At 38.5% G+C, this 288,358-nt stretch overlaps 2 protein-coding genes and 2 long non-coding RNA genes across 22 annotated transcripts; 1 reads left to right on the top strand and 3 right to left on the bottom strand.

The window, feature by feature from the left end:
• Positions 1 to 4,659: 4,659 nt before the first annotated feature.
• On the bottom strand, positions 4,660 to 14,240 carry LOC147157087 (uncharacterized). Its single transcript, XR_015091872.1, has 3 exons — positions 13,839 to 14,240; positions 5,245 to 5,290; positions 4,660 to 4,894 (listed from the first exon to the last, which is right to left on the bottom strand). It is a non-coding gene; the product is annotated as an uncharacterized LOC147157087 (long non-coding RNA).
• Positions 14,241 to 22,040: 7,800 nt separating this feature from the next.
• Positions 22,041 to 48,856, bottom strand: uts2r1 (urotensin 2 receptor 1). Its single transcript, XM_086064458.1, has 4 exons — positions 48,404 to 48,856; positions 45,804 to 46,528; positions 43,552 to 43,930; positions 22,041 to 24,560 (listed from the first exon to the last, which is right to left on the bottom strand). Exons 2-3 carry the CDS (start codon positions 46,515 to 46,517, stop codon positions 43,553 to 43,555), a joined length of 1,092 nt encoding a protein of 363 aa, XP_085920584.1. The 5' UTR covers positions 46,518 to 46,528; positions 48,404 to 48,856; the 3' UTR covers positions 22,041 to 24,560; position 43,552.
• Positions 48,857 to 79,278: 30,422 nt separating this feature from the next.
• Positions 79,279 to 284,389, bottom strand: cacna1g (calcium channel, voltage-dependent, T type, alpha 1G subunit). 19 transcript variants are annotated; one of them, XM_086063923.1, is made up of 41 exons: positions 283,737 to 284,389; positions 283,067 to 283,368; positions 206,372 to 206,484; positions 197,014 to 197,147; positions 183,574 to 183,671; positions 171,806 to 171,965; positions 170,434 to 170,728; positions 168,842 to 168,934; positions 167,887 to 168,751; positions 165,875 to 166,272; positions 151,459 to 151,610; positions 150,420 to 150,605; positions 149,640 to 149,754; positions 147,934 to 148,089; positions 146,015 to 146,080; positions 139,923 to 140,016; positions 138,663 to 138,844; positions 137,102 to 137,434; positions 136,691 to 136,870; positions 135,664 to 135,764; positions 132,134 to 132,257; positions 127,692 to 127,760; positions 125,191 to 125,375; positions 118,423 to 118,549; positions 116,251 to 116,376; positions 116,038 to 116,127; positions 115,767 to 115,959; positions 114,212 to 114,262; positions 104,398 to 104,549; positions 103,579 to 103,688; positions 101,263 to 101,396; positions 96,807 to 96,877; positions 96,095 to 96,173; positions 94,428 to 94,549; positions 93,288 to 93,704; positions 90,606 to 90,749; positions 88,144 to 88,266; positions 85,911 to 86,112; positions 84,704 to 84,873; positions 83,443 to 83,512; positions 80,751 to 80,884 (listed from the first exon to the last, which is right to left on the bottom strand). In XM_086063923.1, the coding sequence occupies exons 2-40, from the start codon at positions 283,359 to 283,361 to the stop codon at positions 83,447 to 83,449; spliced, it is 6,771 nt and encodes a 2,256-aa protein (XP_085920049.1). In that variant the 5' UTR covers positions 283,362 to 283,368; positions 283,737 to 284,389; the 3' UTR covers positions 80,751 to 80,884; positions 83,443 to 83,446. The 19 variants fall into 19 exon arrangements, with proteins under 19 accessions (XP_085920033.1, XP_085920036.1, XP_085920039.1 ...); XM_086063924.1 differs by having other exon boundaries at positions 84,728 to 84,873; XM_086063907.1 differs by lacking the exon at positions 83,443 to 83,512 and having other exon boundaries at positions 79,279 to 80,884.
• LOC147157085 (uncharacterized) lies at positions 92,498 to 95,873 on the top strand. Its single transcript, XR_015091582.1, has 3 exons — positions 92,498 to 92,576; positions 93,338 to 93,450; positions 93,570 to 95,873. It is a non-coding gene; the product is annotated as an uncharacterized LOC147157085 (long non-coding RNA).
• Positions 284,390 to 288,358: the final 3,969 nt, after the last annotated feature.

The following is a 288,358-nucleotide window of genomic DNA, read 5'->3' as shown; positions in this document are numbered from 1 at the left end:
TGAGATGTGGCAGTTACAGCAATTGTTGGGTACCTTCCCAATAATGAAATATTAACATCTACACCTGCAGAAAAATAATAAAAGGCATTTGCTTTCACCTGGATCAAGCTAAATGTAAAGTAAGACATTTTCTGTGCTACTTGCACTATAGAAAAATCCTAGATTTGTTATTTAAAATGTAAATTTCATGCACATTTTACATAATCGTTTTTATTCATGTAAATTTGTTGTTCATAAATGATTCTTCATACACAAATATCAAAACGTTTTTATGGTGATTGGCATTGCAGACAAACAACAGTTTCATTATGTGTGATTTATTGTTTAGCCATTATTTCAATTACAATTTTTACAATGGATACCCCCACACACACATATCTACATAGACACCCTCTAACAATTTCAATTAATCCCGATACGAATCTATAAATTGATTATTGTTATTTTTTTCTTTTACTCAAATTTAGAAAATACTAATCAGTAAACTTGTACTTTTACAATGTAAGATTTGTATGAAAATGTATTTATCTGAAACTTCATTCTATTTAACAAACAGGTTGCAGTCTGTTTCATGTTTGAACAGCACTGAAATAAAATATTAAGGCTTAATGTTCCATTAATATAACATTCTTCCATGCTTAATGTGTTAACCCTAACCCAAAGTAAGACATTTTGTTGAATAATGTTTAAAAATCGATTCGGCCGCATATTGAATCGATTCGAGAATTGTGCACTGTAATATCGCTATATATTGCCAAATCGATGTTTTTTTTAACACCCCTAGTGGATAGTGCAGGCACCTTATCATGTGCCCCTTTTTTGTTTCTTTGAGCACCTGCCCCTCTAAAGGTCACTGCACGCCCCTGGATTTTAAATAGGAGACCATGCTCATGAAAATTTAACACTTCTACATTACTATTGAGTATGTGCCCCAGCTCAGCAACATTTTTATCTATCCATGTATCATTGTTAATCAATTCCTGCCAGCCATAAATAATGATTTTTTCCCCATATAGGACAGGGGTGCATAAACCATTTATTTCAAATTGTTAATGTATTGCTTTAGCTGTTTTAAACAAGAATACGATGAGCGTTTATATATACACGGTTTCATAAAATTTGATATCATTTTAGATTGTAAATATGAAATAAACCATATGGTCAAAGTTAATGAAACTAAACAGGCTTAAGTTTGAACAATATAAGAATTATCCCTCCAAATTTGAATACAAAAATTCAAAGATATGTACAAGAGGACAAGCGAACGCGCAAACAATTTTGGGTTGGAAAAACTTGAAGAAGACATGATGAAGGAACTTCTTCTTTGAGCATGATTCTCAAAAAAAAAAAAAAGTAAACATCTGGGATCCCTAATCCACCTTTCTTCCTTGGGACAGACATTCTTTTTAGACTAATTTTATTTTTTGTCTTAAGATCTTTAATCCATTTGTGAGGGATTTCTAATGGGATAGCAGGGGGAAAAAAGCTCATCTTGGGAGTAAGCTCATTTTAAGCACCTCTGCCCTCCCCTACAGGGATAATGGTAAAGTTGACGTTCTATTCAAATCGTTTTTTGCACAGTCTTTAATAATGTGGTGCTATTCAAGTGTCTGTACAATAGGAATAGAGCTCAAATCACCAGGACGTGTATAACTATTTAATCTACAGCTTGTCCAAAATCTAATTTAGATATCTGACACTGAATAAAGTCAAATCATAACAAGCAAACACATCTACAATTCTAAACATTTTTAAACATCAAAACTTTTAAGTGAGTGTGCTTCTGAACTCAAAAATTGATGACATTGATATTAGGAAAGGCTGACTCACACAGATATGTCCACTGGTCTTATTTTTATGGTCTTGGAATAATGATTGCGCCACAGCGGTCATAGCTCTTTAATGATCCTGCCATCCGTGAAGGGTATGTTGTGCTTTTTCCTGAGGAAGTTCTGAGAGCTTGCTATAGATTTTGTTGAAGTAGCGTTCCAAGTAGAATCAGCAAATGGACTCATGCCACAGAACGGACCCACATTTGTCGCTCACGTTTGTGAAATATAAAAAGACTCTGGACTCTATTTTCAAGCCCAGCGCACGTCTGGCGCAAAGCGTGGCCTAACTGTACGCCGTTGTGGGAGTGAACACTTCCCGGCCAATGTATTTTTGATCCAGTGGTGAGGCAGGCGAGCTCCTTCTCCGGTATTTGTTCCTTTGTGATGATGATGATGTTGTCAGTTGCTATTGTTGTGGAAATTTCAGTAGTTAGGCAAGATGAATAAAACAGTCTGTAAAACAATTTGTCTTTTGGGTTTCTGTATATCGGAAGCTTTAGTTTTACAGAGCAATCTACAAGAAGAAATTATCTGTGAGAGAGTGCGCAGTAAGATTCATGGGAAGATTCTTTATGCAGTCTGATTAGGGTTTTTGGGAGGAGAAAGGGAGGTCAGCTAGACAGGAAAGTAAGCAGTCTGTTCCGAGCAGGGTTATCAGTCAAGGTCACTTTGGTATTGCTTCATGTACAAGAATTGAAAAAAGAAACATTGTTAAAGAAAATACAGGTGTCCACAATACAGTAGGAACTTATGTTAATACTGTATGTGCTGAATAATTATTTTCCATAACATTATGCAGTTGCTATGGACCTGTAATTGCCACTCTTATGTCACGTATTTAAGTTGTGTATTTGTGACTCTAAGCTTTTTTTCTTCTGTCAAATAGAACTGTGCAGTTAGTGCGGATCATTGTACCCCTTGCCCTATTAATTCATGGGTTGATTGACACGATGTCATGACATTTCAAGATTGAGTCGTTCACTGCCATTGACGGCTATAGACGTCACAAATCCATTTGAACTGGGCTGGCAGTGAATGAGATCATTTCACCTGTTGTTAGGTGGGCACCACTGACTGGCCTTTTCAGTAGTTCCAGATAATGGTTTTGTGGCTCGGATTACCAAGTGCCTGAGAATCCTTGCCTGTGACTGTCTGACAAAACCTCTTCAACCAACTTCAACTGGGAGAACTGACTCATTTAGGCATTTCATTTCAAGTTTATTATAAGCGATGGCAATTCATATAGTGCAAACAGTCAGATGAGCTTTATAGTCCTCCCTTGGGGAAATTACTTTGAAAGTGTTTTTGTATTTTAAGACTTGTGTCGCCTTTCACTCTGCGAAAGAGATTTGTCGAGTAATACATTTGAACAATCGAGATAATTAGTTTTTTTCCCTTTGTAATTACATAAAACATCTCTTGGTACTACTGCCTTTAACATTTTCCCTTGCTTTGTGAATTATAATGAGTTTCAAGATCACAATCAGTCTGCAGTTCATATATGCACATATGAATATATTGAATGGGGGGTTGTTGTTTTTTAATACAGGGTGACCACTTTTTTGCCTGTAAATGAATTTTTGCTTTGTTTAGTGAAATAGCTTTTACAAATAACTATACTGTAGATTAACTATGGTCATTAGACCATGAATTGTATTTCTTTTTTTAGGGCATTGATAGGAAGGAGCACATTTTTTATCATTATTTTAATGGTATAGCGCTGGTAGAAAAGCCTGTAAGAAAGGAATTCACTTTAATATTACATCTCAAATCTCCTTTTGATACTTTAATTTCACACACCGACCTCCTCAACCCCCCCCCCCCCCCCCCTCGCAGCTTCAGCTTATCAGACACCAACTTTTAGGGTAATAGAGAGTTCGCCATCACCCTGTGGAACTCGCTCACGAAAACCCTACAAGACTCTGACTGTTGATTCCAGATTGTCATTAATTAAAGTACCCGGTAAAAGAAGTAATTTAATTTAAGAAACTTGCACAGCTTGGTGTTCTCAAACAGGGAGCTGAATCCAAAAATTCACAGCAGGTGACTGATTCTGTCATGCCTCTGTGATCTGGTGGTTGTCAAACTTGTCACATCTGTCTCACAGTTTTGAGCTTTGGGTTTGAATCTTGGCTTGTGTGTAGCTTGCATGTACTTCCCATGCCAACCCAGATAATTCAAAATCCTTGTACATTCTGAAAGAATGCACTTGAGGTTAAATTTAAACTCGAAATTTCTCATGTGTGTGAATGGCTGTATGTACCCTGCGATTGCGCCTGGCAACCAGTCCAAGCTGTAAAAGACAGCAAATGGTATACAAAATTGATGTTTTTTTGCACGACAGCTGTAGGTGAAGCTACTGTAGGAGAGGGCTGCTATAGGCAAGGAAATAAAAATGTTAAAACGTTATCCAATGGGAGAGAGACATAGGGGTTACTGATTGTGCTGTACATCATTTTCTATTGCTTTTATTAACGTTAAAAAAAATATACTTATTGTCACTATAATAATCATGATTATTTTGGTCAAAATTTTTAATCAGAATTTGGGAAAACATCTGTATTTTTATTGCACTACTTTTCAACAAACACCGTCCGTGTAAGCAGTTAGTATAAAAAGAAATAAAAAAAAGAATGAAAACTAAGTAATAAAACAAATAAAAATATACTGAAAAATTTAAAATATACTTAAGGCTAAACTGAATAAATATGCGATTACAGGGTGCAACCATAAAGTCCAAACAATGGATAATGAGCAGCTCAACCGATCAGAGCCGCGGGCAAAAATAAACAAACTAAAAAATAAAGAAAACATTGCGAGCATGACATTGACGTAGTGAAAACTTTTATTTTAATAAATGTATGATGCACTGAACACAACAAAATGCTACGAAAGGGAGAACAACAAATGTTTGTTCAGAGCTGATCCAAAGCATATCCATAATCCATGATCCATGTGAGCTTCCACACTTCACATGCCCTCTGATTGGCTGGTGGCTATTCCAGAGTGTACCCTTCCGCTTGCCCAAAGTCAGCTGTGATTGGCTCCAGGTTATCCTTGACCTTAATGAGGACAAGTGAAGTAGAAAATGGATGAATACAGGTAACCCAAATTCCCAACAGCGGCCCCAATGCAATCACCTAATTAATTACCGTGCCAAATAGAGGCATGCAGCATGGATGTCACAGCAACAAGCTCAATCAAAAAGTTGTGTATCATATGGAAGGGAGGCAAAAAATACTTTTGACGAATGACAGCAACCAGTTATGGAAATATAATTAGCCGTCGTTGGTTAGAGGGCACAACTGACCTTTTTAGTATTGGCCTTATCATATTTCTTGTTAGAGACGTTTTTTCGCCCCTGGGGTTAACAATTACAAAAATTGGTTGAGACGTTAAAAAATGGGTGTACCTCTTTCCCATAGTCAGCTGGGATAGGCTCCTGCTCACAATCGACCCTATGAGGACAAGCAACACAAAAAATGGATGGATGGATAAAATGTTTAGGTCTCAGTTGTGCAGTTTAAATATTCTCGAGTGTCAGTTGAAAGCAGGAGGCGATTCCTTTTGACACAAATAATATAAATGTTATTGCCAAAGTAACTCGAGAGGTTATTACCTCTGAGGACTATGGGAATACATGGATCAATAGAGCAATAACTCTTTGTCAGCCTGCTTACAATGCTGAAAAGAAGCACACATTTTATTCGTTTTCTCGTTTACAGAAAATAAATAGTTTGTGTTGGTGTGCTATTTCAGTTTCTGTTATTTTAGTAAGGGACTAGAGACCAAGGCTTTCTTGCAGCAGTCTTGTTAATGCTCCAACATCAACAGTTGGAAAAAAGATAGGAGACATTTCTTGTGCTGAAACGGTAAGGAATGATGAATGAGTGTTGTTTTTACCGACATATCACAATGAAAATATGAACAAATAGGTTGAGTCATATGACTCATCCAAGTTATATTATGAATGATAGTAGTATTAATAACGATAGAAATATTCAACTGTGTGGTGTGATTAAGCTTAAACGACCTTTACCTGCTTTACCTGTCTTATAGCATGTGGTGTAATCAAAATGATCAGCATAGCACACTACTCACAAATTCTGCGCATGAATCGGCGGCAAAGTTTAGCCGGTTAGCAATCAGTCAATAAAGCCGATCTAGGCAGTGAATCCACACCTTTGCTTTGTCATTGCTTTGCTGTTTGCCTTTTATGACGTCGTAGCACGAAGAGAGGTTGCAAATTTGGACGCCGGACCGGAGAGACACTCACAAGGGTTAGCTTAGCGCTAGCTAGCTACTACCACAGATTCGTCATTTTAAAGCGAAAAAGCATCTACGGTGAGAGATCCTGGAGGTAATAGTAAAGTCAGTCATTTTAAACTGAAAATTAAAACGTTTCCGTTGATTGACGTGACTGTGTTAGCGTGTCCGCTATATACTGTCTTAGTACACTGTCTCCGATATGTTAAAAAAAAAGTAAATATAAGGCTTGATAAAGTGTTTTGAACAACATATGGTGTAGATAAAGCGCTATATAAAGGACACTCCATTTACCATTATGATTTAATTGGATTTTTCATTTTTTGGACTATGACATGTTTAATGGCAAAACTACAATTAGCAACCCATTTGAATGGATTTGGGTTTCGGTTGTTAAATGGCAAACAAATATTGTACAGTATGCGAACGTGCATTTGGAGTCCGATTTCAGGCACTACTGCACACGACGATATCATTAACGACAATGGTGGATTTCCTACACTAAACCAAATGTCTGTTGTAGAACTTGTAGTACCACGAGAATACAGAGAAGAAGAAAGAGTAGCAGGAAGGTGACATAGAAGAAGTTAGGCTACATGCTCAAATTTGTCTATATGGCATGTGTGTACCTTGCTTAAAGACATTTTACTATATATACATGATTGTGTGGTTAGTTAAACATGAATAGAAAAGCATGGAAATAGTAGCAGTCATGTAAGCTAAATCACTGAATAAATTTAACATATAGCTACAAAAATAGTATTGATGAGAAAAAAACATTCTTAGTTTGACTCATCCTTGTTGATCCCTAAAGCATGTTTGCAAGGAAATGTCTTTCTTTTCCTTCGCATTCACTTGGAAGCTGTTACCTGCACAGTTTGAAAACTCCCATCGAAAAATATTTTTTTTTTGTAATCTGAATCCAGGCTTGCACTGCTATCTCAAGTCTGTCGCACATACATATACACACGCACTTACGCACAAACCCTATCAAATTGAACTGAAATAAAGCGCTACCGGCTGAAGTTGTTTTCCCCGACACACACAATCCCACCACAAACAGGTGTTATTTACGAGACTGTTTGGATTTGTCTTTGCATTTAATGTTCAACTTAATCTGTACATCTTAAAATTAATATATTTGCCTATCACAACCTCTAAATGTTTCCTCTAAATGAGATTAGTACAAATAATCAAACATTATCTTTAATTTAAAAGATATGAATCTAAGAATCAATCAGATACATGGTGTTATGGACTCTGTAATTTGTGAATGTACTTCACATGACTTCCGGTGGACATAATTTTTTAACACTTTAGACAGCCTTGAAAAGATAGCTTGATATAATTGCATTTTTGTTGCGTCTGCTTTTTGGTGGTGCTGAAGAATTTTAGGGGGCTTTTGATATGCTGTGACAGGATAGAATATTGATCACGCTGGTGGGAGTCTGACAATGAAACAGGTTGAGAACTGAAAAAGCGAGACATTGAACTGACCCTGACACAAACTATGGAGTCAGGTTCTTTCATACTACTCTTGGCTACTAGAGACCATGACAATATAAAATATTGATCAGCATAGCTTTAAGAACCCCCCCACAGCATATAAATCTTATAAAAGTTGTATGCTTTGGGATTTAACTTTAAGTTGTTGCTTTTTATATGTGGTGTACATCAGAACTGTGCATACTGATGGCATTTTCTGCTTGATAATCTGAGGAATCGCTCGAGAGTTATGCCCTGGTTGATCCAAGGACACTTAGTTGAGCTTTCTCCCAAGTAAAACATTATATGGATTCTATGAGGAATATATTTTAAAGATTGTGAATTACTCTTATACACACACACACACACAAAATAAATTGTTTCTTAGAAACTGCATTTGAGAGAAATATCGATCTGGGTTTAAGACATACAATGGTAATGAGACAGCCCCTTTAAAGATTTTAAAGGGAAAGTCAACCTTAAACATTTTTTGAAAATAATATGGTATATGTGACCTCACTAGTCTAAACATGTCATTCTGATTAATATTACATTTGTGGAATATGAGTTATGTGGCAAAATCTAGCCATTTTTATCCATGGCAAGGGATGGCGATTTTGCTAATTGCTGTCAACTAAAGATAGATCACAGTTGCTCAGGGCTCATGCTGCATTCAAGGAAAGTGAGAAGTCGGACTTCTCCAATTTCAAACCAAGAAGTGTGTACGGGAACGCCCCATGAACTCGGAAATCCCACTTGCGAAGTTGGAAAAAAAAGTTAAAAATTAAGCATATAATTCATACACGTATTTAAGGCAAGTTGTAAAATGTCTGAAGTTCTCTTGTTTATGTTTAGCAAATTGAAAACATTATAGATCATGCTGTTTCTACTAAGTACTGTCTCAAATGTTCTCCAATTTCGATACTGTAAATGTACGGGATAGTATGCCGAGAAACATTTTTTGGGAGGAGCAATATGGCGGCCTCGCCGCTTCAAAAGTCCTGGCCTATCAGCTATCCAGTCATATAATCAGATCAGTGGGTAGACTGCACTTAATGCTAGACTTGTGAGAATATGGCGTCACCTCTTGGCGGAGATTGCTCCCACAGGTTGTTTACTGTACCTGGATTTTTTTTTTATCAGTGCCTTGCCACGTCTCTACAGTGTTACTAAATATGCAATGTGTGTATTTGAGCACATGTGGGTGTGTTCACATGGGTGTGTATATGTTGAAGTGGGGATGGGAAGAGTGGGCAAGCCACACCCACTTTCTTGAAGAAGAAAGTGAGTCTGGACAGGCGTCCATAGAGAGCGATTCAGCACTGGCCAAAAACAGGCCGGCCAATCAAATGTGTCTATTTGTGTGACGTCGTCTTCGCTAACGCTGTACGAATATCAAAACAGAGTGACTCATGACACCACGAATCTCCAAGTTTTTCCCGCAACAATGACATAAGTCATTCACTACTGCTTCTCTTCAGCTCGTAGCTATGTTGGATTATTACTCTGTCTCCGCAAACAACAACAAAAAAGACTTCAACGAGTTGCTTTTCTGACATCACGTCCGGTCTATGCTCATTGGTTCATTCCACTGTCTGTTAGCTCAGGTTTGCCCCGTCTCAGAAATGCGACCGATAGGGCCCATTGACCAGACTCACTCTCCGTCTCTGTCTAAATTTCCAGGCTAGGGTTTTTGTGTATTTGTTTATTATTATTATTATTTCCATTGATTGTTTTATTTCTTTATAGCACTTAGTTTTGCATTATTAATGTATTTAAGATGCTATTAATGAATGAATTTTATATAAATACAATTTGATTTGGTTTGATTACAAAAACGTTGAGCAATGACGTTTTGAACACCTCCACATCGAGTGTTTTATTTAATTTAGCACTTCATCAAGAATGTATAAGGTGGCTACTTACACTACAATCATTGCATTTTTTATTCATTCAACTATATGCATGGCGTCCATCCATTAGTCATATAGCACTTATTCCTTTCAGGGTTGAGGAGTTCGAGTCTATTCCCAGCTGACTTCTGAGTGTGAAAGGCACCCTCCACTGGTTGCCAGACAATCAAGACAATAATTTTTTTTTGCCCACCAAATGCACTGCAGAATTATGATTGAATGACATGTAGATTGAAAATTGAAATGAGCTGAAAATGCCGGAAAGAGCGGGATATGATTTTTAATTAATTTTTTAAAAATAGGACTGGGTGTGTTTTTGGACGCATCGTTATGTTTGGGGGGCCTAACAACAGTTCTACTTTAAATGTATGAAATAAACATGCATTAATATTGTTAAATAATATACTAATATAATATTGTAACAGGTGTTTCCTGTCATGGTTCACTATATGATAATCATCATAACACATGTTGTTACTGCAACAATAGGAGTTAATTTGCAGTGATGAGGTGTGGACAGAGAGACAAACAATGTGAATCCAATCTACCCACCTGGGAGCTCTTTAAGAGGAAGGAAGGACACATCCGTCTTTGTGTGTGTATTTGTGAACAGACTCAAATGTTTTTAAACCTATCAGAACTCAGGTGCAGCCCCACAAAGTCAAAGTGTAAAACCAATGACCAGGACAGTATGCTAGCAGCGAGCGCTAGCAGCTCTGCTTACCTTTTGGTTTGAAAAATAATCAAGGCAATTTTTCGCTTGAGAGGTGGACTGAGTAACTGAATATGAGACATAATTCTCAAAATAAAAAGAATGACTCGCTCACAGACATACTCGGTGGTTTAATTCCACACTTGAATGGGTCGGCACTCCAGGGACCCAACTGTGTGTATACAGTAATAAAACAAAAGGTAAACTTCACCCAGGACTGGTCGCCAATCAATGACAGATGCCATTCACATGGTCATTGAACCCTGAATCTTTACGGTGTTATTGCTATTTCTTCGAGGCTATTTGATGTGGGTGACAAATAGTACACTGTTAGAAACACTTCCCTGTGTATGTATGTTTTTACCTTCTGGCAAATGCTGTTGTGCAAGAGGGTGCCATCTGGCACTGGAGCAAGTAAACAAAACAGTGAGAAGTTGGACCTTAAAGAAAAAAATATATATATACAGTATAACATACATTTTGCATTTTGTATTCTATGGATAGTAGAAAACGGAGAACTGCTTGGTGTGTTTTCTCCTTAAGGCAAAATTGTCAGCATGCCAAAGAAAGCGGTCCAAATGCAGAGGAGGTTTAGAAGGTGATTATATGGTACACGTCAAGTGTAACTAAAGTGATTTCTTTCCAGTGTAAATCTTACAGACACAAAGAGCTGAACTAAACCTTGCTCATCCGTCTTGATTTGTGCAAAGGAATGCCAAACAGGGCTATCAAACTAAATAATAATAGCCTTTAAACCACTAAGCCTGCTTATCAATAATTTATGCTGTATATAATGGTGGAGATTAAAAAAACAACAACCTTGCAGTTGAGCTACTTTGCATTTGCGCCTAGATGAAATAATCCATAAAGAACAGTATATGCATTGAACTCATCACATGGAGTTATTCGGTCAACAAAATGTTTGAAGTCAAGAAAGAGAAGGTTTTGGGCTTTACAGTTCTGTGCCGCTGATACTTTTACGGCTCCCATTCATATTTCGTCTTCAGTTAATTTCATTCGAAACTTGTTTTCCTCTACAGTTTTATCCCCTTTTTATCGGCTCGCTGCAGGCAAAATATTGATTGCCTGAAAGGCATTTCCCAAAAGTTGAGACTGCCTTCAAGCTGCTGTTGATTAGGCCCTGGTACCAACTATGCTTCATTATTCTCAGAGGCCAAGCTGAGAATAAAAAATGACAGGTATTTCAGTATTGGTTCACGTGTGGATAAAATTGTTTGTATCCCTTTGTTAATGATAGAAAACCCACAACAATTACTAAAATATTGTAAAAAAGTGTGGAACTGCCAAAGTGGAGTAAACATTTTTTGACTGGCAAATACATTTGAACGTATTTGAAAATACATTTAATTTGTTGGCACTATGAGAAAAAATGCCAAACAGTAATCATGCACTGCAGAAATAATAATAAAGCACAACATTTATAAATAAATATTTCTTACTTAATTTTCCAGCATATTGGTATAGTCCAAATGCTAAAAAATAGCATTTTTGTTTTTACTTGTACATGCAGGTTTTTAGCATTTAGCCTACAAGCACGTTCAAACGTACTTGCAAATATTTGTGAACATATTTGCAAGTACATTTAATCATACAGTATTTGCAAGTTGGAACATATTGCAATACATGCAGTCTCAAAATTAGCGTGTTAATAGTGCTTAACTTAAAAGTTCCTTTATTGGGAGCATTGATACTACGTTGTGCGAAGGAATCACTATAACACAATTTAGCAGTAAACGATATGATGATAATAATGGATATATGTATGGGGACTGGAGTGAAGTTATAATTTACAATATAAAAACTTACACAGGTCCACAAGTTGCTTATGTTCAAAATCATCGAGCTCCTAATATGAAAATAAAAATGCACTATTTCTGTCACCAATGTCCAACATAGAATGCCAATGCCATTTAGTGGCAAAAATGACCTCAACACAAATCAATGTTTCATACTCCTTCTTACAGTACAGTACATCTTTTTAACTTCAAATAACTTTGTACTTTGTATGACTATAAAATTATTGGGTCAATAAACTAAAAGATACAACCATATTTGTATTAGGTTAGCATATTTTTCACTTTTATGTTAATTAACAAGAGTATGGAAAGAGTATGCTAAAAATGTTTACTCCACATTGGTAGTTCCACACTTCCATAATACCTAAATAAAATGAAATGAAAATTAACCAATGAAAACCTGGCATTGTTTTATTTTTGCAAATACTGCAGTCCAACAGAAACAAACAAACAAATGAAAATGGCCTGGACAAAAAAAATATTTGTACTCATAACCTTTATAGCATATATTTTAGCATAATAGCATGCTACCATATGTTTTGAGCTAGCGTATGTTTAACCGTGCCTGCGCCCAATAGTGCGGTGCGCCTTATGGTCGTGACAATACGGTAATTCAAAGGTGTACATCAGTTACATGTAATTAAAACGCGTTAAACTCATCGTTGCATCATTTGTCTATTTTATTAACACATTTTAATCATATGCAACTGATATTTCGTTAATTTTTGTTTTTGTTTTTTAAACCTATCTACAGATGTCAATTAGTATTTGTATCGGAACTCTGCTTAATATTCCAACGTTTTGTTCTAAGCCATGCATAGCTATAACATTACCACACTTACACAAGCGATACAGTGTTCTTTGTACGTACAACTTGTAAAGCGCATTGCTTATCACTGAAATAAAAAACCTTGAAACTGTTAAGACTGGAATTAGTTTGTCACTACCAACCTGCAGTTCATTCACATTACACCTACAGACAATTTAGTCTTCTTGAAACCTAATGTGTGTTTTTGGAATGTGGCAGGATTCAAAACTGGAGTACCGGCAGAAAATCCATGCAAACATGAGATTAACCTGCAAACTTTACTCGCCGAAGGGACTGCACTGAGACTCGAACCCAGAACCTCTGGACTGTGAGGAGACCTGAGAGGACCTGACAACGTGCTTACAGGGTTGCCATAAGAAATCCCAAATGTATTCTTATTTAATTATTTTTACAATTTACTTTGTATTACACAAGAGACTGAACTCTCATAACTTCTCATCATTGGCCCACTGTTGAGCATCGAACAACGGTGCATTGTATTGACTTTGTTGCCTCTGAGGCTTTGTAATCCTCCTTGATTGCAGATTAGTCCTCTTCTAACAATATGCCAACAATCATTTTGTGAAGCCCAAATCAGGCTTCAACCAATTATTTACCCAATCCCATTACCCTCACTCAACCAATAATAACAATTAAGATGTAACGGGGGGAGGGCGACTTGAGTAAATTAACCTGTCAGACTTAAAATTGCTAAACAGCTTTAGTGGAGGGATATTTACACAAGGGGACACTAAACAAAGGCCCTGTCATAAATTTGAGCAAATTTACATTTAGCTATAAAGGGCCTTTGCAACCCTCGCCACATTGCACGTTGGGGTACAGTTAAAAGGACAGTCAGTGGTCCCTAGCGCCATCTAGTGGTGAACAAATAATGAATTTATGTCAATGGTAAGATTTTTTTTTTATATCGCAAAGTATATTATTTTTATGTATATAATCATAGGTCTAGTAATCACTAATTATATTACATGGCTGTAGTCTCACCTTACTAGAGCTGCCATGTTTCGCCGCTATCTTCCTGCTACAAATGCCCAAAGGATAACTTTGCAAATGTAGTCAGCCTGGCTGGTGCTTGCATCAAGTGCTGCACCCAACTGGTCGACCGCCGCTTACCCGCCACAGCTGGGGTCTGCAGGTGGTCGTCACTGTCGCTTGTCACCTTCTGCTTTGGCCTTGCAAGCTTTTACTAGCTTTTTTTTTTTTTACTAGCTCCTCCTGCTAGCCGCTCTTGTTAGCCACTCCAGCCTATGGCACCAACTAACTCCAACTAGCCACTCTTGTTAGCCGCTCTGGCTAATTCTGGATCGCTGGGTCTTTCGCCATCGCTCGCCGAGATGCTCGTTTGTTGGTTAGCTTGCAAAATGTGGTCTTTCTGAGCCACTGTAGTGTGCCTGCTCCAGCGTGCTTCTAATGCTATTCTTTGACCACTAGATGGTGCTAAGGACTACACACTGGGGCTTTAAAACATAAATGAGCTGCCAGGCCTTATGTGTGTGCAAAGTTTCATAAGTTTTCGTCTAAGTTAAGACCCTCAGAAACAGCAACCTTTTTTCTTTGCCAACAGCATGTGACAAAATAAAAAACTTTCAATAGCTTTTAAACATCTTGAGATGAAACACCCAAAGTGTGAAGGCGATCGGATACATTTCCTAGATTTGTTAAATTATGACTTTAAAAAGCCAAAAACGGCAACAAATTCAAAATGTAATTCTAAATGGCCGTCTTCCTCTTAGATTTAGAATGTGGCTCCAATTTTTTTTTGCATGTCTTGGGTTGTTACATATGCCTCACGATTTTTGTAGATATAGGCGCAACGTACAACCGAGAATGCGTTGTTACAAAAGTATTTTAAAAAGCAAAATTTGATGCCCCATTCCCGCCATATAGTTTGAAGTCAATCGAATGAAATCCATAGTACATAAGCACAAAAGTGTGACCCTAGTAAATGTGGGGAAAAAAGGGGCCAAAATTGTAAATTTATATACTCATAGCTCACTTCCTATACATTTTACGGTATGGCAAGACTTTTTTTTTGTACGTCTTGTACGTTTTGTGCCTTCCAATTTTCGTTGCTCAAGGTCCAAACTACTGGGAGGGGTTGATTTGTCTGGCTGAAGAGCTCAGCCAGTGTCCATAACAAACACAGCATGGCGAAATATTCACATCTTCCATCCATCCATCCATATTCTTAACCGCTTGTCCTCACAAGGGTCGCGGGGGGTGCTGGAGCCTATCCCAGCTGGCTTCGGGCAGTAAGTGGGGTACACCCTGAACTGGTTGCCAGCCAATTGAATAACCATCACACTCACAATCACACCTCAGGACAATTTAGAGTGTTCAATTAACCTGCCATGCATGTCTTTGGAATGTGGGAGGAAACCGGAGTACCCGGAGAAAACCCACACAAGCACGGGGAGAACATGCAAACTCCACCCAGGAAGGCCGAAGCCCGGACTTGATCTCACTTCCTCTGCACTGGGAGGCGGACATGCTTACCAGTCATCCACTGTGCCGCCCTATTCACATCTTCAATCTAGCAATGATCAAAGTCAATTTTCTTTGCTAATGAGGAATGTTGTTATCCCGCAGGACCATCATTTTCACTTCTTGCCTATGTATGTTAAGTAGGTATGTGTTCATTTACATTTCATTGATTCAGTCAGTCTAAGTAAATGTCATTATTGTGATCAATGGCTAGAAGGTGCCAATAAGGACAATTAAGGTGAGAGATCAATCTTCTCTCCTGAAGCAAAATGAACTTGTCAAATTTAAAGCTGTTCAAGGGTTGTGGTATATATTTGGTGAGGCAATGGCTGTTTGGCTTGATAGATCTTTTTGAAAATGTGCAAGTGTTCATTTTTTTGTGTGCACGGATCAGAACACTAATTACAGCGAGTACATTGAGCCACTCTGGATTTGAGTCTTGTGATCCGTGACCATGGCTGTCATGAGGAAAATGTATGTCTCTGCGCGGGGATCATATTGGAGAGATGCGCTAACAATGTTTGAGCTCAGCAATTCCCCGGTCACCCTGATCAAAAGCAACGACCATGTGAGCTCTGGTGCCCTGCACCATTTAATTTTAATGACTTTCACAGTTATACCGCCATCAATACCACCGGTCTGTTTCGTAAACAGCATGTCGTTTGGTGTAATAAGTACTTCAAAGGAGTGACTCATGGAGAAAATTAAAGGCCTTTTAGATATAAAAGAGGCCAATTGGTTCCACCTGTTCTTTTTATTCACTGGAGTCTACTTCAGGACAAAACAAAACACAGTAACAAACCCAATCTTCTCCATTACAGCCATAAATGCAGCTGATGTGAACTTTATAGAGCAGGGACACTCATTCCTGGAATATTTCTTCAAAGTCCAGCATGGTATAATTTAGTTTCCAATACAGTATGTTGAAACAATGTCAACGCCACTTGTACTCAGGTGCGACTTGTATATGTTAAAATTAGAGTAGAGCTTCGACTGACACCCAAAATCACCGTTCCCTAATCGTGTTGACGGCAGCGAACAAGTTCCTATTGGATCCAAACCTTCCGCTTCTAACTATGGAAATATTTTTCTTTTTACACTCTAAAAACAGTTGGACCCCAATTATGGATAAAAAATGGACCGAAGCACTTTATGGGTCAATTTGACCCAACTTTCTGGGTTGTTTTATACAAAATGAGCCACTTTTTTTTTATCTAAAAAAATGATCTTACCAATATTTGTGAGTTGTTTTACACTAAAAGACCCATTTCTTGACTCAAATGTAAATTTCCCAAAGGGATCAATAAAGTCAAGTCTAAGACTAAGTCTAAGTCAAAGTTGGGTCAAATATACCCAAGTAGAGGATTGGTCCATTTTTGACCCATAATTTTTTTTTTTGGACCCATATTTATTTATTTTTTGACCCGACTGTTTTTAGAGTGTAGTTTAAAAAGACTTACCTTAGCTAGAGTCCCATGTCACATTGTGGCCTCTCAGGTAGAAATCTAATCATTTTATTGTTTTTGTTGATTAGGGGCAGATATTTACTTATTTCTGTCCCCTTTCAAAGAATGAAAAAATAAGCAAATACATGAAATGTAATGATGTCACAAATTGACTGATTAATAACAAAAAGTATGAGTTATCGTATTTTTCGAACTATAAGCCACAATTTGTTCATAGTTTTGCCTGGTCCTGCGACATATACTCAGGTGCAACTTGTATATGTTAAAATTAGAGTCGAGCTTTGCCTGAAAAAAAAAAAAATCCCCATGGGATTCAAACCTTCCGCTTCTAACTATGGAAACATTTTTCTTTTTAGTTTTAAATAGCTTACCTTAACTAGAATTTCATATCACATTGTGGCCAAAAATAGAATCCTGGTTGCGCTTTTTGGTGCTAGGAATAGTAAATCCTTGTTCTGGCAAATTCTGCGTGCTAAAATAGCGTTATGTCACACATTAATTGGCATCACTAGTTCTACTTTCTTTTAGCGGTTGGCAATTAATTTTGATGCATGGTTTCCAGCTTCTTTAGTATATGGCATCCAAACGGAACTCAATTGCTCCCGACAACGCGATTAGGGAACGGGGATTTCCGCTGCCAATCCAAGGTCTTTTGTTCTCCGAAAATCTCCCCAAAAAGGCAACATAAATGTTTTATTTTTAAATAATAATAGTAGCTACTATATGAGCATATAATAAATAATAATATAATGATTTATACTCTGAAATATACTGTAATTCTATAAGATTCCAACAAGAATATGCTTTTAAAATTTCAACAGCTATAACATCTTTTGAGTTTATGTGTGTTTAAATTTTAAATGAAATTGACCAAAGGAGACGTGAACTCCGATCGTCTGGCTGTGCACAAACACGCTAACCTCTTTCCCGCCAGGTCTGAATCATATATCTTCCATGTAATTGGTCTGTTGAGTCTCGACTGAGCAACAAAATACAACTTGCCACTCAGTAATCCCTTAATCTGTTGTTCTTTCCGACTTGTTCTTCTCACTTATCTTACCAGCATCACACTGATCAATAGCAAGCTGTAGAAAATTGGCAGGATCAAGCAGCAACGGCAGTAAGATGTTAGAGGTTTTACGGGTCTTCTGTGTTAAAGTCAATTGACCGTTGCCCATCACTTTGTAGCCAGAGACACTTCACCAGTTTATGTTCTGTGCAATAATTTTACGACTTCAAATCTAATTATTGGTCTACTCTACCAATACTGTAATCGTAAGCGCATCAACAACGACAGTGAAATGGTCTGAAAATAGCATCATGTAAATAAAAAAATAACATTCAGTCAGAATTGGGCACCTGTAAATCCATCTTATTTAGATCTACAAAGGATTTTCTATATTTTAATATCTTAAAGGTTACAGTATTGACCTTTTTGTGTCCCAGAGACTCAGCCAGCGACCAGCTTTTGAATCAGCCCCGGTCTAAGGAGAAGAGACTACATAATGATACAGGTCGTGCGCTGTGAATTCCGGCAAAGTCTGCGATTTGATTAACTTGGTAAAAACAGCAGGCAACAGATGGTAAGGGGCTGTTTTCAAGCTAGCGATCTCCAACTCAAGTAGATATCGCGCTCTATGAGTCCTGACTAAATGTGCAACTTTGTCTGACAGACGAACTTCGGTTGAAGTAGTAGATTCCATGGCTCTATGGGAAATAATCACTTTTAATTTGTAAAATAACAGTCGCCAAGTCACTAAGTCGCTCTGGGTCACGTCCACTTCCATTCAACAATCATTTCCTTCCGCCGTCCATCATAGGGCAGTCACGTGACGTCGGTGCAAATGGTCAATACAGAGTTGCTCAACAACCTACATTACATTGACCCAAGCTAGCAATAGCATTAGCTACATGTTATGTTATGAACTGATCTTATACAGCACTTTCCACACCACTCAGTCTTGCTCTCCCTCACGCACGCACGCACGCACGCACGCACGCACGCACGCACGCACGCACGCACGCACGCACGCACACTCTTTATTTTAAGACATGATATTGGTACCTACCTACCAATTTAAGGCCCTCCTCGTCTCCGGTACGCGAGGCATGTAGGAAGCGAGTAGACCACTCCTGTGGTAATTTTCCATATTCAAATTGAGGAGAACAGCAATCCAATCAGAGTGAAGTTTATTTGCATATCAAATATTAAGAGAAATCTGCTTGTCTCATCTCCCAGGCCAACTAAAATAGCTTGGAAAAGGGCATTCTGGACATCTATATTTTTAATTAAAAAAATATACCTATATGGTTGTGGCATCGGAACCTTTAAAAAGTGCAATACATTTCAGAATGAGAATCATCTTTATTGGCCAAGTATGTGAGAAAACGAAAACAAAAAACAAGGAATTCTCCAGTAGTTTGTGCCACACGATGTCAACCGCCTTTCAGCAAGCTTTCAAGCATTTATGACAGCTATTGTGTACTTAAGTACATATTGAAATGGGCAGTATGATAATGAATCATAATGGTTTAATAATAACTAATAATACATTTACAAAGATAAGGCTCAGTTTTGTTTTTTACTGTCAGATAGTTATTAGCATATTTTTACATCAAACAATCCAGTGTTGTGGTAAATTCCATGAACTAATGATGCTGTTGAGTGTCAGAGGCGATAAATGTAATTATTTAAAAATAATAATTTAGTGTAATTGTTTTTGATGTGCCTATGGATGTCTATGGTTGTGATAAAGTCCCCATTTAAACAGCACTGTAGTACAAATCTGTTAATCTACATATTTTCACCCTTTTAAAATAATTACCTAAGTCTTTTTTTTGCAATTTTTAAAATATTTTTTTTGTCTAAATTCTCTCCTCATGACGCAAATGGTTCAATGTATTGTGTTTCCTGAAAAACCTGAAAAAATGACTTGGGCGATTATTTTAAGAAGGAATCGTTATGACATTTCCTTCAAGACTTTACGAACAGTTGTAATATCAAGCATTACGTTGCTCAACCCTCTACTCATTAGCAACAACATAAACTGAACTGGCTAGTTTCTTCCTGGCCTCCTTCTCTTTTGTCCTTGAAAATACAATTCCACCTTTTTGATGTTGAAATGGCCTTAAAATTAAGTTAAATGATTATTATAATGTAACATATTTCCATTTGTACTCTGATGGATTAATCAAAGCGGCTGGAAAAAAAACATGGTTTGATCAATGTGGATATTATAGTTGTGTGTACAGTTTGTCCAATAGATTTGATGAATGGTCGCAGCATTTTCTTCATAAATGTCTGATCAAACTATAATGTAAACGTAGAGGTCTTAGTTTGTCACATAGAGGGCATGTGGTAAATGGGCTGTATTTATATAACATATTCTTCCTTCGGTATTCAAAGCACTTGGCACACAATTCACACAACAGAGGACTTGAATATACAGTAAATGCTTCACAGGCTCATACATCATTCTGACTGTCTGCATTGATTGCAATTTTTCATAGTCCTGCCTCAGCTAGTAGCGTCTGCACGAGAGATTTGTTTTCAGTGACATGGCATGAATAGCCACACCGTTCAGAATTAGTCTTCATTCAAAAGGTGTCTTATGTTACCTACATAGCAGAGTTAACACATGTAATGGATAAAAAATATCAAACTCTTTTGGTACAATATCTTGAAGGGATTAAACATACAGTGATGCAGTATTACTTCAGTATTGTAAAAAATAGGCATATAATGATGAAATCTTACCTTTGACACAATCGCGATGTTTTAATTTTTTTTTTTTAATGAAATATTTGTTATTTTGCTGGCTACTTTTCCAATGCATGTAAAACCTCGCCTCTTCTCGTGTAGTTGCCGCGCCCCTCTGCTGCCAAGGAGCGCTGCTAGACCGGCCAGCCGTTGTCGTACAACCGTGTCTTCTTCACATGTGGAAATTGGATGGATGTTCAATTCTTCAATAAACATTTGAAACAAAACGCTCCTTGCCGCAAGAAATCGTAGTGGAGGAGGGGAGAAGAGGGGGAAAAAATACTGTGAGTGGGTCTCGAACTCGAGCCTGCTACTCATAAGGCGAGCATGCTAACTAGGGGTGTGCCAAAAATAGATCGATTGATTGACATTCCACACACATTATCAACACATGCTTTACTTGCACCATAATTATGACTGGGCCTGGCATTTACAGGAGGAGTTGTAAGGATGCAGACATGAGCCTAGAGTTTATGGCTATAATTAAATTGACCATATTTATAATGTCATGCTTGTTAGCAAGTTAGATAATTGCCTCACACATGCTGGGGATCATTGATCTGACATTTTTTGTTTTTATTTGTATTTTATTTATTATTATTTTTTTTTTTCTGGAGAGCTCAGTTCATTCGGTAATTTTACAGATTTGACATGTCATCATCATTGCTCTCTTTTTTTTTCTTTTTTCTTTGTATTTTTTTATTTCTTTTTTTATACATTTTTACTGATCTGACATTTTGAGGTCATACAGGGAAGCCAACCTGCATATTACTACATGAGGCTTTCTTCACAGGCCTGGACTTGTCCGTCATGACTTTCATGTGACCAGAGATAAATAATAAGACTTTTTGGTAATGTCACTATTTTTCTTTTTGTGCAAATACAAACGAGGGAAGACTTGTAATATTATGATAATAATAATGTACGAAAACAAAAAAAGTCTCGTTTAGGGCCGCCCGGCCCTACCTGTTTCCAACTATGTGTTACTTCACTCGGTGAGATCAATGTCACGTTTTTTTTTTCTTCTGTATTTGTCTACAAATCCTTCCAAATCCAAGTACAAGATTTCTCCTGAGGAAACAACCGTTAATTATGCATCACCATGGCAGTGTTTTCAGCTTGTCTTGTGTCGCTCAGTGAGTAAATCAATACACGTAACAGCTTGATGCACACCTGGAATCGTGCCTGTAGGATTTGCTCTCCTTTTGGTATGACACAAAGAAGTCATAGTGATTAAGATGACACCAACAGACTGAAAGAAAATACTCAGTAAAAGCTCTAGTGGCTACGATATCTTTGATAAATAACCTAAAACATTCCGTTTTGAATGTTGATTGTTATTGAAAAGGCATCCACGAATAAACACAGAACATATGCAGATTCAACACGATTTTATTTAACACATTCTGACATTGCTTATTTTTGTATTTTACCACCAAAATACAATTGCATGAAAATGAATGACTGGATGTAATTTCATGTACTAGTTTTCAGGCCATTTTATTTTATTTTATTTTAGCTACACTAACAATACAATGCTTCATATTTAACAAAAACATTAGTGGAATCTCTTGACATAGAAAATATTACTATGTTTATTTCATAGTAATATACAATGAAAACTTGTGCTGGTTGTGTTTTGGGTAGTATGCACCTTTCTGTCTTTGGTACAGAGGGCAAAACCCAAAAAGAAAAAAACAATACTCATACAATATTATATTACAAATACTATTGTTGTAATATTACAAGAAAACAATTATTTTGTGTAATGGTATTGAAAGAAAAGTCTCAATATTTTACAATAACTATACTTTTTTTCTTGAAAATACAACTTCTTTCTCACGATACTGTAAAGTGTTATTTCTCATTTATTCTTGTAATTTTATGACATGTAACTCATCATTTTTTTCCCTTGTGTCCAAATCTTTTTTCCCCCAATGCAAAATGAATGAACCATCAAAGCCACCGATGCTGTATAACATATACAGTCCCATATAAAATTGTAGGATATGACGGCCATTGTTATTTTTAGCAGCTTTAACATCAGCAGGGCTAAACTCAACAAAAGACATAATTTTGTTGAAATTAAGTATATACAATACCCAGCAGCATTAGGCATGCAGTGTAAAATTGTTATATTTTTAAATGAGGCATACTATGGAAAATTGACTTATTAATTTGCATTAAAAATACTTAAATCTTTAGTTTCTGAACATCTCTGTGAGTGAGGTGTTTTGTGCTTGGGCCTTACTGTTACAAGTTTACGACACAGAGGGGCTAATTAATAATAACAAATAACAAACACCCAACCTCTCAGAGTTTTTCAGATCAGCAAGGCTGGTGAGAGTTCCAGGGTTAATACTGTATATCTCTTTGACTTGGTCGCTAAAGCACGGAAGTAAGCAGAGCTGTTACAACAAGCTAGCATTAGCCAAAAGAGATATTACTTTGCTAATAATGTTCAGAGAAGTTGCCGATATGGACGTGGAGATTATTTGTGTTTGGTGATGTCACTCACGCCACTACACTAATTGGCAAGTGTTAAGCCCTTTTCACACTGCATTTAGCAGTGCTCAGCATGCTGTCAACAAATCGATTCATTGTGTATGTGCTGATGGGCGGGGACCACGGAATGGAGCGTTGCTGGGTGGCATTGAGTGGCGCGGAGTTGTGACATCAGTCAAGTGCCTCCATTTGAAGGAGAACTGACGGAGTTGTCGGAGTGATTTTGTTATTTTTGGCTAACTTCTTTGCAAGTAACAGTATAAGCTATCTAATTTCCCGCCGAGCCATTAGTTTTTCTCTGCTGCTTGTGCCCTCCTCCTTCTTAAAATGAACGATATATCTTGTCGAGATGCAGTTTAAACAGTGTCAAAATCTCAATTTTTTACTTCCTGGTAGGCTGCTATGTCAGCACTTCCAAATATGGGCATGCTGGAAACCGGTAATTTCCTATTGCAGAGTGACACCGTCACACTGAGCAAGTGCAGTGTGAAAAGGGCATAAGGGGAGATGGCAGGGACACGGTGGTGAGATCAAGAAGTCATGTCGGTGTGAGTGAAAACATTTTTTAATGTTGAACTGTGTTAACAAAGAAATACTAGGGCCACAATGAAAAGAATATGGTTAGAATTTTACAAGAAAAATTATGTTTTATTATGAAAACCAAAACACAAAATTAATAACACAATAATATAGTATGCTCCCAAAAAAATGGACATCATTTCATAATCTAACCACATTAGCCAATCAAATGATCTCAAATGTAAATGAGAGGTGTAAAAGTGAACTTTTTCGTTTCAGTGAGAAGCTTGACATACACTAGCACAACACATTCATTCTCTTAAAACCTTTTGTGTAACGTTTTCTTGGGATTTGTATTATGTACTTATCAGAGTATGTCTTTTCAACACTGCTGGCGGACCTGGCAAGCATGCAATCCTATTACTCACTAAAAACTTGGCATACACATTTTAATCTCCAGATTTGTCTCCAACAAAGATGAATAAAGACAAATGAAATGTGGTTGGGATACTTCATTATGCATGACTGTATGTATGCATGATGTTTAGGTGGTACAGCACTTATCTAATAATCGTCCATTTTAGCCAGAAGAATCCACTCATAGCATGGCCTCTTTTGTTCCTAAACACAGCACTGAATTTGCCTCAATAATCTAATCACAATGTTGACACATACTCATGCAGACATATTGCATAACGAGGAGCACAGATGGTTTACTTCTTTAGCATAAAGGTCATTCCTATGTTCATTCGTGGAGAAAATGAGCACAACTATGAATGTGAATTGTTTGTTTAGCACACAGGTTCGAAAAGCTTAATCTCACAGCATCTACGATAACATCTGTTGGTGTGCACACACATTTGTCATGTTTCCTCTTGTTCTGTCGATTTGGTAGAGACGACCAGTTCATTTGAATGCCATTTCCATGCGGGTCTTTGGTCCTTTTCTTCATTCAGCACAACTTGGGGAGATCTGTCAAGGACAGAGAATACATTATAGTATATTCATGTAGCATTAGTACAACATTTGAAGACTGTGTTGTCATTGGGGGGAAAAAAGTATGTTGTATTAGGAGCACAACAATACTACTATGAGAAGTGCATGAAATATGTTGAGACTCTTGAAATAATTCTACACATCATAAATGTCACAATTTCATGACAATACAATTCTATTTTTAGGAGAATATAGTCACAATAGTATGATTATAAACATACGGTATAGTTATGTTGAGGATCTTCTAGTTGTAGCAGATACAGAATAATAGGAGTCATTTTTGTATATTTGGCATTATTTTTTTTTTCTCCCAACATGACGTGATTTTTTTTCTTGTAATATTACTACACTCAAAAAGGGATCGACCCAACTTTTTGGTTCATTTATTTAACTTCTTGGGTTATTTATTTAACCCCAACATTTGGGTTGATCCCTTTTTGACTCCAAATAACCCCCCCAAAAATTGGGCCAATCCCTTTTTGACTCTCTTTAGATTATTTCTATAACAACTTTTTGGGTTATGTATTAAACCCCAAATAAAATCAATCAAAAAAGTTGAATAAATCACCAAAACAACCCTTTAAAAAAAATTTGGGGGCAAAACAACCTTTTTTTTTGCTAGGTTTTGGCACGAAAAGTTGTGTATGTCCCTTTCCCCCCCAAGTTTGGGTTATTTTTTACACAAATGTGTCTAGAGTATATGTATGCATCTATCTAAATTCAATTGGGTAAAAAATAACCCTATTCGGGTCATTTTGACTCAACTTTTTGGAGTATTTTTTATTATTTTATTTTTATACAAACTGACCCAACATTAGACAGTTAGATCAAATTGACCTTATTATTGGTCAGGTTAAATTTTGACCTCGTTTTAATAGGTAGGTAGGTCGGTAGGTATGTAAATTAGGTAATAACTTAAACTTTGACTGCCATGGACCACAGGCAGGAGCAAGTAATAATTTAAGTGATCGCTTCCTCCAGACTCACCATATCTCAATGTGGAACATGATACTCTAAATACAATTTGCACATTAACATCTACAAGGAGTCCTTTAGGCTAAACAGAGAGGGAGCTAATAGTGCACAAGCATTGATTTTTGTCACAACTCATCAACCACGATGTATCTATGTGTTTTTGTGGTCTGAATGAAAATCATTACCTGAAGACATGCATATAAATCAGCATTATACCAAAGTGCTGGGTATGTGTAGATAAATCTGGGGAGCAACTACCATGTGATTTTGTATATTTAGATAGCAATGCTGGCTATGTCGCTAACTGCAGCGGTTACTATAAAATATTGGTGATTAGAGCAGTGCTATTCAGAGCTGTGTACAATATATTGTGGCACTCAAGTAATTAATTTGAAATGAAGTGTTAGTTCTTAGGATGTTTACTGTTTTGTCACTATAGAGAGTGATGATCATAGATGCAGCTGAAAAATATCCCTGGTTATACTTGTGAAGTTTTTTTCCAGGCTGTACCTCACATCTTAACTAAATATAGATGGAAAAGTCTCTAGTTAGGGAAAATGAATGGATGAATTTTCAAACAATGTTTTCTACCAATTAAAAGATAGTGAAAAAGATGCTCCACGCTTCATAAAAAAAAAAAGTAATGTAACAAAATATCTGCAACATATTTCTTTATTAAGGACTGTTGACAATGTACTGTATGCATGACATTCTGATTCCATTTCAGATCCTAGACTCACTCCTTGACAATATAGGTTGTAATTTTGGTGGGGAAAAATATGATCCTGTAAGCACTAAAAATAGAATATACTAAAGCTGGACCAGAATGATGAAGTACAGCAGGGATCATTAAGGCCCATTAAGGCGTGCATTAATATAATCCCAAAAATAGTTGTCCTGTGTGTCGGTATTCTTTGGTAGAACCTGACACGTGTCCCTGTACAGTGTACATTGTTTAGTTTGTGTCATATCATCAAAATCCAAAACATGCACACACGAGTGCCAGTTGTAGGTTTTTATTGCTGCAAGATATATTTAAACTCGTGATCTAAAATTGTTAGAGGACATTCTTATTTTAGTCCAATAGATTTTTCATCTCCATGGTAACCAAACAAGCTGTGCATAACTTTAACCATAAACAAAACCATGTACCATTACAGCCATACATTTTGAAGTTGTTTGGTCATAGTGCAGGAAGAAGACGACACTTGAAAGTGCGTCGGGTGATTGCTGTCTTGTGATTTGGGCCAGTTTTTCCATTAAACTTTTGTAACTCTAATGGTAGTATGCTTAACATGAGTGTTAGTCTGTATTCATGCGTGTTTATCCTCCTCTCCTTTCCAAAACAGTTAAGCAGCATGTGAAGGTTGGGGGGGGGCTTCGGTTAGTGGTTGTCCTCCTTGTCCCCTGTTGAGCCAGGCTTAAATAGCAGAGAGCAGAAAATAGAAAGCCCAGCGACTGGCAGCCACTGGCCGTCAGTGTTCTTGTTCATTGGACACCTGTTAACTTGAGATTGCAGTGCATTTTGGTTGACCGCGTGCCCTTTCCACTGATGTCTCTCCTTCATTACCACACGACCACTCCCACTTCTCATTCGCGCCACTGTCGTGTCTCAACAGTGGCAGTCAAATGTCCCAGTTATCGCCCACATGGCAGCATCAGTCAATGAGGTGCATATTTTCCCCTATGTGCAAAGGCCTCGTAATCAAGGAGTCACGAGAGGGTCGGAGCAGTTCTCAGTGTGCCGACAAAGGGAGGGTTCAATTACTGAAGGTTGTTTATCACACCATGATGAACAGTTGAGGTCACAGACTCTCACTAAAGACATCAATGTCATGCAAACATAACATTTGGAACTAGGTACTGTATTTGGGTGAACTAAAATTGCACATACAGGGTCATCAATGCAATAGATATATTTATATATCTATATTCAAGTCTGAATATGGGTCTTCCAACCCCTTACAGACTGCGCTACCACTGCTCCAGTATGTTCCATTTGTGCCGATTTCTAACAATACTGACATTGTGAGGCACTAACCATGCGCTAAAAAAACAACAGAGATCAGAAGAAGCTCTCCATATGCGCTAGCTAGAATGTGGCTTAGGCTTTGTTCAGAAAGAGAACAAAAGAAAGTAAAATGACATGTGCGTCACAGGGAATAGTTGTGTGACCCCGAGGACGTCATCGTACACAAATTGTCCTTGATGCAACAAGGGATTGCATTTCTTATCACTTCAGTTCATCCATAGTTAATGTGAAGGTACTGTATGTGCTTATATATTGTATGAAGTCATCATTGTTTGACTCTGGCTTTTCTGGTCTTCTATCCAGTTTTTTTCTGCCGCGATTTTTATTAAAAAAAAAAAAAGATAGCCTTCACTTAGAAGTTAATATTGTTCTGTGACCATGCCTGTAACACAAAACGCTTATATACTTACTAACACCTTCATACTACCTTTGGCGAGCAAAAAACAAGAATCGTTGGACGAATATGTGCAATATGAATTCACATGTATAACGGAACTAATGGTGCTCCACAAGGTTCAATTCTGGGGCCTCTGCTGTTTTCCTTGTATCTGCTGCCTTTGGGTTCCATCTTAAAGTGGAATTCAACGTTAAACATTTCTTGACAATAATAAGTTAAATATATGTGACCTCACTAGTATAAACATGACTTTCTGATTGATATTACATTTGTGGAATAAGTTATGAAGTGAGTTATGAAGCAAAATCCAGCCATTTTTATTCATCTTGCTGTCGACTGAAGGGCTCAGGCAACGATCAATCATAGCTCACTTTCTTTCTGAAGCTGAGCTCTGAATGGCTCACCTGTTTTTTAAAAGTTGAGCTGTGATTGGTTGTTAACTGAGACCTGGGCAACTTTGAAGTAATCTTCAGTCGACAGCAAGTGGCAAAATGGCCGCCCGTGAGATGGATGAAAACGGCCGGATTTTGCTGCTTAACTCATATTCCACTAACACAATATTAACCAGAATACCATATTTAGAGCAGTGGGGCTGCATAGAACATGCAGTAAAAAAAAAAAATTGGGGGTTGACTTTCCCTTTAAGAAAACAGTGGTAAAAAATAAAATAAAGAAAAAATAAAATAAAATAAAAAAAATAAAACAGTGGTTGTTGTTTACCCACGTGGCTACCCTCCCTGTTTATTTTGTTCATCAGTACCTCCAAAAAGCTAAACTCATTTGCTTCCAAAAAAAATACATCGTATTTTAAATATTACCATGCTCCCAAAGACATATTTATATGTTTTTTTATTATTATTTTTTAATACGAGAGCACATAGAAGGCTTTGATGCAATCTCTGAACTGAAGACAACGGTTGAAGCAATGGTAGTTATTACAAAAACAGCCAGCAGGTGGCAGCAGAGTGTAAGAGATCAACCAGGGCCAAGTTCCAAAAAGTTATTTCCCCACTGTTTTAAACAGATTTGTGAATAGTGATGAAACTTAGCTATATTCTAATGCTAATTGATACAAAACGAAAACAGATAAAAATAAACGTTTTTTTCCTGATGAAAGAAGAGACTCTAATCTTGTTTTTATAGCAATAGAACAGAATATTCTGTGGGCCTTGCAAAATTAGTCAAAATCCAGTAAAACTGCCAGGAGCGAAGGGGGTTGCTTCAGTGAAAATGGCTGGGAGTGAATGAGTTAAGGTTTAAAAGGGAGATTATCCCATCACATGTCTGACATATAATATCCAACAGCAGCCCTTGACCTTTTAACAACCTTGTTTGAACATGCTAAAGAGATTGCTGTCTTACAACCTGCGCGTGCATAAATCTGTCTCAGTCGCTGTCCAGCCCACCATGTCATAGGTGACCTTGATAACAAACAACATGAAATGCACATTTTCTGTAAACGAATGCTTATATTTTTGTCTAAAGCTTAGCGTGTTACTTGCCTGCTGCACTCCTTAATTTAACATTTGCATCTACTCTTTCTGTCTTTTAACTTATACACTTTTTAGTCCTCTGCAACTGTGCTTGCATGATTGCTTTCCCCTTGGCTATTTGTGTCAAGGTGGAGGCCGACGGTGCTGGCATGTTTATGCCCACATGTCAAATTTCACTTGACTAAAAGCAATCACGAGTGGACGAGATTTGCGAGATCGCTACGATTACTTCAGAGACGTATTGATCTCGAACAAAAGAGTCCTAATTTCCAGGATTAAGAGACTAAAATCAGACTCAAATGCAGCGCTGCCCCATTCATGCTTTGTAACGCGTATTGATCCTCTGCAGCTGAAGGTTAGTGGTTTTCCTGCACTATTTTCACACTCAATAAAGTACACAAAAGCCATATGATCTTGGGAAAAATAAGCAGCATTAGGGACAGAAATCAGAGACGTCAGCTGCAGGAGATAAGCGGCACAAGGAAATCATTTATTTAGTTTCTTTAAACACTGATCTGGTAACTTTTATCAACCGTGGTTGTCTTGTAAGATAACGTTTCCAATTTGATTACATTTCTTATAATCTGATTAAATTCCTCATTTGTCATTCTGTTCTGTTGTAGCAATTTCAGTTTCTGGTTGTGATATGACTCTAGCTGAATCTGTGAAACGATTACACAGAAATAGACTCAGCTTTTTTCCCCCATATTGTAAGCCTTATATATGTATTTACTTTTTCGGGTGTGTATCTCTCCAAGAAAAGACTCAATTCATGGGGTGAGATACAATTCAAGGATGGTTCATTTGAAAGTGGAACTAATTGATTCGGTTCAATTCAGTGCATGGATTTCTGATTCGCTACGGCTCAGTTCAAGAGGGTAAGATGCAATGAGTTTCTCATTGTCATATTACACTATGAATGAAGTTGTCAGTATTGTGGATGTGGCATTTCCCTGTAGTATTTAAAGAGTGTGCATTTTTCAAATGAATGACGATTCCATACGTTTAAATTTGATGCTCCTCCTAATATATATATATTAGGAGGAGCATCAAAAAAAAAACCAGATATATATATATATATATATATATATATATATATATATATATATATATATTTATTTATGAAGGGAACTTCACTGTAATCTAACTTTTACTTAAGTAGAGACTTACATTGTAAATTGTGATTAGATATGCTACATTAAAAATGTAGAATGTGAACCATGCAGACTTTAATGGCCAGAGAGGCTCTATGAAAGGCCAAAATATTATATCAAAAATTATACTATTAAAATAACTTAAGAGCGAGAGTACTTTTTGAAGCGTATCAGCAAATGTATCAGCAAACTTGGTGTAATTAACTGAAATGTCAATTTGTGACAATTATTGGCACATTCAAACAACATTCAAGTCTGCCATTATTGATTTTTTCCTTTACATTCAGCCGGATGCTGAGACACACCAGTTAGATGAACTGGAATCTAAATGATACGGTCTGAGAGTAAGACTAGCCTTGCACAGGATACAGTGCTGGCAGGTATTGAAAGATATGTGCAGGCAATCTATCCCGCTGCAATGGGAACCCACTCAGCCATGCCAACTTTGGATTCTGATTCATAGTGATCCAGAGCAATCTTAAATTTCTTGGCTGCCTCCTCCTCGGTTTCTGAATCAGAAGTTGCAAGGAACATTGCCTGTTGTTTCAGTTCACTGATCCTGGGTCATTCTTTCCTGCTTCACCGGTTAATTGAGTCGACTTCTCACGTCAGTGTTTCAAATTTGGGCAGCCTTCTATTTTGCGGGATCCTTCTGATCTTTTTTCTTGTTTGGTCTTCACTAAGTGAGTCTTATTTTTGTTTATGTGCAGTTTGCTGGCATTTCAACTCGTTTCGAAGTTCTTCTGGTGCTCCATAGATTCACTTATTTTCAAAGTAAACAACTTCAAACTCCACTTGTTATTGATAAAGTGAATATATGTCATCGTAACAGAAGACAAGATATACAATGTTGACAATTCACCGAAATCTGCATCATTATTACATCCATCCTTTTTCTACGGCTGTTCAGGGTCACAGATGAGACGAACATATCCCAGTCGATTTAAATTAAAAATGTCCAATTAAAGACCCGGTTCTTGATGTTATGTAAGCTGTTATTGACTTTGTAACGTTACTTGATGAAGTTTGAAAGTAGCCCAAGGTTGATTTTTCTTCTTCTTCTCTGCCTGTTCTGTTAAATAACATTATTAATGTCATCATCTTGAAAACAGAAGCAACCAACCGAGCAATAACTTGTGAATATGAACTGTGGCAATTTTCTTAAAGTCGACCATTAGCATTATTATGAATGTTATTAGTGCTATGAATCATTTAGGGTTTCTTACACATTTAATCCCCAAGGTTTATCCTAAAATAATAAAATATGATGGCTAGATGAACGACAGCTGCATCATTAATGTTTACTGTATTATCCAAATGACCTAAATGTGGATGCGTTAGCTTGATTCCTCATAGAGCAAGGAAAATGAGAAAGACATGCAATCTACTCAAAATAACAATAACCATGTTGTGTGTCCACTATCAGCTCGAGCCAAAAATGATTACAATTACACTTCAAGCCGCAAGCCACACATCTCATTACATCAGCTGCTATACCACATCATCAGTCGAGGATGTGGTCAAAGTTACATGATCTTTCACGTGGACCCACACACTGACACAAAACCAAATAAGGAGCCGACGTATTGGATGACCCTGCTGCCGCTTTGAAGCGCGCAACAGCCTGAGAGCCAGACCGCGAGCCAAAATGTGAGCTAGCCTGCTAGCTAGCTAGTTGGCTCGCGGTGCAGTGGTTGAGCAGTCCAATTTGCCACTGCCTCATCCGGACGTCAACACACAGACATTTTGTGGCTAACTGCCATGCTTGGGAAATAAATAATTTGCCTACTTTTTATCTTTAGTTCTGAAAATCATAAACTCAGCATCTGTCAACTGTTAACATCCATCGCTTCTCTCCCTCAAACATCTGCCAGTTGTTTTGATCCACCCTTTGCACATGTCCCATCTTGCCTTGCGTCTTCTAACTTGATTCCAATGACTAATTCATTTATCTGGGCTAAAATGAAGATTGGCAAGATGTTTATGAAATGTCATAAAACTTGGCAAACACATTAGCATATAGCTGTGATTGCTGGAGGTATTAATGGATTTATCTAGCAATACAGTCTAGGTGTTGATATCTTCATTTACAATAATCTACATCATCGGCGAGTTAATTCCGTAATCTGACGATGTAACTTGATTTCCGAGGATATTGACAATGGAAGGCCATGCAGCCTCAGCAGGTAGAGATTCACGCTGCGCTTTCAATTACGGATTAAGGGCGTTTATTGTTGATGGTCCTGCAGTTTATTTGGCAGATAATTACATAAACAGAGCAAATTATAATTTGGTCGTTTCAAATTGCAGCTCTTTAATTACTTACCTGAAATGCAATTTAGGAGTGGTCGGAAAAAGTAAACAACTTTGTAATATATGATACAGACATTATAGATGAGACCCAAAAATGAGAACATTTTGGCATGTCAAACAAAAACCTTTAATGACATCCATCACTTTATATAACACTTATCCTGTTTAGAGAGTAGACTCTGGACTAGTCATCAGCATTTGTGATACTTATCTTCAAAACTGGACTACTTTGTTTTCTGATATATATTTTTTCATAATCTGTGCCAGAAACAACAATCTACAATTTGCTCCGTTGGCCATGAATTTGATTTATATTAGGTTTCACATTAAATAGAATATTAATTACCCATTGGTGTGATTTCAGTTCATTATGTAAAAAAAAAATGAAAAAACGTTAAAAAAAAAAAGTAAGTAAAGTAGTTTCTGATGGGGAAGCAGTGAGTTTTTAAATTAGCCTTAATGCATTTGGGATTTCTGATTCGCATAAGGGGGGAGAGTTGGAATATATACAAGTGAATAACTAGTCCCGTGAGTATTTTCTATTTGTATTATTTGACTGAGCACACTAATTAATAATGTGGCCAGAGTGGTCACAAAATACAAATAATCTGTGAGAACCATATTAAAGAAACATTTATTTAAAGGATGCCAAATTGCTTGCTTTTCTTTATTCATCCTTGTTGTTACAGTCCTTGCCACTTCAAGGCCAAATGTTGTCTTCGGTTTCAGTCTCCATGCCTTAAGGCTTAAGTGTTTTATGAGGTTAAAAGTTCTATTCTTGGTGCCGTCTTCGAGATGGGCTCGGGCTCTATTGATCACCGCTGCCTTTTGAAATCGCTTGTCAAAAGTGGAAAAGAGAGAGTGGCACAAACTTTCCAAATCCATCCAATGTCAGAAATATCCTGAGGGTGATTTCACTTCCACTAGTAAGAAATAAAAAAGTCACGCTGCATTTTTTTTTTACTTGAAAAAAGTAATATATTTGACCTTATTTTTTCAACATTACCATAATGGCTGTGATCATGACTGCCAGCCTCCTCTGCTTGATGCATCTTAGCAGATTTAAAGTCACGTTTAGAGTGGTTTTAAAGCCACAATAATAACAGTATAGCTTTAATGTATATTTTAATGTTCCACTACAAGGGCTGTATCTGCTATTGTGATTGCAGTGGTGTTGAATAACACGTCATCATATCATCGTATCATACACTATACAGAATGCAACACTATTCTGTTCCTAATTTTTATGAACCTATAATTTGTGGTGTTTTTCTTTTCTTTTTTTCTTAAAATCGTATTTTACCTTTAATCCAGTTAATATGTTTTCTTATTTTGAATAAGCAAAAAAAATAAAAAATCTATCTTTATCAATATCTGCTGATAGAAATAGGGTACTTAAATTGTGATAAATTTTTCAGCTGCATCGCCCACCCTATTTTCCAGCTTCACGGTGTTGTGATTAATAGATAACAGTTAAACCTGTATTCTTTTGCACTTCCATTTACTTTGGACAAAGACTCAGGTTCAGCTAGGATAGGCTTGTACGACCCTGATGAGGACAAGCGCTAAAGAAAACGGATTGATGGAAATTGTGGTTGCGAGAAAATATTGCAAGCGTATGAGCGAGCTCTTTTGTGAGAGAAGCTTGTTATTGATGGTGCAGCTGCTAGAAGACTTTGATTTATTGGTCCAGATTAGACCAGAGAGTGAGCATCTTTCAGTAAACACAATGTGAAGGCCTTGTGATTTACAGTGATGGATGACACTCATGTTCCATGATAACAAGGGCAACAATTCCCCTTAGGATATGACACAATCTTGACTTCTTGTGAAGGAACCGCACATAGTCAGTTAGAAACAAATAAACATAACACATGTATCATCCTCATTTACATCCATTCGAGTCTTCAATATACAATCAAACGTGTTTCTGTGGCTGGAAATGTCACGAATAAGGTCTCGATCTTGTCCACTATTGGTCAGCAAAACCCTCATGTTATCCCAGCAATCCAATACCTTAAAGACAAACTCCCCAGTCTCCATTCTTCCAGTCACAACCCGCCCAAGCAATATGAAAACAACAATGACTAACCTTTCAGTGCCCCTTTTCAGCTGTTTAAAGGGACGGTCAATGATCCCTAACGCTATCTAGTGGTGAATTAATAATTCATTCATTTTAAAAATCGACTGTTTATGTCAATAGCATGCAAATAAATTATGTTTCGCATAAATGTTTTTTTTTTTTTGTATAATCGTAGTTCTCGTAATCAATAATTATAATTATAATTGCATCAAGTGTCGGACCCAATGGGTCGACCGCTTCTTACCTTCCACAGGCTGGGGCCAGCAGGTGGTCATCGCTGACTCGTAGCTTTTTTTCTTCGCTGCCAAGTTGATGCTCATTTTCTCTTGAATTGGTGGAATGTGGTCTCTCTGAGCCACCGTAGTGTGCGTGCTCCTGTGTGCTTCTAAATGCTATTCTTTGACCACTAGATGGCGCAAATGACTACACACTGGGGCTTTAATGTCCATGTCCTGTTTATTTTTTGGGTTACACACCCAGGGGATCACTGAAGGAGTATTTGGGAATGGGAAAATGCCTGCGGCTCAGACCACAAAAAAATATAACTAGTTGGTCAGGTTGTCGCTGCCACAAATTCGCCCAAAATGGTTAAAATAACCTACGATCTACAAAATTCCTTCAACAATGGTTCACTTGACAATGTAAAGATGAATCATGCCAATCCATAGTGTATGTCATTAGAATTTTCAAAAAAATAAATAAATAAAGTCCACACTGTAGAAGACAACGCAATCCTTTCTGGGCACTTAAAGTATTAAAGTGATGACACCCTGATCCATTCTGTCCATGCTTTTTGGCAGCACCTACCACCGACGAGTGCTAATGGACATGAAAAAAAAAGATTCTTCTCAATGGCTCCCACCCTTACCTCATCTCAACAGAAAAAGCATCTACAATTCTACATCAAAGTTTAGTTCCAAAGTGGATATAAACATTTTTCTTGATTCTCAGCGCAACCCCATTTCCATGATGGCCACGCCCATGAAAACATGCTTCACCTTGCAGAAAATGAGATTCAGAGATTGATAGAAGGCTCAGAAACTACTTAAGCAGTTCTTTAGCTTGGTTTCCAGTGCATGTTAGCAAACGTGGATGTCATACTGCATATTTCATGAACTATTGATATTGCAATTTCAAAAGAAAAAAGAAATATCTGTTGAGCCAAGAGTACGGGAAGCACGAGGATGTAAAAAGCTGCTGTCACGGGGAAAATGTTTCTTAAGCGATATTCTTCATTTTTAAAGGTCAGCATCCATCCCTGGTTACCTCAATGTGAAAAATGATACCTATGCAGTTGCATAACATCAATCAGGATGAGCGACAGCACTGCATCGACAATCTTCACGGCTCATCTCGCATGTTCTGCAAGCAGGTGATGACTTGTGATGGAGGAGACCAGAAATTCAGTTTAAGGGTCCTTCACACCTTAACAGTCTTAAACAACTTCAACTGATGTTTGTCATCCTCCACACACCATTTCCATTATGAGGCAACGATAGTGTGGGATAGAAATTTCATATATTCAGGTTGTTTTATAATGCACAAGGCTAATGCTATTGTGTTTGTCAAAGAACTTAGTTGAGCTGGATATAAACACAATGTACAGACCAGAAAGCTAGTTTGTTTATCACTGCATTGGAGTGGCAACTGTGTTGGTCTACCATTCACAGGACTATTGTCTTTTTATTATTATTATTATTATTTTTTTAGAAAATTGACATTTTCTAAAAACACGTCACTATTTTTGTTTTAATCTAGGCTAAGACGAAGGAAAAATAACAGATGCGATACCACCGTTTTTGCAATCCCCATTCTTTTTACATCATTCTTTTTTTCCCACCATTTATACAACAGAAGTCACTCTTACTTTCCAAAGTTTCCAAATCTGTCAAAAGCACCCAGGAACACCAGCTTCTTTGCTGTAAGCCATTTAGGTATTAGGCGATGGGAGAAAAGTTCTGAAGAGATTCTCGCCATGTTTTCTCTTCTCGGAAAGTCAGTGGATACACTTTGATTTACGGTGATGATGTAATATACTAATTTCATGCTGTTATACTCTGCAGCATTAGTCGTGAAGTACAATATATAGATTTGGGTTACCTGTAATGACCAATGGGTTGAAAATCTTTAGAAACTTTGCATGGGAAATTTTGTTTTATGGGAAAAAGTGCAGATGTACCTGTCAATGTGAGCTTAATATTATCGAAATACATACTGTGCTGATTTATGCACATGTCTGCCCAAACAACATAATAAAAACATAGGAAAGTATAGAAATTAGACATACTAAATACTAGTACTCAATATTTAACATTATATTTTTTATTTCTGCATTATCTGGTCTGGTGTTGTCTCCACATATTTATATGCGATTTGTGTCGGTTGTTTCATGTGTTATGTGAATTTAAATACAGCCATATCCATTATGTGTAATCTGAAATAGGGTTATTCTATGCCAAATCTCCCAGCGTGTTTAACCAAGCAGATTTAGATTTGATGAAACGTGGTGTACGTACTTGTTGGTAGTGATGGCACAACGCTAAATCTCAAATTTTAGGTTGTACCAGGGTGCTGGAGCTCCGGCCCGCTGAATTTAGACATTTTTTGGCAAAAATCCTTATATCTCAGGACAAATTGAAATTTGAATATTCATGAAACATTCATCAAATGTCTGTGCCTGAAGGGCATGGATGCTTTGACTCCCTATTCCTGCACACGCACACACACAAAAAGAATCTCTGAAACATTTAGACGTGAAAGATTACAATTCATGAAAAATGTTAAGGTCACGTAATCCACAAGGTCAATTTCAAGGTCAACTAAAACAAAAGGTCAAAAGGTTACTAAAATATGCATCAATCTTCTAAATAAATGCAGATTTGGAATCCTTGTTGGAATAAATTTTCGCAAATACCTGTTTTCTGAAGATTTGACCCAGTAGTTCGTGAGATTCAAGGATTGAAAGGATGGAGGCCATGCCCGTTTTCTCAAAAAATGTCCAAAATTCATCAGGCCGTAGCTCTCAAACCCGTTTATGATTTAGTGTTGTGCCATCACTATCAACAAGTTCACCAAGTTTAATTAAAATCAATATCTCATTGGTTAAGATGTTCACATTTTTGGGGGGTGATTTGGCATGAAACGACCAACAATTTGGGCTAGTTTTAAATAATCAAAGCGGTTTTAAGAATGTATATGTAAGCACGAAATCTGCAGAAGAACCAAAGTCTAACAAATTAAATTGGGCACTTTTTGAGAGACTAAATGCTCTTTACATTTACAGGAATAAGCTTCTTATCACTTTGACAAGAGAACTTCAATTACCATTTCTAGCTCCCAAAATGGGTCAAGTCAATGTAATCATCTCGGAAGATCAATAAGCCTTTCACAATCATGAAAAGGGTTATTCCATGCATGTCCAGATGACCTTTACAGGGATGACCTCTAATTTAGTCTGTCAGACCTCTAATTCAGACTGTCCCGCTACGATTACGTTTGTCAGTCAAAACTGCAACAAGAAGATGACAACCAATTAAAGTTCATCGTCTGTTCTTTAACATGCTCGTCACAGATGGGGATTGCTTGAAGGTATAGCGCTGACGTTAGCAGCTCTGGTCATGCGATTAATGCAGTTTTAGCTCGACTAAAGGAATGCCTTTCTTGTATGAATTTCCATTCCTTACATTGTTCATTCCCTTCCCTTATCTGACGTGAAATCCGAAACATGCTAGATACTGCGCAACCCCATGTATGAAGAACTTGAAAAGTGGAGCAATTAATCACTGTTATGCAACATGTTTTCATGTCTAATTGCTCGCTTTGTGAAGTTTTTTCTCCCTAGACACCGCCCCTTATTAAATATGTATGGCGTTGCTATTGTTGCTGAGACAGCATTTAAATAGTGCCCTAAACCTACATCTTCATCGATTATAATAGTTCCGTTCATATTAACATGGCCATTTAATGATAATCTTAGTCACTTGAGAGGGACTTCTCATCCTTTGTACGCACACACAGCATGCATGGGATAATTGAACTAGCGCAAAAGGGGATTACAATTTAGCTGCAGGGAATATTAAACACAACTATAAAGTATGCTGCTGCAAATGCTGTACAGTATTCCTGCCATTTCCTGTGTCCGCTGGCCATTTCCTGCCTTTTGTTACTCTGATCAAGATACTATCAAGCGTCATTATGAGTTAGAGGCACTTTGAAATTGGAAGCCAGGGATCTGTCACTTTGTGGATTCATGTATTTAACCTGTACTATTTTATTAGCACCTTTATGGTCCACTTGAGATTTCAGTGGTAAAACTGCTGCACTCTTGATACTCACAATAAAATCATCAAAGGAAAACGCACAGAGTAACAAAACAGCGAGTTCCTAATCATTTTCAAAAAGGGAAGCCGACTGTTCACAAATGACTGACTCTCTAAATGTATTTTTCTAAGGCTGCCAGTGTTACCCGAGAGACCATTTATTTTTGTTGATAAGAAAATGAATAATAAATAAAATGTCAGTGCAAAACTCTGCTTTTATGCTATATGGTTTGTGAGTCAGTTATGGATTTTTAATACAGTGATGACAATATTTTCATTGGAAGTTTGGAAGGTTCACACAAAGAAATCTATATACCGGTAGTCCATCTTTGATACATTTTCCCTTCAACCATCATTTGACAATGGACACATTTCCACCATCAGAACATCTCCAATTGACAATTCTGAAAACAGTCTAAACACTGTATTCTGATTTGAATCCTTATCAGAGGGTTGCCATATTGACCATTACCGCCAACTACTGACTGAAATTGACATCACAACTAAACTGCCTTCGGGCTCGCATTGCAAACATCACATCGCCAAACCTAGGTGAGCCACGACGAATGGGCTTAACTGTGTGTTGCCCACTATTCAACATGTTTCAAATTTGCGTCCCTGATCGTATTTCAGATTGGGAAATCAAAGTTGATCTTCAAATTTAGCTCAGCTATCAGTATGTGTATACCCTGTGTTACTTTCTCTACAATGAGTTGCATTCAGGGTTCTGTGGTCATCACCACGTTTCATGAAACACGAGTGCCTAATGATTGCAAAGCTAATACAAAAAATCCCAGTGTAAATACCCACATCAATTCACCCTTGACTTTGCCACTGAGCTGGTGAACTGAACAATTGACTCTGATCCTATCACAATGCTTCTCTGCTGAGAGTTGTTTTCAATTTGGAGAGCTATGAGGGGTGTGATTGCACGAGAACAAATACAAGTAGCTATTCCCTGTTCCTGTGGATTAAGGTAGGTATCAGTACATGCTATTCCAAGGTACAGAGTACAGCAATAACTGTCGCTGTACAACCATTTGTACTGATAGTATAGACATAGACACATTGCATGAAACAGGGTGAATCCCAACCAATGGCACTTCATAGTAATTTCAATATGACAGTATTACAACCAAATGGTTTTATGTAGCAAGCCGATTTCAAATCTCAGCTCTCGCGCATTGTCTAAGTCATCCATAGGTGTGAATGTTGTTTGTTTGTGAGACCATTTGGCTGGCGCCCAGTCCAGGATGTTCCCACCAGTGGCTCAAAGTGAGCTGGGATAGGCTCCAGCTCAGCCGTGACGCTAACGAGGACAATCGCGATAGGAAATGGATGTCTATGTGTGTGCACATTCCACTACGCCGCACTACAATACATTTTTTACGTTTCCTCTGAAGGGAAACATTTGCAATGGACATCTAAAATTAGTATGAGAGTGTAGCGTGTGTGAGAGCCAATCCTGAATTATGTCCCTGACGGCCTCTCATAAAATACCCACATTGACACATGCATCAATTCAGGCAAATGTACTTGCTTACTTATACCCTTGCATTGAAAAAGGAAAAACAAAATGCCTGTGTTCTGTCTTTGAATAAATGGAGACACTTAGATTCACTTTATATGCGTACCATAAAAATGGCTTTTAGTCTCACAGTCTCATACATTAGAATTATAGTGATTGTTGCAATTTAGAACCTAGTGACATTTAAGTTTAAACCCCAATACTTGAAGGCCAAACAATCTGTTTCAAGACACCTTATTTATTTAATTTTTAACTTTCCAATCAATTTTCCAAATTGGAAACACAGTAACGGGGTCAATTGCCATCATAAATCATTACCCAGATAACAAAATGTGGTTAAATCAATGTTAAAACATAGTTCAGCTTAAGTATTGAATATACGTTGAGATATAAAGTTTAAATCATACAGAAAGCGCAAGGTTGATAAAATGTTGAGTCAACGTTTGCTTTTCAACCATAAAACACACAATATCAATGTTGGTTCAACCACCATCTAAATCCGAATCTACATGCATATTTTGGTGGATTTTATATTGAATTCTAAAGTTCAAATTATATAGAAAGCACAAGTTGATAAAATATTGAGTCAACGTTCAACCATAAATCACACAATATCAATGTCGATTTAACCATCATCTAAATTAGAATCTACATCCATCCATCCATCCATCCATTTTCTTAACCGCTTGTCCTCACAAGGGTCGCGGGGGGCACTGGAGCCTATCTCAGTTGGCTTGGGGCAGTGGGTGGGGTACACCCTGAACTGGTTGCCAGCCAATCACAGGGCACACAGAGACGAACAACCATCCACACTCACAATCACACCTATGGACAATTTGGAGTGTACAATTAACCTGCCACACATGTCTTTGGAAATGTGGGAGGAAACTGGAGTACCCGGAGAAAACCCACGCAAGCACGGGGAGAACATGCAAACTCCACCCAGGAAGGCCGAAGCTTGGACCTGGGAGGCGGACGTGCTGACCAGCCAGTCACCATGGCGCCCTAGAATCTACATGCATAATAATAATATTTGTGTAATATTTCAGTCACTTCCTTCACTTTATTAGTGAGCAAATACTTATTTGGAATAGACCAGACAAAAGCTAATTTATGCTTAACGTTGAATACGGATATAGTTACATACTTTATATGAGCCTTTCAAATGACAATGTGAAAGTGGAGGACTTTGCCGAGGAGTGTCGCATAGAGATGATGCATATATTCACGTGTTCGTCAAGCTGTATAACATTCTAAAAGATGTGTCCTTAACTCCCCACAGGTTTTGAGTTATTAGGCTTTGAAGTATGAATTAGGGTTAGTCTAAAGAGTGAGAACTTTGCTTAGGAGTGTCACACAGAAATGATACAAATATCCACTTTTGTCTTGGCGAGCTTAACAACATACTAAAGGACGGTGTTTTAGGTGGATAATGGCCAAGAAGTTAAGTTTCATGCAACAGGATGAACACCAGCATGTTCAGGGCAAAACAAATTGTTCAGAAAAAGTGTCTTAAAAAAAATCTATACAAATATAAAAAACATTATATATATATATATATATATATATATATATATATATATATATATACAGACAGAGAGAGACAGACAGACAGCGATTGAAAATTATGTCTCTTTTTCGGAAAGATCACAACTTAGAAGTGTCGTAGAGAATGGGTTTAATGTTTAAGTTGAAGTTTAATGGATTCAGTGTCCTTCAAACATACAGAAATATTCTTGGTCGAAAGAAAATATTTTAAAGAAAAGAGTTATTTTATAGATTTTTAAGGACTCTCAAGTTCATTGGATTCAGCGTCCCTCAAATGGCAAGAAATTGTCCTGCTTGAAACAAAAGGAATTGCAATCATGTAAAATTGCAATTATGCTATATTTATAGCAGGCCTGTCCAAAGAACCCCCCGCCCCCCCATCCTTTTCTCAGCTGAAGAAGAAAAAGGAGAAAGGCAAATATAGATTCAACGTTAATTAAACATTGAATTCAACCAAAATACAATGTAGATGCAATGTCATCTTTTAAACACAAACTTCAATGTTGACATAATGTTGTTGAATCAATGTAGATTGACCAATCAATCTTCAACCGTAACCAAAAATCAACCTTCTTAACCCCAATTCAATGTTGATTTAACATCTTTTGCTATCTGGGTAATAACTCGACATTTTTAACAGGTAAAAAAGCTTCACTAGCTCTGTGCTACTAACGCAGAAGCAGCTAGCTAGCAACAGCTTCAACTGGCTACTAGCGCACCCAAATATGCTGTGGAGTTGCTCCTAAGAATCATCGCCTGCGTGATGGCGAATAAGCTACATTTCTGTCAAGTATCACACTCACGAAGGCATGACAAGAGCAGATAGAGAAGCCATGCTAAATGCTAAGCTAACCTAAGATTGACACGGCTAGTGGGTTTAACATCACAATTACACACTTGGGTGATTGACCGTGTTAAAGCAGAGAACATCCAACTTTGAACAGCAAAACAGCAGGATAATTAATTAATTGGATTCTGGAGAGAGAATCATACACGCTAAAGACTGGAGGACTGGAACCAGAATTAACTTTTGTAGTGGTGGTAGGTTAGAAAGTTTCTCCTCAAATGAAGTCACTGATTTGCAAAACTGCTCCGCAAAGGAAAAATATATACACACGTGCCTACCTCACAAGCTGCTGTTGTGGGCACGCAAGGAGGCCGTGTGCGTGAGCATGAAACTCTCCGTACACTGCTGACTGCTAGCCGATGGCGACCTGCGTGGCGAGCGTTGTAAACGGTTCCTCCTGTCAAAAAAACTTCCAGCTGACCAGGACCGGTTGTGCTTCCTCAAGTACTCCTTGTAGTTCTTGGTGAGCAGTGTGTATAGGAATGGGTTGATGCAGCTGTTGGAGTACGTCAGACACGTCGTCAGGTAATTGATGTTGCGCTTGGCTGTGGAGGACAGGGGCAGTGACGGATGGTACTGACCCAGGAGTTGCCATATCCAAAAAGGCAAGAAACATGCCCAAAAGAGGAGCACGATGGTGAAAATCAGGTAGAGAACCTTTGGAGAAAGGAGAAACTGTTTAAGATAAATATATCACTGACAGCTTTGCTTACATAAAAGCATAATTAATTATTTTTACATAACATAACACACACAGATATTATACGCCTGTTCCCCAGAATCACCCTTCAAAAGCCTTTTCCCCCCTCTGTACTTGTGTAATATACATTCCCCCGATTTGTTGGTATGCTGATTTGGGATGGTCTTATATAAATTAGGTCTGATGTTTAATTTCATACTTGATGGGTGGGCAAGCACTCCAGACGAGTCCAAAGCCAAATATACAGTAAGCAATTAAAAACTCAAATTTTCCAAATGATTTGAAATCTGTTAAGATCGCAATATGAGTGTCAGCATTCACATGTCACACTCCACTTATCCTCTAAATATTGTCAAAAAACCCAAACAAACAGTTTGTGGTGTGCTATGAAATGCTGCTGTAAAACTTGAAATTGTGACATTTTTTATCTGACACTAATGATGTAGAATATATCATTTCTAGTGTGATTTTCTTTTTATAGTTGCAGTATCTTGGAATGTATTTGTTTTTATAGGACATAGTGGCAATGGGTGTGACATCAAATTTTTATAGCGTGGAGGTTTTCAGCTTCTCTGCAATTTGTCCTTTGTGCTTTTCCTAATTCTGGATTGTGATTGTGAAGCTGATGGTCTCATCAAGGCCACTCAGATGGCTTCCTGCTACGTGCCGCATGTGCTCTTTTGTGTGCTCTTATCATGTGTGTGCTCGATACGAGTCCATTGAAAGTGACGTCTGTTGCCAATGTGTTTGTGAGAAAGGGCAAGGCAGATCAATTCATATTCAATCATAGTCATGTGATGAAGAGGGAAACTGGAAAAGAGGTTGTGCTGTTCCTGTGTGAATGAAGCACTGTTCAGGTAGTAGATGAAACGAGTTTGGACATGTTTGACCCTAGCAAGTGTTTAAAAGTATAGCACAATATGAAAGGGGCCTTTGCATCATTGTGGGAGTGAACACTGTCGACTCCTCTCCTTCTCTTTCAAGTCACCGTGCTAGAGGCGCACAATCTTTAATATTGTGGAAGCAGAAATAACCTCGCTGGAATCCATGCAGAAGGTCAAACATGCAAAGTACATGTACGTATGAGGAACTGCAAATGTATTTCGACAAATATACACACATATCAGCGAAGTGCACAATCTGCTTGTCAGCACCTCAATCAAATTCCCCAAAATTGCGTTAGGCCTCTTGTGCCACAAGTTCTAGTCTACTTTCAGTCACCAAATTGTCAGGTACGTCGTGGATGGGTAAAAGAAAACGCCTTTGGTCTTCCGTCTGCTAATTTGCCAAACACAGTAAACTAGACTTGCACTGGTACGCAAATCAAGTCTTCGAGTGCACGTGCGGTGTTTACGAAGATAACGCCTTAGTGTTCCAGTAACACTCCATTACATATAAGTCGTGCTTCCAAAGTAGCAGCCGTAGCTAACGTCTGCTTGTTTACATTGCATGTTCCGTACATTAGTGAGCTGTATGGATATGGTCAGAAATTCATTGGCGGGAGGGACACATTCAAACAAGGTCACCATGGCCTACATCAGGGGTAGGGAACCCTGGTCTTGGAGTACCGCTGTCTTGCCTGTTTTTGTTGTTTCCCTCCTAAAACACAGATGATTCAATGATCAGAATCATTATCAGGCTTCTACAGAGCTTGCTGATGAGCTGTTCATTTGAATCAGCTACGTTGGAGGAGGGAGACATTAAAAACAGGCAGGACAGTGGTTCACCAGGACCGGAGTTCCCTACCCCTGGCCTAAATGCTAATTCCTACAACAAAACCTAGAGTGTAAGACTTAGAAATAATAATAAATAAGATAGACATCCACTGACCTTCAGATTGGGAAGCTTATTGGTTGTTTTGAAGGTCACTGTCTGTGAAACCCAGTAAGTCCGAGCAAGCTGGATGTAGAGGTAACCAATGATCAGTCCCGGGGCAACAATGCTCGTGCAAAAAAGGAAGGTGATGTAAATCTTATAGGACAGGGATGACAAGGTGGAAAGACACATAGCCTTGTTGCCCACCTTCATTAGCTGAATGCTCACGATCATCGGTAATGTGAGGATAAGCGAAGCCCCCCAAACTAACAGAGCGATGGCTTTTCGATACTTTTTAGACCGTTTCACCGTATCCAATGGTTTGAGCACCGCAAAGTAGCGCTCAGTGCTCATGATGGTCAGAGTGAAGATACTGGCATGCATAGTCAGAAAGTCCATGCTAATAAGGATCCGGCAGCCAATGTCTCCAAAGTACCAGCGCTTTAGGAAGTGTGTGCACACCACAAACGGGATGGTGAGCAGATACAACAGATCTGCCAAAGCTAGGTTGATGATGTAAATGTACATTGAGGCTGCGTTCCGCATGGAATGGCACATCACCACAAGGGTGTAGATGTTTCCCAAGACTCCCACAAGAAACATCATGGAAAGGATGGTGCCGATGGTGAAGGTGGCAGCTGGGTCCTCATGAGAGCTCTGAGGGGGTTCGGTGGCATTGGTGCTCCTTTCCACCAGCACTCCTACAGGCTCCATGGACACAGTGGTCATCTCTGTAGATACTACAAGAGAAATACAAGGAGTTAATTAAAACATTCAAGGTCCTCTCATTACTGTTAATAAATCCTTTAATTTCTAATACTATTTATCTTTATGGGGGTCATAGCAGCGCCTACGCCAGCTAATCTAGGGCGAATGACGGACTATTGACCATTTGCACCGACGTCACATGACCACGTGACTGCCCTATGATGGACGGCGGAAGGAAATTATTGTTGAATGGAAGTGGACGTGACCCGGAGCGACATTTGATCTACTCCTTTGTCTGTCTGTACAACCGACCGCACAGCAATATATGACCATTTTATAAGATAATCGATTAGATAAAGGACTTTACGCTGTACGAGATCCAATGGCTACAATACAGTCAAGTGGCTCTTTTGCCGTCAGGCGTTCCGTAGGGTGCGTTCCCATGAGGGCTGTGGCGTTACGTGCAAAAGGTCAATACCCCCAAACTAATGCCCAGCCAATCACATGGCGTCACTGTTACCGGAACCCCAACTCCACGAAATGGAGAGGGAATCAATCCCGTAAAACTGCAGGAAATTCAGCTACATTTGGACTGTTATGATTAGACAACCACCCGGTAGCTCTTTCCCCAAGTGGAGGAGTTCAAGTATCTTGGGGTCTTGTTTACGCGTGAGGGAATAACGCGAGATTGACAGGCGGATCGGTGCAGCATGTGCAGTAATGCGGGATTTGTATCGCTCCGTTGTCGTGTCAATCTACGTTCCTACCCTCACCTATGGTTACAAGCTTTGAGTCATGACCGAAAGAACAAAATCCTGGATCCAAGCGGCCAAAATAAATTTCCTTGGAAGGGTGTTGGGCCCTCCATTAAAGATAGGGAAAAGAGCTTGTTCATTTGGGAGAGGCTCAGAATCGAGCTGATGCTCCTCCGCATTGAGAGGAGTCAGATATGGTGGCTCAGACATGTGATTAGGATGCCTTCGGGTCACCTCCCTAGAGAGATTTTCTAGGCATGTTCCACTGGGAGGTGGCCCCATGGAAGACCCAGGACATGCTGCAGAGACGGCATCTCCCAGCTGGCCTTGGAACGCTTTGGCATCATTCCGGAAGAGCTTGATGAAGTGGCTGGGGAGGTAAGTTTGGGCTTCTCTGAACCCGCGTTCTGAGCCCGGATAAGCAGTAGTAAATGGATGAATGCATTTCTGTAATTTTGCTGAAAGTTTTGATGAAAATCAGTGTCTGGATCATTGACATGATCAAATTTGAGTTTTTTTCTGCCAAATATTTTGTGAAACTGCTTGAGTTACTTATTGTTTGTTGCCTTTCTTTGTCTCCAGTAAGTGAGAAGCATCCTTGATTGGGTTGAAATCAGACCATTGAATATTATGACATTGAAAAATGTTCAAAATAATTTGAAGTACGTTATACAGCTTGGATATATGTGAGGAGACTAACCTTGGACAACGGCCATTATGAGGAAAGCATACACTCTTGAGACTTCTAAACCACCTCTGAAAATAGCTTAGGGCTTGAGTTCCAGGTGTGCTTAAAAATGAAATTAAAACACCAGGAGTTATTTGATTCTAGTGTTGTTTTTTTATTTAGCTTTTGTGTTTTAATTGATTTACATCACAGGAAAAATGACATGATGTTAATCCTGATTAAAGTGACCACCCCAGATAATGGGTAATATCCTGACAGTGATTAATCTTAGAGTTCTAGATGGTAATATGAACATTAATCGTTATTACGACAGACAGTGCTAAGTGAACTGCCAAATATATTTTACTCAGTCTTTGCTAATTGCTCCAAAGTCTTCAAAATCACTTTGAATGGCTGGTGGACCAATTTTCAGCCACCCTGTGTTCCCTTTGCAATTGTAATGAAATGGTAATGCAAGTTAGTACCTGAGTTGTCTTGTTTGAAAGAAGCTTTCAGCACGTTGCAGCACTTCCATCTGCCATGCTTTTGTTGGACTTTTTCCTTCCAAAATTGGCACGTATGTCCAACATTTCACACTCCATAAAAGTAGCGACTACCAGGTGTCCATGAGGTGAAACAAAAGATTCATTTAAAAAAAAAACTATTTATCCACTTGTCTGGAGGAGCACAAAACAAACAACAAATGATCCGCTGTGACCAAAAATCCAATATCTCTCAATGGTTGTAAGTAAAAGGTGTTGATTTAGATCAGTCTTAAGTTCTCTTCCATTGCATTTATCCAGCTTGGCAGCAAAGTTGTGACGTGAAAGGAGCAAGGGAAAACATCCAAGATGTAGAAAAAATTAAAGAGACTTTCAATGAATTGAAGGTGACTGAGAAATGGCGAACGCATTCACGCTTCCACCCATCTCGGAGTATTCCCCCTATGCGAGTGCGTGTGAGTGAGTGAGTGTTAGGGAGAGAGGCAGTGAGGGAGGGGAGAGGAGGGGATAGCAAGTCAGGCTCTCTTACTATAAAAATGGGAGGGAGAAAACAGAGATGATGTGGCAATGGTGAGGTATGCAGAAAATGCGCTCTCTCACATACTGATGTATAGCATTGTGACACTGGCACAAATATACAAAAAAGTAATGTAACCAGGATGAATTGTTCTCTTCAAAGACAGTAGACCCTCAACATTAATATCCAGTAACACTTTCTGAACGGAGAGTATTGGGGTGGCTTGTTACCTAGCACTGCGTCTATGCTCACTTCTGCATTGTCTCTGCTCCATGGAGGTGACCCAAGCTTTGTCATGTCAACGGAACAATTTATTCACAAGGTTGTACTGTATAATCAACTATTACTATGTGGAAATATTTTTAATGGATTAGGAATGGCACTTTTATTAGTTTGTCATGTACTTTGTTTGGACATTTATTTATTTATTTATTATTAATTTAAAATGGAACCATCAACAGTACTGTAACTACTCGCTTCGCTTCTTTTTTAATGTTTTTACGACAATCATTCTAACATAATAATTAAGTAAAAAGAACAGACAGATGTCACATGACCAATTATAGAAAAAAAAGCATACATTGATTAATTAAGTTATAATTTTATGGGAATAAAGGAGTAATATTTAAAGTTTTTTTTATATCTCATAAGAGAAGAGAAAGTAATTAATTATCAGCACTTTTCATTCTTCAGGATCCATCCATCCATCCATTTACCCTGTTCGGGTTGCGGTGGCAGCAGCTTTAGGAGGGAAGCCCAGACTTCCCTCTCCCCAGCCACTTCGACCAGCTCCCCTGACGGGATCCCAAGGTGTTCCAGGCCAGCCAGGAGACAAAGCCTATCCAGCGTGTCCTGGGTCGTCCCTGGAGCCATCCGCCGGTGGGACATGTCCAGAACACCCCTCCAGGGAGGCATCCGCACCAGATGCCCGAGCCACCTCAACTGGCTACACGCGGAGTAGTATCAGCGGAGTAGTATCAGCTTGACCCTGAGTCCCTCCCGGATGGGAGAGCCCGGACACCCTGCGAAGGAAACTCATTTCGGCCGCTTCCCGGCCAGATAGCTGATGTCCCAAGAACTAGCTTCTGTACCCGGGGATCGGACCGCCAAGGTCCTCGCCCTTGGCTGCGGCCAGCCCACTATGCACCCGACCCCTTTGGCCCCTCTCACCGATGGTGAGCCCATGGGAAGGGGGACCCACGTTTCCTCTTTGGGCTGTTCATGGCCGGGCCCCATGGGTGCAGGCCCGGCCACCAGTCGCTCGCCATCGAGCCCCACCTCCAAGCCTGGCTCCAGAGGGGGGTCCCGGTGACCCGCGTCCGGGCAAGAGAAACATCTGTCCATTTATTGCACTCATCATAAGGGATCAATGAGCCGTGCTTTGTCTGGCCCCTCACTTAGGACCCGTTTGCCATGGGTGACCCTGCCAGGGGCATAGAACCCCAGATAACAGAGCTCCTAAGATCATTTGGACACACAAACTCCTCTACCATGGTAAGGTGCCGGATCACAGAGGAGGATTCTTCAGAATTCAAAATAAAATATTTATTTATGCCTCTAAAATCATAGAGTATGCGTATTTTAGTCTATTTGTATTATTTAACTGATAAACTAAAGACAGATCCTGCTATTGTAAAAAATGTGAGTCTTGCCACGTTGTATTTTTCTGATTACTAATAGTCTGAACTAGTCTTGATTCACTCCTAATACAAATACTTTTTAGTTTCACTCTTGTGAAGGCAACAAATCTAATTTGTTTGGGAATATTTGTAGCCACTTTTTTTTTCAAGTTCATAATGAGTTCAAATGAGTGAGTTTTGGTTTTCTTATTCAGAAATGTGTGAGGAGCAAAGTATTAGAATTTAATACTGTAACATTTTGCACCACTCTAAACTGTTATTTAATTTAAAACCAATGCTAAATCAATACTTCTCAGGCATCTTTGATTGTGCAGATGTATTTAATGTTGGTACAATGTCTGCGTTTCATTCAGTGTGGTCAGTGTTACACGCGCCAAATGAGGTCATAGTCTGGGAAATTTCAGTCTGTGCGTCTGAATGTGTTCTTAGTTTGTGTCTTTGCTTTATTTGGTAATCCGCCTCTAAAATCTGGATAACCACAAATTACCTAGATGATTAGTTAGACTAATGGGCTTTAGTGGTAATGGAACTCTTTGTCTAACACGCAAGCCTCCTGCTGCATTTTCCTCCAAAAATAAAAATGGATCAAATAAATTAGCCAAGTATCTTCCCATTCTTCCTGTTGAGGACTTCGAAGACACATAATCGGAATTCTGCTATTAAGTAGCAAGAAGTTTCCTGACTCATCGCAAATCCAGTTTTTCTTCATTTCTCTTAGACTGGTTGTAACTGTTTGAGTGGCCGCAGCAATTGTAAAGCTAGAAACCAATAAAGTTCACTTGCCTGCTGACAGAGTTGCAATCAAATGAAGTTGGCAATTACAATCCAGGGCAGGTTCTCTCTGTCAATCCTCCCTGTCACAGATCCACACACAATTATACAATATCTCAATAAACATTTTCAAAGCATAATTAGTCAGTGTAACTGCTGTTTGGGAAATGCTTTGCAACTGTCTAAAGCTGAAGTAGTCATTCTGCATTCCATCACTGACAGTGTAATAGTTCACTCATCTGACGTCTACTGTGCCCTGTTGTTGATTATCTGGGGTTGTTGTCCACATTTCGCCCGATACCAGCCCCTTTGGCCCCAAGTCAACTGTGACAGGCTCTAGCTCCCCGTGTCATTGAACAGGATAAGAGCAATAGAAAATGGATGGGTGGGCAGTTCTGCATGTCCCCATTACTAGTTGAAATATGAGAGACATAACCTTGCTTAGCACATCGTAGCACACCCCTTAAAAAAGACTTGACTTACTTGACTGTGCAATGTTTCAGGCCACCTCTAGCTTTGTTTTTTTATTTTCCTTTTTCAAAGCAGTTAATCTGAGTTACTGTAAATTACCGAGTGGAGTTTAATCTGTACAAATGATTTATAGCAGTGGCACGAGGTTACAAAAGTATACAATTTATTTAGTGGTTAATACACCATGTTAAAGGTAATTGGTCAGAAGCAAGTTTGTAACTTAAAGTTACACTCTTTACTTAGTATGACAATTTTGAAGTAGTTGCATTTGAAGCTATATTACATTATGCAATTTAAGAATTAATTGTAATAGCTAGTTTTAATATAATAACAGCATATGGTGGATGGTTTAACAGATTGTGCGCCCGACTTGAATGCGGCAGAGCCTTTTGTGTTTGTGTAATGAGCGAGCTAGCTGTGTGGATACAAAATGTCATTTTCCACATATCACAGAGCCATCCTCCAGGACAGTATAGATTGATCTTTTGTAGAGATTGAAAATCATAAAAACCTTGGATCTTCTTTTGTCAATGATTATTATTATTTTTTACCCTAAGGTGATAATTCACAATCATAACAACAAAGGCTCTTTGAAGCAAATCACTATCACCATCAGGACCGATTAAATGTAGTCTAAAAGTGTGGTCAACTGTCTGTCTGTCTGTCTATCTATCTATCTATCTATCTATCTATCTATCTATCTATCTATCTATCTATCTATCTATCTATCTATCTATCTATCTATCTATCTATCTATCTATCTATCTATCTATCTATCTATCTATCTATCTATCTATCTATCTATCTATCTATCTATCTATCTATCTATCTATCTATCTATCTATCTATCTATCTATCTATCTATCTATCTATCTATCTATCTATCTATCTATCTATCTATCTATCTATCTATCTATCTATCTATCTATCTATCTATCTATCTATCGTAGCTAGCTAGGTAGTTACTGTAGCTATCTATGTAGCTAGTGTTGGAAAACGATCCTTTAGTTTTCCGCGTGTTCCCTTTGTTCCAGGTAATGAGAATGTTGATTTCTGAATACAGACTGGAGATCGGTGAACAGGTCCTTCGAAGGATTTATTTTACAGAAATTTCTGGACACAGACAAGTTTACAGACAAAACGCTGGAGTTCCTCTTGCCAGTGTGTCGTTTCCTCACAATTGCAGTCGTCTTATACTTTCAGAATAGCGGTCCCCACAAACCCCTCCCCTCTCCCCTTTCTCACCAGCCCTGCCCTTAAGCCCCACCCCTGCCCCCTCTCCCAAGACAGACAGCACTCAATACACATTGACAGATGGCCGATTGATGTGGAAATATAGTAGGTCTCAGAAAAAATGGCACCTTTGCAGCAAATAAAACTTACAACGGAATCCTTTTTAACATATTTGCTTCCCCATCCAAATGGCAAATTAAGTGTGATTCACTCACCAAGCTTTACTGAGAAAACTAAAGCAGTTATAACTAAATCTAAACAGTTATAACTAAATCTGGGCAAAAGACTGTCAACACTAGCTAGCTAGTAACATATTCTTACGATGCTTTTGCAACTTTGAAATAGCCGATGCCATTGTGATCTCCTGTACATACAACATAAAGTACATCAAAAACGCTGCCTGAGCTGAGAATGATGCTGTGTGGTTGCTTGTCACATCTTATTAGTAGGAAAACACATCCAGGCTGGAAAAAGATGAAAAGGAAGGAGAAAGAGCAGAGATGATTATTTCCTAAATTGAAGGTTGGCCATAACAGAATGTTGGTCCATCTCATTTACTAAATTCTAACTGTAGTGTAATCAAGTCACATTCTATAATAAAAATGCTTACAAAGTGTAAGCATCTGAACAAGCTTTGATCCTGTATTGTTGAACTCCTTCGTTTCCTTGGAGACAAAATTGTGTCTTTTGGAAGAGCTTTTCTTCGGGAAGGAAGCAACTCGTTTCATCAGTTTGTGTTTGTGTAGATGTTTTCAAAGTGTCGTACAATAAACTGGGGCATAACACACTCATACAAACAAACTCTAATGTTTGTGAGTGTGTATACACGTTATCAAAAGGTTTAATGAATTATTTGCATTTTGAGGGAAGGAACGATTTGTATTTTATTTTTATTTTTATAAAGGTGACTTAAACATAAAACTGGCTTTTTAATTGGTTGTTACAAATAGTTGGGTCTCTGTGAAATTCAATGACCAAGTAAATCTTTTATCTTCCTGTTCTCTTGGTGATTAATGGTCACAAGTGAATGATAAAATTGTGCTGTATTTTTTTTTATCATTGTGTTTTGACTGAATAATGTGAATGCGATTCCAATTTGTCATTATGTTCCAGTACATCGAATGATTGTTATATTTTTTAAGATAGGCAAACAAGGACATTTTGGCAAATGTCTACCAATTTTTACTAAAATATAGGGTGCTGCTAATCTTACTAAATTATGTAGGCTACTCTACATTTTGCTACCCGTAAAAACCCACTGCTAGGAATAAAAAAAACACATTATTATTATTATTAATAATAAATATCAATATTTGTTCAATATCTTTTATCAGCCCTCAATAATAAACTGATTTTTTCACTAGTGCGAAATTGCACCTTTAATCCATTGGGAAAATACAATTTGTTAAAGCGCTAGAAAGTGCATTAAAGAGCGTTTGGCATGTTCGCCAAGGTCTGAGCGGCATGTGCTTCAGTCGTAAAGAGCGTGCAACATGCATTATGCATCCCCGCTTCAAAGCGGGGAACGTTGGCAAGGCACAATAGTTGTCTGCTATTTCATTTGTTCTACTGGAGAGGGGATTAAGTTTGTCATCTCAGTAGAGGAGAGGGACTGTTTTGACTCAGTTTTATTGTTAAAAATGAATGTGCATCAAATATAATTTGAAACACAGCAGGGAGAGTAGTTGAGGCAACAGATCAAAGATAAAAAGCTTAGAAGACTACAAAAGTGTGAATAATCACTCAAATTGTTCAATTGTGCCCACCAGCCAGTGATAGAGATGTATTTCATCATGTATTCATTCATTAAAAAAAGTTATCTTCGAGTTCAAACACTGCAGTAGTGTTGGCAAGGTTGAAGGGAGCCAGTCAGGCTGCAATAATTAGTTTGTGGCATCTGTCCAGTGGAGTAAATACACAATGCAAATGTCATCCAGGAAAGAGTCAGCAGTTCACTTTGCACATTCTGAGAGGAGTATAAATTATTTGTTTTTTGCTTGTTTGTTTGTTTTTTAAATTAAAAAACAAACTAACAAATATCAAGGTTACCCAAAACTGAAAAACTAGATTGCCCAATCATTTATTTTGGTGTTTTACATCTAAATGTCTTTCATTGTAGCTTAGCAATTAGCATGGCTCCTCCATCTTTCTCCCCGTCTACATTTTGTGATCGTGATTACTAGTTAGGAGTGTAGCTTATTAACTGCCACAGAGGTGATGATTAGAGACTTGTGCTGTGTTGACACTGGACGCAATGAACTTGCGGCTCCACATTGTGTTTGGCCATGTTAGCTAGCTAGCTGTAACCCCCCCCCTAACAGTTTAGCATTAATGTTAATTTTATCGCTTTCATTTATGACAGTGTATGGTTTGAATGCTTGATTTTTTGTTATGGTTGTTTAAAGGGGAAGTTAACCATAAACATGTCTTGACAATAATATGTTATATGTGACCCAACTAGTCTAAACATGACATTCTGATTATTACATTTGTGGAATATGAGTTATGAAGCAAAATCCAGATTTTATTCATCTCAGGGGACGGCCATTTTGCCACTTGCTACTGGAGATGACATCAGAGCTGCTCTAGGCTCAGGCAACCACCAATCACAGCTCACCTGTTTTCTGAAGCTGAGCTGCGATTGGTTGTTACCTGACACATGAGCACTGATGTCATCTTCAGTCAACAGCAAGTGGCAAAATGGCCGCCCCCTGAAATGGATATAGGCTGGATTTTGCTTCATAACTCATAGAACATATTGTCAAAAAAAAAGGGTTGACTTCCTCTTTAATGAGGTATGAAAATGTTCTTTTACATCCGCTCGTGTATAGCAACATGTGACCAAATCACCTCTCTTTTTTTTTGCGATAAAAACTACATGACACCTAAAGAATCCAAGGAGTAGCAACAATTGAACCAAAGTTGTCAACAGTGGAGCTGCTGTGCAAAAGGGAAGATGCGGATATTACTCGTGACAGATTTCCAGCCAAGGAAAGAAAAAACAAAAATACGATTCGAGACTGATGTAGGAGGCCTGCATTGAGACCAGACCGAAACACATGTACTGTACAGTATGTTTATGGATCAGTGAGTCCAGCCAAAGCACAGCAGGCAATGAACACTTGGCCGATTTTTCATGGAAAAAAATGAGGTGCCGTCTGGGAACACGGTGTCCCCTGGTACTTTTGTGGTTTTAATGGAGTATGTCCTGCAGGAGCCTGACCACATGTGCAGTGAATAGGAGTCTGCAAGTACATTTGGCTGCTAAAGACAAACATCACTGTGACAATCGCACACTAAATCATCCTTATGAGCGAGGCGCTACGGTTTCAACCTGGCATGCATATCACAAGTAGACAGACAGACTTAATAATAATCATTTTGTATACTGTAGTTTGACTTTACTTATGCTGTAAACTTTGCGATAGGATCAAATCTTGTGATAGATTCAAACAAAATATGGAAAAAAGGAGAATCATTTTGACAACGTGTGTGTGCATGAGTGTGTTTTGGAGATTTTCTAATATCTCTGCAGTACAGCCTTGCATTTGCTTGATCGGTCAAAAAAAAAAGAAAGTTTTATTGGACTTTAGTTTTATGTCGAAATATTCCACCCAAAAGGATAAATTATGAACAGTTTGAATATAAAAAAATGAACAAATATACAGCATGTCTAGCCTGCGGTGTGCTTAAGTTTTCCTGCCTGCCCGCCAAAGTGGCACATCATATAACTTTTTCTGATCTTTGTCCTAAATCTGTTATACAAATCAGCAACCCTCAGCCAGTTATAAAAAAAATAAAATTGAGCTAGGTAGAATTGTCAAAAAGTGTACTCAACTAAGAGTACTGTTGGTTTAGAATCAGAATGAGAATGGGAAGCCTGGTGGTTCGCTACTTAGCGCCCCAAGTTTCTTAGATGATAAAAAGGAAACATGCAAGAAGAATAGAATAATATTAGTCCAGTAAAAGTAAGAAGTAGCCCTCCAAATATTTACCTGGGTAAGAATAAGTCGAAAGTCAAGGAAAAATTACGTACTCTAGAATAGTGGTTCTCAACCTGGGTTTGTGATGTCTTTATTATTGCAATGCCTTCATATTAGGGATAATATTGGGCATTTTGATAAATACCGGTATCAGATTTTTTTCAAAATTTGAAGGCTGACAAAAGGTAAAGCTAAAACAATTTTAATCTCAGGGAACTATTTATTTAAATTTTCAGTTAACTTTATAAGAGATGTTGCTGACCCTGAGAACCTTCTGAACCTTTAGTTTTTGTTCAACATTAAAACAAAAATATATGTGTTTCCAGTTTCCATTTAACTTTTTAAGACATTCTGATAACCTTGAGAGCTCCCTGAACATTTATCTATAGTCTAAAAAAAACCTTCTATATTTTGAAAAGTCTGAAAATGTGTTTAATATGCATTAGTGCTTTAAGACATTACAACAAAATCAAGATTGGCATTTGTGTTTAAAAAATTTTTTACGCCAATATCATCCCCCCCCCCCTTTTTTTTTTTTTACTAATGTAGCGATTTTTTGGGTTGCCGTACTGGCGAACGAGTAATTTGGACGGTACCGAGGGGAGTTGTAATTTCCTCAGCAACCTCTGGGGGCACCACGTTGACTTTGCTTGTTTTAGAAGCAAAATAAACAATGAAAATCCTACACAGTTACAGCCTAACCTATTAATGAAATGGAATTAAAATGCGAATAAAAGATGAAAAGAAAACATGCAACCTAATGAACTAGGATAAAAAGGTCATGTAAAAGATGGATGGGGGGAAAAAAATGGAAGCGTTTTGACCTGTCAATTCTTTGATATTTGAGTCAAAGCGTTGCGCCAGTGGGATGGTCAGATTGCAATGAAGTCACACTTACGCACTGGTTCAGGTGCACTTTTAATAATCAATTGAAATAGTCAGAAGTTCTATTTAGTGAATTGGTAAAAAATAGTGATGGACAAATGAAGCTTCATGAAGCACTTTTATATTTAAACCAAGAGCACCATCTAGAAAGTAAAAATAAAAATAAAAATCACAAGTGCTTCATGAAGATTCATTGTTTTCCTCAACACTAGTACACATATTTCTGCCAGGACTCTTCAGTTAATAAAAGCTGATAAAATGACAAATGAAAAGCACTTTCCAAAAACCTTCTAAACTGAATCATGGGCTATGTGACAACTAAGTAGACGTTGCTTGTGGGGCATTATTATTAGCACCTAAGTCTATAACGCATTTCCTAAAATAGATGACATATTCTGCTGGCCTTTTTGACCTTGATTCGCCAGTACGGTGATCTATGGTCACTGACTTGATGACTTTTTTGAGCTGAGAGCGCACAAGCACACTACAAACTCTTATCTTAGTAATCATAACGCAAGTCTCCATTGACCGCGTTAACTACAAGGCTCTCACAGGATGTTCAGCTTCTGAAGAGTGATTCTATGGCGGCAAAGTCAAGCTGCTCAAGGTGTGAGGTGCTGTAAGATGATATATATGCGAGGCATGAAAATGAATGGAATGAATCAAAGAGGCTGTTTCGACAGGCAATTTCATACACATTAATAATGAGGATACTTGAAGTCCTCAGCCAAGTATTTCAATCTTCAGTCTATAACTGCCTTCCTCTTCAGAATGTGCAGCAAGTTAATAGAATGTAAGATTACGATGCAGATGGTTTTGTGACACCGTTTCAGTCAGGGTTTAAATTCACGACATGAGTGGGGATGGAAATAATATATAGTCCGACACTTCTCAATCTTATTCTCACATTTCAAAGGACAACAAATCTCTTCCAGGGATCAAACGTTTGCCATTGTATGACTTTGAAACCATGAAATGGCAGAATAATCATGTGAATTTAAAGCAAATACTCAGAAGCTACTTTTCATGCGAAGATTCCTTTTTCTGTAATTTAGTATTGATAGCAGTTCAATTTACAGATTACAATAATCCTGCTTTCAACAGATGTTATGTAAATGTAGTTGTTTCAGCACCATTATGGCTGCCAGCAGAGTTTTATTATTATAAATTTGTATAATTGATTGTTCACAGGAAATACAGTCGAGGAACATCGAGTTGAATGCTTTTTGCCAGGAAGATTCATGCAGAAAATGTAATAGGACACAAACAGGGCAAGTATATAATCATTTGTAATTTGTTCAGCATTTTATACACTTGTCTAAGAGGAGACATTTGTGTTCATATATGGTATTGCAGAGTGCAGTCTTTTCAGGAGATGTTTAATTTTGGTGGAACACCAAACATGACATTATGACATTCTTTCAATTTGTTTTCACATGTTGGCCAAATTCAACGTACTAGTTTGAAGTTGAGTTAATGTGTGTTCCCTCGCCCGAGTCCCATGCAGGATTCACTTACCTCTTATAGAGTATCTCACAAAAGTGAGTACAACCCTCAACCCACATTTCTGCAATATTTACCTACAATGAAAAAAAACCACAATGAAAATTAGGCAAAGTACATCTTATATTACAGTGTAAAATCATTCCATCCATCCATCAGTCCATAATCCTCACGATTGTTGTTGTTTTATCAAATTGTTAAAATCGTTTTTGACATCTATAGACGTCATTGGCACTGAATGAGATAATAGCTGAACCCCTAGCAACAAAAGTGAGTTCACCCCAAAGTGAAAATGCCCAAAGTGTCAATATTTTGTGTGGCCACTAGTATTTTCCAGCAGGTCTGGAGACATGCTTGGGCAGTCCGTCACCTTTATCATCAGCCTCTTTAACAAGTCAGTGGTCATCTTGGAGGTGTTTTGGGGGTCATTATCATGTTTCACTGAACCAAATAAGTTTATCTTGGTCTCATCAGACCGCAGGTCAAGGTTCCAGTAATCTGATATTAATGGCTGTATTTTGAGTTATTTAGAGGGAACAATACATTTACACAGTTATTACTGATGTGCAAATTAACTTCTTTTTTTTACTCCTCTAAATGGCATTCTTGGTTTAAAGATGCAGTGGAAATGTAATTAATTTCTATTGCACTAGCCTTTCTATTTAAACCAATAGCTCCATCTAGAGTAGTGATAACAAATATTGCAAGTGCTTCATGAAGCTTCATGAAGCGTCATTTTCCCATCACTACTGTTATATAATCTGTACACTGGCTACTTTTCATTGTGTCCAAGTATCATTTCTTCAGTGTTATCCCATGAATATATATATATATAAAACTGTCATTAGGTAAGATTTGAAGGTACAGTTGGTAAACTGTCTTCATCCATCCATTATCTATCGCTTATCTGGGGTCGGGTCACGGGGGCAGCAGCTTTAGCAGGGAAGCCCAGACTTCCCTCTCCCCAGCCAATTCAGCCAGCTCCTCCGACGGGATCCCAAGGCGTTCCCAGGCCAGCCGAGATACATAGTCTCTCAAGCGTGTCCTGGGTCATTGCCGGGGCCTCCCGCCGGTGAGACATGCCCGGAACACCTCTCCAGGGAGGCGTCCAGGAGGCATCCGAACCAGATGCTACCTCAACTGCTTCCTCTCAACGCGGAGGAGTAGCGGCTCAATACAGAGTCCCTCCCGGATAACCGAGCTTCTCTCCCTATCTCTTAGGAAGAGCCCGGATACTCTGCGGCGGAAACACATTTCGGCCGCTTGTATGCGGGATCTTTTTCTTTCGTTCACGACCAACAGCTCGTGACCATAGGTGAGGGTAGGAACGTAGATCGACCGGTAAATCGAGAGCTTTGCCTTTCGGCTCAGCTCCTTCTTCACCACTACAGACCGATACAGAGTCTGCATCACTGCAGACGTTGCACCATCGCCACCCTTTTGCGACTGAGGACAATGGTCTCGGGTTTGGAGGTGCTGATTTTTATCCCAACCGCTCCACACTCGGCCGCGAACCGCTCCAGTGAGAGTTGGAGATCACGGCTTGAAGAAGCCAACAGCACCGCATCATCTGCAAAAAGCAGAGATGCAATGTTGAGGTTACCAAACCAGACCCCCTCAATGCCTCGGCTGCGCCTAGAAATTCGCCTAGAAATTCTGTCCAAAGCTCTGAACAGAATCGGTGATAAAGGGCAACCTTGGCGGAGTCCAACCCTCACTGGAAACAAATTTGACTTGCAATGCGGACCAAACTCTGACATCGGTCGTACAGGGACCAAACAGCTCGTATCAGGAGGTTCGGTACCCCGTACTCCCGAAGCACCCCCCACAGGACTCCCCGAGGGACACGGTCAAGCGCCTTCTCCAAGTCCACAAACCCATGTGGACTGGTTGGGCAAACTCCCATTCATCCTCGAGGACCCTGCTGAGGGTGTAGAGCTGGTCCACTGTTCCACGGCTGGGACGAAAACCACACTGCTCCTCCTGAATCCGAGATTCGACTTCCCGACGGACCCTTCTCTCCAGCACCCCTGAATAGACCTTACCAGGGAGGCTGAGGAGTGTGATCCCTTTATAGTTGGAACACACTCTCCTGTCCCCCTTCTTAAAAAGGGGGACCACCACCCCGGTCTGCCAATCCAGAGGCATAATCCCCGATGTCCACGCGATGTTGTAAAGGTGTGTCAACCACGAAAGCCCCACAACATCCAGAGCCCTTAGGAACTCCGGGTGGATCTCATCCAACCTCGGGGCCCTGCCAACGAGGAGCTTTCCAACCACCTCAGTGACTTCGACCCCAGAGATAGGGGAGCCCACCTCAGAGTCCCCAGACCCTGCTTCCTCAAAGGAAGACGTGGCGGTGAAATTGAGGAGGTCTTCGAAGTTTTCTCCCCACCGAATCACGACTGCCCGAATCGAGGTTATTGTTAATGGCGCTGTGAATGAAACTTTTTCAAATGTTATAAAATGTCAAATTTTGTTTCATATTTTCATGTTGGCAGATTTTGTATATGGTGTGGTTTTAGATTTAAACCCTTCATTATTTATCGGAAAAACAGCAACAGTAAGTTATTTCAAAGTAGGAAGGCAACGGCAGCGAATTTAGAAATTCTAAATCATTAGAGAGAAATAAAAATAGAGAGCTTGTTACTTGGGCTGTTGAATTGTAAGGTATGCCCTACAGTATAAATTTACTATTCAGTCTAACAGCTGAGAAGCTCCTTGACAAGTCAGTGCCACGAGAGATTATAATTAGTTGGATGTCAAGTGTCGCAGCATTTAAAATGCAATGTGAAGTTTTGAATGTAAGTTTACTTCGAAAGGGGGAATGCTTTATAGAACTAAATAAAAAAGTCATGCATAGCTAGATATAATAATGAGTTGAGGCATACTGGCAGAACACTTCATTTAGCAATTAACTCATACATGAGCAAGGAGAAACAAATGTCCCTAGTTTCAATACTGTAATGATCATTTCGAGAGCAAACTTTGAGAGCTTCATCATCTGGCTAATAGCAACTTATGTTATCTTACAAGAGAAGATGACATAAAAGCCCATAATGATGAAGATGGTAGTGAGTGAAACAACGCAATCAAATAAATCATGGTGTGATAAAGTCTTACTTACTTACTTTGTTTCCACTTTTCAGCAAATGTTAATCCTATTTTTTGTTTATTCTTAACCTGCTTGTGTGCGAAGGCGTGGACGGGTTCAACCTGATGCAATGAATTTCAAATAGGTAGTCTGTGGCAACACGGCAGTAAGATGGCGGAATTATCCAGAAGGCAGGTGCCTCCGCTCTCTCCTTTTTTTTATCATCATGAAGACATGATTCACTGAAGCGCAATATGAGGAGATTGCTGATAATGCTGGAAAATGATTTTCTGCAGCACATATACACTCGCTAGCAACAACATTAAGGATGTCTGCACAATTCAATGAGATCTAATACAACAGCTGTTTTTTTTTTTTTTTTACACAGATGATTGCTAATAGTGTAGTTCTACCAAAGGAAGGAGATATGTTTTTTTTCCAATATAAAACAGTTCCCAGTTGATGAATGGATGGATGGATGGAAAACAGATTTAGCCCCGTTCCCTCACCACCGACAACGTCACTGAAAAATTAAGTATGTGCCCATTATCAGAAGCAAACACTGTTGGTCATTGCTCGTCAGTCCATTCAGCGAGAATGAGTGCTGCCACTGACCTTTTTGGCTTTGATACAGTTCATTTCAGGGGTGATGAAATTCAACGAGGGGGTAGTCATTAATTATAATAATGCCACTGTTACATAAGAAAAATACAAGTGATTTACGTTGTTTTACACTGGATGGGTGATTTCTGGTCAGGTGTTCCAGAGACCAAACTATACTGGTATTTGTATACAAGAGCTTAAAAGTCCTCTGCAATGTTGAATCCTTCACCCTTAAAAATGCTGGGTGAAAAATTGGGCCAGCCAACTAAATTGCCTCCATTTGACCCTACTTTGGGTTAAGTAACATTGGGTTAAAGAGGAGAGGAGGGCGGCACGGTGGCTGACTGGTTAGCACGACCGCCTCCCAGTGCAAAGCTTGTGAGATCAAGTCCAGGCTTCGGCCTTCCTGGGTGGAGTTTGCATGTTCTCCCCGTGCTTGCGTGGGTTTTCTCCGGGTACTCCGGTTTCCTCCCACATTCCAAAAACATGCATGGCAGGTTAATTGGACACTCCAAATTGTCCATAGGTGTGATTGTGAGTATGGTTGTTCGTCTCTGTGTGCCCTGCGATTGGCTGGCAACCAGTTCAGGGTGTACCCCGCCTACTGGCCGAAGCCAGCTGGAATAGGCTCCAGCAACCCCCGCGACCCTTGTGAGGACAAGCGGTACAGAAAATGGATGGATGGATGGAGGGTTAAAGAGGAAATCAACCTGCCCAAAAATTCTTGACAATAATATTCCTTATGCAGCCCCACTAGTCTAGATATGGTATTCTGGTTAATATCTGGTTAAAATCCAGCGTTTTTTATCAATATCACAAGGCGGCCATTTTGCCACTTGCTGTCAAGTGATAATGACATCACAGTTGCTCAGGGCTCAGGTCACAACCAATCACATTCCAGCTTCAGAAAACAGGAGAGCTGTGATTGTGAGTCCTGAGCAACTGTTTTGTCATCTTCAGTCGACAGCAAGTGACAAAATGGCCGCCCCCGAGATGGATAAAAATGGCTGGACTTAGTTGCATAACTAATATTCCACAAATGTAATGTTGATCAGAATATCCTGTTTAGACTAGTGAGGTCACATATAGCATATCACTGTCAAGAAATGTTTAAGGTTGATTCCCCCTTTAAGAAAGTTGGGTCAACTTTGGATCATATTTACGCGGTTCGGTCCAAATATTGACTCACATTGGGTAGTTTTTGACCTAGCAATTTTAAGAGTGTAATAAGGGTTCAAGTGATGTCGGAAGGAGCCACGGCTAGTGCTGGGAAAATGAAGCTTCATGAAACACTTGCAATAATTTTTTTTTTTACTCCTCTAGATGGTGCTCTTGGTTTAAATATAAAGGCTAGTGCAGTGGAAAGTGATTACATTTACACTGCATCTTTAAACCAAAAGTGCCATCTAGAGGAGGAAAAAATATTGCGAGTGCTAACATGAACCTTCATTTGTCCATCACTACCAATGGGACCCAAAATTACCCCCCCCCCTTTTTTTTTTTTAAATAAATAAATAAAATAACAGAATGCAACAGGCTTTTACATTCATACCCTCACCTCTGAAATGCTGGATTACTGAATATGAGCCTCACAACAACCTCAACATTTATTGCCAGTTTCCTTGTGTGCTCTATAGAGAGTAGAGACAATCTTCACAATCTATCTGATCTACATAACATGGACCACTGGCCTTTGTCACACACACAAGTAATTGTGGTGGAAAATGGGCCTTGAAAGAAATCACCAAAGTGATGGTTTCCGTGCACACATTGCTGGAATGCAGTCTACTTTCTCATACTTATAATTTCTTACTAAACTCTCATGGAATCATGCTGCAGAAACCCTCAACATGTTTTCTTTTGTCCCTTATGGAATAAATCAGACCGGGATCCTAATCATTTTTCTTGACAGTTCCCACCATGAGTTGCATTTTCGACTTAACCAGAATGATCCTCAGGAGCGCAACAGAACATCATTCTCCAGAAAATTACTTTATTTTTTTGGTTTGCAAAAGGGCAGCGCTGCAGCAGCAGGAGTTCCGCAATTAGTGTGGGAAACTGCAGTCTAAACAGCAGGGAGACAACGATCGACATAAATGGCAGCGATTTTCCTCTTTTATGAACTATGGCTGATTTTTATTTGCTTTAGTTTTATGTACTTTTCAATTGTTGTGTCCCTGCTGTAGCGTTTACTTGCTTTAAAATGTTTGAAAGACGTGATTGTGAGTGTGGATGGTTGTTCGTCTCTGTGTGCCCTGCGATTGGCTGGCAACCAGTTCAGGGTGTACCCCGCCTACTGCCCGAAGACAGCTGGGATAGGCTCCAGCACCCCCGCAACCCTTGTGTGGACAAGCGGTTAAGAAAATGGATGGGTTTTTAGGTAAAAGTTTAGCATTGTTGGCTGTCTTACGATTACGTAATAAAACCCGTAAATGGTTAGGCCTTCCGAGGCGTTTGCGGATCCACTGTTGATTTCCAATTGTGAGTGTGGGTTGGCAATTTTAAATAGCTGCTGGCAGTTGGACTGAAGGATTAGGGATAAAAGTGATGAGTGAAATGAGATCATGGCAACTGTTTGCCAAAGACAGCAGACCACTTCGACAGCACAAATTGCTCATTTGGTTCCTACTTAATTTCCTCCATTTGAAGGGAGACAACATGCCTGATGTGCGCTGAAATAAGTTGCAGTTCACTTTGAGAAGGAACAGCCTATTATGTTGGCGGCACGGCGGGCTCACGCTACATGCGGCGTGTTAATTAGCCGATAAATGCTGCGCAAAACAAAGCTCGACTGTGCAAAGTGCATTCAATGTCTTGCTTGTCTGTTGACGCTGATGTTTCAAATCAAGCGTCGTCAGCTTCTCCTTCGTCCGTCACAGCTGTGGTTCCATCTGCAGTTAGTTGCCGCGCAGCTGGAGACCCCAAAACAACCGGCGACAAATTCAATGTTTTTGTGGTTGTTTGATGTCTGTGGGAGTAGTAAAGCATCAAAACAAAGAGACTTTTAAAACTTCTTTCTCTCTCACACCGTGACAGGTAAGTGAGCAGCTCAGCATCGGCAGTGAACATTTATTTACTTCTTTTTCAAAATTCCAGATCAAGGCTGCTTTGTAATTCACTCTCCATGTTTAAAGAAAGGGAATGTGCCTTAAATTGCGCTTTGAGGTCTTTTTCTTTATAAAAAAAAAAGATAAATACAACTTTATCTTCATTTTTGTTTTATAAAACACTTTTACCCATTCAATAAATGAACAAATAAATATATAAATAAATAAATAAATAAACCATTCAACTCAAAATGTCAAATATAGCCGTTTAGATTTCCAGAACACAACTTTAAGCTGTTGTATGGACCATGCATAAAATAAGAATGTGTCTGCCTCAAATTGCACTTAAAGTGGAAGTCAACCTTAACTCATTCACTGCCATTGACGGCTATAGACATCAAAAATTAATTTGAACTATTTCTATTACTTTAACTTTTTTTTCTCCACATTTGTTAACAAGCAAGCGTATGAAAACCTAGGAAAAAAATATTGTACATTTAGAACAGATATAAAATTTGTGATTAATCGTGTGTAAACTATTGAAGTCATGCAATTAATTACAATAAAAAAATGTAATCGTCTGATGCGATTTAAAAAAGAAAAAAAAAGATTATTAAAAATTAGGGGCGTCAGGCGATTAATTTTTTTTATCGTAATTAATTGCATGACTTCACTAATTAACTCACAATTAATCGCAAATTTGATATATGTTCTAAATGTGCAATAAAACATTTGTGGTTTTCATACTCCTGTTAACAAAAGTGGTGGAAAAAAAGCTAAACTAATAGAAATAGTTCAAATGAATTTTTGACATTTATAGCTGTCAATGGCAGTGAATGAGTTAAACATTTCTTGACAATAATATGTCGTATGTGACCTCACTAGTCTAAGCATGACATTCTGATTAATATTACATTTGTGGAATGTGAGTTATGAAGCAAAATCCAGCCGTTCCATCTCAGGGGGCGGCCATCTTGCCACTTGCTGTCGACTGAAGATGACATCAATGTTGCTCAGGTCTCAGGTAACAACCAATCTCAGCTCAGCTTCAGAAAACAGGTGAGCTGTGATTGGTCGTTGCCTGAGCCCTAAGCATCTGTGATGTCATCTTCAGTCGACAGTAAGTGAAAATGGCTGCCCCTCTGAGATGGATTAAAAAAACGGCTGGATTTTGCTGCTTAATTCCGCAAATGTAATATTAATCAGACTGTCATGTTTTGACATATTACAACATATTATTGTCAATAATTTGGGGGGTTGACTTCCCCTTTAAAGTTATGTTCCTAAATCCTAAACCGCCATATTAAACATTTCGAGTTGATTTTTATATTATTTAATGAGCTAAGAGCATTTTTCTTTTTTTTTGCTGATCCAAAAAAACGATTGAACTGTGACTCAAATCTGTGATCCGAACCGTGACTTTTGTGATCTGTTGCACCACTATTAGAGCCTAACCCATCTTACTTTAACCAGTCAATTGTAGAGCACATAAAGACCAACATCCATTCACACTCAAAAGGGAAAGGCAAAAACAACAACAACAAAACGGGATAAGGATTATACATTATTATTATTATTGTTGTTTAGAAAGTATTCGAGAGACATTCAATAGACTGAATTAAAGTTATTTGGCCTAACAGCATAATTTGAATGAGGTTTTAGCAAATCACTCAATGGCTGAAAGTAACACGTTCGAAAAAAACCCCATTATATTTTCAGTGGCTATTAAAATAAATAGGTTTGAGTGAGCGCAAATCGAAGGAAAGCAGATTCATATTAATTGTAATCTGTTGTTTTGACGACTTGCTAAAGGCTAGCAATTTGAATTCACTAAATCTCCCCCCGTCCCTTCTACCTTAAAGGTTTAGCACCACGAGTTTATGCAGCTTCGAGGGTCGGACAGGGTTTTAATCAATCCACATCAACCACCTTCCTTTGAGAGGAAATTGGATTGACATTCAAAGCAGAATAAGTCACAAGCTGGACTTTTCATTTTAAAACGAACGTGTGTCGAATCAAAGAGTGCAGTTGCCAGGCTGCGACGTGTGGATCCTGTGAAGTGCCCCAAAGGTCAGCTCGGTGGTTTAAGCATCGGTGGGAGCTCCCTCTAGGAATTGTAACGTTCCATTCCGCTCCCATGGGTGTTTTGCCTTTTTGATTTGCCTTCTTAGAACCCTGAGTCACTTCCCTCAGGCCACCCTGCAGCTTTCCAATGTTGAATTACAACTGAGTTGAAGGATCTCGGGCTATGGCATGAAAAGTCCAATGAAGAAGTGAAGAAATGGTATCTCATTTAACAAAACATTACAGTGGCAACTGCTTCCCTGCCTCAAGCCTCATCCAAATCAATCTTTGTCTGCACACATGGTCAAAAAAATTATTGATTTTCCGGTAAATTCTGTAGGGTAAATTTTACTCTAAATAGAGTCTATGATTCATAACAGAGTCGGATTTATTTGAATTTTTCATTAAAGTGTATTACAAAAGCATTTCCCACCTGATTACTGTTTATTAACCAGTGATTGGTGTTTATGTTTGTAAAGGGATAAAAAAAGAACAACGAATTGATGTTGTACTATGTTACTGATTCTTATTTTGTGAAGGACTACAGAAATCGATAAACAGTTATTGTTGATATGCTGAAATCAGAGGATTTGGACAAACATTTTTTTTAATCAAAAATTGGCTCCACACGATTACTTGATTACTAAAATAGTTGTCGATTAATTTGATAATTGATTACTTGTCAATTAATCGATTAATTTTGACAGTTTTTTTTTTTAATAAATAAACAAATTTAGCCAAAATCTCTCCTTGTAAAATTTACTTAGAATTTCTGGGTGACAACTCTTTATTAGTCCCCCCCCCCCCATAGGTTAGGCAAACTTGTACATTAAAAATACTTTGAGTAAAATGTACTTAATATTTTACTCTCTTCCAAGTGTACATTTGACTCTGTTTAGAGTGCTACCAAATAGACTCTGTTGAGAGTCCAATTTACTGCCCTTGCCCTCATTACGATTGCAATGGAGATGGGAGCATTTCACTGCTGACGTAGGATAATATTTGGTATAATGTACCGCCTGAACTGCTCACTAGCCAATAGCAGAGCCTTTTCTTTATTTATAGGTAGTGTGACTCTCGTTTTAGGTTTTAGAATGCACAGTAAGCAACATGTGTGACAGGGGTTGAAAGGGAAGATCAGACACATGTATGGACTTTCTAAGTGACCCGTAAAAGAGAAATAGAGGGAAACTATTATGATAAGCCAGTAAAAAAAGTTAATGGCAACATGGATGAGCTCAGTTGATCCGTCATAATCCTCCTTGTGTTCAATGGAAGAAAAAATCCTCCGCACAGCGACAAGGCTATTTCTATGGTCCAATCCCGCATATAGATTACTAACTGCGTGTGCATAAAAGCGTTCGTCATTTTGATCGCTTGTCCTCAACGTGACCTTGTAAACTATAGGAGGACCCTAAATCTTGGTTCAAAGCGTACCTATAACACATCACAAAAATCAGAAGTGTCTTCAGATTTATTGATAAGAAAGTCCTCTATCTTCAAAGAGAACTATTTAAGAGACTGGCAGTTGATCTCAGGTCCCTCACAAACTTTCAAACCTCAAAGTATTTAGTTTTTGAAAGTGGTGATGAGAAACGTGGAGCTGCCAACTGATGACGATCACGTCATACGTGTTGGCTCCAGTAGAGATTCCCCAATGTTCTGGATTTTATGGGGTCACGAACGGTTTAGAGTTGAGCTGTTCCTTGGAATCAAAAGGAGCCTGGTGAAGACCCAAGACACGTTGTGTCACTTGGCTGGCCTGGGAATGCGTCAGGATTCCGCGGAAGAACAGGCTGAGTGTCAGGGGAGAAGGAGGTTTGGCCCTGTGTGCTTGGTGAGATAAGTGAAAGACGGATGAAGCATTTTGGTGCTGGGGATTTTTGTGCAAAAACATTGAAAAGCTGATCAGACAACGCTATCCACGAGTGGTCCTTGATTAAAACCACTCGAGAACTCATTAGTTACGATGCGATGCTGCTACTCATCAGTCACGCTCAGCCAAAGGAGAATCTTTTCTTTTTGTTGTGAGGCAACAGCAGGCAAATCTTTTTTTAAATTCTCAAATATTTCATACCCTCGCTAGAGGCATTTCTGCTTGTGTTGCTTCATTCATTTATTCATTGTTCCCCATAACCACGCATTTTTTGGCATGTCCAGGGCATTATAGAACAAAGACAGTGTAGTTCCTGTGAAATTATTGATGATGAGATGACATTTGGTTGACAGTTCAGAACTGTGACAACCCCCCCCCCCCCAATCTAAATCCAGAGATGTTGCAGATCAATGATGATTTTAAAAAGAGCTTGAATGTTGAAAATCAATTGCTTCTGAGGGTCATGCAATTTGGTAAAGGTGGAAGTAAGTCATATATATGCAAATCACAAGCAAGTCTCAAGCAAGTTTCTGTGAGAGAAAAAAATCAAGCAAGTTAAGTCGAGTCACCACCAAATTTCAAGCAAGTCGAATTTCAAGTCATACAAACTTGCTCGGTCACAACAAATATTGGAGTGATAATAAATTGTTTGCCTGCAAAAGAAAAGCCATTGATTTTGAGCTTTACTTAGTAACTCCATTCATCTTTTTATTTTATTTTTTAGAACCAAACTATGCATGCATCAGCGGCCCGCGGCATATATTAAAAATGACATTTTCACAGCCCGCAAGGCAATTTCAAAGATACAAATGAAGTATTTACGGCTAAAAATAATTTCTGCTCTGTGTCAACATGATGATATCGCACTAATGATCCTCAAGAAACTGTTTTAAAAATGGTTGATCCACCTAAAGAAAAACACTGGATTAATGAACTTCTGTCATACTTTACACCAGAATTTTTTTTATGTTCAATTCAAGGAAAACTAGTAGACTAGTATCGACTTGGACTCCTATTTTGATATGATTTTAGATGATTGATTTTTGTGTTTTGTTATTATTTATCATTTTACTTTTATAACTCCTTTGATGATCATCTTACTAGAGTTTGCTGTTGGGCTTCGGCTGCTGTTCAGGACAGTACTGTCGAGTAATTTATTTATTGTAATCGCTTAATTCTAACTTTCGGGCAAAAAAAAAAAAAGTGGTCGGACGAATATGTGCAATATGACTTCACATGTAGGCCTATAACGGAACCTATGGCGTTCCACAGGGTTCAATCCCGGGGCCTCTGCTGTTTTCAAAACTGCATGATTTGCAATGCCAAGTTGAGCAATTCTAGTACAGCACAGCCAGCTATCAAGCAAAGCTGAAGAAACGCTCCCTTAAGCTACATGGAGATGGGGATTAGAACATGCACCAAACACTCCACATTGAAGGGAAGATACAAGCAGATAGGCGCAGTTGCAGTTAAACATTGTTATAATTCAAGTAGTGAGCGTCACCTTGCACCTTTTGTGGAGTGTGTTCTCATTCTCATCTCTCGAACTGCATGGCCTCTGACCCCATTCTTAATTGTTTCATGGCAATACGGCTTCTCTTGTACTCTGTGGGTGGACACTTATTTAGAGAGTGCAGTAGACCAATAATGGTGCTATTTTTGTTTGTTTTCAGAAGGATTTGTGTCCGTTTTTAGTGAGATGCTTTAATAGATTCTACCTGTTAAAGTAAAAAGAACGATGGAGGCTGTTGAGAAAGATGCGAATGCCTCGAGGAAAGAAAAAACAAATGTAACACCAGTATCAGCTCACGCTGATACTGATTCACTAATTCACCAGTGCTCGTCATATGAAAATTATTTTAAGACATCATTTCTATCCACTCTGTCTCATCTTTTTGTTACATTTGTTAAGAACTACTTCAAAAAGAGTGGCCTCACTTGAAGGAGTTGCTTAGAAAGGGAACATTTGTTTTACAGAGCTCGCATTGAAGTATGTTGCGCCTTGAGATCATAAACAGATTGGATGTGAGCATTTTGGCACACCATTCCACGAGGCTTTCAAGAAAGCTCCTGCAACATTTATTGAGTCATGAATACAAATGAACATAGGCACATAGTAGACATGATAATTAGTCTTAGTCGGAAGTGTCACTTCGAAGGGAGCAAGAAAACGGTGGCAGGAGTTTGTATTAAATAAATTAAATACGGATTTTGTGTTTGGCGATGAATGCACCTCACTTGAATTTTAAGTTTCATCACGTTGATGCTTCAAATGTGCCTCAAACACATCAGATGTAATCGGAGTCACTTTCAACACTTCTTAGGTTGCATTTCAACTCGAACTTGAACTGAAGACTTACATGTCCACAGAAATTACACATCAACCTGCTCCCACACTTCAACCGGTGCCGTTGCTCATGTTAATCTTTAACTCATTCACTGCCATTGACGGCTATCAACGTCAAATATTCATTTAAATATTTCTATTAGTTTAACTCCCCCCCCCCACACTTTTGTTAATAAGAGTACAAAAACCTAGAAAAAAACTTATTGTACATTTAGAGAGAGATAAGAGACAGATATAAAATGTGTGATTAATCCTGAGTTAACTATTGAAGTCCTGCGATTAATTACAATTAAAAATTGTTATCGCCTGACGCCTCTAATTTTTAATAATCTTTTCTTAAGAAAAAAAAAAGATTATTTAAAAGAATGTCTATGTTTTCATACTCTTGTTAACAAAAGTGGAATTTTTTTTTTAACTAATAGAAATAGTTCAAATGAATTTTTGACGTTTATAGGCGTTAATGCTTTCTCTGCGACTCCAAAATGACACCCCATAGGTCATTCCCCTCACAATTTCATTTGTGAGCGTTTAACACCGCTTGGACTAATCATGAACCACCATTTGTTCTCATTGCAATCGCAGGTGAGCTGGAGGCGATCCCAGCTGGCTTTGAGGGAGAATTGGCAGAATTTTACTAGCAGCAGTGATCTAGTAGAGTACCACACTACTTTAACATTTGCAGTACAATACTGTAAATTTAAATCTAGTAAATTATTGTATTTTTGATTACTGATTACAGTATTTTACTGGATCACTGTTGCCAGTAAAATAAAAATTTTATTCAGAATTTCAAAACAAAAGGATCCATTGCTGATTGGACTGCTTTTAAAGCACAAAGAAACAAATGCTCCTCACTTATTAAAAAGGCGAAATCTGAGTATTATTTATCAGTTACTACAAAAACTTTAAACGACCCAAAGAGGTTTTGGAGAGCTATAAAATCCCTGCTCTTATTCTGAATGCTTCTGTTCCATTTCATGATAAAAAGCAGGTAATCAATTGTTTTAACAAGCACTTTGCTTCTTCTGGAACCTTGTTTGGTCCAGGTTACTCTACACCTACAAAAAGTACTACTCAAGCTAATATATTATTGTTGACTAGACAATCTTTTGTGCCTTTTTCTGTGCAAGATGTTTGTAAGGCTTCAAAAACCTGGATCCTAAATACCCCACAGGTCCTGATTTGTTGGATCCTTACTTCTTAAAGCTGGCTGCTGGTTTTATAGCAGAGCCAATTGCATATTTTTTTAACCTTACAGTAGTCACTAAGGCAATTACCAAAATGTGTATCCTTTGATTCTTGTATTTTAAACAATTATCGACCTATATCAAATTTAGCAGCACTGGCTAAAATTCTTGAAACTCTTGTGAGTGATCAGCTAAAGGAATTTTTATACACAAATTATATTTTATCACCTTGTCAATCAGGTTTTAGAAAAGGGCACAGCACTGTCACAGCTGCGTTAAAAATGGTTAATGACCTCTCTGTAGCACTTGAAAGGAAACAGCATTGTGCTGCTCTTTTTATTTGTCCAAAGCTTTTGATATCGTCGACCATGCTATTTTAAAACACAGACTTTTGAGCTCTGGGCTCTCAAAAAATCTGTTTCTTGTTTTTTTTTTAATTATCTTAGCAGTCAGGACGCAGTGCATTCGATGTGATGATCTGACATTATATCTGTTCTTAAAGGTGTACCACAGGGTTCTTTGCTGGGTCCGCTTTTATTTTTTTTTTACCATTTATGTGAACAATCTAGGTCAACACGTAGCTAATGCACAACTTCAACTTTATGCGGATGACACCATTGTGTACTGCTGTGCTGCTTCTCTTGCACAAGCGGTTAAAGATTTGCACAAAAAAAATCGTGGTCATTAAAAATACACTGCATGAGCTGAAACGCCGATAATACCAAACTTGTGCTTTTTTCTAGATCTCGAACCCGACTATATGTTCCAGTTTTTTCAACTCTTGATTGAAAGGAGATTGAGGTTGTACATTGTTACAAATACCAGGGCATATTAATTGATGAATCCCTTAACTTTAAATCGCATGTACTGTGCCTTGTAAAAAAAAAAACTAAAGCTAAAACTGGGTTATTTACTTTAGAAATAAGGATTGTTTCTCTTTAAATGTAAAAAAGCATCTTCTCGCTGCAACTTTTTTTAAACCTGTTTTAGACTATGGTGATATTTTAAATATGCATGCCTCTGCACAGTGCCTCCATCCAATAGATACTCTTTATCATGCATCCCTGAGGTTTATTACGAATTGTAAAGCTCTGACTCACCACTCTCGGGTCGGATGGCCTGCATTGTCGACCCGCAGACTAACTCACCGGCACACCTTTATTTATAAGGCAATTCTTGGGCTGCTTCCCCTTTATCTTTGTGTTTTTATCAGGCAGAGAAGCACCGGACAGTATTCACTGCATTCGCAGGGCTGATTCAAGCTGTTCTAAATTTTTGACTGGTCAGGTTACCCATACTGTACTCGAAAATGTTTTCAAAATGTCTAAACAAATGCCAAAATGAACTACTTATAGTACTTTATACATTTATTGAACTATTCAAATAATTACAACTTTAAACTGTTAAGCATATCCATACTGCAATTAGTTTTTCAAAATTTCAAATTTAAGAGCCAAAATCTATGATTTTTTTTCTCCTATAATGTCTACATTTTTGACTGATTTAAACCATACTAACTTTAAAACATTCAGCTTCTCTGTAACGCAAAATTTCCTTTCTAAATATCAAAATTAAAGCAAAAAAATTATTTTTCCATTAATTGATATATCTATAACCAATTAAAACCATTTCCTCATCAAAATAGAACAATTAAAGGGAAACATTTAGATATTTCCCCCCCTTCTAATTGTTACTTTTTTTGGGGGCCAATTCAAACTATTCCAACTTTAAACTGTTCAGTTTACTGTTTATCCCTACTTACATTTTTTTCCTTCAAAGTTTCAAAATAAATGTACAAAAATACAATACGAAATTGCAATCCCTAGTTCACTACAGACACTACATTTAATTTTCACATGACATTGTTAGGTATAAAAATGTGAATGACTCAATTCACAGGTTTTATTCAAGTGGCAGACATCAAATTGAAGTTGCTTAGTGGTAGAACTTGCCTGCTGACGGGGTTAACTTTTCCTTCACGGTGAAAAAACATGGCGCCCCAAAGAACAATTTTCCCTCTCTTTTTCCCCTTCCCATGATGCAACGCTGTTTACAGTAAAGTACTTTTTTTTTTAACTACATTTATTTACTTGTTTTACTAGTTAATGATGAATAATATGAGTGAATTAAAATGTTCTAAAAATATATTGTTCAAATATTTTACAAATTATTAAGAAATCTTAAACCAATTTCCATGAAAAAAAAAAAGAAAGTTTGGTAAACCATCCAGCATCCCTGAATGGATTATTATGTTCAACCTTGAAGTTTTCACTGAAGAATGAGGAAACTGACTATGCGTCTTTTACTTCCTTCTGAGGTGTGAAGAACGAAACGGTGTGATTACATCATCAGTAGGCATCCACATGCACGCACGTACGCATGCAGGCACCTAAACCTATGATTACCCTCGCCTCTAAATGGCTGACCGCATGACATCAAGTTCCAAACATTAACACAACCATTCCAACTTTTACAACTTTTTTTCTTCTTCTATTAACACACATAAATATTGTCTTATAAGAAGCTTAATTGCGTCATTAGTGGGAACATTACATGTACTTCCAGGAATGCCTGGAACATGTACTAAATATCTTTTAGCATGTGGGCGAGAGTGTGTTGCATTGAACAAAGTGGGATGCTTGTACGTTTTATCCGAATGCTGAATAATTCCACTGTCAAAAAGAAGCAAGAAATGCAGGCGCTTATTTCTGTGTGTGTAACTTATTTTCGTATAATGAGAAATATACGACAACCTCGTTGTGTTCGGCTCATATTTAAAAGCGCCTTGTTGGCATTTAGCATTATATGTTGCACGACAGAGTGCTTTATGTGATGTTGATTAGTGAAAGTTCACACATATCATTCACTAAGTCAGCTACTTCTGCTACTGGAAAGTAGTACGATACAGAAAGCTAACTGTGCTAAATGTAAGCTAAGCTAATAAGCTAAATGTTAACAGTGCAAATGTTGGTGACTTAACAGCATTCTTAATGTGATATTATATATATTTGTAAATGTACTCATTTGCTTGTTATTATTTCATATGTTTGGGTTCATTTATCTCATTAACTGCCATTGACGGCTATAGACGTCAAACAATCATTTGAACTATTTCTATTAGTTTCACATTTTTTTCCACTTTTGTTACCAAGAGTATAAAAACCTAGAAAAAAATGTATTGTACATGTAGAACATATATAAAATGTGATTAGTCATGAGTTAACTATTGAAGTCATGCGATTAATTACAATTTAAAAATGTTTCAAATGAATTTTTGACGTCTATAGCCGTCAATGGCAGTGAATGAGTTATCAATCTGTAGGCTATTTGGTTTATTCTTATAAAACTACACAGACAGACACGCACGCATGGCACACATTCAAAATATGAAGCCCTAAAACACATTTTCTTCTTTGTGTTTATGTTTAAAAAGAAAAATGTTGACTCCTTCCTGATATGTTTGTTTTGGAATCATTAAGATAGCCATGTTTTGTTTTATTTAGCTCTTATAATCTGGCAAAATGGAAAGAACATTTTATTTTAGTTCGTGTCTGTTTGTTGTTTTAATGAAAATGACTTTGAGGCATGTGGCCTCAATAAGTGGACTTTTGACTCTTTGGATTTTTTTTTTTTTTTTACATTTATAGCCCTTTAAGACTTAGATTTGTGTATCCCTGTTTAGGGTTTGAATTTCCAGTGTAGTAGTGCCGCAGTGCATTACGCCGACAGCTGTTTCTAATTTTTGTTATCTTATTTATCAACGACAACCTGAACCACAAAAGAAAGTCCATACATGTTTATAATGAAGGGCACATTTGTAAATTATGATTAATTAACTCTGATCCTTTTGCAAGAACCATCAATTTTCTAATGGTGATATAACCGCATGTGGACCACTGATTAGTTTGGTAGCCCTGGCTCTCAGACAGATCAGTAACAGCCCTTTGTGGAAGAAATTAATCATCTGTGCTTCATTCCAAAGGAGGGGGGGGGGGGGGACAAGGGCTATTCTTATATTCTTAACTCGTCCAGGAGCCAGATTCTGTCATAGTTTGCTATCAGTAAAATCACTGGCATTTGTAACTTGTACTGATGGAAACATTTATGCCAAGAGATTTTGGAAGGAAATGTCACTTTGTTTTTGATTCATACGCACTGCAAAAAAAACAAAAAAAACTTGCCTGCTATGATCCTTAGAGGAAAAAGTCAAACAACGGAATCTCTAAGATTATCATTATTATTTTTTTTATTACGTTGCCATTGCTCATCCATTAATTTCTGATGTAGGTTGTCCTCATTTAGGGCCGAGATAATTGGATCCTTTCCCAGATGAGAGGCAGGGTACACCTCCAACTGGTCACCAGTCAATAAATTCTACACGTTCTTTTAAATATAATTCATCAACCTCATTAGTTCCCCTCCAAAGTGAAACTTGCTATATTCATACAATTCATCATGAGATGAAATTGCACTACAAAATGGCGAGTATTCCATAGCGGCACAGTTCTTTGAAAATGTGTTGCAGGAATACAACTTTAAATATGTGTTTATTTTGAAAAATAAATAAATACATATGATAGAATAAGGTTCATTAGGGTGAAACATGAAATAATGTGCTTTTTGTTATCATTTTCAGCATCACACAAGAAAAACACAATTTGGTATTTGCCTTTTGTTTTTAGCATAGAGTCCAAACAATGTTGGAGCTGTAGTATGAAGTGAAAAAAAAAAAAACATGAAACAAAAGTTTTGCCTTAAAACACTTTTTTTCAGCCTTGTAATGACTTGACAGAAAATACACCATTTGCAGCTTTCTTTCTCCATCTAACAATCGATCACCATGTAAATGAGTGTGCAAAAAACTACAAGCTCTGTTTAATTAATTATATATGAATTATATATATGAAATATATATATATATATATATATATATATATATATATATATATATATATATATATTAGGGGTGTCAGGCGATTACAAATTTTGATCATAATTAATCACATGACTTCAATAGTTGAACTCACGATTAATTGAAAATTTGATCTGTTCCAAATGTACAAGAAACATTTTCATAAAAAGTTTTCATACTCTTGTTAATTTAACATACAATCTTAAATTAATAGAAATATGGCTGCATCTTTTAGTCATTGTTACAGTCATTTCATAATAATTCATACAATTTAGTTAAAATTAAAAAGATGTGCTGTACTAAAAACAACGAGTGTGATATTGATTCGTTTTGAGGTTCTTTTTCTGCCACTAGATAATTGCATTTATAAGACGTTGGTGACAGCTCAGTGCATTTTTCTTTTCATATAAGGAGCTATCTAATGTTAATCATTAAGTAACTTGTGAAATTCTGCACATTTAAATTTTTTTAAAATACAACTTGACCCGTCTCCACAAATATATGCATTATTATTGAATTTATTACTGCAAAATGTTGACGTGGACATGTCTGCGACTGGAATTCCCACAGTACAGGCTTTCTAAGTAAGCGCTTTAAAAAAAATTGTGGCGTTAAATTTTTGAAATTAACTCAAAATTAACGCACTAATTTTGACACCTTTAATATATATATATATATATATATATATATATATATATATATATATATATATATATATATATATATATATATATATATATATATATATATCAAAGTACATTTTTTTTCTACAAATACATGGTCCTTAGCACTTGAAAAACATTCACTCCTCAATAAACCAAGAAAGCTAAAAATAGCCTAGAGTGGAAAGACAAACCATTTAGATCCCAAGCCCGAAAAAAAAAAATTACACAAAAAGAACAGAACAAAGAACAAAAAAAGACTCAACGCCCTGTACAAACACTATGGCCCAATAATTTAAGAAAATAGTGCCTCTAAAACGTTCATATTGCTTTGTACCTCCAATGAACGGTCAAAGTCGACCCTGTGGAACACCAAAAAGTTCAAACGGCAACTGAAGGTGGCGTCAGCTCGTGATGTCACTCCAGATGTTTTCGGAGCCAACTGCAGCAGCCGTTGGCATGCGAGTGTAGCAGAGGAGGGGAAGTCTTGTTTGGTCTCCCGTCTTGTAGTGTTGGCAGTAAAAAATACAAAGACGAAGGCCGGTAACACTACTACAGCACTGCTCCTAAAAGGAACCAAAGAGGTTTCAATCTTTTTTTCTTTTTTTTTCAAATAACCATTATTACTCTCTACAGCGTTATTACTAGATCTATCACCATCAAAGATACACAAAGTGCATCAGTGTTTGTGTTTTATCTTTGTGTGTGTTTGCGGTTCAGCGATCAGTGCTCAGAGTTTGAGTTCTCAAAGGAGAGACTGGGAAGTGTCAGTAGCTTGGGGTTGGGGTTGGGGTTTGGAGAGTCGCCATCCTGTCCTGAACCCTCTCCAACACCAAGGTCAAAAGAGTCCTTGGAGTCACTAGAGGGCGCTCTCCTCCTCAGGCAGGTGTCCCGATTGGGCAGGGGAGGGGGAAACCCTAACCCCCCCAGAGCCGGGTAGAGGCTGGACTGGGGTTCCGATCCGTCAGGGGGGTCCACGGAGATGCAGGGGGGACTCATCTTCTTCTTACGCCGAGGTGAGGTCTGGCTGCTAATTTGCAGACTATCAGCCTGTGAGACGAAACCAGAGGACGCGGACGTGGTGCTGTACTGGGGGCCGGACTCCACCGGGGAGCAAACCTCCACCGAGTGGCGACGGGGGTCGTCCAACCAGGAGTAGGGGCGAGGGCGGGGCAGGAGATTGCTGCGGCCCTGCGTGTCAACACTGTGAAACCTCTTCAACGGTCTCAAACAAGTACTCCCACTTTCTTGGCAGTCTGCATTGTTTTGGTAACCCTCCTTAGCGCCAATGCTGCTGCCGCTGCCTAGTTCATCATCCCGTGTCCTGATGTCATCACTTCCTGTCAACACTCCCGCTGTAATACGAGACACTTCCTGATCCAAAGACGCCTGGTTTTGTCGCTGCGGACTCGCCGGTGAGGACGAGCAAGGCGAGCGGGAGTCGAGGCAGTGCTGCTCGCGTAGCTGGGTGCGCGAAGGTTTCGGGGAGGCGCCGGGCGTGGCGGGGACCAGATGGAGAGCAGGCTGCTGCTGAGTGAAGGGTGAGGAGGTGGAGGAGGAAGAAGAGGAGTATGGAGGGAGGCCAAGAGAAGCCACATTGGCAAGTCCTTCCTTGCTTTCCCCTCCATCTGAACAAAGGGCCTCCTGAGACTCGGTAGACACTGCGACCTGCAAGACGAGGAACGGGGGAAAAAAGGGGGGATGAAATATTTAGGGTGGGATGGGGGAGGAGGTTGGAGATAAATGTGTAATGAGGGGAGAATTTGGTGGAAAGCCACACGATGAGGTGGGGAAACAGGTTAGTGAGGATGAGAAGTCGTAGTTTGGGTCAAAGTTCACAAGCTGGTCAGATATCCTGTGGTTATGCACTGCAGAAACTGGAGTCACTTCAGCAATTAAGAGTTACAACACTTAAGCCGTATTGCGCAAAAGCCAAGAGAAATGCACTTGCTCACAGCTTATTGTGAATTGATATTAAATCACTTCATGTTTTAAAATGTTTCCCTCTGCACAGTAAAAAAAAAAAAAACACCAATCATATTAACACATTCACGGGTCAGCAACCTTTACTATCCAAAACAGGATAGACATATTATAGTAATTTTTTGCGTCTCTTCTTCCTTTTTTGGGACATTTTTGGCAAGTTTCTGGACATTTTATGGTAATTTTGGGATATTCTATTGTTTTTGGACATTTTAGAGTTACTTTTTCAACATTTTCTTTTCTGACTTTTTTCAAATAAAATTTCTGACTTTTTTGACAATTTTGTGAACTTTATATGATAATTTTCAGGATTTCTTCTTTTGTTTTTGGACATTTTATCGTTACTTTTTTAACATTTCATTTTTAATATAATGAATTTTCTGAGTTTTTGGGGGGTGGGGGGCAATTCCAAAGACATTTTATGAAAATCTTCTGCCTTTCTTCGTTTGCTTTTGGACATTTTTTTTGTTACTTTTTGAACATTTTCTTTTCTGCCTTTTGTAAAATAAATGTTCTGACTTTTTTGTGGCAATTTTGTGTACATCATATGGTAATCTAATCTTTTGGGCAAATTTCTGCTCTTTTTGGACATTTAATGGTCAATTTTTGGACATATTTAGGTATTTTTCTAAACTTTTTCATCTACCTTTTGTCTCTTTTTCTGACAATTTAAAAACTTTGGACTCTGACATTTTTGGAATATTCAATTATTCATTTTTGAATAATCTAAATATTTAATTCATTCAAATAATATTTTATCTAAAAATATTTAAAAAAATGAAATAAATCATATAAATGAATATAAAATTTATATACGTATATATAATGTAATATACCAAAATACCAAACAATAAAAAAAAAAGAAAAATATAATACAAATAAATGAATAATTAATATGTAACAAAAATATGTAATTTTTTTTTAAATCAATTTCTAAGATTTTTTTTTTAGAGCTCCACAGGGAGCCACTGAAAAGGGACTAAAGAGCCACATGTGGCTCCGGAACCGCAGCTTGCAGACGCCTGATTTTTAGACTCTTCATTTATCCATCCATTTTCCAAATCGCTTATTCCTCACAAGGGCCGTGGGGGTGCTGGAGCCTATCCCACCTGCCAGTAGGCGGGGTGCACCCTGAACTGGTTGAGAGCCAATCACAGGATTTAGACTCTTCACTTGATGAATGAATGTTTTGGGAATGTGAGTGGAAGCCTGAGTACCAGGAGAAAAGCCGCACAAGCATGCAAAGTTCACAGCCTGATCTGAGATTTGAAACCTGGAAAAATAATTTGACACCTGACTCTCTTGCCAATGAACAAATATTGTTTCTGAGAGTTTCCCAAGGTGCGCGTGTGAGCGGTGTTTTAAACAGTGAAACTCTTGCCAGCTGACCCAGTGAACTCTGAACCAGACTACTTGCCAGTTTAACCTTTGACCTTCGCACAAAACAACTGTAGTTTACAACCTTACTGTGAAATCCGATCAGTGCTTGGTGCATTTTTGTGTGTGAGGCCAATGGTCATGAGGTGAACACACATAATTATAGCAGCAAAAGTGTTAGTGACAACAATATCTTCTAATACTCAAAAGTCCTCAAGTCGTGACAGACTCTAATCCTCAATTGACCACAGATTGGTTTAATAACAGATAAATAATGTTTCACTTTGTTGTGGTGTCAGTTTAAATTGCCTGTGCAAATGAGGAAAAAGGACTTGAATGAGTTTTAGAGCTAGTCATGCTCTTCCCTGTATGAGTGTTAATGGTGTGACTACAGAGACATCTAGTGGCCAAAGATAGCATAGCCAGGCTGGGCTAATGCACCAGCCTCAGCAATATAACCAGAGTCAAGTGATAAGAGTGCACTCTAAAACAATGTTGTAAAAAAGATCACCCTGTCAGGTAATTTTACATTTATAATAATTTAAAAGTGATCCATCACAATGATCAAAGTGCATTTGGACAAGCACTTGCTTTTGTTTCGAAATCCCCTGAGTTCTTCTATTTTAATCATTAATATCAGAAAAACAGAAATACATTTAAGTAAGAATCTTCTGGTCATATAAGGAATGCTTGGCCACAATTTTAGATTGTTGTTATCATGTGCTAGATGGTTCGAGGTAGACAAACATTTGAAGAAATGACAAATGGAATGAAGCCTGCAAATGTGTAAATCAGTTTGTCTCTCCCGATATGAACATGGAGTCCAGTGTTTCTGAAAGGCCAAATGGTGGCTTTTTTTCCCTCACTGTTTCAGAAACAGGAGTATCTGTGCTTGAGCAGGAGCTCGGGGTCAGGCGGTTTTTGGGCCCAACTGAGCTGGGGTCAGGTAGTAACAGATACAGTATGGAAATAAAAATAATGAGGTAGCAAATCCGTGGGGGAGGATGGGGGGAAGAAGGGAAGGAGGGAATTGACACTGTTTAGAATGTGAAAAGAAAATGAAAGCTACATATTTTTAAATGCATTTTTTATACTCACAATAATGTAGCTTGTCTTTTTTCCAAACCAAATATTGAATGTTGAGAAAATGTAAAAACACTAACAAATGCTGAATTTTGGACATTATGTTAGTCGGTAAGTGTCTCTAAGTAAAATCATCGCTGTCCAGTGAAAAACAGTTATGTCCATCCATATTCGTTAATTAAATTTTTTATTAAAAAAAAAAAGTTTTGGGGATGTCTGTATTCAGTTCCATCCCATAAATATAAAAATGACAAAAATGGACATAAGAAATGGACAGCGATGAAATATTATTTACTTATAAGGGAAAAGCCGAAAGGAAAGGCATACTACTTATTTTAAATTTTCAATATTTATGTATTATTTTCAGTATGCAACAAATCATTCGAACTGGGCACAACATTAGGCACGCTTAAACTCTAATTTGATCCAGCGGATCGATGAGGGCATGATTCTGCTATGACAAAGATAAAAAAGAAGCTTTGATAGACACTGTTATTGACATAGCATTTATTTGTTATTTTTCACTATTATGGTTGTAATTGGGTTTTTGTTAGCGATGGATAAATGAAGCTTCATGAAACGCTTGTGATACTTTTTTTTACTCCTCTAGATGGTTGGCTTAAAGATGCAGTGAAAATGTTATCAATTTCCATTGCACTAGACTTTATATTTAATCCAAGAGCACCATCTAGAGGAGTAAAAAAATATTGCAAGTGCTTTGTGACGCTTCATGAAGCTTCGTATTTCATCACTAGTTTTTGTTTTAATTTCCAATTGATAAAATGGGTTGTGCCTATTTTTCATGACTAAGATTGGGATAAGATATGGGACATAAAAAGTGTATTCTATTTTAATTAAGTCTGCAGTTTTGTACCACAAGGTACTTCCGATATTTTGGGCATTGTGGTTTAACAAACCTTACTTACTACAGTATATCACTTAAATCCACTAGGAGCAAGAGAAAAGTAAAATGTTAACCTTTCTTAAAAGTTTAAATCATCCCTGAGGCGTTAAAAGAGGTGTGGGACAGTGCAGTTGGGTCACCTGTCTGCGGAGCTTGCGGCTCACCCCATGTGTGCGTCTGGGAGGGGGGAGTCGCGGTATACTTTCAGAGTCTGAGTGGCTGTGGGAGCTGATGGGTCTGAAGAGGTCAGTGGGAATGGTCAGACGTTGGGAAAATTCTTCAGGTTGAGAACGCACTGAACCACTGGAGCCTAAAAACCAAAAGATAGGAAGTTACATGATGCATAAAAACAACAACAAAAAAAGATACTTTATAAAGGCTCTCAGTAGAGTGGAACTCTGTCAAGGTTAAAGGAGAAGTCAACCCCAAAAATTTCATTACATAATATTTTCTATGCAACCCCACTAATCTAGACAAGGCATTCTGATTAATATTGCTTTTGTGGAATGCAAATTAAGCAGCAAAATCCACCCATTTTTATCCATCTCAGGGGACAGCCATTTTGCCATTTGCTGTCGACTGAAAATGACATCACAGTTGCTCAGAGCTCAGGTAACGACGGCCAATCACGGTTCAACTTGCAAACCTCACATTACCAAACTAAGAAAACCGAAGAACACCACTAACATGTGCTTCTAGTTTTTCAAAAAGATTTCAGCATTATACAGTATAGTGATAAATTAAGATACATGCAATATTAACAATTATTGTTTTTCACCTTCACCCCTTCACATATTTAAAAAATCTTGCCAATAGGAAAAGAAATCCTTGATCCCAACAAAAAAAATAATTCAACAAAAACATCAAACATGGCACCAACAGACACAATTTTTTTTTGAGACATTTGCAAGGAACATTGCGCATATACAGGGTCAAACTGACCCGACATTCACATCAACCCACTATAAGAAATGGTTAATTTCACCATATGCGCAATTAAAACAGCTAATAATAAGCTATAACAATGTTTATTGTGTTGTTTTGAAATGTATATAACTAGCCCCGGTCTCCCCTATTTAATGATGAAACCTGTTAAAAATGGTTCATTTGAATTAATTGCAATGAAAGGTTAATAATGTTTATTGGGATGTGCTTTTTATCGTTAAATATAGCCTGGGTCAAATTGACCCGGGAACAGAGAAACCAACCTAACAGGAGGGTTAAACAACAAATAGAAAGCAAGAAAGCAAACTTGACCACCAAAAAACACACAGTGGTATATAGTAAGCCACATTCATTGCATTGTATCTTTATTCTGAGGGAGAAAAATGCTGCATCTGACGTTACCTGAATGGGCCCAATGAGAGCCCAGTATGTGCTGGGGCCGAGGTGAATGTGCTGGAAGCTGCGCTGAGGTCGCGGTGGGCTTGCCGAAGGCCTGCCGGGGGAAGAACATGTAGCTGTCGTTGGGTAGGGAGTGTGTGCGTCCCACCGCGGGCCTCCTGACACTCAGCAGCGTATCCTCCAGTGCTTCCCCAGAGTCCAGCTGCTGTTGAATGAGACAGAAGTCAACTTTCCTATAAAAAAACTTGGCGGCTAATGTCTAATATTCTACATTACAAGAAACAAAGAGGCAGTGGGCTTCAGCATACACAGAAAACAGATGTTGGGAGTTGGCTGGAACAGAGCTGCCGCAGATCACACCATCTTATAAAACTGAATTTTAAAAGCAATTTCTTTGAAGCGCAAGCACTCCTTTGGATAAATTAATCCCCCTCGCATCCTTTAACTGTATTAGCCTGCTGTCAGCTGGGGCAGTGTCTTGCAGCCTGGCCCACCGGTGCCCACTACAAGACCAGTAGACAGAGGATAGACCAAACACAAGCAGAACCATTGAAAGGAGAGGACCGTGACTGAAAACATGGACTCACATGAAAGCACAGTGGAGAAAGGCAGAACAATGTAAAGAGAGTCAAGAGAGAAGGGAAAAGCTGTCAACTGCTAGGTTGCACTAATCTACTGCACTAGGACACATCAGGCTGGAAAGATGGAATGAGAAAGAGAAAAAGGAAGTTGGACGACTCATGGTTAGATTCACAAAGGCCTCCCAACATCACTTATAGCCCTTCACTTTCTTTATTTTTCTGTTTTCTTGTCCCAGCACAATCCATTTAACAGTTTTGTCATGTGCAGGCTGAGCCTTACACAAATTGACTCAAATGTTTCACTTCGATGCAGTATGGACCAAGGTTAGAGTGACTAAACCCTACTCCCCAATTGACAGTCAATTTATTTTCAAATTTATGGTGGGAATGTCCTTCACGAACAGTATATCACATGAATTTCTAATTTCCACTAACATTTGTCAGGTATAGATGAGAATCTGTAAAATGGGAGAATGTGTAATCATATAAAAATAAAGTCATGAGGGAAAATTGTTGATACAGAAATGGTCATTATTATTATTTTAAAGGATAAGTTATGTCAACATTTTATGAATTAAGCAGAAAAATGCACTCGTTTTTGTCCATCTCAGGGGGGGGGGGGGGGGGCATTTTTCCACTTACGCTCTGTGATGTCATTTTCAGTTGAAAGCAAGTTAAAACTTAAAATAATTAAGTCCAAATAATATATATCTTTTTCTAGAATTATATTAATTATATATAATAGCTAGAAAATAATTTTGTTGTTATACTGACTTACAATAATGCAAGCTCTGTAAGTAACATGCCAACCTTGCTTCATTTACCGTACTTTTGATAGAAATGATAAAAAATCAATACCCAAATTTAGAAAACAAAAACAAAGGTCTTGCTGTTACAGTTACAGTTACAGTTACAATGAGGAAAGTTGAGACGTCAGGTCTGTTGTGTGACATCACCATAGGTGTGATCCCTCGTCAAGGTAGTCTGAGGTCACTAACTGGTTTCAAATGCTTTGGTTAAGGAATGCATGCATTTCCCCACATTTGCTGTCTGATGACGATGATGAAGCTGCAGTTTAGGAGGATTGACATAAAAAAATCACAACACATCTGTTTAATGCACATTTTAAGGTCTTTGTTAAAATTGGTTTTAACCTGGCTTCGTTTATGTGCAATATGAATTCCAATGTGTAATTGAACTTATGGTGTGCCACAGGGTTCAATTGTGGGGCCTCTGCTATTTTCATTGTATCTGTTGCCCCTGTGTTCCACCTTAAGAAAACAGTGGTAAAACTACATATCAGAATAAAAATAAATAAATAAATACTTTTCAAATGTGGGGAAATTAGTATTGAGGCGTGTTATACTATAAAAACCTCAAGGGTACACATTTTATTTGATTGGACTGTAAAAACATTTGCCATGGCTTTGATTTCAACTATTGAGGTGGAGTATTAGGTGTGCTGAGACATCTGGTTTAAACTAAACGTTGAACAGGTTGGCACACACTCGCTATGCCAATTATATGTGAGCATGGTACGGTGGTGAAGTGGGCAAGTGGCTTTGGAAGACCCTCGGAAGTAAACACTACTACAAGATACTGCAAACAGGAGGAGGAGGAGCAGGTATGAAGAAGAAAAAAGGAACTGTCAGTACATTGCATTCCAGGCTGCTTAGAGAGAGGGGATTAAAATCGTCAGCGACCAACTCCTCTGTCAGAGCTAGGGACCAGGATTGCTCAGAGGTCAGAGACAGAGCTTCCATCTCAGCTAGAGGAATCTAAACAGGAAGAGACAGTGGTGGGTGAGCAGACAAAGCAAATACACTGCGCACTGTGAAAACACATAAATATGAAGATAACAAATAGGCAATATACATTTGAACAACATAATAGACATAAAGGATGATACATTTGAAATCATGGACAACATTATTAGGATGTTTAAGCATTTCAGTGACAAGATGTGATATCAAAATATGCCTGTCACAGTTGGAAGTATACCTCACAAAGTTTGGCGAGCATCAAAGGGCTCTGCAAGTGTGTTTTGCTTTTTTTGTGTATTTTTAGGGCAATTCCAAATGAACATCCAGACTCAAGGGATGCAAAGAGAAGAAAAATGCAAAAAGAGAAGACTAAACACCAAAAAGAACAGACTTATATATCACCGTATTTCAGTCATCACTTATTAGAGTTATGATACAATGTTTTCTTTTACAATGTTTTTTTTAAACAGTGGTTAACTTTTCTTTTTTTTAAGATAGAGTGACAAGTTTATATGGTGCACCTGCCACAAGAATCAGAATAACATTTTCAATTTGTCATTAAAGTTATGACTGAGTGTTAACTGTGAAATCTTGGGAATAACACACATTTGTATATTTTTTTTAAATCATCTTTCTGATTTTTAGTAATTTTAGTAAGGCATTTAAGAAAAATCTTTACTATGCTTTAAAATCTCTTTAACTCTGCTTGTAACTGTTTTTAAATGTTGTACTTTCAGTTACAGTTTGTGAAGCATTGAGTCACGTTGTGTATGAAATGCACTATAAATCAGCGATTCTATTTTTAGGTCCTGGTAAACAACTAAACAATTTGGAAAATTGTCATTTCTTATTAGGCCCGCTGTATAATATCTCAATTCGAGTACAGATCAGTGGAAATCAGTAGTGATGGGAAAATGAAGCTTCATGAAGCACTTGTGATATTTTTTGACTCCTCTAGATGGCACTCTTGGTTGAAAGATGCAGTGGAAATGTAATCAATTTCCTTTGCACTAGCCTTCATATTTAAACCAAGAGCACCATCTAGGGGAGTCAAACAATATCACAAGTGCTTCATGAAGCTTCGTTTTCCCATCACTAGAAATCAGAGGTAACACCAATATGGAACAGAATTCTACTTCTACTGTCGCACATTTAACCACTTTCTTATAATAAGGTAAACATGAACACATATGCCAAATACAACTGAGATACTTCTTAATTAACACAGGAAAAAAACAAAAAACAAGCTTGACATTTAATCACTGGGATTTAAATTTAGAGCACTGCAGGGTTCCGCATGTTTTGATTTGCCTCAGATTTAAAGGAAACATTCTTTCACTCACAAATAGGTCCAGGAAGGGACCCTTTGGGAGTTTTTTTTAGTCTATTTTAAAGGCAAGAAACAAAAACAAAAAAACACCTCAAACCAATTTATAGATGTTTTTAAGTGGGAGCTTACAATGATACTGTGATAGGTCCCATAATACCATAGATGTGAACTAGACGTATTGACATCCACATTATGGATCAATGTATGGATTACACCTCAGTCTTCAGCAAAAAATTGTAATTGAGGAAAGGTATTACATTGGTGTCATGGGCATGGGTACACAAATACACTAAAAACAGACATATGGTCTAAGTTGCAACTTATTGAAAAGACAGAATGCGTGAATGCGTCTTGAGTGTTCACTGATGCAAATGAGTGGATGACATCATAGCTGAGATGCCATGCAGTGCTAGGCTGGCTAAAGTTATTAAATGTGGAGGAATTCCAGTACGAAAATGGTAATGGTTCTTGGGCGGCATGATATTTGGCAAACATAAGCATGCTGTTCTACCCCCCCCCCCCAAAAAAATATATGTACGGACAATATGTCCTTGTTTTTCCCCTTCGTAAATATTTTACAGCTTAATGGAGATCCCGCAGAGTTGAAAAAGCATCCATCTTTAAGACATTTAGTGCGCTAAATGGTCATAAAACACTAAGATTTGCCAAAAGGGGTGAGATAATATCACATGTTCTCAATAAAATAAATTATTCCATCAAAGGGTCAATACAAGTAAAAAACCACAAGGAAAGGGCATACTCTATCCGAGACAAAATTGTTCAAAGGAAAAGCCACTAATAATGTTGGCAAGATTAGAGAAGACACCTGGATCTTGAGTAATCCTGGCATGTTGTATCAGTATGGAACCATCCATAGTTTGGATGCATCTGTTGATGACTTTGATGTTTTTTGTTAAAAAGGCACTTAAAGAATATTTCCATACATTCACAACCCTGAAGGAAAACAGTAATTCTTATTCATGCATAACATGAGTGACATTTGAACTTCTTGTTTGTTATTGACCTTTTTGTCCGTGTTGTGCTTGCTGGCTTTGGGGGCAAGCGCATAGTAGTGGCACACAGACCCAGACAAGTTGTCCATCAAACTCAGCTCCCCTTCCATTGAACCCTGGATGACCAGGGAGACTGAGTCAAACTGTGCTCTTTTCTGGACAAATTTGGATAAAGCAGAGGAAAGAGAGTGAGGCAGGAAGAGAAAGAAACACAGGGACAGCAGAGGGTGCAGATGGGACACACGAACAAATGCCAGGAGAAATAATGAATACAAACAAAAAAAGAAAACGACAGTTAATCAGACAGAAACAGATACAATGACAGAAAACAGTTCCTGTGATGCATATATTTTTTGCAGCAACTACTGCGCCTGCCACAAGAAGGCACTGTAAGATCACAGTAGGATAATCCCAAGAAACCAGCGTAAAGATAGAGCCATCAGCAGACAGACAGCATCTTAAAGGGGAAACACAAAGATCGCAAGATGTCTATTTCCTATCCCCCCCAAGTTGTCTGGAAATAGCTGTTGAAGAGCACAACAAGGCCATGCGGTCCAGCTTTCCCATGGCACTATGACCTGCCTTTGACTGGCACGTCCTCCGCAGGGACCCGCAACAGCCACACACAAACTGTACAGTAAAACCTATTGGACAGTGGAGGGGATGTCCCATAGTGAAAAGTGTATTAGAAAAATTTACATTGTTATCTGAGCTGCATTTCAAAATGGAACAGTATCAAATATGACCTACATTTGGATACAAATACAGGGGGTCCTCATTTTTATGGTTTAGAGTGTTTTTCAAACTAACATTTGCATTTGATTGACAAATAACTCACCGCTTTTCACTTGTCATCTAAAAATAATACTGTACTATTTTAGTGTTGGGAGTTTTACAGTAGTTAATGTTAAAGAATCAAATGTGTGATATGTGACGCTTCTTTTATTTACCTTGCGCTAAGCCAAATCCCGAGTTAATAGATGTTGAGTTTCTCAAACTTTTAAAAACAACATGAGCTTTGTGGAAGAATATTATCCCATTTTTAGGAAAATACAATTTCACATAAAAGCAGGCCGAAGGGTCCACAGTATTCTTTTTACAACTACAAAATGTGTTCATTAAAAAGCAAAAAGCTAGCTAGCTAGCTAACCTTGTTAGCTGAGCTGGCTATTAAGCAGCATTTTGATTAACAAGCCAATAGCAGACCATAAATAAATAAACTCTTTACTTTGGAGATGACAGCGATGTGGCTGATAGTACTGTATTTTTCACGGAATCAACTTACTACTTTTGGGCTTTTTGTAATCCTTTCAACCTCTAGATCAGCGGTTCTCAACCCTGGTCCTTGAGTACCCCTATCCAGCCTGTTTTCAATGTCTCCCACAAGCAACACAAGCGTTTCAAACAACCAGCTAATCTACAAGCTCTGCATGAAGCCTGATAAGGGGAGACATGGTAAACAGGCTGGATAGGGGTACTCGAGAACCGGGGCTGAGAACCAGTGCTCTGGATAATGTGTGTCAGACCCCCAAAAATATTTAAAAGGCTCGGCTAAGAAAGTGTCGCACTTCTGTTCTGTGCTGCATTGTGATTGTTCAGTCTCATTTTCAGGTGTGTAGCGAATGGTCACATAAAATCAATCTATTCTCAATAGACACACAGGAAAGCTGGAGCCTATTCGAGCTGGCTTTGGCTGAGGGGAGGGCACACTAAGGCCCCATCCAGACGGAAGCAAAGCCGGCTTCGTTCCTCTAACAAATCTCGTACACACAGAAGCATTTCAAGACTTGCGTGTGTCCAAAAGAAGACGTTGAGGACGTTTAACAGCTGTAATGTACATGCCAAGTCTGGAGTGGCGCTGTAGCGCAGCCACAGGGGGTTAACGGAAAGCGTAGAAGAAGAATCAGCGAAGAAGACGAACACAATCACGCAAGAATTCAATCTCCGAAACCGCACCGTCATGTGAACGAACGGCTTAAACGGTAAGAAACTTGTGAGGATACATTGAAACTGGCTTTCGTGTGGACGGGGCCTAAGCCAATCTGGGGGAACATATAGACAAACAACCATTCACACTCACAATCATAGACAGTTTCCAGTTTTCAGTTAACCCAATACACATTTTGCCTGTGGAATGTAAGAGAAAGACTAAAGACACAAGGCTCAAAACGGCACTGCCAATACAGTAATTTGTTTAATAAGCCTCACCCCTTTACTATCTTTTACAATTGTATGGCAAAAATTTGGGGAAAAAATGTGAGTTAAATCATTGTTATTGCGATTACAATTGATACATGTTTTATGATTGTGACTAAATAATTAAATTTTAAGTATTACTTTTGGGGGGAAATCGAATCAGCACACAGAAGGCAAACCAGAAACCAGAATGGATTTTGTACAAACCAAAGGTTCTGTCTGTGTGGTGAATTTGACCAAATATGGTCGTGAATGGTGATGAACTGAATGTGTTTAAAACACACAGTGAAGAATGGCCATTATTCTGTTATTTCATAACCCAATCTCAGTGCCCTATAGAATGAATGAATTGATTACACTACACACTCAACCAGTCGTGGGTGTCATTTTATTGGTCGTAAAATGTGGTCCCCAGCAGAGGGGACTACAACCTCAGAGTATATTTGTGAGAAATGAACAGATAAAGGATTTATCTGAATGTGTAATGTATTCCTTACCTCCGGAGGGGGCTCCAGGCATGATGGAGGCTCTTCTCTGATGTTTACAGGGTCTCTGGGTATATCAACAGTGGGTGAGTCCACGCCCCTTTCCTGCGCCATGTCCCCACCTCCAGTAGACCTCCAGGGGGAACCCCCGGAACTGGACCTGTCCATGCCTATTGTAAGAGGGTTGAGGTGGGGCGACCTCGTTGCCACGTCTCCTCCATCGCCGTGTAGCTCAAGCTCTAATTCCGCCTCCAGCTCCGCCTCTTCCTTGGCTTCTTTGTTGCTCTCTTCCAGGTGCTTCATCAGGACAGCGATAACGACATTGACCAGGACGAACTGAGCGGTCAAGACGAAGGAGACAAAGTAGATGGGAGACACGACCGTGTTGTAGCAGGTGGTGGTCTCGTGGGCACAGTCTCTTAAAGTGTCCTGGAAAAAGCATGGAAATGAACATTTGGTCATTGGTAGACTAATTCATTAGTTAACAATTAATTAATTGCATTAATTATTAAATAATTGATTAAACAAAAACGAACGTGAGTCAGTCTTTCCATGTAATTTATACTCCTAATCTAGAACTCCAACATGGCGGACAAACACTGATCAAGTGATCGAAAACTATTTATGACTTTGGTTGTTCTGAGAAAACTGCCATGTTGAATTTGCGCTAATATCTGTACTAGCATTACTCCGTTTTTCGCTGAGATCTTTTATCTTTAAGATAAGATTATTCTTGGATATCCTTAGCTTTTGTTTATATGATGTATTTTTACCACTGTTAATTCACATACAACGACTAAGATTTTCTCAACCATAGAACAAAAAAAACATCAACAGCTAAATTGTTCTAAAACAAACGTAGAATAAGACAAATTCATAGAAAATGTGAGCACTAAAATGGATTAGAGGTCACCTAAAATGAATACACTAGCAAGAAAATAATTACGCTTCAGAATACAAGCGGATACAAAAGAGGAGGGAAAAGAATCTCAGTGGATGCACTCATTGGCAAGAAAAGTAATGTACAGTCAGCAGTGGAAGAAGCCAGAATTCAATGCAAATGGATACTTGGGACACCTCTGCTCATGGCAATTTACCAACACACTAAAACTGCCACCTTTGTCACTCCATTTACAAATTTGTTTATTTCACCTTCATGATGCCATTCCAGTTGTCCCCAGTCGAAACTCTGAAGAGCAGCAAAAATGCCATTCCAAAGTTTTTAAAAGTTGCATAGCGTCCCAGGCCCTCACATGAATGGAGTTCATCACAAACTGGGAAGAGAAGAGAGGACAACATGATAACATGATAGTTCAAATGATAAATGATGTTATGACTGTGCTTGGGTTGGATCATTGTGTTATAATGTTGGTGTTTTCAGTTGCTTATGCAGTTACTATGTATGTTATGATGATAATATATGAGGATGTATTAGCCACTCCTATTTTGTCTAGTCTCATGCAGTTATTATGATGATAATATGATAATGTTGTCAGTTGTTATGGCCATATATTAGTCACTCTTAGTGTCTAGTGAGCCAGGGGTCAGCAACCCTTCCTGTCAAAAGAGCCCTTTTAGGCCAAATAAATAACAATAAATAAATAAATAAATCTGATTTAATGATTGTTATCAAGGAAACAGTGTGTTAGCCTAATGTACTGAGGGCCCAAGAGCTAATTAGAGCTGCACCATAACACAAAATTATGCAGCATCCAATACTTTGGCATTCATTTTCTTCTACCTTTTGTGTGTTTTTTTTCCTTCCAGACATATTTCGATTTTTCTGCCATTCTGGCAAATGTCTGCCATTTTGGCAATTGTATTAACATGTGGTCTTTTTCTGCCTCTCTTCTTCCTTTTTGGGAATTTAAATGGCTATTTTTTGACAATTTTTTTTTGCCTTTTTTGCTAGCAATTTTCTGACATTTTGGCAATTTTGTGGACATTTTATGGTAATTTTCAGGATTTCTTGTTTTGTTTTTGGACATTTTTGAATGTTTTCTTTTCCACTTTTTTTTTTAATTATTAATACATTTTCTGACTTTTTGGCAATTCCAAAAATATTTTATAGTAATTTTGTGCTTTTGTTTTGTTTTTGGACATTTTGGGTTACTTTTTGAACATTTTCTTTTCTGCCTGTTTTATTCAATTCTCTGACATTTTGGGCAATTTCATTGCCATTTATTGATCATTTTCTGCTTTTCCTCCTTTTCGGACATTTTACAGACACTTTTTGGACACTTCGGTAATTTTTAAAAACGTTTTTCATCTTTTTCTGACAACTAAAAAAATTGGATTCTGACTTTTTTGGGGGGAATATTTAATTAATTATTATTTTTTAATCTAAAGCATTAATTCATTTGAAGACTATTTTATATAAAAAATACAACTAAATATGAAAAAAACAATTGTACTACTTTTTTTTAGAGATCCTCAGGGAGCCACAGGAGAGAGACCAAAGAGTCACATGTGGCTCCAGAGCTGCAGGTTGCAGACCCCTGGTCTAGTCAATCTTATTTTATCATATAGTCCTTTTTTATGTCATATAGAAATGTGCAGCAATCCCTACTTTTCCATGCAAGTTGTACGTCTATGTGTTTGAAGTTGCTTCCATGCATTAAGCCCTTCTATCTCAATCGGGGTTTCTCAGTCAAGGTTTCTGAATCCAGCCCTGCTCTGTGTTGTTACTTTCTACTTTTGTATATAAAGACTCAGTTTCCTAACTCCCATGCCTTGTCTGCGTTTGGGTCCTAATTCTGCACCTCACATGACACATGAAAAAAAAAAGCTTGATATCTTCATGCATAAAGTGGCCTTACTCAAGTCACCAAACAGCTCCACTCCCAAGGCTGCAAAGATGAAGAAGAGGAGCATGAAGAGAAGACCGAGATTTCCCACCTGTGGAGTGAAAACAGGAAGCGAAATGGATTTGTCAGATTGCAAAATACGAGGGGAAGCCGCTAAGAGAACATGCAATAAAGAGTCCTAAAATATAATGGCTATTTTTTTATGGGAAATATGAAGTAACTGGCTATGGTAAAGAAACGTTTTAGGATTTTTTTTTGTTATGCATATTAACATAAAGCAATATGTCAAACCCCCTTCAGTAAGATGCATTAATTATAAGAATTTTGACAAGCTGGGAACAGTAGAACTATTAAATCACTTTGAATTACAAGAAGAATACTGTGAACATAGGGAAGTGTTTTTTTGTGTGTTATTTTCTCACACTTTTTTTGTCACCTCCAAATTACCACCTGAAAAACCTTCAAACCCACCAAGAGCAAAACCTTTGCACCTGAATTCACTTATTAATAACTGCAGGGATGCAGATATGCAAATAGGTGCCTTCAGATTTGGCAACAAGGTCACAGTGAATAGGCACACCTTTGCATCAACAAAAAATTTTTTTCGACATAATTGCAGCATAGCTTCTGTTGGGATATGAACAATCCTTGTCGGGGGCGGACGAATTGGGAGTTGCGATGATGTGGAAGAAAAGCAGGTTCAGTGGTTGTGGTTGTGATGTACCTGAGGCAGCGCTTGCATAACTGTGTCTAGCAAAGCCCGCATCCCCACCGCCATCTTTAGGAGCTTCAGTACTGCAGGGAAACAAACACATTGTGGTTATTAAGTTATTCTTTGAAAGTTTCCAGAAATGTTGAGCGTATGGTATAACTCATTACTCATACATAAAACGACAAACAGTGTTCAAAGGTCCAGAGTTGAAATAACACAACATGGTTAGAATGACTTCAAGGTGATTAGTATTAGTATAGCAGTTAATGACGCTAAAATACACCTCTGTGAGTCATTAAAGCAGAGGTAACAATTAAGACCCAAAATAAACATTGTGCAGGTATCATCAACATGATAATGAGACTTTGGCAGGCAGGAACCTAAAACCTAAAACGGTCATGACTTCATGATAGAAATAACAATTCTGCTTACCCAAGCAATTAAGCATATTCGTCTTGTGATCTCACCACATTTTGGAATGCTATTTCCTATTAAAAAATATAATGAGTTTTCAAGTTTTGGAATATACATCCAGCCAGTGTTAATATAATGTTAAATAGTCTCCCAGCTGCTGATGAAGCCTGCAACTTTTTTTCCGCTCTCTTTATCGATTCTTTATCTATATTAAACATATGCTTTATTAAACTGTCTAATAAGATCTCTTTAACTTATTCAAACCCAAAAACGTATAAATATGTTTTCTATTACTTTGTCCTTCACTCGCAAACACGTATTTATACGGGGTTTAAAAAAAAGACGTTTTTTATGCTAGAGCATACAAAAGGCTTTTATTCAGCTTCCGACCTGAAGAGGTCGCTTAAAGCAATGGTAGTTATTACAAAAAATGGCCAGCAGGTGGCAGCAGAGTATAAGAGATCAGCCAGTGCCATGTTGCAACAAGCTCTTTTTCACAGTGTTTTCAACAGTTTTGTGAATAATGATTAAAGTTAGCTATATTTTAATGCTAAATTGCTGCAAAACTGAAACAGATACAAAAAGAGACTCTAATGTTTATTTTGCTGGGTTCCATGTTTTTATCGCAATAGAACACAATATTCTGTGGGCCTTCCAAAATCAGTCAAAATCCAGTAAAACAGCCGAGAGCAAAGGGGGTTGCTTCAGTGAAAATGGCTGGAAGTGAATGAGTTAATTGCCGCTACCAAAGAGGATGTTTTTTTGTTGTTTAAAAAAAAAAAAGTTTAATCATTGTTTCAAGTTTCATCTGGATCTGAGCCAGATAGGGAGTAATTTTGATGTAAATCCCATTCAACCTTATAGTTGTCAAATCCAAGCAGGCTATAATTTGTTGCACTTGTATTTTATCACATTCCGTTCCCTCCAGAAGAATGAAACTTTAATTCCTTTAAGCCATTAAAATCCTGGATCGTAGTAGTTCACTCATTGATTTTGCAGGTGACAAATGTTAATGCCTTGGCAGAGGTCTGCACTTTCTGAGTGCTCTTGTTGCTTAATGATTTTTGGCACAAGGTAGCGGTGTAAAACCCAAATGTGTGACCAAAAAGCTTATGGGTTGCTTGCTGGGCTTTCTATTTTGCATTTAGTCCTACGTAGTTCATCATCTCATGTGACACAGTACATGACGTCAGCCAATTGAATAATAGTAATTTCCAGCTCGTATAAGTAAACGTTGCCACATGAGGCTCTCAGAAAAGGAAAGAAAAGGCAGAGTTTATCCAAGGTAATAACAAGACAGCAATATTCATCACTATAATTAATTAATTCAAGAAAAATATGGTAATTTTTGCTCCAACAAGCCACAGGGACAGGAAAACAAATATATTACGGTATTTGAAATTAAACCAAAAGCAGTATATTTAAAATAAAATAAAAAGTACAGATAGAAACTGCACAGTGAACTGTATAGAATTGGTGCACAACATGAAAAAAAAGGGTAACACATCTGGTATAGTAAGGCTCATGCTATTTTTCCTGTATCAATCTGCATTGCTAATGTGATTGTATGTAAATGTGCAATCTCTGGGATTGTCTGGCCCCTTGGTGCCCCCCCCCCCACTCCCGCCTTCTTCAATTTGACCCACCATCTGTTTAACAAGATAGCCTGCCACTCAGTCAGATGATTGGATGCAAGGAAACCTCTCCACCAATCAGCTGTACCCCTTACTAAGTTAGCACAGGTTTGAAAAATGACTCTTACGACTTTTGTCATTGCTGACACTTTAATGTGAGTGGTCAGCCTTATGTAGTTAGCAAATTAGCTTTGTTAAATATGCAAACAGTTTGTGAGTTGCTTATGGTACTAGCATGAGTATTGGGACTATTCTCCTGTCATGTGTGTGACATTTTCACAACAATGCTCTTGTTCTTCCGGGCTTCAAGCTTCGGCAATAATTCAACCTTGTAAATTAGGATATTTATTGTGTCTTAGGTTAACACCGTCAACATATTTAACCCTATGAAGCCTGAACCATGAAATATATGAGAGAAAATTCTGATTCTTTGTAAATAGAGTATTTATTAGTCCTTTTGAAAAAAAAAAATTTCCCCCTGAAAATTAACATCCACATATGACTTTTGATTTGTGTCATATTTGACACATCCGGTCACAATGCTTTAAAAACAGTAATTTGCTCCCCAAAGCGTATTTAAACGTTCTATTTTAAATAATGCCATGGTCCCAAAAACGTGTTTATATTTATTTTTATGCTAGAGCATACAGAAGGCTTTGATGCAGCCTCTTACCAGAAGAGGTCGCTTAAAGCAAAAACGTCCCGTAGGTGCAAGCAGAGTATAAGAGATCAACCAGGGCTGTTTCAACAAGCTGTTTTCCCCAGTGTTTTCAACAGTTTTGTGAATAATGATGAAACTTTTTTTTTCTTTTTTTTTTCTTTTCTTTTCTTTTTCTAATGAGCTCAGTATTGTTCATTCGGTAATTTTACCGATTAGACATGTCATCATCATCATTTCTCTTTTATTATTATTATTTTTTGTATGTGGGTGAGTATGTGTATGTGCTTGCGTGCGTGCGTGCGTGCGAGTGTGTGTGTATTCATTAGTTCACCAAAAACCTATTAAAAAATCCCATACCGTTCACCGTTCAATAATGATGAAACTAACCGGTAGCTATATTACAATGCTTATTACTGCAAAATGGAAACATTTTTTTTCCTGAGAAAGAAGAGACTCTAACTTTTGGTAGGTTCCATGTTTTTATAGCAATAGAACATCATATTCTGTGTTTCTGCTATTTTTTTGTTATAGTGCTGGGTTAGGTTGGCAGCATATTGTATTTTGAATGTATTTCATTGGTATTTCCTTTTTCTGCTCTCTTCACTGATTGACTGATGTTCTTAATTAGACGACAACTAGTGTTCATGTTCTTCCATTTCTCCAAGTTAATACAATAAAAAATATGTTACGTAGTCAGTGTAAATGGTTGACGTTCAATTAAAGGGATACTTGACTCATTGAGCCATTTTCAGCAGTGAAAAATTAATATTTTGTCTGGAATGAATTTAATAATATCATTAATTTTCATGTACCATTAATAGCTTTAAAAACTATTTTTTACACTACGCTTTGATTGAAGATGACATCACCTGTGCTGAGGAAGTAAGTAATGGCCAATCATGGCTCACCTGTTTTCTGGGTTTGGTCAGCAAACTGAGCCATGATTGGTCGTTACCTACTTCCTCATCACAGGTGATGTCATCTTCAGTCGACAGAAAGTGGGAAAATGAGTTTTTAAAGGTATTAATTCTACATGAAAACGTTATCAAATTCTTTCTGGACAAATTATTAACTTTTTACTGCTGAAAAATGAGTCAAGTGTCCTTTTAAGTTGTCATGTATTATTCCATCTCACTGTGACTTCCCAAACTTGGGTTTGATTAGGTTTAACTGTACTGTCATTAAACCGGCTTTTGTATTCACAAAATCATTGTTCCATTTACAATCCATGCTTCACTAATATTTTCTTAAAAGGTAGTTGCCACATCAGGTGTCCTCTTTCTCTGTCGTGCTCCCTTAGATTATGTAGCTCACATTCATTTATCTTCCCTAAATTCCTATCATCTAAACTTTTCCCCTTGTCACTTAGTCCTCTTTCTCTCTCCTTTCACTTCATCGTGTAATCTATTTTCAGTTCGGGAGTTATTAATCACTGCTGTCGTCCTTTTCTTTCTGTTCCTTCATTTATTATGACATAGTCTCTCCATACAGTCTCAGTTAATGGCAGCTTTATTCAGTTACTGTCATGATGTTTCTTGGCGCTTCCAAACTACACTTTCTTGACTTCAATTTCTGACTGTGGTTTGTCAGCTGGCTGCTTCCGTCAGTGCCATCTGCTCCTGCTCCTGCCATATAAAAATGACAAAGAGGGAGACTCCCGGGGATGCGGACGTGTTACAAAGACATCTTAAAAATCAGTGAACTGCGAGGGAGGGAGGGAGGGAGGGAGGGTGAAGGTCTGTAGGCTGTTAGCTCATACCTCGCGCGATCCTCAGCACTCTCATGATGCGGATTATGGTCGGGTTAATGGGCAGTGACGCGTTGACCTCGATCTCCTCCAAAGTGATACCCATGATGGACAGCAGCACGATGGCCAGGTCCAGCTGGTTCCACCTATACACATGCGCTCACATCAGTCCAAAACTTGCATCACTTCCCTTCATCCAGGCAATAGCTACATTAGCTTGAATACATTTTTTTTTACAATAATAATAATAATAATGGATCTTGATTATTGATTAGAAGAAATAGTAGTAGTGACGAAATATTTATAGTATCATTTATAAACATTTTCAAGCAAACTACACACGAACAATACAGTATATGCATGTGAGGTGTAAATATTATTTCTGTCCACTTGTGGTCACCATTGATCCATTCTTCACCAAAGTGACTGTGAATGTGTGTAAGGTCAATTCCTTTTTTTTTGTTGTATACTAAAATTTAAATTGCAGATTAAAGGGGAACTCAATCCAAAATATTTTTTGACAATATGTTCTATGCAGCACCACTATTTTAAATCTGGTATTCTGGTTAATACAGCGTTTCGTCGCTATAACGCGGTTCACTTTTCGCGGCCTCGCTGTTTCGCGGATTTGTTGTAGTGCAATTTTGCCTGCATTTTTTTTTTTTTACAGTAATGTACGTATTTTTATGAAATTTATGAAGGTTTGAACATTGAGAACGTTTAAACAAGAGAGAAATGTGAGAAAGTGTAACTGCCTCGATGAGAAAGGTGTATAAATTGTGTGGTGAGCCTTAAAACATTTATAATTTATGTAAAACATAAAGCTAACTACTTCGCGGATTTCATTTACTGCGGGTATTTTTGGGACCTAACCCCAGTGGATAATGAGTATTGCATGTATTGCATTAGTGAAATATGAGTTAAGCAGCAATGGCCGTCTTGTCACTTGCTGTTGATTGAAGATGACATCAATGTTGCTCAGGTCTCAGTTAACAACCAATCACAGCTCAGCTTAAGAAAAGAGGTGAGCTGTGATAGGTCGTTGCCTAAGCCCTAAGCAACTGTGATGCCATTTTCAGTCGACAGCAAGTGGCAAAATGGCCGCCCCCTAAGATGGATAAAAACAGCTGGATTTTTGCTGCACAACTCATATTCCACAAATGTGATATTAATCAGAATGTCAGGTTCAGACTAGTGTGGTCACATATAACATATTATTGTCAAGAAATGTTTAAGGGTGATTTCCCCTTTAAAATGAATAACATTTCATATTTTGTTGCAATAACTGCATCAAGCCTGCCTGCACTGCATTGACTTCACCAGCCTGTTTCATTCTTCATTTGTTCCAAAACTTTTTTTGGCTCATTTCTGTAATTCTTTATAAAATCCAATCTGATTCTTTTTACAGATGAGTGGTTTGCATCTCGTGGTATTTTGCATCCAGCCATTTTCGATAACACTTCTCCTCATTAGGGCTGTGGTGGACTATCCCAGGTGGCTCAGAGTAAGAGGAAGAGTACACCAGCTCGTCGGCAGCTACAAATAGACAAACAACCACGCACACACAATTTCACACTTACTGACATTTTAGAGTGTTCAATTAACCTATGCATATTACATTTGTGAAGCATAGCAAATATTTTTGGGAAGTCAAGTAAACTTACATAAATGTTTGATTATAGACTTTTTGGAGGTTCTGGGTAATTAGACTAATTAGACAAGAATGAATTTTTTTCAGTTTTATAGAACAAGACACCAGCTGCTTCATATCCTGGCATTTTCTATCAAGCAGAAAATGTTTGGAACCTGATAAATGTGTAAAAAAGTTAGAAACAATAACGATGAGTGATTGTGCTAATCATGTTCATCCAGTTCCTGTGCTTGAGTGTGTTGTGTCAGAATCAACTCTGGCGAAGAATGGACATGACCACCTTGAGTAAATTAGTTCCAAAGTTATGATACCTCCACTTGAGGTCTGTGTGAGGCTGCTTTCATATTAATGAGAAATGCGTGTGCGTGCGTGCTTTCGCGCCACGTTGTGGTTTTCATCGGCAAGCCAGAGATTTCAAAGATATGAAATCATTTCAGGCAGCTTGTTTTATGGGTGTTTAATGAGGCGTTTTTTATTCATACAGTCTTCAACCATCTTCTGATGAGCTAATGAAAAAAAAACTGTTTCCATCAATCGGTTGGAATCATGTTGTCAAAACCAGAAAGTTTAAGCTACCGCAAATGTTTGTTGGAGACTTGTGTTTGAACTGTCTTGGAGACACTCTGATAAATCATCTCATCAATCCCGGGCTGTCTGTCAGCTATTCAAATACTAACTTGTCCTTAAAGAAGCGTCGAAAACCAAAGGCAACCAGTTTGAAGACTGACTCCAGAACAAAGATGAGAGTGAAGATGTAGTTACAGATCTTCAATGCTTCATCCAGTTCCTGAAGATTGAGCAGAGAAGATGAATATCATTAAGACTGCCAATATTAAAAAATAAAAAATAAAAAATAAAATAGAAACATTCAAGTTTGACCCAAATGTGCCACAACGACTTGGAATATATATATATATATATATATATATATATATATATATATATATATATATATATATTAGGGGTGTGTGAATTGCCTAGTACCTAGCGATTCAATTCGTATCACGATTCATAGGTCACGATTCAATACCGATTAATTCTGAAACGAATCCATACATTGATTATTGCGATTTAAAAAAACCCTCTAATTTAGAAAATACTAATCAGTAAACTTGTACATGTACACTGTAAGAGTTGTATGATTTTTTTTTTTTATCTGAAAATTTAGGCTTATAACTGAGCCACAGCACTGAAATAAAATATTAAGGCCTAATGTTCCATTAATATAACATTCTTCCATGTTTAATGTGTGAATCCTAACCCTAAGTAAGACGTTTTGTTGAATATTCCCATAAAAAAAATTGATGTTTAAAAATCGATTCGGCTGCATATCGAATCGATTCGAGAAATGCGCGCTGTAATATCGCTATATATTGCCGAATCGATTTTTTCTAACACCCCTAATATATATATATATATATATGCAAACTGGAATAATCCTTGGAAATTGTCAGGTTAACATTATTACCCCACTTTCCCCCTGCACCACATCTGACCTTTGGCTGCTGGTAGTGCTCCATGGACATTGTAATGACGTTGAGCCCTATGACGATGGTGATGAAGAGGTCCAGGTAGTGGCTGGTGCACAACTTGTGGATAACCAAACGGGTGGGGGAGTAATCGGAGTAGTAGGGCTTACTCTGAGCTTCTGTTGGAAGTGGGGTTTGGAGGGGGGTTGGGGGTTGGGGGACAGGGCGCATTGAAGAAGGAGGTTGGGGAGGCATTCATAAAGTGAGATAGGAGGTAGTACAATGGGACAGTGTAAATTAGAGCTGCTGTGTTATAGAGCAGGCGGTAAAATCTGAAAAAGAGGTTAGTTAGTGGTCAACATACATTTATTTATAGATTTGTAGATGAGTGGGGCAAATCAGCCAATGGACAGAGTAAGACAAACCTTCCTGTGGCTAGCTGGTATGAGCAGTTCAATTAAATATCCTCATCTTACCATGTGATGTGAGCTACACAATATTATTCGACGTGTATGTCTTATTGAGCTTATAGACGAGCAAGGTGCCACTATATTTTTAAGCGGAAGGTTTCACCATCTCACAGTGTCCCTCTGATTGCCTCCTCTCATCTTTTTCCACATCGCTCCTCTCAGGAAAAAGACCTAACATGAGAGAAATAGCCCGATTAATTTGTTCCTCAACTCTTCCCTCCACCCAGAAAGTGTGTCAGGGTGAACCAAACTGAACCTGATGAAGAAGGGAAATGTTGCTTGACCTCTCAGTCGCATCATCATTCCATCAGTGAAAGAGAGGACAAAAAAAAAGCCCTCTCTGTGATGTGAGCTCGCCTACTATACCCGACACCCAAACTCCCATGACTACTGTTACTAATAAATTTGACTTATAGAGCGTTTCTAAATATGCAAAGAAACTATTTACAACTAAAATAATTAAGTAACAATATTTATCATCATAATAATCTTGTAAATTACGATATCACACTTTCAGATGCAAATATGTATTACTAGTGATCGACAAATGAAGCTTCATGAAATATTCATGAAGCACATTTGATATGTTTTACTCCTCTAGATGGCACTCAATGTTTTAAAGATAGAGTGGACATTTAATCAATATCCATTGCACTAGCCTTTATATTTAACCCAAAAGCCCCATCTAGATGAGTAAGAAAATATTGCATGTGCTACATGAAGATTTATGAAGCTTCTTTCTCCCAAACTTGAAAATCCTAAATCCTAAACTTATCACCTTTAACAGTTGTTAGAAATAAACAAAAAGTGCTAACGTGCTAAACCTAAGTGACTAAGAGGACAGCAATTAGCATTCCCTTCCTCAAGAAGATTAAATCCAAAAAAACTTCAAGACCTACTACGGATTTATTTTGGGGGGACAGGGGCCGGGGGGGACTTAGATCTAATTGTCGCTCGCTTATCAATTTTGTATTTTTTTTTATGTGACAGTACAACTTTTCTTATTGTTGATTCTGTATAAACATGCTTCTTGATTTTTTATTCTTGCTAATGTCAATAGCAATACTTCATGTAATTTGTTTGTACATTTTTCTGGTTTCGTTTTCTAGACTTATAGATCCAAGTCCACCTCGGCTGACTGTCTACATTCCGTCATCCACAGACATGAAGAAAAACACTTCTAACATAACTCTGGTCCAAAAACAACCGCAAGACTGATGCTCCTAAACATTCTCTTTCAAATAGTCCAACTCGTGTCAAATCATACAAACTCTACTTGTGACACGAGTGAAAATCTTGAGTTGGACTCGGTCTGGGAGTTGCTTTTGGATGTGGCCGCTCTCAAAAATATACTCCATATATTTCTGAGGTGGTCTTTTTTTTGGGAAATACAGACATGGTAGCTCTTACTTTGTTTGGGACTGATGAATAAAGAACATCACAGTACAGCACCGTGGGTATACTGTGACTGTGCAGGTGAGCGTATGTTAGGTTGGTCATGTAGTATATGGTTCTGGAACATACTCTTGTGCATGTGCCCAGAATGTGGTGATCATATGAGGGCGCCAAGAGAGGTTTGAGGATGTGAAGGTTGTGCTCTTCAAAGTAAAGTTAGGTCTGATCATGAGACTTGAAACTACACGACACTGGTATGGCTTTGCTGGAGCTCCTCTAAATGTGATTTGAGGCAGTGGCACTTCAAAAAAGTGTGTTTTGGGATGAAATGCAATGGCTGATGTAAACGACCTAAAAAGATTGGTGATAGTATGGATGGCTTTGAAATGAAGAGGTGGGCATGTAAAGCAGTGCTCGTTCAAGGTAGATTAAAACCATCATCTCAATTTTTAGCTTCTTATAATGCACGCATCTGCTTTTATGCCTCTTTCTTTCATGGTGAATGGGGCAAACCTTTATACTCTGTGTCTGCCTTCGGAGTCAAACACTGTCAGCCTGGTTTTGAAATCCAGCAAACACAGAGTCTAAAAACAATTGTTGACAGGAACATCCACTGTAAGACAATAACAAAAAAACAAAACAAAAAAACTGGAGTTCCAAAATGCTCTGCTGCCTTGCTTGATAAATATCAAAGAAACGCCTACAAAGGGAGAGAAGAAAGGAAACCAATAAGAAAGTACAGTCACCATGTCATGACTTTCAAACTGGAGAGGAGCAGCAGAGCAAATTGCCAAATCCAGAAGGAAAGCATCAAAGAAATAAGACATATAATCATTCAAACATGATAAGGCGTGATAGCAAACACTTTCTCGTACTGTCAAACACACAGTGACACATAGGCATTGTGATTTTTTTCACACACTCACACACACAACCCAACACATTTTGCTCGTGGAAGACAGACACACATACATTGTGCTGGTTTGCATGGCAGACTGACACACCTCTTTCTGAGTCATACTTGAGCAATGAACCAACTGAAATGTGGGATTGGATGGTAAAGGAAAGCGACTGGGCAGCATGAGTGGAGGGCGGAGCAACAAGGACAGCAGCAATGACAGGGCACAGAACTGTGGGAAGCTTCTTTTTTTCTTTTCTTTACAGTAACAGTGTTAACCCTTCCTCCTTTAATGAACATATACAATAGCTCACTTCAACCAGATGTCAATTTCCCTCGACTTACCACGACCACACGTCATCCATCCATAGCTATTTAATATCAATGAATGCTCTTCAAAGACACAGCAGATAAAGGCGTTATATATGCAATGTTATGTTGACACTTTTGTTCATAGTTTAGCTGGTCCTGCAATTTATACTCAGGTGTGACTTACTGCAGAAAGAATTAGAGCTCGGACTAGCATCCAAAATCCGTTTCCGAATCGCGTTAACTCTATTTTGGTGGTTGGCAAAAACTTTAGGCGCACAACCACCGATTGCAACCTTCGTTCTGAAGGTTGTGGTAGTCCACCAAAAGTATTTCCCAGCCGTTAAAGAAAACAGAATTAATAGTAGAGGAAGTAGTAGTTGAAGTAGAAAAAAGCAAATAATAATTAGTAGAATGAAGAGGTAGCCTAAAGTAGTAGTAGAAGAAGAATAGTATAGTGGAAGTAGTAGTAGGAAGAAGAAGAAGAAGAAACAGTTTTTGTGCAATCCCACATCTATCTAAAATGTTATACCTAATTATCCATCCATCCATCCATTTTCTGTACCGCTTGTCCTCACAAGGGTCGCGGGGGTTGCTGGAGCCTATCCCAGCTGGCTTCGGGCAGTAGGCGGGGTACACCCTGAACTGGTTGCCAGCCAATCGCAGATACCTAATTATGTTTTTTCTCAAGTTGGAGGTCCTGAGTTTTTATGTGACTACAAGATTGAAAAAAAAAAATCCCTTATTCTTATCCAATTTCCACAAACAAATGTTGTTGGCTTGGTCTTTGATTTACAAGCACAATTTTTCTCCCAATAAAAGCTTTATTTGGAAAAGCCGTCCTATCTTGCATAAGAATAGACCTTTATTTGATCCAAATTGGTTTAGTAATAGCATCATTCTGGTTAGCCAATTACTCAATAATGAGGTTTTATTTTTGAACAATTCAGAATGTTTGAACACATTTAACCTTCCAGTTACTCCAACGGAGTTTGCTACAGTTATGGAATTTTACTTCTTTTGAGAGGGGTAGGAAGAAATGGCTCTTTGCCTAAATTGGACCCCAAGGCAACTTCAATAGGCACATTTTGTCTAAGTACTTCTGTGAGAAACAACAATTGTAATATACGTTCTTTGTTTCAGAGAGATATTTCTACAACTCCATATGTGGTTTCTTACTGGTCTGGTTTTGTTGATGGTTTACACGTCTTTTAAAATTTAAAAATCCTATCAAAAATGATCTCCTTAGGTTCAAGAAAGACATTTGTGTTGATTGCTCATTCTGTGAAACATTGGTCCACCTATTCTGGCATTGTCCTTACACCAACATATTCTGGAAAGATGTGTCTTGTTTTATTATTGATCATATTGAACCAAATTTTTGTCTTTTCTGGAAAAAAAATACTGTTTGGTTTCTGTAATAGTGATAGTAAACAAAAAAAAAAAAACTTTCTAATAAACTTGATAATCATTTTGGCGAAACTTCACATGCACAAGTTAGTCATTCGAAACCATTGTTTTTGAAATGGAAACCAAACAGTCCATCAAAACTATATTGAGATCTATCAACAAGAAAGCGATGAGAACTTTGGCTTTATGCTCTTTTTTTTAATGTTTTTATTTAAATATTCCCCCTGGCTTTTTTGTGTGTGAGTTTTTTCTGTATTAATAACATGTTTGTGTAGTGTTCACAATTTGTTTGTGTATTCTGTTTGAAATTGATTAATAAAGTTTAAAAAGGAAGAAGAAGAAGCTTCAGAAGAAGTAGAAGAAGAAGAAGTAGTAGAAGTGGTAGTAGTCTATGGCAAATAATAAACAGTATAGGCAAAATAGCCGACCAGGATTCCACCTTTGGCCACAATGTGATACAGGAATCTAATTAGGGTAAGCCATTTAAACTCTCCTTTTATGATGTGGGTCAAAATGACCCGTTTTGTAAATCTAGAATTAATAAAACTGATTAAAACTAGACTGCTGGCCTCCATTTTCCATTTTCATTTTTTAAATTGCATTGCAATGCAGTGAGTTATGTGATATTTTGGATGATGAAATATTTGAGCGGGTCACATTGACCCTTGAAAATTGTTGTAAATAAATGAACACAACAAGAAGGCGACTTATACTCTGGAGCAACTTGAATGTGTTTTCTTGTTCATGATGCATTTTTTGGACTGGTGCCACTTATACTTTAAGGTGACATAAAGTCCGAAAAATGGTACATCAGGATTTTGTTTGGTTGTTGCGCGCACAATCTTAAGCATTATACTAACGAGTAGTAACGACTATTGTATACCAAAGTATAAGCACAACTTACAGATTGCAGTGTAGAAGTACAAAAACAACATTGTTTTTTTATACATAATCTATGAGTACAACAGTTTTGCTTGGAATGGATGGGATGGAGGTCAAACACCATCAAAAATGTAGACAAGGCAAAGTTGATAATAAAAATAAATCATCATCATCATAATAAAAACACTGTTTTTCCTATACAGTACTTTTGTTGTACTGTTTGGAGTGAATAGTTTCTTCAAAATCATTTGCAGACTGTATGAATTAATACTTGGGTATCTTTGGCAGGGCAGCCTAGCAACAGCATTTTAACATGCTGAAACTGATTTATAGCTGTTCTCACAATGTTCTGTAATTTGTTTGAATTTTACATGGTTTTCGATTCATTTAATTATAAATAAATGAACAAATAAATAAATAAACACTATAAGGGCTGTCCTTTTGTGGATAAATAAAATGCCGTTTTTTGGGGAGGTATTTCCACATGCACACATGCACATGCAGCAATGCCCAGGTTGCTAAATAATAGAGGCAATAATGAGCTTTAGCATTTCAATTTTGTTTATACAGTAGTGACATGTTATAGACAGCAGATTCATTCTGTGTACTCAAGAAACATCTGGATGTATGTGGGTTGCTCAAATGTATTTGTATTTGGAATTGTTTAGCTTTAGTACATATACTCTTTGTGTGATTACAATGTAAGTAGAAACATAGGAATCCCAAGTTTTATATCTTCTAAATAAACTAAACTTGACAGGAACAGACAAAGGCCATATTGGTCCGATCAGTTGTCACTTCAAAAGTACACTTTGTCTCTTTCATCACTACATTTGCTGCAGCTTCAGGGTTTCTACCACCCTGCACTCTCTTGTTGACATTTCTGCGGATGAAATATTCATCTACAAAGTTCCCAATGTAAAACATTTATAATGATTCCGGTTGGGTGGCCTTTCCTGCCGCAAAAGTGCAGTTTTGCTGTCAAAATCATACTACAAATGACTTGTTTTGGATATAAATTAATCAACTTTACTGGCCATTACATTCACATTTTCAGCAAGCCATCACTCTTTCTGTTTTCACCAATTCAATGAACAAAACTTCATCAGTCATTCATGTCAAAGGAGAAGTAAATATGGTATTTAATGTATCCAGAGGACAATGAGCCTCATTAACTAATTTAATGGATATTACATCCATACATCATGTGGCTGAGTATGACCTTCCTATGTCTCTTTGGAATACTTAAACGGTTTATTGTATTCAAAGTAGAGTGCAAGACTTGCGTTTTCAGGCAACCTGCCAAGCAGGGGCAGTCAATTCATGTTGGACCTGCTCCACAAATGTTCTACAACAAGTTTACTTTCCACCTTGTGGCATCAACAATAATCACCTGCGACTTTGACAACCTTCAGCGGGTGTCATATTCTTACTACACATCCGGCGGGGAGAGACTATCGCGCCTCCTGTAATCCCCATGGCTGCCCCTCCCTAAAGGACCAGCGCTATTAATTACATCTTTCGCATGGAGGAACAGGAGGCAAAAAGAAAGTCAATGTGAAACTTCCGGTTAGATTTATCTCTGTTAGCGCTGACCCAGATTCAGTTAGAAACCGTGTGTGTATCAGACTGTGTGTGTGTGTGTGACACAAAAAGAGAGAGAGAGAGGTGGAGGGGCACAGAACAAATTAATTGATAAAATACAGCTATACATGAAATGCGTGTGTCCATTTAGATATCAGTGTAAGAGTGTTGGACACAAATGCAAATGTGTGTAATAAAATGCATTTGTACACTCTGAACTATTAAACTGGATCATGTTGACTTGCTGGCAACAACCATTATTTTCTTTAAACAAGATACAAATACAAAGCGGAGTGAAACCTTGAGTTACAAACGACCCTTTACGAACTTTTCAAGTTAAGCACAACATTTTTTTGTAGAAAATCTGCCTCCAGTTACGCATGTTTTGTTATGTGAACCATTTTAGCATGGATGAGCGCTTGTGCTTCTCGTGCTATGTAACCATCATTGGCTCTGTGTGTAACTCATTGCGATAGTTGTTGTATTTTTTTTTTTATTCTAGAATTGGACCTCAGAATGACTTAAAGCAGGGGTGTCAAACGTACGGCCCGCGGGCCAGATCATACCTGCAAAGGGGTTTAATCCGGCCCGCAAGATGATCTTGTAAAGTAAAAAAATTAGTAATGTCGGACCAATTAAACATACGACCAAAATCAAAACATATGAATTTGTAATTTCACAAGCAATCCTCAGTTGAGCAATGCAACTTGTACATAGAATTGACCTGGATGTCATTATTTTTCACATAACCTATAGTTATGGTTTGTTGAAAAAAACAAACAAAAAAACAAAGACCAACATAAATCAAACAAACGTGCAAACATCCTATAACTTCATTATTGCGCCACACAATGCATTCTGGCAAAACAGGTAGATATAACACGCTCAGAACTCATACGGGCAAAGTATTGCCACGATCCATTTGCATTTTCGTTATTTTTTTAAACAATGAATTTACTGTTAAGCGCCGCTATTTAGGGCTGGGCTGCAAATAGCGAAAATCTGTGTATAACTGACGCCAATTGTTTTAAAATTTATATACCATGATTTTGCTGGTCCGGCCAACTTGGTAATATATTTTCCTCCATGTGGCCCCTGAGCTAATACGAGTTTGACACCCCTGATTTAAAGGTTATGGTTGGCACAGAAAACTCGATGACCTTTGTTTTTACCTCAGGGGTGGACGACAATCCGGCCCACAGGCCAAAATTTGCCCACCACTAATTATATCTGGCCAGCTATATGATGACATGGCGTGGATGAAAAAACTTAATAATTAGGGATTTCACAATAGTCAAGGTATTAAAAGTTAATTTGTATCGTCGTTGTCTTGTTTCACTGAAAAATAATAAGCCGCTCTGCTTAAAATGTAATTTTGTTCAATGATGACGCGTTCAAGCGCTTCACTTCCAGGTCTGGGCTCATGTTACACTGCCAATCGCATTCCTGTATTCACAATACAGGAACCCGATTGGCTGCATAACCCACGTGACAATGCCACATGTCAGGAAGGACAATAGGGTGACCACGAGTGCTATTTTTAGACCGGAAGGCTTCTGTGTGAACAGGAAGGTGGTAAACATAAAAGCGCTCTCGCAAACAACCACGGCTTGTTCTTATTCTCGTTTATCTCAGAAAAAAGCAAACACTGCTGCTATGGAACTTGCAGAAACGACTCCAGACACAACGACCGTCCACATATGAAGGATGTATTTTTTTTAATTAGTTTCCCGAAGCCAAAATCTCAGAGGGATAAATGTGAACGGGGGTCAACGTTTGCAGATGTCCAAAAGACCAGTTTAACGCGAGCGAAGTGAAGACCTTCACCATCATATGTAGTCAACATTTTGTTGGGGGCCATGCTCTTACAGATCACAATCCTGATCCCTTGCCGACCACCACCGTCTCGAAGAGGTAAGCGATTTTCTTTCTTGTTTTTTTGTTTGCCCTTTGGCCCTACCCCGACTGCCGAATGACAATAATGAATGACGAGGAAAAATGCTAAAATGGTTTTGCCACTGTTGTCTACATGCATTTAGCATGACTGAACCACCGAATTTGACCCCCCAGTCGTACGCGTCATGAATATTAATTAAGTGTGGTGACATGTATCGTGCAGTACGCTATAATGATTGGCTGACTGACGCACATGACTTTATAAACAATTTAAACTTTGCAAACAACACAAAAGGCAGCCGTTTATGCTAGGAGCTAAATTGGTCTTTTGATATAAAAAGATGACTAATGTGAATTGAAGTATATGTCGATTATGGATACCTTCAACACACTTAGCGACCCTGAGAGCACTTTGCATACCCATTATCTTCTTGCTGAATTCCTAGTTGGACTTGTCTCAACCAGTTCAACAACAGACAGTGACAACAACATGCTTTATTTCTTTGGCGCCTACTAAAATAAAACGTTGTTGGTAGTGTACTTACGTTGGTGGATGCTGTATTATAATAGCAGCTTGAAGATGATCTCCCTCCTCTTGGTTTATAAAGCAGATAACGCACGATACTGTACTTCCAATACTATTTGTTCCACTGATTCAATGACAACTTTTAGCACTTTTGCATCAATAATAATTCAAGAAGCCCAGGGCAGTATTCTATTGATGAGGCTGGTGCATAGTGTGGTGCAGTGGACAGCGAATGGTTTGCGGACAGTGTAAGAGAGCTGTGAAAGACAAAGTCACAACAGAAAAAAACCCAAAAGCATGTCCAGTGGACTGAGGGCTGATGGAAGAGAGGCAGGAGGGCGGGAACACGTGATGGGACCCTACCTCCCATGATTACTGAACTTAGAACCCTTGCCACCATGGTGGGTGGTGATGGTCGGTGGCAGTGTGAGGAGTTAAGGGACAAAACAGAGCATGCTGGGAACAGGGTACCTTTTAATGTGCCTTCAGAGAGGGCCCAACTCACCCCTGGAACCATTAAATCTAGAGGAATGAGACTATGTTAGTAAGGAAGTGGGAGAAGGAAGCAAGAAAGGAAGGACAGATGGAAGAAAGGCAAAGAGAGAGAAAGAGAGAAAGAGGGATGGAGTAAGACTAGAAGGAAGCAGTGAAAGATTAAGCTGGTTTATGTGCCTATATCTTGTCTTTCCAGTGATTCTGAGTCCAGTTCTTTGGATTAGCACTAACAGTTTGGGTTTTTTTATACGGAGAAAAACAAAAAGCAAGAAACAATCTTCAAACGAACCTATACCCACTTTTTAAACCATTTGACCATGGATTTTACCGACAAACTAATCTTCTTTTTAGTTTGCTAAAATCTCCTATATCTGAAAACCGTATCGCTCAGTATTTTTTCATTTTAAAAAAAATCTTGGGAAAGGAATCCGTAAACAAGGCTTGCCACAACTCCAGGAGGACTGATGTACAAGAAAGGTTTTGTGTAGTTTGTAAAACAACCAATGGGTCTCTTATGACTGAATGTGCAAGGGTTCCCCCCAGGGATCAATTTCAAGTCATCTGTATTTCTCAAGAGAGATACATTCAATCCAAAATACCATTAAATCAAAGGATCATATGCATATTATGGAATCATTCCTGTAGCTTTAGGACATCAGAGTCCACTGCTCCTTGTGGATATGTACCCAACAAGTTCCTCTGGATTTAATTATTGTAAAGGTACTTTTCAATGCTAGCAAACACCAGCATGCGTTTTAGGTTTAAGAGGCAGTGGAATTGCACTAAACCACTCAAGCAGTTTGTCATCAACTCCTATACAGCCGAAGGGGAGGGGCCAAGCGGAGATTTAACTCCTAAATGTCTTCCAGTGATCTAAGACCACATCTTTCAAGCTTTGGTCGATCCCTGCCCCAGCGGCTGTACTAAAACAACATGCAAAAAGAGGGGAAGGGAGGGGAGTCATCTTGTTTTAGATCAGGGTAATTAATGACCAACAACTCCTCCTCCCTCTAGCTCTGTAACCCACCATGCAAGCCCCGTCTGTAAGAACTCAACGGGCATGCTCCAAGGGGGCCAAACAACCCAAGCATGATGTCTCCAGTAGACAGAAAAGCAAAGGCAGGATGGGGTCAAAAATTGGCTGCCATCTTTCCTCACCCTGCAAACTGACTCTTTCGGGGTAGCTTTTCTCTCAACTTCATCATCAGTTTGATGTTGGAGTTGAAGAAAAAGCAGCCAGAGTCTATAAGCGTGTTTGCAGTGTCAGATCAAGTGACCACTAGACTGCAAGAAAAACAGCCACAGGTCGGGACACAATAGGGCTTTTGGGGACACAATAGGGGGGAGTGTAGGAAAAGGGCTTTACTACAAAAAAAAAAAAAAGCACTACTTTGGTGCTAGATCACAAATTGCGTTCGCCCAGACTCGGCAAAATCAAAAGGCAAACAGAAAAAAAAAGGCTCAGGCTCAAACCAAGCAGGACTCAGAAAGATGTGGAAAGACTACCGACCAGCAAGCTCCTTCTCCTTACTCCGTCTCTTTTTCTCCATGCGTTTCAGTCTCTTCTCCTCCCTGAGCTTGGCCTCCTCAGCCTCCTGGTGGCGTCGGCACTTGTGGAAGTTCTCCACCACAACTCCCACAAACATGTTGAGTACAAAGAAAGCCACGATCAGGAGGAAGGAGATAAAGTACAGCAACATCCAAGGATTGTAGTTCATCACTGGCTGAAACACACAATACATAAGGGGATGATTCATAGACATAATATTTAAGACCAAATGCTTTAGTGGATTGATCGGTACCTGTTGGTCTACTCCTACAGCATCTAGACCATCATACATAATATCCACCCAGCCGTCTTTTGATGCCAGAACAAATAGAGACATCAAGGCCTGATAACGAGAACATTTGAAATTGATGCATATATTGAAAAGAACGCTTTTAAAACTTCCCTCTAAGGTGTCTAATGATTACAACAATAAAAAACAAAAACTTAAGGATCTGGGAGTTCTGACCTGTCCCAGGTTGTCAAAGTTATACTTGTGTCTGACCCATCTGTAGCTGGCTTGTAAACAGTCGGACCTGTTTGTGATGTTCTTGACATCCTCTCCTTGACAAACAAAGAACTTCCCTTTGAAGAGCTGGGAACACAGAAATGTACAAAGTCACATGAACCTATTCTAAAACTCGTTGGATCTTTGTTCCCCACGGGAAGATTGGTGTCGACAGACAGATAGCTAGCTAGCTAGACAGAGAGACAGCTAGCTAGCTAGCTAAATAGATAGACAGATAGACAGATAGGGAGCAAGACAGATAGATACAGTAGGTAGGTAGGTACCCTTACCAAAAAAATGTATATTTAAATATGCTTGAAGTATACTCAAAATTAGGAGAGTATACTTCCAGTTTACTTTTCTTGTACTGTTTGGAAGTTTACTCCACAAAGTAAATGTTAAGTGTACTTTTAAGTATACTAAAACAATTACTAAAGGTTTACATAATACTTAGAATGTACTTGTACTTTTTGAAGTATACTCAAAATTAGGAGAGTATACATCCAGTTTGCGTTTCTTGTACTTATTGGAAGTATACTGCACCAAGTAAATGTTAAGTGTACTTGTAAGTATACTAAAGAATATACAAAACGTTTACATATTGTAGTGTATACTTAGAAGGCACTCGCTAAGTAAGGAACCAACATTATAGGTTACATTTATTTATAAAGCCCTAAAGATTATGTGGCTGGATAGCCTAGAGGCTGTGGACGTAAGTGTACCACAAAGTATACTTTCAAGTATACTTAATAGTGTACTCAAATATACTATGACATATTCATGAAAGTATACTTATTAATATACTTAGTTTTCTTTTAGTACAAGAATAAGTACACTCGAAAAATAAACTTAGTGATACTTAAATATCCTCTATATTATGTACTTAAAGTATACTACTTTTTGGTAAGGGTAGTTAGGTAGGTAGGTAGGGTAGGTGGGTAGGTAGATAGACAGACAGAGAGACAGTATAAAAAGATCAAGCTCATTGGAATACCAGGAATAAGCTGTTTTTATATCACATATGCAATTAAACAGAGGTTAACCAATGATTGCCAACATTTTCATTAAGGTCAAGACCAATGCTCCAGATTGTACAGAAGCTATTTAATGAGCAACAGCATCTAATCATGGACATGCGGGACCATTGAGGTATTATTAACCTTTCATGTCACCACCATATTAAGAGGGTGTCTACAGTGTAAACGTGCCAAAGGTAGATAGATAGGCGACTGGACAACACCAAATGTGTTGTGCTCGTTCTTAATGATTAGTCCTTGGGCAGTATGCCATGAAATCACTATTGGCCAGGTAAACCTGAATAACTGCCACATTGAATGAGTTACAATGTGGAAAAGAAAATAACCTGCAGGAGAGAAGGATGGACAACCATCTATTAAGTAAAATAACAAATATAATTTAAACAAAAGTGTTTGGAAAAAATATTTAATATCCGTCAAAATTTTGGTATCATAATTATTTTATTTGAAAAACTATGCCTCAGTCCGTGAACTGCATTCATGTGGCTCTCCCACAGTGTGAACATGCGCTTCCTGGGTCACACATTTCACATACAGATTTGTATCTTTTTTTCTTCTTCATGTAATTCGACCTCATTACAGCTCCCAAAATGGGGAAAGGTGCAAGAGATTATGCTGTTAGGAAACCCTGGAAATGTGCTGGGTTGTGCTCGAAGGCGACTTGGTTCTGGGGCTGGATTTTCCATTTATTTTAATAGGGAAAATTGCTTTGCTTCAGTCTTGGAACAATTTAAGTTTGTGATGTGAACTGAGATCCCATGTCATGTCAGGTTTTTAAGGAAAGCAAAATCGGCTGGTCTTAGACTGTTATGTTTTTATGTGGCAATTTTTATATTCACTCATTAAAATTTGTTCTCATAAAATTTATATATTTTTTTCTTGAGTAATATTATTTCTTTATCTTCGTAAAATTGCTAATCATAACCCTTTTTATCACATAAGTTAACTATCCTTTTTAGAGTGGCCAAAATATTCCTTCATAGCAACCTGGCAAGTTCTAGAAGCGGTGTATATTTTTGTCATTAATTCTATTAGTCGTTTTTCCAACAAAATGTTCTCGTGTGCAAAGCATTTTGTGTTCAATTGTACCGCTTACCTGTACACCAAGGATGCCAAAGATTATGAAGAAGGCACAGCAGATGACCACAATGTTGCCAATGGGCTTCAGTGAAGACATCAGGGTCTCAACTACCAGCTTGAGACCTGGTGCTCTGCTGATTACACTGGAACACAAAACATACTATATAACTCAGTGGTCTCAAATTTACGGTACGGGGGCCATTTGTGGCACCCAGGATGATATTCTGTGCCCACCCCCCTAAGTGTGTGTGTGTTTTTTTTTTGGTGTGTCACCCAAGGTGTTTTTTTTTATTACTTATGGGCTACCAAATCTTAGGCTCATGAGAGAAGAAAGGCAGATATGGGTTATGACATTGCTGCATCTTGGACTTAGACTTTGATGTCAAACAACCCTCCTAAAATATCACTGACAAAAAAAAAACCTAGGCTGAGGATTCAGCTGCTATAAAACACCCCTTTACCAAGCGGTGGTCATTTACTTTTTAAATGTACTATGAATACCATGAATAATCATAAAGACAATCTCATCACTATATCACAATCATTACTATCTCAAGCATGTACTGTATTTTTTTAAAATTCACACACAACAGCATTTATATAGACAATAAATTGCAGTCAATAAAACACCTGGAAACACAACAAAGGCAAAAAGACAACAAAAAAAAGATACACTGCAAAAAAGGCCATGGTTGCTAATCTACACAGTTCAATCCTTGCCGCCTTTGTTCTTGTGGCATGTTTTCCCCTGAGTAGACAATTGAGTGAAGGCAGAGTCAATAGCACATTAAGAGAGGACATGGGATAATAAGGAGTCAGGGCTGACCAAGGCCACTGATCGATTGCACTGATCAGAGAATAATGAGTCGATGACTGAAGCTCATCAGTTTGCGCCTCCCTGGCTCTCTGTGAATTTGTCTGAAATGTGAGAATGCAGTATTCTATCCAACAGATGCTGTATAAACATAGGTGTTGATCAGTAGCTATTTAGTATCAGTTGTAAAATGAAGGATTTGTCAAAAACAAAGTCAAATCTTTATTTATTTTATTGTCTGTCATTGCCGGCTGAAAGAGGAATTTCATAGCCGTAGAATTAAATTGTACTGAGCATTTGAAGATGTTCAATTTCAACCTAGTTTGACGACCCAATTATCTGATAATTAATTGATATTTATTTCAGTTTTAATGTGACAGAATTACATGGATTTTGGGGGCAGGAGTGTGCCAAACGTTTCACACTCTGCTGCAAACCGTTCCAGTGAGAGTTGAAGATTGAAGATTGATGATCCCTGCCAATCCAGGTGTACTGTCCTAATATCAATGCAATGCTGCCGAGTGGTGTTAGCCAACACAGCCCCAAAACATCCACTGCCTCTAGAAACTCTGGGTGGATCTCATCTACACCTGGACAGAGGTCTCAAATCCAGGTTCAGAAAGTTAAAACCCTGCTACAGTTTGGCTTTAGCCACAGGTGCTTCTACTCAACTGGCAGGTAAATAAATTCACAAGCTCGTTTAGATCCCGGTTTTTACTTTCTGGGCCTGGATTTTGCACCTCTGCGCCTGGAGCCCTGTCATGGAGGAGCTTTTTAACCACCTCGATGACCTCAATCCCTGAGAGGAGAGAGCCCACTTCAGAGTCTTAAGACATGTCGGTGGAATTGGGGAGCTTTTTGAGGTTCCAAGGCTCCATTCCCCACACATTGCTTAGACTCCTAAAATGCCAGATGGTAGACTACAATTTTATCAAATCTGTCCAGAAGTCCTTCTATTGATATTTCCACCCATTTATTACAAATAATATGATTTTACCTTTTATTCTGTCCAAGTATATTTGAGCTCCTGAAAGTGGAGGTACTCTGCATAAAATGGATGTACTGAAGATGTTCACACATTCGTCTTTAGATTGTTTTTCAACTCTATATTTGCCGTTATATCAGTAGTCAAGTTTCCATCCAATTGTTTCGAAAATTTTAAGCGAATTTACTGACAATGCGCAAAACGGACTTGTGTCCGTTTCCATCTGTTCTTCTTTTGTGAATATCTAGGCTGTAGGTGGCGGTATATACCACATAGATGTGATCCACTAGTAATTTAAAAGAAGAAGAAGACTAGGCAGCGGCTGCGCCGTGCGATGACGTCGTATGAGTTTACTTTTGTAATTCTTGATAAACCGTAGCTTTTCTTTGCTGTTTTCCATCTAAAATTGCATTCATATTTACTTCTTTAATTAATTCCAAAAATATTTCGTCGTCTCCCCAAACATACCTTACTTTATCGTCCGCCATTGCTTTGGGACTACAAACGTACAACATGTATCCGGTCTTGCCAAAATTTACATTTTCATTTTTTCCCCTGATACGCTTCAAAATCCACCCCCTCTTAGCGTAAAAACTTTTTGGTGAATTTTGGGCTCTTTTTCGAATTTCTAGGGTTTCCATTCAGCTTTATTTTTGCATTTCTTGAAAATTTGAATAAAAATGGGTGGATGGAAACCCAACTAGTGTAGTGTACCCTTTTTCTGTGAGCTATACGAAAAGAGCAAGGAAGAGACTGTTGTTACAACACCTGCAATTCTCTCCGCCAGCAGCACATCCCTCACACCGAAAAATGAGAACAACAAGTAGGGCAATAAGTGGCAAGCTTGCTCCCACAGTGTAAACACTGGATGTAATTAAGCGACTCAGGAAGACAGAAACAAGCGAGGGAGGAAAGGAGGGACGGTGAGCAGAGTATACAGAGAATAAAAAATGAAGCAGCTGTTAGTTTCGTAGTTTTTTTCACCTTCTAAAACTTTCTCCTTTATGTATTCTATTGATTATTTCCCTTTGTCCGCCATTGTTACACCAATCAGTGCTCAGCTGTCAAACTATCTGTCTTGTCTTGTGCATTTTTCTAAATGAGGAAAAATGAATTCTTGTCACATGCACACAACGTAATTGTGTAATGTGTATGCCATGAAAGAAATGTTAATCATGCAGTGTGCTAACAGGCGGCAGTCACCTCTTTGCAAACCAAAACACAATCCAGCAAACACATTAAGTACCCAGTGAGAGCCGGGGGTTAATTACATCATCACGAAGTGACGGATGAGCTCAAAGGCTGAGCTGACAGGGGTTAACCATAGGGGGAATTAGTATCTCTAAACCAACGACACGCTTGGATCATGCTTGAAGTGACTTCTGAAAGAACTAATGATGGATTGTATGACGAGATGGGCTTTCTTGGCTCACCTGTCGATGCAATGTAGGTTGTGTTGCGTGACATCAAAGTGCAATTTGATGACATACAGTGTTAAAGGAGAAGTTAACCTTAAACATTTCTTGTCAATAATATGTTCTATGTAACCTCACTACTCTAAATATGACATCCTGGTTAATATTACATTTATGGAATATGAGTTATGCAGCAAAATCCAGTTGTTTTTATCCATCTCACGGGGCGGCCATTTTGCCACTTGCTGTTGACTAAAGATGACATTACAGTTACTCAGGACCAATCACGGCTCACTTGTTTTCTGAAGCTGAGCTGCGATTGGTCGTTACCTGGGACTTGAGTAACTGTGATTTCACTCGACAGTAGGTGACAAAATGGCCACCTTCTTATATTGATAAAAACTGCTGTTACGCAATATTAACCAAAATACTGTATTTAGACTAGCGGGGCTGCATAGAACATTGCCAATAATTTTTTGGGGGGTTTGACTTACCCTTTAAATCCTACCTTTTCTGTTAGGCAAGTCTGTCGTTCCTTACTTGTAGGCTGACAGATGATTGTGTGCATGTGTGTGTGTTAAAGCAGGGGCATCATACTGTGAACTGCAGAGACCACATTCTTGTGCCTCTTGTCGACTTTAACGACTTAAAAAGTCATCAAGGACAAATGATCTTAGTACAGTACTTTGGATTGGTATTTTACACCCTCTGAGATACCCACCTGCTTTACAAGCCTTTGGTTATTAGAAATCATACATTATTACATATTAACTAAGAGAAGCACATTTGTCCAGAGCAGCGTCAAGGTTTAAGGCAGTGGTTCTTAACATGGGTTAAATCGAACCCCAAGGGTTCAATGAGTCAGTCTCAGGGGTTTGACGGACGTCAAGACGCACACCTGACTCCTACGATTCGTGATGGCATGCCCTGCTTGGCCATCATTGGCTGCAGGTATTTATGCTACATTGCTTGGCCTGTCTGTGCTGCATTGAATTTTTGGTGGCTCAGTAGTAGCACATTTTTACAAAATTGGTTTAGTTGTAATGTGTACTTTGATTTAAAAACACACACGGATTTATATTTTAGAGTATTTGGTCAATAGTATATACCTTCACACATTATTTAAACTTCCCCCTTAGCGAAAGTCCCAATTTTCATTTGCAGCCTTTGTGCACATAAATGACTGCTGATTGATCGTGATTCGCATCAGCATATCAGCATTTCCTGCCAGTGTGAGCTTTTCCTGCACTGTGGTGCTTGAGGGGAAAATACAGACAATCTCATATTTAATTCAAACGCCCGGCAAGCGAAAGTCAGCTACAATCGAACAGCAGAGACAACAAGCTGATATTCCAACTAGCACAATGTTGTTTGACTTGTTGAAGGATAACAAAGCGGCACTTGGGTTATGTAGTGGTACCTTCACTTAAGAGTGCCCCAACTTACAAATTTTATTTTTTTTAGTCTTGATGAGCCACACTCGCCGATGCACTTTCAGCCATTTATTCAGCGGGACAAGCAGTCAAACACACACTATAAAATGAAAACGGTCACAAGGAGTACAGAGCAGACCTTAGCGTGTGGAAAATGACCAACCAATGATCCTTCATCTTTTCCTCCTTCCTTCCTTTAGTCTTTCCTCTGGTCTCTTGAGGTCTAATCTATTGGAATTTAGATGTTTCTGGGGTGGGGGGGACATTTTTTGATTATGTAACTCTGTGGGTGGTAGGTGGTGTCTGGTTGGTGCTGGATTTCACTTAGTTTCATCTTTCTTTCCTTTGATCCTTCCACTGGTCTCCTGACAACTTCTAGTGGGACTCTGAAGTATCCGGTTAAGGTGAAAGGTTTGGGATTTTTAACAGGTTTCAGGTGAATTAAAGAGCACAAACTCACCCCCCCCACACACACACCCACACACCCACACACACACACACACACACACACACGCACACACAAAGAGAGAGAGAGCGATGATGATGACATGTTGACTCTGGAAGGCTGCCGAATGAATAATACTGAGCTCTCCAAAAAAAAAAGGGGTAAAAAAAGAGGAAAATAACCAACCAGAGCTACTGACCTTATTCACTAAGCCAGGACCTTCTAAACACCACATATCAACAAACTAATTCATGACACTACTGTGTGTAACTTTCAACTTCATAAAACCTGCTTATTTATTTACATTCTCTTTAATTTACTGGCAAGAATCTTCAACTAACCAGTTGCAATTGTTCAGTGCAAAGTTATGACATTTTACATCTTGATCAACAATGTCCAGTATGAAAATACGAAGCTTGGCAAATAGCGCATCAATATCATTATAACTTGTCTCCCATATCAGATTCATTGTTGATAAATACAATACCGCATACTGCTGTCTAGCAACTCATCTGTCACTTAGATTGAGCACAGTGTGAATCCACTAAACTCTGCTATTTCCTCTTCATTCATTTTCAGTCCTCTTCTTTTTGTCACTCCTAGTCTCTCCCTCTTTCTCTCTGCCCGCCCTCACACAGTCTGCCTAATCCTATTTTACATGCTGCCATTTTGCTTTTTCCCTTAAAATGACAGATCGGCTTTTACTGAGCGCCGGTTGCCCTTTGCTCCCCACAATTTCCCCAAAATTAAATGTTGCAGAGTTTTCTCTTGTAAAAGCTACTTTCTAATCTGACTCTAAGACCTTACGAACCTGACAGTAATACAGCCAGTTTTACTGCCCTCTGGGGATTAAATAAAGCAGGGCACATGCCTTGGAGAGAATTTTGTAGCAGTTGAATGAGGTGCTCTTTTCAAAGTGGCCGAGTGCACAGTTGCAGCGGCTCTAATTTCAAAATGCTTATTGTTTCGTTTCAGGCCCATTAACATTCTAATTTTATGTGATCATGAAAGTAATATGGGACATTTCATATGGATGTTGGTAAAACACATTTAGGAGAATTGTGTATCAAACCTTATATGCAGACGGCAGAGCCATTAGGCATTTAGTTTGTTGGTCTGGGAGATTTTTGTCTGTGAGCCTGTGACCTTCAGACTACGAGACAATTCTGAGCTATGACTCATGTTAACTGAAGAAAACACTATTAAAAACTGTCCCTATTAACTCTGCTTATGTTTTCCATTATATTGTGGTTAATTGCTTTTTGGACTGCCTCCAAATTGAGCAATTATTATGTCACAGCTGCCCCAAATTAGCTACATCAGTATGTATGCATTCTTTAATGGGAAATAGATTTCTAATGATAAAACATAATTATGATTGGTAAATATTTGTTCTAAAATTAACTGAAAAAAAATGAAGACATAGTGAAGTCCTATTATGATTTTTTGATTATGCTTAGGTAAATTCATAGTTATAAATAATGGTTGTTGTTACAGTATGCGTGACTTCATAAATTTGCGTCCACATTAATAATAGTGCCAATAGGCTATACATTGAACCTGACTGACCTGATTCCATAATTTATCACCAATTCCAATAATGTTTGTGATATATACTGTAATGTAAAGTATAAAAAACAATGTTGGGGTGTCTGGCTTCTCAGTTGGATTTATAACTTTAATGTCACTCACCGTAGAGGCCTTAGAGTACGCAGTAGCCTCAGTACCCTGAGCATGCCCAGAATCTTGGTACCCGAGTTGGAAAAAAAAGAGACCAGGATGTCGATAACAGATATCATCACTAACATCCCGTCCAGAATGTTCCAACTGCTCCTCAGATAGACATGGTCACCGAAGCACCAACCCAAAGCCACAATCTGGACACAAACAGGGCAAAGAGACATTATACACAAAGCAAATTACAATATGTCAATCATAAGGAAACAGACAACCATACTGTAGGCTATGTCCACTGTAATCAGTGCAAAATATTTATAAATTCAGCAGCTATCCATCCTTTTTCTTTCGCGCTTGTCCTCAGTAAGGTCAAGTGTAAGCTAGCTTGCTAACTAGCTAGCTAGTTAGCTTGTTAGTAAGCTAGAAAGCTAGGTACTGATGAGTTATTAACATTGTTTTTTAGTTTTAATTTATATTTTAGCCGTTTTGGATTTAGTTGACTCAGTGTAGGCTCAATGAATTGTATTCTTGTCTGTGTTACTTTCATGAGGAAGGGCAACGAGTTCAAACATTCATTCGCTATCTCTAAATGGGAGGGCCGGTCTCTACTGGTCGGAAGGGAGTCAGGCTTATTATTATTGTATTTTTTCTAATCTGATTTATACCCATGGGAACAGATTCTCTTGTATTTGCTGAGTTGTGGATGGGTGTGTTGTGGGCTGATGGGAGGAGACTTCTAGTCTCCCACTTTTTGAATAAGTATTGATGCCCCACGTTGGACGAGACAGACAACCTGATAGAACACGGCTTCAGTGTCATCAGCTTTTTGTCCTCAGAAGCTTCTGATAATTAATAAATACCTTTGCAAAGGAACTTCTTCAACAGAATCTCACCATTCAGTTAATTGAACACGCAAAGAGTACAATACTTAATATTGTCTACTCTAACAGTACCCTGATAGATTTCTGTGTAATCATTTTTGACAGAGCTCTAGCCTGCTAAGAGACACTGATTGTTTCTTGTCAAAGCTTGTCTATTTACAAAGAGTAGATGATAAATATCCTACTCGTAGACTATTATAATCATCTTTTATTTGTATTTTTATGGAACAGTTTACTTGGGATCTGATGAGAAACAAAAGCTTCAATAGGCCCTACATGCTCATCATTTATTCTGGCCATTATACAATTTACTTTCCTGGAAATAATTATACTGTTGGTCTGACTTTCACCCCTTAAACTTAAACCAGGCCAAACTATTTGTATACCATATATTCTATTGGGAGAAGAGAAAATACAAGAAGAAACACTGAAGCCAAAGTCTAATGATGCTCATCAATGCATAGCGTATACGTATTGTAGTATATGAATAATGTATTTGAATATCCATCAAAGAGGTTCTTTCTGTCCTTCTACTTAAAGTTAAGGACTACTTTATGGAAATTATGACTGGTAAAGAAGCTATATCACACAACCATTGACCTCAACACCCATCTTATTTCACCCATATGCTTTGATTGGAATACAATTTAAAAGTAAAACAACTCAAATTCAGGCCGCCCTACTTCTAAGTAGATAATTGTATGTGGTTTAATACATAGGTCAGATAGTGGGCACACTGTTTGTCAGCCAACTTGAGCATCTAAAATACATACAAATTAATAAATCTAAATAAAAAATAAAATACATAGTGGAAACATGAATAATTTCATTTAAATAAAAATCTCAAGTCTATGTTGTGATAAGAGTCTGGAACAACATAGTGTGTTTTGCCACTACACATTGAGGAATCACTTGACAAGTAGAACAGTGTGTACTTGTATATGTGTGTGTGAGTGAGTGCGCAGGCCTAATATTTGTGTGCCAAGTAATCACACAGAGGCCAAAAATAGAGACACAGGCAATGAATGACTGAGACACATGAACTCCAGAAAACTGAGCCATTTGAATCCTGGCAAGGCAGTTCAATGTGATGAAACAGCTCCGAATGGGTGAGTGCATATTGTGAAGTGTAATGTTTGACGGTGACCCTGCTTCTCATTGGCTTTCTCCCATTTCAGCACCGCAATAGCCTTCTCTACCCTATCTTTCTGGATGTTTTGTGGGCTTGTATCACTATTGGGCAGCTAAAAAATTTATGAAAATTTGAGTAATGTAAGCCTGGTTTCTACATTTAATGCATCACATGTTGTTTTCCGGGCTGTCGAAATCTTGGCCAGTCAACAATATTGCAAAAGTCAGTGATGTATGGAAAACAACAGAAATCAAAACGCCATAGCTGTCACAAACTATGGCTGATGAGTGAGGAAAGATAGGTTGAGGTAGATTACATAAAATTAAGTAAGATTAGTTAACCTTATCTAGCTATATCAAGTTTTACCTAGATAGCTAGCCAGGTTAGTCGGTCAGACATAATGACAGACAGATAGAGAGAGATAGAGAGATAGATAGAGAGAGAGAGAGAGAGAAAGAGAGAGAGAGAGAGAGAGAGAGAGAGAGAGAGATAGATAGATTTACCTTTATGGTCATCTCAGTCACAAAGATTGCTGTGAAGATGTAGTTGGATAATGTTAGGAAGATCCGTTCCTGTGGGGGAAAAATATTCTTTATGTATGGTTTTAAATTGGTAGCCACATACAAATGGGGAAACACTTCATTAAAAAAAACCCATCTCAAAAGCTTACAAATTATGGCCGGAAGGAAAGAACAAACTTTCACCCCTTTACACTAATCCTAACTCCACAAGCAAAATGTGGAATTTAGTTATATTTATGTTTACAATACAGTGCTCCCAAGACTGCCTCTAGCCTGGGGGCAGCATGCCTAAATGATGGCGGAACGGATGGGAAGGGAGCCTTTACTGCGCTTTAAAAGCACTAACTGAAGAAAACAAGCAAGCACGAATAAGATTCTTCAAGAGCTGCTTATTTAACCTAATTCCTTTCTATCTGGGAAGACTGCGTGACCCTAGCCGACATCTCTGAGACTCAATGTTTGCAAGTATGTGTAGGTGGTTGCCTTTCCCACGACCTCCTTCGGCCGTCGCAGATGCTCGGAGGAAGGCAACGTCACACTCACTGACACAGACCACGGCAGTCCCCTTTCAGACTATGGGAATGTTAGGCATGACATCACTGGGAATACTTGCTCGCAAAGATGATTCGTTCATTCCTGGCTTGACAGCAGCTATTCAGCCTAATACTGCTGTAAGCTGTAAGAATGAGGAAATGGTGTATTTATTTGTGTGTATCTTTTTTGTACATGGAATCATAAACCAAATAAACCCTAGACAATGAAAAATAATTTGGAAATACTTAACTACGGAAAACAAATGTCTGTGCTCACACTACTACGTAGCCTTCAATTACATATAGTAAATGTAGTGCTTTTGACTCAAGTGCTTTAGAATTATATTATTAGCACAATAAAGAGTTTTCTTTTTTTTTGTCTTTTTTTTTGTCTTTTTTTTAATGTTTCAGGTGACATTTTTTTGTACTGCTGTATCATTGCATGCCAAACCACTTTGACTCTGTCAAGTGTTTGCCTTCCAAGGGGCTCTTTGAGCCATGCTTTGTCTGGTCCCACACTTAGACCCATTTCCCATGGTAGACCCTAGCAGGGGCATAAAACCCCAGACGATTTAGCGCCTGGGATCAGGGGACACTAACCCCTCCACCACGCTAAGGCTCTGGAAGGAAAGGGGTACGTTAACATACAAGGAATTTGTTTCCGCCTGTTGAATTCGCTCCATTACTACACAGCAACAAACTATCATGAGGAAGTGCTCATTTTAGCTTGACCTGCTTTTGAAAGCTATGACTTATGTGCAGTATTACGACGCCCCATAACTCACTTCCAGACGGTAATCTGCTGGAAATGCTCCACTCTGGTAAGATTTAAAATACCTTGGAATCTGGAACAACTTCATTGCTGTTTTGCTGATCCCAATTATATAAATAACCTCAATTAATAAGAATGCCTACACTCCTAAACAAGGAAGCTCGTGTTGAACACCAACTCTCATTCTTAAATCTATTTGCAGTATGGTAACCAAGGTTTTGAAAATGTAGTGATCATGTTGTATATCATCAGAGCTCTTGCTCAATTGGGAGTCATGTATCATAATAAGTTTCATCCTCAACCATTGCTTCCTCTGAGCTGGATGTAGACCACATAAATACAACATACAGCAACAAGTCACAGAGCAATAATCGAATTATCCGGCTTTCATCACACTAAAGCATTTTATCCCCACGAGATTAATGACGACTACATTTAACAAGTGAATCTAGATCTGGGGTGTTCAATACGTCGATCGTTATCAACCAGTCGATAGTAGCTCGCATGACATTGCTTAACATAAAAAAATTAGCTCTTGGGGCAAAACAAATTTGGGCACCCCTTATCTAGACTATATTTTATGTGGTTGGCATCAGGGCTGATATAAAGCTACAAGGAATCAGTGCATAAGCAGACGAGTCATACATTATACATATTTGATTTCACACGGCCAAACCATAATAGAAGAAATTGATTCCCAATTGGCATCATTAATTTGAAAAACCCACGCAAAAAAGAGCTCTCACCATTCCCACCCAGGCAAATTAGATTTTTACAGACAGAGTAATGACTCCAATTGGATTTGCTTTTGAATGCTTGCTGCATCCTCCATGTCATCACATTTCTTTAATGGCCTCAGCAATGATCTGACAAAATACATCCGAAAGTAGCACTCTTTAATGCGAACGTGTCAGCATCACTTGGACTGTGGACATTGTCGTATTTGCAGACGAATCATTTGCATACGCAAATGCCTTTGCTCTGATGTGCCCTAGTGGCCTTATGGGGCAGCCTCCATGTGTTAAACATCCCCTTTCCTGGACATTAGCCACGTACGGCAGCACAAAGATAATTGAATCAGTTAAGACGGCACCGTCTCCTCTGCGGTTCAGAAACAAAATGAGCAGAACAGTGTGTGATCTGCTGAGACCAAACCACAATCAAAGCTATCTGCGCAACACCTCGCTCAGTAGGGAGAACAATAATAATCACAGAGATAATTATTGTGTTTATGTGCAAAATGGCTAATCTGCGTTCTGCAGCTATTGCTGGAAAATAAAAAAGGGTTTATATGTGAAAAAGCATTTTTGTGAATGTGTGTCCCGCAGGAAGGTGAGGGCGCATCAGATAAGGAGGGAAACATAATACACATATATAGGGCTTATTTCACACGGGACCGACTCCCTGTTTGCAAAATGTTCCACATAATTTCTGCTTTGGTAATTCACTTGAATGTGAATTTACAGGCACTGCAGTTGGTTGTACAGTTACAGGAGATTATGTTGAAAATGTTCAATATGTTTACCAGAATTCTTAAGTGTTTAAATGCAGACTGTACCCTACTTAAGAAGTTACTTTCCAGATGGCTTTCTGTAAGTCATTATTTTGCCGGAAGATAAGCTCAACCAGAGCCTCGCCACACCCTTAAACGTAGCACCCTATAATGTAAAACATTCTTGAAAATGTAATGGCGCGTAAAAAAAAAAGCACTTAACTCAATCAAAAATGTAATAAAATAATGTAATAATTTAACCAATAATGATAATAAAAAAAAAAATCCTGACTGTTACTGTAATAAAAAAAATTCTGGTAATGTAACACCTTATTATATTATTGGGGATTTTCAGTGTTTGCCCCCTCAAAACTCTTAAAGTAGAATTTGACAAGATAATGTAATATGTTAATTTTAAAGGGGAAATCAACCCCCCCTTTTTTTTTTTTTACTATAATTAGAACAAGTGGTTAAGAAAATGGATGGATGTTCTATGCAGCCCCACTAGTCTAAATATGGCAATCTGGTTAATATTACGTTTGTGGAATATTACTTAAGCATCAAAATCCAGCAGTTTTTATCCATTTCAGGTGGCGACCATTTTGCCACTTACTGTCGACTGAAAATGACATCAATGTTGCTCAGGTCTCCGGTAGCAACCAATCACAACTTAGCTTCAGAAAACAGATGAGCTGTGATTGGTCGTTGCTTGAGCCCTGAGCAACTGTGATGTCATCTTCAGTCAACAGCAAGTGGCAAAATGACCGCCCCCTGAGATGGACAAAAACGTCTGGATTTTGTTGCATAGCTCATATTCCACAAATGTAATATTAATCAGAATGTCACGTTTAGACTAATAAGGTTACATATTATTGTCAATAAATGTTTAAGGTTGACTTCCACTTTAAGTCCAAAGTTCTATGTTGTCGTTTTTGTTGTTATATAGCTCAGTCAAATATCACTTTTATGAAGGCCTGTTCGTTACTAGAGTGTTAACACCAGGCATTGGAATTGCTGGTTATCTATTAATTATGTGACAATGTAACTGCTTAATGGTGGTCTCAAAATCCATGAAAACTAACTTTTTTTTTTTTTTGCGATACTGTATGTGCATCCTAGTCAAAATGTATGTATTTTATTGGTCTCCAACTCAACTTCCCAAAACTCACTCAGAAATATCCCTTGGAAAGTAAGAAGAAAAAAAAAAAATCCCCCAACACCAGTTCGATTGATCCACACAAACTTTGGTGGACATTTCTGTCATAACATGATGGATGAAAAAGTCTCAAGGATTTTTTTTAGCAAAGTCTGATTGATTAGGGAAGTTACCCAAATAAAGGTATACAACCATACGTTTTTTTTTTGTTCTTGTTGTTTGCCAACGCTGTCTAATAAGACACCATGAAAAGAGGTGAGAGTGGACCCATCATTTAATTATGCAGGATCTGAAGGGGTAATGTTTCTCTTCTAAATGTACATGAATCTGGAATTTGGTATAAAATGAAATCATTTTGCTGGAGATTCTGAATCTGGATGAAACTTTCCCCTAAAGAATACACGTTTACCTTTCTTTCAGTATATATCATTTTCATGCCGACAGTTTCACGCAGTCATTGTTCAGACTCACGGCACTGGTGGGGTCGATGCGAGGTCGCTCCATCGCGATAGTAATGCAGTTGAGGAAGATGATAATCAACACCACATGGTCGAACATCTTGTGGTTGATGATCTTTTTGCACGTCACACGAAACCTGTGGAAGGGCAACGTAGTCCATGAGTGAAGAGAGTTTTAAAGTATGTTTACATAAACACACTGAACAATATTCAAGATACTTTACACCAACTTTGGAATGAACTATTTGAGGAAAGAGTCGTTAATTATACTGGACTTCCATTAACCCGCATTAAAAGGAACTGCAGTTGAGTTCCAAACAATAAGAAAAAAGAGATTTATATTATAACACTGTGAGGGATTAAACGACAACAAATCAGCTTTGATTACTGCTGTAAGTGCGCATTGACGTACAGAACTGTGAGGTTTAGATTTGGACTTACAGTTTTATTTGGTAATCGAGACACAATTGTGTCAATTCGCTAAGCCTGCGTGAATATCTGTGTCATCTGACTGATCATTATTCATGCCGCATACAAACTTGCTAGTCTAATTTCCCTTTGATAGCGACACATAGTTGCTGTCGTATTTAACAATTGTTAATAATGTTTTATTTGCAGTTAATAAAAACGATCTGGGATGCTTGAATTTATGTCAAAAGGGAAGTTAATGCAAGAATAGTTAAATCATAAAATAATGTTTACAACTACTGCAATGTCTTTGTTACACTTATGTATGTAATGTTGTTTGGTTAAATACACATGTAATTATTTTTGCTAAATGTTTGGTTTTAAAGTAAACCAACTGGGAGAGGCAAAAAAGAGCTTGACGCCTTTTTTTTTTTAAGCAGAAGAATTGTACACTAAATGCTCTATGGTAGAAGTTTGCTGCAACCATCTAGAGCTTGTAACTTAAATTTGTTTTACTTTATTTTGTTTTATTTTTAGGGCTCATTCAAACCTAAAAACGTCTAAATATGTATTTTAATAATTTGTCCTTCACTCCCAAAAACATATTTATGTTTGTATGTTGTTGTTTTTTTATGCTAGAGCATACAGAAGGCTTTGATGCAGCTTCTGATGTGAAGAGGTTGCTTAAAGCAATGGTAGGTTATTACCCCAAAAAATGGCCAGCAGGAGGCAAGAGAGTATAAGAGATCAGCCAGGGCCATGTTGCAACAAGCTCTTTTTCCCAATGTTTTCAACTAATGATAACATTTTGTTATATTCTAATGCTAATTGCTGCCAATTGGAAACAGATAGGGCCTACAAATACAGGCTACTTTTTGTCCTGATGAAAGAAGAGACTCTAATCTTTCTTTTCGTAGGTTCCATGTTTTTATAGAAATAGAACACACTATTCTGTGGACAGTCAAAATCCACTAAAACAGCCGTGAGCGAAGGGGGTTGCTTCAGTGAAAATAGCTGGGAGTGAATGACTTAAGTCAGGTGACTCTTGAGTGGAGGCATTAGTGTAGATCACACCATACTCTGTCCTTCATTGATTTTGGTGAATGTAGTTTTGGCCGGGAGAGATTGATGTTAATCATACCAATCAGTAAAATACTCCGAGAAAAATTATCCCACAAGCAAGACCCAAATCATGTAAACATTGGCTTAAGTCTTCTCAAAATAAACCTGCGAGAGCATTATTTTGTTGTCTTTATGTGCAAATCAGAGAAATTTCACATCATCCCTTTTTGTGTTTTAAACAATTACTTTCAGTGTAACAGACTGAAAACAGGTAATGCCTTTTGATGCTGTACATTAAGTTAAATCCCCTGTTTAATGTAATTGCCAATTGACCAAAATCAAATAAATGACTTCATCCAGTTCAGTTGAGCTCACGTAATCTTATTATGCACTATATAGGACATCATAGCATAGCAGTGTTCATGGACCACTACGCTTTTACAATCTAATCACGCAGCAAACACCTCCAACTCCAAGGACTGCATGAGACAAATCAGTTAGTTTCTTTTTTTTTTTTTGTAAAGGGCACCACTCCTTGCATTGCTAAAATCTTGCCCTGCAACTACTCAACTCCAATGCAGCAGTGATATCAACAAGCACAAAGCAAGCTGAAGTGATCTCAGTTGCATGAAGAAAGCTTGTTGCACTTCAATATTTTGCCATACTGTAATATCATGATTTGATTGTAAGCACATCTACAGTACTACACCGAAACTGGCTCACTAATCAAATCAAATCCATTTTTATTTACATAGCACTTTTCATACATAAAAATTAGATACTACTTTTTTACAGGCGACGATACTAAACTCTTGAGTAGTTCCCACTACTGCATAAAATTCCCCCCAAAAAATGTCAGATAATTTTAAAGAAAGACCTATACGTTCCAATATAGTATATTTCATAAACAAAAAAACATAGAAACTAATGACAATTGTCTATTCCTCTAATTTCTAAATGTCTAGTTCCTGATCGTAAAACGGCCACAAGAATGTACCGTCACGAGTACCGATACCTTAAAATAAGGCTGGTGTCGGCACAGATACCGATACCTGGTATCAGTTCTCGCCTATCCCTAATAAAAAAAATCAAAAAAAGAAATCAAAGTGCTGTGCAATTAAAGCATCTATAGCATCACATAAAAAGAAAACCCTAGCTTCCTGTGCGGAGAGGCCCCCCATGAGGAAACACTGGCGCTAAAATCTAAAAGACAACAAAAAGCTAACAACGGAAAAAGACCATTCGACAAAAGTAGGAAAAAACTAAAAGACAGTAAGATTAATCAATTCAAAACGTAAAAGAGATCACTTAAAAGCCTAACTAAGAAGGTGTGTCTTGAGCCTTCCCTTAAAAATATCAAGCCGCTGTGGACCCGATGTCCTCTGACAGGCTATTCCGTATGCGGCAATAACAATTTGAAAATGTATGTTTGTTTGTTTTTTGGTTAGCTCATCTTTATTTTATCACAACAACTCGACAGTATTTAGTGCAAATAACATAAAAGATGTTTTGAAGCTGTTTGTACGAAATATAATTGCTTAAAATGAGAATGTTGTGATGCTGTGTTTGCACTTGGGGCCACTGTGTTACTTGTTGCAACCTTCATCCTCAGTGCCCCCGAAACATGCTGCAGCTCGAGACGGATTAAAGCCCCAGGAGGGGAGGAGGCGTGAAGAAAGAAGATGCAGTGGAGGGAGGGAACGGGGCCAATGGATTCTGCACGTGACTGAGATAACACGCAGCACTTTGAAAGAGAAACTCCCTTTGCTCCTGCTTACTCACCCCTGACACGGCAGAAACGGACGGATAAAAGATGCTTCTGAAGTAAGAATTTGGAACGGAATATAAAATGATTTTGGAAGCGCTGTGCACTCTTTGAAATCAAAAGCATACAATGTCAGTCAGATGCAATGTGAAATCCCCTTCTTGTCACACGGAGGGCTGAGTTATCAGCTTTTCCCTGCATTTTTAAGCAGTTGACACTTGTTTTGCTTTAGAAAAACAGTAAACATTCAGAAAGAAGTGCACTTGCAACTCATAGACAACTTTAGAGTAGTCAAATATGAGGTCTACCTTGACTCTGGAGAGAAGAGGTAGAGTGACCAGGTGTCTCTTTGTTTACACCACTCAGGTTGTTTCTTTTCCAGCCAGTGAAACAATCTGGCAAGACGACCCTGCGGGAACACACAGCGTCTTTATTATTCATGTAATTCCAAATATTGAGAAAGCTAGTTGGTATATGGAATTATAAAGAAGTCTACAGCAATTGATGCAGCACATTATTCTGATCCTACAACCGTGCCTTACTTGGAAAGCCTGTATTGGGGGAATTCCAGTCGCAACGCAGCAGACACGACCACGTCAAAATTTAGCAGCAATACATTCTAGAATAATGCATATATATTTGCTGAACTGGGGTCAAGTTGTATTTTACAATTTTAAATATGTGCAGAATTTCACAAGTTATTTTCACAAGCTCTTAACATGAAAAGAAAAATGCACTGAGCTGGCATCGTCTTACAAATGAAATTATGCCATCTAGTGGCAGAAAAATGACCTCAACACAAATCAATATCAAACACGTTTTTCACAGTACAGTACATCTTTTTAATTTTAACTTAATTTTACGAATTATTAAGAAATTATTGTATCAATGACTAAAAGATGCAGCCATATTTCTATTAGTTAATTTTTTTCCCACTTTTATGTTAACAAGAGTATGAAAACGTTTACTTTTTACATTTGAACAGATATACATTTGAGATTAATCATGAGTTAAATAAATAAATAAATAAAAAATAATATGCTATTTGAATTTGGTTCTGCAAAGTGCGCAAATTACTTTAGAGTTCTCCAAGAAGCATCAAGCAAGTAAATCAGAAAATAAAACTACCTATGGTCCATGTTTAGTCATCTTCCTGCCAGTGACTCCTCCAAGTTTGGCAGCACACTGAGTTAACTGAGTTAATTTTTTTAAAGTTCCAAAGTTAACACTCTAATTTTGACAACCCTATTCATAAATAATCTAGCACTACTGTATTCATAAACGACTCTGCTTTAAAATAGGGGAAAAAAAGTCAAACAAATTTGCAACACAAACCAGATTGGTGTCTTCCTCAACATTTTCCTCTTCAGTGTTCTCCTCCAGTGAGACATGTGCGGGGTCCAAGAGTGAGGGCGTGCCCTTCCCATTGCAGTCGCTATGCTCTGCAGGCCGGAAAGTACCCGGTAAAGGGGGTCTAGAACTGTGCATACTAGCTGAGCGATACAGGTATGGAACCTACATGAGCAGAAACAGACCAGGAAAAGGAATTGTGTGTATGTATTAGAAAAACTTCTAATATTTTGAAGAACTCAAACTGTTGTTTATTTTGAATTTAATTTAATGAACACTTCATTCACAGCAATTACTATAGCATTTTTCTATAAATTTATATAAATATAACATTTTCTTGTGGGGTGCAGAATCCAATTCCAGGAGGCTGTGATATTTTGAAAAGGAAGTGTGTACCTGCAGTAGAGCATCAGGGGGCAAATCCATGGAGCTCTCCGTTGATTCCATCCTCCGGTGACACGGCTCTCTCGGTGACTGGGACATGGAGTCTGTCCTGGCCAAGGAGGCGTCATCCTCTTCGATCAATCCGCCTCCTCCCTCTTCTCCGGCCTCACTTTCTTCAGAGCTCGAGCCACCCTCTTCTGATAAAAGCGACTGTCGCTCCCCAGATTGCCGCTTCTGGCGTTTGAGGGACGGGGCGCGACCCAGGCTGTTCCAGCTAGATCGGCGGCTGTTGCGGCCGCTACCCGTGCTCCAAGGTGCATAAGGGGAAGCGCTTCGGGCAATGGACTTTTGATTAAAAAAAAAAAGAGAAAAAAAGAGGCTTAGATACCTGAGATGAAAACCGAAGCAATGAAATAAAGCTGTGCCTGGATTGGCGAGATTCAGGGTTTGACTGACGCTTAAGAGCTGATGTGGAGATCCTTGCTTGTTCTACAAACTTCTCATTAATTACTTAATCAATTAATCTTTCAATCATTATCTTATTAAAGTGAAAAGAAACTGTGTGAATCGTGGTTCTCCAGCTGGGTTGACTAATATATAACCATCAATCATCATGACACACTAAAATTAATGGAGTTCCTGTCATGAGTCCATTTTCACATTCACTATATGGACTTTTGGAACACATTGCCTTTACACTAACCATTAAAGAACCTTGTAATGTAACTGTGTTTCATTTTAAAGCAAGTAATCAGTAAAGTAACCAAGTTACTTTTCACAGGTGTTAAAAATGCACTTCCAATTCAGTGTCAAAACCGGGTGACATTTTTATGTTAAGCAGGGTTGCCGGTATCGGTAACTATTAAAGTAACTTGTAATGTAAATACAACTAGTAACCAGTATGGAAACTCAGTTACTTTTTAAAGCAATTAAACAGTAATAGAACTTACTTTCTTTCTAAATCAATTAACTACAAAGTAATGTGTAATCTAACTAAGTTACTCTTTAAAGCAAATAATTGCTAAAGTAACTATGTTGTTTTTTAAAGCAGTTAATCAGTAATCTAACTTAGTTACTTTTTAAATCAAGTAATCAGTAAAATAACTAAGTTACTTTTTCACAGGTGTTAAAAACGCACTTCCAATTAAGTGTCAAAATTCGGTGTTACTTTTATGTTAAGCAGGCTTGCCGGTATCTGCTGAATGTAGCTATTGAAGTAACTTGTAATTAAACTTAATTACTTTTTAAAAGCAAGTAATCAGTAATCTAAATTTGTTACTTTTTAAATTAAGTAACTATTAAAGTAACTTGTAATCGAACTTACTTTTTAAATCAAGTAATCACTAAAGTAACTAAGTTACTTAAAGCAAGTCATCAGTAATCTAGTTTAGTTACTTTTTAATTCAAGTAATGAGCAAAGTAACTAAGTAATTTCTTCAAGGTAATTGTGGCAACACTGCTAGCATCACACAGGCGGAATTAAGGAGACCCTGATTGATTAATTTATTAAGAGTACAATAGTATGTGAAGTGGGATTAAACATTTGTGTATGTGTTGATAAAGACACACTAACCGGTGACTTGTCGTAGGAGGGTGGGTCTATGGAGACATTGCTGCCTCGGCGGGACTCGTAGCCCTGGATGGGGTCACCCGTAATGGGTAACTTAGGTACAGGCATTGGAGTGGCTGCTGTGTGAGTAATCAGTGGAGGAGTCAGGCTGGTCTTCAGATCCACATGACCATTGACAGGTACTACTAGTAAAAGAGAGAGGGATACGTGGAATGAAGGAGATGTATTAAAATAAAGAGTGTAAAATGACAGTGTTCATTTGAAAAAGGCGTGATGATGGGTCTCGCTTGGGTATACCATCAGTTACGTAACCCGGTTCATTTGAAAAGTGAAAGCTCATTCTGTTATTGAGCCACATTGATATTTCAGTCCTGCTTAAGGGACGTGTGGGAGATGGTATTATGTTTAGCAACCTCACAAATACATAACACGCGATGCAACTTTAATAATGCAAATTCCTCTATCTACAGATGATATCCGACTCTTAAAAGATGTGAATTTGGCTCTTTCCACGAGGTTAGCAGTTTTTTCCCGACCATCTGAAAGTCTACTGGGGGTAGTTGATATGGTGCAAGCTAGGAGTTGTACTCCATAGAGAGGTGTTCTCGCTGGGCTTTACCAACTGCAAGAGCAGTAATTAGAGGGAATCGGGACTAGCGTCTGAGAAATTATGGATGAGACTTCTGTACTGGTTTGATGTTGTGCAAGGGGAACACCGCCGCATGTGCTCCCACTAACTTTGACAGATAACAGCAGACCAAAGCAGGTGCAGCCAATGTTTCACACAGGATAGTCTTTGTGTGGATATATATTTGACCTGATATTCTGCTGCAACAAAAACATTAATATTTTGTTTATCAGACACTTCATTGCAGTGGTCTAACAAATAATAGCAAGGAAAAATAGTAGTGATGGACAAACGAAGCTTCATGAAGCACGCACTTGCGATATATTTTTTACTCCCATAAATGGCCCTCTAGGTTTAAAGATACAGTGGAAATGTAATCAATTTACATTTAAACCAAGATCACAATCAAGAGAAGTAGAAAATACCGCAAGTGCTTCATGAAGCTTCATGAAGCTTAATTTTTCCCATCACTAGAAAATAACCGCAGTTAAATGTACAGCTGATCATCTTTTGCTTGTCGTCGTGTGTGTGTGTGTGTGTGTCTGGTATTGACTACTATACTAGCAGCAATTTTATTTATTTATATCATCACTGACATGAGCAGCCAAGTCATGCATAAGATTGGCTTAGCTCACCTGCAGAGGCTGATAAATCCCTCTTACTGCCGTTAACGTCCTCCATACTGCGTGCACAGGAATCAATCTCTGAGCCTGATTTAGAAGCATCACCCTTTGATACACAAATACACACAAGCACAATTTAGAGGAAAATTAAATGTGGAACAATTTGTTTCAGTTGAGGTTGATCTGAAAGTGGTAGTCAGACGTTGCCTCTCAGTGCTGATCCATGCTGTGCTTTGTTTCAGTTTTAGTATTCCATAAGTGACAGGTCAGATGTGGCCTTTAGGAACAGTCACTGGAGGCAACGCAACTCTGCGAACAGGCAGGTGAAGGTGCCACCTCCGTGGTCCCAGAGTTCACCAGACAAAGAGGAAAGAGCACGTTCGTTGATAAACAACACTGCGTATGCATGCAAAAATAGTAATGTTGGTTTACTGAAAAGCACGGAAACACAACAACAGTAGCATGCAAAGGGGCGAACCCTTACTATTTAAACCTTCCATTTGTTCAATATTCTCACTGCTGAGAAAAATGTGTTGATAGGCCACAAAACATGCATCCGAAAATTAGGACCCCATTTGGACTTTTATCTGCCATTTTATTCAAACCATTCACAAGCTCATTGGATTCTCTGGAAAATAATTACCACGTTAAATACAAAAAAATAAATACAAACTATTTTTTTTTCTTTTTTAAATACTATGCAACTTGTAGTATGCAAACCTTAGGACCTATTCACCACACCTCTCAAAGGACTTCATTTATCCTTCTTGTGTGAGAGTACTGCAACCACATTTTCTTTAGTGGGAAATTGAACCACTCATTTACATGTTCTCACATACATTACGCGGATTTCCTGATTTCCTTAAACTGGTGGAGTGAGACATTAGGTGTGGATTGCTAATGGACCTGGGGCCTAATCAAGTAAAGAGGTCCTCACATTTCTGCATCTAGTTATCATAGCTTTCAGGAGGGGAAAACAGAGCAGTGGTGGCCAGTCAGGAGCTTGGAAAGTTATTCTTGAAGTAACTAAAAGCAACAAGGATTTGTTTTGTTTTTTTACACACACACACAAAAGAAATGCTTTTAACCCACAACTCAATAGATGAATGGATTTTCATATGAAAATTAAGTTTAGGGGACTGTTCTTGTGGCCCCATCATTTTGATGGAAATAAGCCACATCACAATTAACTCGTAACCTTTTGGCCAGTTCATGGGTTTTCTACGAAAGCATACAGAATTCACTTGGCAATTGTTTTTTTTTGTTTTTTATCTGTTATTTCTGAGTGTATTTTTAGCTTTGTTTTTTGGAAAAAAAATTCAGAATTAAGAATTTATTTATAATTTTTTTTGTCTTTTTCAGAATTATTATTTTCAATTTTTTCTGAATTATTGTTTTTTTGTTTTTGAGAATATATTTTTTCCTGTTTCTTGTTTTCCTTCTGTTTTTCGGAATACGTATATATTTTTTCAGTTTTTCAAAAAAAATTCCACTTGTTTTTCGTAATAATATTTATTTATATATAGGGATGTTCGATGCCGATATAGATACTCATTTTTTGAGTAGTCACCGATACCAATACCAAATTTTACAGAAAGACCTATAATAGTAATTATTAAAAAAATAATAATTGAAATTAATGGCAATTTTGTATTTCTCTAATTTAATAATAATAATAATGATAATAATACCGGTAATAATACATTTATAATTTATCAGCTCCTTTCAAGACACCCACAGACACTTTACAGGGCAGAATAAGCTAAACTAAGTTTAAGAAGAAATTTCAAATTTCTAGTTCCTGATTGTAAAACGGCAGATACTGGTATCGGCCACCGTCACGAATACCAGTACCTTAAAATAAGACTGGTATCAGCACCGATACGATGCCTTGTATCGGTACTCGCCCATCCCTATTTATAAATCCAAAAAACAAATACCGGGGTAATTAAAAAAAAATACATTTAATACATTAAAGGAAAAATAAATCCCATGTGAAAACTTGGAATTACATTTAACTAAAATTGTGGTAACAAACATAATTTTTGTGCTTTTAGAGGCAATACTATGTTAAAATATTTTGTGTCGTTATCAATAGCAATCACCTACCTAAACCTTATATAGGTTGTAATTAGAGTGCCAAGCAGATGCAATCCATTTGACTTGATACTGTAAACACACCACTGCAATTAGTTCGCATTATTGAATGCATGTCAAATCAGAAATCTAAATTTAGACTTTACATCTACTATCACTTGTCACTATTCGATTTTAATACGCTAAAATGCCTGCATATCTTTGCAGACAGAAAAACAATGCATTTCTTCCATTTGGGTTCTCTGTGAGTAGATTTTATGACTCGTGAACGGCGCAATCAGAGCTTCATTCGGGGTGAATAAAGTTGATTTACTACTCAGGGATTATCAGTGTAGGGCACGTGCCTCCAAGTTGAATAAGCAAGCAGAAAGGTGGACATGATGTTGGTTTAGTGTATTGGTAGGAGGCCGGGAAAGTGTGTGTGTGTGTTCTTGAGGGGAATCCTTGGTGATGAAATAGCATGGATGTTTAAACAGTTTGTTTATCTGCCAATTCGGGCATGGTGGCTGGAGCAGGAGATAAGCCAGACCAGACCTGCTGGAGATAGCCAAACATTAATAGACACCAGCAGCTCACAGGAGGATCCCAATTACCTGGCATCAAAACGGGGCCTACATGGCAGATGGATGTTGATAGAAGGAAGTGCAGTAATTGTTTGTGTGTTTTCCATAATAGGGTTCTACTAAAAGGGATGTTGAAACTTTGCAGCCGACCGTGGAAAAAGTAGAACTCTGAGGAGAACTTATAATAGTGTTTTGAAAACTATTTTCATTTTTATGTTACTTCCCTAATTAATTCATATAGAAATGCATACAAAGGATGAATTGTAAATCTACAATTTCCTTACGCAAGCTGAGTTTTTCAATGAGCCATCAGTTCGGGTGTGTCCAAAATGTTTCCTCCAAGAGCTGCATACAAAAAAATATAAGGATGTAAGGACCCCTTTAGAATTATTTTCTGTGGATTTATTAAGAATGGTAAAACCAATCTTCCAAGCAATTTCATATTGTAGTTATAAAATAACTACACTAAAGCTTTATTTTAAGAAGTGATAAGAACATTTTGGGTAAGATCTCCAAAAGGAGAACCAAAACAAGAGAAATCTGTTACCACCTCCACTCCCCGTAAAACAAAACAAAACATGGGAGCAAAACAATTAATAAAAAGTTAGCCTTAGAACATTTTGTCATTACCTGTACTTATTTGTCAAGTAAGAATTATTATTAATTATTTATTTTATTCTTATTATTTTTTTTAGATTTGACATACATTAAAATAATTGTAGTATCATTGGATGTATCTCGAGGCTTTGCCGAGTTTTTCAGAATAATCAAAATACGGCCACCCTACATTAATTGGAACTTGACAAGGAGCATCAAGTAAAGGAAATTAGGAATTTGCTTTATTCACCAAACTCTTTGCAAATCATTAGAATAGCCCTCAAGTCTTGACACTCAAACATTTCACGTCACCCTTAGATAAATAAATAAATAAATTAAAAATAAATAAATAAATAAATATAGTGATGCAGGCCATGCCAAATGTTATTTTTAGTATATTTTGTGGGCCGTTAAAAAACAGATGGTGGGCCACAAATGGCCCCCAGGCCACAGTTTGGGCATTACTGTATCAAAAAAAATTCAAACACCTTACATTAACATTAACATTAAACATGTTTTTCTTTCAACCGATTTTTTATTTTTACTGTGGTTTTTGCGAGCTACGCCATAACATGCAGCAATGTTACAATATTATAGCACTAATGCACACAAAATTAATCTTTGTCAGTTTAATTCCGTAGTGCACTGTTTTATATGAATGGGATTTAAAAAACAAGCAAACACAAAAAACAAGCAAAAACTCTAAAAAGTAACATTCACCCACAGCAACAGTCGACATTCAGATGAGCGGACATGGAAGGATTACCACTATTTGCTTTTTAAAGATTTAACATTCAACACTCTTGAAGAACCCAAGTTATGCAAACAGAGTTCATCTGGCCCTGCAGCCTTTATTAGCTTGCCTCCTCGAGACATACTGGATTTACATATCCAGCAGCGCTCGGGCCTCCCAGTAAGCTGGCACCCTCGCTCCTCTTCACTATGTCCTAACCTGCAGCCTGATACAATAAGAAGACTTAAGAGGGAGCTTGTTGGCATCCAGCTTTGCTGTAGTGTTCTCACCCTCCGGCTAGAAAGAGGAGCAATGTAAAGGGGCTGGTGGAAGGGAAGCAATCAAACTGAGGGTTAATGTTGCTTTTAAAAAGTAGAAAGAAAGGAAAAACATGTACACGGTAAAGTGATGCGAGTGTTTAAGCACTCTGTTGTTTCTCCCAAACCAAATCAGAGCAATCGTTCACGACCCTGGTTAGCAGGACGGGCTGCATGCAGGAGGCAGTGGGGAAGAGTACTTTGAGGCGTGACATATCTTCAGGAAAGCGCACACAAATATTGGTGGTCCTCTGTTTTTGGGTGATAAACTGCATTTGTCACACAAATATTTTGAAAAAAACAAACAAAAACATATTGATTAGGTGTAGGTGAGTACCGATACTAGGTATCGGTATCAGGCCGATACCCAGCCTTACTTCAATATATCGTCGACAGATGCCCATCAATTATAAACAAATGAGAAAAAGATCATAGAAAATTGCTATTCATTTCATGCGATTTTAAGGAAAAAATGCTATATAAGGACAATAATGGTGATAAAACTAATAGCTACACTTTTCAAAACTAGACAACATGTTTAGATATTCTATGGTTAAAGATTAGGAACCATTTTGGACAGATTAGACCTTCTTCCACAATTGGCAGACACGTTTTACTTCACCTTACGTCCCCATTCATTTATTTTACTTTACTTTAAATTTGAATATTGCTTTATGTTGTCTTTTTTTCTTTTACAAATGAATGAAATAAAAGTAATAAATAATAATAAAAAAAAATAGGGCTCCTCAGCTTTGTACTCAATCTTTCAGGCACCCATTAAATAGTTCAACTTAGAATATACATTCTGCTGGTCGTTCCTGTTAGTATGATACAGCAAGCGTTAAAAATAAAAGGAATGGGTGAAGGGTCCGCCTAGAACTTTCCAATTGGTGCCGTGACCCGGATGAAATAGTTCACCACACAAGTGAATATAACTACAAGAGAATGTAACTATTTTAATCAAACATAAATAAAATACTTGTACATTTCACTGCATTTAAAGGTTTTTGGGGCGATGGCAAGTTGAATACGAGAATGGATTCATTTTAATCATGGCTTTAAAATAAATAAATATATTATAATAATATAGGAATATTTTTTAATTGTAAACCAAAACAAAAATGTATATAATTAATTTAAAAAACATAACATTTTCGGTTTGAGAATAGCAAATACCAAAGAATAAGTAATATTTTTGTGTTGTCATCTATATGATATTTGGTGTTTTATCCAACTTATTTTCTCCTGTTATTATTATTAGTATCGCCTTATTTTACCAGACAGACATATTCATTTTTTTGCAGCGATGACTCATCAAAGCAGGCGACAACATTTCCATTTTCCTCTAACTTTGTTTATGCAGAAAATGAAGCGTATCTGCGTCTGGAGTTCTATGTTCCCAAAATAAATTCTCGATTGCATTGCACAAGAAGCCTTATAAAGCAAGTGCAAACTTCAGGTTATAAAACATATTCGCCAGCATTATACTTTATATTTATAGTGTTTGAGAACCTTATGTGATGACTACTATATGCTATAATTAAAAATCTAAATTTCTCATAATTTTTTATTCATTCCTGTTATTACCACATTTCTTTTTATTATTTTATTTTTTTTGCAATGGACCATCAGGCTGTGTAGAATTGGAAAGATATGTGACGTAGCTGCAAAGCCTCCGTGGGGATGGATGGAGTAACAGGTAAATGGGGAAGGCAGAGGGAAAAATGAGGGCGGGGTAGTGTTAGTAGCATAGGGGAAGGGCAAGATAAGGGAGCTGCCATGCTTTACCGTACATACCCCTCCATCTACAGGCAGCTGAATTAGACTCAGGTGGGCATGCAAGTCCTCCCGCTTGGTCACTTCCTACAGTGGAAGTGATTGGTGCAGCAACGCAGGAGAGGGAGGCGCGCATTGGGAGGGGGGGAAAAAGCACAGAAGTGAGCAGTAGACAAGAGCAGACGCAAAGTTCAAGGAGATTCATTCGGCCTCATCGTAACATTCTGAGGTCACCATGCCGAGAAACATGTCGCAGCCAATTTCCCGTCCCAGCGCATGGTCGACAAAATGAACTGCACGAGTCCATTAGCAGCCTCCGTAACAGGAAAGCAAGAAGGTCAGAGAGGAACAGTGAAGTGGACAGCCACGGTCTGTGTTCCATTTGTTCAAAAAGCAGCCAGAATATGATCTTGACATACAAAAACATGTTTGTACCTTTGCAGCACAGCATTGCAAATTGTTGACTTCATGCTTTTAGCATCCATGCAGGATTCAAGTTGATGTGTTTGTTTGCATATGTACAGTGTGTATAGACGTTTGCACCCTCTGCAGTGGATACTGGACACCACATTGAGAATATAAGGAATGTGTAATGCAGTACATTTCACTATGAAAATATCTCCAAAACAACTAACATGTTTTTGTGTCTTAAATCCGGAGCTGTACATCTCTTTTATGTTGTCTCACATCACTGAGCGGCTGGTTACCTAGCAACAGCAACACAAGGGAAGTTTGGCAGTTTAAAAATAATCTTTCAAAGAGGGATGTGAAGTTGAAAAAGGAAGAATGTAGGAGTACCGAAGACACGCGAATAAAACATCGACTGGAATAGAACATTGTGTGTTGATCTTGTACGCGCTTGTGCTTCACTTCCATTCATCTTTAGAGTCCAATTCATGTGTAGTAAGCACATTCCAATGAGCTCTTTCTATAGGAAGCTTACTTTTTTTTGGACCTTGTGAAAGCACAAATGACAGTGTACTAGTTTTTTACTACTAGTACTAGTCAACAGGTAATTCAAAAAAGTTAAAAAGAAAAGTTTATGTGTTCGTCACTGTACAGTGGGACAAGTTTTTGTTTTTACGGACAATTTTTTGTTCTGATTAATGTGTATTGCCCCCCCCCCCCCCCCCCCGCACCCCCGCACCCCAAGGACAACATAAGTAGCCCACAGGTCTGTTCTATAAATAGCTCACTAAGAATCTAAGAATAATTAAACAGAAGAATGTTAACATCAATCTAATTATTTAAACCTAACGTGACACATGTTTCTTCTGTACTAAATAATTCATTGAAAAATAAAATAGATTATGTTCAATGGGGGGGGGGGGCTGTTTTTATTTGGCCAAATATTTCAAAAGAGGTGATGTCAGAGCTGTGGTTTTAGTCAGACTCGAATATCGTTTTTTATATTTTAATGGCAGTTTTGTTCTGGGTTTGTTTTTCCTTTCATTATATATTGCCCATGTGGATTTTTAAGTATCGAGGTACACAAATCATTGTACCTCCATATGACAAAGACTGGATTAATTTGACTGAATGACAATCAATATTTGTAAGTGAGGTGAGAGTTGATAGGCGGCAGTAAAGAAGAAAAAAAGATAGAATGCCTGCAGCTGGTTCGATATTTGATTGACCCACTGTGGAGAGTGCAGCATTAGTTAAAGTTGATATCGAAAATCTGCTCATGGGTGAATATGTGCAATAGAATGACAAATAGATGAGGTTCATTTTGATAAATCACATATAAATCAACATTGGTGTCCCTTTCACTTTAGCTGTGTGAAGAACTATTCAGACTTTCAAGACAGTGAGAGGACACAGAATCAATAAATAACTTAATATTTCAAATGAATATGCTAGCCATCTTCCTGGGGGAGAAAAGAGATTGTACAAGATACTCTTCATCACTTTGCCATATATCTGTAAAAACACCATACCTCAGTTTGGAAGCCTTCAACCAAGATGGCCACCAGCAGGTTGAAGAGGACGTAGTTACCAAAAGTCATAAGGGCAATGAAGTAAAGAGCTGCTACCGGCGTCGTGGATGCCATGCCGTTATATAATACCTTGTTCCAGTCTTCTTGAGTTAAGATCTACAAGAGAGGATTTTGGTAATAAAAATAATAGACAAGTAAGTATGTGTGCAGTTCTTATTATTTATTCATGTTTTAGTTATATTGTTTGCTTCCACTCTCTGCGCTGACCACTTTTATTGTCTAACTAAATCTACTTTCAACCCATAATTTGCACCATCGTTTTTAACAGGCTTGCCAATGCAATGCTCTGCAGACACGATGATACTTAACATATTCCGTCATCCGACGTGTCATTGAATTATTAACAATGGCTATATTCATAGTGATAAATGCTGTGCATTGGCTATGCAGGGATAATGCATAGATGATAAGAACCCAGAGGGTTGTGTTGAACATGTTCTGTGAGACATGACACAAGAGGAAAGCCTATTTGATCCACATGTAACATTCTTGGAAATGGAAATCAGTTGAACATGAAGAAAAGGCTGATTGACCTGTCAGTGTGGTTAAGAAGGTTGAGGAGAGAAGAATACATTTCATTTATTTACGAGAGATGGTCCTTTAAGCCTTGTAAAAGGGCCATTTCGATTAGAAGAACTGAGACAAAAAGAGTGTATTTGCTCAAAGGCACTTCAGCATATTTTCAATATCATTGGAATATATATATATATATATATATATATATATATATATTGGGGTGTCAAAATTAGTGTGTTAAAAAAGTAATAAGTAATAATAAAATTTAATTTAAAAAAAATAGCTGTAATAATAATGCATATATTTTTGGAGACAGGTGTCAAGTTGTATTTTACAATTTTTAAAATGTGAATAATTTCACAAGTTACGTCATGTTAAGGATTAGATAGCTCTTAATATGAAAAGGAAAAATGCACTGAGCTGTCACCGTGTGGCATCTAGTGGCAGAAAAATAACCTTGACACAAATCAATATCACACTCGTTTTAACAGTACAATACATCTTTTTTATTATTAACAACATTTTGGTCAAGTCCCTGACAGGAGACTTTTGTGTTTATGTTCTCAAATGTTGCTGTCTTGAATATTTTAAAACTCCGTTGTTGTTGTTTTTTGTCTGATTATTTTAAACACTGTACTGTAATAGCCTTGGAAAGAGTATGCCAAGGATAAACCATTACTAATTTCTAAAAAATATATAATATATACAACATACAATAATACATATATATATATATATATATATATATATATATATATATATATATATATATATATATATATATATATATATATATATATATATATATATATATATATATACATATATATATATATATATATATATTATATATATTTTTTTTATTATAATTATTTTTACTATTTTGTATGCATCATTTTTAGCCATTATAGTAAACGATATGACGGCAGAGCTCCATTCATTAAATTTTGCAAGCATTATATTATGTAAGAAGAAACAACATGTTTTACTGGATTCAGAATCTTCATCACAATGCAGTGAAGATGGAAGTATTTCTCCCATCTCTAATCTAGACCATGGAATAACATTGTGTGCAGTTTATAGCAAGGTAAGCAAAGATGCACACGTAAGTAGAGAAAGTTTATACTCACTTGAAAAACAGTCACAATGGCCCATAGAAGAGAGTCAAAATTTTTCCTGTCTGGTAGCGTGTCTCCATCTCGCTCAGAACCAAATTTGCAACCAAACAGATGCATCCCCAGAATACTGAGAGAAGGGATGGATGGCGACAAACAAAAAAGAATGGGAGTGAATGTTAACATCAAACAAAATCAACTGCAGTCACTTAAGATAAATATCAACATGGGAGCACAATGGCTTTTATTATTTAGCTAGCACTGACTGAAAAATAATGATGTTAGCACTGATGAGCTGAGAGTCATCTGGTTGTCAATGTTTAATGAGATGCAGATATGTTCAGCACCATGGAGAGCGCTATAAAAGATGGCCCATTATTGTCAGTGCAGCGGAAGTCAAATGATGAGGTTGTAATGTTCATCATTTGACCAAAGAATACAAGAAAAATACACCTTTTTTACTATCATTATTTGCATCACTAGTCCACAAAGGCACAATTTACATTTAGATGTGGTCTCCATCCAGTTATATTACAGGTTTGTGCATTTACTGTAATGTTATCCAGTAAAAGAGCATTCTGCCTAAATAAATAGGAATAAAGAAACATTTTTAACAGACATGGTCAGAAATATTTAAGTTTGTTTTTTAGAACTGCACAGCTCTTTCTAATGCTTTGTCCCTGCCATTGTGCTGAAGAAGGCACAGAAATAGATACAACTCTTACTGTATATTGATATAAGACTCTACAAGGTAACATTGTGTCCAGTTAGTATAGACAACACACACACACACACCTGAAGATGAAAATAAAGAGCATGAGCAACATGCAGAAGGTAGCCACGTTGTCCATGGTCTTCATCAGCACCACCAGTTGCCTCTGCAGGGCCGGCATGAATCGGACCAACTTCAGCACCCTCATGAGCCGGAAGGTCCTCAGCACAGACAAACCTCCACCTTGCTGTCCCACGATTTCCCACACACTATTTGAGGATGACATACCAAAATACATCAGACTCAAGTAAGGGCCAAATCGGTTTATCGTAAAATGCATTTCAGCCGTTAGATTCAACGTACAGTATAGTGTACGTAATAGGGGTGTCAAAATTAGTGTGTTTATTTTCATTTCATTTAAAGTCCCTTTAACGCTACTATTTATTTTTAACGCACTATTTTTGACCACCCCTTACTTGGAAAGCCTGTAAAAACATTCTGCTTAAAAATGGCATGGCTGACACCATTTTGCTGGTATTAGCGGCAAAATGACAAGAGCACATTGTGTCGTCTGCCTTATCCTGAATCATGTTATTTTCTCACAAAATTTCACAAGGCTAACTAAACAAAACAATACAGGATGGACTAGGCGAAAAGCGTGTAATTTGCAAAAATAATCTCAATAATTCTGGCTTGCAAATTGAAGGGTTTTTAAATTCACATTTTGAATGGAAGAAACTAAAACACCAAATACAATTTTAGACTGTCCTAATTGTCTCCACTTCTGTCGATGACATCACACCTAGACATGGTGGCTATTTTGGTGTTCTAAAAGGGGCCATCTAGGGCAATTAGCTATATACAGATTACGTGTGGTTTAGTCCAAAACCGATTGATATTTTTGGAAATGACTGTCACTTTCATTTTCTTGGACAAGAAAACACATCAGGAGAATTTGTTAGCCATGTGGACACTGTAGATCCGTTAATGTTTTATAACCAATGTACTGCTGGCTTCATTACAACAATATGCCTGACTTATACAGTAAGAGCACTGAGTGCAGACCTCTGCCAATATCCAGAATAAATATGAGAGTAATACAAGTGTGTGTGTTCAACTCACCTGATGACCACAATGATGCCATCAAATATATTGTAGGGGTTCTTAATATATCCAAAAGGTCCGTAGACCAATACTTTTAACAGCATCTCGAGGGCGAAGAGGCTGGTGAACACAATATTACTGATCTCCAAGGCATTGGTCAGCTCATCAGGCTGGAGGAAAAAGAAAGAAATAGGTAATTAGTACTTTACTGGCTACATTGTTAACAAAAACTGGAAAATAATCCATTTATCTATCCATCCATGTTGGGCATTTAAGAATATGGAAGCAACGATTACAGCAATATTGTGATATCGCGATATTAAAACTGCCACAATATTGTCATCATGCAACAAAGCAGCAAATCTGTTAAAATGTTCATTTTAAACATTTCTTGACAATTATGTTATATTTGACCTTACTAATCTAAACATGACATTCTGATTAATATTACATTTGTGGAATATGAGTTATAAACAAAATCCAGCCATTTTTATCAATCAATCACAGCTCACCTGTTTTCTGAAGCTGCACTGTGATTGGTTGTTACTTGAAACCTGAGCAACTATGATGTCATATTCACTCAACAAGAAGTGGCAAAATGGCCGCCCCCTGAGATGGATAACAATGGGTAGATTTTGCTGCTTAACTCTCATATTCCACTAACGCAATATTAAACAGAATAACGTATTTAGACTAGTGGGACTGAATAGAACATATTATTGTCCCCAAAATTTTGGGGGTTGACTACGCCTTTAATTAGACATGTTTTGGCCACCTACATTTAAAGGCCCACACTAATCGCCAGATGAAGGAGAACGTAACACGTTTGAGTTCCTCCATAAATTGACAATGCGTGCGTGCAATAGTAAGTAAGTTCCTTGACATCAAGTGTTATTATAGATTATAGGTCATTTATGTACATTGAAAAGGTTATTTTTACCTGTAATATTTGAACTACCTGTGTAATTTTATGACCTCAGCTAATTAGCATTGTATTCACGAGACATTTAAAATAAAGACTGGACACGCCTATTTATTTGTCATTATTATGTAGACGAGCACAATATTGTTTTTTTCCCCCCATATGAGCTTTTATATATATGTATATATATATATATATATATATATATATATATATATATATATATATATATATATATATATATATATATATATATATATAAGTAAGCTTTCTTTTAAATAATGCAGAAGCATTATTACTTCCTATCCCAATGCCGAATCATCACTCTTGATATCCTGCATATATGCAAGTGTGCACTGTTAATAAGGGCATAAAATCCACTAACCTGAAGCAACACATTTATGCAACAAGAAAATCGCCACATGTGCTACAATACAGTATGTCAGAGACGCAAAACAAAAGCATACCAGGGACTGAAATAAAATGACGACAATACAAACAAAACAAACTTTTGCTGCATACAATGCCCACACTCAGCCTTTGCTCCACAGCCGAACAGACATGCATGCCGATCACAAAGCTGCAGCAGAATGTGCCTAGGATGTCTGCTTGGAGCTCAACAGAGAATTGAGCTGTCACTCACAACAAGATCAAACAACTGGCATGCTTATGTTTTCTATGCTATCGAGAATAAAAAAAAAAAAAAAAAGAGATAGAATTAGAGCAAGCAGACAGAAACAAGCGCCAAGCAATAAAAGGCGAGGCACATCCAAACACGACACAGTATGTAAATCAGACCTCCAGCGCCAGTTTGGGCTATTATGGCAGAGGAGAAAACGAGCCAAATGCTCTTATGCGTCTGTAGAACATCCCAGACAAACGCTGTGAAGCCTTTTCATCTCTAGCCAATAAACAGTTTACACAACTCAAACATGGTGTCATTTGGACGCCTTACACAGACATGAAAAAGGGATGGAAGTTGAAGGTGATCTATGTCATTGGCATGACCCCCAAATAATACTGATGCATTTAAGCAATGGTGTACTGTAAAATGTTCCCTCCTGAGTACATGTATCCCCAAACTGAACCAGGAGGTAATGTAGCATAATGTAAACACAGTGTGCTGTCACCACATCTGTCTAGGTGGCCTGCTACTAATCACGGGACACTATGAATGTGTAAGCACCATTTTTCAAAACTAGCATAAAAACAGAGATTAATATCAAGTTTTGCCAGCATGATGAACGTACGGTCACTTAAAGACCACACTGAGATAGTTTGATGGTAAGAAGGATCTGAAATCAGTTAGTAATTACTGTGAATGGTAAACAATTTAGAAAATGTGTTTGGTTGAAACTTAGAGCCTACATAAAACAATCTACACAAAACTTTAGTGAGCATGTCTGGACAAGACATTGCGCAGTATGAAGTCATAACTCTCCAAAGAGCCGAATGCAACAATAGGGCCTGGGGCAGGGAAAACAAAGCAGCAATACCGCGGCCCAATATTGCACCATCATTAGGAGTCTTTCAGAAACATTACCACTCATTTGTTTTATCTCTATTAAGTCAACTCTAATGATGTCCACAATGGTTAAGGGCATGGACAACATTGATAGTTGATAGGGGTGTGATTCGCAATATTTAGCATGGCATGTACAGTAGATTAGATGGATAGGTGTGTGTGGGAATTTTAGCTGGCTAATAACCATTATATCAAACTGTAAAGCTATCAGTCAATAAAGTCATTCAAGGCAAGGTATCAACGCTTTTGTGGTTATATCGGCCGATGATGCTAGCCTAGTACAAAAGGAGTTTGCAAACTTGGACGCTGAAACCAGACAGATGAACCGTCCGATGTTAGCTTAATATTAGCTAGCATGTGCGTCCGACAAAACATAGAGAGACGACGTGGATGGATTTGAAATATTACCAAAAGTGAAAAAACACCCTGGGTTCTGCCGATTGTGGTGCGGGATCCTGGAAGTTAAAGTAAGTCATTTTAAACTAAAAAGGAAAACCTTTACATAGGGTGACTCGGCCGCGTTAGCGCTTCGTCCGCAGTCTTGGTACTCTCTGACATGTTTTGATAAAAGTGAATATGATATAAAAAGTGAATAGGTTTTGGACAACATAATGTGTAGCTAAAGTGCTATGTAAGTGCAATCCATTTACCATTATGATGAAATAAAAAAATTGTTTTCTTTTTTTTGGGACTATGACGTGTTTTTGGGCAAAATTACAATTAGTAACTGTCATGATTCACGTTTGTTGATTTTGGTTTTAGTTGGATTTTGGTTGTCATGTTTTCCTTGTGTCCCTGGTGTCATTGTCTGTCTCGTCTAGTTTTATTATGTCCACCTCTGCTCTCGTGTCATCCAATCAGTTCCCTCAGCTGTGTGTGTCATGTCCACGTGTCTCCCGTTGTCTCGTTAGTATGTGTATTAAGGCACATACGAAAGCCAATTTCAATGTATCCTCACTTACTGTTTAGGCCGTTCGTCCACATGACGGCGCGGTTTCGGAGATTAAAACCGATCACTTTTGAAACCGGGCTCCAGAGTGGAAAGATTTCAAAACGCGCCCCGTACGCGTCCGTCTGGACACCATATGCAGGATACTCCTCCAGTGATGACGTAATGGTCGCAGCTCGATGACGACGCAATGTCAGCAGATTGATGACGTGTGCCCCAATTCTCGCGTGACGCGCACGAACCGTCAGTCTGTCAACAATGGCGGATAGTCGTGTCGTAGTTGTTTTGCGCAGCCTCCTTAGCTTGCTTATGCTTTTGCAGCAAAGAATTTAGCTTCTTTATTCCCACGTTCAACAAGCGGTGTTGTATTTGAATCACCCGCCATTGTCCCTTCTCATGTGTTTGTCTTTTTCATGTTGTTTCGATACATGCAAAGCCATGTTTGTTCTATAGGTAAAGTTAGAAAAAATTGTGTTCATCTTCTTCGCTGATTCTTCTTCTACGCTTTCTGTTAACTCCCTGTGACTACGCTACAGCACCACTCCACACTTGGCATATACATTACAGCCGTTTAACGTCCTCAGCGTCTTCTTTTGGACACACGCAAGTTTTGAAATGCTTCGGTGTGAGGTGTGTGTTTGAAGCCGGCTTTGCTTCCGTCTGGACGGGACCTTAATTCCCTGCCTTTGTTCATTGTCTATGTCACGTCCTTGTTGTCGTTTGTGTTCACTTTGTCTTTTGCTAAGTTTTAGGTTTTTTTAACAGTTAGTTTGGAGTTTGACCCTTGTTTTGTTTTACATTGTTTTAGTATTTTTGTATGCCGTAGTTACTTGCCTTTTCATTAATTAAATTACTTTCTCGCTGCCTTGCTTCCCTGCACTCGGGTCCACCGCCATTGTAAACCCTGACAGTAATCCATTCAAATTGACTCAGGATTCAGTGGTTGAACGATTACTGAACATGTGAAAACTGAATTGGGAGTCAAGGCACTAATTGCTACACCCAAAAATTGTTTACTTCCTGTTCCTTTTTTTTGGGTAGTTTTTGTAATAATGATCCGGTGGGCACTTGTGATGGCAATTTAATTCTGAATGGCAAAGGCCATTCATCACACACAACAAATTTGTTCGAGCTCTGGTCTGAAGTTTTGTATTTTTTGGCAAACCGTTAATCTTCCCTGTCACGCTCTTGCTCAGATGGTATGATAAATGTAAAGCAATTAAACGTCTCAAGTAGCTTTTTCATAATACTGCAAAAGAAATTACAGCAGAAACGGAAGTGCGAACTTCCTTAGCTATTGCCAGAGTAAATCTCAGGGTCTAAAAATGAACAGCATAGATTATCTAGGATAGATGGAAAACTCACACAAGTGACTTTGCCTGCCAATAAATGTTTTATTTTTCCTATTTAAGATGTTATTGCAAGTCATAGTCAGAAATCATTGTGATCATGATGAGAAAAAATCTTAAATGTAACTGTCTGACACACACAAACAACAGTTGAATTACAATCCAAACAGTGTCAACCAGATTTAAAAAAAAAAGATTGATCAGTCCTATACCGTTTGTCGTTAAAACTAAGCCAATTAATTGTTTTAACATGATAAAATATTTTTTTGTTAACTTGTCAGACCTGGTTGAATAAATACCTTTAGAAATGCACTGGTAAATTTAGTGTAAAGTGTTCCAGCGCACTGGTCAATTGAATGATGAGCGCTTTAGAAATGATATTAACTTGGAAAGCTGATGACAGATCATTTCAAAGGGAAATAAAGGGATTTTGTGACTGAACCTAGTTGTAATTTTCAGGTGGTAAAGAGGCAGAATAGAATGTGTCACTTCCTAGCAAGACAGTTCAGTTTAAGTGCAAACAAGTGCAGCAAAAATAACCTATTTCTGGCTCCACTTGAAAAGAAATAATCTGCCCACATAATCCGCAGCTCCTGCCATTGAAGCCCATTTGCTGAAAATCAAACTGTTTCATCTAACCTCTTTCTCACTGTCTGTCTTTTGAAATTCGTCTCGGTTCTGATTTATCTATCGGCTTGATTTAATCCATTCACCTGATAGCAGTGGCCGTAAATACTTCAAAAGAACACAACTTCAAAGGGTAAACAAGTGCAGGACGACTTAGATGTTTGTATTGTTTTATATAAATCAACGATTTGAACTGAAACACTGAACTTTGTATGTGTAATCAAACACCAACAGGCAACCACATTCAAATAGGAACACCAAATACACACACCTCTATAATAGATGTGGTTGCTATGCCAAAACAAGAAGTACAACTTTTATGAGCTGAGACTTGGACTGCAGCAATCTGGCCATGAGACTGATCATTATTTTTTCTCCCCACTGTGTCTGCTCTGCAATTGTTTGTTTTTTTGTAAATCTTATATAGTACATATTCATGATTCCTCAGACATCATGCATGATTCCTGCAGAGAGTCCAACAATAAAATCCTTTCTTGGACATATTACTGCGGCGGCGTGTTTCAAGTTTACAATTTTAAAAAGGAGATTAATTTCTTAATTCAATAATAGCAACTGACGTGCGAGTACTAGCAAGGGAGAGATGAATTCCTAAACATGTTGTGAGTGCGTAAGTGAGAAACTGCTCTTGCTTTTCTAATTGCCTCCTTCAATGTCCGTTTCCTGGGTAATGAGGCTGCAGGAACGTTAGGAGGTGAAGTGTGTTTGATGAGGAATAGCGTAATCTGGTTAGCGCTAATGTAATTCCACCTAATCTGATGTGATACAATCCAAATGGAATGCCGCACTCAGACTGCTAATGACGCAGCACTGCGCTTGCTGAGTGTGTTGTTTTAATCAAGTGGGTGTGTTTGATGTATCGGAAGTAATTCGAAGCGTGAAATGAAGAGGGACGTACTCTCTTGGTGATTATTTGTTGATTGGGCTTGTTTGTGGAAATATTTTGGTTGGATACAAAAGCTGTATGGGGTTCTCATACTGTGTGTGCCCAAAAAAATACTTGACCAACATTCAAATATGTTAACGGAGTTGGCCATAATGTTCATCAGAATCAAAGCTGATGTTTTATTTAATATTATTATAAAACAGTGTGAGATTATGCACATATGGTGTTCCACAAGGTTCTATTTCGAGGCCCCTGCGGTTTTCTTTGTACAATGAGGAATCTCAACAGCAGATTTCAAGAATGCATTCGTACAGGAGGACACCATCTACACAACATAATCTAAAACAAATACAAATTAAAAATAAAATAAAATTCCATCATTGTTTCTTAAATGGCATTACGTTTTCAATTACTATGAATGAATTATTTTTTCTTCTATCACTTGTTTTTTGGGAATGTTAAAAAGTTCACGTTGTTTTTGTGTTACCCATTACTTGCTGCCCCTGGGTTCCATCTTAAGAAAGCATGGGATTCCTTTCACTGCTATGCGGATGACAGTCAGATCGATGTCCCGCTGAGCAAAAAGGACACTTTTTCATTAAGCCCACTTCTGTCCTGTCCAATATTCCTTATTGTTGCTAACTCACCCATTTATTTTAGAAAAACTACTATTGTATTCACTGCCTAACTCACAAATGTTGTTTTTTGTTGTCCAAATCCCATCAAAATAAATTTATGTTCAAGTAAAATAATATTACAATTTAGAAAGTACAGTATTCATAATTAAACATGATGCCTTAAATCAAAAATGCAACATTTACCCTCAGGGAATGGATCAAATGCGGAGAACGAATATCACCCCATTTAGGTGAGTGTGACAATCAGTGGTACTTTAACTTTAAATATATTATTTATTTATATTTCAGTCCTGAAAGACAAACCACAGTGGATGTATACTGCTTTGGCGATTTACATAACATTTACAAGTGGAAAATCTTTGTGTGTGCCAGGGTTTTTATTTATTTATTAAATTAGTTAGTTTAAATTAGTTTTCAGGGTGGTTTTAGTTTAGTTTTTATTAGGTTTGGTTATTTTAAATGTTTAGTTTTAATTTAGTTTTAGTTATAGTTTCACTATTAGTTTTCATTTAAAAAAAAGTGTATTACTTGTGCTCAAAATTTAATAAACACCACAGTAAAATTAAAAAAGTAACACATTTCTTACCTAGCGTTGTATTTCAGCTGAATTAAATGAAAAAGCAGGCAAGCCAAGCCATTGGAGCCAAAAGTTAAGCACGGAAATTTGTCGCATAGGAGCGACGTCATCTGGAAGTGTTTTTCTATTGGCTGCTGCTAGATGACGTCACTTCTGTGTGACAAACTTTTAGACGTCCTTGTTACGGTTAATATCGAAATAAATCCTTGTATACTTAAAATCACATTTCAAATCGTCCCCAAAGGCTCATGCATTAAATTAATAACGGCACCAAAGACTAAAACGAATGACATTTTCGCTATAATTATAGTTAGTTTTAGTTAGTTTTCGTTTTTTTCAAAAGCATTTTCGTTTTTATTTTGTTTCCCTAACAAAATTGTTTTTTGAATTTTTGCTTTTTTGTTAGTTTTCGTTAACTAAAATAACCTTTGTGGGTGCTCAATTTTTTCTTCACACTCTGGGATAGTAGTAGCTTTTGGCTGCTACTAAATGAGCAGTAAACCATATGCATGAGACAGACCCCCAACCCCCCAAAAGAAAACCTGTTAAAAAAAAACGTCAGCCATTGTTGCCACTTTAAATTGTGTGCTGTAATTCTTTAATCTGACTGAACAATATCTGCTTTAAATCGAAAGGCAGCAACAATAACAACGCTATCAAATCAAGCTAAAGGGAGAAAAGCATAAAATGTGTAAAAACGTAACTCATCTATTTAGTGGTTCAAGTACCGTAATATTACTTTGGATACATTCTATTATCCACACAGCCAACTAACTCCACAAAAACATAGAATGTGCCAGGTCAAATCAGACTGTGATTTGGCATCTCGGTGAATCAGGAAATAACTGAACGCATTTTTTGTTCACGCCAGCGATTCTGTCATTTGAATTTCACAGTCTTCAGGACTGGAAAAGCCTTCCTTCAAGACTGAGATTAGGAGCAAGTACATTGCACCAAAACGTGTGCTTAGAAATGTGCCTTTTTTTCAACAAGTGACAGACATACCTGTCAGCTGCAAATGAATTGAGCAAGGGAAAATGTCTTTGTCTACCACTGAAACTAGAGGACGTGAATTGGAAAAGATTATACATCAGCATAATATATATATATATATATATATATATATATATATTAGGGGTGTCAAAATTAGTGCGTTACTTTTGAGTTAATTAAAAATTCCTTTAACACCACTAACTTTTTAAACAGACGATTAATGACCGCCCCTTATTTGGAAAGCCTGTACAGGGGAAACTCCAGTCGCAACGAAGCAGACACGTCCTCGTCAAAATTTTGCAGTAATAAATTTCATAATAATGCATATATTTGTGGAGACTGGGGTTAAGTTGTATTTAACAATTTTAAAAAGTTACTTCATGTTAAAGATTAGATAGAAAATAAAAATGCACTGAGCTGTCACCACCGTCTTACAAATGCAATTATGCCATCTAGTCACACTTGTTTTTTTACAGTACAGTACATCTTTTTAATTTCAACTCAATTTTAGGAATTCAATGACTAAAAGATGCAGCCATATTTATATTAGTTTAAACATTTTTCCACTTTTATGTTAACAGGAAGATGAAAACCTAGGGGGGGAAATCATTGTAAATTTTATTGTACATTTAGAACAAATATAAAATTTGCGATTCATCTTGAGTTAACTATTGAAGCATATATATATATATATATACACACAGTATATATACTTAGAAAATAAAATACAAAAATTATCTTCCCAAGTAAATAGGCAGTTTGTTTATGCTGCATAGAGAAGTACAATGAATCCATCTTCTCCACTGTAAATGGCGATGCTCTTAAACAACATGGAGATAAAGCAGACACCCTCTCCTAACATGTCCAAGTCATCTGCCTCCACTGTTCTTCCCATAATCTCCCTTCTATCCCGTCACCTCCAAGTCCTTACACTCTGTAATCCCTATCCAACACTCTATTTAATCATCTTTTCATCCAGCCACCCAAGCCCCCCACGCTCTTCATCTCAGTGTTGCATTTGAATTCTATGCACTCGTCTAGTTTGCTACCCTCATACGGAGTGGATGTGTGTGCGGCATCCCTAGCAGCTGTGTGTTTGCGTGTGCAAGTGAGTGTTTATGAGAAAGGAAGTAGACAAGGAGGGCTCTGTTATGTGTCATCGACAGGGAGGGTTCTAGCGATGTTGCTCCATACGCTGATGGCCTGCATGTCTGTGTTTGAAGGACGCAGGTTGCCCACAGCATCTCTGTCCATTATAGACCATCTAATCAGGAGGCTACTTTATATTTCAGGGATTACATTTGTTGCTGTACAAAACGCACATGGAGGTGTCTTGTCTGTACACAATACACATTCTGGGAAACATATTTTCACATTTATTTATTTATTTATCTATAATCATTTCAATTTTAAGGAAAAATGCTAAATCGGGATACATAGGTTTTTCTTGAAAATGATGTAATTGTTTTTGGGGGGGGAAATTTTATTTATCACAAATACTAGTGATATCGGTACTTTGTATCGGTATCTGTGATTACTCAAGAGTTGAGTAGTCATATTAGTGTCAGTCTGAAGAGAAAGTTTTATTGAACATCTGGACAGCAACCGATTTTTAAAAAACTGCACTCTAAAACCATTTGGGTCAAAAATAGCACAAATTGGGTCAAAAAGGGAATGACCCAATTTTTTGGGGTTATTCAATTTACCCAAAAAGTTGGTTCAAATGAATAACACACAAAACAACCCATATCATTGGGTTGTGGGTTATTAATTTAATTTGATCCAACTTTTTGGGTTAAATAACAAAAGTTGGGTCGGTTAATTTTTTACTGAATTCAATTGGATTATTCAATTAACCCAAAAAGTTGGGTTTAATTAATAACACATAAATCAACCCAAATTTATGACCCACATTTTTAGGTTAGATAACTCAAAAAGTTTTTGCGTAACAAAGTTGGGTTGGGTTATTTTTAAACAACTTCTATTGGGTTATTCAATTAACCCAAACAGTTGGATCAAATGAATAACCCCAAAAACAACCCCAATGATTGGGTTTCTTTGTGGGTTAATAATTTCATTTCACTTAACTTTTGGGTTAAATAACTGAAAAGGTTGGATCGAACCATTTCATTCTGACCCAATGTGGGTTATTTTTGATGCGACGTGTTTAAGAGTCCAGTACATTACTGCATTCAACTTTTATTATTTTGGCATGTTGGGTAAATAATGCCCATTATATTTCAACCATAATGTAAGCAAAAAATAATTGATTCATGAGCTCTGCAAACTGGAAATGTCTTCTCACAGCAGCATGACTGCTTCCCTGCTATTACAACACACTAGCTTTACATTCTATCCCCACCCCAGCATGACATATAAAGATTAACGACATGCTTAACAAGGAATTTCTGTATCGTCACTATAATATGACACCTTATATATTTGTAGGCCATTTTAAACTTGCTGTTTAAATGCAAATCGATTCTGGTTAGCAGGAACTGTCAGGATAATAAAGCCTCACTTGTTGTCCAGGTCCTTTTGCTCTAAATATTTCCATGTGTAGTTTGTTGCTGTGTTTCATCATTCAAGATTGGGTGAACAGTTTGGTGTAAGACGTGACATTAAAAGCAACTGTGCTGATAACAGAGACAGACCGTCTTTCTAGTCAATTGACAACCTTTTTCTGTTTGACACGCTCATCTTGTTTCCATCCTTCACAAATCCAGATTAAATACCGCATTAAATGTAATCAGTCAAGTCAAGTCATTGCCAACAAACATATTGATCGATACTAATAGAGAGTTTGTGCTTGAAGCCAAATTCACTGAATTATAATTCACTTTGTGAGCGTGTTATGAAGTTGCTTATAACCTCATTATCAATTCCTCTTTGGGGTGTTTCATCACAATAGCTGAAAGTGTATGGACGGCTATGCATGTGAATGTAATCATTCTGTATGGACAATCACAAGAGTACTGGATTCAAAGATGGTAGCTCATGATTTGTGAAGATCAGGTGTCTCCAGATTTGTTTTCTAACTGGACATGACATTTTTAGAAAAAAAAAGAAAAGAATACACAACCATAGTGGGTTGAGTATTCTCACGGTATTTGTGAGTTCACAAAGTCCAGAGAATCCATCTTGTTTTGCTCCCATTGATTTCCACTGATATGACCCACTGGTGGTTTGGACCAATCACAGAGTGACATTTTTATTTGGGGGCAGGATATGCAGCTGTGACGAAAACAAGAAGCGCCGAAGCCGTGGGAAGGAAACAAACCACAAATGGCGACACCGGTGGACAAATGTGTGGAGGTTGCAATAAACCGACAACATAAACTCAACGGCATGATATCAGCTAGTCACAACAGTCGCTTGTCGGTGACGACATTTTCATCCTTTGCCGTAATTGGTCAAAACAAAAGTTAGGTAGACGTGCACACGATTCTGCTTCGTCCAATCGGCTCAAAGTGTTGTACAGCACCCCGAGCAAATCAACGTGGAGCAGACCCAGACTGATATTGTGGAGAACTCCCTCGAGTGAAGCACAAACCAACTAGGCTAACAAATTGGGCCCCCCAAGCATTTCATCTTAAGTCATATACTGTAAATAAAAAAAAGAAGAAAAAAAAGGTGTAAAACTTACAGTCTGACTCACAATGTAATATTAGGCCAATGATACAAATGTAGTTTTTATACACTATATATTGATGGTGGAAGAGAAATTACTATGTAACTGAACAAAAAATTGTTATTTGATCTTATTTCTTTTAATATATATTTAATTGCAGTATCATGTTTGAAATGTCCTGGCTCATCCACTAACATTATAGTCCATATTAAGCACATATTTGCATGACATAAATCCTCTTAGTATAAGCCAGGGTACATCCATTCCAAACAATGTTAAAGTAACTATCCTTTACATATAATTACTACGTACTGTTTCTTTAAGGCGTGAGGCATTAATGGTGACGCAAAGTATTTTAGTTCGAGAGTACACTTAAGCAAAACCATAATGCCAAACTTGGCCGGATGATACTTATGGAAAACAACACCAATATATATATTTTTTTCCTGCATGTGGACAGAATTACATAGACAAACTGAGGTTTGGAGATCCCTCCTTCTACTGGATGTCAGTGAGCTAACAATCAATTATCTGTCTCCGGGTAAAGTTTTCAGCTATGTGTCTGGAGACCCAACAACAACGAAAAAGCACTTGAGAGAGAGTGGGTTAGAAGTAACCGAGAAGCACAACAGAATACATGAGGAACAAAAAGAGAAGCAGGGGACAAGGGGATGTGTGGGGAGAAAGGGTAGAAGAAAAAAGTAGAAAATTAAGGCAGAAAACTGGAGGTGAAAAAGAGAAGGCTATAAAAACTCTTGTGGTTGTGCTAAGGATGTTGCCATCTGGCGATGTTTGGAAACACTGGGCCAGGGACCGAAAGTAACCCCATATAACCTGAACACATTTCAATCGCTTAAAAAACACCCCAGACAAATAAACAATACTTGTGTAAGTAGTAGAACTTTCTCCAAATCATTACACATGTACTACTGATCATACGTTACTACTGTTTTCACTGCATCCAACAAAATGCAAATCAAGGTACTATTTAAGTGTCTTCTACTGTTACTTACTTGCAAGACTGTTGTAGGCTTTTCTTTGTCATGTTGATGTCATTCATCATGTCAGTCTACTGAGGTTAGTGGTTTACAAATGTCATTGCTCTGGAATATAGGCTATTTGACAGCAGAGGTGGCAATTCCAGTAATATCCCTGCCACAGTTTGACTTTGGCCTCAGGTGATAGCTAGCTATCTCCCTAGTCAGCTCCCATGGTGTTTGTTTACCTGCTAGGGAGTTAGCTAGCTAGCATCAGGGGCTAAAGCCAAACGGTGGCAGGATGTTTACTTTCTGGATGTGGATTTGCCACCTCTGACAGGAAAATAAATGCTCAGCCTTTTTCAAGTAGCTGGCCTTTTGGCGGTATCTATTTGCTTGTCTCTCCATAGACTTTCTACAGTATTTGTCTTCATTAGGGTGAGCTCGGGCCTTTCCAGACTAGTTTTGACGAAATACAGGGTACACCTCGGACTGGTCGTGAACCAATCACACAAACCCCACGAAAGAAGGCCAGAGCAAAGATTGAATCCCCAAATCTCAGGCGTGCTAACTACAAGCTACTAAAAGGTGTTCATTTTCAAGATTTTAGGAGGAAATCTTAGCCCTACGCTAGCCCTGAAAGTAAACACTCCAACCTCTTAACTTAAATGACCCTGAATATACATTTTATGTACAAATATCTTAAGTCAGGCATGCTCAATTTGTCCATCGCGATCGCAAAAGTAGTATTGATACATTACATGACAGCTTATCATTCAAATAAGCGTTCAAAAAAGGAGCTGAGCTGTGTCAGCAGTCCCGAATTTTATCTCACTGGAGCTCCCAAATCGGTGGCCTTAGGCACTCGGATTCCTAAGAACATAAACTAAACTCATGCTCTTAGTAACCAGATAAAACCACGGGCTTTTGTTGTACACAAATATATGCCTATACAATATGTCTGTAAGATACAGATTATAAGTGTTAGAGTATGTCAGTTTTTTGTCTCAAGTAAAATCCACCCTTCTCTCATCTCATCTCATCATACATTCTCTTTCTCGCATTTTCTGTCTCACATGGCTGCAATTATGCTGGTGTAAATAAACAAGTCCAGAGAGAGACATCAGGAATTCCAGTTGGGCTCACGGGAGCAGTGCAGCTTACACAATCACACAGAGAGACACAAACATTCACAGTTAATCTTTAGCTTTGAATTCATCAATCACTACATCGGCTGTGGCTACTCACTTGTGGAGCACCAATTTGACTCTTACGGAAGGCGCTTAGGGGGAAAAAAATGCTTTGCAAAAAGATGCATTCAAAAAACCTTTTTGACACTCACCTGTTCGTGATACTCGATCCCCATGCTGAGCGTATTGATCAGGATGGCAATCATGATCCCACGTCCAAAGTACTTGCTATCAACGATCTTCCTGAACGTATCGCACACCAATCTCCAGAAGTGCACGACCTTTCCAGCGGTTTTACCCAGCCTGAAGGGCTTTTTCCTGGGCTGCCGACTGTCCCGCCTGTCCCTGTGCCGCGTGTCCTGGCTAAACTCATAGACACCCTCACTGTCAGAGTCCCCCGGTGTATCTGTGCCACCCTCCGACTCATTGGCGAGGGCCTTTGCGCAGTAAGGGCAACTTTCAGGGTCCATAGTCAACCCCACCATGTCCATGGCGCTGCTCATGGTGCTGAGGTCACGGGCCGACAGCTGGCAAGAAGTCTGGGCTGCAGCTGAGCGAGAGAGCAGAATTAATGACTGTGATCGTGATAAATAGCATGCGTCAAGTGTTTAATAAAAAATGTCAAAACAAATAAAGGAATCTAGTGTGAAGAACAACAATTTTGGATGCTTGCGTGTGTGTCAAAGGGAAGTGTGTTCAACAGCGATGGGCAATGCGTCAACTTCGTCTCCCCAGACCGTGCTGCAGCCTGCGTGGCTGGCAGCCAGTGTTTCCAACGTCTGTATAACCTGAGCAGATCTGGCCTGACTTTTGCTGAGCACACGGCCTTTTAGAACTTGGCCAGGAGCAGAGAACTCAGTTGCCAGTTACAACGTGAAGCATTAACATTTGACTGCAATTAGAATGTTTTCTCTCTCTCGTGCGGAAAAATACTCCTGGAGGGTATTCTAGTTTGAGGCTTAATCACAACACATTTATGTCTGATTCTAATAGGCGATTGCATGAAAAGGAACATTTTGAGTGGAGGTATGTCATTTGTTTTGCTCCATCTGACAAAATTTCTGAATAAATCATCCATGCTATTCTCACACTTCATATGATTGTCCTATTTTTACCTCCACTATCCGTGAAATCATGCACGCTCAAGGCAATAGATATTGGTTTGTATTCAACGTTGGCTTTTTTACGAGACAACAGGATTACATAAAAAGTCAATTGCGTCTTGAAATATGTCAAACATTACATTTTTGGACAAAAATGAAGCTAGAGGAACTAGAATTTTCACTTTAGAACAGCCTATCTATTTTGCCATGAGGGATCAGAAAACGAGAGTCATTCCATTCCAAATCACTCAGTGGGTTTCACCAAGCATATTATTATTTGAATGAAACTTGGCATACTGGTTTGATAGTGATGGCACAACACTAAATCTCACATTTTATGTCAATCTGAGCAGTGGTTTGGGAGCTATGGCTCACTGAATTTTGATATTTTCTGCAAAAGGTTCTGGCCGTCTTCCTTTGAAGATCTCATGATTATATCTCAGGAAATACTTGGTCATTCTTCCCAAAACAGGCATTTGGGAGAAAATAATTCAACATGGGTTACAAATCTGAAATTATTTAGAAGATTGGTGCGTATTTTATTTTATAGTTGACCTCGAAATTGACCTTATGGGTCACATGACCTTAAATGTAATATTATATTATATTATATTTATTGATTAGTCAATTAATTTTCAACTTTAGATGAATAAATGCCCCTCTTTGGTGAAAATATCAAAATTGGACAGGCCTAGCACCCAAACCCCTGCTCCGATTGACCTCAAATTTGAGACTTCGTGTTGTGCCGTCACTATCAACAAGAAACCAAGTTTCATCAAAATCCAAATTTGCTTGGTTAAAATTTTCAGATTTTTTTGGGGGCGATTTGGCATGGAACAAACTATCTATTACCTAGTAGTACCTAGAGTATTTATGCCAGTTGACATATAGTATAGATGTACAGGCAGAATAATTAAATGCACTTCCACTAGAAAACAGAAGGTACAATTAACCTCTGTATCCACCAGCTGCCATTCATACCACCGAATAATGGTTTTGTGTTCAACTGCATAGTTTGGAAATTCCAAGTTACTTTAAAAGAGTTCCTGTCAATCATCTACCTGATGGATTGTGGGTGTCCGCCAGACTCCGCCGCCGTCTGCCATATGACATCGGTGGGATATTGAGATTCGTTAGAGTACTGGTTGCCACACTCCCTCGTCTCGACTCAGCTAGAGCTCTGGCCTGAAGAGTGGGGTAATTCTTAGGACCGGGAGCAGCAAAGGGAACAGAGTTCCTCTTCATTGCTCTAGATGTGGATGCTGAAGTCAAGGAGAATTGGCCTGGAGTTTGCCACAGGTTTGTGGTTGAGGGTGTACAGCAAATACTTTCTCGGTGGAGTACACCAAGAGTTGATTGCGAGTCAATATATCCAGCCAGATTGGTGTCAGAGGTTGCTGTAATGACTGAGTGCAGCGGTCGGACTAAAGTAAGGTTCCCACCACAGGTTGCTCCTATATTGTTGTTATGAGAAGATGGGTCCACATCTTGACCTTCCAGACCCCTGATGTTCCCTCCTGCTCTCACACTGCCATTCCCAAGATGGTAAAGGTAGTGGGGGTGAGGGTGCGCCATGTGGTAAACAGACAACGACCCCTGCCTTGAGGACTTCCTCCTCCTCCTCTGGCTCTGCCTTTGTTGGGGTTCTACTGGAGGCGGAGAGGCTGCAATGTTGAGTCCTGCGCGTCGTGCTAAGAACCTGCAGATGTGGGCCACCTGTTTCGCTCCCTTACGGACCACATGGACAAGGTACTTCAGCAGCTCATCGTAGCAGGAGCCGGGCTCCGAGACAGAGGCCAAGGTGCTGGCGTTGGACATGAAGCGAACCCTCTGCTCCTTCATCAGCTGACTCTCTCTCTGCTTGGTTTCTGAGAACTGAGTGGCAATGACTACCAGGCAGAGATTGATCATGAAGAATGAGCCAATCTAAGGACAGGGAAGAGTTGTTATCCAAGTAGTAATGTCAAATATTAGAAGAACTTTAACTGCAAACCTCAGGAGGTATAGAATACTTACGATAATTAGTAAGATGAAGTAGATGAAATTGTAGAAAGAGTGAGCATCCATCACAAAATACATGATATCCACCCAGCCCTCCAGAGTGATCACCTTAAGAGGAAGACAACCAAAACCACAGATTGGAGATGCATTGTCCAGTTTGAGTGTTGTGATGGAGGACTAGTTAGACCATAGGTGTCAAACTCCGGTCCTCGAGGGCCGGAGTCCTGCAGGTTTTGGATGTTTCCCTTCTCCAACACAGCTAATATACGAGCAGCTCATCAGCAAGCTCTGCATAAGCCTGATAACGATCCTGCTGATTGGAATCAGCTTGTGTTGCAAGAGGGAAACCTCCAAAACCTGCAGGACTGGGGCCCTCGAGGACCGGAGTTTGACACCTATGAGTTAGACTGTTGTCTCACAGCAGACCCTCAAAATTCATTGACACGCCCACCTCTGGAGTTTAACATACATGTGTTTGGATTGTGAGAGTAATCTCACTCTAAAAACAGTTGGGTCAAAAATAACCCAACTCTGGGTCAAAAATGGACAGATTCTCTACTTGGGTCAAATTGACCCAACTTTATGTTTTTTTTTTTAATACAAAAAGATACATTTTATTTGTATGTGTTTTTTTGGTGCAACTTTATAGGCTGTTTTATACAAAAAGACCAATTTTTTGGTTTGTATTTTTTTTTGGGTGCAAAACAACCTCAAAAGTTGGGTCAGATCCTCTACTAGTGTTAATTTAACCCAACTTTCTGGGTTGTTTTGCAATAATAATAATAATAATAATAATAATAATAATAATAATGATAATAATAATAATAATAATAATAAATTGCTCTCTAAAACAGCCCAGAAAGTTGGGTCAGATCGTCTACTTGGGTCAAATTGGCCCAACGTCGAGTAAAAAATTGGGTCATTAAAACAACCCATAAAGTTGGGTCACATCCTCTACTTGGGTTAATTTGACCCAATGAGGCCATTTTGTATTTTAAAAATACTAATAATTTGGTCAATTTGACCCATAAAGTGGATCGGTGCATTATTTATTTATTTTTATCCATAATTGGGTTACTTTTGACCCAACTGTTTTAGAGTGCTGGAGTACCCAGAGAGAACCCACACAGCAAATGCCCTCAGGATGACCTAAACCGAGATCCAAACTCAGGACCTTCCCGCTGTGAGGTGACTAACCCCTCAACTCCCTTAAAATCAAGCACATGTTTAATCCCCCAGTTTTGTCGTGCATGCTTCACCACACACAGGCAAATTCACATAACAGTCCCACCAGTGGGAGAACTAATCCCCAATCTAGGTTTTGTCCTCCAACATGACACTCCCATCTTGACAGAAATGTAGGAAAACAGACAAAAGCTTTGCAGATGATGTGGAGATAGCTAACAAATGGCGCGGAAAATTGAGGCTGTGGATGTCATGTCCTGCTAATCGTGTAAAGCCATATTTCAGCGATATGCCAGCTGCTACAAAGCAATTGGCCTTCCTTTTATCGCCTTTTTGTTTTCCATCTCGTTTGCGTTATTAAACCCATTCTAATGATGACTGTCTAAGACCCAGGCAACTATGTACTGAATTTAGCTCTTTACCTGGAAAATGGCAATCCAGGCGTAGCAGATGTTGTCAAAGTTGATAGCACCTTTGAACGGGTTAACCAGACCAGCAGAGCAGTTGCTGTAGTACTGGTTCCAGTTAACACAGGTGGTGTTATCGGTGCTGTTGTACGAGTACATGTCGAGATTGCATTGCAGACCCGCCTCGTCATAGAGCTTGGGCACTGAGCTACAATCCCTCATGCCGTTTTCTCTGGGCTGAGAGCAGATGAAGGGGTTCTCATCGTCATTTTCGGTGTGGTAGTATTTCTCAAGCTCCGCAGACAGAGGGCTAAGGGTAAATAAGAGGACATTTCATTGATTAGTGGTTTATATAGTACCTCAGGGTAAACACATCCTCACATTTTTTACATTTTAATCTTAGTTAAAAGTATTGGATGATTAATACAGGAAAAATGGTTGGAAACAGTCCAATGTTGACCTAGCAAAAGCAATGGCAAATTTAACTTCAAAGTAACCCGGGAGGTCATTAATTGTTACAAAAATAGCTTCAAAAGTACTATATGGGTGGTCTTGACAAATGCGGACAGGACTGACTGAAAATATAACAGAAGAAAACGAATGATGTTTAATAGGAAACAATATAGAATCTTTTATAATAAGTGATGCATGTGTTTTCCTAAATTGCCTATAAATGCTTCACACAAATGTAAGCCTCCAACTTTAAGCCTTTATAAGGAAGTTTACCAATTTCGTTTCCAGCTAATGACCCAAATACACTTTATCATGTAATGCCATAAGATTGACAAATATATTAAGTTCATTGCAAGAAACACAAATCAAAAGGCACTTTTTTACAGCGTTACCTGTAGCCAACAACATTCTACACACGGTGACCAAATGCAAACTGCACGGGCCTGACCTTAGATTTTGGAAAGGCTGGCTGAGACTATAGAAAGTAATAAAACAAGGATCACCCAAACAGCAAGACCAAGTTGTGTGTCCATTTGACATTCCTCCTCTCCATTATTCATCACTGTTAGACCCAATAAATGCAAACCTGATTGTCTTTATTGGCAGCTTGTAGGGTCAAGGCTCTTCTCAACATTTATCTCGACCCTTTGTTAAGCATTTACCAAATCATCTGAGTTCATCTCAGCCATATTAAAAAAATAATAATAATGAACATATAAATCCAGTCACCTTGTGCACCTGTCACAAAATGGATCAATATGATCAATATCCGAAAATGGGTCATACAGTACAAATATATAGTATTTAACAAAGGATTGGTGTGTTTTTCAATGCTTCAATGATGTACTTACTACAATATGCAATTCCAAATGACCAAACTCAAATAAACTCAACAAAATAAATACATTTAGTTCCTTTTTTTTGCAGAACTTACAAAGAGAAGTTGTCCTCCACAAAGCAGCGATTTCTCAGCAGGCCGGCCCACAGCTGGACTCCCACGATGCCAAATATGAAGAAGACAAAGAAGCAAAGCAACAGCACGTTGCCTAGCATGGGCAGAGTGTCGAGCAGCAGGGTAACCAGGATACGCATACCTGACAGGAAACACAAGAACAAAGGTTAGGTTTCCTTTCATGTACTATATTTATGATTGATAGATTTTGGGAATCCAATTATTTTAGTGAAACCCGTGAGCACAATTTACAGCTATTCAGAGTTGTTTTTTAACATTGCAACTTGAAACTTCACACTTCATTCGGTATATCTGCACCGTCTAATGGCATTCAGTAGAAGAACTCAATCAAAAAAGTTGCCGCCAACAAACTTACTAACGCATACTTTCGATTAAGACTGATGAAATTAAGTATTATATTTATTTGAATATATATATATATATATATATATATATATAAATTGCTTGAAATAAATTGCCATTTTCTGTTCTTCTAACATCTACTTCCTGTTCGTAAAACGACCACAAGAGGGCTAATAACTTAAAATAAGGCCGGGTATCAGTCCGATACTGAAACCTGGTATTGGTACATTGAAATTGGTGCATTAAAATTGGAGGGGAGTTGCAGGGCAAAGACAATGTCTCCACCCTACCTCTTCCCCCCAGGGAATGTGTTATGTGCCCTATGTGTCTATTTACAAAGTGTATTGTGCAAAACTAGTGAAGTGAGTTAAGAGGAGCGACCAGCGGCGCCCCTCCCAAACCGGTGGGGAGCAGGAGGTACGACCACCCAACCGCCCAACCCCAGCACGGCGGGGCGATAAGAACGCTGCCGGCCGCCGGGGCCCGCCCAGGGCACAAGGAGGCTTACTGGAGCGGCGTAACACCACCAGCCGCCCCGCCCCAGCACCCGGGAAGGAGCCCCAGGTCCAGGGGAATGGGGAGGAAGGCGGACAGGGGAGGGGGAAGAGGGGGAAAGGGAAAGGGCAACAGCAGGGCAGGACAGGGAGGGCGGAGGAGGAGGGAGGGCGACAAGGGAGAAAGGACCGGGAGCCGAAGGAGGACGGGCGGGGGGAGGCGATGAGGAGGAGGCGGCAAGTGGGAGGAAAGGGGAGGGGAGAGGGAACCATGGGGCACCATCCCCAATAATAATAATAACAACAACAGCCATCGTCATGGTCATAACGGTGATTATGATGATGATGATTCTGCTGTATATTTAAACATCTTGTGATACGCAATATCAATAAAACAATACATTATATGTACAGCCTTACTTTGGTTCCCGTGGTAATCACCTCATCATACTGATATGTTTTCTAAATAATTTAGCTACACAAGAAATGTTAAAGTTTGGGGAAAAAAACAAGTAGATGTAGAATAAAATGACAGGCAACTTTTCAGCTGAGTAATGTACTAACACAAATGCATTTAAATACAGTAGACGAAAGTCTGCCTTGAGCACAATGCATCGCTGACATCTCTATACAGTGTGCTCATGTTTCTGACAACACACACGCTTCCTTGCTGCCCACACGCACCCTCTTTGCTAAATTTGGTCGAACCACTTGGCTTGGATTGCAGCTCAGGCCTATATTATATGAACATTTTTCTTTCCTACTACCTTGGAATTCCCTTTTTCCTTGCTTGACATGCAGTCCATTTAGTCTTCCTCTGATCTTTTCTCTTTTCAATTACCCCTGACTGTTTCTATCCCTGCCGGCTGCCCACTTCTCTGCAGGAGACTGGCATTTATAATAAGGATCATTTTCTGATATGGGATTTTTTTTAAAAATTATTATTATTTTTTAGAGCCGCTGAGAAACAGTAGAGATGGAGGGAAGGACAAGGAATAGGTGATGAGTTATACTGAAGAATTTTATAGTTTGGCTTCCCAAAACGTCTTCTAAACAAATCTACAAACACCCTCTCTCTCCTTGCCCTGTGAAATCAGAATCGGATTTATTGGCTAAGTATGTATTTTATTTATACATTGTGTTCTATTCTCTTAAGGGTTTTGAAAAGCACAGTATAAATCCATACTTAATCATCTGGACTCTTTGCTGGCTATGTGAGTGACTTTCTTCTTTTGTCTAAGTCATTTTAGCTGTGTTAATGCAAATGTAATGAAACTTCCCAAGGTCGTTTTGTCTAATTTTGTATTTTCCAACTTCATCTCTTTAATAGGTCAATAATGCACTGTTTACATCAAATTGTTACTTCTGGCTCCATCCTGGCCACTACACAATTTGTGTAAAATGATTTTCATGCCGGACTGAGCATTTTTTTTTTAAGTTTTGTTCCAGATACCATCATTTGTCAATTTATGAACAAGGTAGCAATTTCATGTTATATCTTTTGGTTTATGAGTTGCGAAAAATGGCTATGAACAACATGTGATACGTTAAATCAAACAAAACTTTGGGTTAAGATGTGTTTTAAGCATACAAATGTGCATATAAGACAAAGCTAGATTTTTCAGTTTATCCGTATTTCTACACGTTACAGTTTGTTGTTCTGACCCCTAAAAACATAATTTTCTCACGCTCCATGAAGTTTGAGAACAATGTAAGAATGTTGTTGTTGACAATTCAGTTAAATATGTTTGAGATTGCCCAGTGACAGTCTGGTGACCAGTCCAGTACGGCTCTTGCCTGAAGTCCCCTGTGATTGGCTTCAATTGAAAACTGGCAAAAAATAAAAGCGATGAATGGATGTTTGACATTCTGCAGTTAATTGCCATTGTCACACGTTCCGCAAAAAGCATCTTTTTGGCATTCACGTGGCGTTTCTAAGGGAATTGTGATCTGGTATGTGCTTACAGTAACAATATAAAGCTTTTAGTTATGAGTTGTGACTGGGCATAAAGTACATGGAAATCCTTTCTGAATTTTGCTTTAAATAAAACATGTGCAGAAAGCAGGAAAACAAAGCAATACAAAAGTGTTTCCTCTCCCTTTAAAAACACACCATTTATTACTATTTTCACATCAGACTTCATGAGGTTTGTTTTCCCCTGATACAAAGTGATTTTTAGCAGATTTTTAATATAGAGCTACATGTCTTTTAGTCTTTTATCTGGATTCCTGACAAACACATACAGTACAACATACACATATTAAGCAGCATCTCCTTCCAGTGTGTCAGGTGTGCTGCCTCTCCTCCTTTAGCCCCTCCCCTTCTCCTCTGTATCTGTGTGCAGGTTTGGCGATAGGCATGTTGGTGCAGTGACCCTTCAGCAAATCATCATCATTTTCGGCTTAAGTCTTAAACCACTCCAAATGTCACCACCCCGCCAGATCGACTTGGACCGACACAGGGTCAGTCACGTCCAGCTTGTTTTAACGTGCTCTTGTCTTGGTCTGAACCTGGTCTGAACCTGTAATTCATATCACTTCCTTCCTTTACTTTTTTGGAAGAGTAGGGATAGAAAACCTTGATGTTCTGAGAGAAACGTTGACATACTGACAAAAATGTCACTCAGAGGCAACAATTCTACATGACAGAATAAAGGCCTAGATGACAATTAAAAGACACAAGTACAGAACCTAAATACAGTACATAAGAGTTACAAATACTGGACCATAGCGTCTGCATAGCAACTGACAATATCATCATCATCACAAGGACATAGAAGCCGCATAACAACCGACAACATTATCCTCACAAGGCACATAGAAATGGCATAGCAACTAAAACATCGTCATCACAGGGGACATAGAAAATCCATAGCAACTGACAACATCATCATCGCAAGGGACTTAACTGCATAGCAACTGACAACATCGTCATCACATGGAACATAGCAACCGCATAGAAACTGACAAAATCACCACAAGGTGCATAGTAGCTGCATAACAACTGACAACATAATCATCACAAGGAACAAAGCAGCTGCATAGCAACCGACATTATCATCATCACAAGGGACATAGCAGCTGCATAGCTACTGAAAACATAATCACAAGGAACATAGCAGCTGCATAGCAACCGACATTATCATCATCACAAGGGACATAGCAGCTGCATAGCTACTGACAACATCATCACAAGGAACATAGCAGCTGCCTAGCAGCTAACAACATCATCACAAGGAACATAGCAGCTGCATAGCAACTGACAACATCATCATCACAAGGGGATAAATACAAGACCATAACAACACAATGACCCCATGACCCAACCAAAAGCACAGTCGTACACTGAATCAATTACAACTACACTGTTCTGGTTATCTTACAAGACATGTTGTCTCTCATCCGAGTAGGCTTCATCAGTTCATGCAACAACGCATGGTTAGGACTGCACCAGCCTGAGTTGGTGTGGAAAACTCAACAATGTATATTTGTTAAAGGCAAAATCATTGAGAATCTTTCAAATGGGCGAAAGGTTTCCAAGTTGCATCAAGTTGAGGTACCATTGTTAAACAGGTATGCTGCATGCTGATGAAAACAGTCATCATAATGGTATCTTTTTTTTAAATGTTTTTTCTTTTTTTCATGGTGGAGGGGCACTCAGTGACCCTCCAGTGGTTATGTGGTGCGCCCAAATCAATTTATATTGATCTTGACCATGGCTATAAGATGGGCAGAGCAGCTAAGTGCTTTTGGAAAATTGTATTTTCATCACAGCGATTGCGGTTTGGAATTATATCAACCCACAGGGACGAGGACATCAACTATTTGCATGCATGCATTGATAACGTTGACGATGATGGGGAGGTGAAGGGGTAGGTTTGAGGTAGGGAGTGCAAGAGGAATTCAGGGGAAGTGCAAAAGCTTTTGAAAATAGAGAAAAGAAACCAGCCCCGACTGGGTATAGCCTGAACTGGTCACCAGTGAAACATCATCCATCCATCCATTTTCTGAACCTTATCAAAATGCACATAAAGGAAAAACAACAATTCATACAGCTATGGATAATGTAAAGTCTTCAATTAACATGCCATGCATTTTGTTTTAAGAATGGGTGTAACCAGAGTACCTGGAGAAAACCAAGTCAGCTATTCAAGAGGAAACAATTGTATGCTTATCTCCTCAGTGAGAGCAAAATAGAATATTCAAAGTCGACCTGAACAAGATTAGCGTACATATTCAGAGCGATCGACATTTCATATTCAATCACAATCATTTCCTCCTCCACCTGTGCACCACCAGCCTTGCTGTGGGTGGCCGCTTCATCGAAGCGTGGCTAGCAGGCAGGTGGCTGCGTAATCAGGGAACCATCTGTTAGCAAGAAAATGAGGTTTGCTTAGTCGACTCTCCTGACCAGGTTCTGCTCCAGTCAGCTTTGTAATCTTTGTACTGGGAAGCAAATGGCCTCTCTGAGTCCAGTGCCAGTGTACACCTGCGCCACTTCTCATTTGATCCAAATAGAGGATAACTAGCTCGATATCAACATTTCCTGACAGACATGTCAAGTATAGAAAAGATAAAGATAGTGTACTGTTTCCGTCTCATCAGTTAATCAGAAATTATTGTATTCCTTGTGGTCTTGTACCTGTTGATCACAATTTAGGTGGGACAGCTGTGTGGCCTCTTGAGTCGCGATGTGTATGTAAACAGACAGAGCAACACACAATGCTCCAAGCAAGGCTAACATTGTTGAACATAAGCAAGTATGTTGGCTATAAGAGGTCAAAAGTCTCGATAATGGACGTGAAATCCATTACAATGGATCATCTCACAAGGGCTGGTAAAATGATTACACTCAAGTACACCAAGATTTAGGATATCTGTTTTTAAAGGGTGACAAGACCTTAAACATTTCTTGACAATAATGTGTTATATGTGACCTCATTAGTCTAAACATGACATTCTGATAATATATTACATTTGTGGAATATGAGTTATGCAGCAAAATCCAGCTGTTTTGATCCATCTCAAGGGGCGGTCATTTTGTTTCTTGCTGTCGACTGAAGATGACATCACAAGTTGTTCAGGGCTCAGGCAAAGACCAATCACAGCTCACCTGTTTTCTGAAGCTAAGCCGTGATTGGTTGTTACCTGAGACCTGAGCAACTGTAATGTCATTTTCACTCATCAGGAAGTGGCAACGAAAAATGGCCAGCTTCTGATATTGATAAAAACTGCTGGATCTTGCTGTTTAGCTCATATTCGCAATATTAACCAAAATACCGTATTTCAACGAGTTGGGCTACATAGAACATAATATTTTCACCCCAAAAAATGGGGGTTGACTTCTTCTTTTTTGCATTTGTGCAATATGAATTAAGCAGAAAAATGCACCCATTGTAATCCATTTCAGTCACAGGAAATAGTGAATAAAGTCTTTCAGCATCTTACAAAATAGCAGGATTACACTAGGACTGCATTTGCTTTGATCCACTGGCAAAAAAACAACTGCCTTCAAATAAGTAGTCCAACTCTTCATCCTGTTCAAAGCTCTTGTCGGCTGAAGTCATAAAGTGATATATAAGCCGAGCGGAAAAACCCTCTGAGCAGTGTACAATAGGTGGTTCTTGAAAGCTCTTTAATTACAGCACTGAAGGAAAAGTGATCAGTGTGGCAAAAGGGCGAAGGAAAGAGCACATCGGAAGCTGAGAAGGCAGATGTTACTGTCTTCGGGGGATTATCTGGGTGGAAGTCCATGTGCATGAACCAAGCAATTATTGCACACATGTACAGTCCAAACAGATGAGTCCCTAGATTGCTGAGGCATGGAGTACAATGTTATGAGAGGGTGATTCCAGCGTTGTGATTAAAACAGCTTTGGCCAAAGGGCAAACATTGTGACTAAACAATGAGACAAGTCTATTCTGGGCGCAAGGATCATGACACACTGCATTTGTGTTCAGTCATAATTATCTCTTCTTAATGGCCACCAAAAATGAGTACCGCTAAGGTCACCATTAACCTTCTCCCCAAAGTAACGTTTCCTCCTTAATTAATTAATATGTCATTGTTAATTTCCTTGTGATACTCACAAGTGCTGTTCAATGTGCATTCGCAATTTGATGGAAGTTCATACTTATTTTTAGTTTACTAATGGTTGGTTTGAAAAATGTAGAACAGAAAAAAACAAAACAAAAAAATGTAGAACAGAAGCCTTTGATTTAAAAAGTGGAGAACGGCGTATTAGGGCCACGTATTATTTCATTTAATAATTTTTTTTTAGAGGTGGCGGGGGTAATATTCCGAGAAAAAACTCACAAATGTATTAGAAATAAACGTACAAATTTGCGACTTTATAAAGCGGGAAATTTGCGAAACTCATTTTATGTGTCAAATTTGTAAAAAAAATAATTGTGGCAAATTTGCGAGAAAAAAACCCTCAGAAACTTCGAGAAATACACGTTGCGTAGCTATAGACTGGACGAAGTGCTAGCTTTTGTCCACCAAGAGCTAACGTGATAATTCGTTGGTGGTTAGTGGAATACTCTTTATAAAATGAAAAGGCATTATGGAGACGGATTTATTCCTAAACTTACTCGTTATACTCAGTAGCTAGAGCGACAACACTTCCTGACCCACCATCAGCTGACTAACACTAACCAATCAGAAGCTAGCATACTTTAGGTAATTGCAAGTGAATGACAGAGAGCAGCAGACTTGACACATCAACTTAGCTAGTTGTACAAAAAAATACCAAAATCTATGAATGCGTAAATATATATTTTAACAAATTAACTTAAATGTGTAAAGGCTTAACATGATATGGTTATCCTCTGCTAAAGCATTTACAATCTCCTGATTTGAAAACCCGACAGTACTGGCCCGTCGGGAAGTCAGATCTCGGATTCAGGAGAAGCAGATTGGTTTTCGTCCCGGCCGTGGAACAGTGGACCAGCTTTACACCCTCGGCAGGTTCCTCGAGGGTGCATGGGAGTTTGCCCAACCTGTCTACATGTGTGGATTTGGCGAAGACATTTGACGGGGAGTCTTGTGGGGGGTGCTTCAGGAGTACGGGGTACCAAGCCCCCTGATACAGGTTGTTAGGTCCCTGTACGACCCATGTCAGAGTTTGGTCCGCATTGCCGGCAGTAAGTTGGATACGTTCCCAGTGAGGATTGGACTCTGCCAAGGCTGCCCTTTGTCACCGATTCTGTTTATAGCTATTATGGACAGAATTTCTAGGCGCAGACGAAGCATTGAGGGGGTCCGGTTTGGTGGCCTCAGTATAGCATATTTGCCTTTTGCAGATGATGTGGTGCTGTTGGCTTCGTCAAGCCGTAACTCCAACTGTCACTGTAGTGGTTCGCAGCTGAGTGTGAAGCATTTGGGATTAGGATCAGCACCTCCAAATCCGAGACCATGGTCCTCAGTCGGAAAAGGGTGTTGTGCTCTCTTCGGGTCGGGGAGGAGATCCTGCCCCAGGAGGAGTTCAAGTATCTTGGGGTTTTGTTCACGAGTGAGGGCAGGAGAGAGTGGGAGATCGACAGGCGGATCGGTGCAGCGTCTGCAGTGATGCGGACTCTGTATCGGTCTGTGGTGGTGAAGAAGGAGCTGAGTCAAAAGGCAAAGCTCTCGGTTAACCGGTCGATCTACGTTCCTACCCTCACCTATGGTCACGAGCTGTGGATCGTGACCGAAAGAACAACATCCCGGATACAAGCGACCGAAATGAGTTTCCTCCGTAGGATGTCCGGGCTCTCCCTTGGAGATAGGGTGAGAAGCTCGGTCATCCGGGAGGGACTCAGGGTCGAGCCGCTGCTCCTCCACGTGGAGAGGAGCCAGTTGAGGTGGCTCGGACATCTGGTTCGGATGCTTCCTGGACGCCTCCCTGGAGAGGTGTTCCAAGCATGTACCACCGGCGGGAGGCCCCGGGGACAACCCAGGACACGCTGGAGAGACTATGTCTCTTGGCTGGCCTGGGTACGCCTTGGGATCCCGCCGGATCTGGTTGAAGTGGCTGGGGACAGGGAAGTCTGGGCTTCCCTTCTAAAGCTGCTGCCCTTGCGACCCGACCCTGGATAAGCGGTAGTAAATGGATGGATGGATGAACAGTATTGGCACAAACATCTCGCGAGTTTCTGAGGTTTTTTTCTAGCAAACCTGCAAGTTTTGATTTTCGTAAATTTACGAGTTTTTTCCCCGGAATATTATATAAACATATTTATACGTGGCCCTAATACGTCGTCGTAATTTTTTGACTAATGAGACAATGGAATGCATATATTTCAATGCAAAAACTGGTAAGTTGTGTGCCATTAGTAGTAACATTCTATGTCGGGAACTTTCTAAAGCGAGGACCCCTTAACCATGTCACACTCAGATGTGCTTTAAATTCTTTTTTTTATTGTAAGTAGGATTCATTGAGGCATTTTTTCGAGTGACCTATTTTTGACTTAATGTGTCTCGTGTAAATACAATTTGAATGCTATAATTTTGTTGAATGGAGAAATTAGGTGTTTCTGATAGCCGGGACCGTCCCGTCCGATGGATTTTGCTAGCCCCATTGCTTTGTCCCACCATTTGCAGGTCTTGTACCGGCGTCCCGATTATTTTTTATTTAGATTTTTTTAGTCCCGTCAGCAAGCCATGTGCATGTCAAACACACAGTTGTCATAGCGAGGCATATTTACAATGTTATAATGCGGGAACGACGCATAAAAGATTTGATACTGGTGAGGAATTTTTTTTGTTTACAACTGTTGAGATTTAGCATTAGCAAAAGTATAAACAAAACTGGATTGACTTCCTAAATTTGTTTTAAATAGAACTTTCCTGGTGAAAATGTACTGTATAATTGATTTTGATTTAAATTGTAATGTTTGTCAAAATCAATAAAAATAAGTTAGGCAGGCACTGGCAGCATGGACTGTTAGTGTTAAAGGACATGGCTAACTTGTTACTAGCTTTTTATCAGCTGAGGTGGTGAATTTCTCTGTCAAGTGTGCAACATTGGCTATCTATCACCTGACTGCTTTACTGCCATACGTTAACATTGGCCCATATATATCTGGCACATGTCCATATCACTGCACTTGTTATTAAGATGCAGCTACTGCAGTGTGCATTTATTTTATGCGTGTCTAACAGTGATTATTACGCATGTCATTTATTTTAATAGCATTTACAATACTTCTTTATCAACAGAGACACCTCACAGACTATTGATGGGCACTTTTTAAGGGCTTGCAAAAGTAATAATTATCTAGTGGTTGGAAACATTTCTGGTAGCAGATGAAAACGAGAGGAATGTTTGTAACTGATAGAAAGATAGCAGTACCTAAAATTGCAAAAGTAAATTGCTGATGGTTGAAACATTAATGAGGATGGGTGACACTGAGACCAAACTAAAACTTTACAAGACGCTTAACAGTGAAAACAATATGTTAACTGCTCTTCATACAATTAAAAACATACTTCCTCAACAAGTGCTAGCAAGTATGCTAACGCTACATGAGTGTGTGCTAAATGTGCTTCCTTGTGTGACATGCAGCTAGAATACAACCCACGTGAGAATCTTGTCAAACTCTACTGTTGTTACTAAACTCTAAAAAGAACAACGTCTCCTGTTCTCCCTTTTAGTGGTTTTCTTAAGGCAGACAAGTGCATAGTAAAAAAAAAAAAAAAAGCTGCCAGTGATGGTGCAATAAATCTTGCCTTATACGCAGGTAAATTAATTCATTCAGAATCCACAGTAAAGTGCCTGGGTGGGTAATAAAATTTTTGTAAGTGTGTCTCAGAATAATAGCTCAACAAACATCTCCACCACAATTTACAGTATATGATGGAAGCTTATCTAGAGGCCTCGATTAGACTGCTGAGAGGATGAAAGACAAGAAGCCACAGCTAGCGTACCCATAGTGACCATCCAAGTAGACATTTAACCCCACTGGGGAAGATTGCATAATCCATGCATTAATGACAAAATTGGCCCTGAGAATTGGATGAGAAATGTTTGTTGTGATCAAGTTTGCAGTGTTTGCTTCAGAGAAGATGGGGTGACTATGTACAAGAGAGGTTTTGGAATGTCTACTGGAAAAAAACAAACACACAAGGCAATAACCTCATCTAATTAAAGACCTGTTTTGAAATAAAAATGTGAAAAGTCAAAAGGAATAGGTGGATCTCTGGTTAGGTACAAAATTGTATGATTTATTTAAACATTAATGTGCTGGAAAGTTAATCTGTCCTCATTTCACTCTAAATGAGAAATGCTGACGGAAAGGGCAGAGGGTTGTGAATGTTTGCTTTTTCTGATGCTCATAATGTTTGCATAAGCGTGAGGAATAAGATAGTGGAGGGGTTATGCGTTTTTACCATTTGGAACAAGTGCAATAGTTTGTGTCTGTGACTGCAGCTGTGAATTCTGTCTCTTGATAAAAGTTAGTGAGTTGGAAAATTGCACATCAATCTGTCCAAACCTTGCAAACATAAGAGAGCTAAACCAATCTCCACACAAACACTGGTATTAAAAAAAAAATGGTTTTGAATGTGCAAAACGGAATGCAGATTTTTAGCATTTGCATGTATAGTAGATGGAAAAGCTAGCTTTTGAAATTGGCTCCTTTGTGTCAACAATTGTCAATTAGTGAGCACTCAGCTTTTTTTTGTTTTTGTTTTTTTTGCATTGTTTTGTTGCGTATTTTAGTGTGTTACCCTGCTCCCACTATAGCTCCAACTACCACTATTATGCCCCCCCTCCAAAAAAAAAAAGAAGGTCCTTTGACTATCACCTGTGCATGCTCACATGCTTGCAACCCCTTCTGTAGTCTTGCTTGTGTTCCTACATTTATGTGTAGATGTCATTTTACTGATTTGTTCTTCTTGACCACCACTTACTTGGCACTCTGTTGATGGCCCTCAGTGGCCTCAACACTCGGACAGTCCTCACTGCTGAAAAACTGACGTTCTGTAGGTTGAGGGAATACTCCAACATTCTGCAACAGGAAGAGAAAATGAGAAAGGAAGTGTTACAATACAATATATGAAGACAATTCCGCTGGAATTTTTGTTCACCAGCAAGGTGACCTATTCAAGGCTATTCAACTCTAGAAATTGGTGAGTCAACAAAAATGATAAATCTATATAATAAGTAGGGGTGCCAAAATGCGTTAAGTTTGAGTGATTTTAAAATTCCTTTAACACCACTATTTTTTTAAATCTGCGATTAATGACCGCCCCTTACTTGGAAAGCCTCTACTGGAGGAATTCCAGTCGCAATGCAGCAGACACGTCCACGTCAAAATTTAGCAGCAATCAATTTAATAATAATACATATATTTGTGGTGACTGGGGTCAAGTTGTATTTCACAATTTTAAAATTGTGAAGAATTTCACAAGTTACTTCATGTTAAAGATTAAATAGGTCTTAATATGAAAAATTCACTGAACTGTCACCGACATCTTACAAATGCAATTATGACATCTAGTGGCAGAAAAATTACTTCAAAACAAATCAAGATCACACTCCTCTTTTTTTGTACAGTACATATTTTTCATTTTAACTCAATTTTATTAATTATGAAATTACTTAATGACTAACAGATGCAGCTATATTTCTATCAATTTAACATTTTTTCCAGTTTTATGTTAACGAGTATGAAAACTTTTATATATTATTGTTCATTGTATTGTACATTTAGAACAGATATAACATTTGTGATTAAACGTGAGCTAACTATTAAAGTCACGTGAATAATTACAATTAAACATTTTATTTGCCTGACACTTTTTATAATACGTATGACAAATTTACAATCTAATTTGATATGATTTGACAGATACATTTGTCAATAAAGCTGCATAGAAATACGATTTTCATAATCATTGTGCCACATCCTTGCTTCCAATTGGTTTGCAACCAGCCCACTGCAAGGCATGCAATGTTGAGTGTTCAACACATTTTCTATGATATACTTATTTTTAAGATTTTTGGAAATATATCCCCCTTGGACTGCACATAAAGAAGATGCTATTTAGCCAACTAGTGTCTATAGTTGCATATACAAAATTATCTCCCACTATTTCTGAGCTAATAGTAATTGATGACCTAATGAGCCAAATCATATCAACATTCTTGCGTTCAGAGACAAATGCAATGCATGTGTTCTGGCAAACAATACGCTTTGATTCCAAGGCTCAATGGAGTGCGACCGCAGTGCATGTGTTTGCGTTTGTATGTGGAGCGCAGCACACACGCAATGTTTGTGGGCCTGATAAACATGCGTGTATTCACACGCGCGCTTGCACAATCAACCTTCAGAAGCAAAGGGATGCGTGTGTGCGCTTCCCAACGGGCTCGTAGATACAAGAGAGGCGAAACGTGGCGTCAGCATCAGACAAAAGAGCAACCTGAGATGAGTCTGGCTCGGAGCTTGGCGACCCCGAACCGTCTTTGTGGCAGCTCCTCGGATGCTTAAAGGAGGTGATGGGAGGTTAGAGCTGAAGAGCACTAAGGAATGTTATTCTTGTGTCTTAATCAGACTTTGTCGTTGTCTCTTCTCGCACTTTGGAGCATGTGTGAAACACATGTGAGGCTCGAAGGGGTGTGCGGGCCAAGGAATTCCCTCCTCACACACTCTCCAAGTCTGTCTGTCCACAAATATACAACACATACAAGCGGCGTGTGCGCACGTGTGTGTGCGCGCTAGAAACTCCTGTATTGAAAGAATTCATGTGTGTATGTGTCCTCGCGCAAGAGCCTTCATGATGTGTCACACTTACATACACACGTCTATGAAGGTAAACATCCATACCAGTTATCTACGCGCTGTAACTGGAATCATTCGTCATATTTAGGTTTCAAGCAGATCCAGTGGCAATTAAAAAAAAATACTTTGTTGTTAAAAAATAATAATTCCAAACACATTTTCCAAATGTCAGAGAATCTTTATAACCCAAACAAAAACTCATCAACACTCTACTGTACTGCAATTTCATAGTCACTGATACCAGATACTGATACCACTAGTACATAAAATCCCCCCCCCCCCCCCAAAAAAATGATAGATAATTGTAACTATAAATCCCAATACAGTATTTTTCCTTTAAAATTGCATAAAATGAATGGCAATTTTCTATTCCCGTACCGATACCTTAAAATAAGTTTGGTATCGACACGATAGCCGGTATTGGTACTCACCCATCCCTAATTTTAAGTTCCCCGATAGTGACAACAACACATGAGTAAAACCAATACCAGTACGAGTACTCAATTCTTGAGTAGTCACCGATACCAAGTATCAATGCCACTAGAACTTTTGATACATTACATTTTGACAACAAAAAAACAAAACAATGACAGAAATTTTAAAGAAAGATCCCAATATCAAATTTTTCAGTAAAATTGCATGGAAATAATGGCAATTTTCTCTTCTTCTAATTTCAAGTTCCTGATTGTAAAACAGCCACATCTGGCCTCACAAATACCTTGGATTAAGGTTGGGTATCACCCAGATACCTGCTTTGTCATATGTGTGGGTATTAACGTCAAATTCAATGATGTCGGTAAAAAGGGATGGCCTGAAAATGTTCCTACCTGTGACTTGATGCTGCAATTACAGGAAAACAAGCCACATTTGCAGTATATTATCAGCTGAGGACAGTTTTTCTCTTGATTTTAAACTGAAAAACTGAAGCTTAGTGCAGCAACAAATTGAGAGCAATATATTTCATGATTCTATAATTAATCACACATTAACAGTACTTTACTAAACAAACTTTAAAATTAGATGATGAATGACTTATTTTCAAAGAAAATAGTCACTAAGGACACGGGCTACCCTTGTAATGGGAGCCAGATGTTTGGTGTGTTCAACTACCCCCCCCCCCCTCCCCAGTTGTGTGCTAACGAATGATGGAATTGACAGAAAGTTGTGCACCAATCATGTTGATCATGCTGATATTGGGGAGTGCAATGACGAGTGCTGGCAAGCCTGACAGAAAGGAGTTGGCGTGCAGAGAATTCCCAACTTCATCCAAAGAAGCCATTCCACACTCGGTTGACGTTGAGGATAAAAGGAAAGGTTTTGTTTCTTGTCAATCACACTAATTAGATACTTATGCACATACCTCAATGTGGAGAGATCCTCGCAAGGACAAACTCAGCACCTTGTTACAAGATGCAAATAAAACTTCCAATGGCAGGTAGAGATTCAGATTTGGGATTACATTTACCGGTATACGAGGTAGGGTTAACCAACATATAAACCAGAGAGATCTTTAACTCATTCACTCCCAGCCATTTTCACTGAAGCAACCCCCTTCGCTCCCGGCTGTTTTACTGGATTTTGTAAGGTCCACAGAATGTTGTGTTGTATTGCTATAAAAACATGGAACCTACCAAAAGAACGATTTGAGTCTCTTCTTTCATCAGGAAAAAAAGTATATTTTTATCGGTTTCTGTTTTGCAGCATTAGAATATAGCTAAGTTTAATCATTATTCACAAATCTGTTTAAAACAGTGGGGAAAAGAGCTTGTTGCAACAAGGCCCTAGTTGATCTCTTAAACTCTGCTACCACCTGCTGGCCGTTTTTGGAATAACTACCATTACTTCAAGCGTTCTCTTCAGCCTCCTGTATGCTCTAGCATAAAAAAAAACATAAACAACTTATAAATATGTTTTTGGGACAATGGTAATGTTTAAAATAGAACGTATGTATACATTTTCGGGAGCAAATGAGGGTAAAGATGAAAAACAAGCAATTGTTATGATGAAACTAGATGGAATAGGAATAAAAAATCAGTTTGAGCCTTCGCGCAAAACACTGATCATCGCAAGTGAAAATATTTGCAATGTCCTGAAGAATAACAAAAACACACTGGCATACTAATTAACAAAAACACACTGGCATACTAATTAACATGCAGTATATTAAATAGGTTGATCAAAGGAAAACAACAGCAGCCGACGACAGAAACATTTGGAGAGCAGTAAGAAGGCTCTAGAAACGCTTAGTGACATGAACAAAAACCTCCAAGAGAGAAGGAGTGAAGGTAAACAAAAGTATAAAGGCTCCATTAGAAGATGCAAATAGACAAGCCTCAAGTTTAATTTTGCGGTCTGATGAGACAAACAAAGTGGTGCATATATGAAGTTTGGAGATGGACAGGAACTGCTCATGATTCCAAACATATAAGCTCATCTGTGAAACTCCATGGAGGTAATGTCACGGCTTGGGCTTGCATAAATTCTTCTGGGGCGGTCTCATTAATCTTCATTGATGGCAGCAGTCAAATGAGCTCAGAAGTCTACAGAAACATTGTGACTGCCAATTCAACCAAACTGATTGGGAGATCCTTCATCATGCAGCCAGATAATGACCCAAAACACACTGCCGCAACAAAAGAATACACTGGGGGGCTGTAGGTGAAAGATTAATTAAGATTAAAGTTCAAACCAGACTTAAATCCCAAAGAGAATCAGTCCATACATTTATTGTAAATAACTGGAATTCAACGCTAAAATGTTGATCTTGTTTTCTATTCCTTTTTTTGATCTGAAGTCTTTTCACTCGACAGTAAAAATAAAGATCACCACTGTTCCAATACTTCTCAAGGAGAGTGCAGTGGAGTGTGTAGGCTGCATAGAGGAAACACGTGCCAACATGTGGTGCATGATACGTTTCCTACAAAAGAAAGTCAAAAAGAGCTGGAGCACACTTGCTGGAAATTACCCCACACAGTCAGAATTAGACAAAGTGCAGATCAGAAACAGATCACTTGTCCTCAAGATGTCTGTTTCTTTTTATCTTGTCTGTCTACACTTAATTGTTAATTCAGACTTCTATTTTGATTGTAAAAAGGACTGATATGTTTTGTCTCATGTTGTAGGAACGAGTTAGGGACAAATATACAAATGCAACACTTGCACGCTCCTTCAAAACTTGCAATATGTGTGCGATAAAGTTATTGAACAAAAGCTAATCTTTTCTTGTGGCTGGTAGAGATTAACACAAGATGTTTTTGAGGCTAGTGAAGCTGCACGCTACGATCACGCAATGTTTATTTCAAAGACTTGATGTAATAACCGATGATTTCTTTTCGTGTTTAAAATTGGCTTCTTCTGCATCTGACCATGCCTTTGTTGGTTAGCATATTCAAGTTTGCTGCACTTAATTTGTTTTTACCACAGTATCTAAGAGGGTATTTTGACTCCACATCTGGAGCAATGAAAGAAGGAAACCTCTAATGCCGAATACCCCTGAAATCAAATATGAATTAAATGAAATATTTTGACGGAAAAAAAATAACTTTAAGTGTCTCGAAACATCATGATGCCTGATGTCACACAGTACTTTAGTCCTGACTATTTTACTGGACTTAATATTCTTAAAATGGATGTTTGATGTTTTTCACTCATGCCACCAAAGAAGGTGATGACAGCCAAAAAAAAAAGTGTTATAATAATCATAGAATAAGAAATGTAAGTAGTGTAACATGTCTCTGTCCTGGCTTCTCAGTACAATATGGCTTTAGCAGCCACAGTCCAATAGTCAAAGAAGAACCCTCTCTCACAAGTGGCCGTCCTGAAAAGATGACTGCAAAGAGCACAGTGCAGAATGCTCCAAGAGGCGGGAAAACAAAACTAAGATTTGATTCTAGTAAAGACTTATGGAAATCTATGGCACATGACATGAGACAACATTGACAAATTCGCAAACAAGATTAGATGGCAATGGAGGACACCACGGACTGACAAACAATTAAATGACCATGTTTATCACGACATGTTGCAGGAGTACTTAAGACCATCTTTCTGGCAAAGGAAATCTTACAAAAGCTGGAACAAGAAATCAGAATGTCTTGGATTAACCCATTTAGAGTCCTGATCTCAAATTGCCAAATTAAGACGCTGTGTTTTGACCTCAAGAGAAAGAGTCTTTCTTTCCTTTGATCCTTCCTCTGATCTACTGACAATTTCACGACTCTGGAGGGACTCTGAAGGATCCTGTTGAAGTGAACGGTCTGGGAATAAGAACAGGTTTCAGGTGAATTAAAGAGCACAAACTCACACGCATGCACACACGCACGCACATGCAATTTTTATTTAATTTTTTTAAAGAGCGATGATAATGACATAAATAATACTGAGCTAAAAGAAGAAATTTGAGCGAGTCAAACCAGACATCGCAACAATATTATTCAAATGAAACCTTTTTGAAAAGAGGAATCGTCCAAAATTCCTCTTGACCATGTGCATATCTAATCTACAAAAAAAACAAAAAAACAAAACATGGGCTAAACATTTAATTGTGTGGTATTAATTTAAGGGTGTTTCATCCAAACTGTCATTGCTGTTAAATTAACTGAACAGACATTCTGATACAGATTCCTCCTCTGAGTTATGTGCTTTCATTTTTATACCAATTAGGATCTTACTATCCTGTGATAGTGTTCCAGTTACATAATGTTTTCATCTTATTCATCTCCACATGACTGACAAGCAAGATGTCAAATTGAATGTGCGCCAGAAAATGAAAGGTTAATGATTGTTATTTCTTTCTCACTTTTTAAAAGGGAAGTTAGAGCATATTTAACTGTGCAGCATCCATCCATCACATTTACTGCTTGTCTGATTAAGCCCTTTTCACATTGCACTCAATGTGAAAGAGTCAAGCGGCAACACAAATTTACCCGTTGCCAGCGTGCCCATATTTGGAAGTGCTGAATGCTGTGTGAAAAGGGCTTTAAGGGTCGCATCTCACATTGGGTGATGGAACAAACAAACAAAAACCATTCATGCTCACAATCATACGTATGAACAATTTTGAATCTGCAATTACCTAGCATACATGTTTTTGTGGGAGTACTCAAAATAGGGGCCCTACGCAATCAAGCTGAGAGCATGCAAAATCTACGCAGTCAGGCCAGAGTCAGGATCCAAACGGTGATGTGGAGGGGCTAACCGCGAATGCATCCTGCTTCCCACTCAGCACATGTATCAAGTTACATCTAAAAGAATACCCGCTAAAGTATTGTGGCTGGTACTGAACGTAGGTGCACAGTGTACATTACATTAAACAATATAGCAACAGTTTAGATCAATGTATTGAGAACAAGCACTGAAAATGGGAACATAAGTGAGTCGAGTCACTTAGCAGAAGTGGAGGAATGAAGAACCACGGGGAAAAGACAGATGGAGTGTTTTCATGCTGAATCTGATTGGAAGCCTCTCGTCAGTAACACTTTCCACAAGCAACCCACTCCAATGCTTATCTGCTTATATTAGCCACCATTACGGTGAACAACTCAACTTTTCTTGCAGCAGACTGACTTTATATATATATATTTGACTACTCGAGTTTGGATGGAGAAGGCACAGGTGTTGACGGTAATTTGAAGTGGGTGAATAGTAACAGGACATACTGCTGCTCCACTTTTACACTTGTATGTGAGCTGCAACTGTTTAATACCATCTATTAATATAAATATTTTAGTAAGTAACAGTACAAATATTTTATTGCATTTATATATATATCATTTATGTATATATATATATATATATAAACTGTCACTGTATATTACTGAACTTTCTCACTAATAATCTGCAGCCAATCTGATGACCCCTTGTACTTGGAAGACAATCTTGCTAATGGAGGAGAGCCCAGGAAAAGAAAATGCAGCAGCCCTGTCCTGACGTTGTCTTTGTGCAGCCCACACAGTGATGGAAGGGGGGTGGCTGTTTGGCAGCAAACACTTTTGTTTAATGGCCATCATTGTTCATCTATGCCATATCCTTGTCTCTGTCCTTATACTCTCTCCTCTGGACGACATCATCACTTGTCACAACTGTCTAACTGTTTCCAATACAGGTAAAACAATGGTGCATGGAAAAATCAAATTTTACATATTGAACAACTTCCAATCAAGTGGGTATTCTCTCTCTCTCCCCCCCCCTCTCTCTCCCCCCTCTCTCTCCCCCCTCTCTCTCCCCCCTCTCTCTCTCCCCCTCCCTCCCTCCCTCCCTCCCTCCACCCCTCTCTCCCATTTCCTATGCTCTGCTGCTACCTGCTGGCCATTTTTTGTAATAACTAACGTTTCTTCAACGTTTCTTTGCAGCTGAGAAGCTGCATCAAAGCCTTCTGTATGCTCTGGCATTTAAAAAAAACTTTAAAAAAAACATTAAAAATAGAATTTATGTATATGTTTTTGGGAGCAAATGAGTTTATGGGTGGGGATTATTGTTATTTTTTTTACAAGTGGTATCGGTATTTGGTATCAGTAGTGGTGACTAATCAAGAGTTGCATATCGGTCGGGGAAAAAAGGGATATCGAACATCCCTAATCCCATGACGTGCGTGTATTCTGTAAATTAACTGATTCGCTTTCATTTTTTACAGGCAACATATAATAATTCCATATTTCAATAATAAGAATAATAGTTCCAATAAGAATATGACTATTATCATGTTAAAGCATTCATTCATTATAAGTCACTCAGGCCGGAGGTGGCCGCCTCTGAATTTTGGACACAGGAAAAACCCTAGAACTTTTAAATCGCATTATGAAAAACAAGTGCATATTGTGGCATCTCTCTCAAAATTGCAATTAAATCAGTTAGCTTACAGCCTTTTTGGAGCATATCCCATGCAGAATAAGAAAATAAGATGAATCTAATATGAAACCTATTACAGAGATGTCATAAAATTGCTGCAACAAAGCAAAACCAGAAGACTGGGCTACTCAAAGTGGCTGAAGGATGCATGAACATAAAACTTTCTTGGAGTATTTAGCAGCTAAAGCAAGTCTATCACAGGGCACCTATTGACAAACTAACCAATCACACCAACTTCAATTAACATAAAATGTATGTTTTCGGGATGTGGGAGATAGCAGAAGAACCCACACAAGCATAGGGATAACTTGCGAACTCAAACCCAGATATACAGACTGTAAAATGCCAACTGCTCTTGCTCCGTAATGTATTTTGTGAAAATATGTTAAAACAAGCACCGAGCAAGTTCTCAACCTCTCCCATATAGTAGCTCCTGCTCCCTTCCATTGACTTTCTCTGTCTCCTTCAGCTTCCGCACAGCCCAAAACAAGGCTGGAGCAGATCCATACAGCATCAATAAATCAGTGAAAAGAAGCAAGAGGGAAAAGAAGAACACACTCAGCATCAGGTTCAATGCATTTTGCTCACCTCCTTCCTCACCTTTGCTCACCAACGCGAAAACATCCCAGGGTGGAAATAGAGCAGGATATGTTCGATCGGTCAAGCCTTTTTAAAGGTGCTAAGTTTGCATTTTAAATTTCAATACATCATGACAGCATCAATACTGATACATTTATACAACATTACAGTGATTCAATGTCATGTCAGTGGGGGTTACATTGTACTTTTTGTATATTTTCCATTAAGCTATCGAGCTAACAAGACAAAGAGCAACCGAGTAGCTAAACAACAGCAGGCTTTACCAGACATTGTGAATTGTTTAATTCAAAGAAAAGCAAAGAACGGCACACTTTTCTTTTTCATCCTTAGCTGAGCAGTGTCAAACGGACAAGAATTTAAGCTCACTGGAACTGCCTCGTGGTACCAAAACGTAGAGCATAGGTTCGATCCCCAACATATAATATATACTGAAAAGTAGATATTTGGGCAAATAAGATTGGGCACCCTGATTTTGAACATTATGCCATTATATGTGTTCGTTTGTTCAGCAAGACTTAACAAGAGAGTTATGTTTTATTTTCTACCCACACAGTGGAGGCATACATTAAAATAGTTACACTGTACGTTGAGTCAATTTTTGTGTATCATTTAAATACCTAGAGGTCGAGCCAAGTGTCCTCTTTTTTGGAAATCAAAATATGGTCACTCTGCTGTGTGTAGCTTTTCAAAGGTAAAATGTTATCTAAAGGTAAAACTACTGTACTACAATGAAATTATAAGCACAGTAAAATTGAGACGGACCACCTTATCACGTCAAGAAATTTTCAATTGTGTGTTTCATTGAATAGAGCCACTAATATCTACATTGTTCTACAAATTACATGTAATTCGTTTTTTAGATTTGTGGCCACAATACAAATACTGTATAACATGGACAAAAAAATGCTAATATGTGGCCATTAAATAGATATAAATGGTGACAAGCCGTCCCTCATTGGCCAGGAACTGTTGCTTTTGTTTTGAGCCTTAGGTCCCGCGTTCCGGTAAATTTTGCAAATATTTTTTCAAACCATTTTGTCCCGATATTACGCTCGTCCCGTCCTAGCGTCACATTGTTTGCCATGTGTATGTCAATCACCGAATTGTCATAGTTTTTCATACAATAAATGCATTAAAAGTTAATTTAACTGTTACTTTTCTTCCTATTTACTTTGAAATTCATGTTTGCGTTCTCATTTGCCTCCACATCTAATCGGTAGCAGTCATTAAACGGAACAAGAACTACTTCCTGCTTTTGCATCTAAGAATCATGCAAAATGTAGGCCTACTAGTCAGTGGCGCCAATCGCCCGCCAAACAACGCAAGGTGAACTTTCTTGCGGTGTATTTCCAATGTCTCAGTGAGAGGTAAGCGGCATTGAATTGTTTAGCGTTGTTAATTGTCAGCCGTCTTTCGCTCACATGCCCCCCTCCTCGCCCCCTTTGACAAAGATTGACTAACAATTGCATTTGGTGAAATGTATTGCATATTTAATTCTCAGCATAATTGTAGAAATTGTAATGTCCCGTTTTTTATTTTTTTTAATTTAGTTGCCTTTTACTCCCAGCCATTTTCACTGAAACAACCCCCTTCGCTCCCGGCTGTTTTACTGCATTTTGACTGATTTCGTAAGGCCCACAGAATATTGTTTTATATTGTTATACAAACCTGAAACCTACCAAAAGAAAGATTAGACAAAGTACATTTCTATCTGTTTCTGTTTTGCAGCAATTAGCATTAGAATAATGCTAAATTTCATCATTAATCACAAACCTGTTGAAAACACTTGCTGGCTGATCTCATACTCTGCTGCCAACTTTTTGCAGTTTTTTGTAATAACTACCATTGCTTTAAGCGGCCTCTTCAGGGCATAAGCTGCATCAAAGCCTTCTATATGCACTAGCATAAAAAACAAAACAAAAACGTATACATACGTTTTTGGGAGTGAATGACAAAGTATGAAAAAACATATTTTTACGTTTTGGGGTTGTAATGAATTAAAATGGCAACACAAAATACTAATTTGTATATTAGATTCACATGAACAACTTTGACATCTGTGTAAGAAAATAGTGCATGCATGAGGACCCCAATTCCTGGTGTCCTTAAAGAAATGTGCCTTTTAGTAGTCTGTTCTCACCAATAGCCTGCAATTGCAGCATATTCAGAATGTCTTTGCAGCTTATTATCAGCCTAAATGAAAATCGAATCTTACTACTGTATCCATGTCCAGACGGCATGCACCTCTAACTTACCAATTACATAAAAGGAGCTCTCAATTTGCAGGGCATTTAGAGATTCATACAGCACAGACTAAATATTTCTTCACTTGCACATTTCACTGGGAAACAAATACATCATCCATGAGTCCACGTTTATGCGAAGCATTGTTCTTCTGTATTGTTTACACTGAGGGAAAGTATAGAGGATACCTGCCTTCAAACTGCTTTTATGAAAGATTAATGGCTATAGTGGGAGTCTAAATTACAGCAAAACCAACAGACAGCCCGGGTGACTATTTTCAGCTGCGGTGGTGTCTCTCCTCACACATCAGACCAGATTAAATATTGAAGGAGTAAAATGAAGCTGATGCTTCGGCTTCTATTCCTTTCTCTGCCAATCTATTGCCCTTCCTCCGAGAACCACTTCACCCCCACCCAAGTGCTCCTTTCTCTCCCCAGGTGGAGTCTAATCGCGGAGCGAGTGCTCAGCCAAATTGACGCGCCATGGGTAAGATACTGCACGCCGACATTGGTTTATTACAGACATCGATTGGGACCCCGCTACACCAATCAATGTGCAAACAAACAAATAAAAACACACTATTAACAAGTAGATTTAGCCTCAATTTCGTTGTGAAGTGCCTAGACTTCCTTGTAGCTTCATTTTTTTGTTCTCCCAAGAAGCAGCTCAACACATTGCAAATAACGCTTTGAAAATGTGTCTTTCCACTGCAAAAAGCACATTATTATACAAACAATCTAACCACTCCAGGCAAAGAATAGACTCAGAAATGGGAATTCTGCTAATTTCCTGTGACATGTTTACTGTCAAGCTCTGATAAACACACTATTACTTGCTAACCTTTTCATAAATTGCGTGTGACATTTTCCCACAGTTGCTGCAGAATGAAGCACAGCAGGAAGTATGTCGCCAAAGAGGATGATGTGCAAAGATGTTTGATGTCGCACTCGCATGTTGAAGCACACACGCAGAGACTCATTCGGTTACATTATTAGTCCATATGTTCTATCTATAATGGACTGTTCGCCCTTTTCCTCTTCACAAGCGAGGTCACGGTTGATGGGTTCATTCCTTTTTTTATCATTGTATGCACTGCCACTAAAGGCAAATATTTGGAGATTCGAGAAGTTTTAAGGGCAATAAAGTTAGATTTGTTAATTGATCTGGTGTGCACATATTAAGTTGCTGATATTTGAAGACTTAAAAAAAAAAAGGTGAAACAAAGTAAAGAAAGTCAAATAAATCCTTGAATATATAAGCAACTAATACACAAGTATAAAATATATAAGTCATTCCTGGCTATTTGTGCCTTTTTCAAACCCATAAAAAGGCCTAGACGTATCTTACTTTAAAGTAAATAAAATGGATATTATGAAAATATTTGAACATATAGTATTGTCTTCTTTCTAACATGAACACAAAATATTACCTTAAAAAGATCCCTTAGGCAGAGTTTGAGTTTCAACGAGACAGACTTATAATTTAAAAGCAAATGATTATGGATCCAAAAATGGACCGATCCACTTTAAGGTTCAATTTGACCCAACTTTCTGGGTTGTTTTATACAAAATGACCCAATTTGTTGACCCAAGTAAACAACCTGACCAATGTTTATGAGTTGTTTTATACTAAAAGACCCATTTCTTAACTGGAAGTAGAGGATCGGTCCATTTTTGACCCAAATGTTTTTAGAGTGTAGTAAGGGAAACCGTACTTTTATGTACGTATGCATGCCTCAAACCAGCCCCATTAAAGCAAACGTTTCTTTCATGCAGCTAACGTGGCATCAAGACACCCTCCGTACCTTTACATGTGAATGCGAGTGTGATGATTGCCATTGTGAAGTGTATCCCGCTTCTTGTGATTGTATGTGACTTACCCTGCTATCACTATGAAAAAGTCCAAACGGTTCCACGTATCTCCAAGGTAACATTTCTTGCCAAAAATCCCCAGAGCCACCATTTTGATCACCATCTCAATGGCAAAGAATGCAAAGATGAAGTCATCAAAATCCTGCGGAGAAATACACAAAAAAACACGACAGGTCAATTTTTGTGTAAGAAGAGTTAGTGCGGCACATAGTAATGAACATAACATGTTTTATATTTATTTAAAAGCGACGACAAAACAATTTTGACTCCAACCTCAAGTATTTTCTGATTTAGCTTCTTGAACCTGAAGTCAAACTCACAACTTGCTGTTCTTCATCATATCAAAATAAAGAAAGACCCTGATAAAAAAAATTTTTAAGACATTTAATAACTAAAAATCAATGTAAATCAAGTAAAGTAAACAAATGGAATAGACATAAGAAAGACAGAGAATGCAAAAATGAGAACAATTCTGGAAGCAGTTCAAGGCACAGGACACCCACTGATAGATGAGTCACCCCAAACATGAACAGTGAAACAAAAAAATATATCAAATTTAGAACAAAGCTTGCCCCCTTGTTGCTTAGAAGTTGGCTGTGGAGTAGAAGGCACAGGTTCGCAATTTCAACTTCTAGTCATCATCACACTTGCTATTAAGGTCAACTTCCTCCCTCCTGATGTTATAGAGGGAAACACAAGCTACAATTGGTAAATTGACTGTTTAAGTTTACAAACAAATTTTAGCTTTACAATAACCCTGATTTGGGGACATCAGTTTTTTCCTCACAACTCCACAATGTAAACCCTTTGTATCTATCACTAATCATGCTATACTGTGAGAATTCGTAGTAAACCCTTATTTTATTTAACAGCCTTGATGCACACAGCCATCCTTAAGTAACGAGTACTTTCGAATGTGCATGACAGATAAAGGGAATCAATTAGAAATGAACAGAAGATGCAAGACCAGGTAGAACATGTGTCGTGTCAAATAGAGACGACCAGGGTTATTTAGCGCAAAGCAACGCTTCTGCTTTGTTTAATGAACAAGACAAGACGACAGGTTTGAGATGTCCATCTGCTGAGGGATGACTCATGATTTCACACCAGCACAGCTCACTAGGAGGAAGAGTGTTTTTGTTGGGAATTTCACTTCTCTTCATTGTGATAATTTCCATGATTATTTGTGTTATCATGTCTGATAATTTATACCTCAACACAGCAAACTCGCCAGTTATATTAACACTGAGAGTTAAATCCAACACTAGAAAAGTGCTTAGACGTGTTCACACCAATGATTCTAAATCTGACACTTTTCAAAGTGTTACTTTTTTCACACTTAACCAGTGTTACTCCAACACTGTATAGTGTTAAAAATCTACAATGGTAAATACTGAAAAGTGTTGAAATTACTCTACACTAGTGCCAGTGTTAAACTCTCACTTAACTCTGGTGTTTAAACACTTGTGAGTGTATTGCACTAGTGTCAGTTAAAATTTGTAATCGTAATTAATTGCATGACTTCAATAGTTAACTCATGATTAATCACAAAATTTAATCTGTTCTAAATGCACAATAAAATGTACGATAAAATATTTATTTCTAAGTTTCATACTCGTTAACATAAAAGTGGATTTTTTTTAAAATAATAGAAATATGGCTGCATCTTTTAGTCACTGATACAGTACTTTCATACTACTACTGTACTGTAAAAAAAAAATTGTGATATTGACTTGTGTTGAGGTCATTTTTCTGCCACTAGATGGCATAATAGCATTTGTAAGATATTGGTACAGCTAAGTACATTTTTCTTTTCATATTAAGATCTAATCTTTAACAATAAGTAACTTGTAAAATTCTGCAGATTCTTATTTTTTTTTTAAATACAACTTGAGCCCAGTCTCCACAAATATATGCATCATTATAATATTTCTTACTGCTAAAATTTGATGTGGTAGTGGCTGCTGCGTTGCGACTGGAATTCCCCCAGTACAGGCTTTCCAAGTAAGGGGCGGTCATTAATTGCACGTTAAAAAAGTTAGTGGCATTAAAGGAACTTTAAATTAACTCAAAATTAACGCACTAATTTATTAATAATAATGATAATAATAGTAATAATACATTTGATTTACAATGCCCTTTACATCGCAAAATCTCAAAGGACTACAAGTAGAAAAGAAAATGCCGTGCATTTTAATTTTTTTTTATTTATTTTTTAAAGGTACAAAATGGTACTTCATTTATATAGCGTTTTTTCATCCTTACAAGGCCCTTAAAGCGGTTTACATTTTGATGACTGATGACACGGCAGCAGGAGCAACTGGGGGTTCAGTATCTTGCTCAAGGATACTTTGACATATAGTCACACTGGACTGGGATCTAACCCACGCTCTCAGGGTCAGGAAACGGCCACTCTACCACTGAGCCACGCCACTACAACGGCAACAACTGGATGAATCGCTATTGAAATGTCAACAGCGCACTGGAAAATTAAAAAAAAATTCACCAAAAATGAGGGTGTGGTCAATTTAGCACAAATCCACTCCAACACTCAAAGAAATTTACTCTGAGAGTGTAACTTTTTTATCCTAACCGTGTTAAAATAACACTGCTTACTGCATATTTGATCAAACACTGGAAATTTAACAGTGACCGATTTGCTGTGTATTGATTTTGACAACTTTGATGATGTGCAGGTGACCAATACGTGGGAGAGTGGGGTTCAAATCCCAGCTTATGGCATTGAGCAGGACATCAATTGGACAAGCAGTCTACAAATTTGGATGTATGGATGAACTTCTCATTGAAAAAATGTTTTGTTTTGTCTGAGCAGATATCACAGGATCATCCTTCTATATTTGATCCAAACAAACTTCTGTGAGTGCTGCCAAATATGGAACGCCCCTCACTTCCTGTGCACCGTAGCAGCCCTGCAAAATTTCACCAGACACTTGCCGTTAATAACGACTGTGAAAGCTTAATAGCCCGAACTTTGGCTCTGAGACAAACTATTAAGTGAAGTGACAAAATGAAAAGTGTCCTGGAAAGGTGTTGGGTCACCATGAACTACCAGAACGGATTCAGTGCTCCCTGGCATTGGTTCAACAAAGCTGGCGTGTACAACACAATACATCCAAAAGCTGTCTGCTTGACTTTTACAATTTTATGTCTCCATCCCCTTGATCTTTGGTGCTAAATATATCATTGTCATTACCATTGCCAAGCACAAAGGTGAAAGCTACCGTTTCCATCCCTGATAATATGTTGTTGTTTTGTTGGCTACCAGGATAAAAAAAAAAGAAAAAAAGAAAATCTGTCCATCCGTCTATTTTCTATTTGGTCATCCTGGTCAGGGTCGCAGGGAGCTGGAGCCTTTCCAAGCTGACATTGTGTATACCACTCAAAGACACAATGTACATAGCCTATACATAGTTCGGACCCGTTACATTTTGTCCATTCTCCACTATCAGGCTTTGTACAGCACTTTGGGCAACATATGGTGTTGATAAGGCACTATAAATTGGACATCATTTACTTTTCTTTTTTTGGACCATGACATGTTTTGGGCCAAAATACAATTAGCAACCAATTCCAATGGATTCGGTGGCTGTAAACAACGATCGTGGATTTGGTGTATGAGTCCAGGCTCCAATTAAAGTAAGTGGACATTCTTATTGCAAATGTATTTATTGATGAATTTGCATATTGAAATTAACTCCAATTTTCAAAGGGTTTGTGTGGATAAAAGTGATGTTTTGTTTATTCAATTAAAATCAACAACTTTTCTGTTTTTGCCAGTGACAAAAAAGTGGACTCTGGTACATTCTGCGCTGCGTCATCTGCTCTATTTTGCCTGCGTATGATTAATCTTGGAGCGCCTGGCATTTCTCCATGAATGGGAATCTTTTCAAATGCGTTCTTATAATAACGTACTGATTACATTTACAGTACGGGAGTTGTTATGTGTAGGACAAATTGCTTCTTTCCCCCTCCCTCCTCTAACCCCCAACCCCACACACTAACCCCACATGTGTGGATTGCCTGAGAGCAAGTGTAAACACACGTGTCCACCAGGCAGCAGGCTGTACTGCGTGTTATCAATGCGTCAAACGAGTGCCAGCATTACGCGCCCTCTTGTCACCTCTTGAACGCAGCCTTTAAGTTGCAAGTGTGCTGAGTCGCTAATGCTGAGAGCACTTAATGCGCAGTGTGTGCGCGTGTGCGTGTATAAAAGAGGCTATTACTGTGCAGGGCTGCTCCAGCTTCGAGGAGCAGATCTAAAACTCTTTGCACATGGTTCGAATATTACGGTGTGATTCTGTACATGAACGCATTGTGTGTCTTCAAGGTCATGTGGAGGTCGGTGCGAGGTTACGAGGTCGCTTTGCATGATGAGGGAAGAAAGTGCACGTGATGGCAAAAATGGTGCACAAAAACTGGCCTGCAGCAAGAGAGCAAAAAGAAAATGAGCTACTGTTGGCTTCGTGCGACCCCAACTAGCCAACTCTTTGGGGGAAATAAACAGGAATTTACTTCCTTAAAAAAAAAAGCTCCCTCTTGAAATTTCAGCTGTTCTCAGTTTATGTAGCCAGATGAATCATCACTTAAATATCAAACCAAAAAAAAGGTGTTAAAAATAGGAAACAATTGCGAAAAGACAGTGGGTTCAATGTAAGATAACTCCCATCTTGAAAATGTCATTTTGGTTTCTGGGAGACTTGTCTACCATTTTTGATACGTCTGTAAAATTGGTCACAACATTATGGTATGTAATCTGAAAAGATCCAAATTCAACAAGCTGTTTTATGAAGTCTGCCATTCAAATTTAAATTATTGCACAGTTTTGACACTGTCATTTAGATGTTGATGGAAGTTTTATTATTGCTGTTGTAATTTTCAGTGTAAAAGAAATGCATTATGACAGCGCATGTGTTTCTGTGGCTTACTGTCATCACAAAAGAATGTGGCTGCACACCACATCTACTATCAGACTGCAACGCAAAAACTGTGACCTGTATCAACTTATGAGGCACCACATACTATAATGTACCGTCGTGATGGACAAATGAAGTTTCGTGGAAGCTCCATGAAACATCCGTGATATTTTTTTTCACTTCTCGAGTTGGTACTTTTGGTTTAAAAAGGCCATGGAAATGTAATCAATTTCCAATGCATTTATATTTAAACAAAAAGCACCATCTAGAAGAGTAAAAAAATATATCGCAAGTGCCTCGTGAAGCTTTATGAAGCTTCATTTTCCCATCACTAGTGTACTGAATTTTTCATTTTTTATTTTTTGATTGAAGCATAAACACATGTTGCAGTTGTCAAGAAGAGAGTGTAGATATTTTGAGAGGCTGTTGGCAATGATCTGTTGCCTAACTAATTGAATTTTTCAATATTATTTTTATGGTTAGGGTATTTGTTTATTTGTTTATGTTATTTTCTGTTTTGTTTTGTTGATGGAAATGCATGATGGAGGTTTATCAACATTTCAGAATATTTTGGGTTTGCAAAAAAATTATATATATTTTTTCCAATGTACTTCATTAGAATTTGTGCTATTCCTTATCCAGCCTGATCTGGCGGTTCTATTTTATAGTTTTAAGTAATATCACCATTCAACACTAGATATGTACTGCCCCATGCTACGTGATGTGAATGGGACTTTTTTTTTGTGGATTTGAAATGACATGCATGGCAAACATATTATATATCAATATTATAATTGTGTGTGAGTTATTGTTATTTATTTTGTATTTATTTATTTATTTTTTTTTGGGGGGGGGGGGGAATACACAAAATGAGTTATTGCACTGTTAATGTTGGTTTGCTGTTCAGCAGTTTTGTGCCGTCCTATTTATTTATTTATTTTGGCAAGGGAGCCCATTAAAATCTAAAAAATTAATATATTAAGTGTATGTATTTGGCAAGTGTGCAAGTATTTATTTATTTAATGACACATGGTTATGATTATGCCCCCAATTAGCACTGATGAAAACTTGTGGCCCCCTCCATCATTTGTCGCCCATCCCTGCTCTACACTGTACATACAGTATGAAATTGTAAAGATAATTGAGTATTGTTGTAAAATACAATCTAGTGACGGTCTACCACTTTGAAAACTAGGTGCTGAACCCTGCTACAGAAGGTCTAATATGATGCCCCATTCACATAACTAAAGAACATTTTAGAAATACACAGACAGTTTAAAAGAAGAGGTTAGTGTATTGGGAGCAATCGTTACAACACCGGTCTTGTTTTTTTTTTAATAATGGTTGCTCACCAAAAGCTTTTCTAATGAATGTTGTATGAGATCCACTTTTTTCTTCTGGGATGAATGTAGTTTTGTAAAAGGGAAAACCATTTTTACTGGGGAAGGGTTCGTTCCGTTCTGTGTTTAAAAGATACAGGAGGCAAATTAAGCAGTGGCAGTAGGTTTGAAAGAGAATGCAATAACATTATAAAATGGTAATTATGCACTTGACTCAGCAGCGGCGTAACACTGAGACAAATAAAAGTCAATTGCATGTGAATTAGAAAAAAACCATCATTTCATAATTGTGCAAAAAAGTAGAAAACTACTGTTGCTAAGATTATGTTGTTACTTTTGGCTTATCTCACTCATCTATCTCAGCTGAAATTAAAGGTCACACTGTTCGCGTGTTCTCAAAAGTGGTACCCTAAGCGATATAGGTTCAAACACAATGCAACACAATTAGAGATAAAACTGATAAATAAATCAAAATAATAATAATAATAATAATAATAATAAATAAATAAACCCCAGCTCTTAACTAAATTAAATATTTTTAAGTACTGTATATGTAAGATTTTTTTTCTTATTATTATTATTTTTATCTGAGAACACACTCCGAAGTGTTTGTAGACGACACACTATTTGTATTAATTTAGCAAATAACACTTGGTGACTGCCCGCTTCATGGCTCCCAAAGTTCAGCCTCGCGTCAGTGATTTTTAGGTAAGCTAGCACTGAACAGGCTAAAGCCTTGCCACAGTACGTCTGACCACAAGGTATGAGCTTTCACAAAATTGTTGTGCTTAGTAAAACTTTCGTACGAGCTTTTTCTCTAGCTAAATTAGCTTAGCATAGTTTGCGCCCAAGCGCAGCTTTGTGGCTAAGCAGCGATCGAGTAGGAGTGTAAAGCGACGTGATTAATGTGACAGTCACAGCTGGGTATTATTTCTTTAGTAATAATGGATTCTAAAAAGATTTATTTGTGACAGCCCTAGTCTATGCATACAGTATATTCTTCCTGTTTTATAATGCAGCGAAACACATTTCTTTACATTCTCCCTATCTATCAGTGTATTTTCTGCCAAATAATTTCACTTTAATATTAAAACTAAGATCGCAATGTGGGATGAGAGTGTTCAATTTTGCTGAGTCAACGAACAAGAACAAAAGCGGGCTGTTCTGATCTATCTATTTTAAACCACTTTGCAAGCGCATTATCAGCTCACTGCACAAGATGAACAGCGCCAGATAACAAGCTGATCTATTCCACAGCGTTCATGCATCTCTGTTTGACTCTTTCATCCAATGAATAAAATAAATCCATGAAAGGAAAAAAAAAAACAGAACAATGCTTCCATTAGTATTAGCTAGGCAGGATAAAACTTAATGGAAACGCCTCCACACAAAGCTTTTGTTTATTTCCATCCGCATAATGCAAATGGAAGTACAGCATTTGCAGGGGCCAGATATACAGAACAATTTTATCAACCACTATGCTAAGTGCATTTTAAAACAGGGTACCGGCATCTCTTTGTCTGAGTAAATAAATCAGAATAGTGATTAATGCATTTCTCTTCTTGTGCTGTAAATAATGATTTTAATCAGTTGGCAATTACATTTTCCCTCATGCATTTGGGAGATAATCGTCTGATGAAACCAAGGTTGATATTTTTTGCCATAATTTTAAATGGTATGCTAGGCGCAATCCTTTACACACCGCTTTGATGCAAATTGTTTATTAGCGTATTGATAAGCTACCGAACGTATAATAACCACAACAGAATATCTTCATATTCTTGGATGTACAAAGAAAAAAAGTAGAAGAAGCTTATCTGGTAACTACGGTGCGCTATCAAATTCTTCTCCCTGACAATTTTATTGTGACAGATGACTTGGGGACATGTTATCGACAACTGCATGAGTCTCTGGTTGCTTCCTAATCGGCTCTCGTTGTAGTCCATGTGACAAAAATGGAGTCTGTGGGTCATCTTTCATTGGTGTTTATCTCACATATAAGGTTTTGTGATCATAAATATTGATGCAGACCTTTTGACGAGCAGATCAAAAGTTGAAATGTACTCGCCCGCAAGTCCTGCAACACTTCATAATTTTCAAGACATCCGATAAACCTTTGCTGACTTTGACGGAAGAAAAGCTCGTCTTAAACCAAACAACAAACATGTTTAACTCATTTGCTCCCAAAAATTTGCAAAAACTTTCTATTTTAAATATTGCCATGGTCCCACAAACGTATTTATACGTTGCTGTTGTTTTTATTTTATGTTTTTTTATGCATACAGAAGGCTTTGATGCAGCCTCTGACCTGAAGAGGACACTTAAAGCAATGGTAGCGGGTAGCAGCAGAGTATAAGAGATCAACCAGGGCCATTATGCAAAAAGGCTCTTTTCCCCAGTGTTTTAAATAGATTTGTGAATAATGATGAAATTTAGCTATAGTCTAATGCTAATTGCTGCAAAACAGAAACAAATAGAATATACTTATTTACCTGATGAAAGAAGAGACTTTAATTGTTCTTTTGGTAGGTTGCACATTTGTATAGCAATAGAACACAATATTCTGTGAGCCTAGCAAAATCAGTAAAAACAGCCGGGAGCGAAGGGGGTTGCTTCCGTGGAAATAGCTGGAAGTGAATGAGTTAAGACTTGGTACACACATAAGGATTGTTTTCATTTTTATCTGTGACAATCGCCACACATAAAGTCTTAATACTTCTTGCCGACATGGGGAACCAACTTTTATACAAAAAATGACTGTGTAGGACGTATTTGCACTTCTTTGATTTGCTGTATTTTGTTCACGTCACAGTCCATGGACTCAAATGACTCCAGAATAGTCGGCTTTATTCACACAGAATATTTTTGGTTGTAAATATTGAACAGTGAAGCAATATTAACACCTAAGATAGAAGGATCCAATCTTTTAAGATGTCAGATAGTTGAGAATTTGACATCTTCGGGCAAAACCGAGAACACACAATTTTCATTTTTATGTTCCAGGGCTAAGTTGATAAAAAATACATAACATCACTTACTCAAAAATAAACGGAATAAAATAAAACACATTGAAAAGACAAAATAAGTCTTACCTGCAGGATTTTACATCTGTCAGATTTGCAGTCGATGTCCTCACAGGGATGGAACATGCCCAAGGTTACACAGTTGAGCAGGATCACCAACATGGACGCTCGTTCAAACCATGTATGAAAAATCAGTCAAGGAGCATAACAGACGGATAACAGCCACACAATTCAAAGTATACACCTTAAAAATAAACTTTCCTCTAAACTTTTTCCACTGACCTCAAGGAAAAGTCACATTGATATTGGATACTCAGCTGTGGCTAGCTCTGAAAGTCATTGTTCTCTTTTGCACATTGCTAACTCAAAACTTTTCGTTTTTTCAGGGCTTGATTGAAAACATTCAGGTGCTGTGAATGCATTTGAAATGAAAGCCTGTGTGATGCAAAATAAAAAATATCACATGCTGAAAGATTCGGTAAGATGATGATGAAGCATCTGGCGAGGGAGTTAGTGAATGTGCAAACAACTTTTACTCTATTGTTACTTTCACAATATTATAATGACAATGTATTACTAGGAAGTTATGTCATGACAAATAACAATGGCGGCGTACGTCCAAATAAAGTTTCTACAAATTGTATTAAACTGGAAATGATTTTTGAAAAATGTATCTCATAGTTATATTAGTAACAACTAAATAAATAATATAGAGCAAACTTGGGGTTCCTTTTAATGGTCTTTCCTGTCTTGAAATTTTGAACATGTTCAAAACTTATTTGACCATAAAGACTGTTTAGACACAGTGGTGTCCAAACTATGGCCCGGGACCATTTACAGGCATTCATCCATTTTTAAGCGGCCCACAACATATACTAAGAGTGACATCTGCTACTAATACATTTGTTTTATATACTGTAATAATAAGGCATCGGATTTATATAGCACTTTACAATGGAATGGATACATTATTCATGCAGTCACACATTCAGACTGTGGTGATGGGAAGCTACTTAAGTAGCCACAGCTGCCCTGGAGAAGGCTGACGAAAGCATGGCTGCCAGTGTGCGCCTACGGCCCCTCCGACAACCAGCAAACATTCGCACCTTCCATACACCGGTGTGAGTAGCACTGGAGGCAATGTGTGTGAAGTGCCTTGCCCAAGGACACAACGATACATGACTTGGGGAGAGCAGGGATCGAACAGCTGACCTTCTGGTTACTCAACAACCGTCTCTACACCCTGAGCCACGGCCGCCACCCTGTAAAGCTTTTCTAAATATGCAAACAAACTTTTTACAGTTAAACAAGTAAAAACATTTCTGTTCATAACTCTGTGGTGAATAAAGATAATTCATTTGTACGAGCAAAAATCTGCTCTGTTTCAAGGTCCAAATTATGAAACTGTCACATCAATGATTTCCAAGTAACTGCTTTAAAAAAAAATGGCCATTTTACAACAGATTGGTCCTGTTTTGGTTCTGCATCAAAAGATGAGATTTGGCTACTGTTCAATGCAGGGGCTAATATTTCCCCATGGGTCGAAGGGTCTTGACCACCCCAACATCTTGTAAAAACGTAAATGATTTGCCATGTAGAAAGCTGCTCATATAGCAGTTTTTCACACACACAAAAAACACTAATATATAAACAAAATGTAATTCATTTCAAAGTGGCCCTTGCATCTTTCGATTTTTCTATATGTGGTCCTTGCAGGAAAAAGTTCAACACAAACACAATATAGCTGCTCAAACAATACATCACTTCGCCAGTCCGCACTGTGAATCATCCCAGTTTAACAATATTAGGATAACGTGTTTGTCACCTAAGTGCGTGTATGTGAATGTGTGTTTATGTGAGCCAGTTATATCTAAAAGAGAAATGTTCCGGAAAGACAGATGACCTGCCTGTGTTTTATTGAATTAGCCACAACTTACTCATTCATCCTACGGACCTATAATGTAGTTGGGTCAGCATGGGCCCAAACAAAGGGGCCAAAAGTGACAACAAAACCATTTGTCATGTGGTGGAAAACCTAAACAGTGTTCAAAACATGCAATATTGTGATTAGATTATTCTCTCCAACTGACCAATGTACCACCAAGATCCAAAGGATACACTTGAATCAATAAGCGGACAACAATTGCCGACAAACAGAGATTTTGGAACTACATATTACACAACCTTCATCAAAATACCAAATGATTTTGTATCTTTGGATGGAAGGTGACTCCGTAGAGAAAAATACAACAGAGCCTCTGAACTATGCAGGATATATATATATATATATATACACACACATACATACAGAGACACAGAGAGATTGACATGCCAATCAACCAATAGGCAAATAGTTTATATTTATAGAATAGTTAGTATTTAATTCCACATACAGTATATTTTTATATTTATTAGATTTTTTTTTTTAAATATATATTTTTTTACTTCTATTTAATGATGTATATTTTTTACTGTGTTGTTTTTATTTCCACGTATACATATTTTTGTTAATTTTTTTTATTATATTTGTATATCCGTTTTTATGGGTTTTTTTTTATTTTAGGCATTTTTAGTCCTCCATACTGAACACGGCCCAGAGAATGTGTTGGCTAAAACGAAAAAAAGGGCACTATGAGAAAGAAAAAAAAGTACCAAGCGCCTGGAGCATGAAAACATTCCCATTATTTCTTAAGGAACAAATGAATTCAAAGTCCTTGCCTTTCGGAACCAACTCAAAGGGTCCACAGTAAATCGTGTTCGTTTGTAGGAAGATAGTGTTACAAGGGCAAAGCAGTTGAATTATTCTGCATTTGTAAGCCAAGGTTGATTTGTTTCTGCCTTTTGGGTTACAAGTCAGATTAGTGTCTGCTGCTTTACAATTCATTTTACATTGACACTGACAGTTTATAGAAGTACAACAAAGCCTTTTACTGACTGGCCTTGTTATTTTTAGACTTTAAACCAGACATGTTTCACATCCATCTGCTGAACAGAGGGTGGTGGATCCATAGATTGGCACCAGACATAAATAAATACATGAGCTGAAGAATTATTCACTGTGAACATTGATACAGGACCTGAAAGTGATAGATGGTAGCCCTCATCCAAGATTGAACCCAAGTGTTGAATAATAGATGCAGTCTGGAGGCGAAATTGGAGGAGATGACCACAAAGAATCAGTTGGTTAATGATGGCTGCATGTGGAAGGCAGTGCAGGATTATGTCACACACTGAAGGAAGTGCGGAAGAAGTTGCAAGTCCAAAGGGATGCAATTAAAAAGATCAGTCAGTATGGTTAGTGGGATCATTAAACAGGAAACAAAAGCACACAGGTCTCAATTTTTTAGGGAACGCAAACTGCAAAACTGCACCGACCATAATTTACCTCGATGAAGGAACTTGGTGAAAAAAAAGCTTGATGTATTCCTGTGTAGCATCCATGCGAGCATCTGATACCAAAGCCCTTTCGAGTTAATCATCAAATGTCAACAATGTTCCACTCGGACTCCAAAATAACACAAATGACACGAAGGCCACATCCCCATGAACAGCACGCTTCAACATTCTTTTCATCTTTTAGTTCACTGAAAACTTCAACTAATGTGAAGAATTTCACAACTGCAATGCTGCATTTCATTCAACTATAAAGTTGGACATTTCAGACATCAATCAAGAAAAAATGCCTTGGAAACTCAAGGATTCCTGGAAAATATCTTTATGTGACTTCACCAAAATGACATCACACGACAACTGATGCCAACTGGGATGGATTAAAGTACCGTAAAAGATCATCAAACAGCTACGCATCTATTTCTGTATGGCATTGACTCATTCTTTGAACAAGTGCACAGTAAATTCTCTAAATTTGACTATTTAGAGTGGGACCAAATAGACTCACTTTTAGAGTAATAATTACACTAGGAAGAGATTAAAATAAAGAATTAGAGGGAAAGTAAATAAAGGTCACTCAAGGGTTGACAAATAAACTCAAAGCCGATCTACTCCCTGAGCCACGCAGGTCCCGCTGTGTGTTAGTATATCACTCATGTCAGCCGGAATCTCCCTAACGCCAAGAGACCAAGAACAATGTCTTTGGTCTCTTGGAGGTAATGCAAACAGTAGGAGGGGCAAAGCTCAGGTGGTAGTCTGGCAGTCTCCCAAGCCGAAGGTCGTGAGCTCGTTCCTCAAACCTTGAGTGACTTTCATTTATTTATTTATTTTCAATTCTTTATTTTACTCTCTTCCTAGTGTAAATCTTAGCCTACTCCAAAACGGAGTCTATTTCGTTCCTATCTAAATAGAGTCAAATTTACTGTGTGTGATTATGTTATAGTGCCTGAATTGATCCCACTCTAACTGTGAAAAAGTCAACTCCGGGTGATCCTCGGTTTACGACCTTCTGACCTTTGCCGTTTTGTGGTTATGAATGGAACACAGTAAATTAATTTACAACCCATTCAGTGTTCAAGCCAACCACAGTAAGTAAGGTTGTATTTAGACCTGCACTGTTTGGTCCGCTTTAAACGGACCAGAGTACGTTTCCCACGCTGTTCCGGGCCTTTTGTGCAGGTCTGAAAACACACAAACGAATCCTGGTGTGGACCAAACAAGCGGACCGAGACCCACTTTTTGAGGTGGCTGATCCGCTCCAACTGCAGGACATATGCGACTTTTTGAGCATAACAAGCCACCGTAGCCAAGCATCATGTGGGGGAAATATTTCCCGGTAGTGAATTTTGTGCTAGATTCATTCATAGTCATCCGTATTCTGTTTAGCCACGGTGTTGTCAGCATGTTGTGGTGGGCACGCGGTGCGCAACTGCACGCAATCGACGACGCGTTCCAAAATTAGAAACAGCGTCGCGAAACCTCCGTTGAATGAGCTGCCAGTGACGCTCGCAAATATCTTGCATCTAATAATGCCACAAATATGCAGGGCATATGCAACACGTTGGAATTTCATGTTTTCCTCTATTTCCGGGTTTGGTAATGCGTTCAGCCCTCGGCATTTTTGTCCAATGGGAACACAGATCATCACACGGGTCGACATGACTACGCAATATAGTCCACTAAAAAAAGCACAGTGTGAATATGAACCGCACCAAACGAAAAAAATAAAGTCAGCTCTTGGTCCGGACCAAACAAGCGGACTAAAGGACTTTCTGGTCTGAATACACCCTAAGAAGAATGTATGTAGCGTACCCATGAATAATATAGGAGTGTATATAGCAGAGGTTGGTAGACGTCAATTTTGCTGGCGAATGACGTATGTACCTTACCTATGACTAACTATGTGACGGTGTCTTAATTTAGGTTTGCCTAATGTTGCGGTAATGTAATTCATTTAACTCCCATAGATATGCTGAAGTTGTGCAAAGCAGACTGTGTGAAGTCTTAGAACCGAACACAATGAGAAACATCTCGAGGAGGAGAGAAAAGAAAGCCGCAGTCAGAGAGTTGACGACAAACCAAAGCATTAAATATGTATCATCTGACTAATTTAATCAATAACTCTTCCTCTTCTGCCCGCTTTCCCTTCCTCCATCTCTACAGCTGTGGGGGGTTATAATTAAACAATAAAGAAAGAATGTATGCGTTGTTCTGCAAGAGTGTCAACACTCATCCACACGTGCACACAAACGCACACATCGGTGGTGTCAGCGTATCAACAAGCAGTGATGCCCTGAGGGACGGATTCAATTAGAGGGAAGATACACAAGGATATGCTCTGTCAGAACTGAAAGAAGAAAGAAGTCTACGGCGCACAATTCACACATGCACAACATCACAGAGGAAACATGATAAAACTCATCAGCACCTCCGAAAGTATTCTCCCTTGGATTCTTCACACACACTCCCACACTCTTTTTTTTCCTCTTAAACACATATTGGAACTTTACTTTCCTGAAGAAGTTAAGTAGCACGAGATAGACTAAAAGTATTAGCACATCTGGACAATTACACTGGACAGCCTTGTCCCATTTACCAAGAAGAACGTGAGTTCAGAGGTGTTGTACAATTGCCTGGATGACAATCAGTTCACATTCCAAAGGTATTAGATGGGGTTGAGGTCAAGGCTCTGTGCGGGCTCGTCAAGATCCATGCATGAATCTCAAAAGTGGAAGCCGAAATTGCCGCAAATGTCCAAAACTGGATTTTGAAGAGATGTCGAGAATCTAGTCCAATTCCTGGCGGTTTGTTGTGAGTTGATACTAAGGATCCACAGGGTTCGCACATTAAGAGGTATTTTCAAAGATGTTTGCTAATAGAACCGATCACTTTCTCCACTGGCACTCAACAAAGGTGGACCCCCTTCTCACTCTGCTCTCTTCCTGCTCACACATACACGATTAGAATTCTGATCAAAGGTATCCTGCTGTGTGGATGGTTATTCGTCTTTGTGTGCCCTGCGATTGGCTGGCAACCAGCTCAGGGTGTACCCCGCCTACTGCCCGAAGCCAGCTGGGCCCCCCGCGACCCTTGTGAGGACAAGCGTTGAAGAAAATGGATTAATGGAGGGATGGTATCCTGCTGTTTGGAGCGATCAGTGTCGTGATTTGTTGCAACATTTAGAAGCCCATATTAGATGCGTTTGACGGCTGATTAACAGACTCAGGCGACGATTGAACTCAATCGCAGGTCGAATGCAATTTCTGAGACACTTCTCATATCGGATTTCAACATCGAGAAGTTTACAGCTTCTCTCAAAGAACTGATCACTAATTTGTTGACCGTCTGTTACCAGAACAACCGTTATATTGGATCCTTTGTCCCGGATGTTGAAGCTGCCAGATGCTGGAGCCCACCCACTTGTGCCCCGCATTCCTGTTTGGGAGCCAGTCGAGGGTTGTCTCCATGGCAATGAGACAATATGTTGGTGTGCCACTGGGACAGAGGACACAGAGTCACGCATACATACTCATATGATCACACAAATACATGTCCCTATCTATCAACACCTTTGTTGACCTCCCCTCAACCTCTCTCTTTTCCTCTATTTTGGACTGTAATGTGCCCCCTGACATTCCATATCCCACCTCCACATGTGCTACCTGTGTAATATATATATATACTGTAGGCCCATGTGTGGCGTGTATTAATGTATGTCTGTTTGCTGAGGTTTTTGGGTTTGTTTGTTTTATTTTCAAATCCATACTTCACCTTATGGGAGCACAGTCTGATGTTGTTGTTTTTTAAAAAACCCTCCCTTGTGTTTTCTTTTTATCTGCGAAAATGGACAGTATAAAAGATGACCCAACAGACTCTTGTTCTGTATCCCCCTGTTGGTCATTGTTTTTGCATGTTTCTTGGACGATGGGTTGTGTCTGTTGCATTTTGTTGCACCCTGTGGTACAATGACAAAAAAAAGCTATTTTGATTCAGATTCAAATACCTTTGGTCCTATTTGATTTAGTATATTAATCTTTTATAAACTCATGTATAAAATGGGTCCTCCTGGGTCCGTTTTGAATGTGTTGGTCAGAACCGAAGATATAAGATACTGGTTTCTCAGCAGGATTCATTGGAAAATGACTTGTTGATTTGTGTAAAATAAATTCTTCATCATCAGTGGTATCCTTGAAACAACAGCCATAACTACAATATAGGTTTACGTGAAAATATGCCAAAAGGTTGTATTAGGTTGTTGCTTGGTACATTAGTGGGATTCCATACCTTAATTCCCCCCAGATGTGTTACAAGGTTATAGCAGTCTAACAAGGACCTCAAGAACAAAGAGGAAATACGTTTGTAAATGACTACAGCTGCCGTACGGGATCAGGGTGTAAAGTTTGCGAGAGTAGGCAAATTCATCTGCAGCAGAAAGAAGAGGCGCTCACAGACTCACCACAATCAATAGAGACAAGTTTCCCTGAATAGATATCATCCATTGTGTTTACTCTAACTCGCATAGTACGTGTTTAAGCATCCATATCAGCATAGCCACACTCCACACACATCACTCTGCTGCATGCCCCACGTCAATAATATCCCCCACCAAACTTGGCAGTTTCACACAGAATACAACCAACTACACAATCTACATAATTTGAAACCTACACGTTGCAGAAATGGCTAAAAGTTACAAGAAATAGCCATGCAATTAATTACAATTTACACTTTGTTGTAAAAAGCGTCTTAATATTATTGACAAAGACATTCATGCTTAAGTTCAGTCATTTATATGACAAATAAATTTACATGGATGTTTAGGCCATTGTAAAATGTGTAAATAATTACCTTAAGAACAAGTGATAACACATTCATCAGCTAGTCTGTGGCCTTTTGTGTTAGCGGTTAGTGCAAGTGGCTAATGCTAGCAGTCACCGAGACTGGCTGGAATTTGTTTCTTTGTTAGCCTCAATAACTTCATTTTGTTGACTCAAATGCACTTTAACACAATCTTGATTTATTTTTATTTTTAATTTTTTTATTTTTTTCTGGAGAACTCAGTATTGTTCATTTGGTAATTTTACCGATTTGACATGTCATCATCATTGCTCTCTTTTTAAAATTAGTTATTCATTTTTATTTTGTATGTGAGTGAGTATGTGCGTGCGTGTGTGTGTGCGTGTGTGCGTGCGTGGTAGTGTGTATTCATTAGTTCACCTAAAACCTATTAAAAATCCCATACCGTTCACCTAAACCGAATACTTCAGAAACCAGCTAGAGCCGTGAGGTTGTCAGGAGACCCGAGGAAGGATCAAAGAAAAGAAAGGAAAGTGAAATCCAGCACCGACCAGACATTACCTACCACCCAGTCTTTCACCAAACCCAGAAACATCTAAATTCCAACAAATTAGGGAGACCTCAAGAGACCAAAGGAGAGACTGGGGAAAGGAAGGAAGGACAGATGAAGCAGAGTGAGATCCACAGACACCAGCCTCCACCGATTCAACGACCAGAGGAAGAAGTAGATTGTGTCTGAGTTTCGATAGATGCTGGTGTGGTGGATCTGGCATGCATGAAAATCTCCACCAAAGAGGGGAGCCGTCGACCCCTGCCAGGACAGAGCAAGCGCAACACCTCAGGGCCCCCCAGGCCACGGCAGTGCCAAGGGACAACCCAATCTTGATTTAAACTCCGAAGGGTCAAAGTACAAATTTAGAGGTATATTCTTACAGAAGCTTTGGGATGAATTGGGAATCGACTTTAGAAGTATTTGAATTAGCACGCTTGATATTCATTCCATTCCATACGTGTTTACATGAAATCTTTTGAATATTAAACAACAGACATTAATAAAACATGAATAGGAGCTCAAGCTGCACTTCATCTGTTATCATAACCGCTGGCTTGATGCAACCCTATGAAATTCTGTCTTCACAACTGCGCAATATGTCCATGGCAAAGATTCAGATGAAAGCAGCAGAGGTTGTTCACATCACTTCTCTTGATTAAAAAGTGACTCACACTCCCTTGAAGTTAAAAACAAATATGGAGGAATCACACAAGGAAACATGAGAAACTGAAGGTACAAATATACATTGACGTCAAGTCTTGAGTTAGACCCTTGTAGTGGCCCATGCAATTTAATTTTTGAGCATTTTGGACTTTCGGCTTTTGGGAGAGAGTTTTGTTGGTAAGGACACGTCATTTAGAGCAGTGGTTCTCAAATGGCGGTATGTGAGATTTTAAAATAAATTTCAAAAGTAGCATCCTTGCAAAAATCCTTATGAATAATATTAAATTAATTTCAGAAAAATATAAGTTCATAAAATTAATTTTATATTCAGTAGGCTATTCAATTTCATTGTTCTAAAATACCTGATTCCCCTGATAGCAGAATGGTTCGACCCAACCAGTTATATGCCACCAAATATCACCTGTCAATCATTTCAAAACTTTATTTAAAATCAAGTTCCTAAGAGCTATGACCCACAAAGGAGGTCTATTTGTAATGTGCACAAATATTTATAAATAATTTATTATTTCTCTTTTTTTTGTTATATTTCTTTTTTTTTTCAAAAAAGATAGACCACTATGCAAATGAAGATCCAAAGTTTGATAAATCAGACAATGACACTTATTTGACGTATTTTCTGTTTGTTTTTTTATCAAGAAATCCTTTGCGCTGCTTAGGGGGTACTTTGGCTGAAAAAAAATTATTTCACAGGGTGTACATCAATGAAAAAAGGTTGAGAACCACTGATTTAGAGTATTGATGTCTATGTGTATGTATTCTCCAAAATCTTGTATAAAATCCTCCTAGCAAAACACACAACATGTACGACTAGTGAACCTTCTAACTCTCCCTTTTGTATTTCACCAAACCAGAAGAATGTTCTTCTCTTTTATGAGTTTCCTTGTGCTTTCAAGGCCTATGTCTGTCAGCACTGTTGTAGCCATTAAACAAAAAAAAGGAACTGAACTTTTTGGGGGGAAGAATGCTGAAAGTACCAGAAGAACGTACCAAAAAAAAGTTGAAAGAGACTGGAGAGAAAAGGATGTTCATGAAATATTGAGACTCACCGCTGCAGGCTTTTTGTAATGTGACACCTGTCATTGTGTGTAAGAGTGTACATGTGAGTATGTGTCTATTTTCTAGAGTGTACATAAATGCAACTAAGTGTTTATGAGTCTCCAGTTGAGTCACTTTATCAGATGACTGGATAATAGTTGTATTCTCCCAGAGGAGGTCAAACGAATCACTTACATAGATCAATCTGTGAATGTACACTCCAAAAGTATTAGAACGACAGGGTCAGACATTTGGTTTTCAGATCAAAAGATGAATATGAAACAAAATTCCAGCTTTTATTTTATGGTATATATATCTAAATATGTTAAACAACTCAGGACTGAGCAACATTTGTTTACTGCAGCCTCTTTCAGTTCTTGTTTGTTTTTTGCGAGTTTCTCACCTCAGTCTCCTCTTCAGGGGGTAAAATGCATGCTCTATTGGGTTAAGGTCCAGTGATCTTCCTCAAATTGAGTATGCATGTTTAGTAAGTGAGGCCCAACAAGACTTCATAAAGGGGGAAAAGTGGAAGGTATTAATTTATAATTGAAAAGTGGGTGGCTTCAAAGGAAAGGAGTTGCTTAACACATTTAATGTAGATGTAAATACCATGAAATAAAAGCTTGAATTCTCAACTTTATATCATATTCCTATTTTTATCTGAAACTTAAATATCTTCAGTACAGTGTTCCCTCACTTTTCGTGGGTGTTACGTTCCACGCCCACCCGTGAATTTCCGTGAAGTAGTCATTGAAAAAAAAAAAGTATCTCCAAAAAACGCTAATAATTACCGAAAGAGGACTAGGGCCACTGAAGAGAGAGAAAAAAAAGTTTGGCAGAATTCTGACTTTGATCAAGTCTAACTTTAAAGTAAGAATTCTGAGAATATTGAAGTGAGAATTTTCACTTTAAAGTCAGAATTCTGAGATTAAAGTGAGAATTAAAATAAAAATTCTGACTTTAAAGTGAGAAGTCTGAGAATCAAGTGAGAATCCTGCCAAACTTTTTTTCTCTCTTCATTGGCCCTAGTCCTCTTCCGTAAATACTGCCTGTCACCTTAATGAGCTATTCTTGCAGAGTTGCGTAAACAAGCCTATTGAAGTAAATTGTCTTCAATTAACTTGTTTTTCTACAAAACACACATTGGCCTTACTGTCTAGGTGCCAGCGTGTACGAGTAACAACTGAGGTCTGGTCTAAAAATAGCTCACCAGTGATGGGACACTGACTTGCTAAGGAGAATTAAAAGAAGAACAATGTGATTTTTTTTTTAACTTATCATGGTGCATGTTTCTTGATTTACCAAACATTCTATATTTTGTTTAAAAATTTATAGATTGTGTTGCATGAAAGAAAGAGCTATTTTAGTTACTCAAATATTACAAAAAAGGACAAAAATAACCGCATAAATGGACACAAATAAAAATCTGCGATAGAGTAAATCCGCATTAAGTGAACTGCGAAGTACTGAGGGACAAACAAAAACAAGTTCACCTTGCAATTTCAATACTGAATTTCTGTTTCGTAATTTCTAAATTTGACATACTTAACTTAAATTAAAATACTTAAATTAAAACTTAAACATTTACATTTAAATCACATTGCAGTTTCTATTTCAAATCAGTTGTGTTGGTGGAAAAAGGCAACGTCATAAAAGCACGGTAGCATTCCAATTGCATTTTTTATTAGCTTCCATGTACAGTACATTTATTTAAATTGATATGGTCACGTAATATACTTTAATATTATTTTATGTACTCCAGTCCAAGTTTTTAGATGAGTGCCCTCCAAAGAGAATAATTAGGGCTATCCCTTGCAGGGGGTGGGCATGTATATAAAAGAATTAGGGTTGACTGTGAATTGCTGCTTTTTTTTATGCTGGTAAAGTGACTGTCTCTGAAATGTGAATTAAAGCGTTGAATATACGATTCCTTACCTATGTTTTGGAGTAATAAGGCTACTTGCAAAAAGGTAGCAACGTTAGAGCTGAGAATCTCGATTTGAGGGATGGAAAATCCTTCTGGTGTTACACGCAACATAACGCACTTGCTGACATGGCTTATCAACAGCCTGAGTCAGGAGTTATGCGATGGAGGCAAAATAGTGTCTTATTGTTAGGGGGCCTGTATCAGTGAGTACCATATGAAAGGTGGGAAGAAAAATGGGCAAGAGCTAAGTGGAGGGTGAATGGTTGGGGGAGGGGGTTGATGGATGGAAGGAAGGACGAAAAGAAAAATAGATGTGAGAGACAGCACCTTTGTGAGAGGATGAGGGCGGGTGACAGGCTAATTGTGCAAAAGTGAGAGATGAGGAAGGAGAAGAAGTAACTGCACGTGAGCGCTGGTACACGTTTGACAGCTGGAGAGGGCCCACAGGTTTGAGGACGGACCAAATATTCAAATTTAACCATCCGTCCAAGATGCTGTCATATCTGAAAAGCAATAGTCCCTGCTTATGAATATGAATGCGTACAGTCCAGCAGTGATGATACAGACAATGAAGTATGCAGGGTTGAATACATGCAAATCAGGTTCATTTTTGATGGCCAATGCTTACTTTTAAAAAAGTGTCCTGCTGAAATAGCAAAAGAACAAAGTGCTAGCCTCTACAAACACACAGGCACGTCTCCCTCATCAGGCAGGAAACACCCCTTGTATCTTGCCACTGTGGACTGCGAGTTGCTAAGCAACGCAGTCTTTCATTGGGAAGTATTGTGAAGTCATGTCTCAGTTGCTGTGGTGTTGGAATTGAGGCGATGGAGCAGTGTTGTGTGCAACTACTGTACAGCAACTTTGAGCGCAGCGTCGGAGACAATTTCAGCAACCAGAAAAAAACGTTTACGAATGGGAGACATGATGTCATCTCAGCTCAACATGGTCATTTTAACAGGCATGAAATCTCAGGGCAAATGCTGGCAGGGCTCCGACATCTATCTGAATAATCACCAAAATGAAATGGTTGAATAAGATAAGACACTTGAGGACCCTGCAACATATTTTCTTACATTGTTTTAATCGCAGTATTGTTGTATCTCGTCTTATTTGCTCAGCATTGTAATAAAGTAATAAACCCTTTTAGAGTGGAATCGTAGTACAGTGCTGTGTCCCAAATGCTCGCCAAGTCAAACATTTCAATATTTAGAAAAGACCTATAAAAGGATTATGAGCAGGAAAAATATCTTTATAGCCTATCAGTTTAAAATGAATGTGCAAAGTTGGGCTTTTTTTTTTCTCTTCTTCTTTTTCGTCCTTCCTCATGTCTCCTTTCTTTTCCATTTAAGAAATTTGGGGTGCTAATTAGAGAACTGTGAGTCTTCCTGTTCTGTCTTCCCCTGTTGGCAATTGTGTGATGATTCATTATGTTCTCATTAAAACATTCTATAGGATATTGCACTACTGTAGATTCTTAACGCCAATTCAAACCCCAAAACGATAATATTAAAATTAATACTTTGTCCTTCAACTCCCAAAAACGTATGTATACATTTTTTGTTTTTATGCTAGAGAATATAGAAGGCTTTAATACAGCTTTTGACATGAAGAGGTTGCTTAAAGCAATGGTGGTTATTACAAAAACGGCCAGCAGGTGGCAGCAGAGCAAAATAGATCAGCCAGGGCCATGTTACAACAAGCTCTTTTTGCCAGTGTTTTCAACAGGTTTTTGAATATTGATGAAACTTAGCTATATTCTAATGCTAATTGCTGCAAAACGGAAACATATAGAAATGTACTTTTTTCCTGATGAAAGAAGAGACTCCAATCTTTCTTTTGGTAGGTTTCATGTTTTTATAGCAATAGAACACAATATTCTGTGCGCCTTGCAAAATCAGTCAAAATGCAGTAAAACAGTCGGGAGCGAAGGGGGTTGCTTCAGTGAAAATGGCTGGGAGTGAATGAGTTAAGCAAAATATACTGGCTGACCTATACAGATACAGGTATTATTTGTGTCTATATGCACATAATTTTGGGATAGACAATATGAGAGCAATGCGCCAAACCACTGTATTTTAAGCCTTTATGAGCTAAACAGATGGTGGCTGCGGTCAGAGGACATGCAGTGGCAACTGAAGGCAACACATGCTCCTTGAGATCTTGAGCTGCATAAACAGGGTTACCATGAGGTCAGCTAGTAATCAGAAAATAAGAAAAGGTCCTAATTAGAAAAAAACAGAACCAGTAAATGCCTAAAATGAAAGATGCAAAAATAAGCAGTTGTGATATGAGAAAAATGCACATCCGCTCAGGAACTAGCGTGATTAACGCGAGTTTAGCTTTATCATTGCAACTAATCTGATCCAGAACAGAGTGCAAGTTAATATTAGATAAGTTTGCAAAGGCACGCTACTGTAATCTGCACACACGAACGGGTATATACATGCAACAAACCGAAGACATAAAAGCTTTTGCATGCAAAGGATATTGCGTTGTTCAAATATTTAGAGGGAAAGCTAATTAGCAGTCAGTGCTAACAACGTCAAAGCTCCAGTCCTGATGGCATCCATGCACCCATCAATTGAGAGAAAAAAAGAAAGAAGGTAAGAATTTGGGACCATGAGGTATTGTTGAAGAAAATCGTGAGTGAGGCAAAATACACACATGTAAGTGGTTGTGAGTGTCTTCAAGATCATATAAGACAAGCTCATAGAGCTGCAGTTTAGATTATTTCTGGTATTTTTATGTATGTTATATATATACATGATACAGTACTTTTACATAGTATCTTATATATTTTATGTTTACGATGCCGTGCCATGTACTTAACTTATCTCATATAAAGGATAAAAGTACAATTCCTTGATCAACAGTTGGGCTCTATTTTCGCTATTTAAGGCGCAAAAACAGGCGAAGATTCATTTTTGTACCGGGGAAAGTCTAGTTCAGTGTGTTTGTGTATTTGGTAGACCGCACTAGGTACTCCATCGTATTCTATTGCACACCTGACGCATCTTGCAATTTGGTGACCAAAAATAGTAGTAGTAGTAGACTAACTGTACCTAAAGGCAGGTCTAACTTGTGGCGCAGGTGGTGTAATGTGATTTTGGTGGATTTGATCAAGCCACAGGCAAACAGATTCTGGGCTCTTCTTGCAGTTAATTTGAAATGTACTTTGTGGGTGCCGATTTCTTGCATCTGCTCCACCCATGCACACAGGAAAAGCTGCATCAACACCTTCATAATTAAATTTAACACTTCAAAAGTGTCTACATTTGTCCACACCAAATGTAGTTAAATATAGTTACATTTTATCTACTGCGATGGAGTTAAAACAACCCTGATGGTCATTGAAATTTAACACTAGTCAACACTGGTTAGTGTTGATTTTACACTACACTAGTGTGTAGTTTAAAATTATTACACCATCTAGTGTTGCATTATTTTAACACTCAAAACATGTTACTTTCATTAACAATATACTAACTAATGAATGTGTTTAATTAATATTGCTAGAATTGAAAATACCTAACTTTAACGCTCTGGTTTGTTACGTGCGTTGACTGATCAGCTGGATAGCAAAAGAAATAGAAAGCAAAAAAAAAATGGGTTGGGAGTCCATAGTTAACTTACTTCAATAATAGGAAAAAGTAGGCTTCTTGGTGCAACCACGTGTCAATCAGGCGTACAAGGACGGCAAAACGAGTAAGGGCTGCATGGACATAATAAACAAGGAGGCGCCACCTTGTGGCGCGGTGCCATACTACGGATTGTTACAAGTTTTTGCTGTGGTCTCTTCTGTGGGGGGAAATGACTTCATGTGCTCAAACTCTTTTTTTTGAATGTCAGTGTTTCCCAGTGATAAGCGAGGAGGAGGAAAATGGCGCTGACTGGTCTCTCTCAAACTGAAGTGCAGGTGAGAAGATGGGAGCTTAATTACATCTCTGCAGAGTTAATCTAACTCTAGGTGATCAACTCTGTAAAATAACACCTACTATGGATACCATGTAACTGTTAAAATGTTAAAATTACACTTCAGGAGTTGAAATTGAGTTAAACCCTGAAATTTTAACACTCAAATTTTTGCCGCCGTGTTGACTGCACTTTGCGCTTGACTTTAACTCATTCACTGCCAGCCTGTTAAAAAAATATTTTTGGACGTCTATAGCCTTCTTTGGTAGTGAATGTGTTCATATTTAATTCAATATAGAAAAAAAAAATAGTGTTTCAAAAAAGATTTGTCAAAACTGCAATGAACATCGAAATGAGCAACAGATTAATTCAGCATTGTTTCCTATCAAAACACTTTCTGGGGGAATTGATGACAGACATGCATTTTTTCCAATGATGGGCGAAAGGGCTGGTGCTGAAGCACATGCCTGCTGAAGAATATACATCAACGGGGCTAATGAAATCCCACATCATTTGGAAATATCTTATTCGGTGATGAGAGCGTCTGGTCGCCCTAATAAAGCTTGATAAGAGGGCACTGATAGCAAATGGTTGTGAGTATACTTAAGGCATCTATCAATCCTGACTCCATCCTGGGACCACTGCTTCATGCATAATACATAACATTACTGCACCAATCTGTGTGTCTCCCTCTCTTTCATCTGCTCCGGTCTCGCTTTGCAGCCAAGCGAATTTTCTGGCACCGACCAAGCGATCGCACAAAGCGAAGAAGCCAGGGTTTAAAGCTCCAATAGCAGAAATGCGGAGAAAGGTAGACAGCAAGTATGTACGAGCTCATAAACCTCGACTGACTCGAAGAGCTTTGCCAAGCTGAAAGAATGCTTTGCGCATGACTCAAAACCTTTTCTTTCACTTTCCACAAAACCTTTGGTCTGTGTTCACCTCCAACAGCAGACAAAAAAAAAAAACCTGAATATGCTCTAACAGCAGCAGAGAATAAAAATATTTAGCGCTTGTCGGCGGCCCCTCCTCGGTGATGATGTCTTTGTCACAAAGTGTGAGGTTTTTGAAGAACCCCTCCGACTAACCTCTGCAGACTTCAGCTCTAGCGAAGCAATCACCCAGCACTCCCCCAAACCACAAGCTCCACAGCGGAGAACTGCCGAAGGAGCGCCACACCGTGGGTGGCTTCTAAACGCATTACCCAAACCTTTCTCACGCACCCTCACATATCACAACTATAAGGTCAAACACTCGCATACTGTATGATGCAAAAAGGCTACGTGTCGTGCAGACAGTGTTGATCTCTCCATGACAACAAAGAAAATGTTTACACTCTTGACCAAGCAACTTTTTCCTTTTGGCATGAGGCCGGTTTCTATGGTAAGAAAGTCTGCCTCTCTGTGTTTGGGCATCGTGGGATGTCATGAGTGTTGATGCTATGTACAGTTCAGGAATGTGAGCACATATGGCTGTAATTACACGCTCACACACTGGTGCATACACACGTAGCCATACAATTGTGCATTAAGAGTAACTAATGATATAAATCTAATGCAACATAGAGTGCTCTGATTGCTTGTATTTGGTGTTCATATGATTTGAAAACATTCCTTCTAACTTTCAGAGACAATTTAACTAGAGACTAAACACCATTAAAAAAAACTTTACATGCAGTCAATATTCGGGTTAAAGGGATACTTGACTCATTGAGATTTTCAACAGTAAGAAGATAACACTTCATTATTTTTCATGAACAATTAATGCCTTTAAAAACACCTTTTTTCTACTTGATGTCGACTGAAGATGACATCACCTGTGCTAAGGACACAAATAGTGACCAATCATGGCTCAGTTTGCTGAGCATACCCAGAAAACAGGTGAGCTGTGATTGGTCATTACCAATTTCCTCAGCACGTGTGATGTCATCTTCAGTCGAAAAGCAAGTAGAAAAATGTGTTTTTAAAGGGTAAAGTCAACCCCCCCAAATTTTTTGACAATAATATGTTCTACGCAGCCCCCACTAGTTTAAATATGGTATTCTGGGTAATATTGCGTTAGTGGAGTTAAGCAGCAAAATCTAGCCGTTTTTATCCATCTCACTATTTTGCCACTTGCTGTCGACTAAAGATGACATCAATGTTGCTCAGGTCTCAGGTAACAACCAATCACAGTGCAGCTTCAGAAAACAGGTGAGCTCTGATTATCAGTCAATTTAGTTATTGTCTCAATGATTGGCTTCTATTTTAGTTCTCGTTTCATTTCCATCTGAAAAAAAATGTTTGATGATGAAAAATATGACGAAAAATTCACAGCGACCAAATTATCACTGGTTCACGGCAAATATATATAGGCAAAACAACCACTGCATTTTTTTTTGCATTGTGCATCGTGAGCCAGACGCACGGACTAATACATTTGTATATATATATATATATATATATATATATACAGACTCCGCCATTTTGATTGCGGCAATGTAAGATAGCTCCCGCACAAACCAAGTTTCCTTGCAAATAGAGCATGTGCAGAACACAAACCAAAGATCCGTTCAAACAAGGTACCCCGATAAGCGTTTATAGTAGCAAATATTCGGGTTAGAAAAGGAGTAACCTATTCACTGTGACCTCAAATCCTCTTTAGTGGACCCCCCCAAAAAAAAAAAAAAAAATATATATATATATATATATATATATATATATATATATATATATATGTTTGAATACAGTACTTGAAAAAAAAACACACACAAACCCAAATGTAATCCATCTGCACAGCCCACACAGAGTGATGCAGTCGGGAGTAGCTGTCGGCAAACCCCAGTAACGAGGGAAGACCATAGAGTAGCGGGGGGGCGGGGGAGAAAGGAAATTGGTGGAAAGAAAGATGAATGGCTGAATGGATGGATGGAGCTTGTAGAGGAAAGAACTTGGGATGGAGTCAAAACACAAACAAACAGCAAGAAACATGAGGAGAGCCTCAGAAACAAAGCAGCAGTGTTGAAAGTCAGACAGGTTCAAGAATACAATTGTAAAGGAACTAGATCAACGCAAGTTGAAGAATAAGAGCAAAAAGTGTACAGAGGGCCACACAAAATTTAGTGCTCACATTTATACAGAAAAAAAGAAGGGCATGCTATCAGCTCATTGAGGACCGAGAGCGACCCGGAACGACACAGCGCAAAGTGGCTTGTTTTTCTCTCTCTCTACCTTCACAGGTGCATACGCTACAAACAATGTGCCTTTCACGCCCTCAACAAAGAGACGAGAGGGCAGTCAGATGTGCAGCACAATTAGATCACAAACATTTCTCCTGGGCTTGAACTAAACAGAGAATGAAAGGTTCTTTTAACTCCGAAAGAATAAAGGCCTTTATTGCAGCCTCTTTCAGTTCGTATAGTCCTGACGACTAGAGATTGGTATGGTAATCAAATGCGAGGGATCTTTGATTTACAATAGAGTTATGTTCTTATATTTGTCATTGACGTAGCCAAAATTATAGGTGACCAAAACCCAGAAAAGAGATGAGCCATGACGTTCACAATGGCACTTTGACATAAATTTTAGTCGACAGCAGGAGGCGGTGCTGCATAAAGCGTAAGCCTCATTGGATGGTTGACAACAGGTGAATTCAGAATTTATCGCTTTAAATATTATTCCATCAACACAATATTAATCAGAATATTGTGTTTAAGCTAGTGGGGGGGCACATAGAACACATTGTTGGGATTTTGTGAGGGTTCAATAGGAAGATTAGGTATGATTTGGTTCTCTTAAATTGCTACTCTCAATTACAAAAAAAAATTATAATAATTTGCTATTTTACTTCATAATGCAAAAGACTAAACATTCAATTTTATCTTTGTATATAGTTTTTAAAGTTGAAAAAAAAAGTTATTGTTTGCATGAATTACTCTATATTTCCATTAATTTCTATGAATGTTTTTTGAGGGGGGGGCACATACAAAATCTATATAACAACAATTAGGGGCATAGCTTCCTCATCTCCCATCGCCTTCCTCATGTTTTCCTTTTCTACCATCAAAGAAATTCGGTGGGCTAATTAGCGAACCACCAGGCTTCCCGCCCTCTGTTGGTCATTGTTATTTTTCATGTTTCTTGGACGGGTTGTGAACGTGAAGACAAATTCCTTGAGTGTTTTGGTTCAATCTAAACTTCTAATGAATCATCACAACAGACCAAGTGATCTCAATTCACAAGATTAAGAGGTATGGGTTTCCCCTTATGTAAGGTTTGAATGAAGTCTATTTGGACCCACGCAGTTTTTCAGTGCAAGGCCAGCAGCAGCTCCGCTAACCCTGTTAAATTCTTTCAGATTAGTATCACTAATACGGACCTGATTGCAGCTAATTGACTGGGATCACACAACACAAGGCACCAATTGAGTGCTTAATGAGTGATTCATCTACAAGTCTACAAAACCAGGTCCATTCAAATGTGTCATGTATACATCAGTAGTGTCATTCAGAATTTTTTTAAATATTCAGTCCATGCAGATTCACTCAGACTTTTTAATTTGGACGTGTTTGCAATGGCCGAGTGGCTCTAATCAGTTTTGTAATTGTATTCACCAGCACCTCTGCGTAGACTGACACTTTGAGAGAACCACCTTGGCATACACTCTGAAAGCCGAGATTTCTGTTTATTTGCAGTGGCATAACAGAGCAGATCGATGCACAACGACCCAGCTTGATTGCAACGTCGACACGTCGCACAGGAGCAGACCCGAGTCGTCGCCGTCTCCTGTTAACACAACATGGCACAGCTAACAATCTAACTCACTTGGCCACACGCAATTACACAGACAATTACACATCGGCTCATTTGTCCAAAAAAATGCCACTTCAAAATATCAATTGATGGGTTGCGACTCTTTTACATAACGAAATAAAAGAAGCAGAGAGTTGAGCAGCACGACATCCTAACATGAATAGACTGTCTACCTGTGCCATTTAGAAAAAGTGAAATGTACAACTTAATACTTGGACATCTGACATTGACAGTATCAATATCTGAGCGAATAAAGATTCAAAATATACCAATCAAGTGTAAATGCTTTGAAATCCAGTTTATTTTTCCTATACCTATGATTAAGGTCTTCAAAGTCGTTTTTAAATCATATTTTTGAAAATCTTTGTAACTCTTAGTAACTGATTTTAAATGATGTACTTTTAATTGCAGAATGTGAGGCAGGTTTAGTTATGTTGTGTAGGAAATGCACAGAAAAAAATCTGAGATTAGATTATTATTTATTTATTTTACAACCCCTATGTTGAGACTATGTTCTGGTAAGTGTCTAAACAATGTGAACATTTTCTTTTTATGTCCCTTGTATAATATGCCCCGTCGATTTGGAATCATTTTTGCCGCAAAATAAATAAATAAATAAATAAATAAATAATAGTGTTATTCATGGGATTTTACATTTATTGGCCAGTCCATTTAATTGGCCAATATTAGCTATTTAAAAAAATCATGCATGAATGAATGAATGAATAAATAAAACTAATTATAAATAAATAAATACAACAATTTTCAAAAAAAATTGGGCTATTATTTGGCATTGTTTTTTTTGCACATTAACACATTACAGCTTAAGACAAATTCTAACATTCCCCATTTGCCCCAAAAAAACACCACAATCAGTCGATGTTGCCAATTTCACTATGTGCTGTCAAAATGAACAAATAAAGGACAAAGTAATGTAAAACAGTCAAACGTTCTGACTGCAATGCATAGCTTTACCGTTGTAATACTTAAGGGTAAAAAAGAAGACTTTTTTTTCCTTTTTGTTTTTTTATTAACGGGTCAAATCATTAGTTTTATTGCAATTTTATTTTGTGAAATATTAAATATTTGAATTTGTCTAAAAAAAATCCTTGTAAATTGGGCCCTAGTAACAATTACAGTACTCTGTGAGAGATACCGTATGATGTGGATCAAAATATTGATATGCTGTCCCACCTTCAATACTGTATAGACAACTGCATATTATAACTGTCATGAAGATTTGTTTTTTTCTGAAAAATTATAGGATTTAAGACAAAGCTGAATTTCCCCTTAAATGAAACTGACAAACCTAACAAATGTTTATGAAAGACCAATGCAATCCCTCCCCCCCCCCCCCTTTGGTGAAGGTTATTATTACATAAACAAGCCAGAAATTTGTGTTTGGTAGCTTGAATCATGACAATCACTTTCACACCACTGGAAAGCTTGTTTATTTCCCTTTAATTTCCAGCCCAACTGTGCTTTTCAACTCACAAATACAGGGCCCATACAAATGGAGCATCATTTAAGGAAATAAACAGCTTTCCAGTGGTATAATTATATTAACAAGAAGCGTTGCTACAACAGCACAATATCCTCTAACACATGCAAAATGTATTTACAATGTGTGGAATATTTGTTTACATCAGAGAAAGATTAAAAAAGATGGATGAAGGAAAAAAGCCTAAATGCACACACATTCACCCGCTGTCAATGTTAAGTATCAGCAATTTCCATTTGCATTAACTTGATGTTCCCGTTTTTTTTTTTTTTAACCTTGGGACTTTACATCTCTCGATCACACACTTCATCATTCCCCCATCCTCTGGTTAGGACTGACAGAGCACTGACTTAATCCTTCCTTTCATTCACAAGAAGGAGCGGAGTTGAAATGTGACGAGTGAACAATGTCCAGAGAGCCTCTGCAATTGATCTCCACATACACATACACACACTTGGATATAGAAATGGCTATTTAAAGAAAGATGCATTGTTTATTGATAGAGGAAATCACTATTCTTTACTATATCCAGCAGCACTAATTCATTGATACACCTCCAATGAATCATCAGCCTTACCTTGATTGATAGTGCTTCCATTCAAAAGCTATAAAAGAGTTATGTCCTAAGCAGACGAATTATGGCTGACAACAGTTTGATTGGGTTGGCACATAAAAAATGTTGGCAAGCTGGGTGCACCATCAGTCTTTTGTCTATTTTAAATGAGATTAAAATATGTGTGTTTAGACAGTTCTCTTGGCCCGTGAAGGATTTGTTTCAGAAGATTCAAGGAAATCCACCCCGCACAAGGTAAATCGTAATTAACAAAGGATTCCCCACAAAGCTTCTGGATTTACTGTCTTTGATTTGCTGTAAAATTTGGAAGTGCATATTCTTGTATGCCGGGGTGTGCAAATTAGCACGCAACCACATCAGAGACTGTCAGATGCTTGGAAAACAAATCAAAAGTCAGAAGACGACGAGTGAGTGTTGAGTCTGGAAAAGTCGTCAAACAAGGCGAATTCCTAACGCCAGAAGTATGAAATTGCCAACAAAATCCAATTTAGTGACAAATGGAATGTCAACAACTCAAAAAAGTGATCAACTGTGGGTCACATAAAGTTTAGCATAAGAACCACTGGTAGTATGTGAGCTCCCTCTAGTGGTATGCGAGAGTATCACTGAATCGAACGCTTGTTTTATGCAACTTGTGGGATGCATCTTTCCTTAAAATGTTTTTCTGAATCATAAAATTCAAAATTTCACCAAAATATTTAAGAAAGAATCCCTGCATAATAGTGCCTTGCTCAAAGGCAAACTATACTAGGTTGAAGGTCTCAAATATCGAATCCAAAAGTCAGCCGCAGCAGCATTAAAATGAGAATTCCTCCTGGAAAAGATTTCTGGGAATTATTGGAATCTTTTGGACTTTTCATCAACATCAAGTTATGGTTGTGCCTCAAGGGAAGAAATGCAATCATGACATTAAAGCATGTGGATTTTATTTTTCAGTTTTTCTGAAGATAATTGTTGGAGAAGAATTGTCTGCATAAATTTCTATCAAAATAGATAAAATAATTTTCCATGCATTTTCATTACATACAAAGATGATGCAACTACTTTATAATGAATTGAAAGTTTCAAGTGGCAATTTTCCAATGGAACGAGGTAACCTATATAGTGTATACCAGAAAAACCTGATAATTAATGAATTTTTAAGTCCCAGGCCTTTTGACAAATGTTGACAAATTGCGCAATCGCTTGACAAATCCACTGAGAGTTTGACACATTTCACAATTTCAATATCTCCCCCCTGCGAGATTCCATCCATCACATTACGTACAACGGATGCTTGATAGACTACAGCAGTACCAGATTTCAGTTTGAAGATGAATTCGATCTTTTCTCCAGGCATTTCGTGTCCAAATTAAAGAGGAAAAAAGGAAAGTCATGATCGCCAATGCTGCCAAAAGTAGCCAACTGATTGCAAAAGGTTGAGCGTCTCGAATTATGCTACGTGTATTTGCTGGATCATTTCTGTAAATAGGGAAATGGATTTAAAAAATGAGATACGGCGTTTCACTGATTTCTTGGCTTTCTTGCTGCAGCTTCTTAATCTTACCCCAGTATCAAGTTGGATTCGTGATTAACTTCAGAGTGAAGAATTGCCAAACATTTGAATATAATAGTTTTATTATGTGTTTGGAGACTTTTTCTAATGGAACAGCAGTTTGAAATGATGTACTCGCAGTCGGAGTCCAATTATTAAGAAAGGACGTCAAAACCAACAAACATGATTCAGAGTGATATGAATAGCAGATGTATGTACATTAAAATGTTTTGTTCACTACCATTTACCTAAAACTAAATATTTCTATTCCTCAAGATGCCAATTCTATGTGAATATTTTAAACACTGCTTCTCTTTATCTATTCTATATTTAATAGAGATCTGAGGTGAAAAAAAACTTGCCAAAACACTTTTAATTAACGTTGGGATTAGCCCATGGGGCATTTGTCATTGCAATATTTTAGGACTGACAGTAAATTCCATGGTCGCAATCCGTCAATCCTTGTTTGAATCACACTTCCGTCATGCTAAATTACATTTTGTCACCACTATTGTCTGCCATGTTACTATTCTTTTCCTCACTAATGACGCCACATACAGTATGTGCACACGTTCATAACTGCCAGGAATATTGCCACACACCTGTTTTTAGAACCCCTTAGCTGTTCAATAACTTGCCTGATGTAAAATGGTGCACCAAAGGACCTTCTAGTTGTCTAACAATGTGCCTGATAAACAGATTAATAACTGACAGAATACCCGTAACCAAAAAGGGTCATGCTTCGCTTTCATGTAATGGAATTGCACTAAAATGTGCAAAACACTTCAATTGATCTTGCCTGCAACAGCCTCAAACCTCTGACCCTAGAATCGCCCCTGGATACACTCCAGATCCCTAATGAGGACAAGTGATGTAACAACTGGGTCAAGTATTACAGTCAGAGAATACACTAGGTTAGCAGGTACTTGGCCCACCATTAAGGAAATGCCACCAAGTCCCTGTATGCAAATTAGCACAATTGTGCCGATGCATATTTTCTTAGCTACTAAGGGAATAAAATGCTTGCTCTATGTGTCCTATGGACATTATTCTCAGTCATAAAAGAAGTATTGACATTACAGTTTTTCAAAACTTTAGAATTTAGAATCAAGATTTGCTGGACACACTTTTGAGTACTGCAGCAAAAAAAGCAATCATGTGGAATTCAACACGATTTCTGGCCTTTAGTCACACTTTTAACACTTCCACTTTCCACAGTTTAAAATTGCATTACACACTGATTTAGACAAGCTGCCATTTCTAATTCATGTTAAAAATGTCAGCCATTGGCAGAACGCTGTCAAGTGACTGTATAAATAAAATAGCGGCATATTACAAAAGAAAAAAAGACAGCATGGAGTATATTTCACAGATGCATATACAGCACCCAGCCACATCTGTGTTGTGTTAGCATATTGACGGAGGGGAAGTGCGTTGGCGCCCTGCTACCATTGGTTCATTGCTGCAGGCAATAGTTTTTAATTGGCCATCTAACACAAACACACTAAGACCCCTCAGCAGTGGCAACCAGGCACAATGTGGTTTAAAGTTGGGCAAATTCGCAACCATTCTTGTACCTTTTTTTGCATTTGTGATTGCGATTGATAAAACTTGGTTTCTGAACATTATTGAATCATATTAGTTAATTTGTTGCACGTAACACATCGCAACTGGACAAAGTGTCAGATAAACTGTTTGAGTGTACGCATCTGTTTGTGCGTTTTCAGCCACGGTGAATCACACACGGTCATCAACTGCCATGTAAATGCATTAAGATGCAAGCAAACTGCTTGTCGCTGCTCGTTTACATTATGGAAAACGGCACAGATTTCTCAGAAAGAAAAAAAAAAGCCTTTCATATAGACTCGGTCAGAGGATCGTGAAAATAAGGTAAAAAAAAAAAAAGAAGGATGCGCCATGCAAGTAAAAACATGAGGAAATAGGTACGAATTATGGAAGAGCGACACCGGGATTATAAAATCATACTTTGGAGCAATGGAAACATTGGAAGTGGAGAACGGTAAAAATCTGTTTGAAGTGTCAGGCCAGAGGCTGGACCACTGGTGTCACTTCGAATGGAAGCTGGGTAATATAATTGGTGTGTGTCGTTGTGATGTGCACTCTATGTTTGATCCAGAGAAGCCCGACGTTATGGAGACAGAATGTCCTTATCTAAACCGGCCTTGTATGCATGGCTGCAGGACACACACAACTGGGATCACACGCGCACACAAATGACATCTTGCAGCCAAATAATCTAGAAAGGATGGAAAGTATGACCATCATGCATCCTAACCCAGACAGCAAGCGCGAATCACTAATAATCTAAGAAAGAAAAGTAAAAACTTAAACCGCAGGAACATTAGAAACAAACAAGCGCACCATGACTCCAAACAGGAAGCAGGTGGGACCCAGTCTGGCGCTAACTGGACCATCATTTACTAATGTATCTGTCTTCACCCGGGGTGTGTGGAGCCATCAGCACCACAGTGCGCCAGCCCCAAATAAGATCATGCCCACTGAATAAAAATACTAGTTTGCTAAGTCCTAACTACTAATGTTCCTCGCATATGGTATTAAACCATTTCTCAAGTAATACTATGCAAACGATATGCTAATTGTAAGGTTGTGACAGTGTCGACGTTTTTGTTGTTACGTTGCTGTTGGCCTAGCAACAAATGAAGGGAGCTTGCAAACTTGTATGCCGGACCTGAGAGACAAGCTAGCTTAGCGCTAGCTAGGATGAGGCTAGTACACTACAATGGTGATGAATTGAAAATGAAATGTGTTCACTAGAAATCTGTGAGTGGAATAACACAATCACTTCCACACGTACGAGACATAACCCAAACATTTGTGTCTGAGTGAGAAAACAGTAGTCATCGACAAGTCCTAGCAGCTTTTCGGACCAAAAGTCACTTTCATAGCTCCTTCAGGCGAACCAATACAAAATGTTGACTTGTATTTTGGCTGATTGTGATACACAGCAGCACAAAAGAGCAGTGGTGAAGCATGATAAGCATACAACAAGCACATGGCAATAAGTGTATAAGAGTAAATTTGACTCCGTTTAGAGTGTGACCAAATAGACTCCGTTTTAGAGTAATATTTACACTTGGAAGAGAGCAAGATAAAGAATTATTCCAAGACCAAAAATTATGTTTTGGTCTCCTCTTGGATATAAGCAAACAGTAGGAGGGGCTTAGCTCAGGTGGTAGTGTGGCAGTCTTCCAAGATGAAGGTTGTGAGTTTATTCCTCAATCCTTGAGTAACTTTTTTTTTTCAATTCTTAATTTTACTCTCTTCCAAGTGTAAATATTGCTCTAAAACTGAGTCTATTTAGTCTCACTCTAAATAGAGTCAAATGTACTAATCTTACCAGTGTTTCGTGTGCCCCGGGGGGCTCCCTTTAAACTACTAGGGTTTAACACCAAAGCAGTGCGGATTATACATTTCTGCATACGGTTGAGAAAATGCTCCAAAAGCACGGTAGTCGTTCAATTGAAATATTTAGGAATCATCTTAGCATAAACAATACTATTTTCAGCCATTTCTCCAGAGTATCCAACTCGGGAAGACAACAACATGTCACAAATACACAGAGAAAACTCTTAAATGTATTTATAGAGAGGAAAATCCTTCAAAGTCGAGCTTTTTGGGGGGAGCCAGATAAAGAAAGCTTTTATTGATGCCGCATTCCGAAGGTGGCTTTCGCTTTGGGCAACAATAGTGACAGCTTGGTTCAGCTGGGTGATGCTGTCAGTGCATGTCACACTCAAAAGCTTTCCTTGAGTTTTATGAAGCATACACACAAACGCACAAATACGACACTCACACAAACCGTCTCTTAAACACAAAAAACACTGCAGAAGTGTGCATGTGTGCGTGTGTAGTCATAAATTGACACTAGGGCCAGGATATGTGCCAAAAGAGAAGACATAAAGACTTTAGATTAGATGAGAGGAAAACAGCAGACGATCACCCCTGGGGGGGCTGTTTACATACAGTCTAATGCGGCTCCGGGGACTGAAGATAATTAAGATTATTTGCTATCAGTCACTAACCGCTGCATGAGCCCACTTCACCCCCGTTCCCGCACACCCCATGTGCTAATTTTTTTACGTGTCACTTTGACAAGTGGGCACCCAATACTGACGCTAAATCAATTTTGATTTGATTTGTCTCGGTAACTAACTGAACGTGTTATTAAATTGCAGCACCGAGCGCATTGCAATTCCGTCACGGCTGCAAAAGTGCTCTACACAAGAAATTAAATACCAGCTATACCGTGTGGCATTTTAGCCACTTTCACGGAAGGCTGTAAAGATGTTAACTTAATTTGAATGGCAACTACAGAAGTAATAAGAAGTAATAAATGTGGTCCAAATGTTATTGGAGTGCATTATTACGCCAGAGCACACAATGAACATAAAATTCATTATAAAGTTCTGGAGTATAATAAAATTCATGAGTGTGTCTTTATAGGTTTGGAAACTAAGAGAAGAGAGTAAACAAATGTGAATAATCCAAAAGGAAGGATTCCACTGAAGTTTTTTTTGTTTTGTTTTTCTGGTAGTATTGCACATTACAAAATGGAAGACAATTGCAACAGTTTGTTTCCACGACAGCCCCATCTGCTGGGTCACTCACTGTCCTTCTTGGCCCTAATGCAAGTAGATTGGAAGAATGAAGCACTCGTGATATTTTTTTACACATCTAGATGGTTCTCTTGGTTTAAATATAAAAGTTCCACTGCATCTTTAACCCAAGACTGCCATCTAGAGGAGTACAAAAATATCTCAAGTGCTTCATGAAGCTTCATTTGGCTATCACAACCATTTCCACTCACTCTCTACCTTCTCCACATTGCTTTAATGCAAAATTTACGGCAAGCTAATTTATTTTTAGGAAGCACAATTACTCAATGAACACAGAAGGAATCGCCACCTTTCTCAATACTCATCTGTTGGTTGTTGGTTATTTGACATCACCAAGACTTAAATACTTAATAATATAATACTCAACATGTCGTAAAACCAAGATTAGAAAAAGACTGATCTAAAACTGCTGAGATTATCACCTTACCCTAAATGATCGAGATGATGGCAGCATGCTCTGACTCCAGTAAAGCTAGCTAGCTAGCTAGCTAGCTAGCTAGCTAAGCTTCTTCTGACTTACAGTCTTTTAGCCTGAAACTGTAAAATTATTAGGTGTAAACCCAGCAGCATAAGACTAATAAACAGTTTCATCCCAAAGATTAAGACTAAAATGGCTGCCAAAAACAACACTGACAGACACACTCTTAATAACTCCTACTTGTGTAGGATTGCAGTTGAACTGGGGCATATCATAGCTGACTTTGGGTCACCCTTATTGATCATTATTGATCACTAGTCAATGGCAGGAACACTCCCATTTATACCAACAGATACAGAGTCTTCAATGTAGCTAGAACCATGGGTCTCTCTTGACTGTAAGGTCTGCTAACCACTATGCCGCCCATGCTAAAAAGGCTGTTCAGCATTTAACTTTACACATTACACGACTTAGCAGGTTCCAATGTATTTCTTACATGACAAACCCATTCACAAATCAGCAGACAGTATCATCAAACTTGTTTTTCCATCAATCCAGAGTGTGGTGACATCCGCACATATAGGACCCCGTTTGCTGAATAATTCTCTCTCATGCAGCACCGAATCACAGGTCTTCTCCCACGCTGTCAAAGCTAACCACACATTATCTCACAGCGGTGATGCAGCATGACCCAGCGTGCTTGCCCTATATTCAACCGCCAATCCATTACTCTTATAGGAGACGGGATGTGAGTGTGACCATGTATTTGACACACATTAGCCCCCGTGCCCACCAGTCCAGGGAGTTGTCAATTGGTTTGGACTCTAGCGCCAGCACAAGGCCTCTTTTTTTTCCTCTCTCGCTCTCTCAAGCCACTTTTCCACTTGTTCATCTTTTTCATCAAGGATGTGAAATAGGATTAAATATTGATCTTTAGACGACAGAAGGCTGGCAAATGATTAGGATAAATATTTTAGGGCAAACACAATGTCAACACTTGGTTCAGTGTTTAGCAGCTAGCTACTAAAGATGAGTGTTCACTTGATAGAAAAAGTCATTGTGATTTGAGAGTAAAAGGTCAGAATAACATAGAACTAACAAAAGAGTTACTTAGTTGTGCAATTTCACACAGCAGACACCTCAGAGACCCAACTAGTGGTATAAAAGCAATAAAAAATTTGAAGCTAATATTTTTCCTGAGCAATGTTTGTTTAAGGATGATGTCAGCACACAACTCTGTAATAGGTCATGTTTATCTTTCAGGCTTTCTTAACAAAAATTCTAAACCCTTTCTAAATCACAGCGCTAATTTTAGGGACGTTTGATACCACTTTTTTTCTTCTTCTTTTTTACGATGCCAGTACGAATACTCACTGTAGTAGTCACTGAAACCAAGCACCAATACCACGAGCACTTTTGACAGGCAAGGCAAGGTATAGTTTTATTTCATGGAATTGTTTGTTGAATAATGATTTCTCCACAACATTGGATTCTATGCATGTACCATTTCCGCGTCTAGGGTCCAGCACAGCATGCTAACGTCCTATCACTAGGCTAACACATAGCGATGACAATGACAGCATCCAACTCTATACTCGATGACTGCTTGAATGATGTAAAATTTTACTAATGTCGTGTGTCGTGAAACGATTCCAGTTATCCACACTGTAAAATAAAAATATAATTAAAAAACTGTAATTTTCCGGTAGTAGGGGTGCCAGAAAAATACTGTGAAATAACAGAAAATTACATTCTTACAAAAAAAATTTGTTTACGTTTTTTTAGGATATTTTTTTTTTTTGCAGTGTATAATTCATTATAGATACAATACAATACAAACATACAATGAATGTTACCATCTATATGACATTACAGAAATGTTACTTATATTCACAAAGAAATGATGGTAAAATATATTATAATTTTCTCTGAAAATATGAAAGTTTTTTTTCCTTTTTTAGGGTTTTAAAGTTGAATTATATATTTTATTTTATTTGTGAAATTATGATACAACTGTGAACATAATTTAACAATCAATATATGTATTTCTAATGGAGTTTTTTTTGTAAAAGAACAATAATATTGTGTGTTTTTACAGTTACAGTGATTGTATGTTATTTTACATTTGACATGTAAAATCAGAGATTATTTTGTAAATTAAGTGATATTTTTAAAATACAGAAAAAACTGTAAAAAAAAAATTATGTTGTCTTACAGGTTTTTTTCACAGTGCACTTTTCTATTTTTAACCATTAAAATGGGTCACTTTGACACGCTAAATATGAGGATTAAAAACACATTTAATGCTCACTTCTCTCACCGGTTTGTTTTGAAGAAACTAGATACCATCGCTTTCTCCCATAACCCCGGAGGATCGTGTCCTGATGCGATCATGCTAATGGTCACACGTCGTTCTCCACACCTGGGCTACACACTCACACCAAGCGCACACGGAGAAGCATAAAGTAAAGCGCCGGCTACAAAAACAAGACTGTTGACAGCAAAAGCGGAGTGTTTCATATCAGAAGCAGCCCCGAGCCTTGTTATGTTGCTGCAGGCGTCGACTATATCAAGGGAGTTCCCATGATGCACTGCACTCTGTACATCTCAATAAACAATAAACTACTTTGTTTCCCCTGCAGATAAAATAATCAGGTAGACATATTGTCTATATCTTTTTATTGTAGTTGAAGTTTACAAGGGTTGGATGCATCATACAAAGGACTTTTTTGTCCCATTAAATGAATCATTATCATTAACCCAGCCATTTTCTCTGAAGCAATCCCCTTCACTCCGGGCTATTTTACTGGATTTTGACTTATTTTACAAGACCCTCAGAATATTGTGTTATATTGCTATAAAAGCATGGAACCTACCAAAAGAAAGTTTAGAGTCTCTTCTTTCATCAGGAAAAAAAGTATATTTTAATCTGTTTGCGTTTTGCAGCAATTAGCATTAGACTATAGCTGAGTCATTATTCACAAACACTGGGAAAAAGAGCTTGTTGCAACATGGCCCTGGCTGATCTCGTATACTCTGCTGCCACCTGCTGGCCGTTTTTTGTAATAATTACCATTGCTTTAAGCGACATCTTCAGGTCAGAAGCTGTATCAAAGCCTTCTGTATGCTCTATTAAAAAATATATTTATACGTTTGGGGGTTTGAATGAGTTAAGCATTGTATTGTACCAATGAGTCTTCAGATAAAACAATACAAATACATACACAGTTTATCCCTGTTATGAGCTGCAAAAAAATGATCAATTAAAAATACAGATGGGCGAGTACGGATACCAGGTATCAGGATTGTGCCGATACTAGGCCTTATTTCAAGGTATTGGTATTGAAGACAGCCAGTCATACCAGTAACGGCCACCATCTTGTGGCCGTTTTACGATCAGGAACTAAAAATTGTAATAATAGAATGTTGCCGATAATTGCATACAATTGTTTTCTTTATTTTTGGAATGTTATGTATCGGTAGCTACTCAAGAATGGAGTATTCATGCTGGTATATGTCTGGAAAAAAAGCGGTATTGAACATCGCTAATTAAAAACCATGACATTGTTATGAATGCTAAAATATGCAGGGTGATTCTAAAAAAAATGTGTCTGCTTGCGCAAGATGACTCATCCTTCATCCATTTTCTATTGTGCTTGTCCTCATGCGGGTTTCAGGGTTGAGCTGGACCTATCCCAGCTGACATTGGACAAAAGGTGAGGTACAATGCCGTACAATTGGAGAGCCCGTGTTGGCAACCAACCACACACACACTCACATTCAGCCCAACTGTGTGGACATTTTCGCGTTTTCAATTAACCAATTATGCATGTTTTGGGGTACAACATGCAAACCCAACATAAGAAGGCCAGAGTTGATATTCTAACCCACGGAATCTTAAATGAGAGGCAGGCATGCTAGCCACTTTTGGACTGTACTACTAAATGCTGATTCGACTCAAACGTTGAGCCTTCATCAAGTCACTGTCTAAGACTTTCAAAAGCTTCGTATCATTAAAAACCAAAGAAATACTCTTTGTTTGTGTCTAAATGTCCACCCTAACCCCTCATCACTATACAGCCCAGCTATTAATCTGACATCACTTGACAATGGTGAATTCTGTGGACAAAGACTGTGAACAGCAAAATATAATTTACATGATTCTAGACATATTTATTTATTTATTTATTAAAAAAAAAAAAAAAAAGTTTACGTTACCAAACATGAATTCGACTGATTCTATTAAACAGTTTATCGGAATCAGCCATCTTTGTTTACATTCTTTTCGAACACTTTTTGGTCGGGACGGAAAGATTGCAAGTGGGATATGTCCGACTTCCCACCTTCCTCGAATGCAGCATTAATACAAGCACACTAATGAGACAATGAGGAGCACCTGTACTCGACACATGTGGCTGAGGGAGCTAATAGGAAGACACAAGGAACCCGGTAGACGAAAACAGGTGGACACAACACACCCTAACGAGACATAATATGAAACAGAACACAAACCATGACATGATTATTTACATGCTCTTGTTTGTTTTAAATACAATTCATTTCCTACACCTACATATAAAATTACTAGAGTGACTCCAACTACTACTGACAAATTCCTTGAGTGTTTTTAACATATTTGTTTAGTAAAGATGATTCTTTTTCAAGATACTTTAGTTCAATAGAATCCAACATTGCACCTTTTAAGGTAGGCCACAATCGTCCAGTTCTTCACTGCTGTCTATGCGGTTATATAAAGTCTTGAGTTGACCTAATTCTTTATGTGAAAAGCATTCAAAGGAAGAGGAGGGGCAGTGCTGTTTTTTTCTTGCCGGTGTAAAATGAGGAAATTAATACCACTCTCATACGGTAAATACAAACAAATCGGGGACTTAAAATTATAGTAAAAGTGGAAATCATTGATATTTTTTGTGGACACAAAAATATGTGCATTACCTTTTATTAACGATTTAAAATCCAGACAATTTTTATTGGGTCACATGATTGTCATCATAAAACCATGTATGCTATTGTATTGCTCATGTAGCATTTTCATGGCAAAGGGCTTTTTGATTCGTGTCTATCGTCATTTTTTATGCATCTGGCAATAAATGAAATTTTGGTTCTGAGGGAAATTTAAACACCTTTACTTGTGATTCACTGTTATGTACTTTAATAAAAATCCATGTACTGTATGTCCAGCAATAGTATCAAATACACATACATTATTATTATTATTATTATTATTAAAGTTAAAGTACCACTGACTGTCACATCCACCTAAGTGGGGCAAAATTCTTTCTCCGCATTTGACCCCTCCCCTGAGGGAGCGGTGAGCAGCAGCAGGAGCCGCGCTAGGGAATCATTTGGTGAGCTAACCCCCCAATTCCAAACCTTAATGCTGAGTGCCAAGCAGGGAGGCAAATAGGTCCCATTTTTATAGTCTTTAGTATGACTCTTGTGAGGAAAATGGATGGATGGATGGGATGTTTAATGCCACTTTTTTCAGACTGACACCAGCACGAGTTCACCGACACCAATTACTGATACCACTAGTATTTTTGATACATGAAATCCCCCCCCCCCCCCCAAAACAATAACAGATCAATTTAAATAAAGACCTATATATCTCAATACTGTATAACATTTTTCCCTAAAATTGCATGAAATTAATGGCAATTTTCTGTTCTCCTAATTTCTAGTTCCTGATCATAAAACAGCTACATATTGGCCGCTGTCGCGAGTACCGATACCTTGAAGTAAGGACTGGTATTGGTCCTATATCGATACCTGGTATCGGTACTTGCCCATCCCTAATTATTATGCAGAAAAATAATTTATAGATGAAAGATCACCGGAAATTCTAAAAAAAAAAAAAAAAAAGAAGATTGATAGGAGGAATGTAACTGTAATAAAAATAATAATAACGCATTATATTTAGAGGCGCCTTTATAGATACTCAAGGACAACGTACAATTCTAAAGAGGATTTAAATAAAACATTGTTTAAAAAAAGAAATGTAAAAATACTGACTTGAGCTACAGTAACTGTCCATGAGTGAAACATTTCCAATTAACTGAATACAATATTCAGTATGATTATTATTATGATTTACAATAGTATTCATTAAGTGAACATTTTTTACTTTATTTTTAAATAGCCACCAAGTGTAAGCTATGTTTTTGTAATCATTTGCCCAACTGTAAACTCTGTGTGGAAGATCAACACGGACCAGCAAGAGAGCCAGTCTGCATATGGAGCATATTTGATTAATGCCATTATGCATTACATTTCAGATGTAAGCAGGACCAATTTAATGGCTCACATTATCCTGGCTGCCGGCTCAGGAATTTCACAACTACATCTTCATCTCAGCAGAGTGGGATTCGGTTTTAGCACGGCTGAGAAAGTTTCTTGCCTGGAGTTCAAATTAAAATACTTTATAGTGAACGTGTAGGCAACGTGTGTGGAATACACTTGATGCGGTGTGTGTCTGTGTGTATGTGTGTGCACCATTTGCTACTTTTCTCACAACAGCTGCTGTAAAAGTTCAGGACTTTGTTTTGCGTGAAGTGTTTGTGGGGAAAAAACGTACTGTGAAAGTTATCCAACAAGTTCATGTGTGCTGTTCTGGTGTGGATATCTACTGTACATGAGTGATTTTATTCAGGTGCAGTCACAGTGGTTACCTTGCAACACATCCAACAGATGGCACTGTTTTTGGCACTGTCAGGGCGGCATGGCTCAGTGGTAGAATGGTCGCCTTCCATCTGTGAGGTTGTGCGTCCGATCCTCAAACCTGGTGGCCATGTCGAAGTGTCCTTGAGCAAGACACTTAACCCCGATTTCCTCCCAGCGGACCTTACAACGCCTTGCATGGCAGCAGCCGACCACTAGTGTATGAGCGCGTGTGTGAATGAGTGAATGTGAGGCTTCAATTGTTGAGGAAGCCTTCAGTTAAACTCAACCATTTAGTCAACTTAAAATGCAGACTTATTTGCATGTGCAGATTTACAGTATCTGGAGAAATAAAGGAAAGAACACAATTACATTTAAAGCAACTACGGTATCTGAGTGCTTCTATCATTCCTAATGCAAATAAACTCAAATATATAAATATTTACAGGCTATTTGGGATGAAAATGTTTAGTGTATTAATGGTCTACATTACTCATATTAGTAAGTTACTAACAGCCACACACTCTACCAGTTAGCTTTTAATGACTGCTAATAGGTGCAAACATCAGCCAAAACGAACATATAAGATACATTTAGACTCATATTATCTTACTAAGCACAGATAAGAACGTATCAGAATTGGAACGAATCAGAATGGACACTCACTTCGTCATTTGCTACTGCACGCTACCAGCTGAAAGACGAACGCAGGACTGAAAACAGGAAACGGATACGGCGCGGCCTTTCAAATTAAAAGCATGCGTTTCAAAATAAGACATAAGTAAACGTCGCAAACAAAACGACTTGAAAAATTGTTTACATAAATTGTAAAGCGTTTTAGGCGCCATCTCGTGTAGTTAAAGTGCTAAATAAAAAGCAGTCAAATTCCTTCTGTTCTAATATGTATTTTATATTTAATACAGAGCCATTAGTTTAATCTATCAGGGCACTAAGTAGTCACATGCTATGGGTAAAAAACCACAGGAAGATCAGAGCCCCAATTTGAACCTAGAAACTCATAACCAGGTTTGACATGTTAACCAGCATAACATAGCATTGCATAAAAAATCACCATATCATATACTTAGGTAATATGTATTGATGTTTGCAATAATGATTTTAATGGCACTGTAGAACTGATTTTGTTCAATAAACCCATCAAAGCTAATTTGACATAAGCATGAATTTTCCATCACCTGAACTTACACGCTTATCTGACTATGCACAGACCTGAGTATTGCTTTATTAACACCTCAGCAAACATTGTCAGTAATACTTCATATTGACATCTGGGCATAAATCCACGTTAAAATCAGATTGAATTAGCATCAACAAGGACGTGTCAAAATGCATTAAGGAAAGCATTTAGATGCTAGCCTTCCCTTGTAATGTATAGTTGTCAGTGCAGTTCCATTAAAGTAATGAGTCCATGACCAGCACACGATATATAATCAAGGCAACTCGATAAGGGCACACTGACCAGGACTGGGAATTAACTGCAAGAGCAGCCATTAGGAATTAACCATTGCTGGGTCAGTAAGCCAAAGGGCATGGATATCAGTGATCTTCAAAAAATAGAAAGGGGCCGATACAGTGCATGCGTGCTTTGCTTGCATACATCTCCATGTTTTCTCTTTGCTCCCCATCAGGGGAAATCAGAACCACATGTTGAGAATTCACAACATGTAATAAAATCCCACATCCTAACAAGTGGCGGGTCTCCCAAGTCATATATTACAATTTTGTGTCTGATCTCATCTTAGAGAACCAGCTACTGTGTGCATTCATCAACTGGGACTGCAATGGAATGACATCGTGAAGTGACAACAATGCTGTTCCTCCAGAAAGTACAACATGGCCCTAAGAAGGCGACTTTATGTTCGCAGAAAATGATATGAACGATCACCTCATATTACATTTACACAACAAAATGATGAGCAACTAGCTTTGAAATCATACGCCAGTAAAAACTGCTTCAAATATGATTACATTTTAAATAGATTGATTGGTAACCTAATATGGTTGCAATACCTCAACACATATTTTACTTTGGCAGGCCATATGAAACGATTTTGCCGGATGTGGCCCCTGGGCCTTGAGTTTGACACCTGTGATTTAGCCTTTTAATTATTCAGTCACTATTCAGACAAGATTTACCAAAAAAATTGTCTGTCTGAATATTACGTCGGTTTGGAATCTTCAACCTGAATGCAACGCAGTAAGAATTTTGAAAAGTTGATAAGGAATTCAAGAGAAGAGTTTTTGTTTTTGGAGGGGTGAGGGGCGTTTTTGTGTGATATCACCTATAGAAAATGTAGTTTAAAAAATGCCTCCTAAATAGAGTAAAAGAGTAGAGCTTCATAATTTGTCAATTAACATTATCTCTTTTATTTCCTTTCATTTCATTTGCTTCTCAGTAAATTGCTCCCGTTAAAAATATTATAATATAATTTTTTGTTGTCGTTGTTGTTGATGGTGGTGGGGTTTTTTTTTGTTTTAGGTTATTTATTAATTTTTATTATATAAAAAATAAAATACTGGGACATTTAAAATAGTGCTAATAGAACATTTTGTTAATTTATTCCGTATAGATGGTTTTTTATTGGTTATTGCATTTTTTTATTTATTTTTTTAAATTCCACAAAGATGGTGGCTACTTGTCATGTTGTGGATGTGACAATTAAATGGAAGAATATGGCATTTCCGGCCACTGCTTCCAACACTCGCACCCCCATCCCTGCGCCCCCCAACCGCGCGCTCCTGCTCATCGGCAAGAGGGCGTCTCGGTTATCTGAAGTGCTTCGGACACTGAGACAGACGCTACACACTCGCAGCCTCGCACCCGTCGACGGGAACGCGCAACCGAGGGGGACAAAGGCGGAAGCGCAAGTACTGGGACGCGGCCCACACGTCGCAAATTGGTAACGGAAACAAAGTTGATGGGTGAAAACCCGGAAGTCGGAAGTCCCGCCTCCTCCGTGGCATATAGTCCATAGCCAATAAGGAAGTGGCCTGAAGCCTGTCGTACAGATTTCCCAAGTCATTTACTAGAAGAGTTTGCAACCACAATGTACTGTAGTTACCAAATAAACTAACAATTAACCTAGCTTCTTCTATTTCTTCTTCTACTAGGCCACTCTCTTTTTCTGTGCATATTCTTGTTGGAGATATATCATTATCATGCTTCTAATAGTTTTTAGGCCAGAAGAGAAGTCTTTGTTGTTGTTGTTGTAAGATAGGGTTTCTTTAGTAAAATTGCCAAATACTGGCTCGGCATGTATGTCATGTTTTTATTGCCGTGTGAAAGGCAGCTATTGTACAATATTACCGTAAAAGCGCTTACAAATAGCCAGGCAAACATGTTGGGACTTTTACTTGAGGGCTGCTTCAGTGTTTCTATCCTCGAGTAGACAGTAAACTTGCTCTTGCCCCTTTTCTCCAGCCCCTCCCCTAAGGATCAACACACACACACACACACACACACACACACACACACACACACACACACACACACACACAGATGTTCTGGTATGTAAGGGTTGATACGATGCCACACTCGACGCAACTGTATACACGCTGTCCATCCTTGTAGCCTCGAGAGAATGGCAAAGGAAAGCATTCACAGTGAACAAAGCAAAACAGAGATGTTCATCAAAGGGGGTGGGAAAAGGGGGATGAAATTTGAAGGGGTAGATGGTGAAAAAAGGCTATGCAGGACTTCCCCACTGTTTGGGTCGGGCCATGTCTGTCTTCTACGATGTCTATCGCCTGTCCTCTATTCTGCCTCATCAACTTTGACCGTGAGTTTTTCAGTGCAACACTGTTGGTTAAGCACTAAACAATAGAGCTGACGGATATTTGCTAAACCTCGCCTGTGAACTGAATCAATAAACAAAGTGGAAAAATAATAACGTAGGTGTATGAGATAAAGTCATTATCATTGTTAGGATTAACCTGTTACAAAAGTAAATTGCCAGTTTGGCTGTAACCCGAACAGGATCCGTGTACCGTACTTTGACAATTGGCAACGACAAAGCAACAGTAGGCTCATTGAAATTATTATTATTGGTAACATGTTTTAGCATTGATGTCTTGTTGGAGGGCAATGAAAGCCGAATGGCATATTTTAGAAATCCTAGTACTGGTCACACTAAGTGCAAAGAATAATAAGTCTTCTTGAGTGCAGCCAACTGACACAGTTTAGGCATGTCTGTGAATAATATGCATGAATGGATTCAAAATTAAACAAAGTAGACAGTGAATGACAAAAACAAAGGGCAATGTTACGCTTCTTGATGTCATCCCTGCACAAACCCGCTTTCTCTATTAGTGAGTCATTAATTACTTTAGAGAAAATGAAACACTGCTTAATTGCTAAGCTAATTCGGCATGCATTTGGGAATGCTTAAAAGTGCATATTTATGAGCAAATCGTTGTGATAATCCTCTTTTTTGTGTTTGCATGATGAGTCAACTTCAAAATCAACATACCACAAAGCACTCAGGGCCGATAAAAACATTCCCACACTGACTTGACTCTGGATGGGGACACAAGCGTACATCTATGCGGCTTGAACAACTAGTTTACTTAAGTTTTATTTCTACGGAATTGGATGGGTTACAGACAGCAGTTCAAAAGGGAAACAAAATAAGATGACGATATGTATATGAAGAGTTCAAACGCAAAAGCAGACCTCTGTTTTTTGTGAATTTTCCAAAAATGAGTTTTGTGTTTTGCTTGGTTTCAGGTTAAATGAATGTTAAATTAATAATACATAAATAGAACATGAATATTCTTTTCTCAATATAAATATACGCTTCCTTCACACTGACATTTAACTTACAGGAGATCCACGTGTATTCCTTCTTGTTGCACAAGTTGTATAAGGTTGTTAATTTTTCCGATCGACACAAAAAACAAGGTTCCCTAACATAGACCTCTGGGGCACTCCAACCATAGCAAAATCAATGCAGTCTGTTGTGTAATTTGCATCTGCCTTTAACGCAGCATTCGTGTATAGAGGACCAAAACTGCCAAAATAAAAAATAAATGAATGAATAAATAAATAAATGACTAAAAGACTAATATATATATATATATATATATATATATATATATATATATATATATATATATATATTTCCATTAATCCATTAAATTTTCGAATTATATTTTTTTATATCCGTTTTTATTGTCACTTTTAGTCATTTATATATTTAATTATTTAGTCATGTATTTATTTAGAATTTTGGCAACTTTGGTCCTCCATATTCATGAACATTTTGGAGTGTTGTGCGCTCAGTTAAGACAACAACTGATAAGCTGAGTTGCTCTACTTTACTTATCACCAAACTCGGCTGACACACACAAGATTAGAGTGGCTCGGTGTCTCAAGTGGCTCAAGCAATGCATCTGTGTGTCTTTCATCAGTGGAAATGGTTAAGGCTACTACTATAATGGGTCAAATGCAGATGTCAGATTTCGCAAGCACGATTAGTGATGCAAGACGCTCTTCAATTACCCACCTCTCATGCATGGCCAACTACATCATTCACAAGGGAATATCTTGCTGTTTTCTGGCATAAACACATTTTGCGACCAGACCCCAGTGAGACAATTCCTATTTCTGCAATCCCCCCGCCCTGATTTGAACAGGAATGAGGTGAGCCGCTTCGTTTGGCCTGGAGTCAGCTGTGTTCCATCCCATACTCCCAATTCTACCTTTGCAATGTCTAGGTCTGAAACTCAGGTCCTGGAGGGCCCAGCATCAAGCTCAGCATCTTCATTTCTGCCACCTCCAGCTCTGCCTGCTGTCTTGTCTTGTAACTAAACTCTTTAAAAAAAAAAAACGCTGCAGCTCGAGTTCTAACCAAAACAAAGAGATCAAAACATATCGCTCCAGTCTTTAAGGCTTTACACTGGCTCCCAGTCAGCTGTAGATAGAATAGATTTCAAAATTCTGCTAATGGTCAATAAATCACTGAATGGTTTGGGTCCTGAATATATTCAAGAAATGCCGATTGAATAAAACCCATCAGGGCTCTGAGAGCTGCAGACTTGGGTCAACTAGTGGAATCCAGAGTTCGAAGTAAACATGGTGAAGCTGCATTTAGCTGTTATGCTGCACATAGATGGAATAAGCTGCCAACATAAGTGAAGCCAAAGCAGATTGTAAATGCTTTTAAATCCAGGTTAAAAACATTGCTTTTTCCCTATACCTTAGATTAAAGTATTTTAAACATTTTTAAATCATGTTTTTTTGTCTTTTAACTCATATGCTCCCAAAAACGTATGGGTATGTTCTATTTTAAATGTTTTAAGTGTCCCAAAGACATATTTATATGTTTTTTCATGTTCTTTTATGCTAGAGCATACAGAAGGCTTTGATGAAGCCTCTCAACAGCAGATAACGGTTGAGGAAATGGTAGGAGATCAACCAGGGCCATGTTGAAAAAAAGCTAATTTACCCACAGTTCTATATAGATTTGTGAATAATGATGAAACTTAGCTATATTCTAATGCTAATTGTTGCAAAATGGAAATAGATAGAAAAATATTTTTTTTTTACTGGTGAAAGAAGAGACTCAAATTTTCGTTTGGTAGGTTTCATGTTTTATAGCAATACAACACAATATTTTGTGGGCCTTGCAAAATCATTCCAAACCCAGTAAAACAGCCGGGAGCAAAGGGGGTTGCTTCAGTGAAAATGGCTGGGAGTGAATGAGGTTAATTATCTTAGAAAACCTCTTTACTCTAAATGTTTTTAAAGTTTACTCTCTAATGTTTTAACATTGTCAACGTACGTTCTTTTAGTGAATTTTGTAAGCTACTTCTGTTTGTTGATGCTTATAAATGTTGTATTTCCTTGTGTAAAGCACATTGAGTTGCCTTGTGTATGAAATGTACTATAGAAATAAACTTTCTTGTCTTGCCTAATAATACCAATAGAAAGAAAACTCCACCCATGTGTATTGTTGCGCTAGACTTGCGCTGAGCATGAAATAGGGCCCATAAATAAATAAATTTTCTGGCAGTGAAGTCTCAACATACTCCAATCTTGTTTGTTTCAAACTAGCAAAAACGAAAATCCTTTTTTTGCTTGAGGGCAACATGTGATTTAAATTGAAGTCACTATGGAATATGCATTTCTACACATGCATTTCAAAACCAGCAAAGGCATGGACAAAATCTAAACAAGCCAATATGCTAAACACTGACATAACTCATCTTTGTACCTTTAACAAGTGCCTTCACACAACTTTAAACAACAACATCTTTTAGACCACAGTTGGTTTGGTTTACACATATTTGCGTGACATCTGGAACATAGGGGTTGAATTGAAGTTTAGCTTCATTTATACCTTGGCCTAATGTTCGAGTGACAATACTTTCATGAGATCGGGATAGATATTCAGAGATCAATCTGAAAATAGCACCACTCTCAGGGTTCTTGACAGAGTGCTTGCATTAAATCATGCTGGATTTTATAAAAAAAAAAAAAAGCATGCTGGATCAGTGATTTATGTCAGTTACTAACCCCAAAGGATGTAACCCATCAACTGAAGCCGAAGTGAATACTGTTTTGGCGCCCACAATGCAATAACCGCATTTAAAAGCTGTCCGTTTCGGTTCTTCATGGGCAGCGTCCACACACAACTCTCATCTCATCTCCGAGGTCTCCGGGGGGGTACCAGAAATAAGGACCTGTGACCTCAGATACAGATGACAGAGGCTGTGGACCATCTTGCTGACGTCAAGAAATCTAGAATAAGACCACTTGTTTACTCAGCTGACGGACTGGTGAAGGCAGGGAGGCAGAGTGAGAGCCAAATGGGGAAAGTAGATGCGCAAAAGCATAAATCACCGCTGACAGAGGTACAGAAATGTAAATTCCATGACAAATAGCAGAGCGACTGAGTCAAATAGACAGAGAAAGAATGGGAAAGAGGCGAGAGCTGGGAAGATGAAAGCAAAAAGCGGTCATGATTCAATTGACCCTCTCAGGGATTTGAATGCGACCAAACTTAGTGATTCCGCTTTGATGTGGAAAGATGGTGCAAATCACTGCAATATGGGCAATGAAAATGCAAAAAGAAGTTGGAGGGAAGGACGCAGGGAAAGTAACGGGAGACGAGAGATAGACAGAGTAGGTCATTTAACAGATTAAAATCTACGGGAAAAAAGGGGAGATGGGGAAAATACCATGGCAGAAGGAGTCCCCTAAAATCGTAATCGTCCAGAAAGACTGAAAATATCGGGATTTTATTTTTTGGCCGTATCGCCCAGTCCTACCCCATTGCCAGTATTGTTGACCCTTTCTCTTTGACAATGCTAGTCCATCAACTCAACATGCTGCCTCTTTTAACATACGCTTCCCGTAAAAGACAAAGGCACAGAGGGAAGGCATGAGAGGATTGAAGAAGAGGAGGGCACAGGGTTTAGACAGGAACAAATTTCCTGATAAGACTGACATAATGAGAGATAATGAAAGTAATAGTTGGGGAGAAAATGCAGGCAGTAAATTGGGAAGGCACACTGGAGAATGGGCTTTTTTTTCTTTAAGTCAGGTGACATAAGAGGCTACCGGAGTTTTGCCGGAAAGGGAAAATGAGGCATGTCTAATAGATGTGAAGGTAGAAAACGGAGGATGGGGAAAAATGGGGGTGAGGGGAGGGGTTGACTGACTCAGGAGGGAATTGATTAGTGAACTGGAGCTAGAGAAAAATTACTATACACTCAGGAAACCGCAGAGGAGAAAGAAATAGGATGGGCTGCTGGTGTGTGTGTGTGGGGGGGGGGGCTGCGTTGAGGGAAAGCTGGATGAGACTATTGGCAGACATAGTTATTAAAGGGTGGCCACTGTAGAGCAGCAAGACTGGAGACAGCGGAGGCCTCCAAAATAAAACAATTAAAAAGAACACAATGCTTTGCCCTTAACAAAAACATGGAGATCCAAGACAGAGCTGCCATCTGACAAAGCACAGCATCCCTGCTGCTTGCCAACCAGGAAGTGTGTCGAGGTGTAGGATGCAGACACAGACAGGAAAATACAACACAGGCCCTTAATATCACGCACTTTTGATTAAACAAAGACTTTTATTACTCTTTGAGGACTGGAAGCATTTAGGCATTATATGCCAGTGCCAACAAGGGCTAATCTGTAGCTATGATTATGCCAGACAGCATAATGAGATTGATAACCGTTTCATTATCTTGGCTAATGTTTTTGTCTAAAAAGTGCAACACTCACCCTTAATTAGTAAGGGAGACAATCAGCAGCATTGTCAAGACCAAAGGCTTTCCGGACAAAAAAGTGGAATTTGAGAATTTGGTAGTTGCAATAAAGTTTCAGTTATATAAAGTTTGTATCACAATGCACATTAAAACACACAAAGCGTTTGTCTTCATAGTCACAACCCGTCCTCGAAACATGAAAAAATAACCAACAGAGGGAGCGAGAACGAAATGCCTGGCGGTTCGCTAATTAGTGCCCTGAGTTTTTTTTTTGACAGGAGAAAAAGAAAACATGAGAGGAACAGTTAATTTCAGAGAATTCAGAGCCTTACTTGCGCCAATACAGTTTCAAATACCCCTTCTTCAGTTCAGTTTCCAGTCAGCCCTGTGATTGACGAGCAACCAGTCTCGGATGAAGTCTGCACATTTGCCATGTCATCTCGGATAGCAAGCGACGGATGCATAGATGTTAGCAAGTCTTTAAAGGAGTGCAGGAGTCAGTGACAGATTTGATTATGAAATTATAGCCCATACCATGACAGCAATCTTATGATAGCAACGTTACGGGGAATGTTAAACCACTTAGTCGAGGCCGTGAAAGAAGCTGAATCAAGTCCGATTAGATCTACTCAACTCTTTTCTTTCCTCCGGCAAGGAAATGCAGAAAATGACTTGTTATTCTTGCACCGTGGCCAGAAGCCACACGACGTTTCGGATTATAGACAAGAATCATTCTTTCCCAGATCTTACCGGGGTCTCCGACGGGATTGAAAAACACGTGCCAGCAGACCCAGAAACAAGTGGCCTAGGTTTTGAGTTGCTGGTGTGAACCTCTGAAAAGGTGTCAGAGCATCAACAATAAAAGATGCTTTCAGGGAAAGAGACTGGCAGAACCTTCATTTAAAGTAAGAAATCAGCTTTTATAAGCAGCGGAGGAATGTAGACATGAATCAATTTTTCGCATTTTACACGGCGCAGCGGTCGGCTACCAGAAGCTTTCTGGTTGTTGTCATGCCTTTATTGTCTGCACTCCTATTTCGTGTGTTTTGTCTCTATTCAGTATTTAGTCTACCACATTGTTTTTGTCTTGTGTTGCTCAATAAAAAAGTGTCAAGGAAATAAAAGGTTTGTGTATAAGGTTGCCCCATAAGGCTACAAAAAATGGACAAGTTCTTGGACTCAAAATAATTCCTATTACACGTTTTTGCATCTCCTCTTGGTAGGTTTCCTTTGCACCGGTGCATGGACCTCGTAGCGGCAGGTTTGCATGCGTGTGTTGTGTGTCTAAGTGTGATGGATGACCGTGCCTCGGCACTAGCGTAGCACGCTATGCCGGAGGGTGCGCTTGGGGTCAACCAAGGCCATTTGCTACTGATACAGTCGCCTCCTTCTCATCCAACACATATGGCCGCATGTCAGCTATGATAAAGTGAGGCTACACCACAGAGTAGTGTTCCCTCAGGTGTACTTAGCAAGGCAACGCCACCTCACAGACGCCGCCCCCCTTCATTCCACGAGGGAGGAAGAGTGTTAAGACGAGGCACACGAGACACACACTCCTTCGTGGCCCTCCTAGGTATGCACACCAAACTCTCTTCAACACACAGAAATAAAAGAAATGAGGTGACTACATACTGTGATATTTCACATACATTTGACATTTCTAGTTTGGCAGTGTGACAGCATGTTTGTGTCAGTAGCCTTTGGGGGGTAAATTATAACATGGCCTTTCACGGATAATCCATCAAAGCACATTAATATGTAGTAAATGATTCTGGCTCTGTATACAGCAGCTCATCTGTAAGGGCTTCAGTTTTTGAACCAGAGGGTTATGGTTCGAGTCACGCTACGCTGTATGATCCATTGTTAAAAAGACAGTGGAAAGCATGAAATCACAATCATTGCAGTCAACAACTGGAAAAGGTGTTGGAAAGCTTGTCGCCCTAGGGTAGGGTGACCAGACATCCCGTTTTGGAGCCTCGGGTCCCATGTCCCGTCGGATTCCACCAACCTCATTATTTTGCCCCGATATTACGCAGCTCTCATCCCGGCGTCCTGTTTTTGCCATGTGTATATCAATCACACAGTTCATTCATACGATAAACCCATTAAAAGGAAATTGAACTATTAAATTCCTTCCTATTTACTTCCAAATTCAAGTTTGCGTTTGCATTCACATACACATCCAATCGCTAGCAGGCTTCAGAACCACTTCCTACTTTCGCATCTAAGAATCATGGGGAATGTAGTCCTACTATCCACTGTGGTTGCCAGTCGCTGGTCAGACAACGCAAGATGAGCTAGCGATATATTTCCAATGTTACAATGTGTGACGGGCGAGAGGTAAACGGCACAGCCAGGTTCCAATAGCTGTTGAGACTAAGCAAAAATAAAAAATACAATTTGATAATGGTGTGTGCACTGCTGTTGAACATTCAACCAAGGTAGCATTTAGCATTAGCAATTGATACGCATGGCGGACGTCTTACATGCGCCACCCAAACCCACTGGAAGAATACTTTCTTGCGATACATGACATTAAAGCTGGTATAAAATACAAATACAAAAAAATATAGTTACTCTAATAGCACTGTTATCTTTTTAGAACCAACAACCACTCATCTTACCTTACAAACTCCATACAGGAAAGGCAGAGCAGAGAATTCAACGCCAAACCTCAAAAATATGAGGAAGACAACCTAGCTGACCTACTGTGCTTTCCAATTAAAATGTTTGGGTTTTTTTCAGAAAAAATGTGTTTCGAAAAATAAAAAAAACAGCTGCTCTTATGCTGTTTTATCCTCTAAGGCAAAATGACAGCGATGCTAAGGTAGGAGGGTAAAAGTCGCAATTTGTGTGGATAGTAAGAAAACAAAAGGGCCTAGCATAGTAGCAATTGTTGCTATCCTAGAGTTCATAATGATTGTTTGCCGAAAATCCTGCAGATTCCCGGCCTAATATTAGCTCTAAATGACGTAGAATTGTTCAAACGAGTACATAATTAGCCCAATGTGGATATCTACGACAACAGCAATGTAACGAGCGATTGTTTTGCTATATTTTCAGATGTGAACTGATTTCTTTGACAAGTATCTTTTACATAATGCATTTTGAAAGAACGTCACAGTGTTTATTTCATGAAAATGGAACTTTTAATCGATGAAAGGGATAGTTTGCTTTTAGATTCATTTTGCTATGACGGACGGGTCACATATGAATCACTGTCCATGCTGCTCAGAACACTCTCAAGTAAGTGGCCAATAACAATGAAGCGGGGTAAAAAAAATCTTCTCATCACCTTTTCTATGAGTGTTAACTTATCTTGGTATTTTTGTATTGAAATATGGCTGATGTTAAAGTGGATTCACTAGCTATTTTAGATGACTTCAATTTTGTATTGATATATCTTGTAGGCTGTGCCCAAACAGATGCGGCCACGTCCGCAGTGGCTTCGAGAGGCATGTGTTAGCGAGCGGTGCCTGTGGGAGGCGGAAGGAAGCGAAACAAATAATGAGTGGCGCAGCCGCTAATACGAGAACAGAAAGAGTGGAATCCCTCACGCGCTCCAAACAAGTATTGACTCCTACACATTCCTGCCAAATAAACTCATTACAAGAACATTTCTCCTGAACAGTTAATTCATGAATTGGCATTACAACCATGCATATATGAAACCAGAGCACCCTTCCTCAAAGCCCCCCCCCCCCCCCCACCTGACAAACACACCATCCACCCACACACATGCGCTAATATTCCTTGGCTTCATTGACAGCGATGTTGCTGACTCAGGACTCCGAGGGGGTTAAAGGCCTGCAGTTGCTGCTGCTGATTGGGCGACTGCACAACACGCTCACACACGAGTAGCATTACTGCAAGGCAGATGGGTCCTCATTCTCCATATCAACCATCAGCATCCAAGAACTCTTCACCCCCCCCCCCCCTTTTGTGTTTCAAAAGCTTTTGTGCTTTGGTCAAAAGCTTCATGAAGACGAGATGATGCTTCCCACTGTGTGTGCCTAATTGGGCGTGTGAGCGTCCGTGTCTCGTGTCGACGGGCAGAAGGTTCCGTCATGTCATTCAGCTGTCAGCGGAGCAGAGCTCGCCCTCGAATAAATATTAACGAGACGAAATGTCACGCACGCAAGAAAATTGATCGTGTTGTTTCTACGAGCGCACACAAGAAGCAGTAATGGGAGTGTGATATTCGATTCAAAAGTCATTGTGGTTATTATGTGAAGTTATTGTGAGTTATTTGTTCATTACAATGTGGGAGAATTATAGTCGACTCCAGCCCACACACGCAAACGCAGCTTGATATCGCTCTTTGATATCTCATCGATATCCAACTTCTATGTTTTCATCTTCTTGGGTCATTCACATCATTTATTCTAGTTTTCATTCGTACGTTTTTGTGTATTATTTGTAACTGGATTGACCTGAATTGGAATTGTGCCAAAACAGAGGTCTGCGCAGATGGAGCCAAGGCTGGACTGGCCTTCTGGAAATGAGGGCACATGTCCAGTGGGCTAGCATCTTTTGGGGCTAATGTGGTGTTATTTAATTATTATTTTTTTCTCCATCTTGCCCCAATAGACTGACACACTATTTAGAAAAGCAAACTGAACCAATCAACGTCATTATTTTAGACCATAGCAAGCAAGCAACCTGGCTAAGAAGTCATTGTTTATCATATTATCTATCATATCATATCATCATGAAATAAAATGCACACATATTCAGAACCTTGCGCATCACATTCATGATACAAGCAAGAACAAAACAACGTTAAAAAAAGCATTTAGAATCGTCAAGAATTTTCATCTCATTGTGCTTTTTTGATACTGTACTCTGTGATATGAACAAATGGGCCATTAATTGCGGTATTTACATTGACTGTTAGCTAGCAAATTTTAAGCAAAGCAACAACAAATAAAATTGCATTATGTAGTAAATAAAATTCAGCAAAAACTTCCTGCTTGGATTATGAGTGTGTTGAGCAAGGATCTGGATCTGGTTCTTCTGCCATCAAGTTAAAAAAAAAACTGAAAAAATTAAACGGTCTGCTTGTCAGCAAAGATATATATTTTTAATTTATAATGTAGAAATAAATACAAATAATAATTGTTATTATTATCATCATTATTATCAAAAACAAGTTCAGTGAAATAAGATTTTCCCTAAAGATCTCTAATGGCTCACAGACGGACTAGTCCGCTAGTCAACTTTACTACTCCACAGTGACTTTAAGTGCTAGTCGCTAATCACGTCGTTTTCTCCTGCTTAAGGAGGATTCAGAACCGCTTGTAGCAACAGATGTGCGAGCTGAGTGAAATGAGTCCCTTACCTTAATTGATTTAAATTGTCTTCTATTTAAGGAGTAGTTTTTTGCAAATGATTGAGAACCAGAGAAGGGGGAATAACTAAATGCAGTCTGGTTTTGGAACCAGAGGGTCACAGTTTAAATCCCAGCTGAGACAAAATAAATTACATTCTGCCTCCTGACTTCTGGTGCTCTTGAGCAAGACACTTATCGTAGTGTACAACAGAGTTTAATGTGAATTTCCCCTTGAGGGAGTACAATGAGTATAACCATTTAAAAAAATTAAATTGTGAATATATTTCCCAAAAAACAACATCCTTTTATTTGCAAGCATTTTCCCCATCTCTGTTAATTGAGCTGCCTGCACAACAAATCTTTCCAAAGGGAACAATTAAGTTCCATCTCATCGCTTTGGACTCTCCCCACTTCAGTTCATTTCAGCTTTTGTGGAGCCAAAGCTGGTGGCTAAATTTGTCCCCAGACAGGATTCTCTCTTCTTAACTGGCTTTTTGTTTTCTCACATTGCACAGCCAACTATGGTCCTTGCTGCTCCCTCCCAATTCCGTTGAATTCTTACAGAACACAGAAATAGAACACGAGCATCTGGTTGGGGGGCAGATGAGAAATGGTGACAAGACGAAGCAAGAAAAGCAGACAGTTGAGGAGACAAGAGCGGGACACTAAACAGAAAGATAAAGCAAAAAAGATGATGAGGGAAGTGAGGAGGCGACATGAGTGTCCAGCTCCACTTTCCGACACACCTCCACTCCTCCAACTGAAACAATGCTCGTATCCACTGAAAACAAAGGAAAACAAGAAAGGGAAGATAATTCATTAAAAAAACAAAAAAACATCAGAAGAAGCCTACAGGGTACTAAAAAAACACAACAAAACATAAATCACCATAGTTACCCTGGCTGAGAAAGGGATGATAGTACTGCATACCAGAAAGGGCTTGGGGGGAAGGTAACGCGTGTGTGATTTGCTTTTGTAAAATAATGTGGAACCAACACTGCCCACAACAGGGTTCACCTGCAAATCAGGTGTTGTACTTGAATCGCCCACCATTGTCACTTCTCCTGTGTTCGTCTTTGTCATATTGTTTCGATACAAGCCATGTTTGTTCTGTAGATTGCAATAAAGTTAGGGGAAAGTCCGTCTTCTTCGCTGTTTATTTTTCTACGCTTTCCGTTAACTCCCTGTCACTACGCTACAGCGCCACTCCAGACTCGGCACATACATTACAGCCGTTAAACATCCTCAGCGTCTTCTTTTGAACACACGCAAGTCTTGAAATGCTTCTCTGTGTACGAGATTTGTTTGAGGAACGAAGCCGGCTTTGCTTCAGTCTGGACGGGGCCTCAATACAAAAAACATATGAAAAATGTTATCTTTATAATAAAAATAAGAAAACAAAATAATCAAAATTGACGCTTGTTGTTCTTCCTATCCGGGTAGAAAGGGGCGTTTCCTGGTATTTGTGGGATGGAACACAGCTGACTCCCGGAAAAATTAAGCGGCTCGACTGATTCCCTTCAAAATCAGCGCAGTCGAGGTGCAATCAGTCCTTGACAATGTGGAAGTAGAAATTGACTCGTTGGTGTTTGAGTACTGGCACACGCAAAGTTCGTTTATTCTTATTTTTATTATGTATTCTTTTTTATTTTTTACCTATTGTATTTTACTATTTTATTGACAGTTTTTATTTTTATAGGTGGTTTTATTAGATGTTATATGTATGATAGTGTGCGGATCTTAATGTGCAGCACTTTGGAAACGCTCGTTTATAAAATGTGCTATAGAAATTGGGTAAGTTGCGAGATCTCACTTTGCGGTTGATGTAGTCAGCCGCACGTGAAGTGGACATTTGGGTGGGTGAGGGGTCTTCAATTAGCAAATATTAACGGAAAATATTAATAATAATAATAATTTATTTCTACAGAGATTCAGATGGTTCGCCCGGTACGCCGCTACAGAGCGCAAAATCTGTCATACTGCGCCTTGATCAAATCCCCCAAAACCACGTTACACCACCTGTGCCACAACTTAGACCAGCTAGGAGCTGATCTAGTCTAGTCTAGTCTACTTTTTGTCACCAAATTAGCAGGGGGCGTGTAAAAGAAAACACCCACAGTCCACCGGGATGCCTAGCGAGGCACAGCGCGGTCTACCAAATTCCCAAACAGGGTAAACTACACAGTAAATTCTAAACTTGACTCAATTTAGAGTAGAACCAAATAGACTCAGTTTTAGAGTAATATTTACACTTGGAAGAGAGTAAACTAAATAATTGAAAACATGAAATAAAAGCCACTCAAGGTTTGAGGAACAAACTCACAACTTTCAGATTGTGAGATTGCTGAGCTACCCCATGCGCCACCCAGCTCCTACCGTGTGTCAGCTGGAATCTTCCTAACTCCAAAAAAGATGGACTAACTAGCACGGGTGCTCTTGGAGAAAAGCAAACAGTAGGAGGGGGCATAGGTCAGGTTTTAGTGTGGCAGTCTCCCAAACTGAAGGTCGTGAGTTCGCTCATCAACCCCTGAGTAACCCCCCCCCCCCCCCCATTCTTTATTTTACTCTCTTCCAAGTGTAAATATTAGCCTACTCTAAAACAGAGTCTATGGTCCCACTCTAAATTGAGTCAAATTTCCTCGAAATGGAGTCAAATTTACTCGAAATGGAGTCAAATTTACTCTAGTGAATTTGCTGTGTAGGCGTGAAAATGAAGATGCACTTTTTTTTACGACAAGCATAAGTGCCTGTCTACCAAAATAGGGCCGTCAGTGTTAGGTGTAAAGAATACCCTGTGTCCCCTGGAACACCCAGCGACCTGCATTGCGGTCTGCCAAATTCCCGAAGGCTGCAAACGAGACCCACCCCAGTACAAAAACGTAAATGAAGATGCACTATTTTTACACCGAGGGTCCACAATGATATCTTTGTTGCCAATTGAATATCTCCACCCCCAAACCAACTGACTGCCATAATACCAAGGTCCTGTGATTGGATATAATACCTAGACAACCGTAGAATAAAAAGAAGAAATAAGAAATGCTAGGCTAACTGTTAGCTATTTGTTCACTACTGTACATTGCGGTGAATGAATTACTTGTGAGACAGTTATACATGCCAAAATCTTAATTATTGGCCAAAAGGAACACCCACGGAATTTGTCTTCAGTCACAACCCGTCCGAGAAACATGAAAAATACCAATAACCAAACGAGAGACATGACGCGAAGCCTGCAGGTTTGCTAATTAGCGCCCTGAGTTTCTTCCATGTAGAAAAAGGAAACATGAGGAAAAAAACAAGGCCAAATACTCAACAGCATTGTTTGCCGTTTGTGGCTAGCAACAGCCCAAGTTTCAGCTCGCTTGGCTATTGTTCCATTTCATGCCACCTTCTCGGAGTCTGTGCTCAGCAAAAGTCTGTGTTGACCAGACAAATCAGAATTTGCAGTCACATCACATTTACGACTGTGACCCTTGACTGTTTTCCATGCTCTTAATTAATATACCCCGCTATACAAGCCAATCAGTCAGGATAATCTTGTACATATATCCTTTAATCGGGCTTTTGCTGACTTGACAGAAGGAAGGAATGCTCACTTTGTTGCTGTGTATGTACACGGCTTTACTTGGATTTTGCTTCCAACATTTGTTCACTTATCTCTTCATTCCCTCATCTTTTCCTCTCACTCAATCCTGTCGGTCATATATCCCACCTTTTCTCGCCCCCAGTACCCCCCACCCCCCACCTCTTCACTGTCTCCTTGGGGCAAAGATGTGCTGAATAATTCAGAATGGGGGTCTGATTTATGAGAGTGCTCGTAAGTGGCCAGACATCCCAGCCGCGCTCATCAGTCTGACGGGTCATTACGGCTAAAGAGCGGCAGGGCTACCTAATCTCGACTGACACGTGGCTCATATCCCGACTCTTGTACGACATCACCGCGGTGTGTTGGAAATGCACCCATAGAAACGGTTGGGGCTGCCAAAAATGACAGGCGTAGTTTGTTATCCCAATCAAAAAAGTTAAACAGAAGCCATTTGTCCTTTTGGGTATTGTGGGCGGCGTTTATAACCGTCGTGAAAAGTCACGGCCATTTTATGTTGGATGTTGCATTTGCAATATTATGACAGTAGCAGAAAAAACAGTTGCAGGAACCAACACAATGTGAGACATCTCAATTAGCTATAACTGTATTCATTTCTCCTTGATCACATTTTAACAGCAAATCATCATCATCATCATCATCATCATCATCATCATCATCATCATAACTGTACAACTTGCTTGTAAATAGTCTAGAGACGCCCCTGAGGGAATAGTGATATGGGGAAATGTGTTGCTGGTTGTATTGCCACAAAGGGAAAGAAATAGTGGGAGGGAAACATAATTATAAATTCTTCTAGAGCCATTAAATGGGATCATTTTGAGGTAATTGCAGTATAGGGAAATTGAATAATTACTCATTAGGAGCTTCCCTTGTAGGATATTCCAGGTCAATGGAATCACCACCCACAAAGATTTCCTTTTATACTGTATGCATCTCACATATACAAACTGACAATTTTAGACCTACTGTACTTTGGTGGTCTACAGTGATCTGAGATAATATTTTATATTTTAATATTTCACATGAAAGCACTTTTTATTTTTATTGTTAATTTGTAATTAACTACTGGACAGTGGACCCTAAATTATGTTCCAAATTATCATTACTGTAACTATAATGTGGTGGTAATACTAGTAGTAGTAGTGGTAACACACAAAAAAAAAAACATGGCTTAATATGCTGTAAGTAGCAAACAAATAAATAAAATAAACTCAGCTCTTTTGAATGAAACTCACTGTACTTATTGAAAAACTAAAGCAGCATGATGACAGCTGTACTATAAATTCCCCCACCGGGATGTTGATTTGTTTTACTGCAAATTGCAAAGCTTAGATCAATCAAAAGTCTTTGCTACACATTGTTTGTCACTGCATAAAAATATACAGGCAAACATTTGGATAGCTTGGAACATTTAGAACATCACCCAACTAATTGAGCCTAGCAGGTGTTTGGTGAGGGTACGTGTGTGTGTGTGAGGGGGTCATGGTGCTAAGGTTAAAGTATCATGTTCAGTGACAAGAGGTCAGATCAGGTGTCAAAGACAAAAGTAACAAGTGAGAATAGGCTTGTTTAACAGGATAGAATGTCCATTCCATTCATTTGTTGATTCATTCCGGATTTTCACGAAACGCTTCACAATGGTGCACACGTGTGCCGTTCACGGGTGTAAAATTGGGCGAACAAAGATGTTAAATGAAACTTCTAGGTAGTATTCACATGCTAGCATTTGCCCCACATTGTGTGCCGGTCCATGGAATGTCGAATGGGGACGGCACAGAAGTGTCCGGAAAAGATACATCGAAAATCTACCAAAGTGTGTTCGGACCATTTTGATTAAGGTAAGTGTCATTGTAAGATGGTAAAAATGCTTTTACCATAATGCGATTGTTGATATATGTGAGCCGCTAGCTTTGGCGCGTTCGGGGGAACTAGCTAAATTGGTTTAAAAATCACTCGAAATTCTTCACCCCGAATTCACAATTGATAAATGACCATAGCAACCAATAAAATCCGACAGTACAGAAGACGCAAGAATGTCCGTGTTTTGAGAGCCTTACTACCTTAGAGCATACGTTTTCAAAGCGTCCGGTGCGGGCAGTATCGACAAATGTTTGTAATCCAATCGATGCAAAGAGTGCTGAGCTAAATTTTCTGCATACGTCTTGCTTACACAAGTAACGTTAGAGAAAGCTGGGGGTGACATTCGTCAATAACAAAATAACATTCGGTGTAAGCTCAATGGAAGCAAAGGTTACTTGACTGGAAAGTTGCCGTGACGTCAGTGAATACTATGTATTCACCAGCGCAGTGCGAGAGGGCGGGGCAGAGCTGCTGGAGAGCAGGGCTCGTTCCGCACACCTGCAGGACATCAGCAATCAGCCGACTTCTTAAGCCGGCTCCAAACGCTGCTCCTGTTTCAGACGATTTTTGCCCCAAGATCACTCAACCCTTCTTTCCAGTTGCTCCCCAGCCTGTTTCTCGAGTTGAGATTTATGTTGATTTTCCCTTCGTGGTGATTTTGTGTTTTTAACCTTTTGCAAGAAGAGTTGTTCCCTGAGAAGGTGATTTTTTTTTGTTGGTGCTCAATAAACTTTTGTTCACGATTCTGCATCTGGGTCCTTGCCATCGACCACACCGTCACAATTCCACTGAACCCAATCAGCCGATCAGAACAACCTCCAATAGCCTTGAAGGCAACACTTCTAAGCTGACTAACTAATAGTCTTGTAAACTGTAGCAATTACACTTCCTACTTCGAAAGCGTGGACTGCCAATGTGGAGCAAACATTTGTGACGAGGAAATACGTTTGAGTGTATGTGCATTGACAAGTACATTGAAACATATTTTAAATACGTCGGAACGTGTTTGTAAATTCAACTTTTGTAAATACGTTCAAACATATTTGTAAATAGGTTCAAATACGTTCAAACATTCGTAAATATGTTCAAACGTATTTACAAGTAAGTTCAAACGTATTTGTAAATATTTTAGAACGTATTTGCAGGTACGCAAACATATTTGTAAATACGTTCAAATACGTTCAAACATTCGTAAATATGTTCAAACGTATTTACAAGTACGTCCAAACATATTTGTAAATACGTTCAAATACGTTCAATTCAAACTTGCAATTCACAACACTGCCATCTGCTGGAGGTGGTGGGGCACTATTTGTTTTGCCCCTGTATATATATTGTATGTAACTATGTAACTGCCACTGTCTGGTTCTCTGTTTTTATGTAATACAATAAAAGTGAGCATCACGTTTTGTGGAGATTTTTTTTGGGGGGGGGGACTGTGTCCCCCATCAGAGTTCTCTTTGTTGTAAAATCCGAACAGAAAACTGTGGGAGAGCAATTGAACCTTTAACAAAAGAGCAACGAATAGGTGTTTGCTTTTAATTGTGTTAATCAATCAGGCAAAGTATAATTACAAGCCGTTACAGGCGATCCAAGATCCTCATTCAAATCAAATCAGTCAAATGCTAAGCCAGCATTATGTGTCCTTTCTTTCTTGAAAACTGCATTGGGTTTAAAACCAAAACAATGCTAAATATTGATGTATTGATTTTTTTCAATGCTTTGAATTTGTCAAATGTTCTCTGCTGGCAGCAAATAGACTTGCGTGTCCAACTGGCTCTCTCCGCATTGTAGTTATTTGGATTTTAAACAGAAAACTCTTTCTTTCACATTCACTTCATGTGCGTGCATGTGAAGCTCCAATCTCACATGCTAAAGCAATACTTGCAGCCTTTTCACAGTTTGATGCATTCCGAACATGCAATCACATTAAAAATGCACACCTGGCATTTTTGTGACTTTGGCCTCAAGCTGTTAACGTACTAGTCAACAATGGGTATTAAGCATGGAGAATATTAAACAGCGACAACATGTCCGGTACGTAAGATATTTTTATATTTAAAGGTGCACCGTGCCGTTTAAAAAGGTAATATTAAAGCTTTTTCTACATCGTGCATGCTCCATCAATGCCCAGATGAGTACGAAGAGCCCTGACTGTTTTACTCTGACTGCACCTATCAGCTTTTATCTTCCCTTTATAGTAGAGTGTGCGGACTCTCACCTCATTTGAAGTCATGTCTTCGTTTATCAACTGTGGCTTTCGCTTTTCAACATAGATGATGCAGTTACGCTTTGGGCCACAGATGGCAGCCACGAGTAAAAAAGTGACAAACTGCACAAAGATCCTTTAGGGTGTGCTAAGTAAGTGCTAGACCAATATGGTTTTCACAAGGTCGACGCAGACACCGATTATTAGTAGTCACGGAGACCGATAACTGATATTTCAAGCCAATATTCATTTGCAGTAAAAGAGAAAATAGTAGCGTCAGAAAAAAAAATCATTTGATTTTAAACATATAAAGAATTGACAGCTTTGTTTAAAAATAATATAACGAAAATTGCAGGGAGCTACCAGGGTCATCAGCATGTGTTAAGTTAAACTAAACACATACGTAAAAAGTAAATAGTTCTCTAAAGTTTTCTACTTTAAATAAAGTTTTCCAAAATTTCAACATAATTTCTTCATTTTTATTTTTTTTTTATAAAACGTGTAGGGAGTTCCAGCATAATTTTTATACAGTAGAAATTTAAATAAATCCATAAATGAAAAGTTCCCTTTATCTCAGTAGTCAGGTTTCCATTCAATTGTTTTGAATTTTTTAAGCAAATTTACTGAAAATGCGCAAAACAGACATGCGATTAATGCCCGTTTCCATCTGTTCTTCTTTTGCGAATATTGAGAGGGGACTCCGCCGCTGTAGTTGGCGGTATGCACCATAGAGATGTGATCCACCACTAATTTAAAAGAAGAAGAAGACCAGGAAGCGACGACGACATCGTAGTTTCTTTTGTAATTTTTAATAAACTGTAGCGTTTCTTTTCTGTTTTCCATCCAAAATAGCATTAATATTCGCTTCTTTAATCCCAAAAAGATTTCTGTTTCGTCGTCCCCCCCAACATACCTTTCTTTATCATCCGCCATTGCTTTGTGACTACAAACGTACATGTGACGTAATATCCGGTCAAAACTTGCGACGTGCATCCGGTCTTGCCAGCGGTTATTCGCAAAACCTGTTTCCATAGCCAACATTTTTCTTTTTTTCAATACGCTTCAAAATCCACCCCCTTAAGTGTAAAACGTTTTTTATGAATTGTGGGCCCTTTTTCGAATTTCTAGCGTTTCCATTCAGTTTTATTTTCGCATTTCTTGAAAATTCGAATATAAATGGGTGGATGGAAACCCAAGTACTGAGCGACAAATGCATGTGAATGTAGCGGATTTGGGTTTTTTGTCACGGTTTGCAAAAGGTTTCAAAAGATCTTTGCAGACAGTGAAAATGTCTCTTTGCAACAAGTAAAAACTGTCTGTGTACATGTCACAAAATCCTGATAAAAACCCTAAATTTGCTACGTTCGCAAGCTCAGTGAGATACCAGCTTTATCGGCCTTCACTATCGTAAAAAGGCCGATAATCGGTCTATTGCTACTAATTTTCAAATGGATTTGAACAACTTTCACACGTTTTGGGAAAAACTCCATGCTCCATGATTTACAGCCTGCTTCAGATTTCAATGAGTTACACCTAATCTACATTACACCAGCATGCACTTGATACCTATTTTTGTTTTCGTTTTGTGTTACAAACACTAATAAATTACTGAGAATATTTTATTCATTTTTTAATAAAAAAAAACAGAAAAGAAAAAAAAAAGAGCAGTGATGATGACATGTCAAATCGGTAAAATTACAGAATGAACAATACTGAGCTCTTTAAAAAAAATAATAATAATAATAATAATAAGTTACTGAGAAGGGGCAGAAAGATAACTATATTTAAATACATAGTGTTATAAGAGATAAACGGCTTCTGTCCTACACACACGGAAACCTAAGAGAGATTAATGCGAACAAATTGAGCTCCCCAATGAGCCACAGGCACAAGCTTTTATTTATGAAATTAATTTGTGCTTTCCTTATACTTGGCAACCACCCTCAATTCAGAGGGGATTAGGACCCAGAGGAGAAGAGTTGAGGAATACTTTAAATTAGAAGCAGATTAAAAACAGGCTCCCCCAATCCTCTCGGACTCTCTCTCTCTCTCTTTCTATTGCTTGGAGTCTCTAGGAAAGTCAAAAAGAAAAAGTCTGGAACTGATTTTGTTGCCGCATCTTATTGGAAATCCTAAACATGTTAACGAGGGTCGCCCAAACCACAAGTCTTCACGGCTCACTCAGATATATGTGTGTCACTGTGAGTCAGCCGGCGTAAACGCACACCCTCACACTGCCAAGAACGCGAGGACAGACCACAGTACCTTTTTTCAATCGCACAGACCCAAGCCTGTAAACAAACGCAATAACACACACACTCGTTTTGATGTGGCACTTGCAACACACTAACACACAAAGCCAAGCGCACACTCCTCAAAGGGAACAGACAGGGCTTCCCTCTTTGTCTGCGTCTGCGTCAATCAGGAATTGCTACAAAACACACACGTGCACACAGAGGAGCGGTGGAGGATGTGCTCTTGGACCAGATTCTTTCCTGATTGAAGACTACTAATGGCCATGCCAGAGATTATAAAATGATGCAGGCCGGTATGCATGTAATTGTGTGCACACACGCACTGGAAGGGAGAAGGGAACAAGGATGATGATGCAGTGGTGACTAGACTACTAAGGGGAAATATTAATCAAGATGTAAAGCAGATTCCATTCCATCGCTAAGCAGCATTCTTTTTTTTCCTTTTCCTTTTTCTAGTGATAGACCGAAATGTTTTTTCCAAGGTCAATACCGATATTGATTATTAGTAGTCAAGAGGACCGATAACCGATATTTCAAGCCGATATTTATTTGCAGTAAAAGAATATATTTGTGTCAAAATTAGAAGAAATAAATACATTCTTTTCATTTCAAACATATAAAGAATTGACAGCTTTGTTTAAAAATTATAACAAAAACTGCAGGAAGTATTTAGGGTCATCAGCATGTATTAAGCTAAATTAAAAGCTAAGCAAGTAAATAGTTACCTAAAGCTTTCTACTGATAATAGATTTCCAAAATGTCAACACAATTTATTCCTTTATCTATTTATTTATTATTATAAGTGTAGAGGATTAGGGCCAGTGAAGAGAGAGAAAAAGGTTTGGCAGGATTCTCAATTTATTCTCAGAATTCTCACTTTAAAGTCAGAATTGTGACTTTATTCTCAGAAAAAGTCCGAATTCTGAGATTAAAGTCCGAATCCTGCCAAACTTGTTTTTCTCTCTTTACTGGCCCTAATCCTCTCCCGTAGTGTAGGGAGTTCCCAGTGTCATGTATTAAGTTAAGTAGTAGTTCTCTAAAGTTTTCTACTGTAAATAGTTTTCCAAAATTTCAACAATTAATTAATTTATTTATTTATTTATTATTATAAGTGTTGTACGGTGTCAGCATTCTTTTTTTTTTATAAAGTGGAAAATGTTAATGAATCCATGAACAAAAAGATCCCTGTATCTCACTACAGCTAATTTTTTTTTTTTTTGTCAAGATTTGTACAAGTTTTTCAAAAGATCTTCGCAGACGGTGAAAAAGTGTCAGAAGATTTTTTTTAAATGTCTTTGCAACCAATCCTGATGAAAACCCTAATTTTGCTACGTTCATAAGCATTCATCTCAGTGAGATACCAGCAGATTCGTAAAATGGCTTATGCCGATATTTGTCAAAATGTCAAATATCGGCACCGGGTCATCGGCCTTGCCGATAATTGGTCTATCACTAACTTTTTCTAACAGTTTTCTTTGCTTATTATTTCTCATTCAGTTCTAATAGCAGCATTGGAATTAGAATACTAGAGCGGTCAAAATTAATGGATTATTTATTGACAAATAATCAATTATCACATTAAGGCACATTAATGTCGATTGGACCTTGAGAACAAAAATGGACTCCTACTGTTGTTTAAACTGCTTGGTTGAAATAAAGCTAATGCGCAGTAATGTAATGATCAGTGACATGTTCTTTTTGCACTCACTGCACACCCATTTCTCTTGACTTTGCAATAACTTTCAAGTGAGTTAAGCTCCGAGCACACGTGACTTGATCCTATTCCCCAGTGTATCGCAACACAGGTATAAATGTTCCTCAGATCCCGAGCAAGGTTCAGTATTGGAACTAAACGCTGTAATACTGCTGTGATCTGATTGGGGAGCATCCGCTCTCCCCTCGTCACCCTGGAGACATTAAGCTCTAATGGCTGTGGAACTGTAAATGCCACAGTGATTTGGGCCAAACGCCAGGAGAGCGCTAGATAGTAAGTGTGTGTGTGAGTGCAATGCCATTTTCACCAGCTGAGCAAAACAGACAGAGTAAAAGGGCAATGGAATTAGGCAAAAAGATTCGAATGCGACAAGTAAGTAGAAACACGCTCGCTATATCGTATGACCCAGTGGGTTTAACCATGCAGATTTTGATTTGAATGAAACTTGGTGTACTTGTTGATAGTGATGGAAACACACTAAATCCCAAATTTTAGGTCAATCAGAGCAAGGGTTTGGGAGCTACAGTCCGCTAGATTTTGCAAAAGGAGGCGTGGCCACCTTCCTTTGTACCCTTGTATTGCACAAACTACTGTGTCAATCTTGACAAGTTTCAGTGATGTACGTTTTTGTTTTTTGTTTTGTTCAGCAATAAGAAGTCAAAATATCCACACCCTCATGAGCTATCGTTGAATTTCTGAGGTGATCCACAAGGTCAATTTTAAGGTCAAATTATAGGTCAAACTGTGACTAAAATATGCACCAATCCTCTAAATCAGGGTTCACCAATTCCGAGTCCCCGAGGTCCGGGGTCCTGCAGGTTTTAGATGTTTTCCACCCTTATCAGCATGCCTGAAAATGATCCTGATCTTTAGCATCAGGTGTGTTGGTAGGCGGAAACATCTAAAACCTGTAGGACTCCGGACCTCGAGGACCGGAATTGATTAACCCAGCTCTAAATGATTGCAGATTTGGAATTCTTGTTGAATTACCTTCTCAACAATACCTGTTTTGTGAAGATTGATGAAGTAGTAATTCCTGAGAAATAAGGGTTCAAAGGAGGCCACGCCCCTTTTGAGCAAAAAATGGCAACAATTGGCGGGCCGTAGCTCCAAAACCCTTGCTCTAATTGACCTAAAATTTTACATTTAGTGTTGTGCCGTCACTATCAACAAGTACACCAATTTTTATTGAAATCAAAAGATGTTTAGTTAAAGAATCATTCTAGACTCATTCTGCTGCAAAGTCCTAATTAGTGTCCTGATGAAAGACACAGGGCGGGAAAGAAAGAGAGACGGTGAGTGAGGGGAAATGTGTAAGCTGTCAAGGAAGATGTATAGGAGGTGTGAATCTTCACTGAGCTCATTGTGTGTCGCCTGCCATCCATCTTATAGCGCAGGTAGTTAGGGCTTTAATCCATCAATAACAGCACTCCCTCCTTTTATATGAACCAAGAAAGCACCGCATTTTACAGTAACCATAGTTGTACAATGCAGTAAAATAATTTTATTAAATAATGCTACATTTAAATATTTGTCCTTTCCTTAGTTAACATTCATACACACACACACAAACACACACACAGAAAATTTTGTGTTTCTTGGGTATTATTTGAATACTCCAAGTGAAGAAAAACCTCTACGGCTGGTGTAATTTCAGTGAGTCAAATTCATTGACTGCAGGCTGGGTTACGTTATATACATCCGGGCTCTTTTCTCCTGCAAGGCAGCAGCGTTTTTCCCCGGAGTTTATGGACAACTCCGGGTCTGAATTATTCCGTTATAGGGTAAGGATGAAATGATACAGTTCTTGAATTATTTTGTTCATGAGTTAACGTAGAAAAACCGTGTGAGACATAAAACAAAAGGTTTCCGGCTTTTCATGAGTAGTGTAATTTATGTTCATTATTTTTCTGTAAAACTAAAAACAAAGTGGATATTTTGCCATACAGGCAATTGGTATTTACCCTGAGCCGTGCGGGAACTAGACCTACAAGAAAAAAATTTGCGCCAACAAACATGTACTATCTTGTGGCGCACTTGTTAGTGTTGTTGCCCCCCAAGTGCTAAGTACTAGGTTCGAGACCTGTTTTCTCCATTTGGGTTGGACAATAAAAACGTATTCTAACACTAAAACTGTGAGAAATTAATACAAAAAGGAATGAAAATAACACTTTTCAGTTAAAAGTGACAACAAAACTATGAGAAATTAAGACCAAAAAATGAAAGGAAATAACACTTTTAAGTGTTAATTTTTTTGTGTCAAATAATAACACTATGGGTGTTGTAATTTCACTCTACCAATGAGTTTAATTTTTACACTTTTGGAAGTGTACATTTAACTCTGAACTGGTGAGAACAATATAAACTCAGGGAAAGTGTTACATTCAACACTATGGGAGTTAAATTTACACTTCCGATTTTACTGTGCAGTTTTATAGCATTTGTTCTCATACATATTATGCCATAACCTACCATTCATGAGAGAATCTACTGAATGAGACAGATATTTGAACTGTTCCGAGGAATAAGACATTTATTTTCCAACAGGTTAACTAACAACTGTTAGAAAACTGCAATTTGTTTATATTCAACATCATATGTGTATGTACATGCTCTGAAATGGTGCAAGTCTTTTCTCATCAAATAAACAGCATCTGATGATAATTCCCATTTATAAAGATCAGAAAATGTACAAAATGACAAGAGAAAAGTGCAGTATTTGCTAATCAGCAAAACTGAAATTCAGCACCTTGATCAAAAATACACTGAAAACCCCCGTGCATAGTTGCTCAATTTTGGACCCTAAACGGCAGTTGTTATTGCAAAGGCCCGAGTAAGGTGCTTCTGATGGTAGGATCTACTTTAAGTGCAAAGCCAACAATCTAGAGTGGGTGACTGATGTGATGCTCTCCAAGCCCCTTCAAAAAGGCCTGATTATGAGAGTGTGTGTCTGTTCTGGCTTGCGTGATAAGGCCAGCAGTCAGTCTGGACTCTGTCAAATGCCACCTGTGTCCCAAGTTAGCACCCACGCCAAAATGGTCCACTTGTGCCAGACATAGCATCCCCTGCCGTGTTGCTCAGCAATGTATCAATCTGTCTGGAATGGGAAAAAAAAATGGTGGAAAAGTGAGAAGGAGTTATCGCATGAAGTATGAGCAGCGAGTATGGACCAGGAATATGACGTCGATTGAGAAGTTATTCCATAAAGTTTTATGAAAGAGAGGCCATTGAGAAAAAATGATGTCTGGAAACACAGGAAGGCTTTAAGGAAAAAGGTGAGACGGTATCGAGCTGAGAATTGGAGAAAGATGGAGTGGAGCACAAGAAGGAGGCAGCCAAAATAAGAATACGTTCAAGATAACTCAACTCAGGTGCAAGTTGATTTGGTTGTGTAAGAGAAAGTGTAGAACTCGCCCACCCCCGTTCTCCTTCTGCGACTCTAACCCATCTCCTCCTCCTCTTCCTCCTCCTTCTGCTGCCACCAGTCTTCTACAATGGACTAATGAGAAAAAGATGGAAAATCCTGGAAGATGTCCCACATCAAATTAAAGAAAGAACAGCATGAAAGAAACGAGGCTAAAGCAGTAAGTACAAAATACACAAGAGTAAAGTTCATCCATCTAAGCATCCATCTTCGTTTCAATTAATCGGTCTTGCCACTGAAATCATAACTAAAAAGTCCAATTCTGCAGAAAGTACACAAGGATGTCAGCCAGCACGAGTATTGACTCTGCACCGTGACCGAGAACGGTCTCATAGATTTGGAAATCGATATTTTGCCCCACAGACAGTCAACGGCATCTGTACTCCAGCAACTTAACACATCACCAATACAATTATTTTTTCCAAATCACATCTTAATTACTACTTTATGAAGCAGCACTAATAAGTTGACAATATTTGCCTACTCTGATTGTGCTTCTCGTACAAAGGACAGTGTCACTTAGAGAAGCTTGAAGCCGATCTGCAAAAGAAGAAGAAGAAGAAGATGATGATGGGGTGATCAAAGAAGAAGATAGGGGTGATCAAGTCCGGTCTTTGAGAGTTTTCCATGTCTCCCTCATCTAATGCAGGAGCATCATCTGCGGCTGTTTTCTTCTCTCTTCCCCAATCCTTATGTTTTTCCTTTTTCATCTGAGAACCGGGACGCCATTTTGGGCGACTCATCAGGCTTTCCGTTTTGGCTCCCTCTGTTGATCATTGTTTGTTTGTTTTATGTCTCTTCGACATGTTTGAACTGTATTCAATTTCATGACACCTTGTGGTACAATGACAAGAAATCGATACTGATTCTGATCAAGTCAAATCTTATGTATGTTATCTTTTGTAATGATGGTCGTAAACTGAAGACCCTTACAGTATATGAAGTGATGTTTGGTCCTGAAGACAACAAAAGCGGCTTAGCCTTAAGTCACAAAGGTCATAGTCTCATCTTGTTAATTTGAGACCCCTGCCAACCCGCCTTCATTTTAGCATTGCAACCTTAATTGAAACGGCCATTTTTGAATGTAAAAAGTCAAATTCAGTCGACAGACTGAGGTCATTCAACCATTCATCCATTTTCTGCACGATTCATCCTCATTCGGGTCACGAGTGAGTTTCAGCCTGTCCCAGCTGACTTTGGGCAAAAGGTACACACCCTGGACAGATCACCATCCATTTTCTATTTGGGTTATCTTCAGGGACGCGGGAAGCCGGAGCTTATCCCGACGTAAACTCTGGACTGGTGGCAAAATGCACAGAAGTAAAACAAGTGAACCGCTTCACTATCCATCCATCCATCTTTCTTGTCATTTTCAGGAATGCGGGTGAGGGGTAAGGGGAAATTAGTCAACATTCGACATATACAAGCATCCATGTTGAAATGCTACCAGGTGTATTTGAAACAAATCGAAACTAGTTGCAGGTTTTAACGTGATGTGCTTCCCTATTGCTGTCTGATTTTGCTTTTTTGTTTTGCTTCATTAAAAATCCGTCAAGCAATCCTGTTATTATGCAGAAGAGCAAATGTAGAAGCCATAAGTGGGCTGAGGAGTTTCAAACACACAAAAAAAGCAATTGCAAGTCGAAAAGCATAACAGAGAGAGCACAAAGAAGTATTTTCTTTGTGCTCAGTCTGCTTGTAGTTTTAACAGCTTAAACAAATCTCCTCATTAAGAACAGACCTCATACAGAGTCGTCTACTCACACCTTGCTGCTGTCTGAACTTTGTCTCGGCGCTCGCTTTTCATTGTCTCACTCACGCTCTTATTTTTACTGCTGTTATTTAGCAAGGCAAGGCACGTACTTGACTGTGGCAATGGTTAAATAAACGAAAACTACAAACATGATGTAGTTTAGTATTACCAGTGTTTGTATTTGTACAGTACTGACTCTGGTCGGCACTACAATGACTTCAGAATAGTGTTGCCAACACTGCGTACTTGCATTAAATATCAGTCAGGACAAAGACACGCTCACCAAAAATGAAGAGTGTGAGGATGCCCGGTAATTTATTCTTTGGACAGCAGCAGTAAAGTGGACACTGTGGAGTGTAATACTGCAGCGTCCAGAGAGAAAGCAGTGAGTGTACATGTCTACAGACAATCAAGTCTCCAATTTAGATGTTTGTTGCAGGACCAAGACTGACCCGTGAGAGGCAGCATTGTGCCACAGGGCATTCCGACTGAGGGAAAATACGACAAAGAAAAAAAAATGCCAAAAAAAAAAATGTATTGAATGTATTTATATATATATATATATATATATATATATATATATATATATATATAGCTACCTTGAGAATGGTCAAGTCAACTGTGGTTGGACTGCTGACACTGTAGAACTACTTCCTACTTCTGTGTCTAAGAATCATGGGAAATCTAGTCCTACTAGCCGTCTGATAGCATAAAAGTAAAGCTAGTGATTATGCCCTAATGAGGTTGTCACTATAAACTATAAGAGGGAATGCTGCCAATGGAGCTAACAGGAGTGAGGTAAAGGGGTCCGTGGGGTCACACAAACACAGCAAAGCAAAAAAAGGCACGCAGGGTACAAAATATGCGGCGACTTAAAATGAGACAACCTATGGCAGCCTGTGGTAAAGAGCTGCACAATCATAACCTCGCACGACTGTTTTACCATTAAATAAAAGCTCAATTAGAAATACACACAACAATGTAACTATCTACACAAACAATTTGTAAAATGGACAAAAACAGCAGTAGCCTGAAGTCCCTTGCCGCATAGCAATTAGGTCATGGGAGCTGCCATTTGTCCATTGTAATTGGCACAACAGGGCTGGCTAATGTTAGCGTGTGTGTTCTGTATCACCATCTATAAAGTCATGTTTGAATGTGTTTGGTGTGCAAGACCTTTGGAGTGGGACTCAATAGTTACGACTGGCCCACTTTATACCCCGATTAGTGTATCAATTTAAAATAGCTTACCATTTCTTCCAATTTTATTTATATAGCAGTTGAACAAAAATCGAAATTACAATTGAATATAAATATGAAAATAAATATTGATAAATAGTTAAAAGTGGTAAAAGGACAAAAAGCCGCCAAGACATTTTACACTTAACTAGGCAGACTTATCAAACTCTGTTAAGCTAACGCTGCACTTCCTGTTAACGCTTTTATTTTGACACATATTCATACCACTTCCGGTGCACTACCGAGCCGACACAATACAAAAATGATTAAGTTATTGTGTATAGACAGGGTATAATATAATTACTAGGGGTATCAAAATTAGTCGTTAGTTTTGAGTAAATAAAAAATAATAATTAACGCCTTTTACTTGGAAAGCCTGTACTGGGGGAATTCTAGTTGCAGCAGACACGTCCACGTCAAAATTTTGCAGTAATAAATGTAATAATAATGAATATATTTGTGGAAAATTAGGTCAAATTGTATTTTACAATCTTAAAAATGTGCAGAATTTCATAAGTTACCTCATGTTAAAGATTAGATAGCTCTTAATATGAAAAAAAATGCACTGAGCTGTAACCATTGTCTTACAAATGCAATTATGCCATCTAGTGGCAGAAAATTGACCTCAACACAATTTAATATCACTCTTTTTACAGGACATCTTTTTAATTGTATCTAATTTTATGAATTGTTAGGAAATTAGTGTATCAATGGCTAAATGATGCAGCCATATTTCTCTTAGTTTAACATTTTCCCACTTTTATGTAAACAACAATATGAAAACTTTATTGTACATTTAGAACAGATATAAAATGTGTGATTAATCGCGCGTTAACTATTGTAGTCATGCGATTAATCACGATAAAAAAAAATCCCCTGCCACCCCTAATAATTACATTGAAAACAGCAGGGGCCCCAAAATAGAACCCTGTGGATCACCATAAGTCTAAATTTGCTTAACATTTTTGAAAGATTTGAATGGAAACCCAATACTATTATATATTGTTGCTGCTATGTAAAAAACATTTATGTCCATTTTTATTATTTTTTTTATTTTTACCTTTTTAGGATGTCTGCATTCAGTTGTATCCCCCAAAACATAAAAATGTAAAAAATGGGGAAACAAATTGACATAAGTGTTTTTCACATTGCCGCGGTGATTTAATGGCCTGACTTGCCTTATTAGTACATTTGTACAAGAAGGTGATATTTGGATTTAGGCATTGTGGACGCGCTATATTTGCTAATTTAAAAACAGATCTGAGGAATTTGCCAGAATCTCCAGACTAGTCACTCTGGACCTTTGGGATGCAAACTCGAACTGACACAGCGATCCTCTTGTACATCAGTGAACTCTGACTTTGCAAATGTTCTTCACTTCTGGATGAAGCGGCAACACTTTCCCAAATCTTGTCGCAAGTCTTCCCAGAGGAGTGAAAAGCTGCGGTTGTAACTGCAAAGCACCACACTTTCTTCAAGTACACACATCCCTCGCGGCAAGAACTGCACATGCAAAATACATGTACGCCACATCACATGGACCTGCCACCCCCGCCCGCCTGCTAAAAGTCTTTGCACGGTTACGTAAGTTTATACTTCATCAGATGTGTGTATCGAGCGCATAACAAGACTTGAACACTTCGGTTCATTAGGAGAAAACACTGAGTGCAGAGTGTGAGAGGTTCTGATGTAAGTTAGAAGAAATGAAAGTAAGAGAACAGAAGGTTAAAAAAAAAAAGTTGGAAAGCAAAATGGTAGGTGGGTAGACGCCGAGCAACTGATTTTCATGTTATTTTCTCCCTTTCTCAAACTCCTCCACTGTTTTTTTTTTCGGAGGCTTTTAAAGATGGCACGAGGGCCGCCGTTCGTTCGCAAGCCAAACTGCTGCTTTTTACACTCCCGAAGTGACGAGCAAGCGAACGCTCGGGGAGGAAAAGCCAAGCAGAGGGAGGTGGAGGTAGGGCGGTTGGGGGGGTACCGGGTGTCAACGAGGAGGGCAGGAGACATTTTCTGCTGATGAAGTAAGTGTTTGCTTCGGCTTCCATTATTTGACAGACGCATCAGAGCAATGAGCAACAAATGTGAAAGAAGCCTCCAGCGGGGGAGCGAAACATTACAACACAGATGGCCGGCACACTTCAGGGACGACCTTTCCTGTCCTTAGCCTGACGGTGGTGACCTCCCGCACTGACCGTGTAATCCTCTGCTTTTATCAATGTGGGAAAAGAGATCAAGAGTACTGGACGCCCTCCCTCCTCCTCCTCCTCTTCTTCCTCCTCCATCTTAGCACAGCATCCAGCTCCCCACCACAGAGGAGACACCTACGGGAGTCCTGCGGAACTTTGTGTGTGGGTGTGTGTTGCTTACACAACCTCTCAGAGGCGCAGACACACACGGAGGCTTTTCATCTCTCTATCGCATTCTGAAAGGAATTGTTTGCAAAACCGGCATAGGGAATTTCACACAGGCAACTGAACCAAGAGCTCACACCCGAGGGGTCTTCAATTAGACTGTAAAAAAAAAACCTCTACGAGTATCCAGGGGTCCTAATTACTTCAGACTGTTAAAAATGGCCACAAGCTGTCTGAAGCCAGGGGCTGACTCAGGACATGCCTGTTTTGAATAGAACCAGACAAATCCTGATACTGAGACACTCCACTAAGTGGTGCAGTGTGGACTGGAATGGTAACAGGGTTTCTACGGGCAAATCGAACTCAATGCTTTTTAATGCTGTTTTATGTGTTTATGCATATACTGTTTATATATTAGGGCTTTTAGTCAATCATATGATTTCAATACTTAATATTATATCTGTTCTCAATGCACAATATATTTTCTCAAGTTTTCGCACTCTTGTTAGTTAACATAAAAGTGGAAAAATATTTTTACCAAGTACAAAAGTTGCTGTATCTTTTAGTTCACTGATATACTAATTGTATAGTAAGTAATTCATTAGATTAGATTAGAAGTTATTTGAAGTTAAAAAGATAAAGAGTTAGAAGGAGTGTGTGAATGATTCATAGATTTGTGTTGAGGTACATTTCTGCTACTAGGTGACATTAGTGTTTCATGTTGAACATTGGTGAAATGAAGAGCAATTGGTAGTTAGAACAAAAAGCAACTTGTGGACTCCAGGACATTTAGTTCATTGTAAATTACGCCAGTCCCCACAAATGCATAATTTTTTTTTATTAATGGTTAATTCCACAACATTATATGCAAGCTAAAGTATGAACAACAATGTTTTTACATTTACATTTTTAATGCCTCTGGACATTATATTTAATGTCTTTTAATGCCATTTAAGGCCTTAATTTAAAAATCTATTTAAAGACTTTTAATGGTTTTTAATGAGCCGCAGAAAACCTTGGGTGAACACAGTCGAACCTCTGATGTTGTACAATTCTGAATTTAAGTGAATTTTTCAAGGAAAAATAAGAATTATGGAGGAAAGGACATTTTTATTTTTATGTTGTGCATGCAAGTTAAAATATATGCGTGACTTACAATTTGTGCTCACAAGATACCTACATTATACACCTCCTTTACATACCTCCTGCATGTAACTTAGTATATAGCACCTTATGTATTTGCTTCATGACAGAAATCTGTGCGTAATTGACGCCTCCCAAGAAATTTAGAATTGCCACAAATGGTGGAAAAGCACTATTTTTGTCTAAATGATACTCCTCAACTGAAGTAATAATAATAATAGGTGGAGGGAGTGTGGTTTAATCAAGCTAACTCGCCTTAAGAATCTCACTCATGTCAGATTTGAACATCAAAAATAAAACACGCTCATGTCATCTTCCAGGTTCCATTATGTCGATAGATACGCGCATATAAATAACATTTCATAATGTGAGAGGTTCCACTGTACTGATTAGTGTTTTCCATTGTGGGGTGTGTAGGTTGGACAACGGCAACTGCCTCGTAAATATCATGACATCATAGCTATGCAACACAATTACAACAGCCAATAAATTCAACATGGCAGTTACTAAAGGACAACATTGGAGGACATCCAGTATTTTATATTCTTTTTTCTTTGGCATGCATCTATTTTCTCAAAGTGCATGTTTTGCTCTTGTTGTGAAATGTGAAAAAGCTAAATGATCACTGATGGCAGACAGGGGAGTCATGTGTAGGTCAACCTAATTGAGAAGAATATGGGGGCAAGGGTGAAGATTCGGTTCATATATTATTGTTTACTTCCGGTTTGTAACGTAGTGGATATCAAAAGTCTTAACACCCCTGTTTAAATGCCAGATTTTTTTTGTAATATCCACCAGTTAGAAAGCGAGCAGCAGCAGTTTGACTAACTTGAGAGAGCACTGGCTGACTCCAAAATAAAGTGCATTACAGTAATCCAGCCAAGATTCACCACGGAGAAAGGAAAAAGGCTTAACCTTAGCCAGCTGCCAAAGGTGGAAAAAAAGCTGGATTTGACAACAGCACCCATTTGCTGGTCCAATTAAACCCTATAAAGCCAACCGTATCATATTAAAACAAGACATTTTGAGCGCTGTATTTCATGAGCATAATAATTTTTTTCCCCAATAAAACCCTGACGTATATGATCTGACACATGCATTGCACTGATAATCCATTAGAGGGCAGTATCACCCAGCTGATTGCAAGATCGCCCCAATCGAGAAAAGAGAAACACCTATAGTCCAATATATATATCCAATAGTGGGAAATGTTCTGATTTGGGGAAATACTAATATTTTTTGTATGTATGTTTATTATTATGTTTTTGACAGTTATAAATGTACGAATTTAAAGCATTTTGACCGGATGTATCAAATATGACACAAATCAAAAGTCATACATGGAAGTTAATTTTCAATTTTTTTTGTTCAAAGGGACCAATAAATACTCTACTTACAAAGAATCTGATTTTTCTATCATATATTTCATGGCTCAGGCTTTATCGGGTAAAAAGACCACATTTGCGACTGCTGGCTTTAGATAGAGCACCAGGGGGCCCAAGTGAGCATGGAGGGATGCAACCAAACACCAGTGACAGTCATTCGCACAGCAGCAGTGGAAGAAAATATTACCGTTTTCTCAAGGGCAGCAAATACCATGAAAACAGCAGGGGCCCCAAACTTGACCCCTGTGGAACACCATACGACAGTATGGCAGAGGCTAACACAAAAGGTTCTGTCACCACTCTAGTGCGCTCCCACTAATTCCCACATTCAACATTATTCTAATTGACAACTCAACATGTGTTCGTAATGAAGGTAGGTAGCAACAAAATGTGCATTACAATGAGCAAAAACAAACCAAAGTAGAGTGCATGGTGGAAATAGGAATTCGGTTTACAACATACAGCATAAGCAGATCGGGCAACCAGTGATATTGTGGGAGTATTTATGGTGGGAATAAGAGAGACAAGCTACTGGAGTCATTGGTGGAAGCAGAGTGCAGAAAGCGGTGTGCGCAGTGTGGAGAGGCAGAAGCAGCAGAGGAGGACATGGATCAAGAGAAACGGTTAAAAATATTGCAAAATATCCATCTGCTCCTTGGGTGAGCAGCACGAGTGCACACACAAGTGCATGCAGATCAATTTTGAGCAGCATTACGGAACCAGTGACCTTTTCCTAAATCACTACTGATACACACAAAGGGGCAAACATGGAGACATAGAACACACACATCACTATTAAAAATGTATCAAGTCGGCTGTATACTTCCAAATAGTCTGTATTGCAAACCTGCAGCTGAGTGTTGTACTGGTGCTGTAGGGGTTCTTTCTAATATCCATCCATCCATATTTGTACACCATGGATTGGTCGCCAGCCAATCACAGGGCACATACAGAAAGACAACTCTTCACATTCACATTGAGCCAGATTGAGAGAAAACAAAATGTGCATGTGGCAAAAAAAGATCCCCGCGGCGAGTCTGTCAAGGGATCGGCTCATTTCTTGGAGAGCAAAAAAATGACTAATAAAGCCTGTGTTTTTTGGGGTGTTTTTTTCCCAATACACTTATTTGTAGGACCTTTACAGATTTGACATTTGCAGCTATGGAAATGAGATTCAGTCTGGGAGGAATAACTGAGGATAGCTGAAGATTGAAGTGATGATGACAGTTGGGAACGAAACAGGAAAACCACTGAACAGTGTAATTCCTAATTCAAAATGTACAGAGATCGGACTGGCCAACTGGCATACAGGGCAGATGCCTGGTGGGCCGGCGTCTATTAGGGGCCGATGCGGTGATATTTAATTATTATTTTCCTCCATTTTACCCCAAGAGATTTGCCCATTATTTAGAGGCAGCAGCCCAAGAATCCATTTACAATATAAACAGCAAACTGAACTAATTAACAACACAGTAAATTTGACTCTCTTTAAATTGGGACCAAATAGACTCAGTTTTAGAGTAATATTTACACTTGGAAGAGAGTAAAAAGAAGAATAAAAATAAATAAAAGCCCCTCAAGAGTTGACAAACAAACTCACAGCCAATCTACTCCCGGAGCCACGCAGCTCTTGTTGTGTGTTATTATATTGCTCGTGTCAACTGGAATATTCCTAACTCCAAAACCAAAAATAATGTTTTTGGTCTCCCCATGGAGGTAAGAAGGTGCGTAGCTCAGGAGGTAGTGTTGCAGTCTCCCAAACTGAAGGTCATGAGTTTGTTCCTCAACCCTTTAGTGACTTTTTCCCCAATTCTTTATTTCACTCTCTTCCAAGTGTAAATATTAACCTACTCTAAAAAAGAGTCTACTTGGTCCCACTCAAAATTGAGTCAAATTTACTCTAAATAGAGTCAAATCTCCTCTACAAAATGTACTAGTGCAACCCTAGGCTCTAAAATGTGCTAAAACAATACAAGCCATGAAGCCACAAGTGCTCCTGGGAGGGAAACGGGTACAATCCGCTGATGTAGCATTGCAATTAAAACTGAGAGAATCACCCAGAAACAGGGAGGGAGGGAGAGAGTTCGATTTTCGGGGAAGAAATGAATCTAAATGACATGAACATAACACCGAGAAAAAAACATGGAAGCAATAATAATAAAGGAGAGGCTGAGACCCCCAGGGCAGAGACGCATCACTCCTGCTTGCCTCACATCAGCTTTAAAAAAAATAAAATAATAAAAAGCCTCACATGCACATACACAGAGGAACATCCTGAAATGATTTGCCACCCTCAACCCTGAGGGACAAAAGCCGAGAGAGAAAGTCTCCTGTGCTTCTTTGCTCATCGCAGGTCTGTACACTTATCAATCAATAACACACTTGACTTGAAAAAAGGCTCGTACCCCAAGTGAGTATCAATAAATGAATTTTATAACACGCAGCCCGCACGTGCTTATACGCTCACTGTTAATGTATTCAGCCGTTCTGATGGCTTGTCATGTGCAGACTGATTGATTTTCTTCTCTGGCTGTCATTTTGTTACGCTGATAGGAAGCAAAACAGCAGCTCAGAGGAGTCAAAGCGCTGGACTACAAGTCTTGAGGGACAGATTGAGTGCAAGGAGATGTGTAAAAAAAAAACACACACACATTTATGCCAATGGCTTCAAGTCGCTAGTCAGTCACACAGCAACACCTGCTTGCCTGGAGGGCTAAACTAGAAAAGCTGCATAAAGTACAAACAGGTTTCTTACCTGTAAGATGACTGCAAAGTGTTTTTTTTGTTGTTTTTTAAAGGATATGGGTTACACACCATTTTGAGACACCAGCTCCGAGGAGGGGTGCTCTGTTTCATGTAGAAGAAGACCACCGGGGCCAGGGTGGGGTAAGGCAGGCTTTCCTCGCCGCAGGTTGATGCTTCATCCCCGGCTGAAGAAGTCCCGTCTGGGGCCGGGGAAGCCGGTTCCACCATCACCTCGGTCCGCTCCTCACCCCCTCCGTCCCCGGATAAGTCGTTGAGCCGGATGAAAGTCCTCGGTGGGGAGGAGCGGCCCTCCGAGCCCCTGGAGTCGAGATTTCCCCCATCTTCGGCCATCATTCACCTCCTGCGTGGATGAGCGACCATAAGTGTGATTGTATCAATTATTATGGATGGATGCATGGATGCATGGGTGGATGGATGGATGGATGGATGGATGGATGGATAGACAGATAGATAGATAGATAGATAGATAGATAGATAGATAGATAGATAGATAGATAGATAGATAGATAGATAGATAGATAGATAGATAGATAGATAGATAGATAGATAGATAGATAGATAGATAGATAGATAGATAGATAGATAGATAGATAGAAAGAAAAACAGATTTTAAAAACATTGAACATCATATCTGTATGCCTTTTTTCAAATACAGAACTGAAATAGACAATTACAATTTATTTTTTATTTTTATAATAACCATGTCACCTGATCTGGACTCGGTAGATGTCTCCGATGCGCGTTCAGTCATCGCATGATCAGTTTGGTGGCTGCAAAGTCCACACCAGCTTGAAGATGGAAGCTTTTGAATTTCGATGTCCTGTGGGTTTGGAGGACCGCAGAGTTCCCCAGTGGATCTCTGGCGGACTTCTGCAGCCTCAGCGCGGTGCGCGGAGAGGCCCCTGAGCGGAGCCCCGGTGCTCAAACCTCCACCGTAACACTTTATAACCATCCACCAGGGAACACTTTAAACTCGGTTGGGGTCCGGTTCTGCAGCGTGCAGCCTTTCTTTGTGTCCTACCAACTTCTTTTGAATTTCTTCCTTTAGCTGAATCCCCCCATAAACTCAAATGAATAGGTCCGTTTCCGCGCGCTTTCCTCTTCTAAATGAAGTACACTCCAACACTTTTCATTGCATCCACAGGCGTTTTTTAAGCACATATTCCGCAACACAGTTTTAAAAATCCGTCAAGATGTTGCCGCGTCCAGCAAAGCAGTCGTCTTTTTTCTTTCTTTTTTCAAATGTTCAAACATGACAGAGCATCTTTCGTCTTTCTTGCCGACTGGACACTCCCGCTCTCACCCTTGCCTCTTCCAGAACTGTGTCCTCTCGGTTCCGTCCATCAGGAAAGCTCACACAGCTGGATGGAGAGGGAGGGATGGAGGGAAGATGGGAGGGGGGGAGATCCGAACTTCTCATTACCAGCCCAAGCGCCTCTTCTAAGCCAATCAGCGCGCAGCCTAGTCGAGAGCTCGGTTTTCAATGGCCGAGGAAGCAGTCAATCGGATGTAAAGCGGTGGAAAGAGGGACTAAACAGCTGGAAGCATATGTCATCTGTCAGCCAATCAGGAGCGAGGGAGTGATGGCATTTTATCAGCGGCGCCCTGTGATTGGTGGAGAACTTTATTACTGGGACTTGGACAAAGTAAGAGAAGTTGCCACATGAGACGTGGATTTGTGAGTACAACAATAAACTGATTGTTAATTAAAAATATATATATTTATGATATTTTTAAATAATTGATTCTAATAATATAATATAATATGATATAATATAATATAATAAAATACAATATGTAGTCTTGCTATGACACTATTTTTTAAAACAGCTCATGAATGATTTGGAAAAAAAAGAAGAAAAGAAAAAAAATCTCTGCCTGCAACCAGCCTGCATATTTGAGAAGTGTTGTTCATTGCATGTATGCCAGTGGCCACTAGAGGAAGATGTTTCCTCAGGTCATCTTTCCAGCTAATAAAGCAATTCTGTCTAAGGTAGAAATGATGTATGCTTAGTTGCTGTGACTTGTGCATCTTTTATGCCTTGTTGCATTATTAAGCATGCTAAGTTAAGATTGTACATGCCTGGGTCACAGCTGCACATACCGTTTCAACCCTCTTTAATTTTCATTAAAGCATATTATTATTGATTTTAAAGATCAATGATGAGGACTTATTTAATTTGCAGCAGCTAGCCATAGCGCTTTTGTGAACACTTGTAGTTATTAATCACCCAAGACGCTATTCTGCACACGTGACCTAAAAAGAGCCGCAAGCAAGCACAGTAGAAAGAGCACAAGAGGTAAAAAGGGAAAATTGGACTCTTTACTGTGGCTGTCAATAGTGCCTGTTCAGACTGATTAGTTAAATGTGTCGTTTCTTAACAGAGTATTGATCCAGCCCTGCTTCTACCTGCTTGGCAGCAACAGGGCCCTTTTCTGATTAGCTACAGTAACGCAATAAAGACATGTTTCTGGGTGAAGTGCACCAGAAATAACATTAATTAATGAAACACAGCACAATTAAACATCTATTATTCATTGAATGGAATCAAGCATTGGTTTTCCAACACTGAATGCGTGCTGATTTATTTTTTTATGAGGCTGATGAATGTTCTTTTTTCTTTTTTTTTACTTTAATGGAGAACTTTGAGCTAAAAAGTTTGTACTTTCCTCAGATGACCATTATGACGAACGGAACTGTCAGTGAATTCTGAGGGAGTTAGGGTGAAAAAAAAAGACTTGTCACTTGGAGGTCGACAGGAGGCTTTTATCAGTACGCTCGGCAGCTGCTGCTCCTCGACATTTCTGAAAGAACAAGAAGAAGCACCAAATTAGTGGAAAAGTAATGATCTGTGGATAACTTACCCCATATATTTGCGATTGGGCATTGAAAAATTCACCTAATGTAATTGCGGATTTTCCGCCATTTACAGAAAAACACACCTATTTACTATTTTTGTGCACAGGCCAAAACTTTGGCACCATCTTGAGGCCTCTTAGTGCAAAGTAACTATGTCGAAGCGAGCTTAGGGGCTTAATTTAAACAAAAGTAGTGCTTTACTGCATTGCATAGCCTCTCCGTGCAGAGGAACTATGTTGAAGCGAGCTTAGGGGTGTCATTTAGACAAAAGTAGTGCTTTGAGGCCGTTTTATGGCCTCTCAATTCAGAGGAATTACGTCAAAGCGAGTTTAGTGGTGTCATTTGGACAAAAGTAGTGCTTTACTGCCATCTTGTGGCCTCCTCATAGAAAGGAACTATGTTAAAGTGAACCTAGGTGCTTCATTCAGACAAAAGTAGTGCTTTGATGTCTCTTATGGCCTCTCAATGAAGAGGAACTACGCTGAAGCGAGCTAAGGGGTGTAATTTTGACAAAAGTAGTGCTTTGCTGCCATCTTGTGGCCTTTTGTGTAACGGAACTATGCTAAAGGGAGGTTAGTGGCTGAATTTAGATAAAAGTAGTGCTTTGCTGCCATCTTATGCCTCTCAATTTAGAGGAATCATGTCAAAGCGAGCTTAGGGGAGTCATTTGGACGAAAGTAGTGCTTTGCTGGCATCTTGTGGCCTCTTGGTGCAAAGGAACTGTCGAAGCAAGCTTAGGGGCTTCATTTAGACAAAAGTAGTGCTTTGCTGCCATCTTATGGCCTCTCCATGCAGAGGAAATACATTAAAGTGAGGTTAGGGGCTTAATTTAGACAAAAGTAGTGCTTTGCTGCCATTTTATGGCCTCTCAATTCAGAGGAATTACGTCGAAGCGAGCTTAGGGGTGTCATTTAGACAAAGGTAGTGATTTGCTGCCATCTTGTAGCCTGTTTGTGCAAAGGAACTATGTTAAAGTGAGCTTAGGGGCTTCATTTAGACAAAAGTAGTGCTTTGCTGTCATCTTGTGGCCTCTTCATGTAACGGAACTATGTCAAAGTGAGGTTAGGGACTGAATTTAGACAAAAGTAGTGGTTTGCAATTATCTGGTGGCAACTATAAGCAATTTAAATCTTTTTTCAAGAATTTGTGGATTTTCACTATTTGCAGTAGTAAACAATTTCTTGCAAGGTAAAATTCAGCCTGCAAACGTCACATGTCCAAACCCAGCAAACAGGTGAGCCATGATTGATTATTACCTGCGCCCTGAGCAACTGTGATGTCATTTTCAGTCCAGAGCAAGTGGCAAAATGGCCGCCCCGAGACGGATTAAAAACGGGTGGATTTTGCTGTTTATTTCATATTCGACAAAAGCAATATTAGGACGAGGCGCGGGCGTAGATCAGATTATTGTAAAGAAAATATTTCACTTGACTTCCCCTTGAATCTTTCTAGTATTTATTCTGAAATATGTTCAAAACATCACATGGGGGGAGCAGCCATTTTGAGGTCTTTTCACTCTGGCGAGAGTGAAACCTTTGTGAGAAAGTGACAACTGTTCATCAATTCCTCTCCACTTTATTTACTAATCGAATGTTCTCAGAATTTGTTAGCTTACTGTAATAGCACACTGTATTAGCAGCTACGGCGCTACTTCCGGTCTCTCTCTCTCTCTCGCTACTGTATGTGTGACTTCACTCTATCCATGATATTTGAAAGCTCATTAGTCCTTCCCCTACAGGAAGAGGTTTGTCCAAATGCAGTAATTACTATATTGATTATAGTATCTCACCCTGCTCCAACATCCCTCTTACAGTTTCAGCCACCTTATTCACAACAACAGCAATCAACAACAATAGAAAATCACACCGTCATACAGCATAGGCGCACGACAGACGTCATGAAAGAATGTCTTATTAAAATGTAATGCCCGGAAAAATAGAAAAATGCAAATGTGGACATTTACTGTATTTAACCTCCCGCATGTGTCGTCCAAACAAGAAAATAATGCATTGCACTTTGTGTTACTCATGTAGCGAGTGATTACGTGCGTGGGAGTGCGCAATGGCAGCTTAAAAAGGTCAACCACAGTAATAATCATTTAGAAACAAAGTTTTAAAAATGTTAATGTTCTAGTTCAGGGGTCTGGATCCAGAACCAAGAACAAAACATTTCTCTCTCTCTCTCTCTCTCTCTCTATATATATATATATATATATTGTTTTAGACCTACTGTACGTGTCTATTGTTGCTGTTTGACAGTAATAACACACTCACTTGTTCTAACCTTGGTAAAAGTAAAAAAATGAAATCTTTACACTACGTTGAGATGCGCCTCCACTGGTCTAACATGAAATTCTGATTAATATTTCATTTGTGGAATATGAATTAAGCAACAAAATCCACTAGTTTGTATCCATCTCAGGGGGCGGCCATTTTGCCACTTGCTCTGGACTGAAAATGACATCATAGGT

This window comes from Leptonotus elevatus, chromosome 20 (genome assembly GCF_054856555.1).
Source record: "Leptonotus elevatus isolate MCC_2025b chromosome 20, RoL_Lele_1.0, whole genome shotgun sequence".
NCBI classification, from domain to species: domain Eukaryota; kingdom Metazoa; phylum Chordata; class Actinopteri; order Syngnathiformes; family Syngnathidae; genus Leptonotus; species Leptonotus elevatus.
The sequence above is the reverse complement of the archived record's forward strand: the minus strand, read 5'-3'. Positions and strand labels throughout refer to the sequence as shown.

Bases quoted from the DNA above. Each gene is read 5' to 3' on its own strand.
- uts2r1 (XM_086064458.1), bottom strand. From the start codon at position 46,517: ATGACCACTGTGTCCATGGAGCCTGTAGGAGTGCTGGTGGAAAGGAGC. The intron at 43,931-45,803 runs GTCAGTGGATGT...CTTTCTCCAAAG, and splicing joins ATAAGCTTCCCAATCTGAAG to GTTCTCTACCTGATTTTCAC.
- cacna1g (XM_086063907.1), bottom strand. From the start codon at position 283,361: ATGATGGCCGAAGATGGGGGAAATCTCGACTCCAGGGGCTCGGAGGGC. The intron at 101,397-103,578 runs GTTAGTATTTGA...GCATGTGTATAG, and splicing joins CGACGCTTCTTTAAGGACAA to GTGGAACCAGCTGGACCTGG. The intron at 93,705-94,427 runs GTGAAATAAACA...TGCTTTTTCCAG, and splicing joins ACTGGAATGGCATCATGAAG to GACACTTTAAGAGACTGTGC.